Below are 288,358 nucleotides of genomic sequence, written 5' to 3' on the forward strand. Positions count from 1 at the left end.
ACCCTTCAATCCACAGGCCAACGCTCTATCCACTGAGCCATGCCAGCAAGGGCCGTAATATCTTTCTTAATGGATTTCATCAGTTTTACTTACTTTATGGTAAGTCCTTTGTGAAACATTTTGACACTTCAATAAAAGAGAAGGAAGGGAAAGATGAGAAGGAAGCAGGGCAAGAGGGGGACAAAGAAAACGAGAGCGAGTGTGTGTTCTGAGTTTTAGGGTTGCCAGGCCCAGGATGGAATCCAACTGCTTTCTAGCTTTTGCACTTTGGGCATGTTGCATAACTTGTCATTTATTTAACTGCTCTGAGCCTCAAATTCATCTAAAATTGAGAGATATTAGTACCTACCTCAATGGAGAAAATACAGCAAGAGGTCAATTCATGTCAGTTTCTTTTGCCTTTCCTGATATTCCCATCAACACCTAACCCATGTGTGTGTTTTTATTACAAATGAAACTGTGCATACAGATACATCTCACGTATAGAGAAATATGTATATACACATACACATATTTACATGTACACATGTGCACATCTCTCTAACACACACACACACACACACACACTCATTTCTGGGATCAAAGCTTTATTCAGAAAGTGCCCATTCACCAAGTGCCAAAGAATTTCAAGGTGAGCAATTAAAAAACTAATTCTTCCTTCATCACAAATGCTGTTTTGCTTTTGGTTAAAATGTAATCTACAGAGGATATTGGAAGTCAAGTCTAGGAAACAAGCCATGTTAGTAAGGCAGAGTTTAGCTAATCTCTGTGTCAAATGGAAACCTCAGAGAAGCCCCTCCCCTCGCGTTCCCACCTGCCTGTCTGCCGCACCAGCCATCCCTCGGCACACGGCGCTCACCACTGACCTACTGCAGACAGTTAATCAAGAGCAGGGAGAGCAGCTTTCACAGCACAAGGAGTTACTTGTTCTCAACTTTTTAAAGTTCATAATTCAGTCTTACTGTCACTCCTTTCCTCTCGGCGGTGCTTTTATGAAAGGTAGAGCTGAACAGAGAGAAAACCAGAGTCATTAACTGTTTGAAAGTTTAATGTGCTACCAAACCAGAATTAGATGTGATAATGAAATTTCCACTGCTGAAAGCAGGCTTTGCTAACTGATGTATGTAGTGAGAAGGTGGTCACAGAACCAATGAAAAAAAACACGCTCATTTTTTATATTTCTTATTCGTTTTTTGTTTAAACTGGTCAAACACCAAATTAGACTTCAGTTAAGATACTTTAAAGAGAATTTAGTACTAGTAAAGTTCCACTTGTTTCTTTTAGAAAATATATACTCTACATTTATGGTATAGATGTTGATCAAGTAACCTTATACCTAGAGACATTCTAGAACAATGGATCAAGATTTATGGCTTTCCATTTATTCAGCCATCTAATTGGTCAGAAATCCCATCCAAGTCACCATAATCCAGAGGTATGGAATGGTTCACCATAGGCATACCCCCACTCCGTCTGGCATTCAAGGCATGTCTAACTAGGTTTCCAATTCACCTTTTCTAACTACTTCCATTTCTGTCCTCTGTGCTCAATGTAATACAAAATGAATCATTAGTTGTTCCCACATTCTTTTCCATCCCCTTGTCTTTGCACAGACTGTTCTCTCCTAAGTGTTCAGCCCCTGCCTCTACCCCTTCCCTTCCTCTAGGCATCCCTACCCCCACCCTCACCACCCTTCTTCCCAATGCTTCCACTCACGCACCTCTTACAGACCACCATCTGTTGAAATGATACCCATTTAAAGTTTCATTAAACTGCCCTTTTTTTCCAAGAAATTATTTCTTCCTGCCCATGCCAAACTAACCCAACCTCCTCTCCATCCAGAAATCACATTGCTTAAACGGTTGTGCATCACTCTCCATAGTTTTTGGCACACAGGGGAAGCTCCTGTACTGTGTGCTAAGTGATTCAAAGAATTGTAGATTGTATTGCACCTTTATCTACCTCCTAACCTTCTCCTCCTCCTGAGGTTATAAGCTTCTTAATGGCAAAGATGGAGCTGGTGGGAGGAGGCTGCTTATTAATCTCTATAACCTTTAAAGTATCTAATAGGTTCACTGCCCATTGTGAAGGCTGGATAAATATTTCTTGAATTGCATGATTAAACTGGGTCGGCTGGTCTGGGCTTGGTTGGAAGTGCTGTGGGGTCGCCCCCTGATTTATCAGGAGCAGGGCGAGTGATGCAAGAGGTAATTTTCTTTGCTGAATCATAACTGGGTTTATATCACACTAAGCTTTGGAACATACCATTTTTCAAATTAAATATAAAAACTATAACCTTCCTGTTTGTAACATTTTAAGTTCTCCTGGCTCCTTGCAGGCATGGGGGCATTTCTGTAAGGTGTTGACCTAAATTTCTTCTGACCTAATTTCCTTATTGCAAAAGGAATTCGGTGCAGCCAGCCCCCACTGCGGAAAGGTTTTGTTCTATATCACTGCCACATTTCAATGACAAATGGAATGAACTTTGTTAGTCCTTCTGAGATTTCAGAATAGCTCAGGATATTCCCTTCCAAAATCTAAGAGGATTTCAGAGGTTTGTCTTGCTGGCTACAGAGTGTGAAGGGCCTCCCTTTGTCCCATGCATCCCCATAAGCAGTTGGGCTTTCCCTATGGAGGTACCAAGCACTACTCATACACATTTTTACCGCATGACCACTGAAGAGAAGGTCATGATAAAAAGGAGAATCAGGGAAGTGGCAAATGACCCAGTGGGCTCTTGAATAAAAAAAAAAATGTTTCTCAGCACTAATCAAGTATACTTTGGTTCTAGTCCTAAGTATTATGAAGGAAACCCAAGTTAACCTTTACTCCTTTGATAGAAAAAAAATAGATTTCCTCTGAATGATACAAATAAACAGATAAGCCTATTTTTTCCACTATATTGTTAGCATGTGTATATATTTGTGGGTATGTGCTTGAGAAGGAGTAACTAGTGAAAGAATAGGATTTAGCTCAAATAATTCAGTAGCTGTACAAGTCATAAAATGATAGACAGAAATGAATTAATTCTTTGGAGTAGTTAAAGACAACACAGTCTTCTACCAAGAATAGCTTCCTATAAGAAGAATATACTGGATGAGTCCCCAGGGCTTCTTTTGATGCTATTATACCAATGACTGTTGTCTAAATTAGATATTCACATGCAGTTTCAATATGGGATAGACTGATTTTAAGATTCAGAATTCTGATCATCACTTCCGTAACACAGGGAATGTGTTTTAAAATGCTTAAGATTACTAGGATTCTCTCATGTCAGTCACAAATTATAACTCAAAAATGTCACTCCATTATTTCCATTTGGAAGCAAATCTCCTGGAAGACCTTATGGCACCACACCCTGCCAGTTGGTGATGTGGTCAGCAAAGTCCACAGCGGGTCACAGAGAGCAGCTGTCCCAGCAATTTAGCCTCAACCTAAATGGCAACATGAAAGAGAGCAAAGGGAGGAAAAATCTGACAAAGGAAAACTAAAAGATTGTTTCAAAAGAGAAAAGATGTAAGAAAAGCAATAGATAATAAAGAAGCACATGAGGGGAAAATAAAGTTATCGCTAACAAAAGGCCACAAAGAACCTAAGTCTGAAGAAGAAAGGGAATTTTAACCACTCAGAAAAAGGTTTACATCTGTGGAGGAACTCCCCTCAAAGAGTCAAAAATCAGTCTTACCAGTGTGGTTAGAGCATTGGCCCATGCACTGAATCCCCAGTCAAAGGCAGTACCTGGATTGCAAGTTCGATCCCTGGCCTGGTTGGTATGTATGCAGGAGGCAACTAATCACTGTGTCTCTCTCTCCATTCCTCCCTCCCTTCCTCTGTCTCTAAAAATAAAAGGAAAATTATCCTCGGGTTAGAAGTAACAACAACAAAGAAAAAGAGTTAAAAATAACAAACAGAGTGCAAGATGCACCTAAATAATAAGTGATGTAAAAAGAAAGCCAGCCAAATGAAAGCCTCAGTCAGCAAACAGTCACTAAGAACCTACTGGAGACACTGACCTGGGTGCCAGGGAGTCCGTGAAAGCCATAACAGGCAAGCCCATTCCCAATGTGCTGTCTCACCAGGATTTTGTTCCCAATGGCCAGGAACAAAAAGAATCTTATTTAAATTATAAGATTATTGCATTTCTTAAATTATAGCCTGGTGCATAGTACTAAACCAAGAGCAAAGAGATGAGAGAAAGGATACGTACAGATAATGGGACTATCTGGTTGGCTCTTGAGCAGAGAAGGCAATATATTATCAAACTCAAACAGAATAGGTTCTCCCCTCACAGCACGACTCTGAATCCCTAGATAGATCATCTACTAAAGGGAAAAATCTTTTATGAAATAAAATGAAATTATTATTCCAGGAAGTTGGTTTTGGCAGAGTTTCTTGGCATATTTCTGTGAATTATAAAGGATTTTCTAGTATGAAGTAAAATTTGAAAAGTTAAATTTCCCAGTAGGAAATGATCTCAGCAGATGCCTTACAAAGTTGTACAGTATAAGTTCTATGTAAATTAGAAACCTTACCCAGGTCTTCTGAATTTCTTTGATACCTTCTATTTCCCATTAAGGACTTAGCATGACCCCTCCACCTTGATTCGTGTAGGATGCAGTAAAACTTTTAATAACCAAGTAAATTGGTAGCCTGAAAATACATGGCAACCTGTAGGTAAGCTCTGTGGTGAACTCTAAAGTCATATCTTCTATGGACACTAGCTTCCCATGACTGTCTATTACAGGATCCATTCAAGGAACAAAGGACCTAAGGCTGTTGGGATTCATTTACCTAGTATGGCACTGGGCCCCATTACCTGTTGCTCCTGTTGCGACACACACCTATTACTCCAGGATTTTTTTTCTACCAAACACATGGAAAGGCGAACAACTTCTGACATCCAGTTTCACATTACCAAGAACAGAGTGACAATTTGATGCAAAAGATGGATGGAATTTAGCTTTTCATAAAATTGGCTGACCAGCCTCTGCTCAGGGAAAAGCCTGGCTGAATCTCCATTTTAGAAGCCACACTAGATTGAACAATCAGACTATTTGAAAAGACCCATTATTCCACAAGGATTTGTCAAGTGTTGAGCGTCTGGCACACGGGTGTTCTGAATAAAAGGATTTTGCTAGGAGTTTTGAGATCGGGGATCCGTGATTAATTCTGACTGCCTGGATCAATAAAGAGTGTTTTCCTTTGAAACAGAGCACCTATAAAATTATGTAATTTGAGGTATAGGAAAATCATTGGCGAACAAGCAAAAAGTACTTTGCTGCCCACAGAATCCATTTGGTAATAATTTCAGTATGAAAAGTAAGACCATTATTTTGATAGGACAAATGCATTTGAAAGTCACAAAAGATTATATCAGTTTAAAATTATATTTGCATAAAATATGTTTTCAGCACAAACTCACTCAGGTGTAGCACTATTCACACCAGAAATGCAATTCAGTGTGAGCGATTTCCTAAAGGAAAAGTACATGTGAGAATTTAGATTATTTTGTCTAGCACAGCTGCTGCTTGTACTACAAAAGCAGAGATGCAGCTGATGACAAGGTAGAATGGAACTTGGCACCTCCACTGGCATCCAGCCAAGAATACAGAATATTTTAGCCAGTCTGTGGCATGTGATCCATTCCTTAATTGTTGATAACATATAATTAGGACAATCTAAGCCTAGTTTAATGAATGTAATAAGTTAAACTGTAGCGCTCGACTACACTTGGATAGACTTTGTTAGTCTTGGAGCATGGAACTGCAGAGTAACATTTTATAAACAGTACAAAATGGAATCTTCCCTTTACAAACTATCAGCCTAGAATTATGGCCGACATCCTAACCCACAATATAAATTCTGTGCACTGTATAAATGTCAACTGATATTCATGGCCAATGTGCCCAAAATAAATTTTCCCCTTGAAGATTTTTAAAGGTAAGATTTATGGAAAGAAATTGGGCACGTATTTAAAAATGACAGACTACACGTTCTGCTAATCAGTTATCAACCTGATTTATTTTGACAGACTTATTTCTAAGATGATCAGAGCTCAGTCTAGTGTACTACACATTTTTTAAATGCAACCATTTTCTTGAAAATAATGAATTATTAACTTGTTAAAAAATAGATTCATTGCATTCATCTTTTCACACGCCATATTACTTACCTGTAGGTTTTAACAAAAATGTTGTGGTAAAGCACGAAAAGGACATTTATCTCTGCCATAAATATTCAGCTAATTTTTTCATATCTCTCGTAAAAGAGTTATTTTTTCCAAAGAAGGAAAAAGAATCCTACCTAGATATAAAATAATACAAGAAATAAAATTTTTTAAAAATGCATTTTAGCTTATCAGAAAAAAAAAATTAAGGGAAACTGTTTATCCACAGCATGCATGCGTTCTCTGGTTGTTTTTTCTCTCCATCTTTAAATCTGTTCTAATGTCATCAGAATTGATTTTTAGTCTCAGTCATCCCACAGGAACTGTCTTGAGTGAAGCTCTTCTCCGGGAACTGTAATGAAGAACCAACTTGCAAAGCTGTTACTATGGTGCTCACATATCTGAAGAAATTTTTAGTAGAAATAAAATTCCAAACACTAAATTTAGAGGTATTTAGTTTCCTAGTAAGAGGTATAAAAATAGTACTACTAGATACAATTTAAATTCCAAGGGGGGAGATATTTATTTCTGTACGACTCTCAACCTAGTACATTCTAGAAAGCCAGTTTCTTTCCACAGGCCTTGAGACAAATTAAAAAGCATGTTAACCAATTCCCTCGTAAGTCACCAAAAAGACAATACGTTTTAAGAAAAGATCTTCATTTTCACATTAGTGTTGCTTTGAAGATAAAACCTGATGAAGTGAAAGCATAACTATTTGAAAATGTATTCTTCTTCATGTATTTACAATGACACATAACTGTAGTGTTAGGTGCTAAATTGTATTATCTCGCTGAGGGCAGGGAGAGACAAAGAATGGCATCAATGCCTAGGCTTGGTTGCTAGAAAACTCAGGTGTAAGACACATTGTCCATTGAAAGCAATGATTGCTGTAGTGTGCAGTCAATAAGATCCTTTTCCAAAAATACGAAAGAAAAATTTTCAGAAATCATGACAAATTACAGTCTTGAAATTAATTATAAGCATCATATGTAAATATGCTTCTTCCTCTACCCACTATTAAAATATGTATTGAATTCCTCAAACCGAATTGCATTCCAGAGGTGTCACCTAAGTTACCACATGCAGAGGAAGAAATTTTTAAAAATCATCTTTAACATTTTATTTTTATGATTAAGTCACCAAAAACAACAGGGGTCAGGGGGGGAAGCCTATAATAATATCACATGAGTGAGAACATTACATTACATCCATACGTCTAAGTCCTTAAGAAAAAGAGAAACAGGCATCTCTCAAGCAACAAGACTAACACAGCTACAGGTCTACACTTCTCTGTGAGTGATAGATAAACATGTAATTATTGAAGAGGAGGAAATAAAGAACACTTCCATAATTCTTCCACCCATTATGTAGAATTTTTATATGTATATTGGAATGAAAAAAAAAATTAAACATTAAGATTTGACAAGTACAAGAAAGAAAAAGGTTCTAGACTTATGCCTTTCCGTGCACACAGCAGGAAGAAAAAAAAAGTTCCTGTTATAATTGCCTTTAGTTTTGTCTGTTCTTACAAACTGTCCTTACACGCAATTACTCAGAAAAGCAATCCACAGCGCCATCATCTAAATTCAAATGCAAACCTCATATTAACACGAATAAAGGTGTCTATAATTTCAGAGATTATTTTAGAAAATGCGGTCATTATATGTGTCTTTTTATGATGAATTTGGAATTTGGGGGAAATGTTGGCTCATAATTAGAACAGAATACCAAAACTAAGAGATAGAATGCATGCAATAGGGTAATCCCTGCTATTCTTTTACAAATATCTAATTCAATACTTTTAATTATCAGTTTGTACCGCAAAAGAAATATTTCTTTTAATAAAGCAAATGTGCAGCCTTCGTTAAAGATTTCACACAATTTTCTAGGTACACTTTTCATGTTACCATTATTTACTTTTCACCTCTATGTGACAGGGCCTGCTACAAACAGTGAAATCTAATGGGGGGAAATTATTTAAAAACATGAGTTTATTTTGCTATCACATAAAACAGAACTCAAAACTGTAGCATTCATAAAATAAAATGTATAAGCTTTTTTTCCTGACAAAACACTTAGAAAACAATTTCTAAAAATGCCAGTTTAAAAACAGCTCAGGAACATAACACTGACAAGTCACCTTTTCGTTAATTCGTTATTTATTGATAAAAGGAGTGTTTGCCCATGTTTTTGTCATGATTGCTATAATTATTCCTTTTTTATAGGCTGCATTCTAAATATACTAGTAGTTTTTATCCACTTTTAGCGCACAGTAAAATCAGCTCTCCACCTTTCTTACTTGCTAGACACAATGGATTAGAAAGTGATTCTCACATTAATTTTACCAGTAGCTAGACAAAGTAAGCTGAGCATTTAGTTACACAGATTTCTGGAGTCTCTGGCTGTGTCTATGTAACTGTGCCATAGCTGGTATTTTGCAAATATTAAAACAATGTATTTCACAACATTCTCTAAATCTCTCTCTCTCTCTCCTTTTTTTTTTTTTTTTTTTTTCAGTCTGCCACCCTCAAGGCAAAACCAGAAAATATATTGCCCTAGGTCAGAAAAGGATAAGAATTTAGCTTGAGAGCAAGGCTTTGTGGAGAGTAAATGGATTTGCTACATTCTTTTAGTTCCTACTTAACATTTCAAGGTCTAAACCTGGAGGACTCGATCTAGAATTCTCATAATTAAGAGAGGATACGGTCCACCTATGAAACCTCCAGGCCATGTGGCCAGCTGCTTTATTATAGAAGAATTTAAGATGAAGAGGAAGGGGAACAAAGCCCACCCCTTCCTTTTTGGGAGAATGAGAATGGTAGAGTGTGAAAGCAATTTGAGACTGCCTCCCAATTTCCCTTTTTGTTTTCACTCCTCTGAGTGGTGAGGTGAAGGAAGCCCAAGGGAAGAACAATGTCAAAGTCCATATCTGACTACACTTCAACCTCCCCCATACTCTGGGGCTGTCTGCATCAACTACTTGGGAGCTCACCTATTAGCTTTGAGGAATGGCTTTCCTAAACTCCACTTCATTTCAACACAACCTGGACAGAAACCAGGTGTTCCCACAGCATCCCACCACCGTCCCATGGGAATTGACAACTGAATTGGGAGCTAGCAAGGTGCTGCCACATGAGGAATAAAGCAGAGAAAGCCAAAGTGAGGGCAGGTCAATCAAGCCAAGATAAAAGGTGCTTACATCTTGCCCTAACCGGTTTGGCTCAGTGGATAGAGTGTCAGCCTACGGACTGAAAGGTCCCAGGTTCAATTATGGTCAAGGGCACGTACCTTGGTTGCGGGCACATCCCCAGTAGGGGGTGTGCAGGAGGCAGCTGATCGATATTTCTAACTCTCTATCCCTCTCCCTTCCTTTCTGCAAAATATCAATAAAATATATATATATATATTTTTAAAAGGTGCTTACATCAGACAAGGGACATCACCCTGAAAACAAGAGGATCAGGAGGGCTCCACATCCAAAGATGCCAGCTCTTCCCCACCATTCCTAGAATGGGAAAGCCTTGCTCTCCACCACACACCCAGACACCAACTGGAGGGGGTGCTGAGGAGTAGATGGAAGGTTGAGAAGTCTGGGAGACAACCCATGTTTCCCTAAAAGAGCAGCAATACCTAAAGGGATGGTTGTAATTATTGGAATGGGCCAAATTTTAAACCACATAGAACTTTAAATTCATAAGAAAACCAGAGTAGTTATAGACAAAATAATGGAGTTACATTTTCCAGGCATATCCAAGTTGTGAGTGAAGTCAGTATTATATAGCCAACACAAAGAAGAAAGTTTCTGTAGTAAAAATAATTTCTCTCCAAACACTCATTCTTACACACATACAGGATCACAACATGGCATTTGGTGAGGAATGTGGGATGGCCTTTTTGACCGGAATTGTCCACACTGAATGACTGTGTTAATCAAACTGACCAAATAGCCACCTGGATTTCTTTTTGGATTTTTCTGTGTATACATTAGTCAGAATTAACAGTTTAAGAAATAAAACAAAACAAAAAGCTTGTTCTTTCTTAGTTTACTCATCTGTAAAAGGTAATACTAATACCCAGAATGATTATTTGGGGAATTAAATGTTTTATGTGAAGTTAAGGGCTTTCTGTAAATTGGCTGGCACAGTGCCTGGCACCATTATCTCTGTCACCACCCCCCACCCCATATTCATAACTTTTCTGAGATCAGCCGGGTTCAAACCTTCAGCATCACTGACATTTCACTTTCATCACCATCCTTTCAAAACCATCATCCCTGAGTTGGAAAGTCTTCCATATTCTTCACCTGAAATCGTTCTTACACTTGCCTCTCATCTTCTCTCTACATGACCTTCTATATGGATCTCATTTATTCTCTCTGATACTTGTACCTTCTAACCAACTACCAGTCTCCCATGACATTCCCTATTGTTTTCAAACTATTGCTCAGCTCTGAGCTGGTCATTCCTTTCCCAGTGTCCCTCTCTATTTTTTTCCCTTCTCCCTCCCTCCATATCTTTCTTTTGCTTTTTTTGTAAATTCCCTAGAGAATATTAAAACGTTTAAAATGTTGAAATATATAACATAAATCAATTAAAAATAAAGTTGGATAAAGATGACTCAAAAAGGACCAAAGAGATAAATATTAGAAGAACCTGAAGCAGGCCATTTCTCAGCTATGCTCTAAATTTAACTCAGAGCTTTATGCCCATTCACATGGAAAGGGAGGTTTTCTTTTTGGTGGTCATAAACTCCAAATTTTAAAACAATTAACTTTATGTTTCAAAAATTTGAAATTAGCTACAGAATAAGAAGTTTTTCTAAGGAAGTACTGAAAACTTTTAATTTTTTAAAAAGTTGATGTATTAGTAATATATATTGCAACATTATCTATAAATCAAAAAGTACTGAGCATACAAGTTTCTTAACAATACTCATACCAGAAACATTTATTAGAATCTAATTTACTTAAATTCTGAGCTAACTAAATTTCCTTTTCTTCACTCAAATGAGGAAAAAGAAAATAAAGAAGGGGGGAGTCAAACAAATATAAGTTGGTTACTCAAGGATTAAAAAGTGAATTTTCTAGGTATGCCCTGGAAGATACAACTCAATATCTTATATCATGTTATATTAATTTCCTCTGTAGATTTAATTAATATTCATATTTTTATACACACTAGATTTCTTATGCTCATTTCAAACTATCCATGAACTTTTAATTTTTAATAAGTGAAGACTGATATATTACAAAACCTTTCAATGTAGATCTCTCATAATGAAGACTAGTCTGCCTATTTTAAAAAGACAGGAATAATAATAATAATACTTGGCATTTGGAGAATGTAGTCATTATCAGTGTTCTTTTACAAGCATCTCTTTTGAATCTCACAAGACACTGGGTTTCTGAGAGGTGGAACAAATTGTCTGGGACAACCCACCTAGTTAGTAAAAGCAATGCCGGAGCTTGAGCACAGCTTCACAAAACTCTTTTCACAGCCCCAACCAGTTTCAGTGGATTGACTAATTAAGTGAGAGTGATTAATTGCAAGCAGCTGGAGCCTGTGTCGCTGAGAGTGTATTCCTCATTGCAGTCTCATCCGGGCCCATTTTGATATGTTATGGTGTCCTCATTCCCTTTTATCTACTTTAACCAAATGGATGGTAGAGGTGATAAATGAAGGAGGAGGAGGAAAGTGACATGTTGCATGCATATGATGTGTATTTCAAAACTATGCAGATGCGATTTAAGGATATATTCGCTGAGGATTTCTGGAAAAGGAAGTTCCTTAGTGTGTTCCATGGCATTGCAGGATGTGAGCAGGAAAACAGGTAGCGCTGGTGTCATCGCGTGACCACGAGGAAGGTTCTGAAGGGCAGAGTGGGAAGGTAGAAATAGTCAAGTTTTCTTGACAAAATAAAGCCGCCTACACCACACCAGCTTTCAGTTAAGAGGTCCTTACATTCCAGTTAAACCAGCTAGAACGGGGTGTTTTGCTACTTGTAACCAAAAATACACACTGATGCAGGAAAGAAGTAGGAGTGGGGGTGGGGCAGTTTACACTTCCTTGCATATTTCCGACTTGGGTTTAAAGTCATCAAAGTGACATTGATACTTAATGTATTAAAGTTTAAAAGTGCTTGAGGACATTTTGGATCACACAAATGTGACTTAGAAGACGTGGATGCTGAGGTCTACACAGAGCATGAGGGAAACGGCAGATGCCTTTACAAGAGCCGAAGGGGAAACCGAAAGCCCCTCATCCTCCACAGCTCAGTATGTCAGTGGATATCCCATCTGGTTTACAGGTGCCAGGAACAAAAGTTGTGTAAAAATTAGACTAGAAGGGAATGTGTAAGTGGGATGTCCTCTAAATGGATCTCCTCTGCTCAAGGGAAAGGGGACATTTCATACCCACACTGGGCATCCTGTTTCTATTCTCCAGGCTCTGCCCTGTCCCAGGCCCCTCTCCCCACTGAAAGGCCATGGAGAAAATAGACTTTACCAAAGCATGAGCCAGAATGACCCACAGTGCAGTCCTGGAAGACAGCCAGTTCCCCGGCATTGATGTGGTCCCACTTAACTCCTCTGGGGTGGATGCACGTAGAGGCTCAGTGACAGGGAGCTATCTCAGCAGCTGGCGTTCAAGGAAATGAAGTAGAGTCACTGCAAGTAGGGTGGGCAGCAGAAACGCTCCAGAAAGCATGAAGTGTAATTGCAGGCAATGCCGCATTGTTTTGGAATTCGGGAAACCACGGGAGTAAACAAGCCAAGCTGGCATGCAGCAAGCAAAAATAAGGCAAGATTTTTTTTTTTCTCTGACCCAACAGAGAAACCAGATCAAAGATATGACATACAACTCTGGCTCTACAATATTGATTCATTCTGTTACCCTCTGTTTATTGTGTGCCTACTATGTGTCATACACTCTCCAACACAGGAGTATAACAACGAGGAAGGCATGGTTCTTTCTTTTGATGTATACAAACATAGAGCCACCAAACTCAGATATGCAAAACCTGTTTCATTCCCCGCCCCCATAACAATTTATGTTTTATTTGAAGCCCCCACTCACACAGTGACAGAAATTCAGCATCCTCTTACTCCCTCTTTCCTGGGCTGTATCTAAATTCCAAGGGATTAAAAAGTACCAGGGAGTCTGGAGAGCAGGATTGGGAGAGGAATCCAATCCTCACGGCATCATCTCCTCTTCCCTATACTCTTTGGGAAAGCCCTCATCTCTGTGCTAATGTTGGGACATCCTCCTCATTCCAGCACCTCTCTGCTTGTTCACCATTCCAGGCACTGTCTGTGCCCCTTCTTAGGGGATGCCCCCACCCAACATCTAACTCCCTTAGTCTCTTCTCAAGTCTCTTCCCTTCCCAGGACCCATGAAATTTTTACCTACTTTGGGCTGAGGGGAACACAACAGAAGCTGGCCCCTTATTCTTTCAAATTTACTTTCTAAATTGAGACCTTAATTTTGAGTTACAAAAACAAAGTCAATTCCTTTATTGTCACTTGTTTTATTTTTTGGTCTCTTCCCTGACGTAGCCTAGTCTTCTGAATGCAGGGAACTTATTGGGAATACTAGGAGGACAGAAGCATTGGTTAATATCTCAAAAGACTATCTCACTCTAATAGAGCTTTATTCTTCTTTGACAAGATGAGACATTTTTCACTGAAGAGACAATACATAAACCAGGTCTGAAAAATGAATAGGTGTTCATCAAAAGAAGAAGGTAAAAGATATGTACACATATAATACCTTAATAAAAAAAAATGTTAAAAAAAAGAAAGTAAAAGGATATTAAATATGCAAATAAGACTTTACTTACATTGTTATATCATGAAACTAGTGGTCTGGTGCATGAAATTTGTGCAAGGGAGAGGGGGAAGGTGTCCCTCAGCCTGGCCTACACCCTCTCCAATCTGGGACTCCTCAGGGGATGTCTGACTGCCAATTTAGGCCCAAGCTAAACCGGCAGTCAGACATCCCTCTCACAATCCCAGACCACTGGCTCCTAACTGCTCATCTGCGTGCCAGCCTGATCGTCCCCTAATTGCTCCCCTGCCAGCCTGATCGCCCCCAACTGCCCTCCCCTGCCATGACCCGCCTCCTCCACTGGGCCCCGCCTCTGCTGTGCATGCGGCCATCTTGTGGCAGCCATCTTATGATGATGTTGCATGCGAAGGTCACCTAGACTTTTATTAGTATAGATAGTATAGGATTTAAAAACAACATGCAAACCTTCATTAAAAAAGTGAAGGTTCAATATCATAAACAGTATGAAATGTCCACTATAAGCTAAAAAATTGATTAGATGCTACTTTATGTTATGGGGTTGAAAGTCAATTTGAAATGTATACCCCTTCCCTCAATTTAAAAGTTAAAAAAAATTTTAAAAACTTTATTTAAGAGAAATATAACTTGAGTAAGGCCCCAAAACAGAGGTCACATACACAATTTATTTTCCTTTCCTTTGTTATAAGTGCCTAGATGACCAGAGACTTCCTAGAATAATTGTTTAATAGAATATTGCATTGTCTATAAAAAGAGATCCCTAGTGACACTGCTATTTCTGAATTAGAGATTTTTAGACGCATGTTACATGACATGACGCATGTTACATTACATTGTCAAAGAAATATGGAGACAAAATAAGCAAAGGAGATTATTTTTAATCACCCATCAACATAAAATTTCCTATCAGCAATTTGTATCACCAATTTTATCAACACGTGTGTGACCTCCCTTTACTTCAGTGAGAGTCGTGTGGGTGCCCATGCAGTGGAGAAACACTTCCCACAAACACACATCACTCTTCCCAATTTATATTTTCAGGATCCTGAATTGAAGCATGCTCAATGAATCTGACAGGGAGTGCTACCGAAGTCTCAACTCTAAATAAATAGTTTAAAATAAAAAGTTGTATAAATATCGGTCTGTGCCAATGATGCGGTTTGAGAGGGAGTGCTATAAACACAAAGTAAATTAAATGGGATCTACTTTTGTGGGGTAAAAGGCTACTTAGACTGGTTATTATAGAGAAAATTTTGTTGTGTGGTGCGACAGCACGTACCCATGTGGCTAACCTACCACTGGTAGAAGAAACAAATCCCACCCATACCTAGGGGCGGGGTCAGAGCCAGACCACAATTCCTCTGAGGGATGGACTTAATGTGCTGAAATGAAGGCCAGGCTCTGCTGCAGCTCATTAGCTGGTTGCAGACACACTGCGAGAGAAGAAAGTGGAATTTAGTCGATGTTCCAACTTCTACATGTGCTGTGAATAAAACAGACTATTGTTTTTTTGATAAAGAAGTATTGTTTTGAATGTGCAGAGTGGCTAAGTAAAGCCAGCAGAATTTTTTGGCCAAATATAGTCTCTTGCTCACTCCTAAAAATCCTAGCTTTCAAATTAGGAGCTGAAGTCATTGAAAAAAAAGTTTACATTCCTTCAGCCTGCTGCAGCAAAGCCAAACAAATGTTTGGCTTAAAGCTCACTTACATCTCTTTCATGAGCCTTTTCTTTAACATGGAAGTCTGAAAAATAGCATTTCTTTTATCGAGTCATTTAATGCCAAGTGTTTTGTGTGTGTGAGTGTGTGTGTGCTTCTGTGAGGACACGCACACTCAGCAACAGCACTATAGGGTCAGTGTAGTGGTTTTAAAGCATGTGGGTCATATTTGAATTTAAAGAAACCATGGTTTTACAGCTTCTGGCATAATTTAGGTCACAGTCACAAACTGTGATTTTTTTAAGCATCATTAACCACTGAATGGACAAGGAATGTGTTATTTTCAAGGAGTTTCTTTGGTGCCAGTTCAGGCAATAAAAACCTAAGGACAGGGGTCAATCTGGGAGGGTAGCCTAGTATGTAGTTGCCCTCCTGGTGCACTTTTTACCATAAAAATCCAACATGCTTTTTAGCCTGCAGTCTCGCAGCCCAAGCTGGGGAACAGAATGACAGCATGGGCTTGTTGGAGGCAGGCATCTTGATGGCATATTTCCATGGAGTCAGTCGCATTGGGGATTTGGCACTCTGAAGAACCCATTAAGATTACAAAAGTGTGGAACTGAAGCAATGGTCTAGTAGTTTAGTAGTTTTCAGGATCATAGGTAGATTCTCCTTACACTATTCTTCATGGATCAGCCAAAGTTTTATTATAATGATGACCTTCATAGAAAACAAATTTTCAAATTTCTGAAGAGCAGATAATAAAATCGTTTAAATCGAGCCTCTTTATAAATAGTTGGCAACTGACAACCCAAGGCCAGATGTCAGGAAAGGGAAATGGAGGAAGCTATGTGTGCATCACTCTTATCCCTGTCCTCCTAGCTGTCTACTGGCTCTGCGTGTTGGTGGCATTGTTTTGTTTCCAGGAGTAACTTAGTGTTGAAGGTAAAATTCCCAAGTGCAAGTGATTGGTGCGTCAGTGAGGACAGCAGAGAGTAAACAAGGCTTCATGGTCAAACAACAGCATGGTGAGCAGCTGAGGGTCTCCTTAAACCAACTCTAGTTCCCTTCTTAGACGTGAAACACTAAAGAAGGACCTCCATTACTCAGGGCAGTTGTTACATGGAAGGAACAAAATAAAGCATTTAATAAAAAACATTAGTAACATATTGAATTCTATTTTTCAATATAATATCAAAAATCTGGGAGTTTTGGTCGCATCCACACGATCCCCAAGATTGCTTTTCAGGTGCCATGTTTTGTTGTAGCATTGCCTTTAGTAGAATTTTAACTGCACCGATTTACCTGCACAGTTTACATCATCAGTAAAAAAGGAACTATATCAGCATCCAAGGAAAATATACATTTTATCATATATTTTTCCAGATACTCTAGATATCGACTCCTGTGCTTCTAATGAGTATTTTAAGATATTACAATCTACCAAACAATGTCTTTTTAAAAGAATCTTCTAAGTGTGTGTTTTTAATTTGATTTTAGAGAGGAAGTGAAAGAGACAGAGACAGAGACAAAGACAGAGTCAGAGACAGAGAGACAGAGAGAAACATTGATGTGAGAGAGAAAAACTTGATTGGTTGCCTCCCACATGGTAGGGGATTGAAACTTGTTTAGGTGCCTTGACTGGGAATCAAACCCGCCACCTTTTGCTGTACGGAAAGACACTCCAACCAAATGAGCCACACCAGCCAGGACACCCAAAGAATGTTTTTTATTTCTGTCAAAACCTCTTAGAATTAGGTCTGAAGGGGCTATAAGAGAAACAAAAAAGGTCACCTTTCAAACGAATGGGTAGGGATTGCCTTCAGTTCTAAACACAATACCCATCACATTAATGAGATGGCCCCAGAAATGCATTTGCCAAATAAATGTTTACTGGTTATACAAACTAATTAAACACTTTCATTTTAGCCATTTTATTTAATGGCTTATGAAATATTTTCTGCATGCCCTTTCCTCCATAAAAAAAAAAACAGTTTGGGAATAAAATTTTAAAATTTGTATCTTATGTCATCATTGTGAATCTCCACTGTTAAGTATCTGTGTGTCCTGTTTGCCCCTAAAATCAACCTCTTCCTCCTTCAGTTCCAGGTTCTCAGTTAAGACGTTTCTACTGCTGTGCCTGTGCCTAATATTATTTCACCTTCTTCCTTCCAATCTGTTCTGAGATAGAAAAAGAGGTCTAAATATGTTAAGAATTTATGCTAAATAATAACCAATATGATTCTGGATAAAGACTTACTATACAAATTTCCTAGAAGTTTTGCAACTACATTTTCTGCCAAAAAGCTTAAGTTGCCAAAAGATCAGTGGTCAATTAACAAGTTATTGTAATATATAAGTCCTACCTACCTCTACAATGCTTCACAAAGTCAGGGAATACATATACAACTGTAATGCGAGTTGGCCACCAAATGAATTTTTCCTTAATAAGCATTAAAGTTTTGACACAAATTTATATCCTAAGCATCTCCAATCCCACTGCATATTTTAACACTAGCTTAGAGTTTACACATAATTTACCAATAACTTCTACATTATGTACTATTCCATTTTTGTGTTTGGCTTTGTCAGGTAACCAGGAATAGGAACATATTCAAGCTACCTTACGTTAGTATAAGGTGTTACAGGAAAGTAAGGAACGCAAGCATCTTTAAAACTAGCCAAGTGGACACGGAATATTACTCAAGGACAGGAATATTGTTCAGAGTTTGGTGAATCCACACAATCTGGTTATCACATTGTCACCTCAGCAGAGGAGCACATTTCTCTCTTTGCTGTGACTTCCCTGTTATTCTCACCTATTTCTTATTTTAGTAAATTCTTAGTAATAGTTAAAACAACTTAATAAAGTATTTAAAACATATTTCATAAATATATTGTATTTAATAAATATATTGTATTAAATTTAAGTATAAACTATAAAAATACTAAAATATTTTCAATGCTATATGAAGGACTAAATGTTTCATAGTTTAAATAACCTAAAATAAAGATGATACTTAACACTCACACACATACACAGTGATTCACTAGTGAAATAAAAAATATTGAGCCTTTAGGTGTGAAACATTTCTGGTGAACCACAAATAGCTTTACCAATTCTACCTGAGTTTCTTTATACGGTTGGTGTTTAAAGATACAGACTTCAGATATTATCACTTTTATTTAGTCTAAAGGAAAATGAATCATTTAATTATTGAACCTAAACTCTTAGAATGTCAGAGTTTCCAGTCTTTCAAAGTATAGAAATATGTCAGGGACATAAAGTCAGCCAAGAAACATTAATACAACGGTCTCCTGGGGGTGGGGGTGGGGGTGGGGGTGGGGGTGGGGAGGAGAAGACAAAGGAATGTATAGCCATTCGCCATCGTTTTACCAGCTTCCCTGACCAAGTCTACAGTGTTGGTATCTTGAGAAAAGAAGCAACTCAAAAGGACGTGTGGTGGAAATTTCCAAAATACAGTGTCTGTTTGGATAAAAACAGTGAAGACAGGCTTCTATATTTAATGATGGGGCCTGGGTTGCCGTCTTCTGTGATCACTGGCTCTGTGTGGTACACTTTGGTGAGTTTATGATGGTGTAATCCTCCGATGAATGAAGCACTCCCTTCCCTTCAGTGCTGTTTATTCTTAGCTTATGCACACAAAGAGCAAAGAGACTTGTCAACAACACGTCCAGTTTATACAGTGAATACTGCTAAGAGCCAGCTGACTCAAGCGAACCAAGAAGCTCTGTGTCCTGAACGTCCTTCATTCATTCACACACACACAAATATTTGCTCTGCACCTACTATGTGCCAGGCTCAACAACAGAAAAGGTTAATTGGGGAAAAGTGAAGAACAGGGACATGGCAGTGGTAGCGAGGGAGGAAAGAGGGAAAAAAATACTTTGGGTTTGGATTAATGAAAAGGGAGCTTCTTTTCCTGACATCCTGCAAAAATCTGTGTCTAACATGTCAGTCATATTAATGAAGTGTCCATTTCTAATCTGAACCATAGGATTCTAGTGAAAGGGTCCCATGTTGATGGGGCCTTTATTATTTTTACTGACATTCCCATAGTAGTTGATAAATATACCTACACTAGTTTTCTAAAATAATTCAAATCTAAAGAATACACAACTCCACATATTTCAGAGTAGACAATAATGAAGATAAAATGATTTGTTGCCTTTCATGAAAAAACAAAGTTCATACTTATAAACACCACTGATGTGTCTAATATAGAAATAAACAGATTCAAGTGAATACTCTCACAGCACCTAAATTCTAATACTTTTGATATAACTATTTGGGAGAATTAGGGTTGTTGTTGTTTTTTTTAACTAGAGTTTGTAGGAGTTGTAGATCACTTTATATTTTTTTAAATGAAGCCCTGCCCCTAGTGGAAAAAAAATTAGCACTTCTGGCCAATGACAGGCTGTTTTAATGTCATTCTGTGAATTGGGACAACAAAAATATCGCTTGTTCAGAAAATATTTTCAAGTCATGATTTCTAGAAGTCACCCCACTTATCACTATGTGAGAATATTTTTCTTCAGTCCATTAGGAGCAGGTTTTGCCTTTATGCTGCTTTCAAGGATTCCAAAGGTTCACTCACAATGTCAGACTACAGTAAAATTCAGCGTAATGTGAACCACTCAGTGATATTGCCTTTCCTTATTGCCTCTCAGTTACACTGTTCTAAATGCAGTAAAGGAGGAGTTGTTCTGAATGGGACAGAGAGAGAAATGAGTATCATTCCCTGAGTTGAAAAGTCACAGGCTATAATACGCTAAGAGCTAAGAGGAGAATTTCTTACACTGATGATTGGTTATGGAGGTTTGAATATCAGAGTAACCTGGAAAGCCATATAAGATTGCCTGTCACACACCGTGGTGATTTTTATTGCTATGCATTCCACAATGGGCAATAAAGCAGTGCCCCCACCAGCTGCAAATATATCGATGCATTTTTCTGGAAAACAAACCCAGGCAGCATTATCATCATAGGAAAGGAGAGTTTGCCACTTGCTCTGCAGAGCGGCCCCTGAGAAACTGAGGTGCTTCTTTCTACATAGAGATTTGACTCTTAGTAACAGGTCAGAGCCCAAGATATTCTGGAGGCTGTAAACCCAGGAATGCTTTGAGTGTTGCCAGTAGGGCCCCAAATGATCCTGAGCAGCTTGCATACAACCTTGGCACACGACCGACCTGCCTCTCTGCAGTCACCAGCCTCAGGTGAGCTTCTCAATGGGAAGGCAGGAGCACAGGACGAAGCCTTGTTTCCTATACCTTCTAAGGACATTGAAGCAAAGCAGAAACTTGAGGAGAGTAGCACTGAACCTTATAGGTGATGTCAGGAGCATCCCAAACATGAAAGCCATTTAAAACACTCACAGTATAGGATGGCTATTTTGCATATGCTCATCTGTTTATTTGAAGATGAAATGAGGGACTGCCAGACAATCCTGGCCTATAAATACCACTAGCCCCAGTCATTATTTTAAGTGTTTCCTTCACCCTCTAAGAAAAAAAAAAAAGGGGGGGGGTAGTTTATAAAAAAACACTCAAAAGTAACATTTCAAGGGTAATTATACTCATATTTTGAAGTAACTTACCTTAAGAATATGAATGACTCCTGTCCAGCTCACATCTTGGGTACTTTTGTGCAGACCTCCCACTAACGATCCCTTTGCCCAGTACTTAAAATAAACCATCTATTCTTTCTCCAGAAAGAAAACAAAAATCTCAATGGTTGCAGTGAAATTATCCCCTGTGACAGAATGAGTCATCCAGGCCACTGCAGGCAAAAGCTTACTTCTTTGAAAACTTGCTCCCTGTCTTCCTTCTAGGGAATGGGCACGCCTGTGGCTGGAGGCCAGGAGGCTTTGCTTCACTTATGCAGCAGGTACGGTCTGAGGAAGTTTTGTTTAAGGTTAAAGCTTTATATAAAGTATACTTTCCTATGGACTTTCAACATAGAGTTAAGAGGGGCGCACAGAAAGGAGTTTGTGCTACTACATTTTTAATTTCAGTTCAGTTGCAGCGTTTGCCTCAATGGGAATTTCTTGTGCCTTATTTTCATACATAACCATTACTTCTGCAAAATAGCAAAGCTGATTCCGTATACTTACTCCAAGCATACTTACTATAAAAAAAAAAAATAAAATATCTAGGATTTCTTATGTCCTTGACAGTTTTCCTTTAATATTTAAGAAGTCATGCTGACTGTACCAATTTACAGTTATTTAGTAAATGCTCATTTGTTGGGAAATCACTGTGAAGATTTTGATTAGAATCCACCCATCTGACCGGTAACTTTAAACATAATATATTCATTTACTAACCTCAAATGCGGTGAATTTATTTCTTAATCTATATCCTTTTCATTTAAATTAATAAAAATCATAACAGAATACCTACTATTTTATTTCATGTCAATAAAATCAATAACTTTAAAGTCAACTCGTTTTCTCCAGAATTTTTTCAAAAATTTTCCCCAAAACATTTCTTCATCTTCAATATTGAATTTTCATTGTCTTAAGTTATTGAAAGTTATACAGGCATTAGAAAAATTCTGAGTTACTCTAATATGAAAAGAAAAAGATTTATCAATATTCACAAAGTTCATTAAAATTAAGAATCTCCATATTCTGGTTCTAGGGAGTGTATTTTCTGACAGGTTTTAAGAAATATAATAGGAGACATTAGTGAGTGTTTTATGAGCCTCTCTTAAAGATATCAGTGCTTCCCTTTATCTGCAAAAATTTAGAAACACAACAGAGGGAAACGCAAAAAACCTATGTACAATACCATATGCTGTGCCAAATATAATTAAGAAACCTTAGATTCATGCCAAAGAAAAAAATTACTGAATGGTTATCTTGGTGAGATCAGCTCTCTTCAAGCCTGTGCCCACACTGATGACTTCAGCGAGATAAACCACCGCCTCGGCACTACGACGCAAATGAGAACCAGAACCAAACATCCTGAGAAATCTCCTAAGAAAAAAATAAAAAAACATAGGAATTAAGGCTGGAAGGAACGTTAGAGGTCATTAATGATGAAATCACCTATTTTCAGGAAATAAAACAAGAGTTAGCGAAACCATAACAAGTACCCTGAAAATATAGGTCTTTTACAAAAAATTAGAGAGCTCCAGCATGATTCAGTAAATTAATTACATAACTAAAGTTAAAGGATTTTTTTATAATGTATATAAAATAATAGACAAATTAAGAGCTTCCAGCTCACATTTTGAACTCCTTTCTCCACCTTTTGTTGTCCCTTCCAGGTGACACCTCTGTAAACTACTTCCTCAGGCCTACCTTCACCACACTGCCCAACAATTCCAATTAAAGTTTTAACTGTGGCAGTTGAGCATGTTATCCCTGCAAGAGATATTTCCACTGAAGGCTACAAGCTCTCAAGACACCAAGGAATGAACAGAAGAATTTCAAGCAATTGAGAAATAATGAGAAAAATGTTTAGCTCCCAAAGAGCTTCAAATTTGTCCTCAGGGGTTGACAACAAGTCACACACCTGTGATGGTCCTGATGGTGGAAGTGACTGAATTATGGAGATGACATCTGCAACCAAGATAAAATGTACAGTTTTGTTAGTTAGTCAATTATTAATCAATAAACTGCTAAACAATGATAAGTGCCACTCATTTATGACTTCTTCAAATTTTCATGATGCCATTTGCTGGGAATGGAAGAAGAAATTGGTGGGAAGTCTGTCTTCCTTTCTGAACATACACATCTTACTAATTAAGCCATGTGTTGTAATTTTATCTAAGCAAGCAGGAATGCACATAAAAGCGCCTAAATTGTACCATAAGAACTTGATCTAAAACATAAGCGTGGAATAGAATAGTAAATTATCACTAAGTGGAAGGTGGTAACACTAGTAGTTCAAAATTCATAGTCAGCAAAGCTGTGCTACACAAATTAAAGCCCCAGGCATATTCTTCACGTGGGTGGCAGAGCGGTACAGAACCACACACTCCACACTAAAGAGTTCTGTCTGTAGAGGTTTATGACAGCCAATGAGACAAGCAAAGAAACTCACAACTCGGCACTTTTTAAAAGAGAGTCATTCTTTAGGGAGAGGAGATTGTCTCCATTGTTGGCCATGGACTAAAGGACAATACTGCTGTGAAAATTCCACAGTTTCTGTGACAAGCTTTACTACTTCCCTGAACTTCTAAAGTCACCATCTTTACAGGGCCCTTGAGCTTCTGCATATTTCACTGGAGATTTCCAGTGCGTCGGCTACAAAATCCAGAGATGCTTAAAAGTCATCATCTCAAATGTTCATATATTGACCACATTAAGGTTTTGGGAAATTGGATGGTGTTTGTTTAAGAGAACAAAGGCAGAGCAAAATTGTGAGAAGAAGAGAAATGGGTAGACGTATGAGAGGAGGCAAGGAATGCCTAAGAAAATCGGCTCTTAATTCAGAGTTGAGGCTAGATTAGCTAGAACTATACCGAAGTGCCCCATAATTAAGTCTTTTTATCTTCCACTTTTTTAATATTGCTTTTTCTGACATTCCAGAATCCAGTAATCAGCTGGCATGTGTTTCTTTCATTTGCCTGGATCTACGTCTTATAATCCTAAACCTGAGTAATACGCCCCTTCTAATCTTCTAAAAGTATGGAAACAAACAAAAGTTTGTTAAAACTATAAAATAAGAATGAGTAGGCTCTGTCTGAGTAGAAGAAGGAAGTGCTCTTCTATTAATACTGACATTGTGGGCTTCTTTCCTTTGCATTTCTATGCCCTTTCGATTGTTTTAAATTCCTAGCTATGGTCTGAATGTTTCAAATATTGACTAGTTATTATGTGAGGTATTAGTATTTCGGGGTTTATAGTTAATTATCCCTACACACTTTAGCTCTGAACTGCAATGAATTCTTTTAAATACAAATAGTGGGCACGTGGTTCTGCTACTTCTTTATAAGCAGCTAAAATGTATCCAAATTAGTTCATCCAAATGAAGTGTGATGCTCAAAACAATGATGCTGCCTCCACAAAATGAACTGCAAATGAATATAAGCATTATTTAAGGTAAAAGAACCTGGAAGTGCTCTTGAACGTCAATGATATGCATGGAGACTGTTTCTTTTGTAGATATATTTCCCAACGTGTCTAGAGATTCTTATGACAAGTGAATTCTCATTAATGATCAGAGGCTGGGGCACATATGTTGTACAAAGCTACATCTCCTTCAACACATATTTATACAGCACCTATCATAGGCCAGGTACTATGCAAAAGCCAAGGAATATAAAAATGGATATGAGAAAATCCTTACACTCAAAAAGTTTACAATCTTTTAGTTTGGGAGATAAGTATATCTCCGAATACTATACAGAATGATACAGTGTGAATAAATGCCAAAAACAGGGGGAAAGCGAAAGGACCTACTGATTCCCTTGGATGGTCAGGGATGTTTCACCAAGATGTATTTTGAACCCTACCCAGAAAGAGTGACTATATGTTCAGATAAAACTGCAGAAGACATTCCAGTCAGAACATGGTTACTATTTGGTAGTTCACAGGCTGGTGTAGCTATGGAGAAGTAATGTATCCCTGGCCAGGTGGCTCAGCTGGTTGGAGCATCGTCCTGTACACCAAAAGTTTGCAGGTTTGATTTCTGGTCAGGGTACATACCTAGGTTGTGAGTTCGATCCCCAGTTACGTGTGTACAGGAGGCAACCAATCAATGTTTCTTGCTCACATCTCTCTCTCTCTCTCTCTCTCTCTCTCTCTCTCTCTCTCTCTCTATCTCTCTTTCTCTATCTTCCTCCCTCTCCTTCTCTCTCCCTCGTCTCTCTCTAAAACCCAATCCTCAGGTAAATATTTTTTTTAAATATATTTTATTGATTTTTTTACAGAGAGGAAGGAAGAGTGATAGATAGTCAGAAACATCGATGAGAGAGAAACATCGACCAGCTGCCTCCTGCACACCCCCCACTGGGGATGTGCCCGCAACCAAGTTACATGCCCTTGACCGGAATCGAACCTGGGACCTTTCAGTCCGCAGGCTGACGCTCTATCCACTGAGCCAAACCGGTTTTGGCAGGTAAATATTTTTTTGAAAGTAATCTAAAAGAGTCTGAAACACAGATGGTGCGTGAAGTCTCTTTGTGCCACACTGAGGAATCTAGAAGTTATTCTGGAGGTGACAGCATGCCATTGTAGTCCCCTAATCATATTCAGTAATCTTGTCAAGAGATAAAACATACAATTTTAAAATTTAATTATGTATTTAGTTACTTTCTAGCCTTACCCCTGTCTTTGCATACTACCACACCCCAGAAATACAGCCAGAATTGAGTGCCCTGGGCCTTTCACAGAGAAACTGTGCTCTAGAGAAAAAGACTCTCCAGTCCTCAGTAGGCTCTTTATTTTAAACATCCTTTCATTCCCAAATGCTGGCTAATATTTTGCAGCATACACAAATGACATAGAACCCAACCCACCAGGAAAATATTTTTCAACACTAGAAATGTTCAATAGAAGGGGTTTCATCTCATACACCCAGGGGAGAAAAAAAAAAACACAATAAAACTTCCATGTATTTATAGAATGACTGATAACATTACTTTTGTCTCAAAATTCTCAGTATCATGAGAAAGTTCAAATGCAAATGAGAAGCTACCACAGCCTCCTTCATCCACCAGTAAAATCCTTTCACCTTGCAAATTGGAGTTTTATGGGAAGGTAATGGGAAGTGCAAGTGTTTGAGCCACTCACATGATATATTTCTAATATCTTGCAAATATCTGTGAAGAACAACTTATCCTTTCTTCTTCCCAGACAGCTATTGTGCCAAAAGGTGAACTCAAATGTGTATCAAAGAATATGATTATGTGTTTATTTAGAGAAAGGAATCTCTTGTAAAATGTGTGTCTACATAAATAATGATTTAATTTCCCCGTACTCTTTGTTTTTGTCTGCCAATGACATATCTATAAATGAATTGGCAGTAAGAAGAGCTGAGGTCCTGACAGATTTTGCACTTGTGGAATTAAAAACAAAATAACAATTAAGGAAGAAGCTAAGGCCAGAACTTCATAAATGTCATCAATGAGACCTTATCTTATTTCGAGTTTATAAGATGTAATTCAAGTATAGAAAGTCATCAGCAATATCATTCTAATGAAAGTTTACAAAATAAATTTTTTTGAAAATAAAAATTAGCAGGAAAAAAAATAGAGCATGTCCATGTTTCCTGCCTGCACGCTCTTCTCTATTGATGCACATTCTGCTTCTCTGTATTTACTCCAAATCTTTTTTTTTTTTTTTGTAAACCACTCATGCTTTTTTAATCAGTTGCTTAATCAGAGGATCTAAACACTCCATGAAAATTTACTTCTTTCTTCTCCCTTGACTATATGAAAATGAAGATGATGGCTGTGGCAAATATTTCAAAGATCTCTGCTTCCTAAAATGTTTAATTGACACTGGAAATAGGATAAGTCACCACAATTATATTGATGTTCATTTAATTTCCATTAGCATTGTTACCTTGACCCATTGCTTAGATGCCTCCATGGATCTGAAGGCAGTAAGCTGGGGCTTAAAATTTGAATTTTCAATTGCCATATTTTTAGTACAAACTAAAGGTGCTCACAGGAAAATGTGGATCTAGATTAGAAAACACAGAGTTGTTTTATGAAAGTCACTATCCTTTCTACTTCAAATATCTTTTCATTCTTAATTTTTCCTAAAATAATTTTTCACTAATATCTTTAGCTAATTACTTACTTGTGGCCATTGGATTAATTTTATCTTACTAGTGGGTATTCAAATTGTGTCTCTCTGATAGCTACAAGAAGGAAAATGTTTTTAAATGATGTGTGCTAATTTAACTTTACAGTATAAGTGTATACTCATTATAACTTATAGCACAAAGGTTTCAGACTCTGTACATGGTATTGTAATTCCTACAAGAAATTGTTGAGATTCAGGAATCATGAACCATGCCTATGTTCTTGGAAACTATGTGTCTGCTATGGTGGCTGTTGGCTCCTATGAATGGAAAAAAGTGCCACAGAGAATTTCAACCAACATGAAGCAACTGTTCCAAAGAATGTGGCTTAAGATTTTCAAAGACAAGTCAGACAGTTAAAGCATGCAGCTGTACTAGAAGGTGACCAAGAATAAGAATAGATGAATCAAATAACAAATGCAATTACAAGACAGGTTTGAATTGCCAGGACTAATTTCAGTTTTGTATTCTTATCTGAAAAACACTCATATTTTAAAAGAAACAAAATTAAAATAATAATATAAACATAGAGAGCAAATTTCAAAAATGAGCTGTAGTAAATAAAAATGTTAAATAAATGATGTCTGAAATCAAAAGAATTTGAGGTTATCAAAGTTACCTTGACAACAGAAAGTACCTAAATCCTATATGTTCTTTTGAGGATAGCACATATGACAATTTTAAATCACACTAAAATTCGACTACAAAATTCTCCCAGAATAAATTAGCTTCCAAAAATCAAACATTTTCAGAGAGCTTATAAAAAAAAAAGATAAGTGTGAAGTGTAGGCCTTCTGTGGAATCACCAAAATCTCTTAGCTCTTTATTCTTCTTTCTAAAAAGTTTCTCTGCTGAAATATAATTTAGAGAACATGCAGAAAATAAATGTAAGATGGGCCAAAAAAGTATGAGGCCTGAAGCTCCAATGACAATTTAGTGAATATAAATGTTATTAAACTTCAATCCATCTCTTTTTGGTAAACACAAGTCATTATTTCCTAAGGAAATCAGGCTTGACCAATACCATTGTGAATTACTTATATAAATTAAATATGCCACTTCTATAGAAAACTTTAGGTCAGCAGCAGATGTTGGTAAATTCCTACAGAAATGCATGCCCAGAGAATTTTTTTTAAATGGCAGAAATCTGCTAGCTATTCCTGCCTTATCTGCAACAGCTGAGCAATCTTTCAGTGCCACGCGGAGACGGAAAACTTGGCTCAGATATAGCGTGGACAAGCTTGCCTTAATCACATTGCTCTTTTACATGTGCACAAGGACATCAACATTGACAGTACAGAGTAAAGCAGCCATTTGCTGAAAACAACTGTCAACGTTGTCAAGTTTTTGGAACCTCTTATAATGTGATTTGTATGACAAATCTTGTGGCATTTTGTTTGTCAGCAACAGTAGTGAATTTCCATGTATCTGGGAAGGCAGGAGAACTGTTCCGAAGTGGATTGGGTTGTGTTTTTTTTTTTTTTTTTACACAGACTATGTTAAAGGAAAACAGTTATTAATTTTTAAATGACAGGTATCAAATAGATCTAGAATTTTAAAAGTGGAATTTTATTTAAAATATCATGCAAGCGTAATTCCCCCTTACACTCAAACCTTGAAAAACTATAAGTTGCTTGATTTTACTTTGTTGCACTCCAGATTTTGGAAACAGTTTCTGTAAAAATATTAATATTTTCTGAGACAGGAATCTGTAGCAGTAATTATTAGGGTGAGCTCTAAGTGACAATAGTAGGTTCAGTCCTTTCGGCAAGAACTAAGTGCTCATTGCCATAGAGTTCATGAAATCGGATGTAACAAGATATAACGAACCTAGCAGCACACCAGTGTTATTCAACAACGTACCCATTAAGAGACAATTACAGCGATCTTATGGTTCATCAGTTTTCTCAACCATTACCTTAGTCCTTCTCTGAGCTGCGTTTTTCATACTGCTATTCCTTAACGTGCTTCACTCATTTGTCCTAAGCCTCCACTGTGTGGGTGAAGTCCACTTGGACTCCATGTACGATAGACCACATATCCTCCACCCTGTGCACCTGCCAAAATGCCCTTGAGTATGTTAGACCCGCGTGCTCACCCAGGCAAGAAAGCCCCTGGTTCTTCACATCTACACTAGTTGTGGTTCCTTTAGAACAGATATGAGAGTCTAATGAAAGAATATTTTGTATGTTCCCTCCCCTGTGGATCTGGTTAGAGAATTCCAGAAAAGATATTCTCTCCCTCTTTCCCGTCTCCTCAAAATGTTCTGAACATAATACCTAGAACCACCCTTATAAATGCTTGGTTCTCTTTTTATTTGTTGATTGAGTCGAATTGAAGTGATAAATGAACTGAGACAGCACATCTCACACAGAACTAGGCACACTTCGAGTGCTCAGTAGCCCCCTGTGGCTAGTGGCTGCCATGCTGGACAGCAGAATTCTAAGACCTCAGTTCTAGTACTTCTTTGTCTACCTGCTTATGTGACTTCGTGTAAGTCCCTTTCCTGTTGAATCTCATTTTCTCCAACTATTAAAAGGGCTTTAATAATCCCTGTTCTATTTTATCTGCAGGTAGTTTGTGTTAACACATGAAAAAATACATTTAAAAGTAGTTTGAAAACTAGGAAGTTTTCCTCAGTTTTAACTTTTTTTTTTTTAAGTTATATTTCTGCTTTCATTTCCCAGAATTCCTTCACTTTCCTTTTTTTTTTTTTTTTAAGTTACTGACTGCTAGTTAAAATCATATATGGGAAAGCTCAATGTGTTTTATGGTTTAAAGAAACTACTGTCCGCCAAAACCGGTTTGGCTCAGTGGAAGAGCGTCAGCCTGCGGACTGAAAGGTCCCAGGTTCGATTCCGGTCAAGGGCATGTAACTTGGTTGCGGGCACATCCCCAGTAGGAGGTGTGCAGGAGGCAGCTGATCGATGTTTCTCTCTCATCGATGTTTCTGACTATCTATCACTCTTCCTTCCTCTCTGTAAAAAATCAATAAAATATATTAAAAAAAAAATCTGAAATACTCCTTTAAAAAAAAAAAGAAAAGAAAAGAAACTACTGTCCAATGCTAAGTACCAGGCTTGTTTTTTCTTCTCAATAGCTGTTTGTCTTCATAAAACCCTAAATTAGGAATCGTATCAATAACTTGCCTTTTCTATGACAGTCACTATTTCTAAAGGACACTCACATTCAATAGTTTTGGAACACTTCTGTCTTCTAGTTGGGCTTTGATACTTCTAAATAGAGCTTAATAATGTCAAAGATAATGTAGACACACAATGCAATATACTGATGGTGTATTATAGAATTGTACACTTCAAACCTACATAATTTTATTAACCAATGTCACACAATAAATTTAATTTTAAAAAATTTAAAAAGATAATGTAGAGAAAAAGGACAGGACCTCTGTACCTATATTTATTTTAAATATCCAGCTTATTCTCTATTTACAAAAATACTTAAAATTGAAAATTATATATATGATTGAACTTTCAATGGCTATAATTTTAGAACAACTTAAAGGTGTTCACAGGAAAATGTGGGTCTAGATTAGAAAATGAAGAGTTTTATGAAAGCAACTGCCCTTTCTATTTCAAATCTCTTTTCATCCTTAAGTTTTCCTAAAAGAACTTTCTTTGCTAATACGTTTAGCTAGTTGCTTTCTCACAGGTAGGAAATGCCTAGCTAGGAAACCCTGCCTTATATTCTTATTGTTCCATTTCTTTACGTTCTGAAAACCTCCTATGTCATTCCATGATTCTTATGGACTCTGCACCCCTAGGTCGTTTCACATTTATTCCCATCCGCTCCCTCCTTTCTTGCTTCCCTCCTTCCTTCGTTCTCTTTCTGTCTCTCTCTCTCTTCCTCTGCCCTCTCAACCTCCTCACTTACTGTATTTTCAGACTAAAGCTAAACTGCAACCACACCTCTTCCTTTCTCTACCCTTTCCCTAGAGCAGCTTGTATTTAGGAGCTGGCAGGCATAAGTTAGCTATGGAAAAAGAACTTTGAACTTTTTGTTTGTTTGTCTACCAACAACCACTATCCTATATCCTAGAATTACGTATTTTTTTAAAAATTATAAAATTTAACAAATAAAATATATTGTTATAAAACATTAATCTGGCAGAATCTAGAAGTATCACTGGCTGCCCAACTCCTCTACTATCACAGTAAAACAGCAATCTATCTGAACAGTGATCTAAATGTTGTGAGGTTTTTTTAATGCGTTTGAATACGATCTTAATCACCATTTCCAATGATGTGTCTACATACCAGCTGCAGCCCTGCTGATTAGAACATCAATACCAATTGATTTTCTAACACATACTTGCAATGTCTATTGTATCTCATTGTACACTGTACACTATTGGTATTTAGCCAAAGCTAACAGGAGGGGGAAAGATTTTGTGTACAGAACACATGGGCCCCAGAGAGTTTCATAATTCCCAGGAGAACAGAAAAAGCAGGTACTCAATGTCAGACTAAATGGTCTCTTACAGTTAATGTGTTTGGTGGCTACAGGCTCAAATCATTTGCTTGTCCAGAGCCAGGGTTACTCAGCTGTATAATAAGCTCTAAAGTCTCTTCTTCGTAAAGCGCCCAGGATTCATGGCTTTAATTTTGCCACCAATAATATGAAAAAGTGTGCTCCATACAGTACTGAGCAAGCATTCACTCTCAGCTTCCACTATAATGAAATTCTAATTGTTTCTAAAGTTTAGGAAGGATAAAATGCTTCATCTCCATGATGACAAAAGGAAGCCAGGAAAATAAAGTGACACACTTGAATGAACTGTGAGGAAATAAAGTGCACAACATGCGATAATGCCATGACTCCGTGTTATTGCGCATTTCTGGGCTGAAAAGATATGGCTTGATGGGTAATTTGTCATGCTGTGCAATAGAGAACAACAGTAAAGAGACTTCAGACAGAAGAAAATTACACAAATAGTAGGGTGGAAAGGTATAATTGAAGATGGCAAAAGATTGAAAGAAAGACATTTAAAATTACTGTACTGACCTACTAAATGCACTTGGGCGTGGAATCCTGGCCTCACAAGAAGAGGCATTAAATGACTGCGGGCTGTGACACTACTGTGGAGTAATGCCAATCTCCGAGCTCTCAGAGAAGAAAAACACAATGCACAGCCTAACCGAACCGCCTCAACCTGCTTTCTTTCCGAGAGGAGTCTGGGCTTCTGTTGAACTTAGGAAAATTTTTCTAAGTAAGTTTTGCTTTTTAAAATTATGAGTAGATTTCATTTAGTATCTGGGAGGCTTAACTCCTTAATTTTCCAAAGTCAATAAATCTCCATTCTGTAAAACTACAAAACAAGCATTATATATACTGAGTGGCCAGATTATTATGATCTCTGAATGCATAATAATCTGGCCACTCAGTGTCTATCCTATACAATAAAAGGCTAATATGCAAATTATCCCCTTGACCAGGAGTTCAACCAGCAGGCAGGCTGGCCAACCACTCTTGTCCCCTCCCCCTAGCCAGGCTGGCCAGAACCCACCCATGCACAAATTCATGCACCAGGCCTCTAATACATATATATATATATAGTGGCTAGGTTATTATGCGTTCAGAGATCATAATAATCTGGCCACTCAGTGTATATTTCATGAATTCACACAAAAGTCTTTTGCTTCTCACATCCAGTTAAATTTCTTCAAGATCCAGTCCAAGAGAGCAGCATGACATTATTCAAAGCACAACCATAAGTCTGAGAAGCATGAGACGTGAGCACCAGCCCCATCTCTTCTGCAGGCTCACTAATCATGCACAGCTCTGGGTATGTCTCTTAACCTTGCTAAGCCCAAGCCCCCTTCTCTGTAGAAGGAGAAGCATGAACCAGATGCTTTCTAAAGAATTCTTCCAGTCCCACGATTCTACCCCAAACAGCAGAACCTCCAGAAAGCTTCTCAATAAAGGTTATTTCCTTCTCCTTCCCGGGCTCGGAAACAGGAGCTATCTCCACCACCCATCCTTTATAAGGTTCATGTCACTCATCTCCTTTGTTCCCTTAAATTAGAGAAATATGCTTTCTACCTATCATGTGAGATAATTACATGAAAAAATATCATTTGCAGTATTCATTAATTATAAAGATCTTTTTATTTCTCACATACAAGTGCATAAATCACAATCTATCTTTAAAAAGGTGATTCGTATTGACAATACAGTAGGACCCCCTTGGGGATACTCCAAGACCCCCCAGGGGATGTCTGAAACCACAGTAGTATCAACCCCTATATATATATATATATATATATATATATATATATATATATATATATACACACATATATATATATATAATGTTTTTCCTATGCATACATACTTATGATAAAATTTATCAATTACACATATTAAAAGATGAACAACAATAATAATAGAATACAGAAAGTCCTCACTTAATGTTGTTGAGAGGTTTTCAGAAACTGCAACTTTAACCAATTTTACCACAGGTTAATTGATATAAACAAGAGTTAAGTTCCCACAGCACATTTCTGGTTACAAAATCATCACCAAACTTCTAAATAAAGAACCAAAACACTTTTAATATTAAATAAACAAATATGAGCTATTTATTGAATGTGTTCACATACATTTAAGAGAAATGAATAAAAACAAATAAGGTAATGATTTCCCAACCCACTTATTCCAGCTTAGGGTTGCAGGTGTCTGCAGCCTGTGCTGGCAGCTCAGGGAGCAAGTCAGGACCCAACCCTGGACAGGCCTCGTTTCCATCAGCAGATCCACTCTCACACACCCCCAGGTGCTCACAGTGGGACAACTGAGTCACACCAGTTCATATCACACGCACATCTTTGGTATGTGGGAGAAAACCAGAGTATCTGTAGAGAACCCACACAGATAAGGGAGTGGAGAGTATGCAAACTCCACACGGATAGTGGCCCTGGCCGGGAATTTACTTTTCCCCCCTCATCAACATTATAATGAAATGGCTTTGAACAAAATGACGTTATTCTTTGAGCACCTGCTATAGTACAATATAACAATATACTATAATAAAAGTTACATAAATTTGACCTCTCTCTCAAAATATCTTATTGTACTCATCCTTCTTCTAGTGATGATGCATGCTGATACAATGCCTATGTGATGAGATGCCGTGAGGTGCATGACGTAGGCATTGTGACATAGCTTTAGGCGACTATACGGGCTACTTGACACAGCACTGCAACACCTAGTCAGTCTGGTAACCAAGATGGCAGCTAAGTGACGAACAGGAGGGACAAATGCAGTGTGGAGATGCTGGACAAAGGGGTGATTCATCCCACGTGGAATGAAATAGGTGAGTGAGGGATTTCATCACACTACTCAGAATGGTAAGCAATTCAAAACTTATGAGTTACTTGTTTCTGGAATTTTTCATGTAATAATTTCAGGCCATGGTTGATCATGGGTAACTAAAACCACAGAAAGTGAACCTGCAGATAAGGGGGATTGCATACTATAAAAAACTTATTACAGGAAAATGACATTTCCTCACATAAAAGAAAGTGTGGTCTTTGATGATGATACTCAATTCTAAATTTAAAATGAAGTTTTAGTATTTCTGCAGTTCTTATTATTAGTCTCATGTCTACGTTATCCCATAATTTCTTCCAGGAAGCAGAAATCGTAAGGTATAATTTGTGAGATGCTCCATGAACTCCTCAAAAACATCTTGCAGTTGGAAGTGTCCCAAGTATATTATAGGTAGGGTAAAAAATGTGAAAAAAATTATTTATAATTAATGAAACAATTAATTCCATTTGTAAAATAATTTTTATAACTTGGAATAACCTAAATAAACATAAAAATGAGACCTTAATAAAACCATTCTGTCTGGATTACATCATAAGAAATACATTATAGTAAGAGATTTGAAACTTGTAAGGGTTAAATACATTTTTTAAGTATTTACCAACACCAAATAAAACACAGTTGTGACATACTTCAGGAAAACATCAAACTTCACTTAAAGATCTTTAGAGATCCACTAGACAACCATACTGCTCCACAAAAGGTCCTTAACATCACAAATAGGCTTTTGGGCGAAAGTCAGCATGAGATATCATTATATTTTTTCCATTTTTATATTCTTTTTCTTCAAGGTAAACATTTCAGACTTTCAATAGTTGATATGTTTTATATCTGCAAATTATAATACTGGTGATAATGAACAGCAGTCACGATAGACAACTCATGCAAAATCAGCTTTTCATTAATTCATTTCGATATATGAGGCTTAAAACTTCAAGTGGAAATGCATTGTTATTGAATCTAGCAAAATTTCCCAAGTCATTGCACATAACAGAGAACACAGAAGGGTAATTTCTGGTTATTATTAATAGAATAATGTATTAATTATTTCATTGGAAATTTCAAAAATCATAAAACTAGGAAAAAAATAAAAAAGTCACCTATGCTGGAGCTTTATACATATGGGGTGAGCAAAGATTCAGTCTTCTAATAAAAAATATTTAAAAAGACTCATTCATCCAACAAATAAGAGTCTTGATCACTTTTAAAGTCTCATTCTGCTTTGAGATTATATAATGTATAAAAAGACATAACTATACTCAAGAAAATTATATTCAAAATAGTCACATGAGAGTCATAAAAACTCCTCAGAATCCCTAAGATTCTGTTTGATTGTCCACATTTTATGATTATTAATAACAAGTCTAATCAGGGCCATTAAAGTTACCAATGTAGTAATAAACAGGTCCAAATGCTCTCATTTAACAAAATAATAATAAATAATTCATTTATTCATACATTTATGAATACTTATTAACTGTCTGTCATGTTTCCGGCACCATGCTAGGCACCAGGAATACAGAGGGCAATAGACATGGACCCTGCCCTCACAGATCTAGTGGAGAAGGGCAGGAAGTTGAATAAATAACAATGAAGTTTGGTGAGTGTTAAAATGGGAAAAGTATCAGAAATTGTGAAACTACACAAGGCTCTGTTAACCCTGCCAAAGAAGATGAGGTGAAGCTGAGACCTAAAGGATGAATAAGGATAGCTCTTTGGTGCAATGAATCCTCTCACTTCTACGTCTGTGTACATTCCCTACATGCCCTTTTCACCTCCTCATTCCTTCTCATCCTCTTGGATTTAGTTTGGGCAGCATCTCTTTAATATAGTCTTCTCTGAATCCCCCATCTCCACTGGTCTAGAGTGGATGCCCCCACCCAATAATTTCACTGAACCCATACATATCTACAAGCACCAGTCCTGTAATTGCCTGCATAATTTTGGTCTCTTAGGCTAATAAAATCTAAGAAGAGGTTTCTTTGATGCTTTTGGGAAAGATATTCTAACTCTTTTAGAAAGTCTCTGAAATAGCCCGTTTCACTTGATAGTCACCTTGCTACTAGCCACTGGTGAAGCTGATCCATAGAGACGGGGGGAATGGAAGGAAAACTAAGACAAAACTACTGGGTCAAAACGTCCCTGAATTACACCCTATCTCTGAACTCTCAGTAGTGTGAGTCAAGAACTTTCTTTATTACTAAAGCCATTTAGGTTTCATGTAGCCAACAGCCAAAAGCATGGTGACTGATAAAATAGTATGGATGGGAATCATGTTCTTTTTCCTTAGCATCCAACACACTATTTAGCCCAGAGTAGTTGTTCAATAAATGCTTCTGGAATAAATAAACTGGGTAATTCAAAGAAAATACCTGATAGCAACAAAATTATGAAGTTTCCACTGAAATAAAATTGCAAACAAGTTCCGTTTTCAACCAGAATTTTTAAAAGGTGTTTTTTATTTCCCCCACCTCTCCCTAAACTTACTGCTGTAATTAGACACTCTGTTTGATGCTTTACTGCCTCTGTAACTATCTTTTGGTTCATCAGTTTATAATGTTTTTCATTATCCCTAAATGAGTGAGATCATGTGGTATTTTTCTTTCATTGACTGGCTTATTTCACTTAGCATAAATAAGAGATCAACTGAAGGACTTGTATGCATGCATATAAGAGTAACCAACGGATGCAAAACATTGGGGGGTGAGGGCAGGTATGGGAGTGGGGGGGGGGGGCAATGGTAAGATATGTACACATATAAGACCTTAATAAAAATTTGGAAAAAAAAAAAAGGTGTTTTTTAAAAACAGCATTTAAAAGGCCTACCATTTTTAGAGGTTTCCCTATATTGTAAAGAAAGTAAATCTTGTCCTCTGCTCACTCAGAGCCTTCATCTCACTCCTACGCTCCCCTTCATGCCTACAATGCATTTCTTCTTATTCCCTCGTTTCCCAGCATCCTCATATTTTTCTATTTGCCTTAACCTCAAGTCCTGTTCTCCAAGAAGAGCTAGATAACTCATTCACACCAAGTGCTATAGATCTGATTTAAACAAAATGCTATTATTTCTAGGAATATTGACAAAAACACGAAGATTTTCATCTCTACTAGTAATTATGCAACTTCAGGTAACAGAAAGCAGGCAATTGTGGGGCCTAATAGATAAATCTGTGGCCATGAAACAGCAGGAAGAATGTCTTATTTCCTTGCACATAAGGGCGACTCCAGACGTTGTCATCAATGGCCAGCCCTACAGCTCAACAGGAACCCACTCCTGTTCCATTTTCTTAAGAGCAAATAAATCCAGTAACCAGTGAACCATGTTCATCAAGCGATATTCCTGCCTCTAAGTTCTGGCTGCGGACTTTATTCGTGAGATGGGATTAAACACCATCTGGTCTGTATCCCGTTTGGAATTTACTAATGTCACAATTATAAGAAGCATCTATATTAGAAATTCCCCTACCCCCAAATCTTATAAGCAATTATAAATAATGCTTGATTTACTCCAATGATCAGTGAACTCGGGATTCTTTGTTATACGCCCCAAACTCAGATGAAAACTAAATTCTTAAAAACAAGTAGATGTCCCTACATAAATGTTCTAATCTAGAGCAATTACAAACTGCTTTGGCCACCTTTTATTTTGCAAATCAGATATTCCAGAGCCACCTTTATTGCCAAACATAAAAGCATTCTACTGCACACCTCAACACAGCTGCCTGTACATCCTTAATGTCTTTCCAAGCAATTTTATGCAGTCAGCACCCTATACATTAGGGAAGGAATGGATGTGTGCTCTATAGGTTTCTTATAATAGCAATGAACCTCCATAATCAGACCCATTTCTTAATTTTGCTTACTTTTCTATGCAGCTGCATTAATACTACATTGTCAGACAAAGACAAGAATGAACATGCGAATTAAGTTTAAAAACAACAACAATACAGCCATCCAAGGAGCAAGTGCTGAGCTTGTAAAAAAAATCCAGCTCCCATTTTATTAAATAATAGTGTTCATGCAGGGATGTCTGAAGTACTCTGCAAGGCTAATTAGAACAGATCAATGTACACTTACCTCTCTAGAAGGCTGAAAGGTGTGTAGTGACTATGTGTCATTAAAAATTTACTTGACCATGGGCATCAGATGTCCATGAGAGTATAACCCTGGTGAGCACTCTAAGTTTCCATTTTACTCATGTCATCCTCAATGCATCAAAAATGGCATAGACACCAATACTATCACCCAGCCTCAAAGCAGCTGATGTGCTATATATGTTGAAGAGGGTGGTATCAATTAACTATATAGCCATATTTGCAATTATTACCACTTCACAATATCATTAACACAGTTGGCAGCTTTTCTTTCCAAAGTAACATTTATTTAAAGGTTAATCAAAATTCTTAGAACAGCATTTATTATAATGTGATTTTTGATAATTGACTAAATCAGTGGCTCTTAAGAAAACACCCTTGTCTGAGTCCTGCTCAGTATACACCACAGTGCCATTTGGGGAAAAGAAATACATATTAGAACTGTTCATTTCAGACCTCGTCATGAAGGATCATATATTAATGTAATCAGGTGGTACATTTACATGCTCATTAGTAATCCATCATTAGTCCAAATGCTCACTATTAGAAATAAATGTACAAGTTATTCAGAACACCCAGAAATAGTATTTCTTATTTAAACATGCAGAATGAGCCGACTGAAATAAGTGCACACCTTGAATTTGAACTTTCAAGACACATCACTAAAGTCAATCAGTCATGTCAGGACACTCTTCTATAATAATCTCAATTACAAAATTCCTGCCCCTCCCTAACAAGAGGAGTGGGGAGAGTTCCAATATCTGAATCCTTCCAATTCACTGTAACTGCAAAAAATCCTGATGAAGTGTGTGTTTAAATTTTATGCTTTAATACATACCATGCCACTAAAACCACATTAGTTATGCTTTATGCTGTTTAATCATATGTCAAAATCTGTAAAATCTGTTCTAGCATGCTAAGGTAATTTAACTGCAATTAATCAATCAAGGAAATAAATAAAATGTAATAATGCCAAATAATGTAACTTCTTTAAAAACAAACCACTCTCTACACATTTATCCTAAAAATACTTACTCACAATACCATTGAAGGAAAAACAGTGAAAATTACACTTATTGAATCTTTTTCCCATTCATAGCTAGCTTCCAACACTAAACTTACCAATGTCTTAAAGAGATCTTTGGCACAATCTGACTTTACAAATGAAATGTGAGCAACTTGAGGGTCAAAATTATAGGTTTTTATCCATTGTGCCCAACATAATATCTTAAATCATAACAAGTGTTCAGTAGGTGTTTACTGAATGAAAGAATGAGTGATTCCACAAACTAGATTATTCCATTATAATGTTGAGGCCTTACAAAAATAGTCATTCATTCTTTTTCTTCTGGCAAAAAAAAAAACAAAAAACATTTATTATACGTTATTGATATTTAACTAAAAGTGGTAGAGCTCTCTTTATTAATTCTCTCCTTTTTATTTTTCATAAAGTCAGTTAGGAACCAGCAAGGAAGGTTAGCAAATGTGTGTGTTTGTATTTATTTTCCAAATGAAAACAGTGATTTTCTTCAAGGATGTAATTTAACAACTGACGGATATAGTTTTGTACCAAGACTAGGAAGGTCATTGATAAATCCTGGGTCGAGCCAGCAAGAATTCATTAAGCACCAACTGAATACCCTGCCCTATGCTAATAAATACAAATATATCAATAATCTTAATATTGTACTTGTGTTGGATATTTAATACTGTTAAATAAGATTATAAGCATGTGGGGGAGAGCAATGGAGATTAACAAGAAGCAGTGGAGTTTCCAGAGATTTGGAAAGCTACTAGAATTGGTTTTGTCCTGAGCAGCCTAAGTATCCCTGAAACATTCATTTGGCAATAAAGGTTGCATAGACCCCAATATAATCGCTCCAGTTGGTAGACAGGCACTACCACCATCTCCCTTCTTTGCTCTCTGTCTATGGAAGCAAAGTTGAGATGAATGTACTAATGCCCTCCCTGCAGCCAGGCCCATCATTCTCTGGACCAAACCCAACAATAATAGGAAGCGTATTCAGAGTCTTTGAGCTTCTCTTCCTCACTGGGTACGTTTGGGGGCCCAGCTACCACTGCTGAGCTCCCATGTGACTGCTCATGCTCAGCTCAACCCTGTGTAGTCCACTAGATCCGGGAGGCCAGGACTGTGGGCCTCGTCCCAGGGGCCGGTGTGGCTCCCTTTCTCTCTCTGTGAGACGCTGTCGCCATGTCCTTACTCCACACGGTGGTATGTCACAGATATGATTGGATGTGATACTGTGCGCCTGATTTTTAGGTATTCCATATAGTCATTCTTTCCACAGCCTGAGTTCACACCATGTTACCTATAGCTGCTGCATTCTGCTCTTTGAATATTGTTCCTATCTATCTCCGTGCCCCTTAGGTGACAGCCGTGGATGGGGTCAGTTCTGTATTTATGATCCCAAATGTGAGTACTGGCCTGGTATTGCTATCTGCATCGAGCCTCACATGTGTGACAGGGAAAAAGGTCACAGATACGATTCTCCCCATGTTCTGGAGAGTGACATCTCACAGATTAGAAGTTCACATGATGCTACAAAGAAATGTACTGTACTATGTAACCTTTCCCCAGTGTTAACATCTTGCATAACTACAGTATCAAATCCAGGTAATTGACATTGGTACAGTCCATTGAGCTCATTCATATTTCATCAGTTATACATGTACTTATTTGTGTTTCTATGCATATAGCTGTATGTAATTTTATCACATGGGTAGCTTTGAGAAAACACTACCACAATCAAGACACTTGGCTTTACCATGATTATAAGACTCCCTCGTGCCACCCTTTTATGTCCACATCTACTCCCTCTCCCCCCTCTCTCACCGGCAACCACTGACCTGTCCCCCATCTCTGTAATAATGTTATTTTATGAATGTTGTCTAAATGGATATAAGCAACAATGTATCCTGTTAAGACAAACTTTTTCCACTCAGCACAATTTCCTGAGGTTCATCCAAGTTGTTGCCCTTATCAGTAGTTCATTACTCTTCATTGCTGACTAGTATCCCATACTATGGATATGTTACAGTTTGTGTAACCATTCATCCATTGACAGACATTTGGGTTTTTCCAATTTGGAGTTATTACTGATAAAGCTGTTATGAACATTCCTGTCAAGTTTGTGTGAAAATAAATTATAAGATTTTTAAAGGCATAATAGTGTCTTATTCATCAATCTACCGCCAACACTTTAAACAGCACATAGTAGATCTCCAAAAATATTTGTTGAAGAAAAGAATTAATGAACAACTAAATTGCCTCTAAATGGCAGAAAATAAAATAGGACTCATCTTGTAGGGGAAAAATAATTCACTGGGAGGGAAAATGTTAGCAAAAGTTCCTGAAAGTTGCACTGACAATGTTAAAACTATAGCAGTTTCAAAGGGGATGCGCGCGCACACACACACACACACACACACACACACACATACACACACACACACTTCAATTTGAACATTTTCCAGTTTGGGTTAAATACTGAGCTTCATATTAAGATATTGCTTGGATTAACAAGTTATGACTAAACTATTATTTTAGAAAAAGTTGGGGAGCCTTCCTATTCTAGCCAAGATGGACTAAAGGGGGCTGGATATATCCTCATTTTTAAAACAACAACAACAACAATAATAATAATAACAACAACAAAACTCTTTAAAAATACATGAAAGAATGACTTTTAAAACATGGAACATCAGGCAACAAAAAGCAATAATCCCTGAGAAACTAAAAGCTAAGGAGGTAAATCTTCTGACTGCCTTGCTTACTGTTTTGAGGGTGCTTCAGGGAGGGTAACTCAAGAGGCAGGTAGCAAACTGCCTGAGTTGAGGAAACAGAACTGAAAATATGGGAGAATGAGGTGGCTACAGTTCACAGGACAGAGCACCTGGCAGAGTGGTGCTGCATAGAGAAAGATCTGAGATCTCCATTCAAGAATTAAGCAGAGTACTGACCTGGGCAAATCCGTATTCCTAACCCTAAGGAATAAATGGATATAAGTGTTGATCAATACCTGCTAACATCACAAAAAGAAAAAGAACCAGTATTCTTGCCCAGCCGCCTCCAAATAAATTTGGTCAAATTCCTAGTCCCAATTACCAATTAATTGGAAAGACATAGGACAAAGGAGCTTATTAAACAACTCCACAGGAATGCATCAGAAAATATAAACAATAGGAAGCTCTACAGCACAAATTAACCCAGTTTCCTCAACTAATAAGAAAAATAGACAGGGGGGAACCTATGGATTAAAAGAGAAGAGAAATATCAACCAATCACAATGAAGGGATCTTGTTTGTGTTCTGTTTCAAACAGTAAAAAGTAATTATAAAAAATTATGAGACAGTTGGGAAAATTTGAATACTGATTTTGCATATTGGATAATAATAAAGAAGTATTGACTTTTTAGATGCAATTCATTTTTTAGATGTGGTTCATATTTTCAGTTAAAAAATAAGTCCTAATCTATTAAAGATACCTCTGAAATATTAAAGGATGAAATGATGTCTCAATTGGCTTCAAAATAATTTGAGGTGGGATGGGAAGTGGAAATAATGAAACAAATTTGCCCGAGTTGATGGTTATTGAAGGTAGGTGTAGCTTGTATGGAAGTTCATTATATTAAAATATGTAAATAAATTTATAATAAATTGAGGCAGTGGTTAAAGACTCAGAGGTCACAGTACATGTTTCTAAGTGAAAACAATTTCTTAGGCATAGAGATATCAGAAATGATATTTTATGAGGACATTGAAGACTGTGATTTATAGGATTCCCTTAATGGAGACCATGTTTTCCCCACATAACTCACTGGCTTTTCAGGGTAGAAATTTTTTCTGAAAATAGGTTTGGCAGTATGCAAGCAGTTGACTACCTAATTGAAGACACCAAAAGACATGAAAGGAGATCAAAAAACTGGATCTGTAAATGTGGTTACTATTTCTTCCAGTTCTTTTAATAAGGCTAGGTTTATGAAAAATCTAATAGAGCACATGGCTGCTCTCCTTCCAACATCATCCTCACAATACTACTCATCCTATCTAATAAAAGAGTAATATGCAAATTAACCATCACTCTGCTACACCCACAAGCCACGCTCACCAGCCAATCAGGAGCAAATATGCAAATAAACCCAACCAAGATGACTACGGCCACAGAGAGCAGGAGGGAGGCTTGGGTTTCCCCGGCAATGGAGGAAGCCAAGCTTTCCGCCTGCCCTTGCTGGCCTAGGCCTCCACTCAAGGCTACAAAGTTTCAATGATAGAAGATACATAAACCCAAACAGAAATGGTGGCAGCCATGGAGCTGGAAAGAGCAGGAGGCTAGGGTTGCCCCCGGTGATGGAGGAAGCCAAGCTTTCCGCACACCCTGGCCAGCCCAGGCCTCCGCTTAAGGCTACAAAGTTTCAATTATAGAAGATACATAAATCCCCCCCAAAATGGCTGCCACCACGGAGCAAGCAGAAGGCTTGGCTCCGCTCCAGGCTACAAAGTTTCAATTGTAGAAGATAAATAAACCCCAGATACCAAGGTCTCTGCTTGGGTCACCGGTGGGTGTGGCCGGCCTGCAAACCACCACAGGCCCCTCGCCCAGGCCGCCCCAAACCCAAGGGAACCCCCACCCTGATCCGGGACACCCTTCAGGGCAAACCAGCTGGGCCCCACCCTTGCACCAGGCCTCTATCCTATCTAATAAAAGAGTAATATGCAGATTGACCATCACTCCAACACACAAGATGGCTGCCCCCATGTGGTCAAAGATCCTGCTCCCATGTGGACACAAGATGGCCACCACAAGATGGCCAGCAAGGGAGGGCAGTTGGGAGAAACCAGGCCTGCAAGGGAGGGCAGTTGTGGGCGATCAGGCCAGCAGGGGAGGGCAGTTGGGAGGGACCCAGGCCTGCAGGGGAGAGCAGTTGGGGGGGACCAGGCCTGCAGGGGAGAGCAGTTGGGGGGGCCAGGCCTGCAGGGGAGGGCAGTTAGGGGCAAACAGGCTGGCAGGGGAGTGGTTAGGGGGTGATCAGGCTGGCAGGCAGAAGCGGCAAGGGGCAATCAGGAAGGCAGGCAGGCGAGCAGTTGGGAGTCAGCAGTCCTGGATTGTGAGAGGGATGTCCGACTGCCCTCGAGGGGTCCCAGATTGGAGAGGGTGCAGGCTGCGCTGAGGGACACCCCCCTCCCCCATGCACGAATTTCATGCACCAGGCCTCTAGTCCAAATCATGTTTACCATTCCTGCATTTCTTGTTTGTTTATTGTTCTCAACTCCACCTACCATTCATATATTTTAGTCTTTTGTTTTTTTTTTAATTTATCTTTGTTGATGAGAGTATTTCAGATGTCCCCCATTTTTTGGAGATGTTCGAGTTTTTTTTTCAAGTTAAATAATTCATTAGAAAGTATGTTTTATCTAGGATCTGATTGTTTTCAAGTAAGAGGGACACTCTGGATTGCTTGTCCAAGGTTCTATCAAAAGAAGAACTCTCACCCACCCAGTGTGGCTCAGTGGTTGAATGTCAACCTATAAAGCAGGAGGTCACTGTTTGATTTTCCACCACATGCCCAGATTGCACGAGAGATCCTCAGTGGAGGGCATGCAGGAGGCAGCCCATCAGTGATTCTCTCATCATTGATGTTTCTCTCTCTCTCCCTCTCACTTCCTCTCTGAAATCAGTAAAAAATATTTTTTTAGATACTGCAAACCAAGATGGCGGCACAGGTAAACACCTAACCTGCTGCCTCACAAAACAATATCAAAACTACAACTAAAGGACAAAATTTCTGTCACCCAGAACCACAGGAAAGCTGGCTGAGTGGAAGTTCTACAACTAGAAGGAAAGAGAAAAGAGCATTGAGACGTGCACAAGCGCGGAAAAGCTGAGGTACGGAGGCGTGTGAATCGGGCTGGTGGCAGGCGACTCGGTGCGCTGCTTTTTTCAACCCGAAAGGAGACAAGCTCCCAATTACTCCGAACTCCAGTTTCTGGGGAGACGCGGGGGACCCAAACTCCTACGGGGAGAAGCTGGACTGTCTGCCATCAGGTCAGAAAGTGAGGGTGGTTTTCTTGCAGAGCTGTGCGCAGGAATAATTGTTTACTGCGCTGGGGCATGGGATGCGGGGATTTGGAAACACGGAGACACAGAGACAGCTGCCTGGCAGCCATCACTGTTTACCACGCCCTAGCCTAGTGACTCCCTAAGACCCCACCCTACACAATCTACAAACCCACCCAAGCTCCACGCAGCGGCTTTTGCATATAAATGGCCTGCCCTATCGCAGCTTAACCTAACAAACTGCAGCTCTGGTCAGACAACTTCAAAACCTCCAAACCCCAAGCAAAGAAGAGAAAACAGTAGTTCTCGCTGTAGCTCCTGCTGGGTGGTCTCAGACAGTAGCTGACCTGCACCCCATTGGAGATGCAGAAACTAGTGTATCTAGTGGTCAGTGTGAGATGACACCAGATTTCAACTACTCACATCCATAAGTGACACATTCAAGAGGCAGACTCAGTGAGCACCAAAGCCCCACTGAAGCAAGTCCTGCCCCATAAGCGTGTCTCCAGCACAGCAGTTCTTCCATTATAGACACAGCGGGTCCTCGCAACCAATTGGCCTGGAGGTCAATTCCTCCCAGTGTACCAACAGCAATCAAGGCTTAACTACACCAAGACTTTGCACTCAGCCCACAAAGGAGTGTACCAAGAGTGTTCACCTCAGGTGATAGGCTGAACCACTGGTCACCTACCACAGAAAACCACTCCATCAACACAGGGAAGCAGCAAAATGCGGAGACAAAGAAACACATCAAGAATGAAAGAAATGGAGGAAAGCAAACTACTGGACATAGAGTTCAAAACCACATTTATAAGGTTACTCAAGAATCTTCTAAAAACCACCGAGAAACTTGATGAGACCTCCGAGGAGCTTAATGAGACCTTCAAGGACCTTAATGAGAATGCCAAAAAAAAAATGGAAAAGGACCAGTCAGAAATTAAGCATACACTGTCTGAAATAAAGAATATACAGAAATTCAACTGTAGATCAAAGGACCCCAAGAATCAAAGAAAAGATCTGAAATATGAGGAAACACAAACACCAAACCAGAAAAACAAAAAGAAAAAAGAATCCAAAAATATGAAGATAGTGTAAGGAGCCTCTGGGACAACTTTAAGCGTACCAACATTCGAATTATTGGGGTGCCAGAAGAAGAGAGAGAGCAAGATACTGAAAACCTATTAGAAGAAATAATGACAGAACTTTCCCTACCTGGTGAAAGAAATAGACTTACAAGTCCAGGAAGCGCACGGAACCCCAAACAAAAGGAATCCAAAGAGGACCACACCACGACACATCATAATTAAAATGCCAAGGGCAAAAGACAAAGAGAGAATCTTGAAAGCATCAAGAGAAAAACAGTTAGTTATCTACAAGGGAGTACCCATACAACTGTCAGCTGATTTCTCAACAGAAACTATGCAGGCCAGAAGAGAGTGGCAAGAAATATTCAAAGTGATGAACAGCAAGAACCTACAACCAAGATTACCAAGATTACTCTACCCAGCAAAGCTATCATACAGAATTGAAGGTCAGATAAAGAGCTTCACAGACAAGAAAAAGCTAAAGGAGTTCATCACCACCAAACCAGGATTATATGAAATGCTGAAGGGTATTCTTTAAGAAGAGGAAGAAGAAGAAAAAGGTAAAGATAAAAATTATGAACAACAAAATGACAACAAATACATACCTACCAATAAGTGAATCTAAAAATCAAGTGAATAAAAAATCTGATGAACAGAATAGACTGATGAATATAATAGAATCAGGGACATAGAAAGGGAGTGGACTGACAATTCTCGGGGGGAAGGGGGTGTGAGGGGTGCGGGAAGAGATTGGACAAAAAGCTTACACCTATGGATGAAGACAGTGGCGGGGGGTAAGGGCATAGGGTGGGGTGGGGAATCAGGTAGAGGGGAGCTATGGGGGGGAAAAAGAGGAACACCTGTAATAATCTGAACAATAAAGATTTATTTAAAAAAATAAACTAATCTATACTAAAATATATATTTTTTTTTTAAAAAAAAAGAACTCTCCTCTCCTTAACTTATATAAATTCTACCTATCCAAAAGGATATGCTCAAATCCAATAAGTGGAGTACTTAAGAAAGTGAGTATTACATCTTCCTTTAAAAAAAAAAAATCCCTCGTCTCTAATTCATTATCCTACAAATAACCAATAAACTTTCGGTATAGTTTAGGTAATTATTATTTCTATAATATTAATGTACTAGTAAAATAATCATCCTGCATCACTAAATGCCTGGAAAAGGTCATAGGAACAGATTTAAAACCTGATGTGTGTTTTGAGAACAGAATTAGCTTTGGGGAATCAGGACTAGTGAACATTTTTGTATGCTGGTTAACTCTGGGAAATTATTTGCAAGGATATATTGTAGAAGTTGTAAGTGAACTTTCCAAAATATGTATCACCATAGTTAGAACTTTCATTAGAGTGTTTTTCTTTTTAGACACAGTCTTGTTTATAATGGTCATTTAAAAGTTGCTATCCCAGGTTTATAAAACAATGTTATAATGTCTTCTCATCAACCGTATTAAAAACATTCATCTCTGGGAAAATGTTATAAACAAATTCCATTGCAATGATAACTCAAATATTAAAGCAAATATAAAAATGTTGCTGTATAATAAAATACCAACAGATTAGAAATTCTATGCAAGAGGGTATTTTGAATTCTGATAAAAGCAGAATACCAGTACAGTACATACTAGTCAAGTATGGCCTATGTAAATTTAAATAAAATTTAAATAAAATTCAAAATTTAGTTTCTCCATTGCACTACCCACATTTCAAGTGCTCAATAGCCACATGTTGCTACTGGTTATCATATTGGACAATGCAGATAGACAACGTGTTCATCATCACAGAAAATTCTATTGAATAATGATGTTCTTTGTTTAAGAGACCACTACTGATAAATGGATATGCATATATTTATTTCTATCAAGTCATTTTTTCTTTATTATAGGAGGTTAAATTATTGGTATCAAACTTAAGTAATTTTTCTACAATATCTATAATCCAATGTAAATAGTTTTAAATGTGCCACACTCATTGAAGTATAGATTTTCTTTTTTCTCGCCCTACAGGAGAATGAAATTTCAAAAGATTCCATTTCCTCAAGAGTGGGAATTATAACATTAGCCAACCCTCCCCTTCAATTTGCATTTTCTTTCTTTATAAAAACCTGTTCCAACCTTGCTCTGCATCCAAGTTTACCCAGCCATGGCCTAACCTTTATTTTGTGGCAAGGAATTCCTATTTTAGAGGACAGTACTTCAGACCTCAAACTACACACTTGTGAAATTTGTAACCAGCATAAAAAACTCACTTCCTACCCAGGTCCTCCTACCAGATAAGGAGGTTCTTACACCCTTCAAAAGTCCCAGCAAATTCCTTGTTCTTACAACTTCTTATCTCTCAATCCAGAAAGATGCATTTGGTAATATATATAGAAACACAGAAATGCATAAACAATGCAATTTGACCTCCTTCTATGAGAAAGTGAAATGTTCCTATAGTTAGAATTTGAATATGAGGGTCTGTCTGATTCAATAGAGAAACTATGAGTGAGATTCTTTCTACCATTTATGCTTAGCAAAGAACCATGTTGCAGAGGAGAGACAGAAATACAAGAGTAACTAAAGTAAATGAAAATGATGTGAAAAACTCCCAAACCACAGGGCTAAACCAGTTGCATTTATGCAATTCCTGAAAACCTTGATAAAAAGGAAAATGTCCATATTTTTTTTTCATTTCAATAAATCTTTATTGTTCAGATTATTACAATTGTTCCTCTTTCCCCCCCCCCATAGCTCCCCTCCACCCAGTTCCCACCCCACCCTCTGCCCTTACCCCCCTCACTGTCCTCATCCATAGGTATATGAGTTTTGTCCAGTCTCTTCCTGCACCCCCACACCCCTTTCCCCCCAAGAATTGTCAGTACACTCCCTTTCTATGCCCCAGATTCTATTATATTCACCAGTTTATTCTGTTCATCAGAGTTTTTATTCACTTGATTTTTAGATTCACTTGTTGGTAGGTATGTATTTGTTGTTCATAATTTTTATCCTTACCTTTTTCTTCTTCTTCATCTTCTTAAAGAATACCTTTCAGCATTTCATATAATCGTGGTTTGGTGGTGATGAATTCCTTTAGCTTTTTCTTATCTGTGAAGCTCTTTATCTGACCTTCAATTCTGAATGATAGCTTTGCTGGGTAGAGTAATCTTGGTAATCTTGGTTGTAGGTTCTTGCTATCCATCAATTCGAATATTTCTTGCCACTCCCATCTGGCCTGCATAGTTTCTGTTGAGAAATCAGCTGACAGTTGTATGGGTGCTCCCTTGTAGGTAATTAACTGTTTTTCTCTTGCTGCTTTTAATATTCTCTCTTTGTCTTTTGCTCTTGGCATTTTAATTATGATGTGTCTTGGTGTGGTCCTCTTTGGATTCCTTTTGTTTGGGGTTCTGTGCGCTTCCTGGACTTGTAAGTCTATTTCTTTCACCAGGTGGGGGAAGTTTTCTGTCATTATTTCTTCAAATAGGTTTTCAGTATCTTGTTCTCTCTCTTCTTCTGGCACCCCCATAATTCTGATGTTGGTACGCTTGAAGTTGTCCCAGAGGCTCCTTATACTATCTTCATATTTTTGGATTCTTTTTTCTTTTTGCTTTTCCGGTTGGGTGTTTTTTGCTTCTTTGTATTTAAAATCTTTGACTTGATTCTTGCGATCCTCTCGTCTGCTGTTGGATCTCTGTATATTATTTTTTTATTTCAGTCAGTGTATGCTTAATTTCTAGTTGGTCCTTTTTTAAATCCTAGAGGGTCTTGCTAAATTTATTGGCCTTTTCTAGAAAATTCTTGAAAAACTTTATAACCGTGGTTTTAAACTCTATATCCAGTTGTTTGCTTTCCTCCATTTCTTTCATTTGTGACCTGTTTCTTTGTCTCCGCATTTTGGCTGCTTCTCTGAGTTGATAGAGTGACTTTGTGAGCTAGGTGTTCTATAGGGCCCAATGACCCAGCCTCCCCAGTAACCTGAGGTGGACACTCTTGGTGCACCCCTTTGTGGGCTATGTGCACAGCCTTGTTGTAGTTAAGCCTTGATTGCTGTTGGTATCACTGGGAGGAATTGACATCCAGGCCAATTGGCAGTGAGGATCAGCTGTGTCTACAATGGGAGAACTTCTGTGCTGGAGACACCCTTATGAGGCAAGACTTGCTTCAGTGGGGCTTTGGTGCTCACTGAGTCTGTCCCCTGAGTGTGTCCCTTATGGATCTGAGGAGCTGTAATCTGGATGGTCCTACTCTGACCCCTGGGTACACTGGCTCTTGGATCTCCAAGGAGGTGCTAATTTAGCCTCTGCCTGAGGCCACCCAGCACTAACAGAGAGATCTGCAGATTCCTCTTCTTTGTTTGGGTTTTGGAGGTGCCCAGATGAGGCCTAGCTGTGAAGCAATGTAAGCTGCTGCAGGGCCTTGGGCCTTCTTTTGGATGTTCTGGGTCTCACTGACTCAGCTGCAGTTTGTTAGGTAAGTTAAAAATAATAAAGTCTAGGTAAATAAATACTTAAAAGAATATTCCAAATATTTTAGAAATGGATCATTTTTCAGAATAGCATGTTATTTGGAAACTAAATTTCCACAACAGATTCCATAGTTCTTAAAATTAATTAGAACCTTGAAATTAGCTACAAAAATGTACATTAGTTTGGGGACAGAAAAAAAGAAAACAATATGCCAACTTCCCAATGTTTTCTGCTAACAGCATGTTGCATCTTGGAAATTACACTTGCTTTCAGGATTCTTTGCATTATTTAAATTCGTAAGTTCAACTCTTTGTTCACTTGTTCACTCCCTAAGAAAATCTAAACCCAATAAATTGCTATAAATGTTTACCAATAAAATGGTTTCCAGGCAATTTTTTTCTTATTTTTAAAATTTAAGGAGTTTTAATATAATTGGGTAACTACATACTCCTGGCACAAGGCCTCTGAAATGTTGTTTCTCAAACACTTATGGGTCTTGGGAAAGTTTGAAACTCTCAATTCATTAGGACTTGAGTAGCTGTTTTGTACCGAAGAATGAGTATTGATAGAGACATTGGGACCAAGCGCATACTTGCATGAAATATGATGAAAAAGTAAGGGTTTTGTTATGACGCACGTAGCAATCAAGAACCTGTTTCTTTTTAGCTGGCTCCTAAAAAGTACCTCCCGTATAATTATTAAATAAATGCACTCACTTATTCAGTACTCAGCTAGCTTTTAAACTCTGAATAAGAGAAGTACACAGTGAGAGAGGTACTTACATGGTTTCCTTGGATACTGGATGATGCCATTCAGGTCTATGTTTTTATCTGAAAGTGGTGCCCTGCGGAGAAATGAGGTTTGGTGAGTGGCTGTTTATACATAGTAAGTAAATAGGAACTTTGTTTATTTTACAAAGCTTTTTATTTTGACCCAGATTTCTTTTTCTCATCACACCCAACCCTTATAAACAGCAATAATATGATAGAACTGGTGCTTTGTACAACTCTTTTTAACACCACTTAAGAAATCGTAATTATTAAAGAGAAGCTCAGAATTCTTTGGCTCAGAACATTACTCCTTGGGCTGCTTAAATATCTTGACTGCTATTATTGATGTCAAACGTATTAATGAACACTGCCTGCCCCTCTACTTTCCTTCAAACGGAATTGTTCTCAAACTATCAGGAAAGAAATTAATCCTTAAAAAATTCACATAAATGATAAATGCCCTTACCTTAATCAAAGAGTAAGAAAACACTAGCTTTAGCCAGCTACCAAACCCCCACAGACATTAGCTGCCATTTTAAATGTTGTAGTGGGATCCTAGATTCCCAATAGTTTAAATGCTATGAGCATACGATTTTAACATTCAGTCTCTCAGAACTACATGCTTTCTATTTTTGGTAGCATGATTAATCTTCCTATGTGATAAGTTTTAACCTTTTAATATTTCTTTGGATCGAAATGAACAAATGGCAACTAACTTTAATACTTAACACAATTTAATAACCTGAAATGAAGGAAGTGTGGGGTATGTTTCCATTAAAAAGTTTCCAGCCACAATTAATTGAACAAAAACTTGTCTTGTTCCAAGATTATTCTTGGAAATGTAATTCCAAAGTCTGTATGAAATAAGAAAACTTACTTTTTGACCATATGAAAGCAATCTCATTTCTTTTAGGACTGATTTTTGGATACACTTCCGATTTGATATTTTCCATTTGAACTAGCAGCCTAGGGGCCTGGAAGGGGGGAGGGGAGGGAAGCAGTTCTGTGTTCTTCTGCCAGCACTGAGAAAGGTCTGGTTGTCAGTGATACCTTTACAGCTAAATTTACTCCAGAGTGACAGGAGCAGGTGCACCTCGGCCTGCCAGACACTTGTGCACAGGGATCACGCATCTTACGGCTTGACGATCAAGGGGGGAAAGCCTGGGTCTTCATAGAAAAGGAGAGGAGGCAAACGCAGCCCAAACTGGGGGGTTTCTCTTCAAAGCCAGCTGGTCTGGCTTTATTCTACAGGAATTTTTTTACCTGTCAGAGTTTGGACAACAAAGCCCTCAGCAGGTGCTGACGGGTACAACTTCCTGGAGAAGCAGAAAGGCACTGGTGAGTTTCAATTGCCAAAATATATTTTTTTAATATCTAAAAGTTGATTTTGTTATCCTAGAAGAGGCACTGCTGTGGTACCTACATTCAGAAAGCTGATGAGACCATTGGAATCAGAGCCAACTAACTCAACAGTGGGTTTGCCGGGTGCAGAAAGTGGAGCTGTTACCATTTGACAGTTTGTTAGATTTAAATAAGTTTTTTAAAGGGAATACTTTATATTTTTAATGTTGGTCTCTTTCATTACTATCTTCAACATCTGAAAGATGAAGAATTAATTACATATATGTTATAATATTTAAATAAACACAAATACCAGTTCATCTTTTTTCCTAATTCTGTCATCATCTATTATGCATAAAATGTTATATTTTTAAATAAATCTCCAAATGAAAATGTGAATGGTGCATGCTCTTTTTAGACATTTCATGTGCTAGTACTTTTTGTGTGTGCATGTGATAGGAATAAGATTAGGGAGAACAATAAATTAATTTTATTTTTAGTACACTGTTTAAAAACATATATTGCACAGAATATTTATTAACTAAAAGTAGCAACATTTTCTTTTACTTTACAAAGAGTTTCTTTAGAGAAAATTCTTTGAAATAACAACCAAGACAGTTCTAAAGCATGTTTTTGCGTCATTGATTTCCAAAATTAGTACGTTTATATATTTGGTATTTTTATTGTGTGAATTCAAAAGTTTAAGCAAAAATATTTTTATTTTCAGAATAGGATTTTAATTAATGCAAAAGATGGAAAAATGAGACCACATGTTAGACACATTTCTAAAAAGTGATTTTATTTCAAGAACTCATGCTTTTAACTATACTTCAAGCATTTCTCTACAAATTGTTGCATTTTAGCAAATTGAAAACATTTATTTAAGCTAGTAAAGAGCTCAAAGCTAGGGACTATACATAGTAAACATATGAAATCATTTTAATAACCAAATTCCATATTCACAAGCAGCATGGGCTAATGAATGTAAAAGACACAGCATACATTGATCAAGAATGCTATAAATTATTATGCATAAAATCAATTTTCTGGGCTGTGGGGGATAGAATTGGTGCTTAAGAAGAGAAAGGCTCACCAATATTAATTACTAATACTATGAGGCAATTCTTTTATTCTGATAATCCCGTAAATAATTTTCAATCTATGTGCTTAACATATAGTTGTGTACTGGTAAAGTAACAAGATCTGACTTTTTAGAAAATAACCACTATATCTAAAACAATTTTCAATGATGGCACAGATATTCCACAAATTTATAAGTATTATACTCTTTTAGAATGACAATTGTTTAAAATTATGAAATATGTGTAGTTTAAAATATTACCAAAAACGCTCCACCTAACCAAAAAACTTAATATTTTAAAAACATAATCTTATCTACACTTAATGAACCCATATTTTTTAAATTAAAACCCAAATATGATTTTCATTATAAATTATTTTATGTAGAATATGGTTCAGAAAATTAAAGCATATTTTATTTTTAATAAAGAATATATTGTAGTTTCCAAGTGCTATTTTTTGTGTGCTATTTTTCTTCATTGTATTGATTCTGGCACCTGAGTAACCATGGTTGCTAAATATTTTAGATAACTTCATTAGTCCTTTAAAGAATGAGTATGTGCTCCATGCACTTGATGATTTCTTTTCACTTATCTGGTCAGTTAAATACTATATTCCTAAAGAATCAGAGCACTCGCTTTTAGAGATAACTAAATACAACACAACTGAACATACACTCTTAAGTCAACTTCTGAATTATATTTGTTACATTTTATGTGCATAGTACTATTAGCTATAATTATTATACTATTTGTAATCCACCCCAAGTATAAGCAATAAAAAACTTCTTCCAAACTGTTTTTATGACACTTGTGAATTATTAAAATGTTACTGAATCTATAGGAATAATGGTAGGTTTAGCTCCAAAATTTCTAAATAATTAAAATTTATTATTTTAACTACACCTTGAGTTGTGGGCTTAATCTAAAATCCCATATTATTTTTCTTTTAATTATGAGAAAAAGTTTTACTTCCTAGTTTAACACGAAGCTACATGTTTGTCCTTTTCTGATAAACTTTCAACTTTCATGTCATGAAAATACCTATGCCAACTCCTTCAATATAGAGGAATGCTTTATTTTAATAAGTCCTAGTCAGAAATTGTGGCTTAAAGTTTCAATGACTCATATGTGCCCTAAAAGGTTAATTTGAAAACATATGCATTTTAAGCATTTGCAATACATCTTCATATCTTAAGGCCAGCATATTTAAGTGGATAAAAAGTAATTATTCCCATTTTTAAAAAGCATTTTGTTTACCTTACATATTCATAAAGATGATCTAGATTCTCCAGCAACTAACTTCAATAAATTATATTCTGAGTATCAATCTATTTAATTTCAGGACAATGAAGTTTCCAGCTAAAATGATTTGCTTGTAAGTATTTAAAGAAACAAAAATATTTTGGCAGCTTTATATGTATCTCCTCATTGACCAGCCACCTGACTGACAGCTGTCAACTGTCCTCGGGCCAAATGTAACCCAGTAAAGATAAAAATTACATATTACTCATCCCTGTTGATAATACCTGGTGCCAGTAGGTTTTCAAATAGGAATAACTAGACTGTGGATATAAAGAAGTAAAAAGAGGAATCATGTCAACCACCTACCATTCTTCCTTTGTGATTAACTTATTTCCCCTTCCTGTTCTTATTTATCCTACTTCTGTTGATATCCACATCTCACACCTACAAAGACTTAATTTCCTTACATGCAATTCACATGTATGTAACAAGTGTGTGTCCATGAAAATACTGGGCAGCCAAGTAATGATGCCCATACATTTTTTTCAACCAAATCTTCTTTGGAGCTCATGAAATCTTAGCGTTGTGGGAGGGCATCTCTGAAGCTTTCAACTACTCATTTCAAAGAAAATGAAACAGAATGAAGCTCTGTTTGAAATTTGCCCTAGTTACCAACATGAGGATGTAGATGCAGACTTGGGTCTGTCTCCCAACTTCATATGCAGTGATTTTTTTCTATTAGACTTTAAACATATGAACTATCAAACTATAAATAAAAAGATAACATGGAAAATTAAAGTGAGTTACATTCCTTTGGAGAACTGTTTTCAGTCACTAAACTTAATAGCTTCTTGGAGAAATACACAATGTTATCAGAACATCTTAAAATTATTTAAATGTAGTTTTTAAAAAAGAGCATAAACACATTAAAATATGGTAGGTTCTTTTTTAAAAATTCTCTTTACCATTTAAATTGATTTCTAAACTGAAAATATTGATGGTGTAGGTAAAATAGCAGAAATAAAAAAATCAGTGGCAATATATGTTTAGAAGATGAATGTAGGGATCAAAAGTTGAGGTTGAAGTTTTTTTTTAAATATTAGTGCATAATTAAAAATACCATATATACCAAAGCACAAGTTTATGTATAGACTCAAGTGCAGAATATATTAAATAGTGCATATAATTGACTCAACAACTAACTTGTGTGTGTATGTGTGTGTGTGTGTGTGTGTGTGTGTGAAACTACCAACCTCACTGCAAAGGCCTTGTCAGCAAGTGTTTCTTAACAGCTCAGAAATTCTATGACTCAATAATCCTGTATTCATATAAGTATCTTATATTTATTCAAATAATTCTTAGTGATATTAATAAACATTTTATATTGCTATAATAGAATTTGTTGATAATGCTCTACAACATACTGATTCAGTCCAGGTCATGAAAATATATTCACAGTAAATATTTCATTCTTTTCTGACCCTCCAGGAAAGAAACTGTGTAGGAGACATCTACCTTGTTCTGAATTTAAAACAATTTACCTTAACCCTGGGCTTTGCAGCAATATTTGCTTTAAAACTCAGACATGCAAATGCGTTCAAAAGGGGGAAAGGGCATGGTGGCTTAAAACATTGATATAGAATATGGAAGAAAATTTTGGATAGGTTTTCCCTGCAAAAGATTGGTCTAAAATAATCTCCAACAGTTTAGCAACTAAATTATATATCTAAATTTACAAATATATTTGCTTATTCCACTACACTTAGTACAAATCAACATTAGTTATTAATCAGCAAATAAATTAACAATATGCAATAATTGTAAATCAATTGCAAGCAAAATAATGAGTAAATAATATCCATTTCTAAGACAGAAGTGTCATAACAAAATAGGCAAAATCACAAGACTTTCAAAAATTCAATTATCTTCCTACGTCTCCAAGGGGTGTTGGTGAAAGTGGATAAGTTGTCCCTCGTTGGCCTTGGAAAAATCATAAACATTTTCTCTTGAGAGTTGAAGAATGCTGTCCAAAGAGCACCGGAACAGAAGCAGGCAGCTCGGAGGCATAGAATCAGTTGCACTGCTTAATAGCATTGTGATTGGAAACAAGTCATGTCACCTCTGTGAGGCTACTGAATGGACGAGACTCTGCTGGGCTATGTGTAAGTCGTAGGAAGGAAACTTTAGTTATCCAATAAAAGGTATTTCCTCTGCTTCATGTGAAGTCCCAGAAGAATCCTAGACCATATTGGTGGCTTTCAGTCTGCAATGGCATGCCTCACCCTCTCCCTAGTGCTATAAGTAGCCCACCATGTCAGCATTTCAAATCATTAAAACTAACAACAGTATTTAGCCTGTGAAATCAGTGGGCAAAACAAAATCACTCTGTAATACACTACCAACCAGCTGGTCATATTTTTCCCACTTGGGTACCCTGGTAACAAAACATGAGAGGTCTCACCTTCAAAATTATATTACCACACATAGCTCTGTGGGGCTAAATTGACACAAAGGATTTGATGGTCACTTAATGTTTTTAGTTTTATAAAATGAGGGGAAAAATTTTAACGAAAAAAAAATATTTACCACACTCACGGTAAGCCAGTATGATAATGTGTTCATGTAAGAAAAAAACAAATGTTGTAATAAGAAACAGAAGCATCAGAGACCTCCTAAACTGAAGTGCTAAAATGTCTGAATCCAAGAGAGGTTAATGGCACCAGCTGGGTATGGAGAGAGGTTCAAAGGCTGGGAGCATGGATCACTGTGTTGTCTGGGATGGCCATGTTATGAAGACCCTTCATAACTGCTGGGCAGACAGAGGGAATTACTGAGATCACAATGAACATTTATATTGATAGAAAGTCTCTTTAGTGCAAAGCCAATGATCAATGAACAGTGCTACTTCTGGTTGCAAAGAATCTAGGTGCACAAGTAGCTGGCAGTCACTGAAGCATGAACACGTATGTTGGTCACTAACGGTAGAGATACTTGGATCTGAAACCCACTCTACAGGTTTTTCTGAGCTGGTGGGATTCAAGGAATATATTCCATCCAAGAAAAGAGCTACTCCTCAGATAAGTAAAGATAAAGAATTGTTCAGAAATTTGAGAGAATTAGGTCATCATATTGGTTAATCAGTTTTCTAATGACAATGGACAGCATTCAGGGTGTGGCAAATGTAGGTATACGGTTGTGAGTACACAAAACACAGAGTGTATTCTTGTATTATTATTTATTGCATTATTTCCCATACAAACAACGGTAAACCTACTTTTGCCATACACTGTATATGTGGCATGTCTATTTGCTTGACCTATCTAGTAAAAGAGTAATATGCAAATTGACCATACCTCCACTACACCCACAAGCCACGCCCACCAACCAATCAGGATTGAGTATGCAAATTAACCCAACAAAGATGGCTGCAGCCACGGAGAGAGAGCAGGAGGCTTGGGTTTCCCTGGCAATGGAGGAAGCCAAGCTATCCACCTGCCCTGGCCTGCCTTGGCCTCCGCTTAAGGCTACAAAGTTTCAATTATAGAAGATAAATAAATCCCAACAAAAATGGCAGCAGCCACGGAGCTGGAGAGAGCAGGACGCTTGAGTTGCCCCCGGCAATGGAGGAAGCCAAGCTTCCTCCACTCAAAGCTACAAAGTTTTAATTATAGAAGATAAATAAATCCCAACAAAAATGGCTGCAGCCACGGAGCAAGCAGGAGGCTTGGCTCCACTCAAGGCTACAAAGTTTCAATTATAGAAGATAAATAAATCCCAGATCCCAGGGCCTCCACTTGGGTTGCCGGGGGGCGTGGCCAGCCTGCAAACCACCACAGGTCTCTCACCCAGGCCACCCCACGCCCCAAGGGAACCCCCACCCTGATCCGGGACACCCTTCAGGGCAAACCAGCCGGCCCCCACCCATGCACCAGGCCTCTATCCTATCCATTTCTATCTAATAAAAGAATAATATGCAAATTGACTGTCACTCCAACACACAAGATGGCTGCCCCCATGTGGACACAAGATGGCCACCACAAGATAGCCAGCAGGGAAGGGCAGTTGGGAGGGACCAGGCCTGAAAGGGAGGGCAGTTGGGGGTGATCAAGCCTGCAGGGGAGGGCGGTTAGGGGAGACCAGGCCGGCAGAGGAGGGAAATTGGGGGCGACCGGGCCTGCAGGGAAGGGCAGTTGGGGGGGACCCAGGCCTGCAGGGGAGAGCAGTTGGGGGTGACCAGGCCTGCAGGGGAGGGCAGTTAGGGGCAAACAGGCTGGCAGGGGAGCAGTTAGGCATCAATCAGGCTGGCAGGGGAGTGGTTAGGGGGTGATCAGGCTGGCAGGCAGAAGCAGTTAGGGGCAATCAGGAAGGCAGGCAGGCGAGCAGTTGGGAGCCAGCAGTCCTGGATTGTGAGGGGGATGTCCGACTGCCTGTTTAGGCCCGATCCTGGTAGAATCGGGCCTAAACAGGCAGTCAGACATCACTCCAGGTGTCCCAGATTGGAGAGAGTGCAGGCTGGGCTGTGGGACACACACACCCCGTACGCGAATTTTGTGCACCGGGCCTCTAGTTTATTATATGCAGCAATTCAGGCATTGGAAAGAGTCATTCATTTTGAGTTCTCATTCTTTCTATTTTGAAAGGTGGTAACTAATATAAAGTTCTATGAAATTTGTTAAGAATATTTGAGAGAACAGAAACAAATAATGGGGAAAAGTCGAAGTTATTAAATTAGAAGGCCTTAGCTGATCTTATGCTTACTCTTACCCTAAGGCAGGGGTTTGCAAGCAAAATGTATATAAGAAACACCTGAAGAGCTAGTTAAAATGCAGACTCCCAGCCTGTAGCCCCTGGGCGAGGCCCTGCATTCTGAACAGATTTTAGGCACTCTGATAAACTCTTCTCTGCACTACATTGTTCAGTCCTCACAAGAGCCTGTTCTTCAAGAGGGTCGGTTCTCCCCTACAATAACAAGAAAACTAGCACTTAAGTCTTTCATTTATTAAATTATTTTTATGTGGATTGGCAAATAATAAAGTTCACCCAATACTAGTTGTAAGCCAAAAATCATTCTCAAGTTCTACCTGAGTTTGGGGCACTAAATAATGCAGCTTGAGACATGAAAAGTGGCTTGAACTGACTCTTCAAAAATGCCATAAGAAAACAGCTTAGTACTTATGAGAAGTTGGTATGCCATACACATTCAAGTTTTAGAATACTCAATCATCACTGACCTTCAGAGCTTAAGAGGTTATAGACTAGCAATAATGTAAGGGAGACCACAGGCTTGATTCTGCTGTGCAGGAGTTATTTTGTAGCCAAGGACTGCACAAACTAGACTCTTATAGCTATACTAGAGGCCTGGTGCATGAATTCATGTACAAGTGGGGTCCAGCCCACCCACACCAATGGGGCCAATCAGGGCCAGGCCGGCTGGGGGGGGGGGGGGTGGCCCCCGCAGGAAGTTGGCCAGCCCCACCTCCGATGGGGGGGGGATTGGGGGCAGGGCAGTAGGGGGAGGGGCCACAGGTTGTTGCCTGGCTGGCCCCACCCCCTGGTTGAACTCCCAGTCAAGGGGACAATTTGCATATTAGCCTTTTATTATATAGATAAGACTGAGGTGAGAATGTGTGGATAGGTGACCATAAATCCTTCATAAACACTAGATGAACAACATAACACATGTCTTATTCCCTGTGAGATCATCATTATTGTAATTAAAGAGTTATTATAATGATTAATAACAAAAATAGTCACAAAAACTCTTCTATAACTATATTGTCTATAGTATAAATCAATTGTTTAGAAATAAGCTCCTTTGTTAGCAGAATTTTATTTGGAAGTGATTCAGATAAATAGAAAAAAAATATTGATAATGTCATATGGTCTGAAAAAGAAAATGTAACTTCCAAAGCAGTGAAAAACAATTTGAGTAATTATTAATAACCAGTCATGTGTGTATATATGTGACTTTACTGAGTTTATAACTGAAAATAGAAAATTTACAATTGAATATGAAGAGATGGAGCAGAAATGATGAAGGAAGAAAAGACAAAAGAATGAACTGGAAAATATGGGAGTAAATCTGTTAATAAGCTATTTAGCTATTACTAAAAGAGGTCAAAAGAAACAAGAAAATTATAGAATGTGTCTTACCCCCCCCTTTATGTAATATTCAAAATCTTTTACCTAGAAGCATATTTTATTTTCGAATCTCCTCAAAGCAATGATTTTTAATATAAAGTACATTCCATTTGATATAGATACTCTGCATTTTCAGGTTTAATGCTCTACTAACTTGAGAAATGATTCATTTATGTGCCCTGTCTTTGCAAATAGGAACAGGCTTTATCAATGATTTCATAGAGGAGATAAAGGGCAGAATGCATTTGGCCCTCCAACCTTGAACCTCTACCATACTCTTCCAAATTCTTCTCTTCATCCAGGAAGCAACACATATTGTCTTTACAAGGTTTTTACATCTCCTTCAAGAGTTTCTGGAGAAATATCACTAATTATACCTCTAGTGGCAGAAGGAACTGCACACAGGGTGAGACCCAGTGACAACATGGTAGCTATGGTACAAGGAACATGCAGCAACTGTGTGCCTCCTATGCAAAGTGGAAATAGAAAGAGAGTAAAACAAAAGGTACTAAAGTGTACAATATTTTTTAAATAATAAGTAGACACATTTTCAAGGAGCATCATGACATTTTGCTGATAGAGAGCTCGTCTTCCAATCCCAACCTTTTCAAAAACAATAAAATTTCTCCTTCAAGTAAGAACCAGGCTTCTCATGGACTTGAACCCAGGGCTTACCTATTTGTTGACTAATGGAGTGGGGTTGGGTACCTGAGACATGCTGAGAGTCTCCTCCTATGAGCATCTCCTGACCAACACAGTCTGGAATTTGTGGAATTTGCATAGCCTGGATACTCCTTTGAATTATGAACACCTTTCAGAAAACTTGAAGAAAAGTTCATTGAAAGGAGTAACAGGTTGCTCTGTATCATAAAGCAAGCTATTGCAGTGGCTGGCTCCTCTGCTCGAACAGAGCCCAGACCAATTCTGGACATAAAGACGCTGCTGAGGAAGGAAAGGACCTTGTGGGTGAGGAGATAGAGCCACTCAATAAAGAGCTATTATTGATTTCTAAAATTGCTGCTGGGTAAATAGAGCATGCCAGAGAAAAAGCAGACAAATTGAAGGTGAGTTTAGGGAAGCTGGAGACACAAAGACAAGCACCAGCAACCTTACAATTTTGCCTACACCCTACAGATAATATTGATTTAAAAGGAATTAAAAACTCAGATTTAATAGGAAGCCACTAATTCTATATTTCTGCTAAGGTTCCTTGAATTTAAGCATAAGATTATATAATCAATAATCAATTTAGAAGATGTCTGATGAAAGTAAAAAATAAAACTTTCAGCCTTATTCTGGGGAAATAGATATATGATTATTTTTATCAGTCTGATAAAATCAAATATAAATCCAAAAATTTCTCTAAAAAGAATATTATATGGATAAGGATATCACACTGATAAGGATAGTATAAATTGGCAACCCCATTGTGCAAAACTTTTTTGATAATATATATCGGTTTAATCAACATGTTATCATAAATGTTTTTATTATACTTACTAGAGGCCCAATGCAAGAAATTCATGCATGGGTAGGGTCCCTAGGCCTGGCTGGCAATCAGGGCCTATCAGGGCCTTCCGGCTGCCGGTGGAGGCCTTCCTTCCTTCATTCCACGCTACCCGCTGGTGGTCAGTGCCCATCATAGTGAGTGGTCAAACTCCTGGTCAGTCGAACTCCCGAGGGGACAATTTGCATATTAGCCTTTTATTATATAGGATTTCAAATATAAAATGCTTTTTTATGAAATAAAAGCTACTTTGAAGCATGTAAGCTGATAGAAAAAACATCTAAAATATTGTTAGATAACTGAGACATTGAGATGTTTTTCAGAAATATAGTCCTTGAAGTAAAATAGTACAAAAATAGCTAACATTTATTGAATGTTTTCTACATGCCTGGCACTAAGTGGTTATAGAAATACAATTTTTTGTCTTCCTCTCAACTAAAATAATCATCCTGGGTAGGTACTGCCACTTAACCCATCCTATATAATAAAGAGGTAGTATGCAAATTGACTGTCACATCCTCACAAGATGGCTGCCTACGACCAGGCTGGCAAGGCGGCTAATGAGGGATGACCAAATAACTGAACAAGCAGGCTGCTTGAAATAAGCAAATAATTTCCTAGGTGTCTACCTTGAAAAAGATAACATAGGTTTAGATGGGTATTTCTAAAATATTTTCTGATGGGAAAAAAATATCAATTGTATCATGTCCTGCTCTCATCATCCCTATAAGTGAGCAAAGGTGACCTGTAAAGGAAGAAGTATAGCATCGCGCTCAGGGCATCTATTGGAAACAAACCTGGTGTCATGTCCTTTGTCTCCCAGTTATAAGCTATGTGATCCAGGGCAGGTAATATCACCTCTCTAAGCTTTAGTTTTTAAAATCTGTAAAATGGGAAGAATACTATTACCTGTCTGAAAAATTGTTGTTTCAATAAGAAGAAATAAAGTTTATAAATCAGTTAGCACAATACTATGAAATTAATTAAAGCAATTGATACAACACTGACAAATACTGAGTGACCATTAAATGTTAGGCACTTTATTTCTTTCAATCCACATTCTAATATGAAAGTATTCATTTTGCATATATACTACAAGTATCATTGCATTATAAATAGGAATATTATTGATATAGAAATATTTACTAACCACAAATTTAGTTTTTAAAAATCATCTATAGGCTATGAGACTTTTTGGGTTTAGGTTTTTGACTCAGTGAACTGCATACACTGGCAAAAGATAAAGTTTTAATCACTGACTTAAATTTAAGAGTCTTACTATATGTTACTTTTAATTCTCACCATAGACTAAAATAACTTAGAGAATTCATCCCAAATAATAAAAATTAATTCTCTCTATTCCTAATAAATTAGAATATGGATATAATTATGTATCTCCTTATTTTTAAATCTAGCATGTATTGGAAGCTTATAAATCTATGCATGATCTTGCCTCCTTAAAAAATTAAAATTTTATATTCTTTTGCTCAGTTTAAAATTTTAGGTTATAAATAAAATATTTAAAAATAATTTTGTAAATTCCCAGCTAAGTTAAATACCATTATTTGAAAAATAACCTAGAGCTAGAACTCTAAGAAAGGTGTACCTAACAAGGTACATTTTGCAGCATGGTGGCTTTATTATCGCCTCGCTAGACTTCTTTGTCGTAACTTAGTATTCTTAATGAGGAGCGTTAGCATGAATACCAGATAAAGGAATCCTACACATTCCAAGTGGGATTTTATTTAAACCAAAAAAGCAAAATATCTATGTCCTCTGTTTTTCAAAAAGTGGCAAACAGTCCCTAGACATAGCTGTAATGTTCATCATGTGTCCAACAGATAAATACTTCTAGATCCCTCTTACACAGAATGCTCTCGTAGGCACTCTGTGGACTCTCCCTTCCCAGCAGACCACTGTCACCCCGTTGCCATAGATGGCCATCAGACATTTGGAATGACATCAGGAGATAATCTGAGCAGGCTCTGCCCTAAAGAATTCAAGTTAGCAGGAGACTGAAGATATCAATGTCTTCTTGGCTGACAACAACATTCCAAAGGTCAACCAGGGTGAAAAAAGGATGGACTTGGAGTTTCCAGTGCCTTTTAAAAAACCAAGCAGCTAACAAGGAGAGAGAGAGAGAGAGAGAGAGAGAGAGAGAGAGAGAGAGAGAGAGAGAGACTGAAAGAGTCCTAAAGGCACCATGCCTGTGAAAGAGAAATGAGACAATCTCTACCCACTAAATCAGGGACCTTTAGGATTGAAGAGATCTCCACCTCTTAAAGGTGAAACTAACAGTTCTCCTGAACCAATTCCCATACCTCTAACAACCTACTTCTCCAACTTTTTCTGTTCTGACAGGTCCAGTATGGGTGAATATGGGACTTAATGACATAGAACTAGAATTTCTTTGCATGAGAATAGAATGACTAACTTTTACTGCAGTTTAAAACTTTCCCAGACCTGTGCCTACATTGAGTAGCTGGTTTAAGTCTCATAACAATGGTTTGTGGGTAGTACTTTATGTTCCATTTTATAGATGAGGAAACTGAGTCAAAGGAAGGATCAGTAACTTGTGTGTAATCATACAGTTACCACATGATAGAGCCAACTGGTTTTTGGCCACATAGCCTCTTTCCAGGCAAGACCAGCCTTTTCAATAGTCAGTCTAGGAGAGATTGAGGCCTTCTAGCAAGTCTGCAAGCACTTGAAGAACTAAATGGTTTTCTCTTAGGTTGTTAGATTTCAGGGAGAATGGAAAGAACGCTGTCTATCTTGAACCACATGAAATGTTAATAATAGGAATAAAGACAATAATTCAAATATGCTTCAGTTCAGGGGAACTCCAACCTTAAAAAAAATTTTTACTGTTATTATTTTTAAATTATTTATTATTCATGAGTCCACTTATCCAAACACTTTAAGGGTTAACTTCAAAGCTAATTGCCATAAATAGCCAGGATTAATGCCAAAATTTCACCCCCAAATAAGAAATATAGGGGAGCCCTAACTGGTTTGGCTCAGTGGATAGAGCGTTGGCCTGCAGACTGAAGGGTCCCAGGTTCGATTCTGGTCAAGGACATGTACCTTGGTTGTGGGCACATCCCCAATAGGGGGGTGTGCAGGAGGCAGCTGATAGATATTTCTAATTCTCTATCCCTCTCCCTTCCTCTCTGTAAAAAAATCAATAAAATATATTTTAAAAAACATAGTTTATATAAAAAAATATATACATAGAGGGGATAATCATAGCAAAAACCAACCACCCAAACAGAACATTGAAGTTAGAAAGTTAATGTTTTATCTCTAAATCTTTAAGATGTATTCTGTTGCTTTTCATGTCTCAATACTGTAATTCATAATTAAGCTTTGTTCATGTTATTAACATTTCTGGTCAAATTTCACCCTAGCGATAAGGCATAATCAATGTATCTGATACTATCTTCATAGAATTAGAAGATTATGTTTTGCTGACAATTCTCACCTTATGTAACACCTCACATCCCTGACCTTAAGAGTGCTTTCTAGCTCTTTAAAAAAGTACTTCCATTTCCTCAGAATTTCGTAAATATAAATAAGCATACAGTTATCCCAACTGGTCTCTTTAAAAAGGCATTATGTGATTCTATGACACCACCAAATGTGATTCCAAATGGAATTTCTTCCTAGAGGAATGCTAAGAAGTACTTTCTCTTGTAAATGGGTACTCCTATCTAAAATCTTCTACCAAGGGCCGAAACCGGTTTGGCTCGGTGGATAGAGCATCGGCCTGCGGACTCAAGGGTCCCGGGTTCGATTCCGGTCAAGGGCATGTACCTTGGTTGCGGGCACATCCCCAGTGGGAGGTGTGCAGGAGGCAGCTGATCGATGTTTCTCTCTCATCCATGTTTCTAGCTCTCTATCACTCTCCCTTCCTCTCTGTAAAATATCAATAAAAAAAATATTTAAAAAAAAAATAAAAATAAATAAATAAAATCTTCTACCAGGTCACCTTTCTTAGAGTTCATTTGCCTAGCCAACCCCTGGCAATGTGCCCTGGTCTAGCACAAAGTATCCTAGACTCTGTCAGGTGACTTTATTGTATTTCCAAATGTATGGGCCCAACTTCTCTCCCCTGTGAAAACTAGGTGCTTGTGTTAAGTGTTTCCTAGTATCTCTTTCAGCAGGAAGATACTGAAATTCTAACTTTAAAACTTTTCACATTAGTGCCAAGAAATGCAAATGCCAGAAGTGTCCTAAAATGTGACTGTTATCATAAAGCAGGTTCTTTCTGAGAGAGAGAGAGAGAGAGAGAGAGAGAGAGAGAGAGAGAGAGGATGCAATTAAAGGGCTGTAGCAGCACATTCCAATAGAACTTTATGCAAAGATGGAGAAGCCAACATTGCTGTCAGATAAGGTAGGCATTAGCCACCTGTAGCTATTGAGCACTTGATAGGCAGCTAATGTAACTCAGAAACTGAATTGTAAAAATTATTTAATTTTAATTATTTGAATTTTAAAAGCTACGTGTGGCTCTAGGCTACAATTGGTAACAGCTCAGAGCTTTAAGAACATGACGATTATAAACATTTTACTCCTTTGATTTATTCGGCAGAGTATGCCTTTGGAGCATTGATCTTGCCACCATGCTTGGTGCCCTTGGTACCGCTCCACACACAGATCAAAGAACAGCACAGGCTGTGATGGCATTTTTCAAGAGCTCCCGGCACAGTTCTCGCGTGCTAAAAAATAAAGGGGAGTGGAAGGGGAGATGAAGTTGGGGGTGAGAGTGGGTTCTCCCTAGCATCCCATTTCTCATTGAGTTTGTGGCCTTTCCCTAGCCAAGTGCGCACAAATCCACCCAGGCTACTTAACTACTAGAGCCAGCAGTTGGCTGCTAGTTTTTTAAATAATCCTGAAGACCCTGAGAGTTCTGGCTATAAAATCCGGCTCCGGGACCCCGCCCTTTCCTATTGGTCTGTCAGAGGAAAGCCAGGCTAGCTGGTGCAGGACTAGGTTGCAGGGGGGAGGGCCGGCACAGGCACAGCAGGACCTGCGCGCCACCCTCCCTGTCCCAGGCTTGCAAAACGCTCGGAGCACTCCCAGAAGCTGGTGCCGCCAGCGAGGACTGCGTGCCAGCGCTTTGTGCTGGGTGCGTGGGCGAGTTCACTGTCTGCGTAGTTCGGAGCTCATCCCCGGCTCTTTGGAGTCGTCTCTCGCCGACCTAGGGGAAATACCCGCTAGCTCCCCAAACCAGACCAGTAGGGCAACTCCCTTGACACCGACACCGCCCGCTTCCAAAGCTCAAACACCACCACTGCGCCCTCCTCCTTTCCCCCAGAACCTACCACGCGGCCTCTTCACCAAACCACGGCCGCGTTTCTCCAAACTGTGAAACCCGCCCTCTGGACACACCCGCCGCCCAGACAGCAACCCCTGTAAGTGCGCCTAGGCCCAGAGAACCCCCGGAAGGGTCCCAAACTCGCCTGCTCCTCGCCCGGAGCGCATGCACGTGGCGCACTCACCCTTCCAAGCTCTAGACACACTCTGGAGGAGCCCCCACCCCTCAACTCCGTCCGCCCGGAGAAAAGTAGGGAGAAGGGGCAAGCGAAGTGGAGCTGGGCAGAGGAAGGAGTATATAGGTGCTGAGGGCAGTATTGGGGGGAGGACCCGTAATAATTGCGTAGTGCTGTGACTGTTGCGCCTCTGCTGACCACCCAGCCAGCGCGGGTTCCCTTTCCACACAAATCATACGGAGGGATTGTTGTTGCCTGCAATCAATAACTTAGCGAAGTGAGCTGCTGAAACCAGAGGCGGCCCCGGCTGGGCCTTTAAGAGGCCGTCGGGACTGCATCCCGGTCCTCTGCTTTCCAGACAAAGAAGTGGACACAAAACGCAAGAGGAGTTTTTTGACCCCCATCCTTCCCCCTTGCTGCCCCATCCCGGAGAAAGCTCTTTAAAAATTAAAAGGCACACACATAGAGAGGTATCTAGAAGAAAGGGTTAAAAGAGGAAGTATGAAAATCCGTCCTTTTGAATTGAAGGTTTCTGTGATATTTCAAGAAATAGAATCAATGTTCCGATGAACATTTAACCATTTTATAAGTAAAGGTAAAGTCCATTAAATTTAGCCGTGCATATGGATAACTTTTTAATCAGCCACACATTCTCGAGCAAATTACAGATCAAGCCTTATTTGGGCATACTGATCCAGGAAAAGGAAGAAATGTATCATAATTTGTGGTGGCATTTTTAAAAACCTTAACATATCTTTCAGACATTGCTTCATGAAGATTGCATTTCTCTAAGGCGAAAAGGCCCGGGGAGATGTATATAATGATCCCCACTTAATAGACTGTAAAACCAAACAGAGCTGGGAAAAAGAGAATTCACCCATCACCAAGTTGAGTCTAACTCACTGTGGGCCTGCGCCTAAATGATTTAAACTCAGCTAACACCCCTGAAATAAAAGTGGCCAGAATTCTTCATTTCTCCTTGACTCTGAAGCAACTTAAAAAATAAAAATAAATCTTAAGGATGTCAAACCAAATACAGAGACTTCATAAATCTTAATGACTTCACCGTGAAACGTCTTCTGGCAAATACAAACGAGAGGATGGATATTGACCATCATGGTCTGATATGTCTCAAGGTTGGGAGGGCTAGACCCATTCTGAAACCAAGGGAAAAAAAGTTCCTTTGTGTCCTCAAAGTCAAAGATAGCTAGTTTCAAACAGATTAGGTCATAGGGGCATTTGTGCTCATGCAGTTAAACAGCGCCTGGAAGGAAAAGGCATTCTTCATAACAGAATTCATAAAGGATACTGAATCTACATCACTAATCCCAAAGTATTTAAAACTGGCCTCTAGGCAACATATAAACCAAGCCCTTTCAGCAACTTCAGATGCAACTTCAAACTTTATTAGCTTGGAATATTATGGATTTGACTGTCTTCCTTGTAATTCCTCATCAGTTATAAAATTAAAATAAATGTAGGATCTTTAGAGATGAGATAAAAGATATGATTAAACCTTGGCTTGGACTGGCAAATCCTTTGTATGTTGCAGATTCTCAATCACAAGCAGTCCATATGATGTATACTGTGCACTCGAAAAAGCTGTACCAAAACAATTTTTGAAATTTAGATATTTGGCACTGCATATATTTCAGGTTATAAGTATTACCACAATTAATGATAATTTTCATCACTTTATGTTCAATACACATTCATTTGGTTTAATACTAGAATTAATATTAATGTTCTACAGATTAGGCTTTAGAAATAAATTTATCCAAATGTACGTTAATATCACATTCTTAAATTTTTTTAACTATATACCTTGTTGTTCTTACACATTTTAAGGTGCCAAAGAAGAGTTGCAAACTGTGAAGTAACTTCCATGAAGAGATGAAGTAAAGAATGGAAGGCAAATGACTGGATGTGTATGTGGTAAGTGCTTAACATTTGTTATATCATCTCCCACAAAGTTAAGTCATAGAGGTAAAACTGCCCAACGCTTTGTCTTTAGGTATTTATGATATAGATGTATCTAAAAGTGATAAAGAGTTATATAACCATTATATGCTTTATATTATAAGCAATACCATGCCATTTTGCTTAAAGCTCATGTCCCCTTTTAGGGCCTATCTTCGCAAGTCTCTTTTACAATTAATCCATTTCAGAGAAAGTCATGTATGTCATCTCTAACTATAAAATAAATAACATTTTAGTGCTTTCGGAATTTGTATCTTACTACCTTTAATATTTTCTGCACTTCTATATTAAATTACCATGTTTGTGTTGAAAGTATTCTGCACAGTTAAATACTATATAGTATTCTATATAACTGAATAATCTTGAGGGGTAGATTAATCTACAGCCTTTCTCCATTTTAGGGTGGGTTGCTGTGGCAACTGACCAGCTTACTTTAAATTATATTTTTAAGCTCACTACAAGAGCTACACCCAGCATGGGCCACGCTTAAAGTCAGGCAGACCCCGGACACAAGGTGTTAGTAGACTGCTGATTTAATGCAGGAAAGTAGTAAAGAGCAGGGTGGAGTAAAATGGTATGCAACCTGAACAGAAATTAGAAATTAGCTTTTTCTAGAGTTAAAATCCTGAGCATCATGCTCTCTCTAACTTCTGTGGCATTTTAATTAAACATATTGCTAAACAATTCTTTTGTGGGAAAAACAAGTTAATGTATTTAATGTATAATAAAGCCCATGATAATTATTTAATGAAGGAAATATTTGGTGATGGGGGATGGGGAGAGGAAAGCTGGTTTAAATAGTACATCAATTACAGACACCATTTTTTCTTAAAGGAAGTATCACCTTTTACTTAACAGGATAGGCCACAAGTTTCCAATTGGCTTTAAAGGGTATATGAATTTCCTACTTTGCAATCATAGAACTGGAAGAGACTGGAAAATTCATTTAACACATAAGCAAACTGAACCCCAGAAAAGACACACTCATTAATTAGGCACCAATCTTGAACCAGAGAATCCAGGCCTCCTAATACCTAATACCAGCTTCTCCATACACCAGAAAAGATTCTGATCCTAGCCAAGTGCCATTAGATGGCAAGGATAAGGATGATTTTGTTTTTTTTAAAAAAAAAAATCCTGAAGTATTTAAAGAAGAATACAAAACACATTTTGGATTAACCACTTTGTAGATTACCTATGAATAATTTTAAATCCCAGATGACTCTATTGTATATTTCTATACAACCTCTTTTGTTCTGATTCAACTATAAAAGCTCATGGAAGAGAAACTAATACTAATATTAAGTGAGGATCACAGATAATTAAAGTAAATCTGTTGAGGGGAATAGCTTATATTTTAAAAGGCCAGTTGTAATACATTCCAGATCCAAATTAATTTCAAATTATCCACCATGTGAGGTTGTACATACTTTTGAATGCTTGTACTATCATTGAAAATTATGGGTTTGTTAAAATGTTTATTATGAAATGATTCTTAAAAATACTAAGGAGCAAGATATTTTCTCTTTGAAGGAAAACAATATAAAACTGCAGTGTACTATGAATATGTATATGACCCATCATAAATAGTGTGGTTGAAAGTCATGAATTGCCTATGTCTATTTGCTCATGTAAAATAGACTGTTAAGGATTCATTACATTAATTTCAGGCATTATGGCAATAAACTTAGATGTTCCTGCAAATGGTTTGCTTTGTCAGGATGTTTGTGAATCTGGAAAACATGAAATTTCCTTTTTACCACCATATATAGACATATCTTAGTATTCAAAATGTCTGTGCACCTTTACATTTTTGGATTTTTTAGAAGTTGTACCTTAAATGAAAACCTAATACAGATTACCTCTGCCATATTATTAAAATGAATGCATAATAGTAGCAAACTCACTAGATGAAAAACAAACAGGCAAACCAATATATTGTAGATACCAGTCTGCAAGAAATAATACTATCTCAGATGGTTGTTGCTTTGTGACAGTTTGCCATGTCTTCCTATAATAAAAGCAAGAGTTTCATTTTAGCTGTACTTATAGTCACAATGGTGCTGAGCCAGAAGCCTGAGGATGGTTCAGATCTAGTCGTACTTGCCTGCAAAATCAACCTTCCCCTTTCAAGTGAAGCTTTGGGGCACACACCTAAATGTTGAGCCCACTCTTCTGAGAAACGTTACATCAAATACCTCAACAATGAAGCAGGAGGCTTTTGGAATCACACTGTCCTCCCTCATGGCATAGTGCAGAACTTAACAGGAAATGCAACTAGTCATTGGGCTAAACATAGTGCTGAAAGGATTTTTTCAAAGTGAGGAAAAATCTTTAGTTAGCTAGGTATTTCAGTATATTCCTATTGTATACTCTTGAATGTTCCATGTATTTATTTTCCCCATGTATTTTCCCTTCTACCTTTTAAAATGTTTTAATTTGATTGGAACATTTTATATAACTTATAGTGCTACTGGCATGCAATCTTGTCTTTTCGAGGTGTACTAGTTGGTGTATTTTATCTTTGGCTTTACTGGGTGTGGTGTAATTTGGCTAGGGAAGGGGGGTGCCCAATCCCTACTAACCTTTCCTAAATCTTTAATATTAACTTACTTTTTAAACTTTAACGTGGGTAGTATATTCCTTGTCAGTCTCTATTTCTGCTTCCTGTGCAGCTGAAACTCTTCAGGATAAGTGAAGTCATCAGCTATCGGATAGGGAAGCTTAATGCATTTGGGAAGTTAGTTTGGTTTACATGTGAAATGCCCTGGAGAAAATCCAGTAAGGTGTAGAAGAGATAGCGTGGGAGGAGGGAGGGGGAAATATCCGAGGAAGCTGCCGCCTCGGTAAATATTTCCAAACTGATTAGAAAGTTCACGGCCCCGTGATGAGGTCGAGATTTCAAATACTGGTAATTCCTTCATGATTTTCTACATGACTAACACTTGAGAAGCATTTAGGCTAACCCTCTAGCCCTCCCACCGCTCCGGGCCGAAAACCGCGTATTCTGGGCGTGCAGGAAGAGCGCGCTGGAATCGGGTACTGCAGACATCCTGGACCGTGGCATCTACCGTAAGTAACGGAGGCGCGCTCCAACGCTGGAAGAAAGAAGTGGTTAACGCGTCTCCCAACGGGAGAAAAGTCACAAGACCAACTATTAGGGTCGCGCTCCTATTGGTCAGAGGAAAGATCCCGACTTTAGAAGGACTTTCCTGCTGGCTGGCTCGCCGCGTCCCCGGGGAGCGAGCGTGCGGCAGCCGGAGACTCGGTTCTCCGAGGGTCCTCGGCGGCGGCGCGGGCAGAGAGCCGGGAGCCGCCGCTCGCGGTGTTGTCTTCATTTCGTGCAATAAAGAATTGTCATTAGGTTTGCGTATGGCATGTGCCGTTACCCCACCGTAAAACTAAAATTAGCAAAATGTCAGGAATGGAAAGATTGATTCACCAAGATGCAATTATCATTTAAAAGTGCTTGATTGAGGTACTGATGTTCAGTGATTTATTCTGCATACCATATACATAATTAAAGTAGTGTGGTGGAGTAATTTATCAATCTAGTTGAGACTGGAGGGGTGAGGAGCGAACTGCTGTATGTTTGTTTTATTAAAATGCTCTGAGGTCTAGTCCCGCCCCCCTTTTGCAAGAGTGAAACTGATGATTTCTCCAGCTCGCGAGGAGAGAGAGAGTCAACGGTTTGGGATTGTGAGGGAGAGAGAGACTAAGAGGAAACGCAGCGCGAGGCAAAGGCAAAGGCAAAAGCAAGGGCAAAATAAAGGGGAAAAAAGAAGGCAAGAGGCTCTATGGTTCGTGCTGCTTAGAGCCCTGAGCCCGAGTGCATCCGTTTTCCCGGCCACCCCCGCCTCCCCTCCCAATATCCTTCCACCACTCCCCCTGCCCCCCGCCTTTTTTACGCGACGTTTCAAAGGCAGTGAGCAGCTCTCCTTTTCCCATTCGTCTTCTGTCACTTCCTTCCTGGACGCAGTTTTCTGGACGAGTCCGGTTACTTTTAATCCACCGGCCGCTGAGAGCCACTTTCCCCTCCTCCTCCTCCTCCTCCTCTTCCTCCTCTTCCTCCTCCTGCTCCACCACCTCCTCTTCCGAGAGGCCTTGGCGCGCGCGAATGCGCGTCCCCGCGCGCGCCTCCCCCGCGCGCGCCCCCTCCGCGCGCGTTCACACACACACCTCGTCTCCAGCTCTCTGCTTGCTTTGCTCGCAGTCACAGACACTTGAGCACACGCGTACACCCAGACATCTTCGGGCTGCTATTGGATTGACTTTGAAGATTCTGTGTGGGTCGCCGTGGCTGCATGTTTGAATCAGGTGGAGAAGCACTTCAAGGCTGGACGAAGTAAAGATTATTGTTGTGTGTTTTTTCTCTCCCTCTCTTAAGAAAGGAAAATATCCCAAGGACTAATCTGATCTGGTCTTCCTTCATGTGAGTACCTCTGACATTTCTCGAGGAAAATAGAAATAGCCTGGGTATTGTTTCTGAAATCTGCATCAGTATATTCCACAGCACCGGGTCTATCCCTGTGCCTTTTTTTGGAAGCTGAAGTTGAGGGTTGTTGTCCACTCTTTTCGTTAGATTCCATGATTTCCTTGTCTGTTGCTAAAAGTAACTTTTTAGATAGTCTTATCCGTTTGCCATCAGTTATTGAAATCACTCCTACTCGTTCTTGTCACATCATTGTGTTTAAAGTTTCATGAAGTTAGTTCGCGTCATTAGCATGTTTGATATGGTGGAGCATGTGGAGACTGGTAGATTTTAATATTACATAGAATGTTCTGTGACCTTGAAGTACATGCCTTAAGATTTTGCCTTGAGTTCACTGTGGAGAGATGCTCCTCTGAGTCTCCCCAAGATTGGTTTGCTCTGGGTTATGCTTTTGAGCTGCTAATTCTTGGGATTAGTTTGAACCAAAGCATGGCTGTCTGTCAGGGTATACCTTTGTGCATCCCCTTCCCTTGCCAAAGTGCTGGCTTGATAGAGGGTTTCTTAATTGGTGTGGACAAAAAGTAACACCCTGGCTATGGTAATCTATACATTTCATGTTTCGTATTGGTATTTCAGTATATGCATTGCTACTTAGGTCAAGTCAAATAAATAGCTGTTTTAAAACAAACAATGTTAAGTCTCTTAAATTGCCTTCTGTTTGGACTTTGGATGAAAGTTAGCAAACTCACTGATAAAGTTTGGCATAAAGGATATATATATATATATATATACACATACACACACACACACATATATATATCACATTGTTTATGGTGTTAAATATTATGCAAGTATTTAAATTTAATATTAATATTATCTCCTTCCCAGAATATGGCTATTAATTCTCAAAGGAAATGTTATATCTCAAACATTTCTGACTACCCTAGCTCCAGTAGTTAATTTTTTTGCGGGGGTGGGGGACTCTTTTTCTTCACAATTTAGAAATGTGTGTCTTTTGTATAAAATACCTTTATATGTAAATGCTGACAGTATAATAACTGGAATCGGGCTCTCTGCCAGTTCTTTAACCGGTCCTCAGTGAAGAACTGCTTTGACACAAAGTGGGTTTTACTATTGTGAATCTGAAACTAACTCGAACAGTAACTGTCTTGTGAAATGGCTAGTGACTGAATATATTTTCTAAGTGCTATAAAGGGAACTCCAGCCACCTCATTATACCAGTCAAAAAGAGTGACCAGCCTCTTTTTCACTGGCACCTTGCAATGGAATTGTGGTTGCAGAGTAAAGATGTTTATGTAGAGTATAATAAGTTGACTCCCTAGAGAATTGGTAAGACATGGAAATGTGACCACCTGTGAACCCCGTTTAACCTCTAAGTTGAATATTAATTTTGCTCTAAATAGATTAACAATCTCCAATTTAAAACTCAAATATCTTATTTAATTTTTAAAATAATGTCAGTTTTTGGTTAGTCTTTGAAAATGTTCTGTATGTACCAATATGGTAGAAGCCGTATTTTTATTTCTCCATCACTTTTGGTTAAATATAATGCAATTAGAAAACCATATTACATTCTTCCAATATATGCATGAAATTATTAAGTTAAAAGAAGTAGCTCTAGAGCAAGTGCTTCAGAATTTGACAGGTAAAATGAAATGTACGTATCTCATATCTTATCTCAAGGGGGCAAAATCTCTAAAATACCTCCTTCTATTTGTAGGAAAGTACACTTGGCTGTATGTTAGCCTACTAACTCAATTCTAAAAGTTTTTTTGGTCAAAGGTAACTTTAAATTAAATGTTTGATTAAAATATGGTCTCCCAGTCAAGTTAAGGAGACAATAGTTGGCAGTTATCTTTACTTTAAATTTTGCTAAACTTTATGAAAATCTACTGTTTTTTAGTAATATACTTCATGCAACTTTGGAGTATCTATGGCACATTTTGCAGTCTTCTTACTAAAGACAGTATTTTACTTCTTCATTAATTATGCTATTTATATTCTGATTGCTGTGTATGTGTGTGGGATATAGTGAAAGACAATATTAAATATGTAACTTTTATTAAATATTAATTTGTTCCTTCAGTTAAATAAAAAATGAGCACTGTATACTAAAAAGTCAATTTTCCATCTTTCCTAAGCTGTTCAGACTTTAAAAGTATGCAATCACCTATATTAACTTTTCAGAATCCAAACACTTTAACATTACATGCATGAAATATAAATAACAAGAACTTTACTTCATCTTGCCTCTTTTATTCTTTGTCAACATATTCAGTTTTTGACATTTGAGGGAAATGGTTGATTCTAATAGGGAAAAGGACTAATGATTCAAAATTGAAATTGAAAAAGCATCATGTTTTATATTGTTCAGATTTCTATGAATTTCTTCCTTAGTCCTCACTTTATCAAATCAAAAATTGCATAACATTACACCATACCTTCCTGATAAATGATTTATTGTATTTACATTTCTTTTATAAAAAAACCAAGCTAAATAACTACATGGCATATGTTCACATTATATTTCAAAACTTTCTTCTGTTTATTGTATTATATTTTGTGGTTTTATTTCTCAACTCTATGTGCGGTATATTTTGAGTCTATGAAATCTCAGAAAGTGACAAAAATGGGGAAATATCTGTGCAGCAACACTTGTGCTACATAACAACAAAAAATAGTTATTAAACAGAGAACCCTGTCTTCAGGGGCATGATTCAAAACAACATGGAAGAATTTCATATGCAATTAAGGGTCACAGAGTGGACTTTATAGAGATTATTAATAAAGTTCTACTTATTTTACAAAAGCACAGCCTTTGAGAAAACACCACACAAATTAATATGTAGAACTTATTTAAAAATGCACATATTCATTTTACAAATATAGTGATTGCCTGGACACAATGGGAAGATTTAATTACTGATGTTGAGTCTGTATGCTGCATGGGGAAGGCTAGGTGATTAAGACCCTCATCCTCAGCACTATACATTAATCTCACGGGCGCGTGGACTGCCTTGCACTCAGTAAAGCCTGAATGTTCACCGAGATCTGTCATCTCTAGGAAATCAAACCAGATTGCAGAGGCGATTCACAAAACCAGGAGCGACAACAGGGTCTGTGCACCTTACAAAAGGCGGATTACCCAGTTCACGTGTTATTTTGATAGGTCAGAGATAAAAGCTGATTGTTGGGAAATGACAAGACACTCCAATTTCAAATGATTGCTAGCTAAGTATATCACGACCCTGTTGCTTCATCATTATGAAGAACCGTTCAAACAGCGGAAAACTCAGTTTTCAAATGACAGGCTTTCGATAGTGAAATAAGAGAAAATGTCTTTTTTATATGTCTTTATTGCTTAAATTTAAAGTTCCATCACTTCTTTATGAAGAAAATCAAGTTCTGGCTGCTTATGAGAAGCAGTTATTATAAGGCTTAATTGCAGTGGACATTTTCAGAGACATTGTAGAGAGCACAAAACAGAATTTGCCAGAAATAAAACATATACTGATAGTATTGAGTAACTGAGCAGAAAATGCATAGTAGTAAATAGCCATTATGTTATTCTGTTACCAAGTATGTTCTTCATAAAAATGTGTAATTACATAGTTATGAATCCATACATTTGAAATACATCTTAATAGGTATGTATTGGTCAAATTATATGTATTTCATAAATGTTATATAAAGACCATTCTGTACAACAACAAAATATGATGTTTTCAGAGTTTATTTCAGAGAATAAAGTTTGGTTTACATAATAACATTTTGAAAACCCCAACTTCTTACACATCCAACTCTACAGTAATTTCTTGCTTCTTTAAAAATTGAAGTCCTTTTTTACCCAACTGATGCCTCCTAGTGTTTCACACAATAAAACACTAATGAGTCATCCATAAATGTAAACATTGCATTTTCATTGCCTACATCTTCTGTGATACATAAAATTAATATTTATGTGTTTAATTTTCTGTGCATTATAAGAAGATAGGAAATTCTAGTGAATGAGATGTTTCATCTGAGTGGATTTATGGCACACACTTGCAGGTTTTCTTTGACCATAACAATATCTTACCAAGTTTTAATAAGTTTATTACATTCAATTCCAGTTTACATATTCACAGTTTATGTTCACTCTTTTTCCAAGTGAAAAACATAGGCAGAATAGTATAGCTTCCATTTTGTAGGCCTGGAAATTATATAGTTGTCTTCATTCGGAAATGCCTGATGAACAAATTCCAAAGGCACTAACCGTTTAAACGCTAAAATATCTTTAAAGATATAAAATTTTGCCTACTCTGTGTCTTGACCCTTGCATATTTCTTTGTCAAAGTGCAATAAAGAAAAATAGGGTTTAGACAAAACAAAGGTAAAGATAAATGCACAGATTTCCACTTTATTATAAAATAACAACAAAATAATACTTGCCTTGAGAATACATTATTCTACATAATTAAAGGAAGACTTGTTAGAACATAACTTCTCATGACCAGCAGATTGTCTTAATGAGATTGAAGTTAGTGGACACCAACTTGGTGTGAGTTTTCTGTCATTAGGATGATGAGCATAGACTTTTGTTATTTTTGCACTTCTGTGATTTCAGCTTTCTGACTCTACTTATGAAGATGGATACTTTAGTTTCTCAATATTTTTTCTTTAAAATACTTACGAAAGGGAGAAAGCATTCTTCTAATAGGTCTTAAATCTAAAGGATGCACTGAAAAACCTGTAACATTTATGGGCCTCTTCCTGAGTTGTCATACAACACACATGTGCACAAAAACATTCACAAATTTCTTCCATTAAGACAAGTATGCTAAGCTTCCAAACTTAGACACCAAGACTAAATGAATGTAGTTCATTGCTATTACCTATATACATAGGTGTCATTTAGTTATCCTGGTTCAAAACACACCACACCTCAACAGTATTTAACTCCCATGTAAGATTTTCTAATGTGGCTAAGAATACAGTGCTAATATAATTCTGCACATGTTGGACACATTTCAAAGAATGTAAGGGGGTGTATTCCTTTCGTTCAAGGAAGCAAACATGTAGAAAGGGGTGGACCTTTCCCACAAGAGCCACATTTCTTCCCTTGGAGAATTGAAGCAAATATGCAGTATGGAAGTGAATAAGAGCATGAGAAAAAAATAATTCCTAATGGGCTGCTGCAGTTAGTGAGCAAAGGCAACTGTCTGGGTTTTTTTTCTAAAAGCAGTTATTGATAACCCTTCTCACACTGAATGCTGAAAAGGTCTATGCAAGTTTTGTAATTAATTTTGCTCAAAACAAGAATTCAATAGTAACTATTTCACAAACGTATTGAAGCATAAAGAGATAAAGGATCTAGAGGCACCTATTCCCTGTCTTTGAAGAATGAGTAGATAGCATCAATGTTCTTTTATGCTAGTTGTTTTCATGTATGCAAATACAGAAAATTCTATAAAAGGGGTACCATTGTAAAAAAAATAAGATTATAAAAAGGATTACCCCAAATAGTAGTATTTCACATTTCTTTGTATTTTTGTAATGTTAACTGCAAAAAGAAAAGCCACATTGCTATTAAGTATAAATATCATGTGTTACAAAAATCCATGTTTTGGTTTCAGGTAAATATGAGTAACATTCATTTGTTATCAACCACCATAATGCATTTGTTGTACATTGTCATTGTATTGCCTGAGTTAAATATCTGTAATTGTTTTTAAATTATAGTAGCTAGTCCAAACAAAGTTCAAAATACACATGAAGAGAATCTTTTGAGGACATTATAAAGGAAATTGGTAATATTACAAGCAATAGAAACAGTAAGTCTATCATAGGCAGATTTCTGCAGCAATCATTACTCTTTAATAATGCAGACATTATAGAGACTTTATTAATTCTTAATGCTGTAAATTTGAAATGAATGGAGCAATGTTGTTCATCCTGCAAGTGGTTGCTATTCATGTAGAATGACAATGCAAATCGTCTAGTAAAATTTATTGAAATAAAGTACTTTAAACTTGTTTTTATAGACTGGAGAAACCAATCTCTGAAGCAGTCCTGGTGAGAGCCTGCTTTTACCAAATAGCATTCTGAGCGTGGTCTGGTTTCCTTCTTGTATCTTCTTGTCATAGATAAGATGCACATAAGTTCATATGAATTGTTCTCAGATACTATGGATCGCTAGCATATTGGTTTTAAAAAGTGGTGGATATGGTCCTTAGAACGCAAATTGCTTTTTTTTAACAACTACCTACTACCTCTCTTTTTTTTATGTCTCTGATTCTTTCAGCAAGTTGGAATGTTAAGGAAGAGAATGCATCTTTCCCCGAACCCCGAAGATAGGCAGCTTTGGCTTAGATATGCTTATGCATTTGCAAAATTAGGAAATAGATCCACTGATGTAAATAAGTAAGGACAGACAAGGAAATTAGTCTACTACTTAATAGAATAAACATGACTTTTTTAAACCTAATTAATTGTTGACCATGCATGAGGTGTACAACCCAAGCTTATTATGGAAAGCTGGTATTATTGCTTAATGTAACATGAGGGAATTGGGATTTCTTTAAAGTAATTTTGAAGATGTGATTATTTAGCAGAAATATTCACTGGAGCATTTTATTTTTAGAAATCATGGTCACACAAGGAAGGCTTTATAGGACCGACTACCTAATTGCAGTCAAAATCTCTTGAATGAACACACACACACACACACACACACACACACACACAGAACACACATTTTTTAAGAATATAATGCGCCTGTATTTTTCGACTTTTTTCCCACATTCTTTACATCTGAACAGAACATAGGTGTCTAAGCAGATGTTTTAAGTTATAGCCTTCATGTAGGTGAGTCTGTAAATGTCCCATTTAACTTAAATGGCTTTGTGGGAAGGCAGTTTGAGGAGTTTAAAAAGGAAAGAAAAAAAATTCATATAAATTGTTCAGTTACTATAGTTTCAGCTCTTTCTTTTTAAAAACAGTAATTACACTCAGGATAAAGAAAGTAAAATACACTCTTTTAATTCTTCGTAACACCCAGTTTCTAAGGTAGAGCTCTGGTAGTGGAGTTTTATTTCTGAATATTCAGGGCAGGTACTGGCAGCAGAGCTACAAAATGAAAACTTGCTGGCTGCAGACCAGATACATGCACAGTGCCACATCATAAACTTCCCCTCTTCTGTCTCGGAGTGCGTTCAGCCCCAAGTAATGTCCTCTTTTTCCCTGGCATAGACTAAGGAGCAGAGGGCCTTCTTCCTGGGCAGTCACTTTGGTAAAGGAAAAGCATAGTGTTTTCCTTCATTAAATTGAAAATTCAGCCTCTTAAATCACTAAGACGTTAACTGCAAAGTGGATTCACTGTTTCCCTTTTCTTCCCATATAGCAGTTTAGAATGCATAAAACAATAGGTGTAAGATAGAAAATGAGACCTCTCCCTCTCCCTCCTCCCCCCAGCAAGTGCAGGCCCAATCAGATGTCTGTACTTTTTTTTTTTTTTTTTTTTGGTGTTTTGCAGAAAAAAAAATATAATGGTTTCTTTTCAATGAAGCCTGTGCATTATATTCCAGATATGTTAGGTCATTTTGTGATGCAAATTAACGTTGAGTGTTTTTTGTACTTATCTCGAGAAATAGCAATAGTCCACTGCAGTATGTGGCACTACAGTAATTTTTATGGATAAACATTCACACTTTGAATGATTGCTAGGTCAAAATACAGAATGCAAAAAAACAACATGGGCTTTAGTTTTCAGATTTGGTTTATGCTCTTCGTTTGAAAGGTACAATGTAAGTAGTGTGCTTATTCCCATGCAAAGTAAATCAATTTTCAAATATCTGCATTAATATTCTTTGCATTTGAAACTGTAGTCTGAAAGCTCATACTTCTCTTTGTAAAATAAAGTAAAACATTGTTAAAACCAGTCTTTAATTACCAGTTACATTTTCAGTCATTACCAATGTGATTTTTAAAAATCCTATTATAAATAATTTCTAGCTGCCTCGGCTCCTTTCAATCAATAGTAGAATTCTCATTTGTGTGAAGTGTAGTCAGATTATTGCCAGCACCTTTCTCTAACTAGCCTTCTCTAATAAAAATGCATTAAGTGGGAGCCTTAAGTAGAAAGTGTTACTATATAATAAATATCTATTGAGACTTTATTTTTATACTATTATACAAATAGTGTTTAAATGCTAGGTTAGTCATTAACCCACTAAACCAATTGTTCATTGCCTATATAAAATTTACCAAGTCAGACCAACAGTTAAATTAAATTTAATTTTCTCTTTAAAATAGATAAGAAAGATCATTTTAATTATGTTTAAATATCAAGCAACTATTTTTCTGTGGATGCAAATGTTTCCTAATAGTGTCAAGAAAGTAATGTCACGTAGATCTTAAAATGTAAATGTAATCCTAAGAGTATGATCACAATGGCCTATTCTTGCCATAGGTGTTATGAGCAAGGGCCCTACACCTGGCACAGTTTCAGGGCTCATTAGCAAGGGGGAAAATGTTAAACTTTTCTGCATATATTCATATACATAAGAGTCAGTAATCTTGACATTTATTTTTTAAAAAATTAGGCATTCTATTTAAAAATTCAGATTCAACCTTTAAAACTGCTTTTACTTAGGATATGGTACAAGACTTCTTTATCTTCTTGGAATTCTCCTGACCGGTAGGATACTTTGAATCATTACCACTTGATAAATATTGTTAGACACATTGTAAAGTTCCAGTTGTTTAATGTGTACTGGATTTTTAAAATTTTTAAATAGGAAATAGATTTTTTTGCTATTTAAATATTATAAAACTATACCTGATTAAAACATGAATCTCTTGGAGGTTCCTGGAGTAGGTATTTCTCTGGGCAAGAATTTTAAAATATTTTAACTGTTAACCAATAAATTACCAAGTACTGTACTTTTTTAAGGTGCCTGATTTCCATTCACATTTGAGGAATCTCGTTAAGTTTGGGTGGTCTTTAAGGAAAGGTGTTGTGGTCCAGAAAGTAGATCTTTTCACCCTTCTTCTGTAACAGTTAATATGTTAAAAAGGTATAAATTCAGACCTAATTCCATCAGGATTTTTTCCTTAACTAAATTAAGATGAACAAACCTGGCTATTTAAAAAAAAAGTGTATCCATTTGTTCATTTCTTATATTTATCCAAAGACCACTTAACAGTCTGTATAGGTTATAGGTTAAGGAAATAATTTTGACGACATCATTCTTTCCTTTCACAGTTGAGTTTTTCTCCCCTTACATAAACCAAAAAGAAATTCCCACGATAACATTAATAGATTTGCAAAGGGCTGGGTAAAATACTCAGTCCCATTGCTTGTTTCCCAACGGCGCTTTGGTTGAAGTGAATGGGGAATGTCCCTTGTAGGACTGTTTGATCTTTCTTGACTTGAGTTAGAATGAACGCTATGTGACTTTTTCCCCTTCTCTCGTTTTATAAATTTAAAAAATCAAAGAATTCTTGACCTCACCCTTTTTTCTCAATTTTTATTGTTTTTGGATTCTCTTCTGAGTTCCTTTCTTGCTTCAAAATATTTGGTATTGTGAGAAAGCAAATGCACTTTTAATTGTTTTGACTACACGTGTGAGATCATTGAATTGTTTCAGGTGTTGACTTATTCTTACACGTGAGAGATTGATGTGGTTCATCACAGCCCAATGCCATGTCATGAAAGAGCTCCAGACACAGGTCTTGAAACAGCAGACTATAGGATGGTGTCCTTGTAAGGAATCACTGATGACTTTAGAGTCAGTGGATGATACATTTACGGCAAAAATGCATAGCATTATGAAGTCTCAGGAGGGAGTAACAGCTATTGGACTAGTTGAACCAAGTTATGGCTTTCATGATGTTCTGTGAAAACATCATTTTGGGCCAAAAGTCCAAAGTATGTGTGCATGCTTTGTGTGTGTGTGTGTGTGTGTGTGTGTGTGTGTGTGTGTGTGTAGTGGGAATAGAAGGGGGAGAGCAGAGAGTGTGAGACACAAAAAGCATGAGAGGATAAGAATGAATACAAGAGAAAGAAAAAATCAGTTCTTTTGATTTGCAAGCATAAAGAGTTGAAGGACATCATTGTCATACCTAATATCATTTCTTAAATTATACATATATGTGCTATTAGACCAAGTGGCCCATACACAATAGAGAATAATATTTAAGAATGAAGACCAAACTGAGTAACTTCAAAATTCTGCCTCCCATTTACTGATTAGTGGCTTTAGGCAAGTTATTTAACCACCAGATAGCCTCAGTTTCAGCATCTGTAAAATGGGGATAATAATACCACCTACCTCCTAGAGTTGTAAAGATTAAACATGATGATACATATAAAAGCACAATGTACTGGTAAGTGCTCAGTAATTAGTAAATTATTATCATAGACTACATTATATTTTGATTATTTTATCTTCCTGCCAATGATGATCACTTAGTGCTTGAAGGTATAATTATTTTGAAATTTTTAAAATAATACCTTAATTCTGTTAAAAGTGGGTTACTTTCTGGGTAAGTCTCTTATTCTGATGCCATGTTAGGCCAGTGTTAATGATCGCTAAGTACAATATAATTCTTCAAGAATATCAAAACCTATCACAGAATCAGATGTTATTAAATATTATATTATTTTTAGAACCATAAATGGAATGAAAGAAGCAAAATTATTCCATCTATAAGTTTTAAAAGTCATTTATTGAAATGTCTAAATTTCAGGTAGATTATTGCTGAGTTTTAATAACAATTCAGGTTGGAGGAAGCGTTTGATGTACATAGAATTATTAGGTGGTTTTAATAGTGAACACAGCCTCACTAAGAATTCTAAAGGTTTTTATTTGCTTTAGCATGTGTATTAGCCACTTTTGAAGAATACATGAATATTTCTTATTTCATAATTTTGGTTGTATGTAATAAGATCAATAGAATAAATGTATGATGACCAGGTGTCATTTACTCATCTTTCTATTCCTTCACAATCATGCTTGCAAATAATAGGTTTTTTTAATAGACATTTGTTGAATAAATTAATGAATTGTATTTACTAGTAAAAATAAGATACGTTTTTATTTTAATAGTTAAAAAATAAGTAAGTGGCACTCCCATGTCATTTTTTAATTTTCCAGATTTGAGGGATTGTTAGTTTTAATGATAGTTTATCAACTTTGAGATGATGAACAAGTAAACTTATCTTAATTTGGGTATTTTTCATGTAAGAAGAAATCTAACATAGGACAGAAAATGCAGAATTTTACCTGAGGATTACACCTTTTGATAACACAAATAAACACATTTAGGTAAGATGTGAATGAAAATTGACCTATTTCTGGTCTCAGAGTCTGTTTACCACCTTTTTGTCCAGCTTTTATAGTCACTTAATTTCTCAAAGAAATTTGTATTTTGGATGACAGGTAATGTTGATGAGGCCTGCCCAGTTTAGACCACCTGTGGAGTTGCAACCTTTTGAAATTATTCTCATGCTCTTAAATAATGCCCCTCTAGTGTGCACCTTGCATTCAGCTTTCTGCCTTGCATTCAGCCTGGCTAAAGAGTGCTCCGTGCAAGGAATGCTTACAGGGTGGACTTGCCTATGGTAAAACAGCATGGCCGGCTCCCAACACTGCAATCAAGGAAGCCTCTAAAAGCTTTAGTTTAAAAATAATAATAATAATAATAATGTCTGCGTGAAGATGATGGAGCCCTCTAAGGCACATGAGCTTTGATAATTATCCCATCTGCAACCCCCTCCCCCTGCTCAGTAGCCCTTTCCAGGGTTATGATTACTGGAAAATGGCTGTTAATCACCAGATTTTTTTTTATTTTTCTACTGCAGCTGCTTCAGTCAGAGAAGTAATCTATTAAACAACTTGGTCTCCAGTTTAAAATTTGCATTGTATACTGTATAGAGTAAATTTTCATTGTAATCGGAGCATCCAAGAGAACTTCCTGGTGTGATTTATAGAAGCACGTTTGTTTTTATGTATGGACCTCTCCAGTGCTATTGAGCCAACTGTTTAAACAATACTGTTGTTGATCAGCATAAAATAAAATATTGTAGTACTATTGAGTGCATGCAGCATTTACAATAGTCACATTTGCAGAATATTTGAATTGTGGCATCTCTAGCACATGGCAGTATAATACCCACATAATTCATAACTTAACACAGATATTTAAATTTTGACTTGAACTTCAAAGGGTTTTAGAAGGTTAGCATTCTTGTACCAAACTGTGGTAGAGTAATTTGGCCTCTTTTTGACATTAATGCTTATTACATTTGCCATAATTTGAAGAAATAATCCAAAACCTGAGTCAATATTTAGTGCGGAAGGAGGACAAAACAGCTCTATTTTACAAAGAACCCTTTTTAAACACATTCTTATATGTAAAATTGACAGGCTACAAGAGGTGGTTGGATGAAGTTCATCATGTTGGAAAGAATGTTTCAATTAAAGTTGAACACTTTCTCTTCCAGGTCTTTTTTTCCTCATTTTTTTATTTGCTGTGCCAAGGTATCCATGTGCGTTTTTCCACTGTCATCTGGCTCATTCCCAGCAGATGCACACAATCTGTTCTGCTGTCACTAACAGGGTTCGGTTTATGAAAAGAATGTGTCAGAACATGCCACTATAGTCACTTTTACAGGTTTTTTTTAAAGAGTAACTGAGAATATATGCATCGCCCTAGTTTTATTGTACTCAGCTTTTAAGAAATTTCTAAGAAACTTTTATAACATTCATCAACCAAAAGCTTTCTTCTAAACATATTTTTGACCAAATATTTGCTTTCCATTAAAAAAAATTTTTGAAGTTCACAAACATCTTTAATCATTAGCAATATGTATTGTATTTAAATATAAGAGTAGGTTTTCATAGTTCTGTCTGAAATCAACCACATATTTTTATGAAAATATCAAATTTCCAATTACAAAATTTACTTTATAATCAAATAATCTCCTACTAAAATCAAACCTTTCCTATTCAAGTCAAAGCTTTATTTTAAAATATTGTGATATACAAGTTAGGGTATGGTCATAAATATGTTATTTGAATTCATAGATAATGTGGGTTTCTTAAGTCTTTAACACCATTAAATTAAACCAAAAGCAGTTAAACTATCTTATCCTATGGAGAAACTTGATTAACTGTACTCTGAGAAGAAGGTGACATTTTTCTTTTGTAGCATAATAGGTCAATACTTCTGAACTGATTTTATTTATTAAAGTGTCTCTATTCCTATCAAGTATTCTAAATAAAAATTCAATTTTTGTTGTCTTTTTCATAGAAAACAATTTATTTGGTTTTACATAAATTAAAAAAAATGAACACTGGAAACCTACATTCATTCCTGAAATAATGAGCATAATAAGTTAGCAGAATTTTAAGTTTTAAGTATGTGTAGTAAGTACATACTGCATGTGTAGGCACATGCAGAGTGGACACATTAACATTTTGTATACAGATCATGGTCTGTAAGTATCTTCCAGAACTGAAGATTTTAAAATGTTCTTACATGCTAATTTTAGATTTTTAAAATAATCTTTGACATGAAGAGCAACTCAAAGTTCTGGAAAATTAAGCATTTTTATCAGTTATAATTCACATCAGCTAAAAATGGAACTATATTAATGAATAATCACAAATTAGGCATTAATTATATATTTTTATAGGATAACTAGTTACTATGTTTCTTCATTAAGAGAATTTATGAAATACATTTTAAGGCATAATTTCTCTCATAACATGTATTGTCACATAGACAACTCAAGCAATGTACATTAAGAGACCTTTCTGAAACAACTTTGCACATTTTAGCGAGAAAATAATTGACTTGGACTTTATGGGCTCTGTTGTCATATCATGCAGATTAACTGCTAAATTATCTTGTCTAGCGTTGCATCAAATGATTGTTATAACAAGTTTTCTTAATCCCTAAAGAAAGAAGAATTCTTTTTCATTGTATTTTAAATATGAAAATGTATATGTCTTTCATAAGTTGATTTTGTAATCCTTTTGATGATATGAACAGGGCACATATGTTTAAGTTGAGTGATAAAGGACTTTTCTGAAATGACTTTGCTTTTTAACTAGTCTATAGGTACTTGAAATTGTTTAGTTTTTGGTAATCCTGAGTATTTGCTCTTGGGATAAAAAGGGTACTCTACACCAAGAATCACAGGTGGTGAACTGGAAAATGTTTGGTTAAATCCCATAGAATGTCACAGCCTTCTACTCTTCCCCTCAAAGTCTTCAGCGGTGGGGTGGGGAAGATTTGTTGTCATTCATTACAAGACGGTAGATTTAGCCTTGCTAACTTACTGCTGCCGGTATTAAGGGAGCAGTTGGAGAATAAAAAGAATCTTTTGCTACAATTTGAATATACATAACACCATTTTGAGACAAAACTCCATAGGCAGACTTAATTTTACTTATCCTGAATAACTAATCCTCATCATTTTCTATTTATTACCCAAAGTGTTAATATAATCCTAAATTTCATTGGGGAAATAAAAAGCTTACGCCTCAGAGAGATTCACCGAACTTAAAGAATATTTGCAAATTTGGTTTATCCTGTGAAATACTTTTAGATACCAGATCTTCTAAAAAGGTAGGCTCTTTTATTTATAATACTTTATAATGAAATAATTAGATTTTTTTCTAATTTTATTTTTAAAAATTAAGGGAAAATTAGTTTTGAAACTTGAAATTTTCCTGGTTCTTTACAGTATGAATGATGGGGCTAGTTTATCTCAAAAATACTTTTTTGAATTTTGCCAGTTGCCTCAATTTCCAACATGGGTACCACCCTCCTTTGTGGTTGGGAGGTCGTTCTTTCTTTGCATTTGCTTAGTCATAGGTCTTTTTGGAGCAAAGACAGACTATTTTTGTGAAGCTGTCTCCAAAAAATGTATTATTCATAGCCTACGAAGCCCATCAAAGAGTCTTAGTGCGCGGGTAATGATAGGTTGGACAGCACTGACCAGAAGGGCTTTCTTTAGGGGATTTAGACAGGCAGATCCTTTTTCCATCTGCATCAACATATGTTGACCAGTTGGTTTTCAGTTCTTGTTGGCTTGGTGGTTCGAAGTAAGACTGATCTTCTATAAATATAACTGATATTTTCAACTATGACTTGGAAATCCCACTTTTACTTTTATCCAGTGTCGCTACTCAAGATATCTCTAAAAATTCTAATATCTTTTATGATATGTGTAAAAACTTGTTATTAATTTGAAAGTATTATTAATTACAGCTCTTCTGATACAATAACAATCACAGCTAACACTTTTTGAGCTCACTGAATATTGGGACACTGTTCTAAGGTCTTGCGGCATTACACGCATTAACTCATTTATTCCTCAAAACCAAATGAGATAGGCACTATCCACATTTTACAGATGAAGAACTAAGGCAAAAAAAGTTAGCATCTTGCCTCAAGTTATCCACTTCGCTAATGGCAAAGCTAGAACCTCAAACATAATCGGTCTCCAGTGTCTGCTCTCTTACCTACTAAAACAAAAATCTCACATACATTATCTCAGCAATTAGACAAGAAAAAGAAAATGACTAAACTACAGAAACTTAATTTCACATGGCATCTTGAAAAAAAGTATTCAGTAACACCAGAAGGACATGTTTAAAGCTATGTTTGACTATGTTTGTGTGATATGTTTGTATGGTTTTTAAAGAGAAGTAAACTAATTCTTGCTCTATGATACAGTTCTCTATTGTTAACCTGGAGGAAAAAATATTATATATATATATATATATATATATATATATTTGATTTATATTAATCAAAATGTAAATATCTAGTTGTATCTCATCTCTGTGTAGTGACCTCTAGTTTGCTTCTCACTTTTTGAGTTGTTTTAATGTTTAACCTTTACTTGTAGGAGTCATAGTAATTTATTTAGTTTAATTTAAGAATCTGAGCTGTATGACAGAATATATAAATGGATATTAATTGGATTTCAGGAGTTTTCAGTTAATTTAATTAGTTTAGGTGGATTTTCTGGAAAATTTGAATTCAAGCATGCCTTTTAACTTTCTCTTTGTAGTTGAAAAAGAAAATAAACAACAAAACCTTAAAACCAGAGATAGATGTGAAATAAATACTGACAAGCTAGAACAGCTTGCATTATATTTGAAAACTAGGGACTGTTATATCAAGTTTAGTCATCAAATGGATGGCTGTTAGTTTTTAATTGAATATTTCTATGTTTAGTAAAAGGACTTTTAAGAAAAGAAAAGGGGGGAGAAACCAAGATGGCGACATAGGTAAACACGTAAACCGCTGCCTCACTCAACAATGTCAAAACTACAACTAAAAGACAAAACAGACATCATCCAGAACCACCGGAAAGCTGGCTGAGTGGAAATTCTACAACTAGAAGGAAAGAGAAAAGCACACTGAGACTCAGAGGAGCTGCAGGAGGCAGAGGTACTGAGATGCACGCAGAGAGGGCAGGCAACTGAGTATGCGGCTGGCTTTCTCAAGCAGGAGAGAGACAAAAGCTCCCGACTGCACTGAACTCCAGTTCCGGGAGAGATTCTGGGGACCCAGACTCATTGGTAGGGGGGGAAATTGGACTATCTGGCAGCGGGCAGAACTCCAGGGCGGCTTTCTCTCAGAGGTGCTTGCAGCGATTACCACAGGACACTAAGACCCAGGGGCCTCTTAGGGCATGGCTGACGGGAAACCAATGCTGTATGCTTTGCCCTGAGACTTCGCCCCATCCAAGCTGAGCACAGAGGCGTTTGCAAGTCTGGTCTCATAAGGGTGTCTCCAGCACAGAAGTTCTCCCAGCTTAGACAAAGCTGATCCTCACAGCCAATTGGCCTGGAGGTCAATTCCTCCCAGTGATACCAGCAACAATCAAGGCTTAACTACAACAAGACTGTGCACACAACCCACAAAGGGATGCACCAAGAGTGTCCACCTCAGGTAACTGGGGAGGCTGAGCCACTGGGCCCTATAGGACACCTAGCACACAAAGCCACTCTATCAACTCAGGGAAGCAGCCAAAATGTGGAGACAAAGAAACAGATCACAAATGAAAGAAATGGAGGAAAAGAAATGACTGGATTTAGAATTCAAAACCAGGGTTATAAGGTTTTTTAAGAATTTTCTATAAAAGGCTGATAAATTTAGTGAGACCCTCGAGGATATGAAAAAGGACCAACTAGAAATTAAGCATACACTCACTGAGATAAAAAATATTATACAGAGACCAAACAGCAGACTAGAGGACCACAAGAATCAAGTCAAAGATTTGAAATACAAAGAAGCAAAAAACACCCAACCGGAACAGCAAAAAGAAAAAAGAACCCAAAAATATGAAGATAGTATAAGGAGCCTCTGGGACAACTTCAAGCATACCAACATCCAAATTATGGGGGTGCCAGAAGAAGAGAGAGAGCAAAATACTGAAAACCTATTGGAAGAAATAATGACCAAAAACTTCCCCCACCTGGTGAAAGAAATAGACTTACAAGTCCAGGAAGCGCACAGAACCCCAAACAAAAGGAATCCAAAGAGGACCACACCAAGACACATCATAATTAAAATGCCAAGAGCAAAAGACAAAAAGAGAATATTAAAAGCAGCAAGAGAAAAACAGTTAGTTACCTACAAGGGAGCACCCATACGACTGTCAGCTGATTTCTCAACAGAAACTATACAGGCCAGACAGGAGTTGCAAGAAATATTCAAAGTGCTGAATAGCAAGAACCTACAACCAATATTACTCTACCCAGCAAAGCTATCATTCAGAATTGAAGGTCAGATAAAGTGCTTCACAGATAAGAAAAAGCTAAAGGAGTTCATCACCGCCAAACCAGCAATATATGAAATGCTGAAAGGTACTCTTTAAGAAGAGGAAGAAGAAGAAAAAGGTAAAGATAAAAATTATGAACAACAAATACATATCTATCAACAAGTGAATCTAAAAATCAAGTGAATAAAAAATCTGATGAACAGAATAAACTGGTGAATATAATAGAATCAGGGGCATAGAAAGGGAGTGGACTGACAATTCTCAGGGGGAAAGGGCTGTGGGGGGTGTGGGAAGAGACTGGACAAAAATCGTACACCTATGGATGAGGACAGTGAGGGGGGGGTAAAGGCAGAGGGTGGGGTGGGAACCAGATGGAGGGGAGCTATGGGGGAGAAAAGAGGAACAATTGTAATAATCTGACCAATAAAAATTTATTAAATTAAAAAAAAGGAAAAGGATGACTTTTAGAATGTTTACTATGAGAAATAATATGAACTTTCCTGTTCATAGTATATAGTTTTCTTGTTCTTTCATAAAAGAATTACCATGCCCTTGACTAGAAGTAAGGGCAGAGAGGCTGGTCAGAGATCAAACAAGACTCACATATTTATGAATTTCCAAATGTATATGCTTTGGACTTCAAAATTAATAGCTACCATATCTTTAAAGTCATGAATTCCTTGCCAAATTTCCACAGTGAATTTTAGTAACTACATTTGGTTCTGCTTTATTTTGCTGTTGAAGAGAAGCAAATGCTTATTTGGATTACCATGCAAATACCAAAATAACCTGTATTCTCTGTATTTAAAAATGTTTTTATTAGAAATGTGACTTTAAGATTTGGGAATTAGATGTGTAATTTGGAATTAATTGCTTACAGTGATAAATGGCCTCCATGTCACATTGTGGTGCCCATTGCAAGGGGAGTTTAGCTTGCTTTATGCAATATTAAGTGCCACTGGTACTGCTCAGCTGTGTCTAGGAAGTAGAGTGGGAGTGAGAGTGAGGAGGTTCTTTTCTGTCTTTCTAATGAAGCTAGTTATGTCTACTTCCTAATGTGATTTTTACTATGGCTATATGAATTCCCTCTTTGGTACCTTCCAACTGTAAAGCACACTCTTAAGATTCCATAAAACACCAGATTTATATTTAGTATTCATTTGAGTTCTAAATATACAGGAAATAATAATAGCCTGGATTACCCAAACATTGAGGAGGAAGTCATAGCTGTGGACTAATTCTTTAAAGGATAATTACATAGCGTTATTAGTAATATTTCCAGAAGAAGATTCTGATGTAGCTACTGTTGTATTTCGAAAGCCTTTTCAAAAATTTTGATTTTTCCGAGGACTAAAATCAACTAACAGTTTTCACAAACAGAATCCATTCATAAACTGAACTGTAACCAATCTTGGGTATATATTAAGTGACAGGGTCACAGGTATAAAACATTGCATGTCCTTCTTCTAGTTAGTTTAGAGCAGTATTTTCAATCCTGTCTATAGGGGGAGCTTTTAAAAAAATATCCATGTCCAGGTCCCACCTCCAGATCTGAATTCAAGTGGACTGCCGTCCAGGCATTGCTGCTTCTCAACGCTGCCTGGTCATTTTCACGTGAAGCCTGGGTCACAACGCATTCTGAACGTGAAAGAAACAAATACCCTAAACTCTGCCCATAAAAACATTTACTGCTGTTCCCCAAAACTTCCCCTTTGGACATCCACTACAGATATACTCATCAGTCAGTCCATTCACCAAGTGTTTACTAGGAGGTGGCTTGCTAGGTGTTAGGGATACAAGAGTGAAAGATGGAGTTTCTGCCCCTGAGGGGTTCAGTCTGATGAGGGTGATGAACATGGCAGATGTGGTTTTGAATGTAATGTGATAAAAGTTACACTGAGGTATGTCGTAGGTAAATGGAATGTTCAACCTTTTGGGAGATGGCTGGTCAGGTCCATCTTCAGTCGGAGAAAGGATACCTAAGATGAGTCTTAAATGATGAGTTAAATCCTGGCAGTGTTCTGGAAAGGGAAACGTTTTTGTATGAACTCCCATATTCTCAACTTTGCCTCTGCGTTTGGAGAAGCTGCCCAGGCCTTGCCCAGGACGTTAGGTTCTGTTGAAATTGGGGGCGGCTAATGAAGCTATGAGGATGGTAGCAAAAGTAGGAAGTGTCTACTCGTAGTTAATCCCCTTTCCATTCTCTGGTAAGACAGAAAACCTCACCATTACGGACCTCGAGGTGACCTCCAGGACTTGCTCCTCCTCACTCCCACTCCCACTCTACTTCCTAGACACAGCTGAAAGGAAGGCACCTGGTCCACACCCTCCCCTGCAATTCGCTGTTTTGACCAGTTATGACTGAGGAGTAGAGCACCCACAGGGAGATACCACCACAAGGTATTTTATACAGTGGAGACTTTTATCTCTTAGAAAAAGTAATTTAAAAAAACGTCAAGTAGTATTTCTTCTCTTTTTTTTTTCGTTTTAAAAAAGCAAAAGTACATAAACAAATGTACTTTAGGGATATCATACCCTTTGGAAAAAATCTTGTGTACTTTAAGAAAAAGGTATGCTTTTATAAGGGAATAAATCTATAAGACATAACAAACCATGGCCTTATAAAACATATAGAATCAAAGAAATTGGACTTGTTCTTTCTATGTTGCCAAACATGCATACAACACATGCATACACACACACACACACACACACACACAAGCTTCTGTGTGTATATCAGAGGACGGGAAAGGCAAGCCATGACCAGAAAATAAGCAGTAAGTTACAAAGTTACAAAGAAATATATTGCATTATTCCATAGGAAACCTTACTGTAAAATGAGCCACATCTAGTTTTATGGGGGTGGGGAGGTGGGGTTAGATGGTCACTTAGTTACATAATGGAATAAAATTCCAAGTCTGTAAAGCAACTTTTCATTCCAGCTACTAGACCACATCATCTCCACAAACCAAATGATTCTTCATTAAATAAGCCCAGTTTCATCTTGGGAAGAAGGAAGGCAAACTGGACTGCACTGCTTGATTATATATCATTTCCCAGTGACTGGCATAGAGAATTAAATTAGTTATGAAAGACTGAAAACTGTGTTCTAATGGATTGCCTTTTTGGAAGTCATAAAATATGCTGAATTTGATCTCAAATAGGTTATACATTAGCATCCCACATGCAATTAGAAAATTATCACCTTGAGTAAATTAAGTATACAGCATTGAATTCAGTTAGAGTATTATCAGAGATTTGCAAGTCATAAGGTGAGATGTATACTTTTAAGGCAACTGTAAACCCTCCATACAGTCAATATAAAACGAGTGATTTTCAAGTCCTGGAAGCCCCCTGTGCTGGTTTTGCAGGAAAGTGGCATATGTATTAGCACCATTTTATCTCTGAAAAGCAGAGCTTTCTGTGGTTGCAACTTATAAATTTATTGAGCATCAGCGAGGTAATCCAGATGAGCTTTTCTCTCACATCGTGCAATAGCTGAGAAGCTCTTTCATGGCAGTCAGCTCATAAATGGATAGACTGATAACTTCCAAGAACATACTACATCCAAATAAGATAATGCTATAGCATACCTGTATTAGGGTGCATACCTGTACATTTCTGAGAGAGTTTCATACACTGGATTTCAAGATCTGGCTTCGCATTTGAATTCTTGGCGAGCTTTTAGAACATAACAGTGCTGGGCAGTCAGCTCCAGTGATTCTGATCTCATTGGTCTGGGATGGGTTTACATATCATTAATTTTTAAAAGTATTTCAAGTGATTCAAATATGCAGCCAGGGTTAAGAACCCCTGTTCGCATTCACAGTCTTTAGAACTTTGAATCATATTTGAACACTAAGGTGAAGTAAATAAGGGAATTAGCATTACTTCCCTTCTAACTATAAAATTGAGGAGAAAATGAATGGAATTCTTAAGTTATAGCAGGGAAATGAGCTCTTCCATGGAATCTTCTTTTTCCTGGTTTATGAGACCAGCTGTATCATTCCAGTTTCTAAATTATTGGCATTTCTAAAGATGAAGTAACAGGAGAAGTGATGAACTTTATAAATAGACTGCCTGAAATATTTGGCATGAGGGGTCAAGATGTAGGCGAAGCTCAAAAAAGACTTAAGTTTGTGTATTAGCCAGAGGCCAACAGTTGTTAAATTCTCTAAGTGTCCTTAGAAAAGGAAAGAGTAAGAATCCCTTTAAGAACATGATTTTTTTTTTTCTCTCCAATGTGTAGTCAGTAAAACCCAGAGGGGAAAAAATGTACCTTTCGAGCCAAAATTAGGTCATGCCAACCACAGCAAATTGGAAGCTCTACTTAAAATGTAGTCTTGCAGGATGGCTGTGGATCATCTTAATGTCACGCACGTGGTGGGCTGACACTTCCCGGTCATGGCTGTGGGCTCTGCTGGCTGAGTCTGATCGCCCCAGTCGGGCTGCAGTTGCCACACCAACGTGATCTAAGCTTGTGTCTGAAAGGTATGTTCTGGAATATAGCATTTTTTAAGGCAAAAAAAAAATTAGTTTCTTTAAAAAAAAACAAACAACAAAGCAAAACACTGTTCATTTTGTTTTTTGATCCTAGAAGGGGGAAATGTTAAAGGAAACCGGGACTAGACAAATCCACAAGAGTGGCCGGCAGGCATGCCATCCTGCTGATTAGGAGGACATTGCCAAAGAATTAACCTTACCATTAGAAAAAGAAAGAAACCTACAAAGTAATCGTTTCATTCATTTATTCACCTGCTCACACTAGAAGTAGCAGGATTGTTCTTTTTCCAACCCTGAGGGATGTGGAAGAAAAATAGAAGGCAATTCATTCATTTCATTGGCACTTAACAGTTAGAGAGTTGCTACTGTAAAATGCAATATATTTCCATTATGTAAAAGAAACTGCTGCTTTTTTCCTACCTCCAGAACCTACCATTTCATTGGTGTTTCTATTCATTATTTGAATGTGGAACTGGCCATTAAAATGTAACAAATTTCCATTACACAAAGGAAACTTATACTCTTTCCTACTTGCAAAAAGTATTTAATAAAATGATAAGGCCTGAAGGTTTTAAACACTTTATTTTGGAATGCACTAGAAAACTTTATCATATTGTGTAGGAAAGTATTAATGTTTATTATAGTATGCAATGTGTTGGTTCTGTTCTCAAAGAAAAAAAAATCCTAAAGTATACTTTTTGTTGAACACTATGGAATTCAGTCTTAACCAAAAAAAATTATCAAATTTTTGGACTTGTTCCTAGATGAACACATATATTTGCAGCTGGTGACTTTGTAGCCATTAGTGTTACAACTTTGTCATAGTTGCAAAAAGAAGTTTTTATCCTCCAGAGCAACTTTCCAACATGGACAGTTAATTGTATCGTCTAGTTTCCAAGTTATTGGCATCTCTCAGGATGGGGTAGCACTGGATATTTAGTATTCTCTCAGCTATGAACCAAACTGGAATATTCTGTAGGAGTGCAGAAAAAAAGGAAATGCTTTTTTTTCTATTATAGAATACTTCATTCTTTAATTAATTAACATAGGAACATTTTTGTGCTCAACAACATTCTTTTTTATTTTTCTTTCATGCTGCTTCTACACTCTTTGATAACACAGGAAATAAAAGACCTAATCGGTACTGCATGAGCATTACGGAAATACTTCACAGAGAAGACACTTGAGCTGGATGTTAAAGAAAGCGCTTGAATATGTCATGTCTTGTGGCTACATGTCTCGCCTTTTGAGAAGATTCTAGCATACCACTGTGTACCCAATAACACAGTCACATCCCCAACGCAAATGATTTGTGTCCCCAAAGTCTGTTTTAAAATTGGAAAACCCGGGATTTACTTTACATGGAAACAGTTTTTCACATGGGTAGCTACTCACATTGTGCCCACAACAACCCATTGTACAGGCACAATAAAATTTTTAAAAATAGTAGGAAGCCATGCGGGTGTTGTAACACAAATAACTGAATTAGATTGTTCAAAGTTTCCTTAACCAGTAATGCTTGGCCAAAGCATTCTTTGACATGGCAGGTGGAATTTTTGTGGAAATAATGAAAACAGTTTCTAAGTTTCAAAATGTAGTCTGCCACGTACAGACCTCAGGACCGTATGCTGTGTTCCTTCAAAGTGCAGATACTTCACCACCACCTTCCTGTGAGAACTTTCAACATAATGTTTAGATGTATATTGGAGTTTGAAGGTTAGTGCTTAAAGATTGCAAGTATTCTTAGTTTATAATTTCTTTTTAAAGTAGCTATTTTCTGTTTCTTACTGCAAATATATCATAAGCATCTCTCTAAGTATTTATTAGTTATTGTTAGCTAACATGTAGAACATCTGAGGAAGCGTTTTCCCCAAGGGATGACTGAATAAGAACTACAGAAGAGGACAGAGGGGATTGACAAGGATGTGTGCATGATGAGGGTGCCCCAGAAGGATTTGACTAAATAGCATTGGGATTCAAGCAGTTGGGCTCCGAACTTCATACCTTTATTGGCAATACTGTGCTGCCTTCCTTTGCCTCTAATACACTCTTCTGGGCTTCCCTCCTCCAAAATGTCCAAGGCCAACTTTGAGTTTTGTTGCCCATGTGTCCAAAATCTAGTCTCTTCCAGGTGTATAGTTAATAGATATTTGTTAAATAAATGAGCAAATTAATGCTGCCACCTCCTTCTTTCTGAATTATAATCTCTGTGGAGTCTTGTTCATTTTTGGGTTCCCTGATGTGACTGGGAAAGTGCCTGGAACATATTGTAGGTGGATAATATGCATAAATGGACTTGAGTTGAGAAAAAAATTGGGTAGGACTTGAATTAGGATCTCTTCTAAGCCCTGGATGTGAGGTGATTTGCATATGTACAGAAATAGAGATATAAGCATTGAGTTTATTTGAAGTAAACATTCACAAGATGGATTTTATTATCAAGAAATGCCTAAACATATTAAAATGAGTTAATAAGAAGAGTACTTTCTTGAATGGCTTTATGAGTCTAAAAACAATAATTCATGTATTTAGCTTGAAGAGTTGGTAGTGGTGCTTTTATAACTTTGTTGTTTTAAACCGACTCCTTTAAGATTTTTCTGTGTACCGCCTAGACTTGGACCGTAATTGATGCACACATTCAACTACTTTACAAGACATGTGGAGAAAAAGAATGAAAGTTCATGCAACATGAAGTGCATTATTTAACTTACTGTTTTTTTAAACTACTCTACTAGTTATCAACTCAACTAGTTGAGTATTAGAAAAAGAACCTGTAAATAGTTGAGAAAAAAATCCAAAATTATTAAAATGTATCATCTTATTATGATATGTAGTACTTTGCTTAACGCTTTGATATGTTTTCTAAAAAGTGAAGTAACTTGTTTTGAGGATAAAAATATTTTCAGATTATTTAAGAAAATAAAGTTAAATATGGGATATATTTTTATGCTTCTCAAGGTATTCTAATAGCATTTATCAAGACTCATTCAAGTCCCAAAATTAATTATGGCAATTAAAAAATAAAATATAAATACGAGAAAGAATTCCGAAGCTCCTTTATAAATTCGTGTCTGTTCTTCAGGCTTCTTCAGTAAGGAAAGCACTGGGGCTGGCACCCTTGCAGGGCGCTTTCGCCTCTGCTTGCTCATCCCCCTTCCTGCATGTAGAGCCACTTTATAGAGTAACACACATAACTTTCTAGAATGGGTTAGAATGTGTTCTCAGAAGCACAAAAGTAAAACCCTACAGACTCAACTGAAGACAATCATGATTCATTGCAGTTCTTTTTTTCTTATCACAATAGAAATATTGTCAACTTTTGTGCCTTCAGGAACCATGGTTCTCAAGGATTTAATGAAATGATAAATGTACAATAGCATTGTAAAGTGGAAATACTGTACAAATGTAAGTTATTCTCAACTCATTTTAAATTGCAAACTCCTTGAGCTTGGGGACTGTACCATATTCAAGTATCTTTGTTTTCTTCCTCATTTAAATTAATGTTTTACACGTAATAGATGTTCCATAAATGTTTGTTGAATTGAACTGAAGCAAGTGACTGAAGGGTAATAATTGTGCCTAATTCAAATGAGAGAGACCTAGAAAAAACATTTAAATAAGTACTTCCACCACAGGGCCTTTCCTTTTAAAGTTATCATTTCCCATATCTGACTTTCAGAAGACTTTATGTGTACCTATTTTATGTTTATTAATTTCTATCTTGGACTAAAGTTAATATTTAAAGTGTCTTTCTCAATTTGGTAAAAATTAATTTCTTTGGATGGCAGATACTAAGTTTTACTCATCTTTGTATTCAGGATATACTGTCTGTTGAATTTATAATGTCTCAATTAACAAATTACTCTTTGAACCAGATCTGCTATAATACCTGATTGGCTGAGCAATGTTGATCATAACCAAAAATTCTTCCTGTTGAAATGCCCATTTATGAGTCATTAAAAGACAGTGTATCTAATTGGCCCCAGTTGTAATTCAGGTTTTATTCAATTGATTTATGTAAGTTGGGATTTTATTGTTTTGTGAGAAGCATCTGACTAGATTGGTCTCTTATTCATGTAAATATATGAAGAACCAAGTACATTGGAAATGGTTTATATCTTTGGTAAATCTATAAGGTAGACATCTAACAAAAGCTAACTCAAGCCTTTTATCTATTCCACTTCTAGTTAGCATTAGTATATAAGGAAAACAAAATGATAGTCAAATCATAGGGTTTACTCTTCATTAGCAATGTTCATGGTATGTCTGTTGTAATAATATTGTTATCTAAATATTACAATAATTTTATTTAGCATAGATTTTATTTATTCGGGCCATTTCTAATTGCCTATACCATTTAAGTATAGTGATTTATTGCAGTTTTCAATTTGTTGAATGTCTAGGGCATTATGTAACTAATGGAACATTTCTTAGTCAGCTGTGTACAATCCAGTCCAGCAGACCTCATCATCCATTAGGTAGTCACCTCAGCTAGAGCTGCATTTTAACACTACATTCTTAAGAGCAGCATAGGTATCACTTTAGTTACCATTGGAAAATATAATATTTAGGACAAAAATCCATGTTCAAAAATTTTGCTTGTCATATAGTACACTCATTTCAAATGATGGTTAATACAACCAAAAACCAGTGCTTAAATAAATTGGACATTGCCTTGAATGTTCTTTTATAGGAATTTATTTTAGAAAATGATTCTGAATACTTTTTTCATTATGTTTCATGTATTTTCTTCATCTCTACTACTGGTATGTTTAAATATGTTTCTCCTTATATTTATTAATAGAAAAAGCTTTAAATTAACTTTTAAAATTATTTAGAACAGATTTAAAATAGATGGTAAATGGGTGTGATTTTATAAATTTGACTATTTTTAATGAATTTGAACACACATTTTAACATACAGTTCTAAAAATTTTAATCTTGTTATAATATCTAAGAAGATACTAATCACTTTTTGTTTGCCATTATAGTGCTAAGGGATTTAGAAAATTGTGTGTAAATTATTTCCATATACAACCAATTTTTGTCATTTAAATTATCATTTGTCGTTATGGAAACGTTGCAAACAAAAATACAAATACACTTTGATAGTTTATTTAACAGATGATCCCTGACTTAGGATAGTTCAACTTACAATTTTTTGGCTTTACAGTGGTGTGAAAGTGATACACATTCAGTAGAAACTATATTTAGAATTTTGAATTTTGATCTTTTCATGGACTAGTGACAAGCTCAGCTCTTTCATTATGCTGAGCAGGGGTGGCCATCCACAGCTCCCAGTCAAACATGTGATCATGAAGGTAAACAACAGACACTCTATAGTGTTTTCATTGTGTTAGATGTTTTTGCCAAACAGTAGGCTAATGTAAGTATTCTAAGCATGTTCAAGGTAGGCTAAGCTATGATGTTCAGTAGGTTATGTTCTGAGCACATATTAAATGCATTTTGACCTTAACATATTTTCAATTTACGATGGGTTTATTAGAATGTAACTCCATGGTAAGTCGAGATGTAATATGACATCTAAAGCACTTATAGATTGAATTTGCTTGTATTGATTGCATTATAAAGCTTCAAGCAATAATTATCCCAGTACATTTTAGTTCAATTAGAATGCTTTAGTGTTGTTTTTGTGAGATGCTGAAAAGATTTTAAGATTTCAAGTACCTAGGATAAATATTATCGTCTATTCGCATGATTATAAATACATAAATTATTATTTTAATTTAAAAACATAAAGATAGAGAAGAGTACCCTAGTAAATACTGAATTTTTACACCTTAAGATAGCTAGCTCGTCAACCAGAATATGAAATTATTAACATTGGTGGCTTATAGAGTTAGCATGTAGAAGCTAAAAGTTAATAGAAAAATTATCCAAAGCTGAGTAAATCCACTAAATCTATATCCAATACTTTTAAGACAGGTTGATTGATCAAAATGTGTGAATGTTTACTGGAAGACAAAGCAAAACCTTGGCATTATTCTAATAATGAAATACAGCCAAGTTCATTAAAAATATCTATTCTTCACTTAAAATTTAATTATATACTGTAAGTTCTTAGTGATATGTAAGTTACACATACACTCACATATATGTAAGTACATATATATATATGGATGTTTGTATGTATGTCAAAGGGATCAGCAAGATCAGGAGGCCTGAAAGCTTTACTTGCTGCCCCATGATAAACTGATGGGCATTCTGGGCATTATGTGGCCCTGAAGAGCAATGGGCTTCTATGATTTGCTCCAACTATAAATTTCTCCATTCTCTCATCTGTTTTGGCAATTGTCATTCATATGTTGTGTTCTTAAAGCAATCAAAGTAGCCATCATTTTCCATTAAAAGGTTGGATTCATTTTAGCATGAGTCACATTGTGTAGGTTCCAATCCCAGAGCCACCACTTACCTTGGTCAAGAGAAGTCCTCTTTGCCTCATTTTGCCCATATGTAAAATGGACATAATAATGAAACAATAAGGTTGTTATGAGGATTAAATTGGCTAATATATAAAAGTAAAGAGAACATTACATGACACAAAACAAAGATTACCAAACATTATATTTTTTTAACTTTTACAATCAAGGAATTTTTATTTGAAACATTTTTTATTTCAGCTGTTTGGGAGAAGGTTTAGGGAAATAGATTTTATAATTACCTACATTGTCCTGTAAACTGAAGGTAACATTACTATTTGATTTTTTTTATTTTCTAAGTTTTTTAAAAAAATTCTTGTGGAATTTTAATAGTTTTAATTTATATTATTAAATTAAAAATAGAACTAGGGAGGAAGCATTTGAGATCTTGCTCCCTGGCATATGTCATCAGTTTGGCTCAAATAAATTCTTATAAAAATTCAAAAAGTAAAATAGAACTAGGGAATACCAGATTTACCAATTTCTGGAAGTTTCTGTGTTTTGAAATGTTGACTAACAATAGATAATTTCCTGAAAAAAATTTACAGATTCGTCTTCCTGAAACATCAGAGAAAACTGAACCTTAATAGTGGTCAATCATTAATCCCATTGATATGGTTCCCTCTCCTTTCCTCTCTGAAACCAATAAAAATACATTTTTTAAAAAGATTTAGACAGTTGGAACATGTCTATTTGTGAATACCTTTGTTTTCCAAGTTAACTGATTTAGAAACAAGTATATTAAAAATACAGTTGCCCCTTGAAAAACACACATTTGAACTACACAGGTCCACTTATACATGGATTTTTTTCAATAAATAGATGTTAATGTATTTTTTCTCTAATTTTCTTAATAACATTTTCTTTTCTCTAGCTTATTTTATTGTAAGAATACAGTATATAATACATGTAACATATAAAATGTGATAATCAACTGTTTATCTTATTGGTAAAGTCTTCTGGTCAGCAGTAGGCTATTAGGAGATACGTATTTGAGGAGTCAAAAATTATGTGTACATTTTCAGCTGTGCAGGGAGGGGAGTGATAAATGGTGCCCCTGACCCCGACACTGTTCAGGGGTCCACTGTACTTTAAAGTACTTGGCACTAACATATTCTTTTAAGAAGTATTTTACAACATTGAAGAATTTTTGTACCTATCTGAGAAAGCAACATATTCCAACATGGCCCACCTAGAACTCTAAGTAACCAGTCCTTTGACATAGAAAGCCTTTTAACCAGTTCTTTCACAGAGAACAGTGACATTAGGAAACATAAATTTTTTCCCGAAACATGTCAAAGTTTTACTGAAAATCAGAACTTTATTTTTATAATAGTGTACCCCATTTATAAGTAGAGGAGGGGATGAATTCATGACTTTTTTTTATGTGCTTACCCAAGTTGCAAATCACTAGTTAACAGCATAGAATGAGAAGTTACACTGCTTATTTTTTCAAAATACATCTCAGTTTACTACCTTATTATGATTAAAATAATTACAACAAATATTAAATAATATATGTAAGGCACTTAGCATATTGCCTATTATTATCCCTATGTAGAAAGATGTAAATGAGCAAAAATGTGAATTTTTATCTTAAAGAAGTGGTTTCCATACACGTAAGGTTTCCCAGTATTTTATCAAGTAAGAGATAGGACATAACTAGAAATTGTGCCTGTTCAATCAAATTCTGGAAGTAGGTGTATTATTTTCTCCTAAATTGTTTTCAGCCACTATAGCTTTGGACTTTCAAATACAGATTGTTATTAGGTTTTTAAATCACACAGATTCTCTCCATCACCTCCTTCTGCTACTTGCCTTTGGGGAAATTTTTTAAAATAGCAAATTATTCTATATCATCTTTGGGAAAGTTTTGGTAATAAGATTATAAATCTCAGGTAATGTATTATATATGAATTATAGTTACTCACCAATTACTAGTTATAATTAACATAAGTTTGCAGAATGATTCACCCTCTGCCAATTTTTACTCGTGTACTTTATAAATGAAATATATTTGAATCTGATTTTTGTAATTTAAATAGCAGTTGTTTGTATTCAACTTCCAGCTGGAGAAACTCCTTTGTAATGCATTTGTGATCCAAGTCATTACCAAAAACTGTGTAACTATAAATGAGATAAAATAGAAGTAGTGGTTTTATGTGAAAGCTATAGATTGGTGTCTGATCTAGTCTCCTAATTATGCATTTAATAAGCCTATTAAAATTCTACCTAGAGGTCCTGGAATTATTATCTCTCTTTTTTTAATGTCATTGTTTTATAGATGAGTTGCTAAATGAAAAAAAGAGAAAAGTGCTAATAGAGGAAGTTGGCATAGAGAATTGTCACAGTACTCAGCTCTTTTTATCCTTTTCTATATATAGTTTTAAAATATTGTTCAGGTCAGCTGATATGTAAGCAGTGGAGTGTTTTTTCATATCATCTTTCTTTCCCAATCATTTCAATAATGTTTTTGATGAATTAGTATATATAAGGGAAACAAAGAAATCAGCACCAAGTTCTAGTATCAAATTGAGAATTGAAATTGCTAATTTCCCAGATATTTTTAATATATTGCTAATCTCAAGACCAGGACTAAATTGGTATTCTAGGACTAAAGTGGTAAATTTTTAATAGAGATATCTCTTATGGGCAAATCTTATTATAACATAGTAGAAAATCATTTATTCTTTGAGGGTGTGATTTATTCTATTTAAATATAAGCCCTGTAAAGGAGATGTGTTCATCTATTTTTACTCTACGTACATAAATATTTCTGTTACACTCTAGTCAGTAGATGTATATTCAGAAGCCAATATGCCTAGACTCTCACTTTTCTTCTGTAAATGATGAATAATATCGACAAATGGCAGTTAAAAATCTGCGAGAGAGCTTAACTATTGAATACTAAATCATTCTACCACTAACTCTGTGTTCCAGTGACATTTTCTAGATTTAAAAAGAAACGTTGTTTCTACATTTTAAAAAATATATATTTTGTGCTTTTGCAGCAATGTAAGCAAATGTGCACTTGAAAGAAAATTCACAATGCAGCCACAAATAATTCCCTGTAAGATTCAAAGTGCCATTTTCAAAACCAGTTCAATTTTCAGAATAGAATATTTAAAACCTCTTCTCTGCCAGACTTTACATTCCACATGTTTGGTACAATTAAAATAGAAGAGTGGTGGATTGGAACTCTTCCATCTATATTTTGGAAAAACATATTCACTCACCTCAATTTGTCAGTGTGCATTTAGAGGTAGGTCATTATGCAGTAGAAAAGGAAGAAGAAGGCAGCTCTAACTCATGTGACTGACATCTACCGAACATGGCCATTAATACAATTTGGCAGTGACCTTGGCAGCATTACAGGTAATCTCCTTGCAGGGATAAACTATTTGAATGATATTTCTACCATGTTAAGCTCAAAGAGAATTCTCTTTGGAACTTTACCACTTAATTTTCTTTTATCCTAACGAAAATAGTTTTAAATCATCCCTTAATGATTTTCTGTTTCCTTTTGCTCTCTCAAATGACAGTCCACTCCCATGCATTGTTGCTGTCATTTTTCTGTCATTATGGGAGACTGCTATATATTTGGTAGCACATTCATAAAGGGTTGAAGTCAATTTTATTTTTACTGTAGGCATAAATTTGCGGTCAAATTTCATTATACTACTCATAAAAAAGTTCTAAAAAGCAGAAAGCATATAGAGAGATGTAGCTTGAAAACTCGATGCTGAAGAAAAAATTTTATTATGCTTTATAAACCTTCAGTTTCATAATTACTACTTAGGATTTATTTAGGTTACCTAAGATAAAACATGGATTTTTATCACAACTTCTTAGATTTCGCAATAAAAGATTCAGGTGCATCATTGCTTCTTTCCTACTTCAGCTGAGTTGGTCAGATAAGAAGAGAGCTGAAGTACATAGAAAATTCAGGTAAATGAATAGAAAAGATCATGACAAGGAGTGAAGTTGCAGTCTTATAAAAATATTCTGCCATTGTATCTCATATTTAGTAATAATATGTACTGAAATGCTTGTAATAAAGACATTGCACATAATGGAGGTTGGGCTTAGTAAAAAGCCTATAAGAGTTCAAACTTTCTTAGAGTTGCTTTTACATCATCTTTCAATACAGGAAATGAACAATGACTATAAAGGAAGAGCATTTTCCCCCATAATATGGATCCATTTTTTTAAAAAACTATTTCTTCCTGAACTGTTTCAGGGATCTTTTATAATTTGAACCAGCTGTTAATAACAGCATTTATAGGTACCATTGACACTGGAGGATATGACAATTCTGGTTCAATGTTCATTATTGTAATGTACATTCTAGTTTAAACTGTATAAGCAGCCCAAATTAGTTAATTTCTGGAATTAAAGCAAATTCACTGTTCATTGGTCATTAACATTTTTGCAAATCACATGTATGTATGTGTATGTAGAGTATTAGAAAGCTGCTTCCAATTAATGGGTCATTGTAAGTGCCTGAGGTGAATTATTTTCACACATAAAACCCTTAAGAAATATGTGATAAGAAGGACATAGAAATTTATTAGGTAAGGCATGTTCAGTAAATTAGAGCATACTGCATTTCTCATCAGTTCACCTGTAAATGTAACCATTAGCAACATCAATTTTTAATTCATGGTCAAGCTGATTTATATAATAAAAATTGCTTATGTTTATATTACTAGGCTTACTCCAAATGGAAAATTAGAGGTATCTTATCCCTAGCTATAAATTATAGGTAGATGGTTGATGTAGCTTACAACACTGTTTAAAGTCGTAGCCATAGGGAAAAGAGTTGTCCTTGAGATAATTGTAAATAGTAGTACATTAAGAAATAAAATTAAATCAGAGATGAAAGTTACTAAGCATTTTTGGTGTATTATATGTAAGCTATAAATAGCAACATATTTTAAGCCAATTTTCAAAAGATGTAGTGGAAAAGCCAAACAAACAACATGAAACATTCTTTTCTAGTGAGAATAAAACTTTTAGGTTTATTTTTACATAGAAGCTCAGATCATAGATGTATTGAATTTGATATATTTCACTACCAGCTAACTTAGGACTTTGACATAAATTTAAAAACTAGATGATGAGGATGAACACATTTCCTTAGCGTTTTGTCAGGCCTCCTAACACATGCAGCAGTAGAGCAGAGAAATAGGAGTTTGAAATATGGAGTCAAGTTCCCTTATCTCAAAACCTAGTTTTGCTGCTTATCTGCAGTGTAAAGTAGGGCATGTTCTGTATTTTTTTTCTGTGTCTTGATTTTTTTATGAACAGAAATATAATATGAAGTATAGTCATGAGAGCACAAATTTATCCAGGTAGAAGATCCAATTGAAATAATAGAAATAATATTTCTGGGACATGTTCATTTAATGTTACCACTATCAGTAGATTTTTCAATAAAGACTAGAAGGTGGGCTTTCAGTAATAACATTTCTAAAGGAAATGAAGGATAATCCAGGGAACCACAATTATTAACTGTCTTATATACAGACTTAAACATACCCAAGGAAAAATCACATTATACAATTATACAGTGATACAGCATCATTAAAAACTGATCCAATGAAAATACTTAAACCTTTACTGTGGAGTGTGATAGAGAAGAAGATATATCAACCTTTCAAAGCTTCAGATTTTGTGCTGTAAGATGTCCTCATTCATAAATTCAGAAAATATCTTCTAAACCACACTGATTAGAATGGTAGCTGAAGGAATAGTAAAATGAATAATTTATTCATTAAATTTCAAAATGCCAACGAGTCTTGTGTAAAGAGAGTGTGGAATGTCTGACCCTTGAAAGATAGTATCAGAACTCAGCATGACCTTGGTAAACTGGAGAAGTGGTCAGAAATCATGAAGCCAAGGAGGAACAAATGCTTTAAATACAAAGCAGAAGAGTGGCTAGAAACAAATCTGACAAGGGGAAAATGCAAAATTGAAATAAATGAAAAGGTAAACATTTGTAAAATTTATACAATGTGTAGATAATTAAAAAATATATTTCATAGAAGTAGACAAAGGAGGCTTTTTTTTTTTTTTAGCATTCTGTATATATTTTGAGACTCCAGAGCTAATGGCAGATATGACTTAAAGTGAAGAGCCACAAAGATGGGGAAAAAAGAGAAAGAAAAGCAAGTAAAAGACAACAAAAATAGGTATCATTCAATTCACAATCTTCAAGTGTATGAAATGAGGCCACGATCACCAAATGTTGTTCTCTGCACAAGACTAGAACAAGAGGAGTGGACATAAAGTATTCCGTGAGGGATTAGCTATAAGTAAGAATTTCCTGAGAGTGAGAGTTGTGAAATATCAAAATAGGTTACTGAGGAAGGTTATGTTGCTCCTTTTCCGGAAGGCCTTAAAAATAGGAGAGGTGGAATCTTTGTGAAATAATTTGTGTATGGCATTATCTGAAGGAGGGAAAAATGATCTGACCTTGGATGGCCTCTGCCAGTATTAATATCAGGTATTTCTACTCTCACTGTGGCTGAATGGAAATATAGCAATGTATTTTTTAAAAATTTTTGCTCTTTTCTGACATGGCAAAATTTAGATAAATTTTAAAAATGTATTTTATTGTTGAGAGTATTACAGATGTCCCCCATTTTCCCTCTTTGCTCCCCTCTACCCTAGATAAATTTTTTTTTCCTTTTTTTTTTTTTTTTTTTTTTTTTGTTAATCCTCACCTAAGGGTATTTTTCCATTGATTTCTTTAGGGAGAGTGGAAGAGAGAGGGAAAGACAGAGAGAAACATCGATGTGAGAGAAACACATCAACTGGTTGCCTCCTGCACAGCCCTGACCAGGGCCTGGGCCGGGTAGGAGCCTGCAACTGAGATACATGCCCTTGACTGGAATCGAACCCAGGACCCTTTGGTATGCATGCCAACACTCTATCCACTGAGCCAAACCAGCTAGGGCTAGCCTAAATAAATTTTTTAATGGATCTCATAAAGATCCAGCTTAAGGCAAGTGAAATTTCTAAGCTTATCCTAAAATTTTCCATAATAAGTTTAGGGAGACATTTATTAAATATTCATCTTAACCAATTTTCCAAAAAACATTAATAGTGACTACGCTACAGAAATTGTTTTCCAGTTCATAAAATATAAAAGAACATTTTAATATAATTTTGAATTTTAGAATCTCAGGAATGTGGCTAAATAATGACGAGGTGTGTTGACTATGTATTAGTTGATGGTAATGTCCACTTTTCTAGCATCTAAAAATAATGTTAGGTCGAAACCAGTTTGGCTCAGTGGATAGAACGTCGGCCTGCGGACTGAAGGGTCCCAGGTTCGATTCCGGTCAAGGGCACGTAACTTGGTTGTGGGCACATCCCCAGTAGGAGGTGTGCAAGAGGCAGCTGATCGATGTTTCTCTCTCATCGATGTTTCTAACTCTCTATCCCTCTTCCTTCCTCTCTGTAAAAAATCAATAAAATATATTTTTAAAAAAAAATAAAAAAAAAATAAAAAAAAATAAAAATAATGTTAGGCTCTACATTTCTCAGAACTCTTTAATTACCAGATCCACAGACAGGCAAGAGTGACACTGATATAAAAATTGTTCCCGAGGTTTCTTCACTGAAAGGCAGTATTGCCAACAGGTACTTTCTTACTGAATTAGAAACTTTAAAGATTTCCTGTTTGTCAAAGACCCTCTTAAAGTGCATAGACCACAGAAGAGCTTTCACTTTGTACAGTGAGCTTCCCAGCATCTCGAATTGAATTAGGGTTGGATACAATGTGCCATTGTTGATTATGGAATTGTTGGATGGCTCCAGCCCACTGTGTGCTCATCAGCTGGCACAATAACATATACAAATATACAAATGAGTATATATGTACCTACGTCTGTACACAGTGTTCTGCCTGTGGATGTAGGAGAAAAATCTGACATATGCCCAAAATATATCACCTATTACTTCCTCACACTCTGTAGCTTCTGCTAGAGTGAGACTGCACCATACATTGTGAAAGAACTGGTGTGAACGTCTATAATACACCAAACTATGTGATTTTTTTTCAACAATTATAACTATATTGCCAATTATGCCAACTGTTTTTATATAATTAATTAGTACATTTTATTAGGTGTGTGTCATATAAAGCTGATAGCCATAAAATTACTTCTAAAATAATATATTTAAAAAGCTTCAATTGCACAATTATACCCAGAGGTCTCAAACACAAAGAATTCTAAAGAAGTAGGTAAATGTATTAAATTCTAAAGTGGAAACTCCACTGCATATAGAAAAATATTGTAGTAGACCATAATTTGAGGAGATGAAGGAGAAGGAAGAGCAAGAGGAGGAATAGAAAGGGGATGGGGAGTTAATGACCAGGGTAATACCAGGGTGGAGGAGGTCTGGGTTAGAAACCTACCCAGGGCACTTGGAAGGAGAGCCTGAAGACTGCCTCAAGCCTGGAAACAAGATGTCTGTAAATGCTGTGTAATCTCATCTTCATCAGTAATGAAGTTGACTCTCCTGACTCATCCTCAGGAAGACATCTGTCTTGATGGAATTTTTCCCAGGGGTTGTAATGTAGATGTGTTGATTTGCATACATTCACCTGGTTTTCCTTATGCACAACCACATTTCTTTGTAGAAGTCTGGAGGGCAGACTGCTGGTGCTGATCAGACAATAAATTCTGATATTCTGATGACTAATCTCTAACTCATGTTTCATTGCATTCCCCTATTAGCACAGAGAAGTAAACTCCTTTTGCCCTCAAAAATAAGAGAATATTAGATGAATTAAAGAATGCCAACTTTAAAAGTACTTCTTAGATCTCTCTAACTCACTCTGAACATTACATTTTCTGCATAGAATTTTAACTTTAAAGTCCTCTTTTGAATATTACCTTAAAGCATAGAGAAGCAGCAGAATATATGGTTCAAATACAAGTCTGGGACTGGACTTATAAGGGTTAAAATTATAGCTCTAACATGAGCTGTGTGATGCTGGGCATGTAACTTAACCTCTCTGTCCTTTTCTGTAAAATGGAAATGGTAATAGTGCCTTCCTCATAGGCTGATAATGAGGATTAGAGTTAATATATGTAAAGCTTTTAATGCCACAGTATTTTATAATTTGTAGCTATTATACATTAAAATTCTAAATATGATTAGTGGCCCAAAGTTAACCTTGGTCTTAACTGCTTATATTGCTTGAAGCTGGAGTGAAACAACTCTTCAATGCAAAAAAATTATTGTTTTTCTAGGACTGTATCCTGGAGAAGCATGCTGATCTCATTTTGTCTTACACCTTTATTGAATTTATACCACTTAGGAACTAGAAAAGGCCCTTTAGAAATTGAACCAAGCTCCCTTTAAAAGTCTGAGGAAAATGAGACTCAAAGGAGTTGACTGGCACAAAGACATGCAGCCTGTGGGTGGCAGAACCCAACCAAGAGCCTGATTCCAAAGAGCTTCCTTTCCACTGCACTCCACCACTCCTTGGTGCCTTGGGCTTTGGAAACATATTGCACCAAATGCTAAATATTTTATTAATATTTTTACTTCAAAAGAGCAGCAATTTTCTGCACCTGATACCATGTTTGTGTTTCTTTGTAAAGCTAAAAGAATACTTTTTCATTGTTTCATCAATTATTCAGCAATACTATTATGTTTGCTCAGAGACAGGCATTGAGCTGAAGTGTTGGTTTGGGCCACTTCAACAGTGCAGTGTATTCTTCAGAGGGAAGAAGCTTGTAACTTTCTTTAAAGTTAGCATTTCCCAAAGGATATTCCAGATAAATTTGAAAATACTCCAGATTCTGGAAACCAGCATATTGAAGATTATGAAAAGTCCTGTAGCAGAAGATGGTGGCACAGGTAAACACCTAAACTGCTGCCTCACACAACAATTTCAAAACTACAACTAAAAGACAAAACGGACATCATCCAGAACCACAGGAAAGCTGGCTGAGTGAAAATTCTACAACTAGAAGGAAGGAGAAAAGCACACTGAGACTCAGAGGAGCTGCAGGAGGCAGAGGTACTGAGACGCATGCAGAGAGGGCGGGCCATTGAGTACGCGGCTGGCTTTCTCAAGCGAGAAGGAGACAAAAGCTCCTGACTGCACTGAACTCCAGTTCCAGAAGAGACTCTGGGGACCCAGACTCATTCGAGGAGAAACTGGACTGCCTGGCAGCAGGCAGAACTCGAGGGCGGCTTTGTCACAGAGGTGCTTGCAGCGATTACCGTGGGACACTAAGACCCAGGGACCTCTTAGCGCAGGGCTGAGGGGAAACCAATGCTGTCTGCTCCACCCTGAGACTCCGCCCCATCCAAGCTGAGCACAGAGGCGTTTGCAAGTCCGGTCTCATAAGGTTGTCTCCAGCACAGAAGTTCTCCCAGTGTAGACACAGCTGATCCTCACAGCCAATTGGCCTGGGGTCAGTTCCTCCCAGTGATACCAGCAACAATCAAGGCTTTACTACAACAAGACTGTGCACACAGCCCACAAAGGGGTGCACCAAGAGTGTCGACCTCAGGTAACTGGGGAGGCTGAGCCACTGGGCCCTATAGGACACCTAGCACGCAAAGCCACTCTATCAACTCAGAAAAGCAGCCAAAATGCGGAGACAAAGAAACAGGTCACAAATGAAAGAAATGGAGGAAAGCAAACGACTGGATATAGAGTTCAAAACCATGGTTATAAGGTTTTTCAAGAATTTTCTAGAAAAGGCCGATAAATTTAGCGAGACCCTCGAGGATATGAAAAAGGACCAATTAGAAATTAAGCATACACTGACTGAAATAAAAAATATTATACAGAGATATAACAGCAGACGAGAGGATCGCAAGAATCAAGTCAAAGATTTGAAATACAAAGAAGCAAAAAACATTCAACCAGAAAAGCAAAAAGAAAAAAGAATCCAAAAATATGAAGATAGTATAAGGAGCCTCTGGGTCAACTTCAAGCGTACCAATATCCAAATTATGGGGGTGCCAGAAGAAGAGAGAGAGCAAAATACTGAAAACCTATTGGAAGAAATAATGACCAAAAACTTCCCCCACCTGGTGAAAGAAATAGACTTACAAGTCCAGGAAGCGCACAGAACCCCAAACAAAAGGAATCCAAAGAGGACCACACCAAGACACATCATAATTAAAATGCCAAGGGCAAAAGACAAAGAGAGAATATTAAAAGCAGCAAGAGAAAAACAGTTAGTTACCTACAAGGGAGCACCCATACGATTGTCAGCTGATTTCTCAACAGAAACTATGCAGGCCAGGAGGGAGTGGCAAGAAATATTCATAGTGCTGAATAGCAAGAACCTACAACCAAGATTACTCTACCCAGCAAAACTATCATTCAGAATTGAAGGTCAGATAAAGAGCTTCACATATATGAAAAAGCTAAAGGAGTTCATCACCACCAAACCAGTATTATATGAAATGCTGAAGGGTATTTTTTAAGAAGATGAAGAAGAAGAAAAAGGTAAAGATAAAAATTATGAACAACAAATACATATCTATCAACAAGTGAATCTAAAAATCAAGTGAATAAAAATCTGATGAACAGAATAAACTGGTGAATATAATAGAAAGGAAGTGGACTGACAATTCTCGGGGGGAAAGGGGTGTGGGGGGTGCGGGAAGAGACCGGACAAAAATCGAACACCTATGGATGAGGACAGTGGGGGTGGGGGGTAAGGGCAGAGGGTGGGGTGGGAACCGGATGGAGGGGAGCTATGGAGGAGAAAAGAGGAACAATTGTAATAATCTGAACAATAAAGATTTATTAAATTAAAAAAAAAAAGTCCTGTAGCAAAGAAACCCATTTTCCTAATTTTATTCCTTTTTATTTCCTGTCCCCCACCCTTTTTATTATTATTACTAGAGGCCCGGTGCACGAAATTCATGCACAGGGGGCGGGGGGTGTCCCTCAGCCCTTCCTGCACCCTCTCCAATCTGGGACCCCTCAAGGGATGTCCGACAGCCCGTGTAGGCCTGGTCCCGGTAGGATGGACATCCCTCTCACAATCGAGGACTGCTTGCTCCCAACTGCTCGCCTGCCTGCTTTCCTGATTGCCCCTAACCACTTCTGTCTGCCAGCCTGATCACCCCCTAACACTCCCCTGCCAGCCTGATTGATGCCTAACTGCTCCCCTGCCAGCCTGTTTGCCCCTAACTGCCCTCCCCTGAAGGCCTGGGTCAGCCCCAACTGCCCTTCCCTGCAGGCTCGGTCACCCCCAACTTCCCTCCTCTGCAAGCTTGATCGCCCCCAACTGCCCTCCCTTGCAGGCCTGGTCCCTCCCAACTGCCCTCCCCTGCTGGCCTGATCGCCCACAACTGCCTTCCCTTCCAGGCCTGGTCCCTCCCAAATGCCCTACCCTGCTGGCCATCTTGTGGTGGCCATCTTGTGTTCACATGGGGGCAGTAATCTTTGACCACATGGGGGCAGCCATCTTGTGTGTTGGAGTGACGGTCAATTTGCATATTATTCTTTTATTAGATAGGATTAGATAGGATAGAGGCCTGGTGCATGGGTGGGGACCGGCTCGTTTGCCCTGATGGGTGTCCCGGATCAGGGTGGGGGTTCCCTTGGGGCATGGGGTGGCCTGGGCGAGGGGCCTGTGGTGGTTTGTAGGTCGGCCACGCCCTCCGGTGATCCAAACAGAGGCCCTGGTATCTGGTATCTGGTATTTATTTATCTTCTACAATTGAAACTTTGTAGCCTGGAGCGAAGCCACGCCTTCTGCTTGCTCCGTGGAGGCAGCCATTTCTGTTGGGATTTATTTATCTTCTATAATTGAAACTTTGTAGCCTTAAGCGGAGGCCAAGGGTTGCAGGAAGCTTGGCTTCCTCCATTGCCAGGGGCAACCCTAGCCTCCTGCTCTCTCCAGCTCCATGGTTGCCGCCATTTTTGTTGGGACTTATGTATCTTCTATCATTGAAACTTTGTAGCCTTGAGCGGAGGCCTGGGCCAGCAAGGGCAGGCGGAAAGCTTGGCTTCCTCCATTGCCGGGGAAACCCAAGCCTCCCTTCTGCTCTCTGTGGCCGCAGCCATCTTGGTTGGGTTTATTTGCATATTCGCTCCTGATTGGCTAGTGGATGTGGCTTTGTGGGCGTGGCCTGTGTGTGGCAGAGGTTTGGTCAATTTTCATATTACTCTTTTATTAGATAGGATTATTTTCTTTTTGAGGCATAGCTTGTTAGCATCCTTAGGAACTAGTGATCTTCGGCATCCACTTCCATATTTCTCAAGAGAGTCATGAGCTTCCTTCTACAGATGGGAGCTTTCTTTTTGGATAGTAGGTTTCAGAGAATCAGGATAAAAAACTGTCCATTTCAGCATCTTCTGATCCATAGTAGCACGATCTTTTTTCCAGGGGAAGTACTGTAATACTTTCCATGTAGTGGTATCTGCCACGGGTGACTTGGGCTATCCTTGAAAATAGCCTGGAGCAGAATGTGTAGACATGCTGCGATAAGGAGGCTTCCTCCAGGCCTTCAGTCCAGGCACCACCGCAGCTAGCATGCTCGCGTAGCCCTGCCTGGATGGAATGGGGCAAACCTTTTGTTCCTCTGAAAACACCTCTATTCCTAGCTCTTTGAGCGTTTCACTTTCCATATCCCCTCAGTTCTAAACATGTGGCGAAAGAGATAAAGAAAGGTGATGAAATGAAAAAAGAAACAGAGTGTGGAATGCTACAAATAGAAGAATCGTGCATTTCCATGCCTGCTTTGTATGCAGTTATGACTAGGGTTTTGCAGGGGAAAGGAAGTGTCTTCCTTAGGTCATTTTACAAGATAGAGAAGGAGGAAAGTGAGTATGCAGTGTTAAATGTTGGTTAGCATTGAGAACAAAGCCAAACACTGTGTTGGTTTTTATTAGAATAAATATCTGTATCATGATTCATTTTGGAAAGGAGAGAAGATAGTTTTGATTTTTTTTTAAATTTCAAATGTATATTTCTTTTTTAAGGGCATTTGGTCAATTGCAAATGAAAATAGATTTGTTAATTTAGGTTTTGTAAATTATAAAGATTACTTTATTTTAAAACTGATGAATTATGTTCACCAAATATGGAATAAAAAGAAAACAATGGAATAAGAGGTCAAATTTATACCACTCCCCCAAAAAATGACGGGGAAGGGAGAATTGAAAATGTATACCCATTATTTCTTAAAGTAAGTTATATTGCATAGGAAATTTTGACCCTTCCCCTTACTTAAAATACTATAGTTTTTAATTGGACGTTTCTATTTTACATTTAAAATTAACATGTCTATTGTCCTGTACTCTAATTTCCTACATAAATAGTCATAATTCTTAAATTTTGTTGTTGTTTTTCTTCAAAATGCCTTAATTTAAAAAATACTAGATGATTCAATTTGTCTATTCATTCTGAGTTGGAAATTAATCTGTTTGGCTTGAGGCTATATAGCTTACTCTCATTAGATGGGTATGTCCAAAGATATGTGAATATTTCCCATATAGTGAGACACTGGGATTTTCAAATATCGCTGAGATCTTAATCAAAACTGTGCTGATTGCTTGGGAGTTGAGCCCTATGAGAGAGAAAATAAATCAACCTAATCCAATGACTCAGTTGCATTAATAATATTGTAAAATTATTTATTTCTAAGAGATAAAAGGAATGATTTAAAAAATATTCTATATTTTACATTTGTAGAAAATTTGTATTGTATTTGTCAGATTACTCATGGTGCTATCTATATTTAGCATTGTAAAATGAACTTATTTCAACTAGTGGGCATGGCTTTTATGAAATAGTCCACATTTTCAGGGAAGACACACCTTTGGATTGAATTAATATCAATTTAGAAACCATTTGCATTATTATATACTCATATTCTCAGTGCTTTAAAGTATTTATAACATTTATAAAATTATATAATATTGAAGTAAAGGAAACAAGTTATCATAGTAAATTTATGAAATTGAATTGTGTCCAACTGAATTTTTACAGATGAATGTGGCTCTGTTTTTTATTTGCACTTCACAACCCCATCATAGAATATATGTATTATTATTCCCATTCTATAAATGAGGAAACTGAGGTTTAGGAAACCATGAATTAGCCAAGTTTGTACCACCAATGACTTGAGTGCTGGAGTAGTTATCCTGCTAATACTGTCTGGCTCCATCCATGGTTTAGATCTCTCCTCATATGTCATCTTCTCAAATAACCTCCCCTGACATCACTGTCCACCTCTGCCCTTGCCTGTTCAGTTACTGCCTTCTACTGTGGTATTTGCCTTACAGCACTCCTCTAAAATCATCCTATTAGTGTGCTTGTTTACTGCCTCTTTAAAACGTGTTTTGTGCAGACCAGGACCTCTGTGTGGTTCACAGTGTTGTCCCTGGCACCTACTCTCAGGATTGACACTTTTATGTCTCTGTGACTAATGACCAAGCTTTTACATTGTTAGCTGTAATGTTAAGCATCGTGATTTTGGCTCATGGTCTCCAGTGAAGTCAACTTAGACAGGATTTGCTTGCCTACATGGTCCAAGGTGAACCTTACGTTTAAACCCTGTGATGCAAATACACCAAGCACATACAGTTACATGTAGCTCATTGGTTCCAGAGCTGGGGCAGGTAGCCTGCATTGTGTCCTGTTAGAGGATCTGCACCACATACATGCACCTTAATCTCATTTCTGACATTTAACTCTCACCCTCAGCACCAACGCTGACAAAAGTTCTGAAGTATTAAAACCATGTGTTACACAGCCCTGGCGTGTTTTACAGTGACCGGGGCAGTCGTGTGGAATCCTCTTGTCCTGAGTTATGCACAGATAAAGGGAGGATATCGTTTTGAGAGGAATGCTACAACTACAAAGTGCATCCTGAAGGCCATTTAGCTCACAATGAAGGTCTGTGTTTTAAAATAGCACTATAACAAAGTAACTACAGAGTTTTGGCAAGGGCTTCAACTATTTATAGAACTAAGTAAGACACAGTAAATAGTGCCACACTACCCAGTTCTCCTTTGCCATAATCCCAAACTTATGAGAAGCACTGTAATTATATTTTCTACTTAAAAAAAAAATCATAGTAGCCATTATCAGTTTAACCATACGGAAGCTCAGACTGAGATTTCTTTTTTAAATGCATAGTTTTGATTTCCAACAGCTGCACTAGGTCTTTAATCATATATTATCTTTATGAAGCCTTTTTCTAACATATGTTAATTGGCTGTTTTCTGTGACAAATTATGAGCTCTTACTTTGATGAGGTTCAATTGCAATCATGTTGGAGTCGAGTATGTAGAGTTTCCACCCCTTCTGGTTCCTCAAACCACTACAAACATCCGCACGTCACTGCAGTGCTGAGTAATGGCAGGATTTGGGCTGGCTGATTTCACTACAGATTTTTTTTTTCCACAGGATATTTTCAGCTTCTTTGTACTAAATCTGTTGCAGGGTTTGCCCTTTTTAGCAGAAGCATGCTCTAAAATTAACATCAAATCTTATTGGAGATTACAATAATACAGTGAGAAATATTTCATCATACAACACCCCAGAGTCTGTTTTGCTTTACTAAAATTTTAGGCCATTTATTATACATTTTTAAAAGTCAGTTAGTTGTGAGGTTGGTAAGTATTTTCTAAATCATCAGCCTTTTGTAGTAACTATTTTGAATTTTCCTCTTTTGAGAACAATTACTTATTGAGATGATCATGTATATATTTAGCTCTCATAACGAAAATGCAAATACTGTTTTTTTCTAGGTGTCCCAAATATCAGCATGTTAGATATTCCATTGTATTTTTTTCTTTGCAGTTACATCTGTTGGTCAAGTAATAAGAATTACATGTTCCATCCAGGTTAATATCCTATAGATGCATAGCATCCATTCGAGCTCTCTATCCTCATGTCAGTTTTTAATGTAGGATTAAGATGAACAGATATGTTCTGATCTGTCTGCTCTAAGAACTGTGATAGATAGCCTGCATCAGATACCAGCAGATGATCAGTGATATCTATAATTAGAATAGATATAAAAAATGCAGTGCATTTGTTTTGATTCACAGGGAAGTAGTCGAGGTAATTGATTAAGGCCTTCAGAAATGGTGTCATCCAGCAGTCACATTGGGATTTATTTAGCTGTGTTTCTGCCTGGACCTCTAAGGTAAAGGGCTCCATGAACTGTGGTTCTCCAAAGCTAGAGCTGGGGGGGTCCAATCTCCATACAGGTGTGAGAGTTTAAAATAAGATGTGCCAGATGTGAATAGGAGCCACTCCTCCTCGTGAGGCAGTTTTTAATCAGCCATTTCCCTGGAGTAGCACACAATCAATGAGCTCTAAGTCCTGAGACTACCTGCGCTCAGAGGAAGGCCTGGGAACATCATTACAGAACTTGCGATGGAGCATATGTGAAAAAATTAGAGCAGAAATTAAGGGGAAGAAAGGTTAACTTCAGAAGTCTTGCTTTGGTACTTCTCTTTTGGAGGGTCATAAAGAGATAATTTCAAATATTAAAAAAGGGATGTTAAGCTGAAAACTAAATGCCAATACTATATAAAAAATCATCAGAAATAAGTCAGATAAAAGTTATTATTGATTTATGTTAGCCAGAACTGTTTAAACATGTATATTATTTTGGGTCCATTTCAGCACCAGTAAATAAATAGAAAGTTGTGTGTGTGTTTTTTTCATGAATAGCACCACAGCCAGAGAGAAGGGCTTCAGGAGCCCTGTGTGGTACTTCAGTGTGACTGTCAAGTCACTTGGTGCACTGTGTCCCGAGTTAGTGTACACAAGGAAATTTAGTTCCACTTGATAAGACGCATACTTAATTGGCTTTAAGAAAATAAACCAAGGTAAAGAATGATGTGTAAATGAAACGGAGAACGTGGCACTTGACTGTATGGAAGCCCATGAGCCATGTGGCTTAATTGGGGCCAGTTGGGATCACTTAATGATTGCTGTCAGAAGATCAGATTTAATTCTCCTTATAAGAAGACCACAGTGGGATAGAGTTAAACAAATTGCCGTCAGAGGTTTCAGATGAACAAAGCCTTAATTAGGTTGATTAGGATGCTATAAAAGAGATGAAGAGAAATAGAAAAATTGATGAATCACTGGGTTTCATGTTGAGCCATATATAATGGCAATATCTGTATTTTGAGAAGTAGGATTATGGCATTTTGAATATTATATATATATTACCATGGAAGGTTCTTATGTAAACTTTCTAAATTTCTGAAGTTTAACTAGAGACAAAAATAAATGACATTCCATGTAAATAGCAGATGATTTATCAAGCATATTATCCATAAAATATAACAAAATATTGGCAGGAGAATTGTGTTTCTTCTCATTTCAGGTCATCTTTAAATGTTAAATAAATTGGGAAGACAAATAACAGGCAAATTATTTTCAAGTACATAAGTTTTCAATCATTTAACATAATATTTTAATACATTATAAACAAAGCCTTTACTTAGACTGTCCTTTTAACCATATCACAAACGTAATAATGTGATTATTTACTGGTGATAATATTCAGGACTACTCAGGTGTCTTAAAATGTATTCTTATTGTTTTATCTACATATTATGAAAAACTAAAATGTGTTTCTTTTTCCATTTGCTGTACTTTTGCAGGAAAATGCTCTCTCTGCACACACCCACACACACCCACACAAATGTATCAGTAAGGCTGAAAGGGGTGTTCAATACATACAGAGTTTAGAGAGAAAAAATTTATACAGTGTCTGCATTTTAATAATGAAATATGATATATTAAAGGACGATTAAGAAAATAATGAACTTAAGATATTTTTCTGACAAGTTCAAGAGATGCCTGGGAATTCAGATTTTTGTCATAATAAGAAGAGAATGTATAATAGCAACGTCGCCCACTTAAAGCCTAGCTTGCTTTGAAGGCTGGCAATTTCGTGTCACTGATATTGGTGTTGTACAGTGCTCCACTTGCTTTGTTCAATGGCAGCAACAAAAAATCCGGCTGCGTGTGCTCATTGAGCGGCTACAGCTGGGGAGCAGAACACATTCTGGGATGCTAACTAGTAGCTCTTGCTTTGTGATGACAGTGTTGAATTCACCTTTGTGGTAAGCCCTGCCACATCATGAAGTGGCCTTTGAAAGAAAACGTGGTGGCTTCCCTGTTGTGAAAAATTAGGAAATCAAAGACATGATAAAACCCTGCATTAATTACTTAAGATGATGTGGAAAAACTAAAAACTGTGGTGTGGTTGAATAGCACGAGGCTCTTGACATATTTTAAACCATTTGGAGTTTATTTTGGCTTGGAAAATGGAGATGCTATTTAAGCTGCAATGTGAAAAAAAATACCCAAGACAAAATATACCATGGATAACCATGGCAGGGCAGCTATGCCTCCCTCCTGTTTATTAAATTGTTTACAATGCAATGCAGTTGTTTAAAGGTATGTGTCTCCTACATTCTAGAACTGTGTAAATAAAATGATTTATGTCAGTGTTAATGGCAGGTTAGGCCCGCTTATTAAATTAATTGCAGGGGTTTTCAAAATGAGTTCCTTTTTAGCCTTATTATATTTCTGACATACATTTCATCTCATTTTGTCCTTGGGGAAAGATATTAAAGTAGGACTAGAAGCATTAATGTGGAGTTTTCAGCAGCCATGGTCATTGGGAAAATTGATATATTTCCCTAGTTATTTCTACTTTTGCAGCCTGAAGCTCTTCCATGACTGATACTGAAGAGAAACTTCTTAATTTTTGCAACCCTGTAAATTTTTTTCTTCATATAATGATTATTGTTAATGGATAAATGAAGCATTACCTGTTAGCAGGTTTTCATCGTTAGCCCTGCAAAGTGAGGTCTTCATGCTGTATGGAAGGATCACTTGGCAGCCTTACTGTACGAGGGGACTGAATTTATATTTCAGAGTGGAAGCAGTCTTACAATAGTAGGCCACGTTCCCAGTCCTACTCTATCCAGCACTCACCTATAGTACCAGTTTAATGGACATAACCACCCTGCAAATGAAGAAGTACATTCCCACCTTTTTGTAGGATAAGGAAACAGGGGTTCCAAGGGATTAGCAGTCACTCAGTTGTTGTTTTTTTTTTTAAATAGAGTTGCTTTTTTTAAATATACTTTATTGATATTTTACAGAGAGGAAGGAAGAGGGATAGAGAGTTAGAAACATCAATGAGAGAGAAACAACGATCAGCTGCCTCCTGCACACCTCCTACTGGGGATGTGCCTGCAACCAAGGTACATGACTTTGACTGGAATCGAACCTGGGACCTTTCAGTGCGCAGGTCGACGCTCTATCCACTGAGCCAAACCGGTTAGGGCGTCACTCAGCTCTTAAGTTCAAACCCTGAGCTTTCTGATTTCAAAATTCATTCAGCTTCCACTTCTCAGTTTAAATTATTCTTTTTCATTATATGAGATGCTATAAACATGACAAAGGATTAAGTATCAGGTTATCAGTTATCAGTCTGCTTCTGTATAAGCAAAAATATGAAAATGTTCTTAGTAGTAATCATTAAAAATAGCAACTGCAGCCCTGGCTGGTTAGCTCAGTTGGTTGGAGCGTTGTCCTCTACATTAAAGGTTGCAGGTTTGATTCCCAGTCAGGACACATACCTGGGTTCAATCCCTGGTTAGGGCGTGGGGAGGAGGGGGGTGCAATCGATGTTTTTTACATCAATGTTTCTCTCTCTAAAATTGATTTAAAAACATATCCTTGGGTGAGAATTAAAAAAATAGTGACTGCAGAAAATACCTGAGAGATTAAAATCTTAAATTAATTTATTAATCAACTAATAATATAATCCTACTGCATGCCTGGCACTTGGGGTAGTGACTGGGAATACAAAAGTGAGACAAAACGTACCTGGCCCACAGATGTTGAGGAAGAGATACAATTTCAATTGTGACAAGTGCTACAAAGGAGGACTTGGTGCTGTGAGTCCTTTGAAGGGAATTTGATGTGATCGGGAGAGCACAGAGTACTTCCTGAGGAGGTGAGACAGAAAGGCAGAGAAAAGTTATGGAGGTACAGAGGGGAAGGAGGAGCATCCCAACAGGGGGAATTGTATATGCAAAGGCCCTGTGGTAGGAAGTAGTTGGCAGGTGGTAGGAAGGAGCATGGCAGGAAAAAATATCACAATATTTATTATTTGTATATGTGATATTACACTGAAACTTAAAGATGACTCAGAATTCATCATGTTGGCTCAAAAATGGGATAGAGAAAATAGCTATTTGGCACAATGGTATTTATCCAGCGGGAAAGAATGGCTGTTCTTTTATTACCCATTAGAGGATGAGTCTTGGCTGTGTGTCTTTAAAATGAACTCAGCTAGGGTAATACCACATTCTATATAATACATGGTAAGCTTAGACAGATATGGAGTGACTTTCAAGACCAAGGAAATATTACCCAACTCATAAGACATCACACAGTCAAGTAACAATAAGAACAATAATAATTATATCTTTTGACGTTCGGAATACCTCTTAAGGGAAAAAAAGTAAAAGTTCTACTTGTTCCTTTTAACCAAAATATAATTAGATGTCTCATATGTCTTTCAAACATATCATAAAGTAGAAAGTTAAACGTATCTAGTTGCACCAAAATGAGCCACATTTTCCACTTCAAGTAATAATGAATCATTTAATTGTTTAAATCAGTCATACCAGACTTGCAGCAACTGGGACTTATGATCCTTTTTGTCCCTTACTAAGTTTCCAGCCTGTATTTACTTAACAGTACTAGTATAATTTCTTTTGTGATACACTGTGTTTGGTTTTCAGCCTTGAGTTTTTACAAAACATTGTATGAAGATGCTAGTTGGTGTCAGTGAAAATGTGAGTGAATGAAAATGTTTTTTGCCAATACGAGTAAAAGAAAACCAGAATTCTTTTTCTGCAAATTGACATCACATATTTTAATGTTTTACCATTATTCATAGGCTGTTTTTATTTAAGTGCCTGCATTGTGCTTATTATAGCAAAATACACGCTTTGCAAAGATAAGTTTAGCAGGAGAGAATTAATTTCTTCCCACATCTTTTAATGTGGCATGGCAGTTTCACTCTAAGATCAAAACACATAACTGAAGGTTATGTTTAATTTCTAAATCAAAGTGTTGTGGGAAGATGATTGAAATCTGAAGATGACTCAGATCACTTGATATGTGGTTTTCTTCCTACAGAAACCTTATGGTAGACTGCCATTTCCAGGTTAGAAAGAAACTAACAGTGATGCGATTAAAATAAATAGTTTCACTATATATTGAAAGTTTGTTAGTTACTTTGGTTCATAGTCTGAGTTTTTTTAGAAGAACTTCAAGGGCTTCAATATCATAGGAATCTATTCTATCACCCAGTCTATGTCCTCTTTTTAACCATGGGGACAAAGAAGTAATCACTTTATTTTACCAACGTTGATTTTTCAGGGCAATTTTTGTGATTTTTATTTTTTACCCAAAATATGACATATCTACATGTATTCATATGATGGCTCTTTCACTGCATACAATTCTTCATTTGCCTCAAAGAGTAAATTAAAATTATGTGGCCACATTAACTCTGTCGATTTTTCTGAGGCATGATAAATAGTGATCGCAATATATCTTCTCCACCAAAGTGCACTCGTTGGTTTTCTCATTTCTGTTTCTTAAAGCAATCAGGCAAAAATACTAACCTAGAGCTAAAATTGATTTTTGCAGGTATTTTAAAAATAGAAATTAAAAATTTCGTCCCCATGTCTGGATTTCACTCATTGTCCCTTATCTGAACCTCTCCAAGGCTTCTCTGTGTGGGGTGTGCAGCACAGCACACTCAGACAGTTCAGCTCAGAGAAGGAAGTGAAGAGTTTTGGTTCCCATTTTACACTTCTGGAACAGTTTAGGGAAGGAAGCACCTTTACACCTTTTATTGTTCGTGGTTGCTGACATCATATCCTTCCCTGACCAGTCTGTGCGTGTTTCCTGCCATTCTGTCAAGACTCTTCTGTGTTACTGGGAGGGATTTGTAGGAGGCTGGGAGGGAGGGAGGCGGGAGGGACAGAGGGAGTTAGAAAAGAGGGAGGTAGAGAAGAGGGGGAAGGGAGGCGGGTTGTGGGTCTCACTCAGGGAACTTGTTTATAAATGAGAGAGCCAGTGGGAGAAGGATCTTTAGCACCTATCCACACGAAATTCTTCTCTACTCGGGTCTCACACCACTTTACCTTCATGTGCCTGCTTATGCCAAACTCAAAGTGAGCAGAAGCCTTCCATACTGAAGTTCCCCTTTTTAGTAAGCAGCCTGATTTTATTTTTCTCATATTTAGGTTGGCAAACAGAAAAACAATGTGGAAGACTGGAACTCTATAGAGTATAACTGTGGTAGAGAATTTCTTTTTCTTTCTTTTTTTTCTTTTTTTTTTAATTACTGATTGTTTCTATGGAACTCTGTCATTTTCCAAGAATGCTTCTTTCATGTGGAAAGAAGTAGCAGCAAGCCTGCTGGAATTATTTTAAGCTTATGGTTGATTGTACATAATGGAAGTTTTCAGCATAACTTGAAATTCTACTACGTGTAGCTTAGCTATTATATTCTTTTTTTCATATGCATACAAAACAATTTTACAGATTAGTAAAGTTATATAATCTCTTTTTCATCCTCTCTAGGCTTCCTACAAATGAATACTTGAAACCAACCTTACAATATAATTTTTGCATAAAAATTAGGTTAGAGGAATTGTTATGCTAAGAAAACAGCTACTGAGCTGTTGTTGACCTTCTTAACTCTCTGAATTTTTACTGACAGCCTTGAAATGTTGTGACTCACAATCCAATGTTCTAAGCCATGTGTTCCATGACACATTTCTCCAGGAAGACAGTCACATCATCACCACCTAGCATTCTGCATATATACTTAAGAATGTAAAATTTGTGTTGTAGAAATGTTCAAAAAGCAACACTTGAAGAAATATTTATTTTTACAGTAAAAATAATATTTTAATTTTATTGAAATTTATACTTGCTTCTCTATATTGCATATTTCAAATAGAAAAATATATTCAGTGGCATTTTTATCAACTATTATATATATATATATGTATATATATATATATATATTTGACATATACATATAAATGTTTTCTGGCAAAACATTTCCCATCATGTTTTGAGAATTCAAAAAAAAAAATCCTTGCTTTGCTCTTTTTAAAAAGTGTCTCTCATTACAAAGTTGTGAAATAACCGGGTGGTGATAGGGAGGAACTCTTCTAAGTTTGGTTCATAAGGAACTCTCTGTGTCTTTCTGAGGAGGCTTTTTTCTCCAGGGATGTTTCTCTACTTGTCTGGTTATTTGTATTTTGAAATCGGGATCTGTGGAAGTTCTAGTCTTGTCCGTCTTGTCACCACACTAATCTGTTCACCCTGACCTTCCACCTTAAAGTGAATAAGCGCTTAGGCAGGCATAGTCCTGTAAGCCGATAGTGCCACGGGCCTTAGCTAAATGAAAGAAAGGAAATTGTCCCATTTGCATGTGCTGTGGATTCATGGGTTGGCTTTTCTGTAATAGAGGAAGCCTGTCCGTCTCTGTGGGGTCTTGCACATGCATGGGAAATACCATTCTAACGTGCTGCTTGCTTCTGAGGTAAGACTATAGGAAACACAGGAAAGTTGCCCGGTTGAGTGATATTTAAGACCATTTCTAAAAATAGATAAATGGACAATGGCAACAGTGAATATATGATGCAATTGTGCTTTGTGGATTTTTTTGTATTTTAATGTGATTTAATACGTCTTAGAATAGCTAATTTTTTCATGTATGTTTGTCAAATGTATGCTATTTATATAACTCTTTAAAACTTTTGAACTGCTTCCAACATTTAAAATTACCACTGGAGTAATAACTAGTTTTTGACGAGCACTGTGTGGTCATGATGTTACTCAATACATGTATTCTCAGAGGCAGGAGTGAGCTGCAGTTTAATAGAAAGGCATTGGGCAAAAGAGAATAGATGGTCTTAGTATTTAAGCAGCACCTAATCCACCAGAACTAATTATATCATAATAGCTTCTCCAATTAGATCATCAGAAAACTTAAAATTAAAAAAAAAATTACTCAAGGTGATAAAGAATATAGAAATTAAGTTAAAAAAATCAAAAGAGAGCTGATGATCAGAGCAAGTATATAACAGCTTTCCTGTTCCAATAACTTTGAATTGGAGCCAATTAATCTATTAAATAGCCAGGACATTGGATTAACATTACATAATAAATGTGGGAATTTACCAGGTTGGTCATCAAACACCAACTAAAATAAACAGGGAAATACTGAGCAATGTGTAAAGTAATTGCATTCTTCGACATGAGATGGGATAGAAGAATTGAAGCTGTTGCTTGCAAATGAAGAAGCCATTGTGGAATGCTTTCTTGTTAACTTCCACATTTCACGGCAATTTACTTTCATTACATTCAAACATTTTCAGATGTACTTTAAAACAAAGTAAAATATATTCTTTTAATACTCTGGATTTTCTGGGTTTACCTTATATTACTGATGTTCATTTCATTAATATTAATTCGTGACCTAAAGATATCCAGTATATAATAGCAAGTTTCTGTAATTTTGTGTCTTACTCCCCAAAGAGATATGATATGTCTTTTTAAAATATTTAAATTTAGAGAACTGATGGCTTATTATAAAAAGTGTAGTTATAAATGAAATAATACTCTAATTTTTTTCTTTTTATGAATGATTATCTTCTTGAATTCTTGTACTGAAGATGTAGCTTAAGGGCTTTCAAAAGGATGAGATCTCACTGCTGATAGCTGCTGGTTATGTAAAATTAAATATCCCGTATGCTTTTTACAGTGTTCTCATAGCGGTGACTTTTTAAAAATAAGATTAAAGGATTTAGATTTAAATTAGTTGACATTTACATGTATCAAATAGCACTTTCATAATAGTCCATCCTATTTGCATAACGAGGGACATTATCACCTCTGCTGTCAAAACACGAGATTGTTTTCCCTTCAGAAATGAATTAGCTGCCTACTTAGCATACACAGGTACATAAAGGTTCATTAACTCTCTGATTTAGGTAATTTTTCACAACAGAAGGGTGCAAATAGTCACCTAATTTTATTTTTAAAATATTAAGAAACTCTGCAAAAGATACATTTCAACTGTCGGCCTTTAAAGCATAGTTTTCATCATTTAAATGACTTGTTAAATTACTTATGAGATTATTTTCATTATAAAAACAAACGGATCCTACTTTATGTGCTCCTGCATGTGATATATCATGAACTTTTAATAAGCACTTATTTTCATTCATTTGATTGGCTTCCTGCCATGTAGTTGTTTGTTTGTTTTTTAATAATTAGAATATGAGAGTTCTTCTGAAACTGACTTGCTGTTAAAGGGGTACTGAATTTGTGTTGTTCTTCAGCAGGAACGAATGCAGGAATTTGGGAACTGAGCAGTGCAAGTGCTGAAGAAGGAGATTTGTTTGGAGGAAACAGGAAAGAGAAAGAAAAGGAAGGAAAAAATACATAATTTCAGGGACGAGAGAGAGAAGAAAAACGGGGACTATGGGGAGAAAAAAGATTCAGATCACGAGGATTATGGATGAACGTAACAGACAGGTGAGTGGGGAAAACTTTTTTGTGTCATTACTTAACATGGACTATTTATTACATTTCCCCCAGATAGGTTAAGGGTCCTGAGAACATTTTGAACTTAAAAACATCCATTAAGAGAAGTGTCAATGAATTGAATGTGGCCAGTTTAAGTGCTAATGGTCTCTTAGATATGTAGAGTATCCCCCCAAAAGTGTATACACACTTTGAATAGTTATAAAGGCAGTATTTATTAAAATACATTTTTAAAATTGAGCCATCAGCTGTTTACGTGTGTATACATGTTAGGGACACCATATATATATATATATATATATATATATATATATATATACACACACATATATATATACACACACATACATGTATGTATATACATATATGTGTGTGTATGTATATATATATACATATATATGTAAAAAGAAAAAAATCACCTTATCTTTTAGAAATGCAGTTTACATGTTCATGATTATTCACTTTTTACTTCAACCTGAATTCTAAGTGCAAGCTATACTTGTGTAATATAAATAGCTTAATAATCAAGAGTTAATAAGCATGACATTGCTACATTGCATGCATCATCAAACAAAGATATTCTTCTATTCATGGGCACAAGGCCTTTTGTGGTCATCTATTTAAAAGGTTTATATAATAAGCTAAATATCCTGAAAAAAATAGCTTTCATTCTATTCACAGGCTTTGAAATACATCCAAAATATTTAACATGACCTGACAACAACAACAACAAAGAAAACACCCACATAAAATATTAGTAATTTAAAGCATGTAGGCAAGAAGTATTAATTCATACCATTTTCTTTAAACCCTGACTTTTGTACACATAGAGGCAGATGATGCTATAATTTTTTCTAGATATCTGTGTGATACAATTGATCTATTCTAAAGACATTAATTATACACCCAAATGCTCTATTCAGCAAAGAGTTGTATATCATGTGTATTTTCCTTCACACTTGGAGAGAGTGGATTTAGCTAGGCAATGTAAGGAGCAGTGGGAGGGTTGTATGTATGCTGATGTTAAATATCAATAATGATTCCTGAGGGTAACTACAATAAGTCAGATCACAGCCATTGCAAATGAATAATGGGACCTATAATGGGACATTCCTTATCGTTGGAAAAGAAGAATCTTTTTGCTTTTACCCCATTTACACTAAGGAAAGCTTAAGAGGACAGCTTTGGAGATGCCCCACAAGACTGTAACTTTCCCCAAATAAAGACCCTCTATCTCCTGTATCGTCCCTTTCTATCTCTTTGGAACACTAAGTGAGACTAGAACCAATTCATGGTTTAAAATGTTATGTTGCTACCTGTGTAAATTAAAGTGGATAGAGGTTATTATTTATGCTGTCAAAGCCAGTATGCTATTAAGAGGTAAAGAAACTTTTTAGATTTTCATGTTTATAATTCCTTAAATTGTTATATTCAAGGTACATATGACTTGAAATATTTCTGGCTGAAAATTAAGCTAAAGGATGACTAATGCTAAGATTTATAATGTCTTTCTTCAGTGCTTTTCTTACATATTGTTTATTGCTATGGGTCAAGCCAAAAAGCAATAATTTTTTTCTATATAAAGCCACAGTATTTTTACTTGGTTTATAGATTAAAATTAAAACTGAAATATTGAACATTGACTGCTTAAACCCAGCTATTTGGACTAGAATTTATTTGATTGTAGTCAAATTTATATGAATTAGCACTTATACTTCATTAATAATACCAGCTAATTTTTAAGCTCATGAAATCCATCATATCTTTTGCTTGTAAAAAGAGAAGAAAATTTTTGCAGGTGGAATTCATGAGCTTTCATTATGCTTGATAAAGGAACATAAAACTCACACAGGGATACATGAATTTTAACACCATACTTTTGAACTAATAATTGAACATCTCTTCTTAATTTAAATATAGTGTGTCTACAGTTGCTATAACTCTCACCTATGTTGGAAGTCATAATAACTTTAAGAGAAGAAAAAATATTTAAATTCAGCTTAGTTTATTTTTTTATTTATCCTGAAGACAAATTTCTTACTTTATCCTATAGAATTTAGGATTTTTTTTTTAGTCTTTAGGTACTAGTACAGTAGGCCCTTTAATTCAATACTCTTAAATGTAATTAGTAAAATTGAAAACTTCCGTGTTTTAACATATGTGTCAGTGGCTATCTTAGATGGCCATTGGCAATCTTCAACAACCATCTTACTTCCAAATTTTTGTCATGTGCGCCTCTCACCTACTACAAGAGTGGTCATGAGAACCATTTGGGAGAGAGCTTAAAAGAGGTAGGTCACTTCTAATAATCAACCCTAGCAAATCTGCTATAGCATGTCAGATGAACTATGGAGGCTCCCCTAAGCTGGGCTTCCTTTAAGTTATGTGTTCACAAGTTGAAAAGAAAAAGTTAACTGCTTTGCCCTTTTTGAAGCTTCCCCCACTGTAGCCTCCTTGGCGGAGCCTCACACAATGGTTCACAGTCACCTTTTCTTTAAAGTAGTGAAAGCCTGCTCTGCTATTGCAGGTGTTTATTTGGCAATACGGAGAACGGGTTGTTGGTTTTTTGTTGCTTTTTTTACAGAATAAGAAATACTGGCGTAAAGTGTGAAATGAAAAATTGCAGAGCAGATGTGATAAATTGTATATCATTAAGAAATAAAACTGTTGTAAAACAGAGCAGCTTACTGTTTAAATTGAATTTTGCCCATATTTTATCTTTCGTAATGGAAGTAGGGAACAGCTAAAATTCAGAAAGTCCAATTGATATATGTAATAGTTTAGGGGAGGAAAAATATTAACAGCTTTTTAATTTTTTAAAAAATTTCCCAGAATTTCTAAGTTTATGAAAACTACTGAATTTCTAGCTTAACCAATATGGGTTTCTTAAGCAAGTATATAAAAATAAAATAAAATCCTGAATTCTCAATTCGCCTTGCAGAAATTTTCAGATAACTTAATAAAAGCAGCTACAAGTTCTGAGAACTACAAATATATTATTACATTTAATCCTTATCAACCCCATTTACAGCTGAATAATTTATTAATTTATTAAATCAACAAATATTATTAGCTTGCAATATGTCCAGCATTAAGATGCAGTAGAAACAAGAAGAATCTCATCCAGCTTATCAACTGCTGCGGAAGTCATCAAACTTTTTCTGTCAAGGGCCAGATAGCAAATATTTTTGGCCTTGTGATCTATACGCATACAGTGTCTGTCTCAACTACTTGTCTCTGCCCCAGTAATGAAAGCAGCCATGGACAAAATGCAGGTGAATGAATGTGCCTGTGTAGAATAAAACTTTACTGATAAAAAGGGGGTAGTGAGGGCAGGCTGAATTTAGCCTGTGGGTCGTAGGTTGTAGGCCTCTGGACCAGTGGGATGAGTCAGCTATGAAATATGCAAATATATAATAAAGTTTTGTTCATGTGTGTTATGAATGAAACTATGAAAGTGCTATGAATGAATAACAGGAGGTACTTTATTTAGATTGGAGGGTCAGGGGAACACCTCTCTGAGGAAATGCTAAAGATGGGATCATTAAGATAGTGAGAGTCAGGCAGGTGACAACATTCCAGAGGAAACAAACGAGGAAGCTGAAGAAAAGCCCGTGGAACTTGACCTTGGTTCATATAACTTTATAGAAATGAGAGAAAAGATTGAATTTTAGGCAGAGGCCAGATCATGCAAAGCTTTAAACTCAGTTAATACCAGGAGGTGGCCAAAATTTGAGCCCAAATCTTTCAGATTGAAACACAAAACATGATCTTCTCCATTAAATCTTCTTCCATCCTGTGTAATATAATAGCTGAGAACACAGTTGTAGGTCATAGCTTTTCCCAATTACATCCTGCTACACCCAGTATAATGTAATGGCAATGAGCACGGTTTAAGTAACACACAAACCTAGACCTGGTCTCAGTTCTGCCACCTACCAGCTCTATTTCTCTCCATCAAGTGCCTTAACCTCTCTGAGACTCATCAGTTCCCTCATCAGTAGTAGATTGAGGATTTAAAAAAAAATAGTACCCACCTCATTAGGTCATTGAGATAATCAAGTTAGGGGATAAAGGTAAAGCATCTAACATATAATAAGTGCTCAATAAATTTCCTTAGTAAGCTATTCCTATTAAGACGCATGCTCTTTGAACCATGAGCAATTATGTTATAGCTAATGTGATTTCCATCCAAGCAACTCCTGCTCTGTATAGTACACTAAAGAATGGTACCTGAACTTTCATTTCACGGGGGTTTTATTTTAAAAAGAGTATCAGGGAGATAGAAGGAACGTGGAACAGAGTAGTGCAAGAGCACAAAGGGGTCTTTAGAAGCAAAAGGGGTGAGAGAGTCATTTCAGACCAAGAGCCGGATTATGGAAGAAAAATGGACAGGAAGAAAAATGTCTCAAGTTCTTTTCTTTCATCATATCTGGCACACTAATAGTTTTTGCCAGCAAACAAAATTTTATATAATTATCAGTGCAATAACTGGAGCACAAATTAAAGACAATTAGAAACATTCTCCTGTTAATAGAACAGCAGAATTCCCTTATGACTAAAAGGAATTCAGAGTTCATAGCTGTTAAATTTTTTAACTTTTTCTCTTGAGATGTATTGATTTCCTCAAGTGACTCTCTTTTAAAAAGAAACAAAGTTTACTCTTTTCTTCTGTTTCCCACTATTTTAGATTATTCTTAGAATGTTAGCTAAAATTTCAATAGGATTTTTACTGTAACATTCATTCCTTCAAGGTGCTAGATAATCCAGAATACATATCGGTAACTAAAAGGGCTAATTATAGTTTTAAATTTGAGAGTCACACTCCACTAACCTTATATAATATTTGTTGAAATTTATATAGATTCACTCTTTAAATGTGAGGATTTGGGTAATTTAGAAATACAAATAAATTGCTTGTTCAAGAATATAACTCTGATGAATTGTGAACCATGCGTTAAAAGAGCAGAGTAATCTAGTCACACTGTTTTCTTTTGTCATCTCCACAAACAAAACGTCCAGACTTGTCAGTTGCTGGTATGTATATCAAGTAAGTGAATAGTATTTGAGAGGAAATTATACTTTAAATACTATAGAAGAGTTATCCACTCTAGGCAATGAATATCTGGAACCTTGTTTCAGAGAGAGTGAATAAAAAGTTCAGTTGCTGAAAGTGTTGATGTTTCTACCTCTAAATCCAAAATAAACCTGCAAATACCTCATATAAAGATTTTCTGCCTTTCCCCCCTCAGTATTATTTCTTAACAGCTGACTGCCTCCCCTAAACTTGTATTAAAATTTTAATTAAATTCATTTTATAGAAATAAAATTAGCATGTCTCATAGTAATATATCAGGACATCTTAGAATTGAATTATAGGGTATATTGATGCATCCTGTGGATGCCTACTTAAAGATTCCCCATGCATATAAGTTAAACCATTCATTCATTAATCTTCAAATCACCAAAGAGAAAAGGTTTTGTTGGAATTCCTGGTGATGGAAGAGACTTTTGAGAATTTTCAAATCAAAGAAAGCAGTGGTCAAAGTGCTCAGATGTCAAACAGCTATGTTATCAAGCCGTTCATTTGTGTTGTACTTCTAGCAGTTTGGAAACAGTTCACCAATGGTCTGCCCCCCATACAGTCGAACCATAGTGAAATGCACCACACACTTCCTATAGATCCTGTAGGTGTGAGGCATTTTATATTAATGTCAGCTAGATCTACTCCTCTACTGCCAGAAAAACCCAAGGAAGGCCAAGATGCTCACAATTAAAAGGAAACTGTTCCTCTAGAATTGGATCACTAGATTTAAGAAATAAGCTCTGCTTAAACATGAGGGCTTCAAGACGTTGTGTTGTTTGCCTAATTTGTATATCTCATATAATTTCCAGCCAAAACTGTAATTTATAAAAATTCTGGGGTTTGGGCTTATTGTACCTCAGTCATTTTGTGTGCAGGGTTGACGTGTAAGGGCACCTTCCACTTCTGTAAATGCATGCACACACCTTGTCTGCTACAAGTCACCTTTGGCTTTGCAAATACACAAACTCTATGTGACATCGTATTACTGACAAACCAACACTAAAAATATTAACATTATAAATAGACCACATAAACCAAAATGTTTTTTCCAAACTGTAGATTAAAGAACATGCTGATTGTTTCAAGAGCCATGCCCTTTGCAGTCTAGACTTACTTTAAGTTTGTAATTTATTCACTTAAAACGAGCTCCTTCAAAAATTATTATGGTGAAAAATATTTTGAAAATTTATGTCCCAACACAATCTTATTGAAGATGATTTGGAATACCAACTTCCCCCCCTCTGGCCCCCAAATAATGACTTTGGTGTAAAAAATTACATAATTTAATTGAACCAAAGGAAATTCCATAATATAGATCTATATTTGCATTTCTTTGAAATACATTGGACCACTAATAAGAATAAGAGAACCACTCTAAATGTTTGGAAATTTGACTTTTAATTTTAAGTTGGAACAGTTTAGCTTAAGAAATCACTAACATTTAAATAACATTTCAACAAATGTAACTGTTTGGAAACTACAGCGGAGACAGCCTCCTGCCTTCTGTCTTGCAAGGATGGATTTGGAAGGCCCTGAGGGAGAAAATATTGGAGTTAGGAGGTAAACGTGAAGCCATTGTGGAAAGGAAGAAGTTACACTCTTCCTGTTATGACAGGAAACGTAGACAAATGTGCTTCCTGAGCATTTGCTCAGCAGGGAATGCAGCAGTCTTTGACCTTTACCTTAGGTACATTTTGGCTTTGTTAAACTAGTAAACATGTTTTGCCCCCAAAATATGAACCTGGTTTATTTGATTCTTCTCAGATTCAAATTATGTATTTTATGTATATGAGGTATGGAGAAATAGAGGTATTTATTTTATGACGGCATCTACAGGTTGGATTTAGAATGTAAATCATCCCTTTATCAAACCAAGCAGACCTGAACAGCACATATAAAAATTTAAAAAATTTATCATGCTATAGTCTTCTCTTTTTAAAATCCAAAACATTCTTAAGCTTAAAAATGTATCACAATAAAATCTTTTAAATCCTGGCAAGGTTAATAATTGTAGATCATCCTTCCTCCTTTGCTTCATGTAGACAAATATATCAGGAATCAGCTATCACAAAGTTTCAAAGCCAGACTCTATGAGTTTGTTAATAAACACTCAAGTTTATTAATATGCATTTAATTATTTAATTGTAGCCTAACCATTGTGTTGTTTTTGTTTCAAAATAGTGTGTAATGCTTAGGATTTAAAGTTTTATTTTGGGGTTTGGGGTATTGACTTAGGGTGAGGGGTTGGTAGAGTTCTAAATTCCATACTCCAAGCCCCTTATTTTAATCCTTTTATCATGTTCAGAACTTTTGGAACTACTGCTCAAAACCCTTTTGGACATCCCTGCATTGCAGGGGAAACCCGCTCAAGTTGCTTGAGGCTAACGAGGACAATAGTCCTCTTTGCAGCCCGAATACACTGCCATCTCATCCTCGCAGTTATGCTGGAGGGTTACAAGCACATGGTAACAGTCTGCTTAAAAGAGTCCCTCACTGCTCTTTAAAGAGCCTTTCATTTACCGAGGCAGGCCCGTCATTGTATAAAGGAGCACTTGTCTGGAATACAAGTCTGCAGTGGCATTACTTCCTCCACCGAGTGTAATCATCAAGCCTAAAGCTCGCAAGCCTTTCTAATGACAGACTGAATTAAACAAAATAAAAATTGAAGAGGAATACTTTAGAACAGTTGTACCATTACTTACTGTCAGGAACAAGCCAAAGGAAGAAAAAAGAGCATTTAAGAGGGCATTTCCCTTTTTTCAATTAGAGATTGTCTTTGCAGACTCTTGACTCCATCCCTAACCCTTTAAACACATAGGAAGACCTAGTGGCTCTGAATTAGAGAGTGCATTGTGTCTCCGAACTGTCCGTCTTGTCACTCATTAGTCACTCCGTTTCCTTAACTGGGAGGAAACTGATTATCAAGATGGGGTGAGGAGGAGCGGATCTAAAATATTTTCATAGGATGAGGGTTATATTCATCATTATTCTAGTTAGAAAAAAGAAAAGATAAAACCTCTAACCTTTGAAAATAGAATTAGCTGAGTATATTAATAGTCCCAAACAGATTCTTTTTTTCTTATCCCTTCGAATTTGCTTTTTTTAATTGAAAAAAAAACTCTTTTAGGTTTATCTACACTTAGATTTTTTATCATACTATTCTTTTACATTAAAAGGAAAATTTAAGGTAAATAATTGTTTTAAGACATCCTTAAAACTTCTTCACCCTGTATCCAATTGTTCGGAATCATTCTTCAACCCAGAGTCATAAATGCCTAAGTTTGTCCACAGGGTACCATCCTCTGTGCTAGCAAATTAACCCGAAAATGAAATGTTTTTTTAATCGAATTTATTGGAGTGACATTGGTTAATAAAGCCATATAGGTTTCAAGAATACAACTCTATAACACATCATCTGCACACTGCATCATGCACTCACCGCCCAAAGTCAAGGCTCTTTCTGCCATTGTCCCAAACATTCTAAAACAAATAAACTAATATTACTTTTTGAGTTAAAGAAATGAGTAAATCGTTGTCCACTCACTGAGCAGACTCACTGACCAGTTGAATTAAGGCCTGGGGCTAGAAGGCAGGGGTGGGCTAGAAGGAGTGGGCTAGAAGGGAAAAAAAGGGGAACATATGTAATACTTTACACCATAAAGATTTTTTTTTTATTATGAGGACCATAAAAGGAAATAAAAAAATAAATTTTAGCAAGATCAGGTCAAAAGTATCTTGCTTAGTGGAAAGAAGTATTGGGGACCCGCAGATAAAATTATTGTTGCTTCCCTTAGTAATTATTGTGCCTGAAGTAGTTTGGTGTTAGGCCTCAATGGTTCTCATAGATGTGTATAGCCGATGTTTCCAAAGTCCTTTTGCTTTCATTGATTCAGGACCCTTTCCTGTAAGGTGCAGAGACTCCCACAGTTAACATGCAGGAAAGTTCTCCCGAGGTGGCTTTATGAATGGAGCTGGGATTAGGAGGATGAATGGAGGAGGCATGTGTGTGGAGTGGAGTCTCATTATTAAATGTCCTTTTCACTACACAGTAGTCAAACTAGTTTACCTACTCCTGTAGGAAATGGTGCAGGAGTTGTCCTCTGTTTTCAGAACTTGTCATTTATACTGCCTGTACATAAATCAAAGACCCACCTTATTTATTCTGGTTAGTAAACAGAACTGTATTTGCCACCAACCAAAAATGTTTCTCACTTTGTGAAATTTAAATAAACAGCCATAAATATAGAACTAGTGTGTGCCCACTAGTGATGCCTGTGGTTGTCACGGGCTTTAGTGGGAATGGCTGGAGGTCTCAGGGCAGAGTTTCTGCAGAGTTCACACAAAACAAGCTTTGGTTTATTGTCAGAACCTAGAAACCAACTTCTCAATTTTAGTATTATTGATATTATTTTTTACTTTAACCTAGATAACTGCCCTAGCATTAATTAATAATGTCATGCACTACTTTGCTTGTACTCCTCAGAATTGCTGACACTTCTTAATGGACCTGTGCACTGCTCAATGAGCGGTTGCCCGGTCCATGCTGTGCTGAATTTAAGCCCCTGAAGTGCAATTATCTAAAAGAGAGAAGGAACCCTGACTAAGGGAAAGAAAGATAAACTTTGTGTGAAGAAGGTTCTATTTCTAGTTCATCCAGGGACTAGTTCTGTGACCTTTGTAAGGCAATTCATGTCTTTGTCTACAGCATCATCTGAGAAATGGGGATGATAAACTCTGCCAAATAACAACTTTAAAGAGATACTGTCGAATGTAGTGAGAGAACTTATAAAGTCTTTGAACTTATTAGAAAACATTCACCAAATACAGTCAACACTGTTATCTAAATACAACTATAAGAAATATGATATGCTCCAATTTCACTAACAAACCCACACACAAAATTTGATCCAGTCCAATTTTTCTCTTACTTAGTTTTACCAAAGTATGTTTTACTGTAAGTCAATATGACAGCCACACAAAAAAAAGATATGTGACATTTTCCTTTCTCAGGGGCAAACTTCCTATTAACATAGTTTAAGCATGCATAGAAATTTATTTTTAGCCATTCATTTAGCTTGCAAAAAAAAATCATAATTCTCCATCCATCTATCCATTCATTCATTCAACAACTATTTAGCCAAGTTCTGTTCTGGGACTTCGGGTTATGAGATCAGACAGGAGATATTCTGGGCTTTCAAGGAAAGCTCAAGGTCTGCTTGAGAGAGAAACTGACCTAGACATAATAATGGTAACACTGTCCTAGAAGAGCAGGATGTAACAAGAAGTGACTGAGCCTGACATATCAGAGGAAAAGTACTGCATACCTTGGATAGTGTTTCACTGACAACAAGTCACTTACATATATATACACACACACACACACACACACACACACACACTGGTAGCCCTGAGCACGAATCCGTGTGCCAGTAGCTCTCTGTGGGGCCTGGCCGCTCCGCGCCCGCTGCCCAGAGGCTCTCCGTGGCTGGGCATGGAACGCTTGCCTCGTCCACGGTGACGAAGCAAGCATTCCACCAGATCGCTCACGCTGTGCACTCTCAGTGGCCGCCCCCACTCCCCCCCCCACCCCCCACCCCGCACCACTGGGGACTGAGGGACTCTGGCGGGGCTGAGAGGACTGGGTGCCACCATCTTGTGGCTTTGGGCTCCGCCATCTTTATGATGGAATGACAGTTAATTTGCATATTGCCCTTTTATTAGATAGGACATATATATATAATCCCTTAATTTAAGTCTCATAACAACTTTGTAAGATGCCTGCTATTAACTCCATTTTACAAGTGAGGAAACGGGGTTCAGGTAAGTCAAACAATTTACCCAAGGGCACACAGCTTATAAATGTCAGAGCTCAGACTTGATTTTCAATTCCCATATTTTTACCGAACCGCCCAGAATGATGCATATACACTGCTTTAAAAATAGTAAAAATGGTTTAGTAATGTGAATTTCCTATTTTATTAATCTGGATAATTTTTCTATGCATTTTCAGCACTATGTATAATCTAACATTGTCTACTCAAGTTTCTTACAGTCTCTTCTAACTATAAAAAATGACCCCATTTATATCTTAGAATATGGAAATTAGAGATGATTATGATAATATATTCATGAGGTTGAATAACCAAAACATGACACATTTTATGAAATTGCAGAAATATATTTTTGTTTTGAAACATAATCTTCCCCTTGACCCACAAGTCTATGCTTACCTAGGCATAGAATCAGAGCATCTGAAATCTGGAATACGTATTTTACAGGTCTCTAGTCCAGCTTCCTGTTGAGTTCAGAAACACCTTCTGCACATTCCTTTGATATGCAGCTTTACTTTAACATATTCAGGAAAGAACTACTTAATGAGACTTGGTCCACTCATGGACAATTTTCATCACTAGATTTTCTCTTATTTGAACCTCTTTATAATTTTCAACCATATTCTGCTCCATAGAACAAAACAGAATAACTCATCTGCCTCTCCACTTGGCCACAGGTCTTCAGATTTGGAAAATGTTTGGCATTTCACTTTTAACTCTATTTTCTGGGATAAACATTTCAAATAACCTTAAGATTTCTCAGATCCTACATTAACCTGTTTGCCATCCTATAGCCTCTCTAATTTTGTCAGTGTCTTCTTAAAATGTAATTCTCAGGACTAAATAGAGTTCCAATAATTAGTTAGTGCTGACTAACAAAAAAAGTCATTAGAATAATTAATTCCTACATTGGAACACTATAACTTTAGATCCTTTTCCCCAAAAGCAGCTATCACATCAGTTTTCTTCCAACCTGAGCCCGTGTAATCGTTTTCTTTAATGTGAATGAAGACTAAGATTGTCTCTGTTTCATCTTGTTGTTTGTGACCCATCTTGCCAGTCTGTAGAGGGTGCTTTGAATAGAGCCTCTACTTAACCTTTTGGGTTATCATCCAGATTTATGCTATATGCTTGCCATCTACATCTTCATCTTAACCACTGATAAAAATGTTGCCTGAGACAGGAAAGTTACTAAACTCTGTGGCCCTTTATAGAGACATTCCCTTAAACTCAACACTGACCAGTTAATTCATATTTAAATTATCAAAATTACTACCAGCCAGTCTCAAATCTATAATGTTGTGATGAGGATTGAATCAAACACTTTGCCAAATACATGCTCTTTGAAAATCTAAACTCATTAGAAAGTTCAATAAATGTTTGCTTAACAAATGCAGTCATCCTGAACTCTTAGAATCCTCCCCTTTATATCCATATCCTGTGATTGTAAAATTAAACTTTTATTTTCACACTTTTCCCTCTTTCCTGATGAGTCATCTGGGAAAGAAAGAAAGGTTTTTCTCTGAACTTTTTGAAATATGTTTTTCTTGAAATCTAGAGCATATATACATATGTATTTCTCTCTAGACATTCTGTGGTTTCTCTATTATATATATTCCAAGGTGTAATAGTTCCTTTCTCTCAAGATTCCTGCCGCTAACATGTTAAACTTTTTAGTAAAACATATATACCCCAAATCTCTTGTTTTTTAGAGATTGTCTAAAAGGCATTCAGACTTTAACATAGAGTCTATTTCCATTCCATAATCCACTCCTTCAGCAAACATTCATTGAATGTCCACCAGTCAGAGCCTGTGTGAGGCCAGAGTGGGGGTCTTCAGGGAATTCAGAAGCCAGCAGGAGAAACAGACTCATAAACACCCAACTCTGGGATGTTAGAATAAGTCTCAGAAACAAAGGTTTGTAAAAGTTCTAGGGGACAATAATGAGGAGGAGTGAGTTTTATCTCAATGTGACAATGAAAGCTGCATAGAAGTTGGCATTTAAACCAAGCCCTGCAGCATGATGGGAGCCTGCCAGGGCCAGATGGAAGTGGGGAGGAGTACATAATACCACTATCAGTTTTCACTAAGTACAACATAAGAAATGTCTGGAGCGGGTCAGTGGGCGGGGTGGAAGGAGGACATCTGTAATGCTTTCAACAATAAAGATAAATTTTAGAAAAAAGAAATAAGCAGAATTAAGAATGGGTAGTTTTATGGAAACAGAGGGAGGCTAAAAAGAATTTTTGTAAGAAGGGAGTTGTCAAAAGTATGAAATAGCCCTAGCCGCTTTGGCTCAGTGGATCAAGTGTCAACCTGCAGACTAAAGGGTCCCGGGTTTGATTCGGGTCAGGGGCACGTACCTCAGTTGGTTGCAGGCTCAATCCCCCATCCAGGTCCCGGCACATGTCTAGGTCAAGGCATGTGCGGAAGGCAACCAATAAATGTGTTTCTCTCTCTGTATCTCTCCCTTTCTTTGTCTCTCTCTCTCTCTCTCTCTCTCTCTCTCTCTCTCTCTAACCAATAAATGTGTTTCTCTCTCTGTATCTCTCCCTTTCTTTGACACTCTCTCTCTCTCTCTCTCTCTCTCTCTCTCTCTCTCTCTCTCTATATATATATATATATATATATATATATATATATATATATATATAAAGGAAAAATATCCTCGGGTGAGGATTAATAAAAAAAAAATCTTTAGAAGTATGAAATAAACCACATTATTTAAATTTTAAAAAAATAACCTATATGGTAGGTTTTGTTTCATATTCATCTTGATTACGTTAACATCTACTATTATTTTCCTTGCTCGGTCTAGAGAAAAATTTGTTCAGAAAACAAAAACTGAAATCACCCAACACTAGATAAAAGTACAATTTCAGATCACTTACCTGTGACTAAAAATATAACACTATTAGCCAATAATACATTTTGTTTAAAATAAAGAAAATTTTTTTTCAACATTAAGGAATTAAATGACTGTTTCTTTCTCCAGCACTAAGAGACACGAATAAGGGAGATACATGCAAAATAGAAGCCCCACAGTACCTAGTACAAAAGTCTGGCATAGAGAAGACTCAATCAATATTGCTTAGCATAAGGTTTGGCATGTAGAAAATGCTCAGTAAGAATTGCTTGGATTGATTTCTGTTTATGTAAATAGATTTTCCTAATTTCTTTATGACTGAATTATATAGAGTTGTATTGAATGAATGTGCCTTTTCTCAATTTCAAACTCTAGTTGCAGTTCCTGAGTTATACCTAGTTCTAGAGTAATTGTCAATATTATGCTAGGTCTTATGCTAGGATTTAAACTTGAGGTTACTATAAAACTTAATGCTGAAACATCTTAATACATCATCGTTACAGTTGGGGCCATTTCAAGAGGTAAAGAAAAAGCATAAAATGGTCATTACGTATACAGAGTCATTTTCTTCCCCTGCATGTATTAAGTCTCTCCAATTCTGAAAACCAAATTTCAAGTTCTAGTGCTAACATAAATAACATTGGCTGTATCCTCCCCTCAGTGCTCCTGGATTGTCAATATGTACTGGGATGTGTTAGTTACATTTCAACTTGGAAAAGAGCATCTCTTTGCCTACTGACCGTAAAAACAGCTTTCCATCTCACCTAAGACTCAGAATACGGTCCTGAAATAGAAGTGGACTTGTCCCATCACAAACTGTTGTCACGTTATGAAAAATGTAATGATTGCAATACATTGTTATATTTAAGAATAAAAGTTCTGAATTGCAATCTGTCACTGAGTGGCATATTTTCAACGAAGAGTAATAGTCCAGGTCTCTTTAGAAAACTTCATGCTTAAAAATAATTTTATCTCATCTAACTATGAACAATGAGAAAAGCATTATAAAATGCATTTTGAGTATGCTATGAAGAATATGAACATAGTACGGAATTAAATGTGGAGCAGTTAAGATTTTGAAGGTATTTTCTTAAATGTTTCAGTATAGTCATCATCATTTCAATTTGCAGTTTTGATGAAAAGAAACCACATGCACCAACTCTGTTGGCATTATCCAGCAGCCTGCTTGGTTATACAAAAGTTGAGGAGCACCTAAAAGTAAATACAAATAGTGGCTTTAATGATATTTCTGTGCTGAAATGTACTTTGATGGTGAGTGTTGTAACGTGCTAAATTCTGAGGTTTCAGTACAACAGAAACCATACTGTATTGAGACATTCCACCTACAGTTTGTGGTCATGAAAGTCTGATTAAAAGTGGTTTTAGATATATGAAAGTATTTTGGGTCAGTGCCTTCTATATTGAACCTACTCTGTAGCCTATTTCACTGAACAAAATACCAATGTGCAGGTATATTTGCATAACTAAATTGCATCTAAAAGAAATATTAGAAGACATTTTGTACAAATCAATGATTAATGATTATGCTTTTTATTCATTCCAAAATGACTGTCTTTATTTAGCTCATCCTTAATACTGATTATGGCTCATCTGAATGAACCAGAATAAAACATTTTCTAAATTAATATGATAACCAAATATTAAAATAAAATGCTAGCTATATTTTGTTAGAAGCACTTTAGTAAGACAATCAATAAAATAGAAGGTGCAACATTGGCAATTACTACAATGAAAAAATGTCTAAATTGAAATGTAACTAACATATCCCAGTACATATTGACTAACTATGTGGGCTGGTAAATACCCAAATGCTGTATTTTGCAAAGAGTGGCCAATGGGGATTCTATAGTTCACTTTGTCATTCTATAAGGAACAATAAGATTCTCAAATAGCCTTAATCAGTAGACTCTTCAAGCTACCAAGACCGATATATTTTGTAAGTTCTTTTCTCTGTAAGTCAGCTCAGAAAGGAATAGGAACTAAGATTTTTTTGAGCTTCCAATTTAAGCACAATGCTTGATACTGTACATACGTTATTTTATGTAATCCTCACAGAAATCCTGAGTAGGTGTTCTTTTCATTTTACAGATGAAAAATCAAACTCAAAGAAGTTAAGTGAATTTCTTATGACTAGTAAATAGCAGATTCAGCCTACAAATTCAGGGCCCCATGTTCTTCCCTTTCTGCCATGCTGCCTTCAATACAAATATGATAAAACAATATAATAATTTTAAGCATAGATTTATCTTTTTAAAGTGCTAAGAAGTTCATGGGGAAAGCTATCACAGAATTTTATATAGCATACATCAATTGGATATTTATAAAAACTTCACATAATTATTTTTCCTGCTTAGTTTTGTTGTACTAGACATCTACCATGTGCCCATCTGTGTCTGCTGTTCTGGGGATACAGCAGTGAGCAAAATAGAAATGCTACAGGTTCTTATAGAGCACTGCAGTGGAAGAGACAGACATTAAACAAATGATCACACAAAAAATACTTACTATAAAATATAATAAGTGCTACTGAGGAAACATAAAGGATGATGGGTAAACAATAAGTATTAACCAAAGTGTAGAGGAATGAGGAGATGGGGGGTGGGAGGGGGCAGGTTGTCTGTCTGCTAGTCCACAGTTCCTCTCAACACATTTATTTAGGTGTGTGGGATGGCAGGAGGGGCGGGGATTCGGAGCTCAGCTGAGGTTTCTGGTTTGGGTGACTGAGTTTATGTTGAGATGGGGAATCCAGGAAGGAGAGCAGATGCGAGGGTGAAGATAATGAGTTTGCACTCTGGGGGTTTTGAGATTCCTAGGACATTCAGATACACTTAGGACTGGAGGACATCCATTGGGTTTCTAAAGATGAAGAGAAAGCGAAGGAGTGAGAATCTAGATACAGGAATTACACACAAAGAGTTAGTAGATAAAACTAAGCTGACTTCTGCTAGATGAGTTGTATAGCAAGGTAAGGAACAAAAGCAAATACTAGCCGCCTTTGAAAACAATAATTAATTCAATTTAGTCACCATTACCCAGCATATATGTCTCAAAAAATTTAGTTCTGAAGAATGGTAGTAAGTGCTCCTCGAAAATAAATAAATAAGCAAAGAAACAAACATCTTGTAGGTTTGGGAGGCAGGTTAAAGTTTAAAAGGTTTCTCGGCCTTTAATAAACCCATGTGCCTCATTTCCCAAATGTATTGGGCCACTGAACTTTTTCTATTTAGGACTATTTTATGGAAATGATATTCGACAGAAGACCTGCTGGGAAACACCGGGTCGTGTAAGGGCTTATAGTTAAGAATGTTCATGGTTTGGGGTAGGCAGACTGGAGTTTAATCAAGAGAGGACTGAAATTGGGAATCGTGAAATATATGTTTGCATTCGGCAGCATTGGCAGGTAGGAAGTATTGGAAGCTAGAGACGGAGCCGTTGCGGAGGCCTGTCAGGAGGAAGGCAGTGCGGAGAGGAGGTTTTGAAGATTGCAATGAATTGAGGACGGAATGATTCCAGACAGGGAGACCATCTCGGGCAGGAAGCTGATAAGGACCCGAATGATAGAGCCGCCTGGGAAATAGACAAGAAAGTGTGAACCTGAGAAACATTTTGAGGGAAGGAATTATGGGACTTGGAAATAGATTAGATTAAAAGAAGGAAAAGGCAAAGATAACAGTACAGTTTCTGGCCTGGGAGAGGAAGAAAGACACACAGAAGAATGAAACCAAAACCCTAATGGTGTGATGGCTGAAGTCCTTCTCGGTTCCCTGCCGGATTTCTAGAAAACAGAACACAACACGGTCTGAAAGCACAGTCAGTCACATCCCTTCCCGTGCTTTCGATTAAGTGGCATGAGACTACACAATTTTAAGAATTTTTGAACATAGATATAAAATGCTACGTTCATCATGCCATGTCCAGTTTTCAAGTGGCCAAAAAAAAAAAAAAAAAAAAAGAAGAGTCCCAAACTTAATTATAAGGGAAGGATGTCATCCATGCTGAAATTAATTTCTTTTCAAATCTTACATTGTTCAAAGAAACCATGAACTGTATTCTGGTCACCTTCATTAAAATTCCCTACATTAAATCTGGCATTTACAGTTTCACATTCAGCAGCCAGCTAGAAATCACACATTTTCAAATCCGGAGCAAAAATTAGTTTTAGATTTATTTGCTTCCTTTCCAAATGTGTTAGTGCCCCCAGGGCTCTGACAACAGCACGCTTTGTTTTACAAAGAAAAAAAGTACTGTTTAAAAAAAAAAAAGCACGATTTCTTTTTTCTTTACAAAAACTGCCTGCTTTCATTTTCCCAGGTGACATTTACAAAGAGGAAATTCGGGCTGATGAAGAAGGCGTATGAGCTGAGTGTGCTGTGTGACTGTGAGATCGCGCTGATCATCTTCAACAGCACCAACAAGCTGTTCCAGTACGCCAGCACCGACATGGACAAGGTGCTGCTCAAGTACACGGAGTACAACGAGCCGCACGAGAGCCGGACAAACTCAGACATCGTGGAGGTGAGAGCGCGTGCGCGGTTGCAGAGCTCCAAACTTCAGAGGCAGAGACATGACTTGTTTGGCCCCCCTTTTCCTCCCCACCACCCCCCCCCCCGACACACACACACACACACACACACACAAACACAAGTACACAACCTTCCTTTTCCTATGATTTCATATTCCCACTGGTGCACCCAGGGTTATCACCCCAACTAATACTCCACCCTTTCTTCCCCTCTCAAATTTCAAGTTAGAATGACATGCTGAGAGGGACCACGTGAATCTGGTCCTTGCTAGAAATCAGGCAGCGGTATCCAGTTATTGGCCTCATCCTCCGTGAGTCGTCATTGTCCACTGCTAAGTCAGGTCAGCAGGTTGGGAACGGTGGCCAGGGGGCGGCTCACCCATATTTTGGATGACTTTTCATCATTTCTTTTAAGTATAGACTACTTTCCCAGCATAGTAAAGGACAGGAGACAGCTGATGGATGTTGCTCTCTCGCATTGTTTCTTTCTCTCTCATCCCTTCCTCTCTCTAAAATCAATAAAAACATATTTTAATAAATAAATCTCAAAAAAGTTTTATATTTGTTAACGTAAGTAACATTGCCATACAATTTTAAGTGTTCTTGCATGTTTCCTATTTTAATGCTATTGCCTCACAGTACCCTTGATAAGCAGTGAACAGTAAACCAAAAAGGAAGAGATATAGGGACCATCCTCATCTGTTTATTTTTCTTAACTAACTGTCTATTCTTGGTTGCCTAGCTTGTGACTGTTTTCTCAGAACTAAGAGAAAATTAATAAATGGTTCAAAAGTATGTAGTCAGGGTCAGTTTGCCAGAGTTCAAGTCATTCTTGCTAGTGCTTAGACTGGTTCCATATTATGAAAAAATCCAGTACTAACCCTGATCAAATTAATCTGCCTCTCACATAGGTCTTCACTTTATTTGTTATAACTGTCTAAGATTATTTGCTTTTATTGTGAAATTTTGTAAAAGTATTGTACTGATCAATTTGTTAAAGTTTTTGCCTAATAATACAAGCAAATAATTTCAGAGAAACAAAAGTGAGTGATAACTAGGCCTAATGTGGTATATGTTTAAAATACTTTCAGATTTGCATTATTGCAAATCGTTTTTGTTTTTCATTGACTGATAATTTTCATTGTGTGTTTGCTTCAATCTTAAAATTTAAGATCATTTATAAGACTTATGTACTGTGTATTTCAGATAGTATTTTATTCGTGAGTGCATTTAATGTGAAAATATATAAAGAAACATGAATATGAACAGCACTAGTCAGTTGTCAAGTCTCATAGGTGCTTTCGTGTGTGTGTGTGTGTGTGTGTGTGTGTGTGTGTGTGTGTGTGTCTCGATCTGTCTGTCGGTCTATGCCTGCTCATACACATTTAACATAAGCTCCAAACACAAAACAACTCTATACTCAAAACTTCATCTCATTTCCAAAATCATTACAACAAACATTTCAGTGCAACAAAAGAATTTGATTTGAAATTTGTCATTAGACTTGAACTGTTCCAGTCCTTAACATGATGTGAAATGTGGAAGAACTGTATTAAACTAGTCAAAAATGTGTCGACTTTTAAAATTTACGATCTTAAAGGAGTTTAAAATCTAGAAAACTCATCTGCTGAGGGGTTTGCTCAACAATATCCTATGTGACTTTAAGACAACTAAAACTTCACCCACTGTGTAGACTTTCATAATCTTGGGCAGATGAGTGGCTGAGCCAGACTTCTCTGCAGGCCGTGAGGAGAACACTGGGTGGAAAGTCAGAGGGCTTGCATTTGAACCTTTGTCTTGCACAGTCTTACTATGTGACAAGTTAGCTACTTCTCTGGCTGAATATCTGCTCAGATACAATATATAAATATGCCAGATTTCATAAATGTGTTAAATTTTTAATTCACTGGGTAAAAAAAAAACAAAACAGTTATTATAGTAAAAGCATTTCCTTTGAAGAAAGTCCATTTTATTTAACTCTGTGACTGGATATTTACCCCAAATGCTCGTTTGTGAGGCTGTTGAAATTCAATAGGGATTCTGATGGTATTAAGGAACTGCCCCCTTCGTGTCTTCCAGCTGCCTAGCCCCGCTCCTGGTTCTCTTACCTGCCTTCCACCCTCATCTAAAATATAAAGGCATTGAATTGAAAGTCCTTCACAACATAATTCTTTAAAAAGTGATATTTTTCTCATCTAAAATATAAAGGCATGGAATTGAAAGTCCTTCACAACGTAATTCTTTAAAAAGTTATATTTTTAAAAGAGAGTAAAGAAACAGCCCTATTATCTTACAGTGAATATATTAAAGCTCTGAATCTCTCCAAAAGACACTAGGGGGTTCCTAGACTAAATCTGAAGATTCCATGGCTTGATTCTTTGGATGAAATAACAGTTAAGTCTAACACATGTACATCTGTCCTGCTCAGCTACATGAATCACACGTTCTTCACCTACTTGCCTTTTCCACACTGTAGCAATAACAGATGATGGAGAAAGTAGAGTGGGGTGCCATAAACTCAAGACAATGTACATCACCTCCACGTAGAGTCTTTTTCAAAGTGTGGTTCATTGAAACCAGAATCTCACCTGAGATTCTTGGTGGAGAAGAGGGGGTCTCAGTAGGAATCTGCATTTATAACACGTTTTTCAACAATTCTTATACACAGTAAGTTTGAACACCTCTATAGCACTAGAGGTAAGTTGTGTTGAAAGCCAAAGAACCTGTGATACATCAAGGACTTGAGGAATCTGCTTTTAGAATGGAGCTAGCATGAAGTGGAGAGTTAAGGTACTACTCCTGGGTAAAATTTTAAATCCTATTTATTTTAATTTAATAGAATACATTTAACTGAGTAAATTTAATGAGGAACATAATATGTTTCATGAAGGGTCATTAGTTTTATATTTCCCATTTGGACCATTACCTCTCTCCCTTAAACCTCTGAAAACAGTTTACTCACAAGAAAAAGGGATTGGCGGGGAGAGAGAAATAATACGATTTCCGGCATTTAGAATGAAATATAAATTTCTGGGCCATACCAGAGTAGTGTTGCAGGGTCACAGGAAATTGTACATGGGTGGGTGTTGAAAAAGATTCCTTCTTATAGCAAAAAAGCTCTGCGTAATTATCATGTCTCTGCTTGATAATTAGCACTGCCGTTACAATGGCACAAAGACTTACAAAGACTTAACAGACAGACTGAGTTTTTTTTATTATCGTATTATAATGCAGCTTGCATATCTGCTCAGATACAATATATAAATATGCCAGATTTCATAAATGTGTTAAATTTTTAATCCACTGGGTAAAAGAAAACACAAACCAGTTATTGTAGTAAAAGCATTTCCTTGGAAGAAAGTCCATTTTATTTAACTCTGTGACTGGATATTTACCCCAAATGCTCGTTTGTGAGGCTGTTGAAATTCAATAGAGATTTTGATGGTATTAAGGAACTGCCCCCTTCATGTCTTCCAGCTGCCTAGCCCCCCTTCTGGTTCTCTTACCTGCCTTCCCACCCTCCCAGCTGATGTTGGGCTCGATGCCTGGAAGAAGGTGTGATGCTAAGCACTCCAGGATGAGCTGAAGAGTGCAGGTCCCACAGGACATGCTTCCAGGACACTTCACTTAACAACAATTTAGCAAACACCAGCAAAAGGCAGGCATTCTTGTCAAGGATATAAAACATATATAAAAATCAGCTTAGGAATAAGTAGAGGGCAAAGGAGCAATAACCTCATTCAAATAGTACAAGCTACTGAAAGGAAGGCTTAAGCAAAACAATTTATCAAAACTTTTATTCAAACAGGTCAGGTCATCCTTGGAGTCCCAGAAGTCCCAGACAGGGACATATCCAGCACATGTTTTCGACCCACCTCTCAGGGGCTCAGTGATTGTGAGCTGCTTATCTAGTCTGGCCAGGAGTTGAGTGACTAAGTGTGGAAGGGAAGTAAATCATGAGGTCCTTGCTACTCTCAGGAAATCAAAAAGGCAGGTGTAACTCTGGTAGAAGGAACCTTTGATTCACAACTATCTCGGTAGAGAATTACTAGCTTTTTAAAAAAATCCTCACCCGAAGATATATTTTTATTGATTTTAGAGAGGAAGAGAGAGAGAGAGAGAGAGAGAGAGAGAGAGAGAGAGAGAGAGAAAGAGAGAGAGAGAGAAACATTGATGTGGGAGAGAAACATCTATCAACTGCCTCCCATTCTCATCCAGACCAAGATCAAACCCGAAATCTCGGTATGTGCCCTGACTGGGAATCAAACCTGAAACCTTTTGGTATATACAACAATGGTCCAACTAATTGAGCCCCTGGCCAGGGCATGGTGCTCTTTTTTGTTTTTGGGGTGTTTTGTTTTTTTTAATGCAAGAATATTCAAGAAGAGTGTAGAGTTGGAGGAGAGATTAAGAGATGATATTTACATGAAACTTTATTTTCTGTCACCTGAATCCTATTTGAACTTAAAGAATCCTATTTACATGAAAACAGTTGTTCCAGCAAAAATTTTTCTTACTTAGTAAAAATTAAGGCCTGAATTGGAATAGGCAAGGCCTTAAAATAGCTTATAAACTTCATTGTTTCACAATGCTACTGGAGGTTATCAGTAAGCTAACTACATAGTTTGATTTTTGTTGAAAAGCAAATGCAGCAAATTGTGGAATTGGATTTTTTTTAACAAACTCTATATTACAAAATTTGGGAATAGGTGTAAAATATGTAAATGTACTAGTATCTGTTTAACTTGAGTTTTCATATATAAAATTATGCTTATGCATGCTTTGTGGTTGGATATAACACGCTTTTCTTAAAGAAAAGGCACATTGGCTTATTTGATCATTTGTTGAATTTTCATTCTTCCATGCATTCACTCACTGAACAAGGATTGGCTGAATTCCTACCACGTGCTATGTGCCAGGGAATGCCTGGAGATGTAGACATAAACACAAAACACAGCTCTTCAAGGACTCTTTGTCCTTAAGATTGCTCACAAGGCCAGGCAGGGTCTGGCCCCTGTGTTTCTCTTCCCCTCCAGCCTCACCTTTTGCTGTTCTCCTGCAGACAACTCCTCCTCTCACCCCCATCCCATACTTAAGCCACCTAAACATGTTTATATCCCTCTACTTCTCTAAACCCTATTTGTTTTGTCTTCATCTTTCCTTACTAGGCCTTTCTTGGCTTTTCTCTGTCATCTGGTCAGGTCAGGTCCCAGTTTATACTTTTAGATAGCTGTCCTTCAACTACCCTCCAACTTGTGTAGGTCCTTTTCCTACACTGCAGTCATAAGCTGTTCTATTTTCCCCATCAAACACTAATGAAGCTGCTACCCAATTGCCTATTTCATACTAGATTTTAAACTCCTCGAAGTCAGGGACTGTGCACATTTTGCTTACCATCCTATCTCCAGGGCTTAATGTGAGGCCTAGAAAGTGTTAGGCCCTCAGAATATAATTGGAAAATAAACAGAGGGAAACAGATAATAGGATCTACCCAAATGATGATCATATGGCACAAGGTTACTCATTTAAAATATGAAAAATGTTTTATAGTGCCAATGAAACAGTTCATGAAAATTTGATAAATTTTATCACAGCACTATCAAAAAACTAAAATAATCCAGATCTGTACTATCTGATATAGAAGCCACTAACCACATGTGGCTATTCACATTTAAACGAATTAAAAGGAGATAAAATACCTAATTCAGTTTCTCATTTGCACCAGCCACATTTCAAGTGCTCAATAGCCCCATGTGGCTGGTGACTGCTGAGTGGGACCGGATGTAGAATGCATGGATCGTCACAGAAAGTTCTGTGGGACAGCACTGGTCTTGATGGAAATGTGAAAAGGGATGCATTTAAAGTAAGTGTGTTCTCCAGTTAACAGCAAGATTAATTCTTCAATTTAAAATTTGAAGAGTGCATTCCACAGATGAGGAGCTGTGCAGAATCCAGAGCATAAGCGTTCCCTTTGATAGACACCAATTTGGAACTAAACACTCACTGTAAAAGTAAGAGCACCTTTTACCCTTAAACCAATAACCACAGAGTCAATCAGTAAACTTACTGCCTGGTCAGAAAACCCTTACAAGTCATCCAGGCTGACAGGGAGCGCTAACCACGTACACTAGGTAATGCGTGCTGTTTTTTTAAATGAAGCGTGGGAACAGAAAGATGGTAGGTCTTTCATGTTACTATTTTAAATTCACTTGAAGTGATGTGGGCCAGACTTAATTTTATAATTAGTAAATTGATTTTTTTCAAAAAAAAAACCCCAGCTTTTTCTTTATAAAGGAACTTAGAAAAATAATATCTCAAGAAATCCTTAAAATCCTTCTTTGGTTACCATGCAATATAATTAAAATAGTTCTTATTGTGAGTAGCTAAGTAACACTGCCCTACCCTCTAATAAAGAAAGTAGGTAATTGTTTTTCAATAGTTAGTATTGAAAAATGAAAAAAAGGATTAGTATATTCCATAAAGATTTAAACCTTCAGTGTTGAGACTACCCAGAAAAAAGAGGAAAAAGTGATTTTGTAAGAAAAGGTTTTGCATATTTCTTCTAAATTATAATGCTCATTTTTGTTTACATATATTTAAAAGCCTTTTACTAATAACTATAAATCATATTTATATTTCATCCTCTAAGTTTAAAAGAAATGGGTCTAAAAATGTATTTATATTTCTCATAACTACCACAATGTTTTTTTTATATATCAAATTTTTATATATCAGATTGAAAGACCCATTTTTTTAAATAATGATTTTGCTTCATTTGCATATGCTTTGTAAACATGAAAAGCTGCTTCACATCTCATTTATTTTTTAAAAAAATCATTGTGAAACAAATACAGTGCATGTTAGATTTCTTAAGTTATATGTACAAAGCAATAAAACTGAATTTTCTCCATCTCTGTTATTGCACCACTATAATAGTTTATAGGCATTAGTCTCAACACAGAGTCAGCAGAAAATTATTTAATAAAGTAGGAGCCAAAAAGACAATAGGTTTTAAAATACAGCTTTTTTTGTTAGTAATGTAACTTCCTTATAATTATTAATCATCACCCTTTTATCATTGTTATTATTTTACACAAACTTTCTTAACTGGAGCAAACCAAAGTCCTCCTGTTCTTTCCCCCCCCCCCTCAATATCTGAAAGTGAAAGGGGGAGAATAGGTATCCTGGATCATAATCATCCATTTTTAACGATATTTCCAGATTCCGCGGCATGTGGAACTTGATGTTGGACAGCATGTTTGAACCAAAGGTTGCATTCTAGCCACTGACAGCACCTAAGTAACAGTTACATTGTTGGGCTTTAAAAGGCACAAATAGGATATCAAGGAGTAGGACATCCTTATTTCCTCAGGAATTACTGAATATATCTATGTGAAACATTCCAAAGTGAAGTCTTAGGAATATTCCAAAGTCCTGCCTAGACTTGGAATTAAAGATGATGAGTCTTTTAATCAAAGGATGTTTATTATTTCAATTATCTCACTGCGTTTTTAAAACATTATTATTATAAATACATTTCCCTTCTCTGAAGGACATGTTGATGTTTTACTTATCTCTGTTAACTCCAACTGCCAGCTCAATATATGGAACATTGTAGAAATTCAATAAATATTTTCTATAACATACATATACACACATATATGTATGTATACTTATATGTGTACTGATACATATACATATACATACATATGTAAAAAAAACAACTCACTGATGATCATTATTAAAATTTACTGTATTTTCTTTGTTGAAGTCAGATATGTTCTAATATTAATAAAAGTGAGAATATTTCAAGGGAACCAGCAATGAAGAGAGGTTGTTGCTGTGTAAGAAATAAAACAACAATATTCGCAGGAGACTACATAGAAATATTGTTTGTAGTCCCAGTGGAAAGTAAAAACTTTCGAACCAGCATTCATTGGTTGATTCCTGGGGTGGAAAGAAGCAACTTTGGCCAGGATCTGACAAGAGTGGTCCGTGTGTCTCATATGAACGTCTCTGGGCCAGTCTGAACCCCTGGGGTCTCTGGCTGAACGGCTGATTCTGACCAGTGGGTCTGGGGCAGAGCCCATAAGTCTGTTTCTGACCGGCTCCCAGATGATGCTGAAGATGCTAGTCTGTGAACCAAACTTGAGTAGCAAGGATCTACTAATAGACTTCCCTTCCCACACATCTGTTTTCTCCAGCATGGAGTTCCAAAGTACATTCTTGAACGTATCTTTTTTTGTTGCTTTACTGAGGGTTAGAATCATACCATCAAATAGATTTAAAAAAACAACTGGCCTTTGATGAAACGAATTCGTGAAAGCAGGTATGTGAGGTTGGGGGAAGTGCACTGTAAAAAGCCTGCCATTGCTCCAGGAAGTGAGTCACTTGGTCGTGAGCACCACGTCTCCTGGTCCCCTCCCGTGAATGCCCATCAGTTGGTAGTGGCTGCATGGAGCACCTGGTGAAGATTTGGAGACCAGACTCCGAGGGCAAGTGGTAGGTGATTGGTTAGGGGAGTGTGCCAGGGCTGTGGAGAATAGTGGCAGCTATGTTTTCCTCGCTATCCTCAGCCAAAGTATTTCATCGGACATTCTGGGAAAAGACTTCAGACTCTGTCATGAACGGGACTGTAATTAGGCAAATGCTGCATATGTATACGACAGATTGGGTGGGTAGATTATATTATTGGAAATATATCTCATTTTACTGAGAGCTACTTGGCATATTATCCAGTCATGTCTCAACGGCATTTAGTGTAGTCTTGGTTACCCTGAAATTTAGCATTTGATGGAAGTTCTGAATAAGGGAAAAAAAAAATCCCTGTCAATTATTTCTAAAGGTCATAGAGTTAATGACTAGCTGGGAGGTTAATTAGAATCTGAAAGCCTCTTCATATCAATTAAATCTCTTATCTTTATGTTTTAGTAAATAAACTCAGTAACTACTTAGAGTTACTGTTTTAGGATAAGAAACACTATAAACAGTAAACTGTACAATGGGTATTTGGGCTTTTATCTGACATCTAAGAAAACACGGTTACCAAAAAAACTGATATATGGATTAATAATAGTAATTTTATTTCAGAATTTCTGAATTAGATACTTTATTTTTCAAAATAGTATGCAAATTACTCCTTAGTCATAAACAAATGCCATCACTGTGACCTTGAGAATACCATTTCAGAGAGAAAAACTAAGGTCAGCGTTACCCTGAGAATGAGCTACTAATAATCTAAAGTCCGCTCCGGTTTCTGTTCCTTTTTAGTTCCAAGGTTACTGTGCACATTGTAAATAAGTGATATATTGAATGCCTGTGGCCTGAAAATTACAAACCCAGTCTTTATGTCATGCATATTCTCTTTGGATAATATAACCAACTTTCACATGAAAGGATACAGATCTGTTCTGATAAGTAAGGTAGCCATTAGCTACATGATGCAGCCATTAAAAATTGGAATTAACTGAAATTAAATAAAACTAAAAGGTCCATTCCTTGGTCTCACTGGCCACATTTCAAGCGCTCGATTGGTCAGGACAGGTATAGAAATGTTCTTGACCCCAGAAGCCTCGTGTGGGGCAGCATTTGACTTAAGGGGTAAAAGTGGCGAATCTAGTGCTCTTGCTCACTGCGAGACTAGCGCGATGAATACAACCTAAAAGGCACGTAAGAAGATGCTTGCAGCCATGTCATCCTTCGCTCCTCTAGCAGGCACCTATTGCATGCCCACTGCGTGTCAGGCCATGGACACACTGTCAGGAAAGCTGCCACTCCGTCAGGGTTTACTCCCAGGAACAGGCTCGTTGTTAAACGTGATTTTGTGGAGCGAGATGAGAAGATGGAGAGAACACTGAAGGTGGAGTTACCCTGAGGAAAAAGGAAAGACGGAGGCAGGGGCAGGCAAGAAGAGGCATGGGGAAGCAGACACAACTTGATCATTTCTGGACTTTCCCAAGGAGAGGAAGAGAGCATGCACGCACAGATTTTCTGTGACTTACCCTAAGTAGGCATGCGAGGAATGTTATCTTCAGCTAGGTCTCAGAACTGGGTTCTCCTGATGTGTGGGCTTCTGAATTAAGTTCATGTGGGGGGAAAGCCGCAGAATGATTTTAATTCCGCTGGGTTTTAAAGCCGCTAGATTTCAATTTCATTTTTACCTTCAAAATTATTGAGTTTGCTAAAGAATTTTGTTGAAGCATTCATTATCGTGAGAGTCCACCTTGTGGATTTTCTGTTGAGGAAGTAGAACCTTAAAAGCCCCACAAATTGGGAGAGAAATTAAATTCTAGTTCTAGCAGCACCGCACACTAGAACTGGGGCAAGTTATTCAGCCTTCTGGGCCGCAGGCTTCTCCTCTGAGTCAGTGTTGTCCCCCCTGACCCTGCCTTCCTCACAGGGATGCCGTGATTATTACAGGCTATAAAAGAGGCCAGAACCCATTGTAAACTGTACGCTGTATCAGGTGCTTTTACTTCCGACATTAAGGGGAAAGTTCAGGCAATAAAAGCTCCAAAAGAGAGAGGAGCAGCAATTTCTTAATTTGGGAGTAATCATATAAACATTTCGTATTAGTAAGTATTTGTTTAATACATAAACATAGTGTTCTTATATAAATAACTACTACATGTTATATCCATAAGAAGACCTAAAGGCCAGTGGGCTGATTTTCTTTTCCATAAGCATTTATGTATGCGAGGTTATATTTATATTTCATCCCTTAAGTTATGTATGCGAGGTATTATGCTGAGTGCATGGGAAATGCCACAGAGATTACGGCACATCCACTGCCCTCCAGGGCCAACGGGCCAGGGTGGACAAAACACACACAGGATTTGTTCTGTCACTCAGCAGAAATTGATGAACACAAAGACCATGTGCCAAACAGTGTGCTAGTTCCGGTGATGCATCCATGACTGTCCGATCCAACAGCCTGAACCACAGTGGGACAGAGTACAGTGGGACAAGGCGGGTGAAAGGAATTACAGCTCTGAGTACCTGAAAACATCTCATTGTGGATTATATTTGGAAGCATACCTTTGAATGATAAGTAGAGTAAGTTGATCACTAAGCCAATCTGCAAGTCATTTGTTCCACTGAAAGTAAAAGTGATAAAAGTAATGATATATGGACATATAAATGCATATATATATATGTACACATGCATATAAATGTATGTGTAAACCTTTATGTGTAATATATATGCAGCAGCCTTTATTTTGATTTCCCATTGGCATTGAATTTTTAATATATGGTTCTGTAAACGTGATTATAATTTTTAGAGAAATTTATAGAATACGAATGTTAGAAAAAGGCAGTGCCTTTAGGTTTGATAAAAGGTTCTCTCTTGCTGAGAATGGAAACCTTAAGGTTACATCCCACATCCTTGGTTTAACTTTACAGAAGAGGTTTTTGCCACCCCCTCCCCTAAATCCTAAGACATGATACATCTGGCTGAGAGGCTGGAAAATTGTTACATGGCTGTGTAACAGTCTTATAACCTAATCATTGTACAACTTTTCTCCCAGTTTAATCATGGGAGAATGTTCTTTGTTTTTGTAGTCACTGTTTCACATAGTAACAGCTTGTTGCATTTTGGTCTGGTTGCCAGAGGGTAGGTTTATTTTTAAAACCCTGAACTCTGAATTTTTCTTTATTTTTCCAAGATTGAAAGCAGCTGAAATGCCTGGAGTTACAGGTTGAAGGCTGCTTTACAATATGTGACGGGAAGCTTCCTTCCCTCCTCGTGTGTGTGTGCGTGTGCGTGTGTGTGTGTGTGTGTGTGTGTGTGTGTGTGTGTGTGTGTTTAAATTTTTTTCCTAACAAATGTCTTCTAACTGGTAGTTGTCTAAAAATAGAAAACTGCCTAACTAAAAATAGCCTGGCTCTCAGTCGTGCCAAGGAAAATGGAGAGGAATAGGCGTGGAATAGAAGGCTGAGTAATCCAGTTCTATTCATTCAGAGAAACCTTTGAGAATGTGGGAGATGATAAAGTGCCCTCAAAAAACCACAGGCCTGACTCTCTCTTCAGACTTCTAGGTGCCAATAAACATTTTTGCCCCAGGATACATTTTTTTTTCTCATAGGTTGTAAACATTTTCTGAAAGACAGGGCTTTGTTTCACAGAAGCTGACAAACTGCCATAACTAACTTTCCTAAGGTCTTAAAAATTCATAATTGTAAGATATTTTAAACGAGTATCTTAAATGAAAGTTTTGTAAAATAATGTACATCGTGTAATAATTAAGAGGAAACTTATAATAAGAACTGCTTACTGCTTGCAATTAAACTCAAAACTTTAAAGAGTTTTTGCAGAAAGAAAATGATTCCTGTGAGTCACTGCAGCTAGAGAGAGCAGCTGACTTACTTTAGTTTATTTAGCTCCCTTGGATATAAAATTCTCTTGTTAAGAATATATTCTTACCAATATTTAGTCTCTTCCTTACAATTACAATTTTCATGCAACCAGGATTTTCACCTTTAATTTTTTAAATGGAGTCAGAACTACTTTGAAGAATTACATTTCGAGAGTAGGATGGTTTTCGGTTTAAAGAAATCGAATTCTGAGTAAGCCATAAAAAACAAAAACATAGGCTGGTTTTGCAATGGTAGTGCTTGCTTTTTTTTTTCCATTTTGTTTTGCTTAAGTAATCTGAATAACCAGGTCAAACATAGCAACAGGGTGTGGAAATGTCAGCACAGTTCATGGGGTTACACGGGTTTGAGCATTGTTACATCCAGTTCCTGTAATGCTGCTGGTGATAAGACTCTTGAGACAAAGGAGGATAATTGATGGAAAGAGACTTAAATCATTGCTAGAAGAATCAAGGTCCTTGTATCTGTGTACATCGACTCTTCTGGTCTCCTTCCGTCTTGTGAAGCATTTTGTCGTCTTGCATGGGGGCCCCCTACTGCTCTTTGTAATGGATGCAGACCACAAGTGATTCCTTCATGTGGCATACAGGGTGTAATTGTGCCTGTGTGGTGTATTAGTAATTACCAAGCTGAATTCCCATATTGTATCTTTACTGCAGGCATGGAAAAATAGGACATACAGCCCTGCATGGCCGTTTTCAACCTAGATAGTGAGCCACTGAGAGCGACATTCCAGAGACAAAGCCTTTTATATGCACACATTTTGAACAGAATTTTCACTGTTGAGTCATTTATGCAGGATAAATTCAGCCTGGAAAATAATTATCTTTGATATATTCATTTCTAACTCTTCAGCAAAACTTTTGTAACATGGAAAATATTTGCTATTTTTAATTGCTAAAAATATTTTAATATTGCTAGATATACAGTGATATGAGAGCTGAAATAACTGTGATTGAGTTATATGAAGAGAATAGTGCACGAATTACTACTTAAACCGATTATAAACATTAACTGTTATCATTGTTTTAGTGGCATTTTTACCTTAGATGGTGATATTTTTATATATAAATTATTGATCTTGGCTCAAGCATTGTTAAACTTCACAAAGAGCTGACAACAGATTTTTGTTACAGTAAACAGATATAAATTAATAATTAATTTCTTTGCTATAAAATTTACATCCATCCTTTATGTATTATGTAGCTGCTATTGATTTGACTACCTCCTAATCATTAGGGATTTTAAATGTCTACAGTATTATTTATCTGTAATTGGAGCCAAAATAATGCAACTTGGTTGGTTTAAACCAGAGAAAGTGTTTATTTTATGCACCCAAAGTTTATAATGACATTTAAGAAGTATTAAATACAGGGTGGAGCAAAAGTAGGTTTATAGTTGTTCATATGGAATATAACACAAAAATTAATAAATAATAATGTAAGAATAAACTCTGTTTCACGAGCTTTCAACTATAATCCTACTTTTGCCCCACCCTATATGATAGCAAAGAAGTTGATATGGCCATTTCTTTAGAGATATCAAATGACATTAGACTTATTTTGTGAATTAATTAAAGCATTGCTAGATTTTAATTTCATTTTTACCTTCCAATTTAAAAGTGTCCTTCCACTATGTACACTTCAGAAATCCACTTTTATCTGTAGACTAGAGGCCCGGTGTATGAAATTCATGCACAGGGGTGTGTGTCCCTCAGCCCAGCTTGCACCCTCTCCAATCTGGGACCCCTTGAGGGATGTCCGACTGCCCGTTTAGGCCCGATCCTACCGGGATCGGGCCTAAACGGGCAGTCGGACATCCATCTCACAATCCAGGACTGCTGGCTCCCAACTGCTCGCCTAGCTGCCTTCCTGATTGCCCCTAACCGCTCCTGCCTGCCAGCCTGATCACCCCCTAACCACTCCCATGCCAGCCAGATTGATGCCTAACTGCTCCCCTGCCAGCCTGTTTGCCCCTAATTGCCCTCCCCTGCAGGCCTGGTCCCCCCCAACTGCTCTCCCCTGCAGGCCTGGTCCCTCCCAACTGCTCTCCCCTGCAGGCCTGGGTACCCCCAACTGCCCTTCCCTGGAGGCCGGGTCGCCCCCAACTTCCCTCCTCTGCAGGCCTGGTCACCCCTAACTGCCCTCCCCTGCAGGCCTGGTCCCTCCCAACTACCCTCCCCTGCTGGCCTGATTGCCCACAACTGCCCTCCCTTGCAGGCCTGGTCCCTCCCAACTGCTCTCCCCTGCAGGCCTGGGTACCCCCAACTGCCCTTCCCTGGAGGCCGGGTCGCCCCCAACTTCCCTCCTCTGCAGGCCTGGTCACCCCTAACTGCCCTCCCCTGCAGGCCTGGTCCCTCCCAACTACCCTCCCCTGCTGGCCTGATTGCCCACAACTGCCCTCCCTTGCAGGCCTGGTCCCTCCCAACTGCCCTCCCCTGCTGGCCATCTTGTGGCAGCCATCTTGTGTCCACATGGGGGCAGCCATCTTGTGTGTTGGAGTGATGGTCAATTTGCATATTACTCTTTTATTAGATAGGATAGAGGCCTGGTGCACAGGTGGAAGCCAACTGGTTTGCCCTGAAGGGTGTCCCGGATCAGGGTAGGGGTTCCCTTGGGGCATGGGGTGGCCTGGGCGAGAGGCCTGTGGTGGTTTGCAGGCCAGCCATGCCTCCTGGTGACCCAAGTGGAGGCCCTAGTATCTGGGATTTATTTATCTTCTATAATTGAAACTTTGTACCCTTGCGTGGAGACCTGGGCTGGCCAGGGTGTGCGGAAAGTTTGGCTTCTCCATTGCCGGGGCAACCCAAGCCTCCTATTTGCTCCGTGGCCACAGCCATCTTGGTTGGGTTAATTTGCATACTCACTCCTGATTGGCTGGTGGGCGTGGCTTGTGAGTGTAGCGGAGTGATGGTTAATTTGCATATTACTCTTCTATTAGATAGGATATTCTTAGTCAAGCAATAATGATTAGATTCCAAGGATGTACCGAACTTTATCAGATATCCTTCTGGAAGATATGGTCTGTGCCCTCACAAAACTTACAGTGTAGGTAAGGTAGAAAATACACAAGTGGATCAACTGCATGAAACAACAGGCACTGGGAGATATTTGTGGAGACAGCACCAACGTAGTGTTTGGGAGCATCAGTTCTGCAGCTAGAATGCCTGAGTTCTTGCCCTATCTCCACCACTTACTAGTTGTATGTCCCCAGGCAAGTAACTTAGGTTCTCTGAGTCTTCCTGGTTTGTAAATGGGAGTTAATGATCAGACCTCACACAGAGTTATTATGAGAAGTAAATGAGTGAACATCTGTAAAATGTTTGGAACAGAGTCTGTCGCATAGTAAAGTTTATGGTGATGGACGACGACAATGATGATAACACCTTGTAATCAAGTAATAACTGCTAGGAACTAGCCTATTTAAAAGTCAGGAAAGGTAGCCATGAGGGGTAGTCACTTTTAGGCTCAACCAAGTCAAGTTTGAAAGATGGATGTAAATTGAAGAAGAAGAGATGAACAAATCTTTCAAAGGGCCAATTATGCAGAGATCCACAAGAAGAAATCAGTAAGGGCATGAAAAATCTGAGCTTGATGTGCATAGAACGTTCAAATACGAGAGACTCTGTAAGGAAGATGGCAAGGTGAGTGGGGAAGAGGACTCAGGTAAATCAGGTGCTCTCATCGTTTGGTGTGGAATTAGATGCAATGGAGGAGCTGTTGGAAAGATGCTGTCTGGTCTCAAGCACTAAAAGAGCATAGTGACAACCAATTCTTGAGGAAGATTCTACTGGAAAATGTAACTCTCTCTAGACCAGTGGTTCTCAACCTTTCTAATGCCGTGACCCTTTAATACAGTTTTTAAAAAACACAGATAAAAAAAATAAAAATAAAAAACACAGATATTTACATTTCGATTCATTAACAGTAGCAAAATTACAGTTATGAAGTAGCAACGAAAATAATTTTATGGTTGGGGGTCCCCACAACATGAGGAACTGTATTAAAGGGTTGCAGCATTAGAAAGGTTGAGAACCACTGCTCTAGACAGAACAATGTATTGTTAAAAAGGGAAGTGCCAAAAGATTTTAATTTTGATAAGTAACATATGTAGGTGTGTATGCTGAGAAAATGTCTGAAACCTTTCATTATACTTATATATTTAAGCCACTTATAAGCATTTATGACTATAATATAAAACAAGTTGTTTTTGAAATATGCAGATAATTTCAATTTGCATTGAAAGTAGACACATTCATTTCTCTAATGACTATTTGTTGGGTTTTTTTGTTTGTTTTTTAATATATTTTATTGATTTTTTACAGAGGAAGGGAGAGGGAGAGAGAGTTAGAAACATCGATGAGAGAGAAACATCAATCAGCTGCCTTCTGCACACCCCCTACTGGGGATGTGCCCGCAACCAAGGTACATGCCCTTGACCGGAATCGAACATGGGACCCTTGAGTCCACAGGCCGATGCTCTATCCACTGAGCCAAACCAGTTAGGGCTCTAAGGACTATTTGTCATGCATAGTGTTAAAGGAGCAAAAGACAGAGCCCTCAGGAGGTGTACTTAACCTATGTAAGCTTCTCTAAATTGGAGAAGAAATCAAAATCTATAAATTTAAGTTTCTAATGAAGCATGTGCACTTTCAATGACCACATACACAGGTCAGGAATCTGGATACAATACTGCCACATATAAAAACTGCCTGTACACATTCACATCCATAATCTAAAAGCCCCATCTTTAATTGTAAGACAGTGTGATGTAAGAGTTTAGAGCTTAGATGTAGGAGTTTCACAAGTTTTATACAAACCTGGTTTCTACCACCTTCCTAAATTCTGTGCTCTTTGGCAAGTTTCTAAACCACCAAATTTCAGCTTCCTCAGCAGTCAAATAGGAGTAATAAATCTCACTTTGGGTCTTTTTGTAAGAGTTAATTTACATAATGTATGCATACATCCATTAGCATATTTGGGGCACATGATGCTCATAAACGTGTTATTTCTTTCCTGCTACTCCTTCCTGAATGTATAAATTTTGGTGACATTTTAACTTTTTTACTCTTTCATACACAAACATGCACACACACACACCTTAGACATTGAAATCTTCAGTATATGTTGTGATTACATTCAAACAGGATGTCACATTTTGTAAATTGTTACATGTAATACACATATAACTATTTCTTGTGTAATAAAGTTATCAACTTCTTTGGAGATACCATCTTCACTATACATATATTAAAGCTAAGGAAAGCATAGAGAAAGGTGAACCCTGGTAGATAGAGTTAGGATATGATTTATTCCTTGGTGTTCCCTTTGAACCACTGTATCCAGGGAAGAGCAGTTAGACAATTTGTGAAAGAAGGGTTTAGGGAAAGGGAGGCAGGGAGGAGGGGGAGGTTGATTGAGATTTTAAGGCAATGAAAGTAATTAGCAAAACTAAGACAAGAGTGTCTTTATACTGCCAGTTTCTTTCCTGATGCAGATAACAATAATAATAATCTATACTAATAAAAGGGTAATATGCTAATTAGACTGGATAGACTGGACGTCCTTCCAGACATCCTTCTGGACAAAGCCGCAGCAGCTGCAAGGGCGGGCAGTGGCAGCAGCAGCGGGGTGATGGGGGCGGCGCCTTCCCCTGATCGGCCTGGTCGCCTCCCACAGAGGAGAGCAGGCCTAAGCCGTCAGTAGGACATCTCCTGAGGGCTCCCAGACTGTGAGAGGGGGCAGGCCGGGCTGAGGAACCCAGCCCTCCAGTGCACAAATTTTTGTGCACTGGGCCTCTAGTAATAATAATAATAATAATAATAATAATAATAATAATTGATTTCATAAAAATACTAGCCAGCCAACAGTGCTTAGTGTCACGATATTGTTAACAATAAAATACATCTACCTGCCATTGCTTCTAACTTGTATCTTTGCCTCGGCTCCCTCCGCATTTTGATGGCAGTAACGATACGTGCTCTTGGAAGTGAGCCAAGCACGCTCTAACACACTCTAACATATTTCACATTTGGCTTAGTGCCAAGCGAACAGGTGTTTTAAATATTCCAGTCGCATACCCACAATGTATACTGCTACTGGGGAAAGGATGTCATTTCTGAACTACTGATGTCTGCTTAACACTCTGTGCTGAACCACACCTCTTTTGCACTCTGAAGATTTAGCAAGGAGGGGTTGTGATTTGAGAAAAGACAACCATCAGTGTCCTACTTTTACTGAAAGGAAGTGCAACAAATTTAAAGCTCTGAACTCTGCACCTGATGTCTGGCTACTGAGATCAAAGTACTTGCTGATCAACGTTAGAAGGCATAGGGAAACCCTTTCAACAATTGAGTTCCTACAGATATAAGAGATTTTATTTATATTAGAGACAAAAGTAATAAATAATACGATAGCAAGTTTTTTGTTATACTGTATTATTATAATTAGGGGAAGAAGTCTGTTTTCCATTAGAAACCATCATTCAGTTTGCAGACATACTACAATAAAACAACCTAACTTTTCTGGGGTCTAAATTACAAAATTGAAATATTTCCTTCTGGAGGGGAAAAAAAAGATAAAAATAGCTATGCAGAAATACATCTACCCAGAAACAATTCTGAAGATCCTTTCAAAATCCTTAACTTCATGCACTCACCCCTACACAATATAGACACATACACATGCAGTTAATGTTATACTGCCAGTTTCCAGGAGATGAACTTGTATATACGTATACCTGCCATCTCACTGTGCAGAAGTTCCTGTGTCAGATCAAGAACACTTTCATTGATTTCTATCTGCCTCTTTGGCTTCAGCATTAAAGCAATGTAATAAAGCAGGGGAAGGGGTCGGGGAGGTTTCTAACTTCTCCCAGCCACCTGCTTTAACTCCATCCTTCATCTTCCTATAGACCGGATTCCTCTGACCATTAGTCAATAGTGTGCATTACCTCATGGAAACAGACTTTGAATCATGTTTGGCTTCCTCTTTTAATGCTACTGTTTCCCCTCATCTTTTAACCGTGGTCTTTAAAAAGAGTGGGATTCTATTCAGAATGCTGGTGATGGCTCTTTGAGGCATTTGAAAACTATTAGGTGGTTACTATGTGGTTAATATTATTTATTCAACAGAAAACTGACTTTAAACCTGTGTAAAAAGCCAAGTATCATAATTGTAAACTTCTCTGAAATGTTACACAACTTTGTTTAATTTCAGTTTTCAAATAATCCAGTTTCCCATCTGAGAGACTGGTGTTCTGGCCCGGCTGGGGAAACCTCCAGAGAAAATAGGGCAGCTCAGCCCTGCGGAAGCCGAGTCGGTGGCTGTGGGTGGCATTTCTCTGCTGAGTCAGGTCTGTGCCAGGCCTGCCCCAAGCTTTTACTAACAGTGCGGATTTTGGTGCAGAATCCCAAAGTTTGCGGTTCTTGAAGCTCTCCTGCAGTTTCCCTCTTTTCCTTGGAACTTTGGGAAATTTTCACCTAAGGAGATCACATTTGCTATATCTTCCTCCTAACTGTTGAAAAAAATTGGGGACTTTTATAGACTTTTTTACTTTTCCTCCCATCCAGGCTATAAAATAACAAGGTGTTATTGGTATTATTCTGAAAATAAACAACAAAAAAAAGGGACGAGCTTGTGTACCCATGATTTAAAAGAATTTTTAAAGTGCAGACAAGATTTCTCCATGATTCCATAGCTTTGCCCAGAAAGTAGTTTCTCCATAGAAGCATGCATTTCTCTCTTTTCCCCAACTTACCCCCTGCTCCCCAACAAAAAATATAATCTCATAGTTATGAGCCTTGGCATCCCTTATCTACTCAAGCAAATTGAAGGACTGAGCAGTTATCTTCTGAATCTAAAGAATATAGGCACTGAAATACATAAAGCAAAGTTTTTTTCTTAGTAACAGAGACATATTCTTGCTAGTACTATTTTAATAATTACAACAAACCTACGCATCATTTTACCCAGATAGATACAGACTAAACACTATTGCGAAGAATGCCTTTCCTAGTCTTAAAAATGTAGAAGTCGAAAAAATTAAGCAACCTTGCTTTGTCTTAGGTTTTCAACAACCTATGCTTCCCTGAACTAGGTAGCCACAACCTAAATGTTTTTGAGGGGGTCTCCCCTTCTATTCAGTAGATATTATAATAAAATAATAGGAAAAACATTGTAGTTAAGATTGTTCACCAGAAAATGAATTCTATTGCAAATATATCCCTTTGTGGAGGAGAAAAATAAGATTTTTCAAACATTTCACCAATTTTAGCTGTGTGTAAGTGTTCAAAGAAAGCATTGGCATAATATAGAGGATCTTATAACTGGATGAAACTGCAGAGGCAGAACAGTGAAATAGCTCAGCGAGGAGAATCTGGAGTTTGTATATGAGTTCATTAACTTGGTTCTGCCACGCACTACCTTTGTGGACTTCAGCCACTGCCTGCACCACCTGCACCTCTTTTTCTTCATCTGTAGAATGGCAATCATAGTGGCAGGGTGATGGTGAGAACTTAAAATAAAGCTCCATACAGAGCTGCCGGCTCAGTCCCTGGCACATAGTAAATGCTCAATAAGTGGTAGGTGTTATTGCTGAGGCACAGATTCAATTAAGGAGAAAATTAATATTTTGATAGTGTGTGGAGGCTGGTTTAATTTCCTCTTCATGCCACAAAGAGGAAATGTTGTTTTTATAACTACCTAATGAGTAATATGGAAGAAATTATTGTGCAAAATGAAAAAAATCTAAGTTCACCACTGCACTAACATAATCACCGAGAATTCATAAGTTATGGAAATTGAAATACCAAACTTAAAAATCAGGTTGCAATACATTTCCAGTGATAATGCCAGAAATTATTAAAACCTTCATGACCACAAAAACAGGCAGCTACTGCCACAGCAGCCAGGAGCCCAAGGCCACAGACACTCCCCAGGGAAGGCTGTGTGGGGCCAGAGGACGGAGCAGGCTGTAGGCCGGCAGCCACCACTTGGCCTCACCCAGTCAGTGGGTGCTGAGCCACTTGCTGGGATGAGTATCAGGATGAGCAAAGTAGCTGACGGCTTGTGATAGAGCTTTATATTAGAAAGGTGAGAGGCCAAGTTACATACCAAGGGATCACATGATGTGCTCACACGATTCCTTTTTCCCTCTCTCTTTCACACCACCAACCTCTCTCACTCACTTGTTCTCATTTCTCCCCTCCTCTAATCCTCCCAATATCTATCTAACATCTACCTACCTACCATTTGTTAAACCTCTCTCTCGATTTCTCTCATTCTTGTCATTCCTTTTCTTAAACATTTACTCTCCATACTTTTTTTCATTTTTCATTTCTTAATGCTCTCTCTAGCTTTCCTAACATTGTATGAAATCCTACGTGACTGAACGCAAAGCCTGAGAATGTTACTTATTTGTATAATATGTGAAGTTATGGGAAATGGGATTTTGTGAACTACCAGTTGGCCCAAACTTGTGGGACCACAAATTCATAGATGGATGACATTCATAGCACAAGGAAAAGGAATTGAAATTAGTTTTATTTTAATCATTCACTTAATTTGAAAGCAAATTTATAAAAATTTAAACTTGCACAATAAAATAACGTGACAGCTCGGAGGGAAGGCAGGAGAGGGTGGATGGGAAGAGATCAACCAATGAACTTCTATGCATATATGCATAACCTGTGGACACGGACAATGGAGTGGTGAGGGCCTGGGGGTGGGGGGAGGACGGGAGTGGGCTCGAAGAGGTTAATGGGGGGAAAGGAGGACCTATGCAATACTTTCAGTAATAAAGACTTTAAAAAGAAAATAATGTGACAACCTATGTAGGTCTTGATCAGCACTGGATATTAATAATAGTAGACTTTCCAAAACCTTTCTCATAAATTATATTTTACTTATAAATATTTAATCCAGAAGGGAAGACCCCAGTTTGCCATAAAAGAATGTATATCAGGTTATTTTTAGAATCTGCTTTGCAGATGGTTTGTGGCCTATTTATTTCTAATCATTACACAATTCATAATTACCCACATGAATGAGAAAAGACCTGTCATATCAATCCTATAGAATAGCAGGAACTACAGTGTGAGTCCAGGAGACAGCAACTCCCAGTAACAAATGAGCCAGGAAACCAGAGGGCACGTCCCCGCGGAGAGTTAAGCGCAGGGTCCTAACTCTGAAATGCTACTGGCACTTTTGATGTCTGTCCTATAGATATTCTGTTTGGTTATTTTTCGGGTACCAGCTGGAAATAATTATATTGTTAGGAAAGCAAATAGAGGCCCTTTGATTAATGAGCTCAGAATTCACATTACCTTATGAAATTCTAAAGGCCAGGTGCTCTTCTTGGTCCTAGGGATACCCCGCTAGAAAGCACGGCCCCGGCCCTCCAGGGCTCAGTCCTGTGTGGAGACCGAGGTGGCACACAGTGGTCCTGCAGAGTGCAGAGCTGTGACGGGGTGCTGGGCAGGTAGTTTAAGGCGAGACGGTGAAGAATGATGTCATTGTGCCTTGTAAATACTGCAGAAGCTGTAAGTGGAGGGCTGAGATGGAGCTTCTTGCCTGAGGATTTTGAAGCACTGTTATTTTTAAGCACCTTCTATTTACCTGCCTCTCTTTCATTTTTTAAGTACAATTCTAACAGACTTTGTTCCCTTGGACACCTACCCAAGGCAATTGAATGTAAAATCCATCGCGTATTACCAGTCCACACGTTAGGTTTGTGGGTAATGACATAACAGCTGTAGGGGATAAATAGATTAGACTCTCTTCTTCCCCCACAAGTAGTTTTTAATGTGGTGGGAGAGATTAGACGTATAAAACAATGTTAACATTACTTGCAGAAGAAGAAAAAAGGGGCATTGTAAGTGCACTGCTGTGTGTTTTGGAGATTGGGCCTAAGGGACTTTCTTAATGCCTGATGTGAGTGTGGGTAGAGGTTTGTTCTCTGTCCAAAGTCCCAGGAGGATTTTACATCAAAAGAGGCAAGTAATCAGAGGAAGGCCAGACACAAGGCTGCCAGCCTTTGACAGGCCTAGTAAACATTGCCAATGCTGAAAGGAGAGAGGGGACAGCTCAGCATTAAAGGGGGAAGGGTGGATCCGCACTAACTTTTGCTTATTCTTTCCGAGTGTCCTTAGTATATGTTATCAGGCTCTCCTTCACAGTGTTCTCCCTCGGGACGCCCGTCCAGAAGACTGAACCAATGTGTTGCAACCTTCTACTGTTAGACCCTGCACTGGCAGCCAAGGAGAGAAAGCTCTCAGGAGACCTTTGCTGTCTATAGGGATCTCCTTATCTAGAAATGAGATAAAAACAAGAATACAGAGAGCAACATCCTATCTAATAAAAGAGTAATATGCAAATTAACCATCACCCTGCTACACCCACAAGCCATGCCCACCAGCCAATCAGGAGCGAGTATGCAAATTAAACCAACCAAGATGGTTGCAGCCATGGAGAGAGCAGGAGGCTTGGGTTTCCACGGCAATGTAGGAAGCCAAACTTTCCGTGAACCCTGGCCCACCCAGGCCTCCACTCAAGGCTACAAAGTTTCAATTATAGAAGATAAATAAATCCCAACAAAAATGGCAGCAGCCACGGAGCTGGAGAGAGCAGGAGGCTTGAGTTGCCCCCAGCGAAGCCCTGGCCTGCCTTGGCCTCTGCTCAAGGCTACAAAGTTTCAATTATAGAAGGTAAATAAAGCCCAGATGCCAGGGCCTCCGCTTGGGTCGCTGGGGGGTCTGGCCAGCCTGCAAACCACTACAGGCCCCTTGCCCAGGCTGCCCCATGCCCCAAGGGAACCCCCACCCTGATCTGGGACACCCTTCAGGGCAAAACAGCTGGCCCCCACCCGTGCACCAGGCCTCTATCCTATCTAATAAAAGAGTAATATGCAAATTGACCATCACTCCAACACACAAGATGGCTGCCTCCATGTGGTCAAAGATGGCTGTCCCCATGTGGACACAAGATGGCCACCACAAGATGGCCAGCAGGGGAGGGCAGTTGGGGGCGATCAAGCCTGCAGGGTGGACAGTTAGGGGTGACCAGGCTGGCAGAGGAGGGAAGTTGGGGTGACAGGGCCTGCAGGGAAGGGCAGTTGGGGGGGACCCAGGTCTGCAAGGGAGAGCAGTTGGGGGGAACCAGGCCTGCAGGGGAGGGTAGTTAGGGGTGAGCAGGCCTGCAGGGGAGGGCAGTTAAAGGTGACCAGGCCTGCAGGGGAGGGCAGTTAGGGGCAAACAGGCTGGCAGGGAAGTGGTTAGGGGGTTATCAGGCTGGCAGGCAGAAGCAGTTAGGGGCAATCAGGAAGGCAGGCAGGTGAGCAGTTGGGAGCCAGCAGTCCTGGGTTGTGAGAGGGATGTCCGACTGCCCGTTTAGGCCCGATCCTACCGGGATCGGACCTAAACGGGCAGTCGGACATCCCTCAAGGGGTCCCTGATTGGAGAGGGTGCAGGCTGGGCTGAGGGACACCCCCCACCCCCGTGCACGAATTTCATGCACCAGGCCTCTAGTCATGATATAAATGTTAACTGCAAGGTTCTGGGGAAGCACCAAGGAGAGGCACATTAATTCCATTAACTCACACGATGCTTTCATTTTCTAATTTAAGTTCATGTGTTCGGGTGGAAGGTGGCGGGGTCGGGAGTGTAGTTGATAGGGGTGAAAGTAGCATAAACTCTGAGTACAAATCTAGCCACTGCCCCCTGTGTGTTTTCAGTGTCTATTGTCATTCCATTTTAAATAAGAACCCCTGTCCCTGCCGTGGCTCCATTATTGTTTTATTACTAACAACAACATTTAGTGAGTGTCATGCACATGCTGGCACATTCAAGTTGCTGTGGATATGGAGGTGAAAAGAGAAAGTCTCTGCTCTGGTGGAGGTTTGTGCTACTGCAGTGAGACTCTCGCCTCCCCCTGGCAGCCCAATATGTATAACTTACATATTGTTCTCATGCAATCCCAGCAATGCTCTGCAGCCCTGAGACCTCATTTTAACCTGTCAGAGCAAAATTGCTATTGAGCAGCACGTGCTAACATAGTTGTCAATACCAATGTGTCAGATGGCATATCACAGGCTCAGGCAAAGCCCTTAGTAGTAGCATCTAGGCTAGTCTTCAAGGGCAGACTCACAGGGTGGACTGTGTGGGGAGGTGGAGTATAAGAGGCCCTCTCCCATCATTCTTGTCAAATCACGGTGGAATCATTAAGACCCAAACTTTTCTATGGAAAAGTTTCAATAGAGAATGGCTTAGAGCCACTCTTTGGAGACAGGTTGGTTTATTGGGAAAAGAGATTAAATCTATTAGAATAAAAAGCTTGAAAGTCAGGTGTGATGGGGGAAGACATTGAGTATACTATAAATAAAGTATGTGTTCACAACCCATAATTGGTCCTGGGAAATCTCTCCCCATGCCAATTCCCAAATTCAGGAATAGGAAGGAAGTTGATGAAGTATTTTCAGTGATAACCCAGACGGAGATCTGTTATTGGTGCATGTTGGTCCTATGACTATCACGCCCAGGACTCTGAGCAATTCTAAACACAGAGAAGCCAACCATTTGCACCCTGTGTACAATAGTCTGGCACCTCCCCCATTCCCTCCCCTTCTGTAGGGACATCCTATGCCATAGTCATGAAGTGATTATAGAAATTCCTTTAACCTACCAGAACTTGTGCTCTTTAAATTTCGACTAAATGATCTTATTAAGACAAATAAAATAATGCTGTCACCTTAGGAGACCACCCACTCACTTCAATTAGTCTGTCACTGTTAGGAAGGTTGACTCTCAGGTTTGTTTGCTCATTCGCTTATTCAAATGAGCAGTTACTGAGAACTTATATTGAGCCCACATATACTAACCAGGTCCTCTGTTAGGGAGCAGAGGTACCCATCCCTCGTAGAACTCACTATCTAGTGGTAAAGCAGGCATGTGAAAGATAAATTACAGTATAAGATACCACATGATATTTTTAAAAACACCAGAAGTCAAAGATTGTTAAGAATACAGATAAGGGAGTCCCTACGTGTTGAGGAGAGTTCAAAAAAAGCTTCCAGATGGAGCAAGTGATGGTATTAGGTGGTACACATCCTAAGATGACTAAGTGTGTAGCAAAGAGGAGAAGTAAACAAGGATATTCCAGACAGGAATGAATGTCACTTATCAAAACAGTGTTATTAAAGGACCTGCCTGACTTGGGAAGTGGTGAGAAGTTTCCTCTTGCCAAAACCCAGAGTACCGGGGAGAAGAAAGACAATAACTTGGAGAGGCAGGTGGAGGGATGTGAGAACTAGTGGGCGTGGCTGTGGGGAGCACCAGGGTTCATAAGGACAGTGATACAATTAGACGTGCATTTTAAGGAGACCCTACCCAAAGTAGCATGATTGGAAAGTGGTGTCAGAGGACCAGCCAGCTAAGGATGAGAGACCAAATAGAGATGATAATGGTAGTTGAGTTAAGAGATAACTGGAGTGAAGGGTGATTTCTGGCTTTTCAGCTTGAACAACCAGGTTGTGATGTTTTCTAGAAAAGGAATGGATGAAGGGTTGGGTTGGAACCAAAAGAACAAATGGGAAAATAAACGATGCACTAAGAAGAGATCACGAAGATCCCATAGAAATGTGGAAGCATGGTGACTGAGAATGGTGGTCCCGAGCTGACTGATAAGTAAAGCTGTGTAGGCTACTCCCATTTCAAAGGACTAACCGTGACTCAACTTGAATTAAAACGCATTTACAACCAGATAAGAGCCTACCCGGAAACAAAAATAATGATTTGACTTTACTCTGATTATGCAAGATAACGTGTATGTTTTCTTTTGTTCAAATAAGTCATTAATGGCCCTGAGTGTGGCTCCATTGGTTGGAGTGTCATCCTGTGTACCAGGTTCAGGTGACAGGTTCCATTTCCAGTAAGGGCACATACCTAGGTTGTGGGTTCGGTCCCAAATCAGGATACATACAAGAGGTTTCTTTCTCTCTCTCTCTCTCTCTCTCTCTCTCTCTCTCTCTCTCTCTCTCTCTCTCTCTCTCTCTGTGTGTGTGTGTGTGTGTGTGTGTGTGTGTGTGTGTCCCCACTGCTCCCTAAAATCCTCGGGTGAGGATTAAAAAAGAATAAGTCACTAATGGTTTATCAAAGATGCTTCAACGTATTATTTTTAAAGAATTTTCGTCCCAAGATTCTGCTTTTTTGTCCCTGTAACATACTTGCAAGTAAAATGCCATAGTCTGAAAAGGTTGGCAGGTGAAGTTACATTCATGTTTTATACTTTCAAAAATCTTGCTGCCTTGTCTTTGTTAACTTACTCCTCTCCTCTCTTTCCCAACCTTTGTTTAATGTAGAGTTTGGTCTTGTCTTTTCCTTCCTTATTTAAGAAATTGCTAACATTGTCTGTTCTTCACACCCACCTACAGTATGATCCTTTACATCCCAGCCTTTATAAACTGGACTTGCTTTATAGAGATTATTAGGATTAACTGTTTATGTGAGCATGCATTTCAATCATTATATAGTAAAATGTTCCCAGTTTAGTACTATTCTTCAGATCTCTCCTGGATTCAGAATGTCAGGGAAGATTTCTTGGCTAAGAGTGCAGATCCTCTTCATATCAATTCCGTTCTAGGCCAGGCTCATGAAGCATGCCTTATCCAGGTTCCAGAAGCGGTATGGTGGAAAAATCCTTAATAAAACACCAAACCACTGACCTATCCTGAGGAAGCCTGATTCACTTCATTGGCCCTACAATCATCCTGATTTTCCATGAATTCTCCAGGCTACGGTTGGTCCAGAATAAGACCAATGTCAAAGCCCAGGAGAATAGTAGAACCAGAGACCCAGTGTCCAAGGATGGGGAGAGAAGGGAAATGAACTTTGCCCAAGAATTTTAAAACATGCTTATTTCCAGTTTATAGTATCTGACTCACATTCACAAAAGTGTCCCCCATGCTCTTACTTACAAGGTTTCTGATTTTCCTTATACATTCTGCCTGGAATACCACTCCCTTTTTTCTCCTTCTGTGCCACATTCTGTGCCTTCTCTCCTGCTACCCTTTTAATCACTGTGATTATATGCTTATAGCTTTTGTTCCTTAAAGATTTAATGCACGGTTAGTTTCTCTGACCTTCCATATTTAGACCAATACCCCAATTTTTAAGTTTTCAATATCCTGAGTTATAATCCATTTCATACATTTTATAAATTATGCCTATCCTTCATTGATTTCTAACTTTAAAACTGTACATTTCAAAAATAGTCAGTTTATAGCAGTTACTGATAGTAAAATAACTGACTTTTAACATAATGTGAAATAATAACATAAAATGGGGGGATTACAGTTGCAAAAAAATATTGCACTGAGACTACTCTTTCTCCTGCTAGCATCAGAACATTCGTTCCTGTTTTGTTCACCCCATCCCTTCAGACTATCATTACTGCTGCACACGTTTAGTCTACCGCATGCCAGGACCTGTGCTAAATCCTGGGATACCAGATGACTGGTAAACAATCCCTCAACTCCAGGAGCTCACTCATGGGGGGAAACAACACAAAACATGCTTATTGCAAATTTATAGTAAACAAATTATCTTAATCACTTATTGCATCCAGAGGACCCCAGACAACACTTGACACATAGTAGTAGCACTTAGTATTTGTGTATCAAGAGGTCTGAATCCCGCCCTGACCCAGGTGCTTGGTTGAAACATCACGCTGTGCAAAAGGTTGTGGGTTCGATTCCTAGTCAGGGCACATACCCAGGTTGCAGGTTCGATCCTGGTCAGGATGCTAACAGGAGGCAGCCAATGGATGTTTCTCTCTCCTCTCATTCTCTCCCTCTCTCAAATCAATGAAACATATCCTCAGGTGAGGATTAAAAAAAGAGAGAGAGGTCTGGATCCCACACCATCTCCACCCCCAGTCAGACAGACAGCCTTGGTCCAGTGGGGAAACCTCTGCATACACTAACAGTGAAGTGGGCATGTGTGCTCTGTTCACTCAGCAGGCATTTATGCAGCACCCACAGCATGGCAGCCTCTACTCTAAACTGAAACTCCAAAAGTGGATAAAGGGAGGTGATTTGTTCATTGCCTCATGAGCTAGCAGAGGAGACAAACACACGACTAACAATGTGTGTTAAAGCTCTAGTAGAGAAAGTAGATAAGTGAGTGCATGAGTGAGGGGGAAATTCATTCAGCCTTGGCGATAAGGAAGTTCACAGAGAGGAGGTGAGGTGTTAGCTCTGCCCAAGGAGGACTGAGTGCAGACACTGGTGGGCTCAGCCTGAAGCCAGCCTGAGCACGGACATGAGGTGTGGAAACCCAGTTGCCTGTGCACCATTACTCCTCCCCTTCCCGAAGGCATGAGGACAGACACGCCAGAAGGTCCTAGGTGGTCTCATCCAGAATTAAAGTACCAACAGCTTTAGGCACTATCGCCTTCTGATGTTCATAGGAAATCATTTGTGGCTATTAGGAGGCAGTGGGTGGATGTTTCTTCATGTTCCATACCTTAAAACTCTTCAAAGCTTTAATTCGTGTCTTTTATTTTTATTATTTTAAGTTGAAAAATTACTCAGTGGAAAAAAATTTCAAGTCGAATATTAAGATTATCTTTTGAGGAAAGGAATAAAAAAAAAAGCAATGAATATCTCCACTCTTCCCAGCCTTCCCCTGGTGGGAGTTAATATCTAGTTAGAATGAGCATTAATAACCTACAGAAATGCAATGTGAAGGTGTACATTTTGCTTTTTTATAAAATTTTCATGACAAATGAATAATTTTTCATAAAATTTAATTTCAGACTCTGTACTAGGTCTGATTTGCTTGTCTAATGAAAGTCTACCTACTAATTGTACTTAACCTGCACTATTTTAATGCCTTTTCACTTCTATATTAAGAACAAAGAACTAGTGCAGACAAAGCTAACAGTTTTGATGATTAAAACCTATGGAGAAATTTCTTGGCCCCTGACATTCCCCCAGCCTAGGTAATATGTGCTAGAAATCACAAAAATACATAGAATATCATAGGTCAGTTCAGAGCTTTTTAGTTTGAATTTGTAATGCCTGCTTCTTTAAAAAGCAAGTGCACACAACAGCATCTGGAGTCCAGTGGGTGTTTGATCATTGTTTGCTGACTGTGTTGTAAATGAAATAAGTCATTGGGCACAGTGCTTAGGGCAGCCACTCCCCAAACACCGCAGGGCCTGGAGCAGCAGTGCCATGACTATCCCACTCCACTAAGGGAGGGTGTTTACGAAATACTCTCGCGAACTTGATACATAAGCAGTATCCATTTCAGCCAAATCTCCTGCTCTTGTGTGGATTTACTGCTTTGTAAAGAGTATTCAGTGTAAGAGCAGACGCTGATCTTCATAAAGCTGTGAGAGACAAGCACAAAAATCATTTATTATCAGAGAAAAGGAACCTAGTTTTCTAAGTTGATGTCTTTCTTTTTTTCTTGGCTTTTGTGTGAACATGACATTTACGCAGCTAACAGAAATAATTCCTGCATGTGTTCTTGACACATCAACCCTCTGAAGTAAGGATAGTGCTGGCTGTGCAAGAAAGGCTTATTATTTGGGTTTTTAAAAAAGGGATGAGTGTTTTGGGGATTTTCACAAAAGGATTTGAAATCTGTGCTATACAGTGGGCAGGGACAGAAAAAGAAAGGTGATGAAAATATACATTCTTGAGGACTAAGACTGCAGAGATGGAAAGAAATTGAATGGTTGGAAGCTTTTAATCTTATGGTGGTTCTCTGGAAGAAGATGATTTTTACCTAAATAACAATTGTACAAATTTTATGGCTTCATATAACTGAAAAAAGTCCAGTAATATAGTTTTTTTTATTTTTGTTTTTTTGGGGTTTTTTTGTGTGTTTTTTTACTAACAAGAAGTAATTAATGAAAGACCAGTTTTAACCATTCTATACATAAGGCACTTTCTAGTTGATAACATAATGCCTAAAACCAGAAATGAGTGCTCCACATGGCATTCTTTTTCATTTATATTTCTTCCCGTAATGAAATAGAATCTGTTCCCTACATCTATTTCATTAGAATTTTTGAAGCACCTGTCACCTATCATCATCAGTTTATATGGATTTCGCGTTTTCCTGATGAACAAATGTAGTAGTGCAGGGTCCATATGGCCACATGTCTGGGAGGGGAGAATCCACGGGGTTTTTGGATTACCTGCCTGGAATCCTTTTCCCTTTTATTGTTTGGAGTATGTCACCTTCTGTCAATCTCATTACTTCTTTAAGAAGCGACTGTTCTCAGCTCACTGCATGACAATCGCTGCCTTGTGAAAACATCCCAGAAGCCTCTGCAGTCAATTGATCGACCCCAAAAGTGTCAGTCTCCCGTGGAAAGCTGACTTCGGTCGGTGTACAAGTTCACTCAGGATTTACAGAGTTCTCTGAGAAAAGAGTTTCTTTAGATACATAGCAAGAAAGCCAGTGGTTTCCGTAGATCTCTTGGCTTCTCCTGACATACAGAATAAATCTTTCCAAAACATAAGCAGCTGAGAGACACTTATGTAAATCCAGGACTTCTAGCCCCTGTAAAAGAATAATGATTTAAGTGCCTATATTACCTGACCAGTAACACTTGTAAAAGATCAAAGAAGCTTTCAAAGGCCAGCAGCAGAGATTTTTATTTTACTAGAAAAAGGACTGAAGGAATAACGCTGATTTACCCATTTAGTAATCCCTTTAGTTTATATTGACTATTTATTGCTGGGATAAAGAGAGGCCGAGCTAAATCTAACAGTAACTCCTTTGTCATTAAAAGGCTGTAGATTTTTAATATCGTAAAGATAAGATGGCTCTTGTACTTCCACATTCACACTATGGTATTCAAGTTTGTGCCATCACTTCCATGTTCAGAGCTTTATAATTCCACCGTAATCGTTTGTTCTTGGCAGAAGTGTGTTCTACAGGCTCCCAGCTGAGGATAATGTTTCTGAACAAGTTTTTCAGTGTTCTGCTTGTGTGATTATGCGAATTTGGAACTCAGTATTAATTTGCTTTTGGAGTTTGTGTTTGCATATCTCAAAATGCTCTTTTTTAAAATAACACAGTTTAACTTATAACAACTCTGTAATGTAAAGGGTAGAGATATTTCATTACTTAAGTACTGGTGATACTCATTATAAGGAAATGTAGACAGATACAAGAATTATTTTGGGGGAGAAAATGAGCCACTTCCCCACCTTGTCCCATCACTACCTTTTTTTTTTTTGTGGGACTTTGAACCACCTGATTTGTTTGCCTAATTGTTTACATAATTCTTCAAGTTAGCTATTGATCAAATTGCCTTTTTTTACTGGTAAACTGATGTGTTTTATTGACCCATAAGCATTCCCTCTCTGTATAAAGTTGGACATCTAAGAAGTATCAATATTTTAACCCTATTTCATACTTAAAATGTCTCCACAGCCTAATTTTTTAAATTTTCTACCTAATTTATTTCAGTGTTCAGTCTACTGCTGTGTATACATATGAAGGGGAGAGCCCTATTCTGCATCTATCACTTCACAAATGTGGGAAAGCTGGGGTAAGAGGCCTGGGCAATCATGCTTGGCCAGACTGGGTTGAGACCTGCCATAAGGTTTCCCTAAAGTCCTATGGAAGCCTTGTGAGAGACAATGAGTTAATATTTGTGGAGATCTTTCAATAACATGTAATTGATGCTTGAATTTTTATAAGCCAAACATAGTATCTACCCCCAAAAGCTTCATAAGAACATTTAGCACACATGTATGTGCCAGATGGATTGTAATGACAGTCGATAGGCCTCTGCTAACCCTAGCGTTCTGCTGTCAAAACTCCGTACATCAAAACAACGATAATTTTTATGATCAGATTTATTGGATAAAAGATTCAGATGTACATTGAAAAATCTACTGTCTGAATAAGACTTTAAATTAAAGGTTCATATATGAATATTCTTAACATACCTTATAAGAATATAGGTAAAGTTTGAAAAATAGCATTGATCTTACATATTTTTCTGTACATAAGTGAATTTTTATGAGAAATATATGGAGTATGACACAAGAACCTCGGGAATTATTGTTAAAAGCTCAAGGATATCTGGAGATAAAAGCAGAAACACGGGATAATACAGCAAACAGTTATCACTGGAAAAATGCTCTTGTGGTTGAGATAATGGTGGCTAAAGAGTTTAAAATGAAGAGAATTAAGTTAGCTAAGAAAATTATTATTCTAATGTATTGTGAACTCTCTAGGAATACTTATTCTGGCTGAAAATGATGGCTCTAGATTCATGATAGGGGGACAGGTGGCCCCACCAATTATAAATTCCCCAAGACTATAAATGTATATTTTATCATCTTATGTCAAAATATTCATTTTAATATTCAAACATTTTACCACATAATAAGCTGTAACCATATGTTTATTTGTTATATTATACTACTATAATATTAATAAATATTTACAGAGCCACAGTGTATCATAGATGTATTAGAAATGGTAGCTTTCTTAGTATGATTTTCAGTGAAAATCTTCATTGCCCTAGAAACCAATTTTAAATAATGTTACATTTGTTACGCATTGGTAAGAGCCGGGGAGCTTAAATTTTTGAGTCTGACACCCCCTTTTAAAGTCATGTTGTTTTATTTATTTCCCCCAATTGCATGAATTAAAGATGGAGTGTTATTTCAGTTTTGAATTCCTTAGCTTGATGTCGCAGTGTTTGCTTTATTTGTTTGTGAATTCTCTCTTTAATAAAGATGAGCGCTGCTGAACTTGCATTAATGAGAGACACTTAGGTACACAGCTCTTAGTAACAATTTTGGCAGTACCAGGAAAATTCAGAAATGTTGCTTGTCTATTCATAACTAATGTGTCGAGCTGTGTGATTAATCAGAAGTTTTATGATATCTAAAAACATAACATTGTCTCTGCAAATCAGATCATGTACCATCAAGTTGACAACCATCAGTTAGAGAGAGAAGAGAGAGAGAGAGAGAGAGAGAGAGAGAGAGAGAGAGAGAGAGAGAGAGAGAGATATCTCAGGACTCCTGACTCCTATTCTCTGTTACAGTGTTCATTAGTATTTATCCTCGGTGACAGCTGAGACCAGCCCAGGCCTACATTCAGGAGACAGGAGGCCCAAGATAAGGCACTGACTGACTTGCCACTTTCATGTGTCAGGAGACAGGCTTAGAGCGACCCGACCCAGCTCGAACCCGGAGGAGCATGTGCCAGTTTGGGAGTTATTGACTTGGTTACCTATTTTCAGTGCTCCCGGGCTCCCTGATTCAGTTCCCGATATTGAAGCCCTAACCTCAGCTGTATTGACGTTTCTTTCAGCCTCTGTGTAGGCAGAAAACTTCTCAGTATTATCAGTTTCATACAGATTTTCACAACTATGGAACTCAAAGCAGACTGAACAAAGGTGATCCTCCTTATGGTCACAGGGTCCGAACATGCTTAATGCGTGCTCTATCAGACAGTAGCCTGGTTCCCGTACTGCCGTCTGCTGCCAAGCGCACATCCGAAGGGGGGGCAGGAGACCGTGGGTGCCAACCGTCCCGTTACACTGAGGATCTGTTTCCAACATTTCTGCTTTTGTCATGGTCACAGATTCTGAAATCATTGTGTAATGTCCTGACTTCTAATTCTTCTGTGGGAAAATAGAGTGTTGTAATTTTCCACCTTCCTTGTATTCTTCTGTAATTGTCTCTCCTGGGATGTTTGGAGCATGTCTGAATTCTACATCATGAAATTTCAGCCCCCATAACTGTTTTTGTCCACTGACTGCATTTAGTTGCAAAAGGAATCTTTCCCTTTTATTTTTTCAACTAGTAATGAGTGTGTTATTGAAATGACTTTTCTCCCGGTTCTTTCTTTACCCTATGTCATATAGCAGAGTGATAACAACCTAAAAATCTGGACAGTGTGAGCTTCTGTAACCGCCCTAAATGTCTCTGACAGCCTTTGTCTGGGACTGAACTTTCCACATTGTGTGTTTCAGACGTTGAGAAAGAAGGGCCTTAATGGCTGTGACAGCCCAGATCCTGATGCGGACGATTCCGTAGGTCACAGCCCTGAGTCTGAGGACAAGTACAGGAAAATTAACGAAGATATTGATCTAATGATCAGCAGACAAAGATTGTGTGTAAGTACTCAAAACGCCTTTCATTTTTTTTACTCTTGGTATTTCTCTGAACCTGGCAGGCCTTGAACAAGAAGGAAAACAAAGGCTGTGAAAGCCCCGATCCCGACTCCTCTTATGCACTCACCCCACGCACTGAAGAAAAATACAAAAAAATTAATGAAGAATTTGATAATATGATCAAGAGCCATAAAATTCCTGTAAGTACCAAAGGTAGATGGCTGGTCTGCTGATAACTGCTGCAGTAACATACCTTAACCCTTTCAGTGATGGCTTTGTCTAAGACGCATTGGAAAGTCAAACCAATAAAATAGCCATCTCATCTCACGGCAGTTTGTTCAGAAAGTAAACCCTAACTTAATGGCTGCTTAAACTATGGAATCTCAAAACCTTGCCATCGAGTTCATTCAGAGATAGGAAATTCACAGGAGGAAGAGAAAGAAAGATCTATGCAACACACCCTGACTTTACACAATCTCTTAAACACACAGTGCACTCGGAAAACCCCAGGACCTCCTTCTCAACAAGTTTAAGGACTTGCTGTAAAATACAGATACATACATATTTACTGAGACCAGATGCAGGCGGGAAACTGTCGTCCTCTCACGTACATTGGCGATCATCACCCAAATAAAAGCTCATTTCTGAATAAAGCTTCGGCCCCTCTCCCCACACATGACACCCAGCAACAGCACTGAAGGGTTAAAGCCAATGCTCGCTGCAGGGAAACAGACTGCATGAAAACCTAATGGTAAGACTTCAACATGTGTGTGTGCTGGGGTGATGTTAAAGCTTCATCAAAATATCCGCTTTGCCTACACCAACATTTCCCATGCTTTAACAATTGGCTAAGTTTTGTCATAACCAAGTCAAAAATTTTCTAACAGTCCATCACATGCCTTGCCAGATATTTGAGAGAAATAACTCTGCATGTATTATTTTGTTTTCCCACATAAAGAGGGGAAAGGTACGTACCTTTTATTATATTCTGTCATCAGTCAAGTGGTGTTAATGGTGTGACATACAGTGATGCAACTCAAGGCTCACACACGTTCTGAATAACCAGTGTTAGTGTCTGAACCCTCCTTGTATGCAAGCTCCTCAATAGGTAATTAATTCCTTTCTAAAAATAAAAAAGCACATTTTTGTAAGTTAGCCAAACATCCTCAACCTGAGCGTTGAGGGAGACGGCAGTAAAAATATGCCTCCGTGACCACAAGTGCAGATACTTGGGGATAAGAGCTCCGCCTCTGCACCCACCAGATGAATTAATGCTTTACACGTAGTAGGTGCACAGCTACCCTGTGTTGAATTAAATTAAACACTTTAAAACTTATTTAGAAAATGTATGCATCTTAAACTTCCTCTGCCTTCATAAATACATGTCTGCTTCTTTTGTTACGTGAAATAATGTCAGCAGTGGAGCTTTTGTTGAATTGCAATTATTAATACACTGTATTATGAAGGAAAGCTAAGTGCTGTAAATTCTTAAAGGTTTCATAAACCAAGCACTACATACAGAACATCCACCGTGGGCACTTTTATCAAATGAAATAGTTCCTATCAGATGCTGCAAGGCCTACTTGGTATGCCCAGAATTCTTAAATGATAAAATATCCATTGGGGTTTTTGTCTTGCCCAGAAGCAGGAAAGAAACAGCTCCTTTGGGCCAGTTTTTTTTTTATTTCTTGTGGCCAGGGTTTCTCTGGCTCTACAATGCTAGTTTAGCTGCTGGGCACAAAGGTTTGTGAATGTAAGATTTTTAAGGTGAAGCACGTCAGGTGTCTCAGACAGAAGGAATCCCCTGCCCAGCTGGGAAAGGGGCAGCATCTGTAATACTGCTGATCACTCTCCAGGGCGGTGACCCGAAGTGTGTCTGTAGCTTTAACCCCAAGACTTCTGGGAGCATGCCCATATTTGCACATTGGGTCACTTTTCCCCATGCTTTAGGGGGAAAGAGGTGTGACACATACCTAGGTTCCCTCACCGTATTTTATCCTGTCGTGTAAAGAGTTCAAAATCAGGATACATGATTTCTTAAGAGGTGCAGTGGTGTGTGGTGGGGGATGAAAAACCACATTAGAGTTTATGGGCAGGGCTGTGAGAAGGAGCCACACAGCTCCTCGCTGTGCCTCCAAGTCTTCATTTCTTTAGTAAGTGCTTCAGGCTCCAGGATGAAAAGCCCAGTTTTCGCACATCGCTTTCAGTTGCTGGAAGTAAATTTTGTTGAAAGTTTCCACAGCTGCTAAAACATTTACAGCAGGGCAAGGACACTCTGCCCTTTGTGTGGAGAGAATGTCTCCGCCTCTTTAAAAACATTACAAGACTGTTTTTCTATTTCAAAGACCCAGTTCGAAGAGTTTCCCTTGTAAAATAGAAAATTTAATATTGCGATCACCTGTGGGTTCGATGTAATTTATGCCCATATTCCTCAACGACGTGCAATAATTCACGGAGGACTTGGAATCTTGTTGAGCAGCATTTTCTCCTGCAGGGTTTGCCCCGGTTCACGCCAGCCTTCAGGGCAAGAAAAAACAGCTACGTTTGAGGAACCAGGAATTAGGAAATGGGCTGAAGGAAGGAGGGGCGGGTGCTAGATTGGTTGAGTGAACTGGAAGGAAGTGGGAATAGAGAGTTTCTATTTTCTTCAAATAAGGGACAGTGAAGAGAGAGAAATAGTACTGCCACTAGGTCAAGGAAGGGGTTAAAAGGCAAAGCACTTGAGATTATTTACAGGCAGAGGAGGAATACCTGAAGGAAGGAAAAGGCTGAACATACAGGTACAATGGCGGTGAAATGGCCAAGCTCAGGGAAGGGAAGGGGATTGGAACAGGAGAGAGCTGCGGGTGGACCCAGGTGGAGTTCAGTTGGTAGGAGAGTAGAGGAAGCTGAGTGGCTGACCATCTACCGACCTGTATTTTGTATGTTGAGTGTAGCTTCTACAGATATTGAGGTGGGGGAGCAGGTGCTTGAAAGAGGACTGAGAATGAAGGTGTAGGCATTGTGAGGAGTTGGGGACCCAGAGGAAATGAGTAAGTACATGCTGGAGTTGTCAGGCAGCCTTGAGGAAATTTGGATACCGGCAATTGGTAGTCACTAGTCATCAAAGTTTTGTGATTCTTTTTCTCTGCTAGTTTTCAGCAGACTGGTAATGGTTGATCAAAAGTTAAGGGTGTCATCAGTGGCCCAAAAAAAGGGATTCAGTTCAATCACTCACATTGAATAAAAGAGGGCTTATTAACTAAAAATATTTTATTACAAATATTTGATTTGACTTTTTATTGGGCTTTTCCTTGTGGTAAGTTTAGGAAAATAGTGGCTTTTGGATAAGAGTTCAGATACCTTTCCGACCACGATGACTCACTTCAGTAACCATGATCAATTTGTTCAGGGGTAAAAACTAAAAGCCTTTTAGCTGTTACGCCTGTATCTCTTAAAGCCAGGGCCAGTGTCATTGGCGTATGACCTGTGCAGTTACACAGGGCACTGCTCTGAGAGGGCCACGCTTGGTAAAACGCTGTGCCATCACCACCTTGAAATTCTTAATAAATTTTAACAAGGGTCCCCACATTTTCATTTTGCCCTGGCCCTGCAAATTATATAGCCAGTCCTGTCTACCACCTTTTTTTTAAATCACCCCAAATTCCCTCTTCCTTCCTGTCTTGAGTGTTCTAAAATTTGGAGTCTGGCCTGAGATCTCTGCAAGTTTGGAGTCTTTAACTACTTTTTGGCTTTCACTTTTTAAACAATTTTTTTTTTAATTTAGATGCTTTTAACTTCTCAAATTTAGAAAAGTCAAGAAGAAAAAGAATAGCTGCAATATCTCATAAACATGCATACATTATTATAGCCTTTGCTTTCCCTAAAATGTTTAGAGCTGGTTGGTCTCCTGAGGGATGCAATCACTTCAGGTCCAGGGAGGCTAAAAGAGGCCTGGTTACATGTCTATTTATTGCACAACCTGGACTGCAACTGAGATTTCTGATATTGAGGCTGATGTTATTTCTGATTCTCTGAGATATCTCCTCAGTGTGGTCATTTTTAAGCATATAATTTGATTTCAAAATTATTTAGCCAGTTCCTGATACAGATAAGGAAAATGCAAAGGTTGTTAGCATATTTTACAACTTGTGTGTTTTTTGAAGAATTATACCTGACTGCTATTTAGTCAGTCACAGGAGAGTTTTTATAATAATCAACATTAAATTGTTTATGGTCCAGAATGCTAGAAACTGAGTAATTCTTAAGCATGATGGTTGAGTAAGGGAGGAGTAGAGAGAGACATGTAATGAATTGTTTATTAGGGTGCTTCAGAATTTATTAAATAATTATTAATAATCCCCTTTATATTGGATATGCATATAATCATTCAGGGGGAGGGGAGAGAAATAAGCTTTGCTCTCTACTGAGATACAATCAACATTCTGTAAAATATTCAGGGGATAGCCAACCTTTAGGTATTCAGTAATAAACACTGTAATTAGTAATAGTAAATATAAATTTAAAATTTTGAACCCAAATAATAGCTTTAAAATATCAAATCTGAGTAAATATGGACAAGAGGAGTCTTTAAGGTTTCTTTTTTCCTAAGACCTCAGTCACAGATTGGCAGTGAGTGAGCATACACTGTACTCCAACGTGGTACTCACCACATCCCATAGAATCCATTTAGTTCATTATTTTTGTGGTTCCAAATAAGCTACTAACATCCAGCTCTTACTTCACATTATGATTTCTGATTGCAGCATTCTCTTTCTATCAAAAAAAATTCATTTTTGTTGCACAATGATTTAGTAGCAAAAGCAACAACAGGCTCAGCCACTTACTAGTTTGATGACATTGGGCCACTTAACCTCACCGATTTTAAAAGGGGAGAATTCTAAAGAATGTTGAAAGGGTTGTATCATATCATGTCTGTAGATTATACAGTACAGTGCCTACTCAATAAGTAACATACAGTAAATGCTAAGCTTATTCTTTGTAGGAGTACAGTGTCTTCCTAAAAATTCTCCTTTGAAGAGAAATACTCAATTCACGTAATAAAAAGTAGACTGGGCTCTGCATTACTTAGAGCAAAAGAGCTTTAACACCTTCATGAAATGAGACCTTATTTAGCCAACATCAGAATTGATTTCATCATAGAAGGGAAACACGAGAAAGAAAAGTGATCAGGAGATGGCAACCTCTGCCACCCTGGGGCCCAGCAAAGGGAACACCCTGCCCTCCCCACTCCCACTCTGTACTTCTTGCTGGTCTCACCACTGGCCATGCTGAAGCCAGAGGCAAGGTGAGCCTGGTGGGCACAGTCTGAGGGTCAGCGTCTGGCCCAGAGCAGTGAAGAGGGTGGACAGTGAATCTGGAGGGGCAAATGGAGAAGCCGTTGCACAGTTACTTGTCTGTGTTTTCTCAGGCATACTAGAATAATTCTTATTTGGTCTTTTAATAAAGGGAGACAATATTTTACTTACTCTGCAGACATTTATTTTACAGCATTGTCGTTTTAAAAAGTCTCTGGAAATTTTGGGATATACTCACTCTTTGATATCTTATCAAACATTTATATTCCATTATATCATGGTGTCTGCCTAAAATTATTTTTGTACCTTGTTTACAACAGATAACGCCTAATAAAGAATGACTGTGTTAATATAGCACTTGGACATTTTTATTTCCCTCTAAAATGATGAAGAAACAAAGACATGTGAAAGAAAAGAGTTACATAACATTTACTCTGGTCAATATCAGCATGTCCAGATCATGGAAGGAGAGAAACACAGGAAAAATATAGAGTGAGAAATAAAAGGAGGACGAGCATAAATAGAGAATAGTGTTGCAGTCACCACCAGAGTAAACACAGAACTACTGCCGAGTGAGGCGTGTGTTGCAGGCCAGCCAGTCAGCCAGCAAAAGAAAACTGATGTTATAGAATTACAGAGAAAAAATGCTTTTTTAAAAAAAAAGAACAAAAAACTTTGAACCACATGCATATATGCATTTCAAGTTGCCCAATAGCTTATTTGAAAACACCTGAGGGAATGTTTTATTTAAACTCCATCTCCAATATACATATTAGATACACACACACACACACACATCCATTTTATATTAAGAATGCTGTGTGCTCTGACACCATGAGCCCTCTGGCAATATATTCAAACAGTATTTTCATTTGTAATGTTAAAAATGGGGAAGGAAGGAGGGGGAGTCGCAACTATGATTATCTAGTTAGGGCAAGCAGAAAGATAAGTATGACTTTGCTTAAATTGCCAAAATAATATCAGAAAAATCAATAATTGGGACCCGATTACTCTAATTAAATAGCCACACAGCTTCAGTTCTCTAAATATTTGCCAACTATCTCATTTGAGATGCAGGCCTTGCCAGTTTTCAGTGTTAGTATATTAGTGCAACATATACTCTGAAGTACCATTTTAAAATATGGATTATTAAATGATATATGCTCTGTTGAATCTAGTATCTTAAAATGTCTATTATCTTCACAGTTACTTTCAAAAGAGAGACTTTTTAAAAATAATAATTAAAGTCTATGTGCTGTTCACAAGCCTGGAGATGATTTTATATCATTAAGCTTTTGCATAAATATGCTTCAATAAGCAATTAAGCCGAAGGCTCCGGCTTGCATTTCAATCCTCCTTTTTCTCTGTGAAGTCATCACAATCATGTACCTTTGATTTTGCAGTCATTTCTGCCACCAGATTCAGATATCACAAATGAACAATTATTACCTAATAGAATGGAATTCAAAGACAATGGAATCTAATGAAATGGGGCTTTGTTTTAAACAAAAGTGAACCGTTTTCTAATAGTTGCATAGAAGGAGTTCTAAGCACATTAAAGAAATCAATTTATGATGTGAACATCTTGAGAGCTCTTCTTAATGGTCTTCTAGACACCAAGCAGTCTGGAATTTGAAATTTGTCTTGGAAAGTAAAGGCTGTCTGAACTTGAGAGCTTCTGTTTCTCTTCTTTTTGTTTTAACCCCTTTTATTTTCTGCTCGTGTAGGCTGTTCCACCTCCCAACTTTGAGATGCCAGTCTCCATCCCGGTGTCCAGCCATAACAGTTTGGTATACAGCAACCCCGTCAGCTCACTGGGAAACCCCAACCTTTTGCCACTGGCCCACCCTTCTCTGCAGAGGAATAGTATGTCTCCTGGTGTAACACATCGACCTCCGAGTGCAGGTAACACAGGTATGTCCTCACAAGAACACAATGTGAACACGTCATTGGAAGGAGCCACTCTGAGCAAAAAGGCCTTTTTATCTACAAGTTTTCCATGTGTTGTATTCCTTCACTGCTAGGTCTTCAGCATGATAAAGCCTAACCCCACGAGCATATCTTTTGAAATCTTTTATAATCTGCACTTTAGCTATTCAGCCTCTCTATCACCGATCTCCTCATGTGGCTATATTTTGGCCACATGTTTTCTCACACAGAATGTGTCTTCTCATCTAAAATGCCATTTTCTCTCCTCACTAGATAGCACCTCTTCTGTGAAACCTTCCCCTGTGTTCTCTTGTGGCATATCCCATGGTCAATTTTTATTTATTTATACAGTAATTTACTTATACCATAGCATATTTATGGCAAGAAGAAAATGTGGTAGGATTGCATAATTTATAAGAAGTTTGAATTAAAAACAAAACTAAGTCAGAAATGAAGTTAAGAGCATGTCATAAGGACATTACACCTGCCTGCACTTCTAGGAGATCCTTAATGTTGTACAATTCACAGTGTCCCATAGACAAGAACTTACTGCTCAGGAAAACTTCAACTATTCTTATACTCAGATCACGCAGAACACATTATGTACTATAATGAGTATGCATCTATTCTCCCACTGGATTTAAAGAGTTTTGCAGGGAAGAATGTCCTCTTGATTTGCCAGACTCACAGTAGAAATTAAGTAAATGTGTATTGAATATAACTCAACAATTCCTTCATATTTTCAAAAGAAGTACCACATAAATAATTGTATTTATAACCCATGTGCAGCAACCATTATATATTTATATTTTGGGTTTTTTAAAAAGCACTCTATAGGAAAATATTAATACCTTAGGCACAGATAACTGTATTAAAAGCAATTTATTTACAAAAGAATACTTAAGTATCTCTCATAATTAAAATTAAGCATATATTAGTAAGTTTAGTATAAAAACTTTATATAGAAAATACAATCAAAATCAGTCCTATAAAAAACCTTGATCTGAAAGATGTGGATAAAGGACTTTATTATACTATTCTCTCTGCTTAGAAAAATGATTGAAATTTTTCATAAGCATTTTCAATAATCAATACTTTTCTTTCAGATCATACTCAATTTCCTATTTGATGAACTAGTGCTCATTTATTTTTTAAAATCTCATACTTTATTTATAAAATATCATTCAGTTAGAAATAATAAACATTTTCATAAAATGTAACAAATGTTTTCTTCTAATTCCAAAACCAGAACTAACTAATAATTGTAGAGTGTCACTTAGAAGCAATTACAAAATAATCAGCTGTTATTCTGTGTCTGTTTATTTTTTCATTTTGGCTAAATCTTATTCCTTAAAAACTAACAGTAATTATTATATTTAATATCTTATTGAAACACTCCAACTCTTAATATAAACCTTGACAAATTTCTAATTACTTTTTTAAGTTAGCCATGAATAAGCCTAAGTTTCTAAATTTGTGGCCAGTGAAACCTATTTTACTGTGTCAATAAGTAAAATTCAGGTACTAAATAGGTCATTCACTGTAGGTAGATTCATGAAATGACCAAGATCCTGGACAATTCACACTACACAAAATTAATTTTATAAAATATGTTTTTAAAGAATTAAGCATCAAGTGTATGGTTATTTGAATATACAGTAAACCTTACTGTATTTTTTATTCTGTACTCTCTACAAAACATCCTCTTAGGAAAAACTAGACTTGGAAATAATAAAAAAATTCAGAAAACAATTAAAGACTGGATCTTTTAAATGTAATTTTAAATGTAATTTTTCTTAGAAAAAAAGATTCTGCAAAATGTCAGTGATTGAATGTATTTTTGATGTTTGAGCACAGCGTGTCGCAATAAAACAAATGTCAGCCATCTCACTTAGGTAACACTTTACAAATTTAGGACTCTCGAGAGAGGACAAAATACTGGGGTTGCTAAGGGTTAAGTGTGCTGTTGTGCTGCCTTCGGCCTTGCTCCTTTTGATTGCGTCTTTCATCCGTAGGTGGTCTGATGGGTGGAGACCTCACATCCGGTGCAGGCACCAGTGCAGGTGAGTGGAGACTTCCGTACTGCTGTGTATATCATTGCTCAGGATTCCTTTACTGGGAGATGTGCAGGAAGTAAGTCTTGAACCAAGTAAAGTTGAGAGATCTGTGAGAGGCATGGAAAAATGGCCCCAAGAATTTATAAAGCACTTTTCTGAACAAGAGTGACTGGATAGTCATTTAGAAGAAGAATGTTTATTAACTAGAACTGACCTTACTGAAACTTCAACTAGTCAATGTAGAGAACTGAGGGCTCTGATCAAATCAATTTAATTCTAAATACCATGTCTAGACGTGAGTGCCTATACCCATCCTTGCCATTTGAGGTCTCAGTTAATCATTTCACATTCAGTGTGACTCACTGCCCAGAGAGGTACCAAACTCCTCTACATTTCTAAAAGAGAATACAAAAAAGAAAAGGAGGGGTGGGATTATAATCATTTAACAGTAATTTCATAAACTAAAACCATATTTGGTGTTAAAATGAGGTCTTGGAGAATGTAAATATAGTGCAGACCCCAAACAAAGCACCTTAATATTTTTAAGCTTAATATCATCTTTCACCATGGCCTGTTGTAGCATAGTGACATCTCTCCAGAGTTTCATGTTAATTCATATCACTGTGATTATTCAGATATTAATGGCATTATCAATTCAGAGGCAAAACAGCAAACAATATGTTTTAATGCTAACTGCAGTTTACTATTGGCATAACAAGTAACCAGGTTAATTCCTGCAAGCTGGAATATGCTATACATTTAAAACAGTAGGAGGCAGGCATGAATGACACAAGGTTATGTTTGAAATGTCAAAAAATTCAAGTTTATTGAAATATCCATGGACAACCTAATTAAAATATTTTTCCAGGATTCAATATAATAGCCTGCTAATTATAAGAAAGAAGATAAAGAAAATTGGCATATGAAAACATTTTTACAGATATATCCATTTGGGGGTAATGTTTCTCACTTCTGATGTTGGCTCTTCCCTAATTCAGTGAGTAATGAAGAAGTATTAGAAGTATACAGTGAATTAATAAGCAGAATCAATGGCACTCCTTCCTATTTTATCTTTCTTTTAAAAATTAGAGTCAAGTTAATAAGTAGACTTAATGTACTATTTTGATGGATATTGAAATATGTTCATTTTTCCCCTCAAAAATTACTTTGTGGCTTGTTGCCTCAACATTGCAGAACCAGATCCAAGCCAGGCAAATGTTTCTTGGATTTAAGTCTCTGGCAAGCACTATGGTTAGCAAGAATGGTGGGGACTAAGCATTTGGGTTGTCACAAATACCAAGAAAAAATAATATCAGGAAAATGCTTTAGATGTTATGATATTTTATCCAGTATCTTGCTGCATCCATTTGCTTGCTCTTATGGGAACAGGCAATAGTGGCAATGAAAGTTATTAGAAGTAGTAAAAAACACGTGGAGTGGGGGGAATGAGTTACTCAGCTTTGATGGAAGTGGCCTCTTATTACTGCTTAACAGCTAGAATGCATTAGAATCCTATATTGAAGATGAGAAGTGCTTGGTTGTTCAATTATGCTGTCATTGTCAATTGCCTGACAGTCCGCTAAGTTTAATGGCACTCCAGGGACGGAGAAGGTACTCAATCTTGTAAGCATAAAAGTTAGCCACATAGAGGTTATACGTCATTGAACTAAAAAAGTCTTACAAGCTTAGCAAATTCATCCCTCCTATTTCAGGATGCCTCCTATAGGCAGAGAATCTTCAATTTCAAAAATAGTCTAAGAAAACAGAAAGGAGAACGCTCAATTGCTCCACCCTCGTGCTAATAAGTATTATATTTTGATGATCGTATCTTGCAGCCATGAGTATATAATTTTCACAGTTTCTGTATAGCTGTGAAAGAATTGCTTCCCCACTTTCTTAAAAATAGAGGAAGAAGCCCTTTCTAACTCTGGTTGCACGGAACACCTGTTGTAGATGCCAATTAGCCTTGAGCTTAGCTGTCATGTCCTGCTCACAGGCACAGCCATCTTCCCTTCTTTCTCATGCTGGACAGTATCATATGTCAAAGCTGAATATATCTGTGCTGATGTCAGAGAATCACATAACACCAGGGGAAACAAGGCCAGCCAGAATGTCTCTACATTTTCAGAAAAGAAAACTGAAACAAAATGGCCAAAAGATACCTTCCACATGTTGAATACTGTCTTTGAAATACAAAGCCTCAGATAAAGTGAGAAACTCTGAGGCCAAGTGGCAAGGCTGCAATTAAGTTCAATAATTTTCAGTCTTTTTTTTTTTTTTTTTTCAAAATCAAATCATCTGAACTTGTAAAAAGGATAGTCTTGAGAGGGAAGGAAGTAAATTTAACACTTATTGTGTGCCTATGAATACCAAAAGGCCCAAGAGAGCAACGTTCTCTTTTTCAGCTCAGCTCCATCAGAAAGTATAGCATCTTTCCCATCCAGTCCCTGAACCATCTCTCTTCCTCATGCCATCATCCAGCAAGGCACTCAATCTTACAGACTCTGCCCCCAAGGTATTTCCTCGATCTGCACCTTTCACTTCATTGTTATCCCACTCCCCTGGATCAGGTTTATATCAACAGTCAGGCCCCCTAGTTCATCTCCCTGCTTTGCCTCACATCCCACACAATTCTCACCATAACTGATTAGTCTTTCTCAAAGCCTTAAACTAAATGTAGGTCATCATTCATAGGCCTAAGATCCAGCAATGGCTTCCCAGCTCTTTCCGAATTAACCAAGAGCCTCTTATCTCTGGCCCAAGGTGCTTTCCAGTTTTACTCCTTCTTACCTTCTGCCATCAAGAACCCTGCACTGCAAGTGTATGATAGCAAACATTTAAATTGCTCTTCCTGGGTGCTTTACAAAAAGTAACTCATTTGTTCTCATAACAGTCCTTTAAAATAGATATTCTTGTGATGCCCTTCTATAAGACAGCGGGACTGAGGCACAGAGAGGTTAAGTAATTGGCCAAGGTGGAGCCCAGGCAGTCTGTCCTCAGAGTCCAGGCTCCTAGCCAGCTACACTGTGTTTCCACTTTCCAAACTGTGCTGAGGCTGCTTGCCTTCACGTATGCATTCCTAGCACTCCTGCTTCAGGCTCCTGAATTCGTCATCCCTCAGAATTCAGTTCAGCCATTTAGGAAACCCTTTTCTGTCTCTCCCAGAAGGAATTATGCACCTCTCCTCTATTCTCCCGTGGCAGCCTGTACCTACCTACTTATCTCATTGCATTGTAATTGCAAAGTCTGGGCACATTTCTCTCTCCTGGACACTCAACACTCAGGGCAAATTGTCTCTTATTCAGTTTGTAATCCCAACTTGAAACATAAAAGATAGCACATGGCAGATTCTCAGTAAACGTTTGTTAGCTGAATAATGGAAATTTTGATCTTATAGACATAAATTTTTAATAGTGTTGACATAAAAAACAAAAATAATATTTCAAAGAAATTATGTGACTTTAAATAAAAAAGATATGCCCTCTATTTGTAATTCAAAAAAATAATGTATTCTTCTGATACTGTATACACTGAATAATGAATTAATTACTTGATTAAATGGCTGAGCACCATTGGCCAATAAAAATTTACTAACTTCTCTAACATACTTAATAGAAAAACCCATAGAGCTAATATATAGCAGTAAATGAAGTGTGGGTTGGTATCTTAGACCATCGTAAATCACCTCTTAAAATAATGAACCTCTTATCACTTGAAGCAGTTTCAAAGATAAAGACAAGTGGAAATAAAGAAGGAACAGGATGGGGTTGTGCTATAAGAGAAATATACAGCAAGTCATTATAATACATTAGTAATAGTGACATTTCTAGGTTTCAGTTGACAGTTATTCATCCACTACTTAATCCTTTTCTCTCAACAACCAAAATGAAAAGTCACTGCTTTTAAAATTACATTTTGTCATATCTCTGCACATTAAAGCTTTTAACATGCTAATCTTAGTGGTTATTGATGATTATAAGATCAAGCTCAGTTGAGTTTTCATCATCATTAGATTTAATAGAAATAACCATTAGAACAGCAATGTCTTGTGTTGGATTATTCACTGTCCTATTAATACCCTTTGTTTTGACTTTGAAAACATGGTTTCTTTTTATTGAGCAGTAAGTACAAGTATACTCAAGGATTTACTGATTGGTGATTGAGACCGGAGAGAGAGAGAGAAAGAAAACCTTTAGGAATCGCTGAAGTTTTAAGAGAATTTTACAATGTACATAGCTATTTGACAATAAGGCAAAGGAGATTTATGTATATTGGTTAATAATTTTAATTGGCATTTATTGTAAATTAGATATAATTTTATATAAAAAGAAACTAACAGCTGTTATTTTGATTGTCAATTGTTTACTATTTTATGCATTTGTTGTCAAGCATTGTCACTTCCAGAATGCTTAATTTATATCACTGAATACATGGAGACTTGGTGGCAGTGAATGGCTGCGGATAAGTCACTGAGCAGTGAATAAGGGCCCTTGGCTTCCAGACTCTGAAAACACTCTACCTAGCAAGACCTTAGATTTAGAATCTTTGCATTTAGTGCTCACATTGGAGATAAAACACAAATATATATAGTGTCTATTTATAAACAATGTGTTATGATCATATAATAAAACTTTAATTACATGACTTCTTTTGAAATTCATTTAGCATTGAAAAAGAAATGTTTATTGTGTTATAAAATGGAACTAAGTGAGGAGACGAAAAGGTCATACAATGTTTATTATTCTTTTCTAGTACCATTTTTTTCAAGTTTTTGTTTTTGAGAATACTTACCAAAAATTTCTTGGCTGACTCTTATTAGCCAAAAGACCTCTCTGAAATTCTTACTCAGTAATTTAAAAGATCAGTGAAGTGGTTAAAAATTTAGTCTAGAACAGTGGTTCTCAACCTTTTTAATGCTGTGACCCTTTAATACAGTTCCTCACGTTGTGGTGACCCCCAACCATAAAATTATTTTCGTTGCTACTTCATAACTGTAATTTTGCTACTGTTATGAATCGTAATGTAAATATCTGTGTTTTCTGATGGTCTTAGGTGACCCTGCTAGGTCGCGACCCACAGGTTGAGAACCGCTGCTGTAGAGCCTAAGACCATCGGAAAACACATTATTTGAAGTATTATTAAGCAGCATGTGAAAAAAAATCTAAATAGTTGTATTCTTATTTTGAAAGTATTCTATTAGTTTGATTTGTTCTGAAAAAAAAAAAAAATTCTGAGTTCATTTGCAGTTTTACCTTGGGAGTTCACCCAAAACACAAATAAAGATCCAACAGCATTACTTTGTTAGTATCTCTGAAATTAAGTAACAAAGATACTTTTAACACAAACCAAGGTTATCTAGATTTATTAAGGGCGAAAAAAAAACACTTAGTCTTCTGGTTGGATGATCTACAGCATGAGCCACTGCCAAGAAAATGTGTCCACCTTCCATATTCAAGACCTAAAAAATTACAAATAAAGAGTACCTTCACACCATTCTGTAGGGGCTGATGTTGAAGTAAGAGAGGCAGCTTAAAGAAAAGACAAATGAAAATGTTACAGGCTAAGTCAGGGTACCGTAAAGTCTGCTTTCAAACATTTTGTTTTGACTTCATTCTTAAGACGTTTGATTTCTATAGGGAAAAAATTTTTTTCTAATTATAACTTCCTAGAGTGTTTTAACAGATTTTAGAGTCCTTTGTAAAACAAGATTTCTGATCTCACAAATTGTATCATTGTTATCCCCTATCATCCTGTTACATTCAGTAAAGCAATGTGAAAATTGATCTCTTCACTCATATTTTATTGCTTTAACCTAGGGATGTGGCTGAAAATAAATCTTTGATGATTTTTAAAATCAATTCAGGCTGGTAATATTTTCTCCTAAATTATTAGTTTTACTCAAATTTTCTTTTTCTCTTAGCAGTCTTGTTTTTTGTACACTCTTCCCTGTTTTTGACATCACCATAAGGCTTTATTTGGAGATAATATAGAAAGAAAAGCTCTTCTCAGAATCATCAGTGATTTGAAATTGTGCATCAACAGACAGCAGATGCTGAAGGAGAGATGTGGTTAAAAAAACCCCTCTTTTGGAAATCAATTTTTTACCTACCAGGGACTTTTCAGGACTTCAAGGCTGTCGGCCAAGAGTATAATTTGCTGTTTTTAAATAAAACTTTGCCAGTCACTTAAATTTTACAGTTAGACTTACATAGTATGTTTCATTTGAATTTCAATTCAAAGTCATGATACAGTCTCATATTTGAAAGATCAAATCAAATATATTTAGTTTAAAGTAAACTAAAGAAAATTATTGTACCAAAACCTTGGATAAACAATTTCAATTTTTAAACTACAGATGTGTCACTAGGTAGATTTATTAAGGGGCGGGGGGGGTGGGGGGAGGGACACCTAGTCTTCTGGTTGGTTATTATTGCTCCATTTTAATTGTTTTAACCGAACTTAATATTAAGTTGTTTTAACCTCCTTTCACAATTTTGTTTACCTTAGACTCCACTTACAACCTGCACTAACAGTAAAGGACTGATTATGTTGTATTTATAGTGCTGGGAAAGGGGAGTCCTGCTATATTAATAAAGATTATCACAGTAATAATAATAGCAAATCCAAATCTATGTTCAATTTACATATTAAAATACATTAATTTACATGACAATTATGAAAAAGGAACCTTTAGTTTAATATTAAGCAACTCAAAGAAAACTATGAAATCATGGACTAAAATTGTTGCTCAAGCAGTAATTTGGGAAAATATTCCAGAAGCAGATATTGAGAATAATAAGATAATCAAGGAAAATATGTGATATCTGGGTTATTTTAGGGATGACATTATTACCCTTGGAAAGTCTGAGAATTCCCATTTTGCAGGATTGTTGTGAAACTTAAATGAGATAACCAATGCATCGCACCTAGCAGTTGTCTTCCCCAGAGCAAGTGCGTGTTAATATATTAGCTATTGTTAGCATTACAGTTATTTATATTTATGTGTCCTAAGCAAAAAAAAAATAAAGCTTAGTGGAATGCAGTTCCAGTAGCATTTACTTATTGTGCAAGGCGCTAGTAGTTTCACAGAGATGGCTGCTCCGGCCCCTGCCCTCAAGGGTGGGAGTAAAGAGAACATGTTAATAAAGCCGAGGCAGAGTGGGAGCACCTCGCAGTGCCATGCAACACATTTCACTTTGCACATTATGATCTTCTGATGAGTTTGCAGCAGAGTAACTGTTCAAACCACAAGTAATTATTCATTCTCTTCTGTTACGTTCTCTCTAATTTATACTGTCTCAATATTTTTGTTTATAAAAATGGCTGAAAGAATGAGCGATTGTGTCAATAATGGAGACACCCCCTCATTTTTAGCAAAGAGACAGCCCCAAAATCACAAGAAGTGAACAATTAAGTGAGTCATCAATCTATCATTCATCGTTAAGTGGAATTTTCTGAAGATAGTGAGGCTCAATATCATTTTTATGGTGCAATTAAAAACTATCCCTGCAGTAAATCAGTACTCGAAGCAGAACGATATTTTGAGTGCCCTTTTGCACTGGAAACATCCGATTGTCGATTTCTTCCTTGTTTGCAAATGGAGCCTTTATTCAGAGAGAGAGGGAGAAATATAAGGATGCATTCTAAATCTGAAACATCTGGCTTTTGTCAGAATGTGGTGGAAGCAGTCTGTTAGGGATTCAAATCAAAGCTTTCCTACTTACTGACGATTCATATAAGCTCCTGAACCTCAGTTTCCTCATCTGTCAAAAGTCGGGGTGATCATACTTGACCCGCATGACTGTTAGGACACATGAGCAAGTGGATTGCAACAGAAACCTACTTTATGATATGGACTCTTGGTCTTTGGAGAAACAACTCAGTAATAAGTAAAAATTCTTTACTTCTGCCTCACCATCCAGAACTTACTGTATGTGCTGAATATTTGAAGTTCAGTATCTAGTTGGCAGATAGACTTAATTTCACAAACAGTACTAAGCAAAAACACACCAAGGACAAGTGGGGTAGATATGGGATCCATGAAGGTCTGATTCGGCTTCAGGGTGACATGGTCAAGCAGAAGAGATAAGTTTCTGTGTAGAATGTCTGCTGCCCTCTAACTGTTATAGCCAAAAATAGTCTTGGCTTTGGTGTATTCTTGGGGTATTTTTCTGAAAATACACCACAAAGGCTCTGAGGTTTCACAGGAGTCTTCATAGTCTAACATTATGCATTATTATTTCCCTAAGAAACCCCCAGATAGAGTGGAGCAATTTTATGTTTAAGAATCTGTAATCAGCATTCTTTACCAGGATAAGAATCAGAAATCTGCTTTGCAAACCCCCATTCTGCAGGAGGCATATTGAAATTTTCATCATTCCCAGATTTCTGACCTCCAGATGTTTTGTGGTTGCCTTTTCCCTTAGAGCTATCCCATGAAAAAGCTCTTCTTTTCTCTAAAAACAAAAAAAATAAATAAAAATTAAAAAATAAACTATGATTCACAACAGCTGAATAACTTATAGTTCCTAGTGCTTTTTTCCCCCCTGAATCCTCACCCAAAGATATGTTTATTGATTTTTATTTTTGTTAGTGAGAGAAGAAGAGAGAGAGAGAGAGAGAGAGAAACATCGATGTGAGAGAGAACCCTCAAAGGGTTGCTCCTGTTTGAGTCCCAAATGGGGATCGAACTTGAAACCTAGGTATGTGCCCTTTGTACATGTGTATTTGTACAGTGTGATGCTCCAACCAACTGAGCCACCCAGCCAGGGCCTAGCTCTTTTAACAGGGTTTCAAACATTCAGGGCAAAGTGTATGTATGACTGAAGTTTAGAAGTTCATCATATTTTCCACTAAAACTATTGTGTCACTTCCAGTAGAGTAGTGGGTTGTATGAACAAGTCTACTATATAATTTAAAAGAATTTTCTGTGAAAGTATGTATGTGTATTTGAGATACAAAAGAATTTTTTGTGTTTATTTTTTTAATCTTTATTGTTGAAAGTGTTACATATACCCTCCTTTTCCCCCATTAACCTCTTCTAGCCCCGCCCCCACTCCCCGCCCCAGGCCTTCACCACTCTATTGTCTGTCCTGATAATAGAAAGTAATTTACCTTAAAACCTTTAAAAAGTCAAATGTAAAATTAATTGGTGGTAGTGAGCATTATTATGTATGTGGCATCTCCGGTTTAACAAGACAGTATAATGTGTAAATGTTTTCAAAATTGTTCTAATGAAAAAAAAACAAAAAACACCTAGTTTGGTAAAACATTTTGATAAAGTACAAGCAGAAACTCAATACATCAGAGGTTCAACTATATGTTCAGTTTAATCTGACCAGTTTTCCTGTGGCAGTTTGCTTCAAATTCTAAAAATTGAGATACCATTAACAAATTCCTAAACAAATTAAATTTTATACCCCTACATGTAATTAGAAATTGTTTTCCAGATAACAACTAATAGCGGATACTATAAAATACTGGGCATTTCAGTATCATTTTAAGTGGTTTGATGGAGGCTTGTATCTTAAATTGACAATAGGTAGGTAAACATCTTTACCCTATATTACAGGAGAGATTATTGACTATGATATTATAAAATTTACTTTTAAAAACATATTTAATTATCCACTTGAATAGCACATCAAAAGTTCAACAGCTGCTTTGACATTTCATGTAGCTAAACCCAATATTTCCTGTTTGTAAATATTTATTTATTCAGAGGGAGAGCAGAAATATGGTTTAGAACATCACCATCCTGTGCCTCTTTATACAGGGGTGGGCAAAAGTAAGTTTACTGTGCCATTGTGGCATTCTTTTGAGATAATAAATCTATTGCAATGATCATACCCTGCATGTCTTTTTTCATACAAGCAACTCTAAACCTACTTCTGCCCAGCCCGTTTAAGTTCAGCATCTTCTGAACCAGAACAGAGGTTCTGATGGCCAAGTTGACCATGTAAGGCCTCTCTCGAGCTTCCACATCACCTCTGGCTCAGGAGAACCTTTGAGTCTCAATGTCCCTGGTCTCACACTTCACCTGCTCCCCCTGTCTCTTTGTATTCCTGCATTTTAGAATGAGATTTGACACAGACAGGTTTTCAGAATCTCAGAGCGTGACTGATTTTCAAGGAGCCAGGACAGTGTTGTACTTTAGAGTATGGACTCTGGGCACACTGCTGGGTTCAAATCACACTCCACCAGTTGATAGCTGTTTGGCATCGGGCAAGTTACTGGACCTCTCTGTTCCTCATTTTTCTCATTATGTAATCCAAGGAACCTATTAGTATTTCATAGGATTGTTATTGTGACGATTTAAAGGTGTTTTGTATCCACATATACTAGCAAACACTCATACAGCAGTTACTAGGTGCCTGGTGCTATTCTGGGTACTTAATGCGTATGCTTTATGTTGTTACTAGTATTGCTAAATAACACTATATAAAGGGTTTGCTGTTATTAATATTGCATGGTCATGTTGGTGATGGCTGCCTCAGGCGAGTGTGTGGGAGTCTTTAATTCAGATTACTTTTATGCTTCTCTCTCACTAATGAAATCGTCACTTAGCATTGAGAAAAGTAAGGCTCAGTATGGTTGAAGGAGCTCTGATGGAGACCTCATGACTAGAACTTGGATTTATTTACTTTATCTTTTTCTTTTGTTCTTGACTCCCTCTGCCTGGTAAATCTTCCCATCTCTGCTGCCTCAGTCAGACCTCATTCCACCTGTGTTCCATAGCAGGTGCGTCCTAACCGGTTTCCCCAGCGGCACCCTGTCCCCCTTTAATCTATCCTGTCCACTGTCAGGATTGTTATTTTCCTCACATACAGAGGTAAGGATGTCACTCACCATGCACAAACGAAGTTTGGCTGCTCATTTTCTATAGTATGAAATGTAGCATAAAGTCTATGGTAGGAAGTTATCATGATCTGTGGGAGGCTCGTGTTAGCCAAGCCTGGCCAGGAAGCGGGGGGGGGGGGGGGGGGCACTCATGAGGTCCCGACTTTTTCATATTATATGGCTGCTAAGTAGTTTGTCTCGTTGGTATACTTGGTCATCAGTATGTTATCATCTAAAGAAGAAAATTTGCTCAAGTAGCATAAAGAGAAGAGTCTTTTTGTGTTTGAAATCAGCAAGTTACTCTACATTTTCTGTTGCCTTCTCACATTCCTTCAGTAACTTAACTTTTTGTGCCATTCCTGGGTAATTCTTAACTTTTCAGCATATACTGTGTATCATTTGTGAGCACTTGAAACACTTAAAGAACTAATACTCTGCATGGTATCACTGCCTCTGCAGCAGGGTTTTGGAGGGGAGAGAGTCCAAGGTGGACTGAAATTGTCTGAAAAGCATTATGAAAGAGGTGGGACATCAGCTGATGCTTAAAAAATGAATTTGCATCAAACAGGAGGGCAAACACAGGTTGTGAGACTGCTAGAACAAACACTGAGGCATTTTGGAGGCCTTGTGCTTGGCCGTGGCCACTGGAAATTAGGTTAGATAGATAGAGTGGGTCAGACCCAGGGCACCAGCCCAGCAGTGTTACATAGGATCTGAACAAGGAACATGAAGGAAGCAGCACTTTACAAAGACTTCTCTGGGTGGGTTGGGACTGCACATTAGATTTAATACCATCACACATATGCACATGAGCTTACATGGGGTTATTGAAAGACCTAGTCAGATGGCGATGAAAGCCTAAACCAGGAGAGAGGCATTTTTTAAGGAAAATTAACAAGACTTGGTATCTGACGGGTTAGAAGAGGGAGAAGGAATAGTCAAAATGACATTTTGGGAGACTGAAAAAATGATTGTGCCAATGAAAAATATTAGCCAGGATCCATAAGGACTAGTTTCTGTTTTGTGTGGATTCGTTTTATAAGCTTGTATTTGTAACTAAAAGCCCCAGAAAAGAAAAGAAAAAAAAAAAAAGTAAGAAGACTCATAATGTCTACATATCCAAATAAGAGAAAATTTCAGAACTTTGGGCTCAAAGAAAGCTACATGCTCAATTGAGCTCTGTGAGACAAGCAAAATGTCCTCCTCAGGACAGCTTATGCCAGGAATATGTTCTTTGAATTTACAACTTCTTAAAATAGGAGTCAATAAAAAATAAAAAAAAAGGCAGCAAGTGTTTTCAAGTTAACCAGAGAGAAAAATTTTTTTTTCTCCTAACACCACATTTCAAGTTCTGTATATTTATACTAGTTTTAATGTGAGTGTTTAGAAACTTGTAAGCAATAGAGATAGATTCTTTTATCCTTCATGCAAATTATATTGTGAATGCTTAAATTGTTTTATGTTATGTGGAACAATATTTTTAATCAAATGAACTATAAAACAAACTTACTCCAAAGTTGGTCTGTTCTTCATTTTCTTATAATCTATAATCAGGAAATCCAGTCACTCATGCTTTATAATTTTTGTGCTTTTAAGTGGTTCAGGGAATGTGACATCTGCCTACAGTCACATCTAAATTGATAATTGTTCAGGCAGAGGGTCATTTTAAAACATAGCATGAAGGAAGGTTGCATCTGCATATTAGAAGGTTATTGAGAGGTGGTGCTCCCCACCTCCCTGACCCCTAACTTTGAACTAGCCCATTCTCTTTAGTGAATGCATCTCATGGTAGGACAACAGCCTCAGCTCGGCCACAGCCCTCTGAGTGAGGAGGAGGCCGCGGTTTCCAAGCTGGTTTAAATGCAGGCTCCTCTTAGCAGCAAACCACACGCATGTATTCATCATTGATTTTGAAATGATAGGTTTCTGTATCACTGGTTTAGGATCCACAGTCTTGCATTCCTGAATCTATATTATGCCAGAATAACAACTTGGTGGCTGGAAACAGAAATGGTTATTATACGGCTCCAAAATGCTGGCTGGCACAATATGCTAAAAAGAGTAGAAATTCGCCAGGCAAAAGCCGAATTTATTTGTTCTTAAAAATAACTTTATGCTCTAAAAATATGAATTTAAGAAGTGTCATCGCGGTTCAAAATATTTTAAATTCAATATGTGAACACCTTAAAATAAGAGTAATCTTCTGAAATAGCATAATTTCTAAATAACAGGAAATATTCTAAGAGGAAAATAGAATGCTTTTCAAATTTTTTTTAAGATATGAGGCATTTATTGGATTAAAAACTAAAATGTATGTTTAGTTAGGGTTTTTTTTTCCCCTACTGCTGGCCCACATTTTGTTTAAAATGTGAGCAAAAAGATGTAGGCTTTGTTGGAATTTCTCAGCGTTTACTGTAGAAAATGTTTGTTGTTTTTTAAAAAAAAAAAAAAACACACACACAACCTTTTCTCAGAGGCTCCGTGAAGCATTTCCATTTTCAAACACTGGCCCAGTGCTCATCATATCACAGGACAACACATTTCATGAAGTGGTTTTACTTCCTTTTAGCAAAATAACTCCTTCATGCAAACCAGTATCAGTGTCTACCAAGGCGGGGTTTTAGTTTCTTCTGATCTAGTCAAGCTTCACTGCACTGCTTAACTGACTCCCCCCACCCCCCTTCTTTTGAAATTACCCAGCTAATTTTCCATTTGATTGTTTGTTTAAACCAGGTCTCACACAGACTTAATAGATAAGTGGCATATGTATTTGGTATCTCAGTGTGTACTTCAGCTGACAGGAAAGCAGTGTAGATTTTGTCTTGGTTTTCTCATTCTCTTTTTATCCAATAGAATCTGTTAATTAAAATGAAAGTCCTAACATGTTCCCAATAATGATTCAGTAAAACACATTAAATATAAAATTCCTCTGAGCATTCCATTTTATCAAGCATTTCTCTGTGAACAGACTTTTTGTAATTCTCCTGGTGATAAAAGGTAAATGTATTTGTTTCATATAACGAGTTTTGCCACAGAAAGCTGTCCACATTCACTGTAAAAGAACATTTTGGCTTGGGACATATTTAGTAGGCTTTAGAAAATTTAGCTAAATTTCTTGAAGTTTATTATAGAAGAGTAATTTACATTCAAATTCAACCAATATTTTTTAAACAACTACTGTGTAACTCAGAGCAAGTTTAAAGGGTATTTCGTTTATTTTGGGTTTCCTTTTTCTTCAGGGAGGATTTTATGCGTAATCCAATTGACAGATTTAATCTTGTAGTTATTTGTTATATATTCAGCCTGTTTGTTCATGCATAAAATGAGACAGGTAACTGAATGGGTATGAAGAACAATTGTGCTCTACGCAGAGTGCCTCCAATAGAATCTAATTCACAATATGTTCCCATAAATACCTCCTGAAATACACCTGTGCTTTGCCTTCCCATTTCTTGGTCACCTCTAGCTCAGACTATCACCGTAGTTTCCAGACTGGTCCACACTTCCAGGCCTTCCTGATTACAGGATATCCCAATGCCAGTACATCTTTCTGTCCACTGAGAGGTCTGAGTTCCCTCTGCTCCACAACCTTCATAGAGTTGCATTTCCACCATCTAAACCCAAGACCTGTTAGCTTAGAATTCAAGGTCTCCACAGTCCAACCTTCAAGTCCCTCCAGAGACCCCATCATTCCTCTTCTTTCATGGTTTCCCTTCTAACCAGGTGTGACCCTGGCTGCTCTGGAAATTCCCACCTTGGCCCTTGCCCAGGGCCCAATCACAAGCCCAGCGTATTTTACTATCTCTTCTCTTTTTTCAAGACCCACATCAATTCCTGCCTCTTACATGAAACTTTATCGGTTAATCTCTTCCCTCAGTAACACTTAACCTGGATTGCTCTGCGGGCACCTCACCCCAGGCTGTTTATAAGTTTTGCACATGCATGTGCTGAATTAGCACAGAGAAACAGCAGGGCCTTTGAGGACTGGGGCCTGGTCATTGCATCCCCACTGGGTAGACACAGTGTCTATCATTTGTCCTGGGGTCATAGATATTTGTGTTTTACTGGAATGATAATGGTGACAATAACAAGGAGGTTGACTGTCACCTTTAGAAAGCTGCAGAAAACAATGGTCTAGTTTCCAGAAAGGATTGTTGCATCAGGTTGTTGATTCTCTTCTTCTCCCACCAGAGATGGTGGAGGAAGCCAGCAGATGACTTTCTGCCTCTGCTCAGGTGGCACCGACTCCCTCCCCAGCTCTTCCTGTCACAGGCTGGATATTTGAATTATGAGAAATGGATTCCTGAAGATATCCATGTTCTATTAGTAGGGGTTAACCATCAGACCTAAAAAACCCTTCTGGTGTCCGCATTAGATAGCTGTCCCTATGCTTTGGTGAATCAGTGTTTTAGTGGAGACATCGTCCCTTCATGTTAGTTCCTGAGAAGGAGTCCTGGTTTTGGAAGTTTTGTGTGAGCAGGAGAGCCAGCCTTCGGGGTCGTACACTACAGAAGAGACAGAAGAAAACCAGAGGGAGAAATCATTCAAAGAAAAGGGGAACTGAACAGCAAGCTGTGTGAGAGGCGGCTCCTCTGGCATGTCCTAGAAATTCTAGTCTTGTTGTATGCCCTTTCTTCATTTAAGGACACACAGACACACAAAATAAAACCCAAACCATTGGACTGAAAGAGGGAGTCACTCCAGCCATACCTCTGCCGAGCCAGTCAATTAAAGTTCAGGACCAATTCTGGGCTTTTCTTAGACCTTGCATGACTGTCTGACTTTATTCCAGAATTTCTTTTACTAGAAAAAAACACACGTATATGTTGATTTCTGAGCAAGTTTATGTATATTGGCTCTCTTCTCATTAAAAGTTTATACTCTTCCTTCAAATGAATAGTAAATAACTGATTGGGTTACTCTTCATACGGAGGTTAAGTCAGTCATCCTGTAGATTTCCAATGTATGTTACTGTATGTCTTAGGCTGTTACCCTTTTATTCTTAATCTCACCTAATATATTCTCTAGACCCATAGCGGAGTCTGCATTTCTCCCTGAGCAGTTTCCTTGTTTTGTGTTAACAGGGAATGGGTATGGCAACCCCCGAAACTCACCAGGTCTGCTGGTCTCACCTGGGAACTTGAACAAGAATATGCAAGCAAAGTCTCCTCCCCCCATGAATTTAGGGATGAATAACCGTAAACCAGATCTCCGAGTTCTTATTCCACCAGGCAGCAAGAATACGATGCCATCCGTGGTAATGGAAAACTACATTTTAAATAAATATCAATAATGTTTTGTCTATGCGTTGCTATTTTTGCATTTGTCTAACTTTATGAATTACTTAAGTGCTTTCATAAAATGAATACATTAGTGCTATTGCTGGAGTCCTATTTGTATTTAGCTATTATTTCTGGTAACTGGTTCTCATTCCCTTTTCCACATAAAAAAGAACCAACATCCTAGTGAATTCCACTATAGGACTGGTGTTCTGGGGCAAAGAAAACATTGCCTTTTAAAGCCTTCAGTTTATAATTAGAAAAAATAATAATTGCCTATTCTGCTTTTGGGACATATGGTTTGACCAATGGTAGAATCGAACTCACAGAATGAGGTATTTCATAACAGATTTTTATAATATTGAACTATTTTTGTCCTCAAGGTAATGGCAATGAAAAACCTTTTTTATAATTTCTAAATGAACTTTCTCCTGTTAAATGGCAATTCTCCTCTTGGGTATATTGCAGCGATAATGTTCAGTGTATCATGTGCCTATGCACTGCCTCAGTTCATCTTCCCATATCTGTGCTCCATGCAAATAGTTACCCCTCGAAAGCAAATTGTTAAAATCCTCAGCATTCTGAGAACAAGGTTATATTTCACAAAATAAAAATTTAAAAAAAAAGTTGTGGCACTTGTAAGAATAAAGAAGTGAATGAGAAACAGAAATGTAAATAATATCCCGGACTCTGCCGTTTTTCTTTTTCTGGGTCTGCAGGGCTAAGCTAAGATGAAGATAATATGGTGGGACCAAATTCAGCAACAAAGAGACTTACATCAGTGTTTGCTAAATGAGCTTTGCTTAAAAGTGAGAACAAGATTCAGTAGACAATTTTAGATCATTCTGCAAACACATTTTTTTTTTCTTTCTGTGCTCTGTGGCAAGCTTCAGGGTAGAACAGTCCTGCAAGCTGATTAGTTTATTATGGCACAGTGCAGATTAATTTTGAATATCAACCAAAAAAATCACATAATATGCAACGTTCCCTTAGGAAAAGACTGGGTCTAATAAATAAAATCTTCCACAGGGCCATAGCCAAGCAGTGTGGCCCTGCATGGCTGGCTGTCTCCATCGGCAGATTGATTCCAAGTCCCATAAACCTGATGCTTTCCCAGGGATCCTGTGAGAGGTCGGGCAGGTCTCTCCCTGGCAGCCACGTACGGTCCCCCTCCTCTACCAAGTGGGGTTTTAAAGGACAATCCTTTTTATTTTTTATTTTTCAAAATCTGATGATGAAATAATGAATGTGGAGACACTGACCTATGCTGAAAACTGGATAGATTGTCTTCACATTTGAGACAAACAGCTCATTAAGGGAAACAAAGAATGTCTTTGTAAGGAGTTATCTTTAGAGTCTGGGTTTTAGAACTCTCCAAACTGTTGGATCTATCAGAAGATGCTTTTTCCTGTATTGAAAAGATTTTGCCCAATTATAAATATTTACAGACACTAATTTATAAAACTCCTTCTCCATGCTCTCAGTCTGAGGATGTCGACCTGCTTTTGGTAAGTGGTGAGAGGGCTTCCCTTACACAGCACGGGCAAGGAGAAATCCAAGGCGATTCTTAGGTGGAGAGGGAAAATGGGAAAATTGTGTAAGTTATCATGGTGTGTCAACAGCGATTATATTTAGATACTACTCATCTCAAGTATCACTCACAGGGGAAAGGGACGTCAGGTTATTCTTCTGTCTCAGCCTCTGCAAGTGAAGGCCATGTGCGCGCACACACACACACACACACACACACACACAGAAATTAGTTATTTAAAACCACAAAGATACTTCTTATTCTAAGAAATTGAAGTCTCATGATGTTTAAATTTATGTGAATCTTTAATCTCCTTGCTGTAAGGAGTTAAATATACATGTTAGCTGCTTTGCCATCTAGTTTGAGGGAAGTTTAGAAGAATCTGAAAAAAGTGGTCAGAGCACCACCTTCTGGTCAGAATATAGCATGAAACTCTACGGGTCTGCTCTGCTGTCTATAGAACTAAAGATAAAACCACCTTGGTTGATTTTAATTTTTTTAATTTGCATTTGAATAAAAGCTGAAACAATGGAAGTACAGTATACATATTTCACCAGTTTTCAACATAGTCTGTTTTTACCCATAATAAAGCTATGCTACTTGTTACTAGTTCAGTTGCCTAGGAGATACTGATGTAATGGGTTTCTATGGCAACAACTGGTCTCTTGAAGGATTGTAAATGATAGGGTTGGCAGAGTTCATAGAGACACATGTTAAATGATTAATTTCATGATGTTTGTACCAAATTCTATCTTTATGTGCAAAACCAATACTGAAATCTAATATTTTTTACTTTTTAAAAAATTCCACCAGTAATGTCTTTTTATTTACTTTAAAAGAATCAAAGGATAAATAACTCCCAGTCTGCTCAGTCATTGGCTACCCCAGTGGTTTCCGTAGCAACTCCTACTTTACCCGGACAAGGGATGGGAGGCTATCCATCAGCCATTTCAACAACATATGGTACCGGTGAGTAGCTTTGCCACATTCAAATAATATATTAAATACTTTTTATTAAAAAGCAAGATGAAAAAGATACTACCTTTTAGTTCATTATGAGGCTTTATTTATTACCTGTGGTATTCAGAGCACTAAAACCACTACCTCTGACTTACTAAGACAAAGTGAATATTCACATTTTTTTTAATGACTGAAAGTTTCACTAACCCAAACTGATGTCAATATAGAAGAACAATTTCAAGGAAAATGAGCTGTTCTTTGATGTAATAGCTCACTTTCTCATGATTGTTTAAAAAATGTGTCTAAATCATCAAATATGTATATACTGAAATAGCACATTGTAGTTCTAATAAACTAGAATTGCAAGTTGCATTACTTTGAAGCTTTCATGGAATGCTTATTTTTTGGTACATAGTATATCTCTTTTAAATTAAAATTGTCCCTTATGTTTTTCTCCTTCTCCCCCTCACCCCAAAAGTAAAATAATTTATAACAGTCATTAAATAATACTAAGAGGATACTTTTAAAATTGAAAACGTTTATGCTCTTCATCATTTGACAATTTCTAGATTAAATACCTTCCCTTGCTGTTTTGTGTCTGATCTAGAGTACTCTCTGAGTAGCGCAGACCTGTCCTCTCTGTCTGGCTTTAACACCGCCAGCGCTCTTCATCTGGGGTCAGTAACTGGCTGGCAACAGCAACACCTACATAACATGCCGCCGTCCGCCCTCAGTCAGCTGGGGTAAGCAATGTCATTTCTTTTGTAATACCCTTGTAGGAAGCATTTTTAAATGACAAATAGCAATCTCTAAATAATGTGCTCTAATGTCCCATTAGAGGATGTAAAATTCTGCTCTATCAAAATGTGAAAGTAATTATCAGATCAATACCTTTCAAGTAGCTTAAATATTATCTTATTCTTTAAAAGGAGGGGGAGCTTTGGGATAATGATGTAAATTATTTTCCTATTGTTTCAGCCTTTATTTATTTCTATTTCTCTCAATAATATATTTTTATTTAGTTAAGTTTTCACTTAGCTCATGTGGGACATAAAACAACATTTACAGTTATAAGTTCTTGGAGTTTTTTGAGATACTTGAGAATCCTTAGTCAGCATGAACCATACAGTTCATGCTAATGTTGCAGTAGTACTCATAGGATCAACTATTCCATTGAATAATAATGTACTCATATATATGTAAATATATATGTAAATATCCATAGATATACTAATTATCTAAATTTGAGTATAAGAATCATTTTTGTTGTTTTCTGGTCAGAAGATGTATATTTCTGCCCCCTTGTGGTAGTTTTGAGATATGTCTTTACCATAGAAATGACTCCTGTCATTAAACTATGGAATTGTCCAAACCTTTAAAAAGCCTCGACTGCACAATCACACTATGTGTAAAACAAACAGTTTTTATTTTAAAGTTTAAAATCTGAATCAAAAACTAATAACTCTAAAACTGAAATTAATCTTCAAAAGAAAATAGTAGGATGATATAAAATATTTAAAGAAAACAAGCTTTTATATTTTGGAAACATTCTATATGCTTACCTCACCTTTACTTTCCTGCTGAGGATTTGGTTAGAGTAGTTAACTAGTTCTACATTTCTATTTCTAAGGAGATAATGAGCATAAGATACTGAGTAGAATAAAAATCACTGATTGATGCCACAACTTCATCTCTCTTAGCCCTCCCCTGCCCCAGCAGCTTTCACTAGAATTGATGTCACATAGGTTCGTGTTTTGGGAGTGGGGTCTTCACCCATTCATCATTTGCTTATGTGCATTCTACTCACTAGTCACTATTATGGCAAAGCTAAACTTTCATATAAATAATAAAATTCATTCACATGACAGTGTAGCTCTGCTTTCTTGAAAAATTAACTAGCTAAGTAGACACTTATTGTAATAACTTTTTCAGGTAATTATCACTAAGTACATCATACCATCCAGGAAATCTTAAAATACATACACGTGGCATAACAGTGCTGTGACTCAGCTGCGAATCCATGTACATGCTTCTTGGCAAAAATAAAGGTCGCTGTTTACTTCTCATTTTTCACAAAATTCATCCATTAGAGGACTAGATTTCCTTAGAAATTATCAATGTCAAAAGCTATATAATTTTCTCTGAATATGGTAGTATCTGACAATTTGCACTTTACATATAAAACACATATTTATGTATTTTAATTACAATTTTAAAATTCTCTTCTCTTTCATGGGAAGAATCTAATTCTCTGTTGCTCTTAATAGAGGTTTCAGTACATGAGAAGGGGTTAGGGGACTGGATTAGAGAGGAAATGAATTACAACAGCCAATCATGAAGCATTTTGTTTAGTTCTGATTTCTATCAGTACCAATCCTCATGGTGCATAATTTGAGTCTGAATTTGGTCTATGAGTTTTTATTGCACTTAATCACTTCCTTTATCCCTCAGACAGGATACACTTCCAGTCCTTCTAATTTTGGCCCACTTACCTACTTACTCCTCTTTCTTTTCCTGCCTTCTTATACCCCTTGGGTGTCTCTCTTTCAGTCTCAGACACACACACACACACACACACACACACACACACACACACATGCACGCAGAGACACTTTTCAAGAGGAGGTTCCTTCACATGGACTAGCCCATGCTCACACAATTAAGTGTGACACTCTTTTTTGACCTCTCCCCAGGTTGTAATATTTATGTAAAATGAACTATATGAGCTGCCTTCATTTCTCACAGTATAAATTAATTTTTTAAATTGGATTTTTTTTTTTCCTGGCTAAAGTAGTTTCAGATGCCTGTGTGGTGGGGTCACATTCTTTTGGTTAGATACAGCAGAGTAAAATATATTTCAGCCTGACCAAGATGGGCACCACAGTTTTCTCTCAAAATTAAAAAGTACTTTGCTCATGGAAATATCTTTAACTCTTCAAAACTATACTTTCATATTTATATATATATATATATATATATATATGTATATATATATGTGTATATACATTTTATTGATTTTTTATAGAGAGGAAGGGAGAGGGATAGAGAGTTAGAAACATCGATGAGAGAGAAACATCGATCAGCTGCCTCCTGCACACCCCCTACTGGGGATGTGCCCGCAACCAAGGTACATGCTCTTGACCGGAATCGAACTTGGGACCCTTCAGTCTACAGGCCAACACTCTATCCACTGAGCCAAACCGGTCAGGGCAAAAACTATACTTTTAGCATTGTCTAGTGCCTGATTTTATCTAAGCAAGTTAGATAAACGGCATAAATTGATTGGATGTAAGGAGTAGAGATGACTGGCAGGAGGAACTTGCCATCAAAGGCTAGTGAGAGTTGTTTGCATATTAAGGTGTGAGAAAAAGACCCTTGAATTTTTAGGGCTTTTTCTCCCACCACCTGAAACCAGGGCAGCCTGTTTTTTGGAAGCATTTCTATACATCATCTTTGTTGAGGTGGGTGTGCAGGACATACTGAGAGGAGGTAACTTTGAATAAAGACGAATTTTAAAAGGTTCAATAAAATATAGTCTGCTAGCCTAATTTCCAGGAGAAAGCAGTAAGAAATTTGAATAAAACCATCCAATCATCTTTCATTTCTGAACAATTATGGGGAAGGGTAGGTGTCTTCCCAGTTGGAAGGCATTTGTAGAGGATGAAACCTAGCAGCAGGACTTGATATGGGCAACGTGCATCTGGCTTCTGTCTTTCCCACCCACCTCGTTCTCACCCACCTCGTTCTCACCCACGCATATGAAGTAGTTCACAAGGATCTGTCTGTGGCCACAAAAGTTTTGTTCTCAAGGACAAGTAAACCAACATCTGAACCTCACATACATACAGCTAAGTGATCTTTAATGTTCCTTTTCCTTTTCAAGAAAACACTTCCTCGATAACAGTGGCTAGTCAATTAGATTTCATTCTGTTTTGAATCCTCTACCACAGTGCAATGAAGCCGAATCTCAGATATCATTGACATTTTATGACTGTGCATTTAGTGCCCCTGCAACTATTCAAAATGCTTCATACATGCTTTCAATGTAAAGTGAAATGTCACCAAAAAATGAACTTAGGGACTGGCCTGTTTGTTTATGGGAAGGGATAAGTAGTAAATGTTTTGTCTTTTATGAGGAAGAAATACAGCAAAATTTGTACAAGCCAGTTGACATTGGGAGATAATGCCGCTTTCAAAAATTGTATTAAAGAAACAACATTTTTATTATATTACTTTTTGCTTAACTTATCCAGATTAACTGCTTTACTAGTCCAAATCAGCAAATATTTTTTTCAAATTTTCCATGCCCCCAGCCTGTGAAGACACAATTTAAATGTCAAAGGGCAGACAAAAATATTTATGGAGATGCCACATATTTTCAGACTCCTAATTCACATTCATTATTAAACAGCTGTGTGAGTCATTGTAAGAGGCATTTCATTAAATTTTAGTGAAATGATCTTTTTTATCTAGAGCCAGGAAAATTCTTTCTTCCAGAAATCAAACGATGATTTCCTCTGACATCAAAATGAAGAATTAAGTGACATTGAACCAAGATAAAATAGCCCACCATTATGGATCCTTTTGAAATACAGCTCCACCTCTATTTTAATATCTTATTGACTAAAACATTACTTAATTAAAACTCTTAGAAAATTAGCATAGAGACTAAAATAAACGGGTGATTGAAAATTATATATTCTTGATATAAATGCTAAAACTGCTTTGATTCTATAAGATTATAAAAGGCCCTGGCCAGCTTCAGGTTTGATCTCTGGTCAGGACACATACAAGAATCAACCAATGAATGCGTAAATAAGTGGAACAACAACTCTCTCTCTCTCTCTCTCTCTCTCTCTCTCTCTCTCTCTCTCTCGATATATATATATATATATATATATATATATATATATATATATATGTATATATATATATATCCCCTTTCCTCCCCCTCTCCCTCTCTCTAAAATCAATAAATAAAAAGTTTTAATAAAAAGATCATAAAAGCCAGAGAAGGAAGGGCTTATTAGGGAAACAAATAATTCTCCTTTATGTTATTCTCAACATTAACTCATCTATTAATAAGGGAAGGAAAGTAATTCTTTGCCAGTAGGTGGTGCTTTTGTATAAAACATCACTCAAAGATAAACTCATTTCTGACTAATTTTGTATCTCTATACATCTTGAGCTTCGATTGCATCTTGCAAAAAGCCAGCCCCAGTTACTCCACTTTTTCCTCTGATATATATATACCTATTTTCTCACTGCTCATAGTTACTTTGTAACACCATCCAGTTCTCTCCATTGGAAAGTACAATAATCACATATATGGGTTGGCAGCCTTGCTTTCCTTTGTTTCAAATGGGTGTGTTTGTATGGATTATTCTTTGCTGTAAGTCTTCCTCAGTAAAAGAGGTTTCCGTATTCTCTTGACAATGTGGGCAAGTAATACTGACTCTAGCCGTGGATGTCAGGGCAATAAGCATGTGAGAACAGTGCAAGCCTCGTTAACATTGACATCAGCAGTAGTACTGTGGTTTATCCTGATGAAAGTCCTTGTGGTTTGCTAATCTACACTTAGGGCTTCCTGCTTTTCCCTCCAGAGTTTCAAGCCCCTAAATTCTCCCACATTTTGTAATAAGGGCAAGTTATACTCTCCTGGAACAAATAAGGGCTGGGGGGTTATATAAACACAATAAAATTACACTAGATCCTTCTTTACAACAACCTTTGCTTAGGCAAATCCGGATTCACCAATTCATGGCAATTATAAATAAGAGGACTGGTACCCTAAGTACCCTAGCAGGGTGAGACTAACATTAGGGAAGTTGAGGTAATTGTGCAAAATAAACAGCATTTTTATCCCGTGTAGCTGAGAAAAGATGAAGAAAGTAAAATTATATCCGTTTTAGTGACGTAGGAAATCTAAGTGTTTTTAAGCCAACACTTAAAATTTCTGCAGATAATTGTCCACCTCCTTCCTCCGTCCTTTCGCCTTTCCAGGCTTTTCCCTAGATATGGTCATAGGTAGGCTTTTATGGATGCTATTCACCTGAAATTTGAACTCTTTTCCCTTTCCCTGAAGCCTGTGCAACTTAATGTGTAAGTGCTTATTAAATTGAGGGAACCAATCATATCCAAAATAAGCTTTTTACACTAATTTTCAAACACTGGCATTAGTAGATCGAGGACGTATAACTCAAAAGCTAAACAATGTATCTTAAATCTTAGATTCAATTTTGGAGCTAGTCTAGGGAGCAATCCCACCACACAGAGAATGCTTTTTCTAGCGTGTCTGGTACCCCTTTTCAGCCCTGTATGGATAGGTTTAGGGAGCTTGTCAGACCAGAGGTGTCATTCATAAGCCAGGGCCAGCTAAATACTGTCATCATGGGGGCAAATGGAGAAGGCGCTGCCTCCTCCAGTGCTTCTGAGCACCGCCTCCCCCTCTGGGCATGCTCTGGTGTCTATGCGAGAGTCTTAAGCTGATGTTTGATGTAATTGTGAGTTCCTGGGGGCTCCAGGCCTCCTCCATCTGTAACTGGGTTTCCTTTCCTCCTACAGAGCTTGCACTAGCACTCATTTATCTCAGAGTTCAAATCTCTCCCTGCCTTCTACTCAAAGCCTCAACATCAAGTCAGAACCTGTTTCTCCTCCTAGAGACCGTACCACCACCCCTTCGAGATACCCACCACACACGCGCCACGAGGCGGGGAGATCTCCTGTTGACAGCTTGAGCAGCTGTAGCAGTTCCTACGACGGGAGCGACCGAGAGGATCACCGGAACGAATTCCACTCCCCCATTGGACTCACCAGACCTTCGCCGGACGAAAGGGAAAGTCCCTCCGTCAAGCGCATGCGACTCTCTGAAGGATGGGCAACATGATCAGATTATTACTTACTAGTTTGTGTTTTTTTTTCTTGCAGTGTGTGTGTGTGCTATACCTTAATGGGGAAGGGGGGTCGATATGCATTATATGTGCTGTGTGTGGAAAAAAAAAAGTCAGGTACTCTGTTTTGTAAAAGTACTTTTAAATTGCCTCAGTGACACAGTATAAAGATAAACAGAAATGCTGAGATAAGCTTAGCACTTGAGTTGTACAACAGAACACTTGTACAAAATAGATTTTAAGGCTAACTTCTTTTCACTGTTGTGCTCCTTTGCAAAATGTATGTTACAATAGATAGTGTCATGTTGCAGGTTCAACGTTATTTACATGTAAATAGACAAAAAGGAAACATTTGCCAAAAGCGGCAGATCTTTACTGAAAGAGAGAGCAGCTGTTATGCAACATATAGAAAAATGTATAGATGTTGTGGACAGACCCGGCAAAGGGTGGCCATTGGTAAACATTAGGAACATGCCAGGTCACCTACCACCCCGAGAATGCTCACAAACCTGCAGGCTTATCATTGGCGTATGGCACTCCATCAAAAGGATCGATGACATTAAAAGAGGACCATACCTATTTAAAAAAAAAAAAAGTGGAGTTTGAGGGCTAACGTATTTAATTAAGTAAATAAAGGAATTTGGGTCTGCATCTCTTATTAAATAAAAGTATAAAAATATGTACATTACATTTTGCTTATTTTCATATAAAAGGTAAGACAGAGTTTGCAAAGCATTTGTGGCTTTTTGTAGTTTACTTAAGCCAAAATGTGTTTTTCCCCCCTTGATAGCTTCGCTGATATTTTAAACAGTCCTGTAAAAAAACAAAAAGGACTTTTTGTATAGAAAGCACTACCCTAAGCCATGAGGAACTCCATGCTTTGCTAACCAAGATAACTGTTTTCTCTTTGTAGAAGTTTTGTTTTTGAAATGTGTATTTCTAATTATATAAAATATTAAGAATCTTTTAAAAAATCTGTGAAATTAACATGCTTGTGTATAGCTTTCTAATATATATAATATTATGGTAATAGCAGAAGTTTTGTTATCTTAATAGTGGGAGGGGGGATATTTGTGCGGTTGCACATTTGAGTAACTATTTTCTTTCTGTTTTCTTTTACTCTGCATACATTTTATAAGTTCAAGGTCAGCTGTCAAAAGGATAACCTGTGGGATTAGAACATATCACATGACAACACCCTAAATTGTCTTTAATACATTAGCAATCTATTGGGTCGACTGACATCCATTGTATATACTAATTAGTTTATGTTATGCTTTTTATTTTTGAATTTTCATCAAATGCAGGGCCCCTTTCTGATCTCACCATTTCACCATGCATCTTGGAATTCAGTAAGTGCACACCCTAACTTGCCCATATCCTAAATTACCTGGTTGGTTTTCAGCCCAGAATTTGTTATGCTTTTAGAAATATGCCCAGAATAGAGAAGTTGTGCTGGGGCCCGTGTCCTGCAAATATGGCCCTAGAAACAAGTGATAATGAAGTTTGTTCGATGTATAAGTTATAAATTCCCACAGAAGAAAAATGTGAAAGATTGGTGCTAGACAAGAAGGAAACAGATAAAGAGATAGTTGCTTCACCATCCGTTTTTAATTATTTTAACTGACCCTTAACAATCTTGTCAGCAATGTAGGACTGTTGAACAATCCCAGTGTGTCAGGACCCCCAAATGTCACTTCTGCATAAAGCATGTATGTCATCTATTTTTTTTTCTTCAATAAAGAGATTTAATAGCCATTTCAAGAAATCCCATTAAAGAACCTCTCTATGTCCCTTTTTTTAAATTTTTCAAGAAGTAATGACTCTTGTCTAATATTTGTCTATAAGGGCTTCATTTTCAGACCCTTTAAAAAGTGAGTGCCATTAAAAAAAATGTTGATATCTGTTGTTTAAAAGAGATTTCAGTCTAGGAATGATTTTTCTTCTCTTGGAATGTGGAGATCTGTCGATCCATCTCCAATCATACACAGTGACATACACAGCAAAGAAGAAGCAGACAATAAGATCGACACTGCTACGTCGTGTGTAGGACATTTCTTTCCCATTTTTTTCCTTTTACTTGTAAAGTTGCTATGCGTTTCTCATTGAAAAAGGCTGCCGCTGGGTGGCAAAAGCCAAGAGACCTTACTAACTAGGCTATATTTTTCTTAACTTAATCTGAAATCTACAATTAGACCACAATGCACCTTTGGTGGTATCCATGTAGGATGCTAACCTGCCTTGTACTAATGTTTTATATGCTAAAAACAAGCAAAAATAACTATTAATCATTTCATATATCCCACTACTCAAGGTATCCATGGAACATGAAAGAAAAACATTTATGCAAAGGAAAAACAGAAAATCATTGCTGAAAATAGACATACACACACACATTCACACATAGGGGGAAGAAAACTAAGAAGTCATTTTTCTCACCATAGATTTGATCCCATCCTTACAACACATCTTTGTAACTTGATGTGTATAAAATATGCAAACATATCACAACTGTTCTTTATCATTTCAAAACACTTGATCACTATCAGTAAAAAACTTATCAGTGGGTGGGAAAGGGTCATTATGTGAAAATATGAAAAAAATAGCCATATTAATTTTTTACCTGCACTTTGCCTCAGCAACAAAGAAAAAGTGAATTTCTAATGCTGAAAATAAAGTAAGTTAAAGTGCCAGCAGAAGCCTTGGCTATTTATAGCAATTCTGGCGTTAGTTTTATAAGAACATGAAAAGAACAGAATCACTTGAAAATGGATGCCAGTCATCGCTTGTCCCCACTACTGAATTCACATAAAGTGGTGGCAAGCTCGCGAAGGGATAATCTGAGAATTTTTTAAAGATGATTTAATGAGAAGAAGCACAATGTTGATTGTGATGAGTCACTCTCTGTAAACGATCACTGTCTATCTTTACCCTTATACCTTATCTGTAATTTACCTTTTATTGTATTTGCAAAGCTAGTATGGTTTGGATTTTTATCACAGTAAATCCTTTGTATTCAGGAGTTTAGGGCAGAGCCCTGAGGGAGTGATGTTTCACATAGTCATCATAGAGAACATTTTAGGCAACATTCTTCATTGCAAGTCAAAGAACCACAAGTGGCATTTTACACAGCTCCAAGCATCTTATGCCTAATCCTAGTTTAAAAGATTTTTGGGTAACATTAAGCTTACATACTGGTAACACTGATGCAATATATGCAAGCTGCACAACCTGTATATTGTATGCATTGGTGCATGGAAGGCTGTTCATTTCAACCTTTTTTAAAATTGTGTTTTTTAGTAAAATGGCTTATTTTTTTCCCAAAGGTGGAATTTAGCATTTTGTAATGATGAATATGAAAATGCCTGTCATCCTCAGATCACTTTCAGGTTAACTAAGGTGAGGATTTTAAAACAATTCAAATACACTTTTTATGAGAATATCTGCCCTCTCACAATGTTATGTATTTGTTTTTCTTACACACCCATCTTTTAACTTAGAAATAGCTTTTTTTTCTCCTTTTATTCTTTTGTTTGTTTTTCCAGAGAGTAATGCTTGTATTTCTTTCTTTAAAAAAAACCTTTTTTTCAAGAAGCAGCAGCCACTTGAACCCTCAATAAAGGCTGTTGCTTAAGCATGGCATACTTCATCTGTTCCTGTTGGTGCCATCTGCTGTGTGGCGTCACTTATACAGCGTGAATTTCTTGCCACTGCAGATCTTTTGAAGATTGATGGAATACTGGTGTCTGTTAGAATGCTTCAGACTACAGATGTAATTAAAGGCTTTTCTTAAATATGTTTTAACCAAAGATGTGGAGCAATCCAAGCCACATATCTTCTACATTCAATTTGTCCATTTGGGTTATTTTCACAATCCAGTATTGCATTTGCCTTCCCTATTCGTACCTCAAATTGATTCATACCTCAGTTTAATGCAGAGAGGTCAGCTAAGCGAGGGATTCTGTTGTGGTTTGAATTCAGCACCAGTGTTCTCGGAGCAACATGGGCTGGGGCACTGCAGGGTAGGACTTGGATTGCTTCAGATGGTTTGCTGTATCACTTCCCTTCTTTTCCTGGGGACTTGTTTCCATTAAACAGTCATTCGAATAGCTTGTAAATGAGGGCATACAAGCATTTGCAACAAATATTCAAATAGAGGCTCACAGCGGCATAAGCTGGACTTTGTCGCCACTAGATGACAAGATGTTATAACTAAGTTAAACCCCATCTCTGTATCTCAAGGGACTTCATTCAGCTGTCTGTAGTGGAAAAGTGGGGAATTTTCCAAAGTTTCTCCTGCTGGAAATAAGGTATAATTTGTATTTTGCAGACAATTCAGTAAAGTTACTGGCTTTCTTAGTGATGCAGTGTCTGTGGTGCATTTTTTTAATTAATGTTTTGCCTTTTAAATGTATTCTGCTTCATCGTATGTTTTTAAAAGTAGCTTCTCCCACAAGTGCACATGAGCTTTCTTAGTTTTCAGTTGAAAATACTCAAAAAGAGGGATATTTGTGTTTAGGAAGAAGGATGGGTATGAATTGAATCAGCATTCTTGGGCTGATCATATGTATTTAGCCAGTGTGGGAAGTTCAAGGTTCTAATTGAGTTCAACTTCTTTATCAAAGCATTTCTGCCCTAGCCAGTTTGGGTCAGTGGATAGAGACAGCCTTCAGACTGAAGAGTCCTGGGTTCGATTCCAGTCAAGGACACATACCTCAATTGCAAGCTCAATCCCTGGTCCTGGTCAGGATGTGTGCAGAGGCAGCTAATCAATGTGTCTCTATCAACTCTGTCTCTCTCCCTCCCTTCCACTATCTTTAAAAATCAATGAGAGAAATATCCTTGGGTGAGGATTAACAAAACTAAATAAATAAAGGAATCTTATTTAAAACAAAACTGCATTTCCAGGAAAGTCTTTGATAACTTGCTTAAATATGCAGAATTTTCCAGAAGTCATTGTGAAAGAAACTACAATTCAATAAGTTAATTTTTTAATCAAAATGTGTATAAAGCATTTCTAGACTTATTTCTGTTTTCTTCATCAAAATAGTTTCTTTAACCAAAAGTGGTTGAAAACATGGGCTTACTAGTATATCTAAATATTTGAGAAAACTAGTAAATGCGTACATTTTTAGAAACTCCAAGATTTATCCATTACGAAAATTTAATGACAATTGGAATGTCCTTAGAAAGATCAATGTAAAGTCTAATTCAGGAAATGAAAAGGAAAATAAAAAGGCACTGGCCAGCCAACTGAAGAACTTGAACTTTGCATTAGCAGTGATAAAGAAAGGGATGCAGCTGGGGGAAACGTTGCATGTGGCTTCGAAATTGCAGTGTTTTCCTCTTCTTTGTTCTCTTTATTCATTTTTAGCAAACATTTACTAAGCAATTATGATGTGTAGTCATGTGGTGGATTCTAGGGTAAATGAAGAGATAGCCCTGGCTTTTAAGAAATTTATAAACTCATAGGAGATTATAAGACTAACAGCAAATAAAAAACGTTCTCAGAGACTGCTACCAAGTGTAGGAGGAAACCACTTTGGTCATCTTTGCAGCGGAGTAGGGCAGAGGCCCCCGGCGTGCACACTTCATAATCTGCCCAGCAGAGGCAGCCTTGTCTTCAGAGGGTTGGTGGGACAGGAAATCCCAGAGGGATGAGGACATGGATGATTTGTGGGCATGTGACCCCTGCAGTCCCATAACCCCCCACTCCGCCCCCCCCTTCTCAGTTTTGCACTCTGCTATCAACATCTTCGTATTCTTATTTTTATCTTTGATCTTGTGTTTTGTAAGTGACGTCTGATAGGACAGGAAAGCATGAATGTGAGCAGAGCAGATACACAGAAAAAGGTGAAAAGCTTTCATTTTAGTATCTTTAATCTTTTTCCTGCTTTTTAAAAAGAACAGTTTCCTTTATCACTGAGCCCCACAAATTAGGACTCCAGTCCTGAGGGCATTCTACAAGGAGGAAAGAAGAGGTACAAAGGCACAGAGGTGGGAACGCAAGAGACAAATTTGCCAGACTGGAAGAGTTGTTTGGGGTCTGAAGTCTGGTATTTAAGCAATTCAGTGAAAGATTTAGAAGAGATGAAATTGTCAAAACTCAGTAAATGATTGTGTTAATGGTAGGAATGATGATAGATAAGGAATTGTTAAAGTTTTCAGTATTAAGCTTAAATGATTCGGATCTTAGGCATGTCCAAATTAAAAATGGAGAGGTCACTGCTTTGCGAGAAAGGTAATCAGTGTTCGGCAGGCTCAGTTTGACATAGCCAAGTAGAATATGAGATGTTGTAAATATAGACTTGAACTCAGGACACCAGCTAATGTTGAATATAAAGTTGTGGGGGTTACTCACGGGGAGGTAATAGGGAAAGCCTTGCACATGAATGAGCTTGTCAAGGAGGAGGTGATGGGAGAGGTAAGAAACAGGTCTAGAAGGAGGTGTTGAAGAGGGGGGACAATATAGTGGAGAAAGGGCCTGTGAGGGAATCAAGAAAGAGCAGTCAGACAGAAAGCCAAAAAGTGCTGTCAAGGCAAGAAGGGGTTGGGGGCGGGGGAGCCAACAGTGTCCAGTGCCTTGGCCTTAGGTGGTATCTGAGAATAATTTCAATAAAATGTGGGCAAGAGGTTGACAGCAGATATTGTGAAGGTTCGGGCAATAAGTATGAAGTAATATTTAATGATGTTTGTGATTAGAAGGAGAGAGCTTGGTGTGAAGGGTTCGCACGGTCAAGGATGAAGGGCAAGGTGGTGAAAGATCAGGTGTTACCAGAGAATGCTTATGGGCTGGCAGAGACCAAAGGGGGCAGAAGGCAGACATGAGCCACTCTAGCCAAAGGCTAAAGAATTACACTTTGGCCCAACCATCGTGGCTCAGTGGTTGAGCGTCGACCTATGAACCAGGAGATCACGGCTTGATTCCCGGTCAGGGCACGTGCCCGGGCTCGATCCCCAGTGTGGGGCGTGCAGGAGGCAGCCAGTCAAAGATTCTCTCTCAACATTGATGTTTCTATCTCTCTCTCCCTCTCCTTTTCTCTCTGAAATCATATATAATTTTTAAAGAATTACACTTTGTGCCCTCAGGCCCAATTTAAATGTGACTCTTTTATTTCAATGATGTTTGGGAGTCTGAATTTAAAAGAGTTATTGAATTTGATAAAGGAAAACTATTCAGAACAGAGCATCTGAGTTTTCATTTTGTAAACTGAGAAAGTCCTTTTTCCATTTTGCCTGTATATTTCTGTGGCAGCTTTCCTATGGGTTATCCCTACAGACAGACTTCTAAGCAAGATCAGTGATGATAGAGAAAAGCTGAGTTCACTCCCACTGTATGTCTCCCTGGAATTCACACTGTCCCTATTTTCTGGGAGCGAACTATTCCTTTAACCTCTCTTCTCCCAGGCACAGCCTCTTTCCTGGGGGACTTAGGCCTGAGAGTTCTAGTTAGGAAAACATGTAAGGAAGTGTCCATAGTTTCTGGCCCAAGTGGCTTCTGGCTTTAGCAGCAGCCTTGCAAATCATCATCTCCATCACACCCCCAGTCTTGGTCAGCTCGGGCTCTAGGAAGGACCTCCAGCCCTAAAGTACCCATACCTAGCAGCCAACTGCTGCTCTAGGCAAAATCGCGATGATAATTACCTTTGAACCTGGTAACTGGTACAAGGGCCAGGCTGAAAGGGAGGCAACATGAACCATCCGTGGAGCAATTCCACACTGAATGGAAAGGACTTAGGAAAACACTTCACCCAAACACTCCAGTGCCAGTCATGCCAGAAACTCATGTTCCCGGCCCCTCCATAAAGAGCACCAGTGCTGGGAGGTTTGAATGCACGGCAGCCTGCAGAAATGGGAGCTGAAGCTGGGGTGCGTGAGAGTAGGTAGGATGCTAGCATGTTGAGTACCTTCTCTCCAATTGCCTTGACCTATAGTGTCTTATTTCACCTGCTCAGTAACCCTGGATGCAGTTTTTCCAGAGGTCATCTTGTCTCCTGGTTGACAATCAGACCAGCTTTGCCCCTCACAAGCTAAGTAGCATTTGTCAAGTTATTTGTTCCAAGTATCAATTTTCTCACATAGCACTAACTCACAGGGTTGCTCTGAGGACCAATTAAGACCTTTATAGTTGCTAATCATTGAAAAGATCAGAACCTACTCCCCTAGAAGTTACTCAAAATAAACATGACCCTACTCTATAAAATACCAGAAAAATAAATCAGTAAAGTTCTGATTTTTCCTTTGAGGACTACAACATGTTGTTTTTTTAATTTCTTAACATCACATTCTTTCTCAAAGAACAATTTGGTTTGCCCCTGCTTTGCTGATGCCCAAAACACATATTTTACTTATGGGTAAAGAAGTGCCTTGCACTACCTATCCCACAGCATCCCTCTAGTGCTGCTAAATATATCGACACAGACTTTTCTAGAAGTAATAGTTGTAAGAAGAAATTTACCTCCTTCAAGCATTTATTTTATGACTATTCCATTAAACACACTTGTTTCTCTTTACAAATAAGAGCCCTGATGGGAAATGCAATCTTGTTTGTATGCAAGTTTATATGTGTAGGGTTTATGTTTAAAATATTGAGAAGGTGCCCATTGATAAAGGACTGTTAAAATAAATTATGGTACACCAACACAGTGGAATATTATAAAACAGTTTAGGAAACAAAACAAAAATCCTTCTGTGTACTGATATGGACATTTTCCTGGGTATATTGTTAGATTAAAAGAGAGCAACAATGAAGTGTATACGCTGTCTTTCAGGTAAAAGGGCAAGATGCAAAAACAATGTGTCCTTATATTTGCAAAAGAAGACTGGAAGGATATGCAAAGAAATAGTCTCTACCAAAGGGATGAGGGGCTTGGGGTAAGAGGTGATAAGAATGGAGACCAGACTTAACAACATATACTTTTTCATATTGTTTTGATTTTTGAACTGTATGAATATGCTACTTATTCAAAAAGAGAAAGGTCTTAGTTTAGAAAAAAAAGCCTTTCAAACAAATGTAAATGCCACACACAGTGGATTTCTAGAAACCTCTCTTTTGACTGATGAGGCCTTTGGAAAATGCCAGTGTGTAGAGCAAACCTCAGGATGGTGGGTGTGCATTTAGGATGCTCCAGGGGCAGGAGCCTTCAGCTGTCATCTCCAGCTCAAAGGCAGGAAGGAAACCTCCAGGTTATGGGTTTGCTTCTCTATTGACTCCGCTAATAGGCAAACAAAGCCTTACTAAAGCAAGCCGCTTCCCCCAGTTCAATCACAAATATTCTTTTCTAAGAATAGCCACATTTTCCTTGCCATTTTCCCAGCCACTTACCTACTTTTTCCCCCAGAATTCAGAATTTATTTCATAACACTTAATTTATTCTGCCTAATCAGGAGCCTATTTGTCTTAGTGAGCCCTGTAATTTTAAGACAATAAAATACAGGGTCTTGGATAGGTTTCTGTTGAATTTACAGCTGCCCTGCTCATTGTCACTGTAAGCTGCTCCCACATGTGCCCAACCCAGCTCTAATATTAAAACACAGAAAACATGTCTTCCTTACCAACTTCTGTGTTCATACGGTCAGCTGAAGTAGCATGGGCAGTATGTCATGTTTTGATAGTTTCTCATTTGTGAGCTAAATTTCCAAGTAAAATGTAGAAGGCTCAAAATATAATTTTTTTATGATTTCCCACCTTCCTGCCCTCCACATTTCCTATCCTCATTTATATCTACGTGCACAAAGTTCTACCATTTAAACATGTTAAAGTATTGGCCAAATTAAAAAAAAAAAAAAGAGTATTTTCTCTACTTCAGAGTTCTACTGATAATAAAGGGTAATGCTTTTCACCATCTCTTCCCCTAAATTCTCAGTTAGTGATATTTTTCCTTTGAGTTCAATTAAGAAAGAACTCGCGGGGGGGCGGGGCGGGGTCGGGAGGGGAAATGGTTTCCTTCTACATAGCTCTTCCTCTCCAGAATCCTATATTGCCAGTATTTAAAGATACTGACAATAATATGAGAATATATACAACAGCCCTTGAAAGCTCACCTTGAGAAGAACAGCTTTGTTTCTGCCCTTAACAATGCATTTTGTAAATTTTAAGAAAAAATAATGTGAAATATAAAATCAAAAGAATTGACACAGGATGCATTGAACTTCGGCATTTAAAAATATATATATGACTAGTTATTAGATAAACCAGAATATAACCAATGCTGGTGCTAAATGTGACAATAATCATCAAAGCATTGCTCATTAAAATGTATGTGAGGATTACATTGAGTGGAAGAAGCTGAGCACAAGAACGAGCATACTGTCTAACTCCATTTAGGCAGCATAGAATTCCATACTGTGTACTTTCATACTGGTCTTGCAACCCAAGGACAGACAGAACTCATCTCTGGTAATAGAAATCAAAACAGTGGTTGACTGTGGGGAGTGGGGATGGACTGAAAAAAGCAGAAAGGAAATCTCTGGGGGTGATAGAAACGCTCTATATCTTCAATGGGATACGTTCTCAAAATTAATCTAACTGTACATTTAAAATTTGTGCACCTCACTCTGTAAAATTTACCTCAATTAAAAAAATGTTTATGTAAAGAGAAAGTTTAAATTCAGAATATTATATATGAAACTAGAGGCCCAGTGCACGAAATTGGTGCACGGGGGGGGGGGTCCCCCTCAGCCCAGCCTGCACCTTCTCCAATCTGGGACCCCTTGAGGGATGTCTGACCATCCGTTTAGGCCTGATTCCACCCTAAACGGGTGGTCGGACATTCCTCTCACAATCCAGGACTGCTGGTCCCAACCGCTTGCCTGCCTCTGCCAGATTGCCCCTAACTACTTCTGCCTGCCAGCCTGACCACCCCCTAACCACTCCCCTGCCAGCCTGATTGACGCCTAACTGCTCCCTGGCTGGCCTGATTGCCCCTAACTGCCCTACCCTGCCGGCCTGGTCACCCTTAACTGCCCTCCCCTGCCAGTCTGGTTGCCTCTAACTGTCCTCCCCTGCAGGCCTGCCTCCCCCAACTGCCCTCCCCTGCAGGCCTGGTCATCCCCAACTGCCCTCCCCTGCTGGCCTGGTCCCTCCAACTGCCCTCCTCTGCAGGCCTGGTCCCCCCCCAACTGCCCTCCCCTGCAGACCTGGTCATCCCCAACTGCCCTCCCCTGCAGGCCTGGTCCCCCCCCAACTGCCCTCCCCTGCAGACCTGGTCATCCCCAACTGCCCTCCCCTGCTGGCCTGGTCCCTCCAACTGCCCTCCTCTGCAGGCCTGGTCCCCCCCCAACTGCCCTCCCCTGCTGGCCTGGTCCCTCCAACTGCCCTCCTCTGTAGGCCTGGTCCCCCCCCCAACTGCCCTCCCCTGCAGACCTGGTCATCCCCAACTGCCCTCCCCTGCAGGCCTGGGTCCCCCCCCAACTTTCCTCCCCTGCAGGCCTGGTCCCCCCCCAACTGCCCTCTCCTGCAGCCCTGGGTCCCCCCCAACTGTCCTCCCCTGCAGGTCTGGTTCCCCCAACTGCCCTCTTCTTCAGGCCTGGTCCCCCCCAACTGCCCTCCCTGCTGGCCTGATCGCCCACAACTGCCCTCCCCTGCAGGCCTGGTCCCCCCAACTGCCCTCCTCTGCTGGCCTGGTCACCCCTAACTGGCCACAACTGCCCTCCCCTGCAGGCCATCTTGTGGCAGCCATCTTGTGTCCACATGGGGGCAGCCATCTTTGACCAAATGGGGGTGGCCATCTTGTGTCTTGGAATGACGGTCAATATGCATATTACTCTTTTATTAGATAGGGTTATATAATATATAAGTATTTTATATATTATATATATAATATATAATAATCCTATCTAATAAAGAGGGAATATGCAAATTGACCATCACACTGTCACAAAGATGGCGGCACCCATAGCCACAAGATGGCGGCACCCAGTCTCCTCAGCCCTGCTGGAGTCCCCCAGTCCTTTCAGCCCCGCCGGGTGGGTGGTAGGCACGCGGTGCAGCCAGACCCGCCCTCAGCCACCCAGGGCTGGCCCGAGGCTCAGGCAAGCCTCGGATGGTGGCTGCCCAGCCACCCAGGGCCGCCCAAGGCTCAGGTAACCAGGGCCGGCCAAGGCTTGCACTGCTGGCAGTGGCAGCAACAGAGGTATGATGGGGGCATTGCCTTTCCCTGATCACCGGGTCGCCTCCCGCCCCTGAGGGCTCCTGGACTGTGAGAGGAGGCAGGCCGGGCTAAGGGACCCCCGCTCCAGTGCATGAATTTTCATGCACCAAGCCTCTAGTTTTATATAAGATAGAGTGGTAGGAGCTATTACTCCAGGTGCTTCCTGTTGAGGTGCAGTAGGACCTGCTTCACTGCAGATAATCCTTAGACTTCCATTGATTCTCAATTCAAATCAAGATAAGTGGCTCAAAATTATTCATTTTTTTAAATCCCTGGAACACATTCCCCCACAATATATGTTGACAACTATTCACAATACTCATAGATAAAGGAAGGTAAACTCCAGTTCAATCCTGACCAAATAATCACAAATGCTAGAGTGATCAAGGTAAATTAACATGATTATATTCAGACTGATGATGTAATGTAATAATGTGTATGAAATAATAAATCGACTACTTCAAGGATGAAGGTATTATGTATTTCAGAATATTAAATGACATGACTATTTTGCTATCAAGGGTTTTATGCCATATTTTTACCAGGCTTGCTCAATATAATGTTAAATCTCCAAAGAGCAAAAAGAATAAGAAAGCTAGAATGTTGATCTTCTGTTCCTACACTGTCCCAAAAGAGGCTTCACTTGTTTTGCCCCCAGGGAAACTAATTTCGCAATGTATACAGGACCAAAAACTATAGTCATATGCAACCAGTAAAATTGTACCACTTGCCTTTAAAAATTATCATTTATCTACCCACCCCTTGAGGGTTAAGTAAAGGACAAAACAAATCAAAATAAAAGTCCAAGTGCATTTTGAGGTGCACTTAGTGAAATCAAGAGCAAGGCCTATCTGCTTAAGTACTCTGAAGCTACCAATGAGGGAACATTGCATTCTTCTTTTAGTTATTAAGAAAAAAGATCCCAAAACATTAAAGCACAAAATATTTTTATAAAGTATTAGGTACTATTTGTTTTTATGCATTTAACCAAAAATATTTATTAACTCTGGTTAACATTCAGCATTTACACACACAACTATATATATATATATATATATATATATATATATATATATATATATATGTGTGTGTGTCATGAACATGAATCAGATTAATACAATAAAGCATCAGAAAAAAGGCCTAGATTTGTCCACATGGATGTATGCCTCAGAATATAAGCTCAATGAGAGCAACACATTTCCACCTCACTTATAAGATTATGGCTTCTGCTCTATTTTTCTTGGATAACATCAAAGAGTGATTTTGATAATACCTCCCAGTGTTTCTTCAGGTGAGCAAGCAAGGGTCCCACAGAAATGCAAACATCTATATATATATATATAAACAGGGAATATGCTAATTAGCCAGACGTCATGACCGCTCAGGAGGAAGCTGCACGCGCAGATGGGCAGGAGGGGACTGTGTGCCGCCCCCAGCCCCAGCGGCCACGGAAAGGCTGAGGCTGGGGGCGGGCCAGAGTGGAGACACAACACACTGAGAGGCTGGGGCTGGGGGCAGGCCAGAGCAGAGACACAACACACAGGAGTGCCTGCCCCCACCCCAGCCAACACAACGCGGCTGCCGGCACTACACGGGTCAGGCGCAAGTCCCGGCCCCCCCATGGCGTGCCTCCTTGCATGGCGGGAGGTGGGGTGCCTCCTCGCGCGATTTCAATTGTGCGCTGGGCTTCTAGTTTTATTATAAACTACTAGAGGTCCAGTGCACAAAATTCGTGCAGGGGATGGTGTCCCTCAGCCCAGCCTGCACCCTCTCCAATCTGGGAGCCCTTGGGGGATGTCTGACTGCCCATAGGGATCGGGCCTAAACCGGCAGTCAGACATCCCTCTCACAATCTGGAACTGCTGGCTCCTAACCGCTCACCTGCCTGCCTGCCTGATTGCCCCTAACTGCTTCTGCCTGCCAGCCTGATCGCCGCCTAACTGCTCCTCTGCCGGCCTAATTGACACCTAACTGCTCCCCTGCTGGCCTGATCATTCCCAAATGCCCTCCCCTGCTGGCCTGTTCACCCCCAACTGCCCTCCCCTGCCAGCCATCTTGTGGTGGCCATCTTGTGGTGGCCATCTTGTGATGATGTGAGGGTGTCGTGCAAGTGCGTGAGGACCACCTAGGTTTTTATTAGTATAGATCATACAGATTAAAATAGTCTCTAGTCTCAGTCCTATGCAATAACTATGCAATAAGTAATATCTTAAGTCAGTGATTTTCAACCGTGTGCTGCAAGAATATTTAAAACATGCAATACCTGCCCGGCTGGTGTGGCTCAGTGGTTGAGTGTCAGCCTATGAACCAGGAGGTCATGGTTCGATTCTGGTCAGGGCACATGCCTGGGTTGCAGGCTCGATCGCCAATGTGGAGCGTGCAGGACACAGCCAGCCGATCAATGATTCTCATCATTGATGTTTCTATCTCTCTCTCCCTCTCCCTTCCTCTCTGAAATCAATAAAAATATCTTTCTTTTTAAAAAGAGAGATTAAGCAAAAAAGTAAAGTTTTTCAAATGTGGATTGTGGTGATAAAGACTTCTTTTATTTTGTTTGCATTTTTCTGTGCATTTGAAGTATTTTATACCCAAAAATAAAATATAATTTTAAAAATCTGTTAATATTTTCTGGCTTTAACAAGCTCCTAGAAACATAAGGGTTAAGCTAAAGCAAAGACGAATGCACCAACATAATATTTTCATTTATGCTCAAAATTAATGATTTATAATACCATACTGCATAGAAATAAAATCAAGTTGAATGTTTAAGGAGAGATACTGTCACATTTTTCTATTTTATTTGTAGTCCTACAATTTTATAAATATATCATGTTAGCATCATTTCTTATATTCATTATTTGAGAGGTTAATAATGTCCTAATTCTAGTTAATTTTTGCAGAATTTCCAAATAAATGTAATTATACACAAGAATTTAAGGGTTACACAGTTTTGTGAAGGATAGTCCCTCCACTCATAATAATGAATAATTCTATAGGAGCATATTTCTCCTTACCAACACTTAACATATAATCCAGATCATTTAGATATCAGGGGTTGTATTCTACTTACTCCATTCTTTGGTATGTTGCATCTTATTTTACCCAGGCACCCGGGGGAACTAGTTTGAGAGAATTCTAGCTAATGTAATAATGTAAGTCTGTTATAACAGCAAGAACTCATGTCTACAAACAGAAGGCCAGAGTTCTTTAAGTTGGCTAAAAAAGTTTAGTCAAAGCAAGTTAGAATTGTCAATAATCTTACATTGAAAGACCAGGTACTGTCTAGATAACATAATTTTGTACACTGTTACTATACATAAATATGAAGGTTAAATAAGAAAAGGAGGGAGGCCTTGGCCAATGTGCTCAGTGGTTGGAGCATCAGCCCGTGAACCAAAGGGCCGAGGGTTCCATTCCTGGTCAAGGGCATGTACCTGGGTTGCAGTACCTGGGTTGCAGTACCAGTCAGTACTGAACCATTCATAACATTTGATACTGTAGACATGTACAATACCAAATAGCCATACCTGGCCCATCAGGGCATGTGCTGGAGGCAACAAATCAATGTGTCTCACACAATGTTTCTCTCTCTCTCTCTCTCTCTCTCTCTCTCTCTCTCTCTCTCTCTCTCTCTCTCTCTCTCCTTCTCTCCCTTTCTCCCACTCTCTAGAAATCAATAGAAAAAATATCCTCAGGTAAAGATTAACACAAAAAAAAGAAAAGAAGAAGAAGCAATTACATGCTGTTGTGTGTTTATTTACATTTTTTCCTTCAGATCAGCATCCTTTCTAATGGTGAACTTTAAGGATTTTTTAATACTGGGCAGATTAATTACTTATTCTTCCATTACAAAATGCATATATTCAGGAAATAAGACCAATGTAAGGGAAAGTTTGATATAACTTTCACAAAGTTCTTAGATAACTGAGTATGTAACTTCAGACTTTGCCCATTTTCTTCTCTTGAGGAATATGCTGACTGAGCAGGAGAGGGTGGTCTTTTCCGTCACAGTAGAGATGCTTGTGCTGCTCTTTGTCTTTCCCCTCACGAAGCAAATAGTTATTAAACCCTGAGTGCAGAACACCAGTATTGTAGGTGCTTTAAGAAATAAAATAATTTTTCTAAAATACAGCCCCTATTGTCAAGACATTGTGAAACTAAGATGTCATGAAGAGTTAGAAATATCATCTGTTGCTATGGCAATGAGCCAAGCCAACCAGTCCCTACTGGACTGGAATCCAACCAAACATCTTGGCTGGGTTAGTCCCATCCTCTGCCAACTGAACCAAGTGATTTGTATGGTGTCAGTAGTAGTAACACATGGGTTATATCATAAGCAATATCAGCAAAGCAGATATCTAGGTAAAGATAAAGTTAAGCAAGAAAGGAAACATGATAACTACAAAAATCAAGGCTCTGTAGTGTGCAAAATACCGCAAGTTATTTTCTTTTACTTCAATTAAATGAGTAACATTTTTCTAAAAACAGGCATCAGATTAAGAAAAATTTAGCTGCTATATATTAATGACTGTATGTTATTAGTTTAGATTTTGTACTTATATACCTCTTCTAACTGGCTGTGTTTACTTTTTTCAATTCAGCATTCCAGAATTGAATTTTAAGTTGTGATGGTGAAGATTTAGGGATCTGTGAGACACCGCATTTCTGGAATGACATGCTTTTTCATTGTGTTCATCTTACATTTAAAAATTTAACTTTCCAGGTGAAGACAGAGAAGTTACTTTAACCCAGCTTACAGTGCAAACCCCTCTGGGCACACCTCGCTTGGTTCCTCTCATTCAGGTCCCGTGAGCAGCAGGGGCTCCTTTTCTTCTCCACGGATGTCAGAAGGAGGAGGGGCAGGCTGGGTTTTGCGACACTCTTCCATGTTGCTGTAATATTGAGTCCCTGGGCTTTGTGTTTCTGGAGCTCCATGACAAGGTGGAACATTATCCCACGCTTTCCTCTGCCTGTATTTCTAAGCCTGTGTGTGCACGCACGCATGTATCACTAATCTTGCAGCTGCTTCTCTTCCTTGTTTAAGAAAACTGTATTTTAGGTAAAGACACCACCAGGACCATGTAGTGACATGCAGTTACATTTTCTGACCAACTGGCAGGACTCAACAATGAGCCAGGATATAGGCTTAATGCCTTAAAAATGTGGCAGGCAAGATCCTGGTATAATCAACTTTGAGATAAAACTCAAAACTGAAACAGTATTTTTTTTTTTATGTAGAAAACCAATTGGTGATGTCCATACATAATGTGTAATCACATCATTAGTTCCAGAAAGGAGTAATAAAAAGCATAGTTCTATTAAGGCCACAATATATCTTCAGGTAAAAATCACTAAACCTTCCACTAAACCTCCCTCTCCTTCGAGTCTCTAATAGGTAACGGATGCTTCATGGGAGAGCTTGGTCGGAACACCTGTTCTAAACACTTGTGAAGGGCCAGCCACAAGCACTTGGCAGCCATGATGTCATGACGTTGGGGCCACTCGGCACTTTCTCTTGGAGATTCCTATCTAGGTCTGCTCTCTACAGGACACACCTGTGCTGCAGGCCACTCTACATCTGTGTCTGTCTTACCAAATCTCTACCCTCTATTGTTCCAAGAAACAAATTCATGCCACAATAATCATATTACTATAATAACAATGAAAGCTGGCACTACCACACACTTCTTCTATGCCAGACACTAAGTGCTTTACATGTATTAAGTCATTGAATCCCTACAACAATCGTATGAGGTAGGCACAATCATTAAATCTTGTTTATAGGTGAGGAAAATTGAGGCACAGAGTGGTTAAGTAACTTGCCACAAAGTCACCCAGTTGGTAAATCAGAAAGCCAGAACTTGAATGAGATGGTCTGACTCTATAACCCTTAACCCATAAAGGCTGAGAATTAATATGCTGGCCCTTCCTAGGGTGCCTCCTCCTCCCCCACCAGTGTAAGTAGGTTCATTCTAAAGGTAAGAATTATAGGTATTATATTTGATAGGGTGATGCTTTACAAGCCAGTGGAATGATAAGCAAATCTCCAACATTCCCTCATGAGCTAGACAGGGACTCCTGCTACCAGGAACTGCCTAGTTTCAAGAACTCTTTCTGAAGTTCATTTTAAAATTGAATCTAGATGATATAAAATAAATGTTACAAAGAATGTTAGTTCTTTTTCAAGGAGTGAAGCCCCGGAACCCATATAAGCATAATAAAAGAGAAACAGGGAAATATGTAAGATGTTCTACAGGATGTGAAGGCGAAATCCATATGGCAAATGTACTTATTCAAGGCAACCATTCAGGCAACGCCTGTGTCAGTTTCCATCTTTGTGACAAGGCTTGGACAAATAGTAAAAGTAGTTAAAGTGTCAAATATGGTGCACAATGAAAATCAAAAAGGGGAAAATGTGAGAGTCAATGTTTGGACAATTGATCTAAAAAAATATGGGTACAATATGGCAGAAGGTGAAAGAAGGTGGCCTCCCCTACAAATGCAATATGCTCAATGAAAGAATGTTTTATTCGGGCATGTCAACAGTCAGCCTAATCTGAAAACCCAACCATCAAGTGCCAGATGAGGAGTGCAAAAATGCCAAGAAACATAGAAAGAGGTAAAGGGAGCCAATAAAAGAACTCACATCTTGTGGCAGTTTTATAAAAAGGATTTACATAGAAATCAAGGACTAATAATGAGAGCATACAAATTACTGTGGAAGATGATGATTAGTGATAATAATTGTTCGAGAAAACATGTGTGTCACCTGCCTCTAAATGGTAATTTACATTAGACTGATGAATAATTCAAGTCTGTAAGCTTAGGACAGAGCCTGCCGCTGTGACTAACTAGTTTCCTAGTCAGGCCAAGGCGAGAGGGCTGTAATTGAATAACACCTCTCAGAATGACCTGTCCCTCGAAGCAATTCCTTTACTGCCATTGATGTCTGGTCACCCTGACTGAGACCCAAAGCTCTCTAGCTATTTTCTCTCTCTCTCTCTCTCTCTCTCTCTCTCTCTCTCTCTCTCTCTCTCTCCAACTCCCTCCTACTCTAATTTATCTTGCTTGCCTTCAAAGTCTGAATAAAATAAATAGCTTATAATCCCCAAGTTTCCAAAAATGTAAAAGGCTTAGTATATAAAATGTGTAAGACTTTGAAAGGAAGCATACAAAGGAATAATCTGCTTGGCAGATTAGAGGGAGAAACTGTTTGAATATTGACCACAGTGCTCAGGAAGTTGTTTCCTTCTGTTTGTCTGCAAACTCCTACTCTGGTAAATAAATTGCATCAGGAGCGCTGTTATATATACTATTTTAAGGTCAATAGAGGCATTAATGGAACAGAGATGATACTATCCCCAATCTTTCCAAATGAGAGGTGTCATGATATTGCCCTAAAAGGCAAAGAGCTTTAATCAAAGGGGACTAGGCCTGCTCTAGACTGAATGTTTGTGTCCACCCACAATTCATATGTTGAAACCTAATCCTCAATGTGATAAAATTTGGAGGTGGGGCCTTCAGGAGGTGAATAGTCATGAGGATAGAACTCTCATGAATGAGATGATTGCCCTTGCAAATGAAATTCAGAGAGATCCCTGGTGCCTTCTGTCTTGTGAAGATATGGAAAAAAAGATCACAGTCTATGAACTAGGAAGTGAGTCCTCACCAGACACTAACTCTGCCTTGACCTTGGACTTCCCAGACTCTTGCACTTTCAGAAATAAATTTCTGTTGTTTATAAGCCACTCAGTCTACGGTATTTTGTTGTAGTAGCCCAAAGAGAATAAGACAAGGCTCAAAATTATGATTTTTTGTTTATTTGTTTATTAATCCTCATCTGAGGATATTTTTCCATTGATTTTATTAAGACTGGAAGGGAAGGGGAGAGACAGAGAGAGAGAGAAACAACGACCAGAGACAATTGACCAGGGCTGGAGATCAAGCCTGCAACCCAGATCCGTGCCATTGGTTGGAATCAAACCTGGGACTCTTCAGTCCACAGGCCAACACTCTATCCACTAAGCCAAACTGGCTAGGGCAAAATTATGATTTTAAAATATATTTGAGTGATGTTTCCATACCTCTTATTATCCTTAATGAAGGTTTTATATGACATATGTAACTAAACAAACATAAATTGACTTAGTAAGAATCAGCTATTAATTTTCCATAATATATCTTTACTACAGGCAAGCTATAGCAATATTTAGATAGTATTTCCTTGGTCTGTTTTGTGGTGGAGATTCTTTGTTTTAGCAGAATAAACTTTTTTACATTTCCTGAATCTTCTGGATTTCCTGGAGAGAGAGAGCAAGAATAAATAAGGAGAAGGCGGAAGAAGAAGAGGATCAGGAAAAGGATGGTTAAAAGAAAGGGAGAAAAAGAAAGAGAAAAAAGAAGAAGGAAGCACCTCCCTCCAAATGTAAAAGCACTGAGGACACTTGCTCTTGGTTTTAGAAATATCTTACTTGTTAGATCTACAGAAAAATCCCTTTGTTGTTCACTGTTAAGTTCTCAAAGTTTATGAATTAGTGAAGTAATGGTATTCCAGTAACCCGACACTGGCTTTAAAAATAACTCTACTTTCTCCTTTTTGGTTTGGCAAGTTCATAACTAAAGAGGTTTTCCTTGACTTTCTGATTGGATACAATGTAAATATCTTTAGGAGACAGCCCATGTGAATCTTTTACACTTTAATATAAAACTTTATCATATAGTTTTCTACGAATGAAGAACACAGGAGTCAGATACACAGAGTGCCCTAAAAGGGAGGTGAGGGTGATGGAACACGTGGAGAAAGGGCTAGATGCACGGCAGTTAGTTTTGCCTGATTTTGTAGTTTTGCCTGCAAGGATGTCGACTGTCACTGTACTGCTCTAACCTGTCAGGGAAGGAACAGTATCAATTATCTCTGAATGCATTGCATCAACCATAGAGTAGCCATTCTATGCATGTTTGCTGAATTAATGAGTGCAAGCACTCAACAGTTAATATACAGGGTATCCCCAGAAATGTATACACACTTTAACAGCTGATAGTTCAATTTGAAAATGAAATGTACTCTAATAAACACTGCCTTTGTCATTATTAAAAGTGTATGTATACATTTTTTAGACACCCTATATTCTTGATGTTTTATATAACCTATAAGCAATATGATCACTCACCTCTTGGAAATTGACTTCTAGAGAATGGTGTATACAGCAAATATTGTCTCCAACTAGCTACTCCTCTGCATTAACTTTTAAACCATATTCTGCTTTCTCCCACACCATTTTAGTTTCTTGTAAGAAAATGTATTGTGTTATTTAAAAGCAAATAAGAACAGGCACTTTTATTGTGGATATTATAATGGAGGATGGCTAATGAGAGAGACATCCAAAAGATGACCCACATTACAAATATATTTAATCATTTTTTCAATATTTATTGAGCGCCTGTCATATGACAAGTAAGAGAGGCAAAGTCTCTGACCTCTTGGAGTTTATATTCTAGTGAAGAAAAATAGAGCAAAAGAAAAAAGTATAAACAAATAAACAAATTACTTTTTGCATGTTATAGATTTTATTTTTAAAAATATGAATGTGACAGAAAAAGACCAATGAAGTAGTAGGTATGGCCTGGGAGTGCTTCTTGAGAATGCAATGGGAAGGATGTGGTCACATTAATTTCTGGGGAAAGTGTTCCAGTTAGAGGGAACAGCAATTGTAAAAGCTCTGAGGAACGTGTTCTGAGAACAGAAAAGTGAATATGGTTTTAACATAGAGGAGAACAGTCTTTCTAACAACAAGCCCAATAGTTTAAATTGCCATTGAATGCTCTTTTGGAATTAACGTGTAAGAGTTAGAAACTGGTCTTTCAAACTGTCTAGATACTAATTCTGTCTTTGCCATTTTGTTTTGTTTTACTCAGCGATCTTATGTTCCTGAGTTGTATGTTCCAGTTCTTTCCCTAACGGGCTTTCTCCATAATTACACTGATGAGTTGAACATGAAGACAGACCAACCTTAGAAAAGTGAACCTACGTGTCCAGCACCTGAAGTTAGACATTGAAAGCAAGAGTATTCCATGCAAACACATTCATTAGACTCTACATCTGAACTGGGAAGCTTGAAGGGACTGTGGCCTAGGACTTGAACATTTATAATCATTAATACATTATTAAGGAGTCATTTTATCCCATGACCTAATCATTGGCTTGGAAGGCAAAGAGAAGGAAAACTAGAAGAAAAGCTAAGTTTAGTTGATGTGGGAGCAAAGCAAGAAAGGATCAATAAATGATAAGTCACAAAGACAAAGTTATTTTATGCTCAAAATTTCAGCCTTCCTAAGTAGTGGTTGTTTAGCAGTTTTACACTGAAAGTATAAATGTGTTCTTGCTGCAATAGAATATATGAGACTACAAAACAAATGAACATTTTTTCCGTAAGGCTACAATAAATTGCTTTTTCCTTGTATGTGTGTGTGTGCTATGATTGTGTCCACTGCTGATTGTGTCTCACAAAACTTTGTGGTTTCCTTAATTAAAGTAGTTGCAGTGGATATCACAGTGGTAGCTTTAAGATGATATTTTTAATATTATGATATCTATTTAATTGAATGTTAACCCAATAGTAAATCTATTGTAATTGCAAGGCAACATCTTAAAAAATAGCTACCATAGAAGACATTTTTGGGGGATGTCACATATTGTCCCTGGATATCTGCAACAGTCTAAAATGATATTTAAATTGACATATAAGAAGATATTTCTTTTTGTTTTCAAAAATACCATTGGAAAAAATAATAAATTATTAAGGTTAATTTTCTTGTGTGTCTCAGAAATAGGTTTCAAGGACAAAAAAAAAAAAACATGAAAGAGGAGGGGAAAAAAGCAGGAGAAAAAAAATGAGGAACTAGAGAAGGAGGAAAAAAAAGAAGAGAAGGCGAAGAAAAATAATCCAAATATTTGCAGAAAGTGACTTTATTCAAATAAGTACATAATCTCTCCAGATGAATACTTTGCATGCATATTTTGACACATTTATTTAAAAAGTTTTAAATTTGCTTTATTATCACATACCATAATGTATATATAGAGGATGAATCTATAATTTTATCTCATTTGTCTTAAATGACATTTATAATATACAAAGCTACATTAAATACAAAAAAATATTTGAATACAAAGATCCTCCATATCATAAGGAATAAAATTAAAAGTAATTTTTTGAAGTATGAAATTTTATTAAAGTATTACTTAATTTTTCCTGTGTGTTGGCATTATTACCAACAACCTTTGAGGGACTAATTCCTTTAAAAAAGTTTTCTTATTCCTGGTACTTGATTTCCCTTTTCTATCATTTCATTATATCTTCCACAATTCTAACCTCAAAATTTGAAAATCAACCAAGGAGAGTGACAAAAAGTTTGATTTTCTTGCAGAGGTCTGAGGGAGTGACCAAGAAGAGATTAAGGAGGGTGCCAGAATTAACATCACACAGGATTTGATTCTGCCCCTGTGAAGAGCATTGAATGGGGGGTGGGGGGGGGGGGGACGCAAGCCTTTAGCAAGCTTTCTGTACTGGGAGTCAGCCCCATCCTGGCTACTCATAGCTTCTACTCCTGCTGCTTATCCACCGCGACCCCTTTTAGTGGCCAACTTGGAGGGTATTGTAAAGCTGAAGGAACATGGCCTCACCTGGAACACCTGCTGACCTCCACTAAAAGCTAAATACTTTCCAGATAGTTTTTTTTAATCACGTATAAAAAGTTTTCCCATCAACAGAAATGTATGGGCAGGTAAATTCTGTCTTATGCATCGTTTCGTATTTCTTTTAAATTAACACTCGGAAAAAAATATTTAGATGGTTTTTTTTGTGGGGGGGGGCGAGAAGACGAGATATATGGGGTGAGAGGATCACTATTAAAGGAATAAGATCCTTAAAGTTCATCTGAAGACGGGGAAACTGAGGCCAGGAGGAGTTTACCATTCGCTCGCAGTGGGGGCAGGCCTTCCGGGCTTCGCCTTAGCTGGAGATCCGCCCACTCTTCTCTGGACCCTCGGGCCCTGTTCGCGAGCACTGAGTCCTCAGGCCCGGCCCCAGCCGCGAAGCCTCAGCCTCAAGCTCAGCCTCCCCGGCTCCCAGGAGGGGGCTGAACCGCACGGTGCAGTGCCGCCCGCCTGTTCTCCTGCGAGAGCAAGCCCGGGGCGCTGAGCCAGCCTGGGGAGGAGGGAACGGGACAAAGCTGGAGGGTCAGCGGGGGAGGCAGCGGCAGGAGGGGGTGACATGCTCTCAGGAAGTTCAGGGGCGGCTCGGGGGTTCCGATGATGCCATTCCCCAAGTCTGAGCGAGGCACTAGGTATCCTCTCATTTAAAAGTTTCAGGACTGGAACCTCGGTTCCCGCGGTTGGATTCCCAAGATTTCCCCCCAAAATCGACTTCTGCAGCTCAGATTACCATCGTCGCCGTCATTTAAAATGGAATGAGACGTTGAGGGTAAATTCACTTTCAGACCTTGGGTCCCCGCCTCAGTCTCCCGGCCGGTCCTCCTCCCTACCCTTCAGCCGGACACCAAATGTTTGCAATTTGAGAAAAAGATGAAAGAGAGAGAGAGAGAGAGAGAGGGAGGGAGGGAGAGAGACTTTTCAGGGTCTTTTGAAAATATATATAGAATAGCTTAAAGAGTCCAAATGTATTTTCTAAATTGCTCTATACATAAAATCTATAACTCAAGCCAAGAAAGAAATGGAATTGCCCGGGTGGGGAAAGATCCCGCACCGTCTTGCGCACGGCTCCCGCCAGCCTGCGGGGTCGAGCCCACCCCCAACCCCCTGCCACGCCGGCTCCTGGACAGGCCCTGGGAGGCCGGAGCCTGTGGCATCGTCTTCAGGACCCACGTCACTTATGATCCGAGGCTCTAGATTCTTTAGTGTTAGTATTAGTATTAGTATTAGTATTAGTATTAGTATTAGTATTAGTATTAGTATTAGTATTTTGCGAATTTTCCAAAGAAACTGGGTGAGATTGTCCCTCCGATTCCCAGCAGCAGCGGGAGGACTCCGGGGAGCTGGGGAGGAGGGGGTGGCCCTGCCTTTAAGCCTTCCATCCCCCAGCAGCTGGGGTGGGGCGGGGTGAGAAGGGGGATAGATGGTGGCCACTTGCTGGCCACGTTCTCAGAGATGCTAGGGGGCAAGTGTTCGAGTCCAGTCTTTTCTCAATCTCCTTGTGAAAAGATCCTGAACTTGAACCATGTGAGAAGAGACGACCCCTTTAATAGTGATGCCGGGCTGCTGGGTGTTGTAAACCGGGAAATAAGCCCTGGCATCTGTTCCCTTGCGGAGGCGGTCAGGGCCTGGGTCAGGGCCTGGGTTAGGGGCCTGGGCTGCCAGACCTCGCGAGCGCCCAAAGCTCGCCGTTCTGACTCTCGAGAGCGCAGGGGACTGTTCCACCCACTAAGAGCCTGGCTGAGGACGGTGCTGTGAGCGCCCTCCGGGAAGGCGGAACTGGCCCGCTCCGGCCTGCGGCAGGTCCCCGGGCCTGGGGGGCTCAGGTATGGCCTTGGTAAGTCCCAGCTTCAGGGCGGAGAGCGTTCACTTGGCCTCTGGCGGCAGGGCGGCAGGGCTGCTACCTGGCCAAAGGGAAGTCCCGAGTATACAAGGGCCCAAGCCAGGCCGGACTCCGGTTTGGAGACGGCTCGAAACTAGGCACCGCTCCTCACCTGGCCCAGGTGTGCGATCGCTAGCCAACAGGCGGCAGCTCCGCTCTGTGCGCCCCAAGTGGTGCCAAGAGTGATTCTCGCCACTTCCTGGGGGCACGGAGGTTAAGCCAGGTTGCAGGAACGTGAGTTGATCGTGCCTTAAGGTGCTACAGGTTTTGTTTTTTTTTTTCTTATTTGATTCCAAAGTTGATGCTTTTATCTACCCCGGGTTATAGGAATCTCCTGGGCTGGGGGGGACGGGGTGGGGGGAGCGGGGGAACCACCTACCACCCTGTTGCTGTGCGGGTCACGTCTGGGAGTTTTAAAGTTGAAAATTTTGTTTCCCGGTTTACTTTCCTGAAGAGGTCACTGCTTAAGCCATCACAATTCGCGTTTATCTATTAAAATTTTTATTTTATTATTGTATTTTTGTTGCAACATTTATTTTATATTTGGGACTCATTTTTTCTTTTAGGCAGCTCGCAATTCTTCCTCTGTAGTCTGCAATGAAATACAACTCTTTAAAACCTTCGGCCCCCCCCCATGCGTTCATTTTCATCGCGCATTCCTGACCCTGCTGGGGTACAGGCCCGGACCCCCATCCCCACCCCCGCACTGCAAATCCGACAGCCTCGCCGAGGGTAGCCACTGCTGTACCCAGTGGATGACTTCCAACTCTGGACGTTCCCATTCACAGGACCAGTTCTCAGGGGGTCCTCAACGTCTCTGGCCAAGAAAGGAGGGGATCAGAGCTCCTCTCTCGGCAAACCGGGCTGCAGCCCTTCGGGGCGAGGCCTTGCTCCTGGCGCAGCCTCCCAGCCTCTGCGTTTTAGGACATTTCCGAAGGCGCAGAGGGAAGAGGGGAAATCCCGGAGAAATAACACTGCCCTGCTCCCAGCCCAGTTCCCAGTTCTGCTCTTCCTACCCCCGCGGCCCAAACTTTGTTTTGTCCACCAAGGGTGGCTGTCCCTCTGACCCCACAATAGCTCCCCGACGCTGGGTCCCCAGACGCGCTCCCTTGTAGTATAAACCTGCGCACCCCGACTACTGCACTCGAGGCGCGGACCCTCAGCCCCGGGAAGTGTGAAACCACCCCCAAGCGGGTTGTGCTCATAAACTGGGCAGAGGGAATGCCTCAAGTCCCCCCCACCCCCCGCCCCATATCCTCCTTCCAGCCCTTAAGGACAGATTGGAGAGCCCGCTGAACAGTTTGGCACAGAGGGAGAAGGGCCCGCAGCAGGCTGGAAGCTACCCCGGGGGACGGGATCACACCCACGTTCCAGCTCCGAGCGGCTCGTAATTCTGGCTTTGGCCCTCAGGGGAGAGTGCCTTTGAGGAAAGGAGATCAAGAAGTCCTCAAATGCCCTGAGGACGCGATCCGGGAGGAAGGGTCCTGGCTGGCACGGTGGTCAGCGAGGTTAGCTCAACCACAGCCAGAGCCTGAACTCACAGGCAGCGGGTCGTGGGATTTTATTGGGGCCTCGCCAGCTTCTGCGCTCTGCTTCTGGGCGCGGGAGGGGGAAAGATAAAATGCAGAATTGTGTTTATTCAAAAAAGGGCCATTCGGTCTTAATTACCCTTGCTTTGCTTTGCTTTTGCCGGGAAGATCTTTTCCCAAACAACCCCTACACAAGTTAGCGAACTAATTAAATAAGCGGAGGAGGAGGGGAAACCAGGTTATTTCATCCTCCTGGTCTTTTTCTTTATGTTTATTGTGTGAAAAAGGCTCTTCTGTGTTATTGTTATTAGTATTTTTGTGGTGTTGCCTGCATAATTGCCTGAGGGGTGAACTCAGAGGCATCGGGGCTGTTCCGCACATCATTTCTTCTCTGGCTTTCCTCTCGTTGAGCCAACCAAGCGTCTTCTTTATTTATTTTAATTCTTTAAAGCAAAAATAGATCATGGACTACTGATGAACTTTGTTCACAGAAGCACATTCTGACTCCTTTCCCTGGTTGGCGGAAGACACACACCCGCCCCCCTGAACTTTGAAAGTCCTGCTTTCCTCTAGGTTCAGGAACCAAAGTTCTTGAAGCTCCCTTCTCAAACCATTTCCAAAGGATCTCCCTCCCTCGCCGGGAAAAAAAAGAACGATGAAGAACGATTTGTGTGTTTGTGCTTTTAACCCCCCTGGGTTTAGATTTCATATATATCTGAAGGGCAAAGGCCCTGCTCGACATCGCTTGCTGAGGGCTTTACCCCCTTCATTTGGGGACTCGGGTCCCTTCACGTCGCTGGATTCAGAGGAGACGCCAGGCTTCCCCGCGCAAGCAGTTTTCTCGGCTGTGGAGCTACGCGTGCAAACCAGCCCGAGCTGCATATCCTCTCGTGTCCACTAGAGGTCACTGGCCCCTCGCGGCTCGCGGCGGGACCGGCCGCCTCCGGCTCCTCCAGCTCAAATTAGCCGCGCGTTAATTAACACCCGAGTCCATCAAAACGCGTTCCTCCGTGCGGTACTCCGGCAGGGCTTAAATAGGCAAACCAAACCCAGCCCAAGCAAACCTCCCCAAACCCAACACTTCCAGCATGTCCAAAATGGGAGACGCCTGAGTTAACCCGGGGCAAGGTATCGTGCCATCACGCTTTAACTTTTGTTTGCGGGGCTTGCTAAATGGCTGTGAAGATAAGGTTCTGCGAGCGCTGGTTGGCGGGCCGGCTCTGCGCTCCAGCTCTCGGGGGGCTGGGCGGCGCGCCTTCTGGGCCCTTCGCAGACTGGTCCTGGGGGCGGATTACTCCAACTTGGTAGCCACCGGGAGAAGGGCTCAGGTCCACACAGTCCTAGGTACACACGAAAGTAAAAGAATATTTATTTATTTAGGCTTTGAAGTACCAAAAAAAAGAAAAGAAAAAAAAAGCCCAGATGTCATTGAAATTGGTGAAGGAAAGAACTAGAAACCACGGTTTCTCATGCCTATTGATGGGGTCTGGAGAAGGGAGGGGGCTGAGAAGGAGGCCAGGAGATGGACTCTGGTGAATTTAACCCGCGAGTAACGGAGTACCTGCAATGTAAGGGGAAGGGGCCTGCCTTTTGCTGAGTGCGCATGATTTTCTTCTGGTTTTATTTTGCTTTTAAAAGATCCACACGGAACTTGAGATATCGCTTTAAAAAAAAACAACAACCAAAACTCAAAACCATTTTCCACAATGGCATGTCTAGGGGCCTTAATTAAATCCCTAAGAAAATCCCTAAGAACTGCAAGAAACGAAGTCGGGGTTTATTCCAATAGCACGGGCCAACTTCATGATATTTGTGACCCGCCATGACGAGTTCCTTTGACACGGTGTCCTGGTAGGTGGACCAGTATACTGAGGAGCTCGTAATTCTTTTGGCTAGAAATCTTGGACACGGCGATGCGGGTTCTAACAGAGGGATTCACGCGGTGCGGTCCGAGGTCTTTCGCTTTATCCGGGAAGCAGGAGGTGCGGGTGAGAAGATCCCAGCAGTGTGGGCACTGGCCTTTTTCACAGTCATTGGTGCAGACTTTCAAAGAGCTGGACATTGGGGTGTTTGGGAGAGTGGGATTCTGCGCGTTAACCACCGTTTGCCCAAACTGCTCTATTGATGGGGTCTGAGGATACCTGAGTTAAGGCAAAAGATACCTGATGCGCCCTCATTGTGGGACAGAGCTTCTCTTGTGTTGGTTTAATGACGGCAAATTAATGAAGCTACTGTCCGCCTTCAAGAAAAGGGGCATCCTATCAGGCCACGCCCTGGGTACCTCCAAGGTCACCTTCGATAGTACCCAGGTGGCGGGCGCTGGACGGAAGTGAGGGTTCCGGGAGGCCCCGCTGCAGGTACCTACCCTGCCGGTAGGGAGGCTGAGGGGACCCCCCAGGGAGCTCACCCCTTCCTGAAGCAGGGAGGGGTGTCCGATGTTTCCTGAGCAGACTCTGGGACCTGCAAACCAGGGCTTTGATTTTTCCCATCCCCAAGGTACTGGGAAGCCACCTGAAGCTTCCTCTCCAAGACCCAATCCCCACTGTTCCCCCGAGGCGCCGCCCTCCAGCCCCAAATTCGTTTCTCTTCCCCTTGGCCGCCAGCCCCGGAGCCAGCGCCAGCCCGCACAGGTGTCAGCTTGAGCGGGCATTAGGTAATGGACTTGGCAGCCCCGGCTCTTGCCAAACAGAAGCAAGGAGGGTGAGTTCTCTCTCTCTCTCTTTTCTTTTCTTTTCTTTTCCTTTCTTGTTGACTACACCTGGTGTCAGGTGTACTTGATCCGCAGCAGCAGGTGTTTTCTTTGGCCAGAAAAGGCCGAGTGGAAAGGCGGCCCAGGTCCCAGTGGTCCCAGAGAGGGGCCTTCAGCAGGCCTGGCCCTGGGGTGAGCCCCCAGCGTCCCGTCCCGGAGCCGCTCACCTGAGGTCGCCAGCAGCAGCTCACGTGGCCTGAAGTCCAGGCGCGAGTGGAGTGAGGGGTTGCCCTCCCCTCCCCCCACACATACACACTCTATTTTCTGACCAAAGTCCCTCTGGTAGACACCGTGGGGTTCCACCCATTACTGTGTGTCTTTTATTAGCCTACCGATTCTCCTGTGAGTGTGGATGAGTGTGCGCTAGGGCGCAAAATTCGGCGATTCTAGGTACAACACCTTCATAAGCAACAGGGAGCCGGCCTTCACCTCTATGGCTTTACCTGAGAGCCTCATCGGAGGCGCCGACCTCTTAAAAATCAACCAAAGAGAAAGCTAGTCAGGGACCCTTTCTAAGGTGCAAAACCACGGGACTCTTGCCCAATTAGAATGAAAACCATTTTATCAATTTTGGCAAGCTGTCGAAGGGGGTTACACATACTGTCAGCCTCCATTTTATTAGGCAAAAACGAAAAAGAGAAAAAAAAGGAATGGTGCCATTTCCCTCTCCAAATCTTCAGTTTATCTGTGAGCACCTTCATGGCGTTGGATGCTAAGGACTGGTTGGAACTCTTAAGAGACCAGAGGAAAGGTTTGAGCCTTACTGAGCCAAATGCTTAATTCTGGGGAGTGGGCTGAATTTTAAATGATAAAATAGGGAATAATGTTTAAGTGACCAACTCGAAGGCTAAATCTGAATCTCCGTCCCCAAAAGACTAATTAATCTCATTAAAGGGGATACAAAGGTTAAAAGCAATGTCTTAAAGAGTTATGATAGTAACTGGGAAGACAGTGGTCAGGAGCTGGGTGTTCAAGTGGTTATTGACAGGAGGTTTGGGCATGTATCCAACTCCTTATTTCAGACTGATGAATTCAGCTGAAAACTCACACTTGTAAAAGACTTGAGTTGCAACTCCACAAATAAAAACATGTCTTTCTCTGGAAAAGCTCCATGACAGAGGTCAGGCTGCCAGGTAAAGTTGGAAGACCCTTTACCCTGATAATTACATGACCCCAAAGTGCTCCTGGAGTTCTGTGTTAATTGTAGCACAACCCTAGTAATGACTATCTATAAATGAGATTTTTAAAAAATCTTGTAAATGATAAACAGGGAGAAGAGTAATATCTGCAGGGAACTTTTTTAAACAAAATTTGAACTAGCTCCATTAAGTATGTCATGGCCAAAACTGTTTAGTAGTTAATTCTTGCTCTCCTTGGTGCAGAAGCCACTAATTGTTACCACTGGAGCTCTCAACAAAGAGAACCAGGATGCAGCACCTCTTACCCAGACCCCATGAGTTTCTTCCTGAGTCCCATTCTCTGGGTTTCATCTGCCAGCTGAAGTCCTGCAGTGATCTGGGGAGGTACCAGCCCTCCAGCCCTGACATGCAGCCGTCTGTTCCTGGGTGGAACTTGGAGATACAATTACATTTTTATGCCAAAAGGACAAAATGGTTTTGCCCAGAATCAGGTTGTGCTTTCAAGTTACCAGCCCTGCCTAGTCCCGTGGTGCTTAAAAGACTAATAACCTTAAAGCAAACTCCTCAGTGTGGTCACCACTGAATCAGATTAGGTTTGAGAGGTTTTCTTGAGTCCCCATAAAGGGTCCCAAAGCTGGGAAAGGGGCAGGCCAGGCGGTTGTCGTTAGGGCATCAGTGTCTAGTTGTGTCTAGTTAAAGCCTTTGGGGGCATTTTGCTACTAAGGAAGATAATATCTCTAAGATTTAGATGATTTAAAAGAAATGTAATTTATAAAGTTGGCTGTTTAAAGTATAAAGAAGAAAAGTTTTACAAACTGCCAAGCCCTACTTAAATACAACTGAAAGTTCCTTTAGTCCTCTTCTGCCTTTCTTTTACCTTAATTGTTCTGTGCCTTAAAACTCTTCCTTGCAGAACTGCCTCCCCTCCTCCAGGGAACCCAACTCTAAGGCCTCATGAAAAGCAAACACTGGCTAACAATTTCAAAGACAGAGGCAATTCTCTAAAATGGTATTCAATAAGCAAAGAAATTAATTATTAAGCAATTGTTAAATAATGAAAAAATGAGTTCTGTCTCCACCATGCCATTGTATGATAGCCTGAACATTGCTCTTATGCAAATACCCATTTCTAAGCGTCTGGCTGACCCACAGAAGGTGTGGATGATTCTCTCATCCTCGGAAATGGAGCCTCGAACCCCACCATGCTGTAGAACTGCGTATGGATGTGAGCAGCGTGTGCGCTCCTGGCACAGCCACCGCAGTGCAGGCTGGGCTGGGGTTCTGTGTGCTTCCTATGTCCTCTCCTCTCACCGCTCTCCAGAAGAAATTTTAAAACTCCACTAAAGATTAGAAAAATGTTGTCCTCATTTAATAGATTGCCCACCAGCTCGTTTTTTGCTGAAGGGAAGTATTTTTTTTTCTTTTTTTGCCTACAATGAACAATTTTTAAAGACAACTTCTTTTGTTACACTTTTCTTCAAAACTATGGTGGGTACAAACTGGCAACATTTTATTATTCTTATTCTGGAACAAGTTTTGTCAGGTCATCGGGTTCTAAATCATGCCCAATGTTCTAACTTTAATGTTCAGATATTTTTTATATGCCACAGAATAGTTTTAAAACTCTATGGCAATAATAATTCCTTAACTAAATACACAGACACATTCTTCACTAAACCATCTAGTGGTTTCACTGGAGTGGGAGAAGGATGGTCATCGTGACATTATCAGTATTATTTAAATTAAACTACTATGGGAGATATAATTGTTAATAAAAGCCTTCTTCCCCTCACCCCTCCAGGTCCCCCCCCCAGCATTTTATGACCTGCCATCACCTTAAATGTAAGCAGAATTATGTTGATCCTGGTAGCCTATTGTATAACTATAGGGTCAAATCTACAGGTTAGCATGGAAATGCAGAAGAAAATTACCATATTTAAGGGAAAGTTGTTTGAAAATATACATATTTATTAGTTTAGGGTGCTGGTGTTCAAACTTTTTCCCTTTTTAAGTGTGTGTGTATGTGTGTACACAGATAATTCTATAAACGCGTGTGCACACTTTCAGCAGTACATTAAAAGCTGCCATGTAAGCATTCCATGGGTCTGGCTTAATTCAGCAGAGAACAAATGGGCCGTCTATGTGGAAAAGTATGCTCCTATTTTTAAAGTCCCATCACTGTAATGAATCGGTTTTGTGCCAGCCTGAGACTTCACCTGTATCCTTCGTAGATGCTCTTGTCCAAGAAAACCATCTTAACCGTGTTTGGTTCCTGAACATTGCTTTAATGCCCCCCCTTCCTTCTCTGTAAGGACTCTTCGTTTTTAAGCCTATTTCTGTATTTAATAATAATAAACAATCCTTGATGTATAGAAACTCAGGTGAGATGATCTCGTGAGCTCCCGCCTTGATCCTCTCTAAGAACTGTCTCTGAAATATTGGGTATGCTCGCACTTGGTGGTCAGTTTCAAGCTGCAGGAGACCGAAGCGACTTTTTCGGGATTTCACCTTTTTTTCTAGCCTGAAGCATGCGCCACACACACACACACACACACACACACACACACACACACACACTTCTATATTAAGGAGGGAAAGAAGGAAGGAGGAAGGAAGGAAGGAAGGAAGGAAGGAAGGAAGGAAGGAAGGAAGGAAGGAAGGAAGGAAGGGAGAGAGAGAAAGAGAGAAAAGAGAGAGAGAGAGAGAGAGAGAGAGAGAGAGAGAGAGAGAGAGGCTGAGGGGGTGCCCCATATGAGAACACAGCGGGCTGGGCGATGCGGAAGACGCCCTGGAGCAGCGCCCGCACCAGGTCTCTGGCCAAGGTGGGCGCCAGCGTCAGGGTAAGGATGCGCGGGAAACGTGCGGGCTTCCAGCCCCGTCTGAGACGCGGGCGAGGATGGCCTGGCGCTCCAGAAGGAAATCAAAGTTCCGCGGAGCTTGGAGCCCCTAGACAGCCACCCCTGTGCGGGCGGAGAAGAGCAGAGCTCCGGCGTGGGGCTCCGGGTCGGCCGGATAGAAGCTCCTGAAGGGGTCCCGCGGCGCTTTTGTACGGCCCCGCCTTGGCCAGCCGCAATCTGACGCAAGGCTCCCCCGAGAGGTTGGGGGCGTCTCACTGCAGCTGGGTAGGGAGCAATTTATTCCTAGTCGACCCATCCCAGCTCATTTTTGGTTACTCCACCCTACCCCTCCCAGCCCTCGACCTCCTCCTCCTCCTCCTCCTCCTCCTCCTCCTCCTCCTCCTCCTCCTCCTCCTCCCCCTCCCCTCCCCCTCCTCCTCCCCCTCCCCTCCCCCTCCCCCTCTCCCTCTCCCTAGCCTTCAGTACCTCAGATTCTCCACCTCCCCTTCATCCTCCATCCCCCTTCTACTTCTCTCTCCTCCTCTCTTTCCTCCCTCCACCTCCCTTCCCTCTTCCTCTCCCCTCCCTCTCTCCTCTGAATAAGCAAGCTTTTGCTTCTAAAAGTCACAAGTAATCCGAGAGAGAGAGAGAGAGAGAGAGAGAGAGAGAGAGAGAGAGAGAGAGACGAGCCTGCCGAGAGGAGCAGCAGACAGGAGGGAAATCTGGCACAACGGCTGGGAGACAAAACTTGACGGTGCTGGGCCACCATTTGCCAGGGCCTCGCTGGAGGTAAGTACTCTGGGGACAGTGGAGTTCATTCCTGGCAGGGTCCAGCCCCGCCCAGACCGCAGGCCCCAGAGGTGAGCACCATTACCTGGGGCTACTAAAATAATGAGGGGGCGGGCGGCAGGCTCAGGACCGAGAGCCGGACCGAGGGGATGTTTGCGCCTAGGAGATTGGACCCCGCGCGCTTGCCCTGGGGTCCTCCGTGCGTCCTGCGAAGCGACTGTGGGGTTTCCAGCAACCCCATCTCCCTCCCTAGCTCCTCACTCCCACAGCTGTCCTATTTTATACACCCTCGTGCAAATGAGACCCTGCTCTACCATGAAGTGACAATTTGCGCCCCGCTCAAACCTTGGAAATGGAAAGTTGGGCAAGGGTGGGGGGGGGGGGGGCTCCGTAACTCTGCGGTTCCCTAGAACCTAAACTGGGAATACGCAGGAAATTGACAGTTTTCCTTTAAAGAAATTTACCTTTAACGAAAATGTGTATGTATTCAAAAAGATTATTGGATTACTATGTCTGATCAGCTGCTGATGACCTACCAATAAGCGTTTTAAACACACACGCGCGGCACACACACACACACACACACACGCACACGCACACCAGGGGCTATATGCAGTGAGGAAGGCCGTCATAAGGAACCAAGAAATAAGAGTCGCGAGGGCTTTTAAATGTGTAAAGGCTTTGTATGTGTCCTCCATGTGTACAGAGAACAGAGGGAGGGGATGGAGGGCGCGCGCAGTGGGCTCGGCCTTTTCTCTGTGCCTGTGTGTTTCGTGTGTTGTCAGCTGGCTCAGGTTTCTAAGCGCTGAACGCTGCCAGGGGCGGGGGCCGGCATCCACCATCCACCTCGGCACCCTAGTGGTGAAACAGGACTCATTTGTTTGGTGCAGAGTGGTGACGACCTAGAAGAGACTGAAGTGTGGTTAGGTCGGCCCCCTGCCATCCATTACACCTGCGGCAGATGGCTCAAGTGGTAGAATGGTTTTGTTTGTGGGAATCAAGAAGGGAGCAGGAGGGGGCTAGAGCCTCGCCCCACTATTAGGAAGTACCATAAAGAACCAAAGGCATGAAAGAAGCCATATTCCTACTATCAAAAGCAATAATGTTGCCAGTGTCCATGAGCGAACCTGGGACATGTTAGTGACCTTGGTGCTGACCCCAATTGATGACATAGCAGAATTTTAGGATACTATTTTTTCACATGAATTTTTGATGAAGCTCCTACTCCTACACACCACACACACACACACACACACACACACACACACACCTGTCTCCAACAGGATGCACACAGGTGTCCTTGGAGCTCTGCTCTCTGAAACCAAGCCTCTTTGAGCCCCTGTGCATTTCACTACAATTGAAAAGGGGGCCACTCCAGATGTAGGAACCCTTCCCCTTTTCCCAAGCGATGTATGCAACCAGTCTGCCAGCTACCATACACACAAGTATACCCTGCCCAGATAAACATCTAGATGGGATTTATTGGGGTTTCCAATGTATCCATTTCATTTTCACATGGAGTGATGTGCCTTTCTGATCAATATTCCCATCCTTGCAACCCTTCTTTCATGCTCCTCGACCAGGAGGAAAGGAGGACACACACACACAAACACTCACCCTCCCAGGCATGCCCACAGGGAGGGCAGGTGTAACAAAGGAACAGTCTAAGGACAGTTTAGCCTGTCTTCATTCCTTAATTTTCTTGCTAAACAAGAGGAATTAAAAGAGAACTATATCTAGGAAGACCTAAAAAGATCTTGGAGAAGCCTTGTCTCCACCTTTACTTCACAAATACATCACAACAACTATGGATTTTCCTTCTGGAATAAGAATCAATTTTACTGGCCCAACTTTTTGTTCTAAATCAAAAAACATTCCTGTAATTAAGGTTTAATATGCTTACGCTTTGGAGTGATTGGAAATACAGAGAAATTCCATCAATTTGACACTTCAATTCTATTTTTCTATTTATTTAATGCCAAATCAATAATTTTAGAGTCAATAAAATAAAAGAATATCAAGCAACAATGAGAACCCATTCTAGCTAAAATTTTCAAGGTACAATTAAGCTACATCCTACAAACCCCATGCTTTCCAAGAAAGGGAAAAAATTCAACCCCTGCATTTTTCAAGGTGCTTTCAATACCCAAAGATACCACTGAAGTGGGTTTGGTTGATGGTTGCTTGCTGTGTGCCCAGTGCAATTATTTTTCTGTGAAAACTTCCATTTTGCATGGAGAAAGTTGACTTTGATTTGCATTAGGGTGCAGGATTCATTGAGAGATATGCCATTAGCATATACCACTGTTTATTCATTATTATAATACAGGTTTACTCATACATCATACAAACTGCTAAGGGCCTGCTCTGGGATGTGAATTCATATATTACCAGAACACATTTGTAAAGACATGCAGGAAAAAAGGGAAAAAAAATACTTGCAAAACTGAGTTGAGAAACAGGCTTCATGAGCCCTTTAAGGATTTTTTTAACTAAAAAAAAAGAGAAAGACTTGATCTAAAACTCGATGTTAGGGGATTCCACTTCCATTTAAACAAAACAAAATTAGCAAAACTTTTGCGACTGTAGAGAATGCTGACAAAAATTTAGCCCTTACCAGACCCCCTCACCCTTTTTCCTCAATACACTTTAGATTCTTGTTCCAACCAATGTCTAAAGCTAAGAAAAATTATTTCCAAGATGAACTGGAACTTTCAATGAAACGTTTGGTTTTTTTAATTCTAGGTTTATAATGAGTAATATTTTAAATGGGGGGAAATCTCAAGAATTCAAATTAGTTCAAATGCTCCAGTTTTTCTAGGAAAAGAAATGTATTTTAATATTCAAGCAAGTTAGCACCCAATCACATTCCATCACGTTTCTAAGGCCCAGGTGCGCCCCAGAACCTAGCACGGGAAATGGAGGCATCCGGGAGACCAGGGGAGGCTGAGACCCCTGCTTTCCCCGCCCATGCTGGGACCACCTACATCTCCTTTTTATATGAAATGGTTATTTGCAAGAAAATATTGATGAGAAAGTAAATGTGTAATACACGGATGGGTTACTTTCCATCCTCGTCCTTGCGAGATTTTCTTCGGGATCTCCATCCCTTGGCACCTTCTTCCATCTTTCCCAACCGAAACATTTACAATTACGTTTAGCGGGATCTAGATGTACCCTTAGGTTTCAAACATATCACCACCACCTAAAATGTGCCTCTACTTCCGGTGTAATTAAGGTCCTAATTCTTACAGAAAAGCTACCAACTCTCAGTCCCTGGCGGCGGGGAGAGCGCGCTCCAGGTGCCGGATCCCGGCGAGCTGGAGGGCTCGGCCGGTCCGCGCGCCTGGCGCCAGCCGCTGCGCGTGAGTCTGTGTCCTTGGCTCGCATATTTCCCCTCGTAAGGGAGAGTAATAAACTCTCCTCGGTTCCCAATTTGTAAAGATATCATCATTAGTCGGAACTGAAACAGGGGTGGTGGAGAAGAGGCCTGGGTCATGAACCCGAAGAGGTCAGGGCTCCCAAGCCTTCCTGGGTTTCTCGTCGAACCAGGAGGCGGCGGCCAGGCGCGTCTGCGGGTCCCTCTGGTTCCCCAGAAGAAAGATCCTCGGGCTGGAGGGCGTGTGTGCCCTCGCGAGCCTTCAGTTCCATCCCAGTCCCCCTAGGAGGGTCTCTAGAAGCAGAGGCTGTGCCCTTCCCGGGCCAGCCGAGGCCTAGAGGGGCGAGCCGAGCCTTGGGCGCAGGTTCCTGCGGCCTCCCAAATCCACGCAGCGGGGCACCCCCAGCCCAAGGCCGCCCCGACGGCCCCGACGCGGTGCCCGCACGGCCAGTAGGTGTCGCTGTTCCCCTGCTGGCCGGAGCCAGGAGCCCCGCGCTGGCCCCCGGCGCCTCTCCGTCTTCCTCGCCCCGCGGGTTCACGGACCCGCCAGAGCTCCCTAGAGGGTCGCTGCGCCCGGCGCTGTCCCTTGCTCACCTGGCCAGGACCGCAGCAACACTGGCCGGCCTCGGGGAGAGAAAGAAGAGAGGCGTCTGTTGGGGCGAAACACGGAGCCCCGACGGAAGCAGTTGGAAGCCACCAACTCTCTCTCCTTTCTCTTCTCTTCAGGCGCTGTGGTCAGCGACCCGGCCCTGGGAGCACCCTAGTCAAATCCCAAGGCGGGGGTTTCACCCGGACTCCACACCGTCTTTAAATTATAAATAAGAGGTTGAAATCGCAGCTTCGTGGGAGCTAGCCACATAAAGAGTGGATTAATTTCAATTTCTTGCCGACAGACGAGAGAGAGAGAGAGAGAGAGAGAGAGAGAGAGAGAGAGAGAGAGAGAGAGAGAAGGAGAGAGAAGGAGAGAAGGGAGTGAGGGAAAACAAGAAAGGAAGGAAGGAAGAGAGAGGGAGGGAGGAGGGAGAGAGAGGGGGAAAGGAAGGAAGGAAGGAAGGAAGGAAGGAAGGAAGGAAGGAAGGAAGGAAGGAAGAAAGGAAGAAAGAAAGAAAGAAAGAAAGAAAGAAAGAAAGAAAGAAAGAAAGCCAGCCAGGGCCTGGCCACAAGCCTGAGCTACGTACCATCTTGTACACTATTCTGCAGGCGGCAATGCCGCTAACAGAGACTGTCCCCTCCCCCAGCCCAGGAAGGAGTCAGTATCTGGATGTGGTTGTCTTCCCCCAAAACATTGCTTGCCAAGTATTACTCCCCTTCGGGAACCTAGCAGTTAGCCGGTCTCTGGAATTTGCACTGAGAATTCTTCGCCCTTCCCTGGCATCCTGCGGCTCCCTGCCCTCGGCCTCGCTGTGCGGCGTAAGAGATTATTAATCAGAAGCGCTCTTTTTGTGTGTGTCTTAAAAGGAGGAGGTTTGGCTTATGAATGCCGAGAGGGACATTTACAATGGGCACATCCCATAGGTAGCTGGAGATTGTATTATGATTTTGATTGTTTTGTGCAAGGAAATCACTGCTGCGATTTGAAGATAGGGAGGGGGGAACCACATTGAAAACGTTAAATTCAGAACCTCGAGTTACTGAGTTAGTATGCAACATGCAACTGGCTATGCATTCAAACTAACGTTTAGATTTATATTTTCAATTAAAATGTGGGGACATTTTGCTGTAAATTCTTAATAAGACCCACGCTTTTATCTGTGATTTTTTTGTAAATACAACCAATTCGTGAAGAAAATGTAACAATCAATTATCAAAGAGGAAGAAAGAAAAATTCTTAAAGTCCCAAACACTTCGGATTACTTCTTCCTGACTCTGGGCCTGGCTCTCTCGATGTCGGAGGGCAAAGCTGGGCGGGTGTCTGGATCTCCAAGGCAAGCCTTACATTTTTAACGTGAGGTGGCCAACATCATCTTTAAATGTCATGCCTTTTGCTATGCTTCGTGAAATGGGCTCCTTTCCGTTAAATCCTATGTCTGCTATACAATTGTCAGTAATTATTTCTGATTGAGACAGCAAATTAATCATTCGTTGACGTGGGTGGGGGGAGAAAACACGTGCTTAATTGGAGGTTGTGAAGTTCAGTGAAGTGGTATTTTTAGCTTGGAAAGTCCAAATTCATATATTTGGGTATCTCTCCCCCTCCCATCGTTTCCCCATTTTACTCTCTCTTTTACACAATCCTCTGGGCTCCTTTCTCCCTCTTTCTTCCCATTCCTCAGCCTCTGTCTTCCTTTCCTCTCCTCTTCTCTGTCCACTCCCACCCCCCCTCTCTTCTTTCCTCTCCGGTCTCTCCTCTTCTCTCTCTCTCTCTCTTTCTCTCTCTCTCTCTCTCTCTCCCCCCCCCCCCGTCTTTCTGTGTGTATGTATCTCTCTACCCCCACCCATTTATTGTCTGATCCTATCAATCAAGTTAATATAAAAGTAGCAAGTGGGAGACCCACCACCCTCTCTCCGGAGCGCCCGGGGCACTTTGGTGAGGTGTCAGCCGCGCTGCCAGGTTACCGGCGGGAGTGATGGCCCTCGGTGCAGGGCGCGTTGCTTGCGGAGGAGTTGGGGTCTGCGCGAGGTTTGCGGTGCTTTATTCAAATGCCGCCTGCTACTGCTGTGATTCGCAGGGACTCGGCCTCCTAGTGGTAATGCGGGGGCGGTGGTGGGGTGGGGGTGGGAGGGGAGGTGCCGAGGGGGCGGGAGGGGAGGATGGGGGGTGAGGGCGGGGTGGGAGGGGGCTCCGGCACCGCGCGCTCCGCTGCCGGGCTGGGACAGAGCACCCGGACCCGCGGTGGCAGCGGCAGCGGCGCTACCCACCCTCCAGCACAGCACCTTCTGAACCAGCGAGCCACAGAGCCACCGGCCCCCAGGGTAAGCCACGCGCGCACCGGCAATGACGGTGATGGTTCAGACGCTTCAGGTTACTACCATACGCCAATAAGGGAGATTAGAAACAGAAAAAGAGATTACAGAGATCAGATATGTGGTGTACCTCTCTGTGTCCCTTGTCACAGAGCGTACGCGCATACACACACGCACACACGCGTCTGCACACACATGCATGCACAGACATCCGTACATGCACACATTGCTTGCTACTACCATCTAAATATATGCGCCGCCACTCTGTGCCCTGCAAGTGGCCGGTGTGTTTGTCCCGATCCCTGCATAAAGGCAGGCAGATATGTGCCAGAATCCAGGCAGGAACACGCACGATTGAATTGTGGCCAAAGTCGAAGAGACATTTAACCTGCCGAATTGTTTCACTCAGGCAGGTGACCCCCAGAAACTGGCAATTCTGCAACCAGTTGTGGAATCTGCAACTATTCATAAGACGTGCTGAAAATGTTCTTTTAGAAAAGATAATCTTGCTATAAATGGCAAGGTAGGGGCAAACCTAAAGGATGAGGGTGTCTCCGTTTTTTAATGTTTTACGTGCAGCCATCTGACCACTTCTTATTGGGTGACATAGCATATGAGCACTTTGGTGTAAGCTTGGAAAAACTATAGCCAGAGGTAAGGCTGCAAATGCCATGAGAATTAAGGGTGTTAAAAATGGATGCTGGATAGTCCAGCATGAAAGATGGTATTCAGCTGTAGCTTTAAAATGGGGAAATACATGTGAATATTTATACATGAAAGCCATTGGGGAGGGCTGACTCTTGTCCTGAGTGTCTGTGCAGGTAAGTCATTCATAAGAAAACCAATTACCTGTTCATGTACTTGGATTTGTTTAATTGAATAAGCTGCATGAGTGCGTATTTGCTGTTCTTTGTGGATTCAGTCTTTTTTAAAAATAATAGGTTGGGGGGAATTTTAAAAGTGGATTTGCACATATATCTTTTTCAAAAGCCATTGTGCTGAACTGATATATCACCAGGAAGGAAATCCTACTCTATAAACAAGATTACCATTGCTTGAAATCTAACTGAAGGCCTGTATATTTTAGGGCAGATCAATTGGCTTAAGATAGCCATCTGTTTTGTTTATTTGTTTTCATTTCACAGTCAGGAATTAAGGACACTTTTCAGTCAAGGTAATGTGCCTTGTTCCCAGACATACTGAGATAAAATGAAACTCAGTCAATTTTGAATGCAGCAGATAAGGTACAACATACAACATGGTTGAAAATGTCTTCCTTGCAAAAGGCTGTCCATTGCCATGTCTACACATTTTAAAGTAGATTTTTTTTTGTTTGTTTTGCAATAAGAAATGCTAGAAAGCAATAGGGCAGTAGTGAATCCAGCACTTTTCAGTTAATCAACACAAAAATTCTTTAGAAATCTTTGGAGCCACTTCCCATTATACATACATTATCTCAAATGCACTGGCCCAAACTGTGTTATGGTTAATATGAAGTTAATTAGACAATCAAACTTTGAGTCCTGAGCAATGGACATTACATTGCAATCCATCAAGGAGGTATGTCAGGAAAGAAAAAGAAAGTGTCTTTTCTTTTGTGACCAAACCAGGAGGTTGTACAGCTGGCATTACATACATGACAGATGTGCATATTTGGAGCCTTAAATAAACAGAAGCAGGGAGGCAACTGTGCATATTTATCTAGCAAGAGACAGCAGCATACATTCGACAAAAAATAGATGGAAAGGAACAAGAGAAATAGATAGACATAATAAGATAGCAAAACAGGAGGGGGTAGAATCAATAAAACGATACAATCTGAACTTTTCCCCCCGAATTAAAAAATGCAAATATATCTTTACATATGCATCAGTATTAAAAATAATACACGCTGGAACCAACAGGAGCGGGAGCTGGAGGAGGAGGTGGAGGAATAGAGGTGGAGGAGGAGGAAAGGAGGAGGAGGAGGAGGAGGAGGAGGAGGAGGAGGAGGAGGAGGAGGAGGAAAGAATGGAGGCGCCGCGGAGCCCTGATTATGCATGGGCTGGAGCTGCCTCCTCTAACCTGTTCTTCTCCGAGCCGGGCAGCCGGCGGTCCTCAGCCGCCCACAGAACAGGAACCGAAACAACCGTTCCCGAAGGCTACAGCATTTATTTTTCTCTTTTGGGGGTTTTGGCGGTTGTTTCATGGGCTCGCCAACTGGCCCCTTTAATTAAAAGCTTCAATAAAAGGCGATCGCGCCAGGAATGCACCGGCTCCTCTTCGCGCAGGATTTGCATATTTTTTTAATGCCCTAATTTCCTTGATGTATGTAAATGTAGCCGGACGTAGAGGGAGACGGGGAGCTGACGTCAATGGACGTGACCTCGCAGCTAAACCTTGAACGTGAAGCCGGGATGGGGGAAAACACGGAGCGGCAGCCCATGGAACCCGCTAGTGCGGGCGTTGGCAGCGGCGCCAGCCGAGCCCAGGCCCGAGGGGACCAAGGGGGTCCGTGCCAACCCCGGGGGAGGACCAGCCTCCGCCTTCTTCCTCCACTGCCCAGCTGCCAGCCTCGCCAGCCTGCCGGCCGCACACGCAGGCTCTTGTCCTGCACCTCCAGCCCCACCAAATACGTGTCATTTTGCTTCCCTCAGAAAAACAACATACCCCAAAACAACAAACCCAAGACAACAGATAAACCAGATCGAATCCCAAAATGTTTTAGATCATGCCTGGGTAGCTTATCAGAAAGAAGACTGACAATGGAACATGATTTTTTTTTTGTTTATTTTTTTTTTTTTGCTTTTTTTCCACAAGAAGAGGAGGGGGAAACCTCAGACAACAGCAAATCATTCCTAAAACACGATAAGCTACACGTGTTTCCAGTAGGGAGAGGTAAATCGCCCAGGCGACTGGCGGGGGGCTTCTCGTTTGGGTACCTGTTCACCTGTTCACCCATTAAGCGCGTTGGCTTCATTTACAGCCATGCCATTGACGAGCGTTTCAATGTGGTGGGAATGTGTGTGTGTGTGTGTGGGGGGGGGGGCGCTGTGAGCCCGAGGAGAGATCTGTGTCTCTCCACCACCATCTCTGGGACTTATCTGCAGGACACGTAGGCCGGACAGAGCTCCGGGGCTGGCGTTCGAGTTCCTCCCGTTGGAAAGGGGTGGTGGTGGCGGTGGTCGGAGGAGGAGGCTCTCTTTGGCCAGCTAGGCCCTTCCGATCACATTGTCTGGGGAGGGGGTCTTGAGGTGCGAACCATTTCGTGGTCGCAGCCCCGGGCGCTGCCGGCCGCATTTAGCCTGGTGTGTTTTCCGCTTGGCGCTCGGCGAGGAGGTAGAGGCTCCGGTTACGCGGCTGGGAGGCCCTCAGACGCCCCCACCCTCCCCTCCAGCCCCGCTCGCCTGTGTCCGCGCACTGGGCAGGGGCTGCTGGCAAGCCCCTGTGCACGTCGGCTCCCGCCTCTGCCCACCACCCTCTCCCGGGCAGCTAGGAAATGCTCCTCGGCCTCCTCTGGGCCGGGGCCTGGCAGAGCCGGGCGCGGAGGGCAAGGCCACGGCTGGCAAGGAAGGGGCGCCGGAGGCCGCGGTCTTGGTTTCTCTCAGTCCTGCCCTTGGCCGCCAAGGCTGCCGTTTCTTGGTTCCACCTCGCAGCCATAGCTTTGTTTTCCTGCCACGCTCGTGGCCACTGAGCCCCACGCCTGCGAGGGGAGTGTGTGCGTGTGCGCGGGGTGGGAGGCGGTGCGCGCGGCGGGCGGGGGCCCTCCCGCCAAGGACACGCCTGGCTCTGTGTCCTCCGGCTGCACTTGGCGGGAAAGCTGGGGGCCGCCAGTGGGGCTGCGAGCCCGAGACTCCTGTTACTGCAGCCCAGCTTCCCCCCCCCCCCCCACATAGGCATCATTTACATACGGGCCACTTGTCTGAATTTTTACAGCCCCCCTTCCGCCTGCGGTCGCACGCGCGCAGGCTCGGAACTAGGGCCCGCGCGCGCAGACCCCCGTGCCCTGGCTGCGGCTTGCCCGGGCGCCCAAACAGGCCCAGGGGTACGAGCCGCCCTAGGCAGACGGATTCTTGCACCCTCCTTCTCTCGATAACACCCCTAACAGTCTTCCCGATCGTGTTCCAGGAAGCCCACCTCCCCCGCAAGATCCCCACCCTTCTCTCACTGCACACTCCCACTCACACCCTCCCACATCCCTCTGCCTCTGTCCCTGCAAAACACACACACACACACACACACACACACACACACACACACACACGCTTTTTCTAACCTCTCAAATAGATAATCCCCCATGGCGCGTCTCCGGTACCTTTTGAATAGCTCTGGAGTTTAAAGAGTAAAAATCCTTATAATGTATTGCTTGCCATTAGCAAAACACGTTTAATGACCACAACAAAAAGAAGGGGAGGAGTGAGTAAAGGGGACTTGAACCAAAAGACCTTTCTTAAAAAAAAAAAAAAAAAGTCTGCAAGTCAAAAGGTCATTCTCCAAGTTTGAAAATAAAATATCAAAAGGAAGGTAGAAAAGATCCACAAGTTTCACAAAATGGTGCATTGGAAAAACAAGACAGGGCTATTCTGACAGAGAGAGAGAGAGAGAGAGAGAGAGAGAGAGAGAGAGAGAGAGAGAGAGAGTCTAAAGGAATCAAGGGAGGAAAAAAGAAAAAGAGGGAGAAGAAAATAAAAGGTAGAAAAGGCGAAAGAAGTTTCCAAAGAAATGTGTGCTTTGCATTCTACAATAGGGAAATGTAGCCATTGCCCTCCTTCAGACGAGACATTTCTAATTTGTTCCGTCTGTCAGGAGGGGACTATGAGAGGTTTGGGTGCAAATTCATTATCTCTGGCAACGCAGAACGTAGTGTGGGGACTGAAAAAGACCGTGGCAATGGATGAACAATAGGGCTTCAGTTCATCAGTAACAAAAGCAGTGGGGAAATTGGTTGAGTTTCAGAGCACGTCCTCCTCGGCAGAGGGGGCTGGACTAGACCTTGGACGGCCCCCCCAAAAACTTGCCGAGCCTCGCACACACCACTTCACTCTCCACTCCGAGGCTCAGGGAGCAAGTGCCTGGCGTTGGGGGGAGGGGGGAGTTGGCTTTTTTTTCTTCCTTCGTCTTTTGCGCCCTTCTCTCTCCCCCCCAGAAGGGAAGGTCCGTTTAAACTATTTTAGACCCAATCAAGCAAGAATCACCATGTGGAATTGAGCGGCAGTTTTAAACGTGCTAAGGAGAGGGGTGACCTGAATTTTTTTTTTCTTTTCTTTCTTTTTTTTTTTTCTTTTCTTTTGAGATGCGGAAAAGAGCCTATTTGTGTACTGCGGCCGCTCTGTGACTGGATCTTGTCTTCTGGCCCGCGCTTCGATTCCTGCCCAGCGGGATTGGGGGGCAGCACTGCCTAGCGCAGGGAGAGCAAGTGAGTATCCCGGCGGCCCGCAGGCGGCAACTCAGCCAGCGGCGCGGGCCCATCACTGCCCGCCGCAGCCCAGCGCCCGGTCTCCTCTCCGCGAGCCGGTGCCCGCAGAATCCTGCTCGGGGTCGCTCCCTGGTTCGCTTCAGCTAATGATTGTGTGTCTCAGATACTAAACCTGTTGATCTCCTGAGTTGTCTAAGTCAGGACTGTTAATTATCCAGCAGCCTGACCCCCCTCCTGCAGAGACAAACCAGGAACATTTCGTGCTGGAAAAGGGAATTTTGTATGTAATTTTGTGTTGGTGAAGGTAGGACTTTTCCCTCTTAAACCTAGAGCCAAATACGATTATATTTTGCGTTCCTGGATTCAGCAGAATTCGCATTTTGAATAATTATTTTAACCCCCTCAAAGTTGCAATTACCTGGCAATGAGGAGAGGGTTTGATTGGATTTTGGTGGAAACTTATACACAGTAGCTAACTAGACCTGGTGGATTTCTACTTCCTTCTTCTCTTTGCATTTTGGATTCTGGGAGGCAAGGGGCCGCTTTACAGGGTTATCCCAAGTTAAGATTCATCAATATGTAATCATCACTGTTAGTTATTGGAGCTTGGAATGCCAGCGGAACCCGGTTTTTGCTGTTTGCTTGGAACCCAGACTCCGCTGAGGGAGACAAGACCGTCCTTCCGTGGCCTGGAATTATCTGGAGGAACCCCGGGACAGTGGGAACCCAGGCAATGTATTTGCTTTGGAGACTGCGGCGTTTTCTCTTGCAAAGGTATCCGCAGTGCTTGAATGGAGGACTGTCTTGAGGGGTCAGGGCAGCAGTGAGATTGATCAGAAGTTAGACTGGAGGCCTGTCAAGTCACGGCCACTGCTGGGGGCTCTTTGGGACCAGTGGCTGGCTTGGGTCCACAACAGTGGGGTCGGCTCTAGTTTCTTCCCTCTTCTAATGCCCACCTCTGCCCGCCACCCTCCTCCACCTTGGTACCAGTAATTAGGGCGCTGTCTTGGGAAACAAGCTCCCATAGCCAGGATTGTTGAACCAGTGCAGTACTTTCATTTTGCAAAACCAGTAGCCCCACCCCGCCACTCCAAAATAACAATAAGCATTTAAAAATCATAAAAGAAAAGCAAGCTATTTTCAGGAGTGTAAGACTTCTTGAATATATTGACTCATGGGGGATGGGGGAAGGGAATAGAAAATCCACCACTTTACAGCAATCAGGTTTTACATTATTCATTGATTTACTGGAGGAAATAGCCAATCAGGAGCCATAGATATGAATGCACATCTCACCGAGCTGTTGCCTTACAGTAAACTATTTGCATCTTTCTAATGGATTAGATACTTATCCAGGGATTCCCATTGTTTGAAAGGTTTGGAAATTTAGTTCCTTAAACATTTAGAAAATACGACTTTGTTCCAGTCTTAATATTCTTGCATGGAAGAACTCTCCCTCCTCTTTTGTATGGCAGGTAACAGTGTTCAAATCCCTAGTATTTTTTGAGAGTCCCTCTTCCCTCCAAGCTAAAAGTAAAATAAAAGAAGAAAGAAAAAAATTAATTTCCAAACACCTCCAGATTCTGCATATTTTGCATTCCCATTATCATGCATGTCTCCATTTAAATGCAAATTAGCATATTTAACTCTGTAGGTGCTGAAGCCCAGGATACATTGTATTGGGGTTTTCTGGAATCTCTTGTCATTTTAAGGAATCATTGTAATTGCAGTACTTTGAATGAAGCCAAATTTAGACATGCTTATGTATATATTAAAACTATGATGATTTGTTTTCTTTACTGTTTTTCAGATGACTCTACAAAGAAGTATAAAATGAATAGACATCCCACCAACCAAAGGTAATTTTAAATTTTACATTTGACAAAATTAAAGTGATGTATAAAATATTATTTACTGGGTGGCAAGCCTGCAGTGTATTGCATATCTCCCAGTTCATGCAATAGATACAATTCCAGAAAAATCCAAGTTTCCATATATGCAATTGTCCCCCCCTGGGTAGCCTTTGTATATTACATATCAAAGATAATGTAAATATAACCTGTAACTACCTATAAAAAAGGAATTTGGGACACAGAAGAAATAATAGGATACATTTATTAGAAAGCAAGCCAGTCAAGTACCTTGCCTGAACTATACAAATCACTGTAAATTAAATGGCTTTTATGTAGAAAATGGTAGTTTTGACTGTATTATTGGACTGTATTTTATATGCATGAGAATCATGCAAACTCAATATTAAAAAGGATTTTGGTGATAGGCCAATTCTTTATATATTCTACAGTAGTCTGAATAGGATTCATAGAGGTGTTCTAAATATTAGTGGCAAACCTGATGAATTTTCATTTATGGAACAGTGTAATTCTGATCCAAATATGTGGAAAATCATAAATTTTTGCTTTTAACTTAAGCAGAGCTTGTTTATTCCCAAGAAAACCAGGATGTTTCCATTCATGTTTCAGCCATCTGGAGACCTGTAAAAAGATTAGAAAACAAGCATGACAATCACGTCCTAATCTACTGGCCATTAATGGGAATTTATTAGAGAATGAGCATGCAAGCCATTTGAATTCAGTATATTCTTCAATATGCAGATTTCAAAATGGGTATTCTGTAGCTCAGCTAAATAGCTTTTTAAAAAGCAAAAATATCTGGAATAAGAACATGTAAGTGTTAATAGCTGCTCCTAACAATGTATGGTAGACATTGCTAGGAATCTTTAGAGCACAATTGTTTCAACTTGTCTCATATACATTTCAACATGTCCTTGAAATGTGTATGATAAACTATGATATGAACCTTGGCAATTATCAAAATAATAAGGTGCTCAGTGTTAAATCTTGCTGTATACTTTCTATTTCTTCATACTTTGAAAGATGATGGTTGCGGTAAAATATTTAATTGGCTGTTTGGTTAATGAACAGACTGGCCATAATCATTATGTTGACTATTGTCACTTTTCGGGCTCTCATAATGAATCTATGTTACATGTATTAGGCATGTAGGCCAGTCCTGGAGTGAGTTGATATTACTATGTGGTATTGCCTTAAAAGATGCTATTTTAAGATAGTATCTTTTGTAGCTTCTAATTGTAGAAGCATCTCAAATGTTCAGTGTCTTGGTTTTCATGATAGTTAATTGGGTTCTAAAATGCATTTAATTGTTAAATGTGGAAATATAGCAACATTAATTTGCAAATTCACACAAATGTGGGGGTGATACACACAGACATACATGCATTCATGCATCAGATCTCTTTATTTTCACCAACATTCTTCCCAGACATATATAAAGCAAAAAGATATTCTAAAAATAACTGGCATTTTTCTGGGGTTTTTACTTATGGAATTGAATTCATCTAATCATATGCTTGTTTTATGTAGTACATGCCAGTTCACTAATGATTCTGTTTCTAGGTCTTGGAAAGCAAGGCCAAAATAATTTCAATATTCCAAGGCAGCAAAGCTCATTAGGATTTTACATACTGTCAGAAGTGACATGAACACATACCTCAGTGATATGTTCAATTCTTATCCAGTAGTTTATGTTGTGACCTCTTAGTTCAAGAAGAAACATTAACTCTATAGGAGTATATTTCTCTGAATTAGTTTGTAGTTTGCTATATATATATATCACAATACAGCCATTTCTTATTGTACTTCCTGGACCAAAATTAGATAAGAAAAATAGATAAGTGATTTTTACAGTGCAGTATTTTTTTAATAATCAGGGCAAGAATGCTCACCAAAAAGTAAATTAATAAAAAATTAGGGAAAAATTGGCATTTGTGTTACTAAATCATATCTTTAATGGGTAGAATGTTGTTGTTTGTACTCTTGATTGGGGGCTTTTCTTAGCAATTCTGATTTTCTTTACTTGTCAGTCATTTCTATAGAATTTACATATGTATGCTCTGTATGTAATTTGGTAAGCATATTCCACTCATGTCTTAAATGAATAAATTACTGAATCAATGAAAAAGTGTATTTTAATTCTGAAAGTATTTTAGTGATAGAGGAAAATAGTTAACCTATAGAAATGAGAGTATTGTGATAGAGTAGAGATGTGTGAAATGAATATGGAGATTTATGACTTTCGATTGTAGCGTATATGTTAAAGAATAGTAATACCACCAAACATAACTCATCATTTTGGGAAACAGTCCATAAAGCTTACCCATTGTGAATATATATCTTATATGGACTGCACCTTAGATATTCTGTTGAGGGGCATCTGACTGTTAGAACTGTACATATTATAGATGCATTAGACATAGATTACTCATTATGAAGGAGAGAAAAGAAGAGAGCTCTCTTAAGTGATCATATTTACACTTTGAAAAGTCCTAAGAAAAGGTATGAGGCAAATTAATTAATAAAATATTCCCCTCTAGATAGAAAAAGGGTGGGGGTGGGGGTGGGGAAGAGGAAGGGTTCTGCTCTTAACATGCAGGTATTTTATGTCTTCACTGAAGTAACATTTCTTTTTTCAGAATTTCATAAGGGAGCCTAGTATATTTTGACCTTCTGTATGAAAGTTGATGTTTGAAACTATAGACAAAGGCTCAACATTTATTGCAGTAGAGTTGTGTACAACATTAGAAACTATTGCTGCAGTATTTACCTGTTCTTCATTCTAAGGCACACACCCTGTAGAGTTATTTTATAAAAATTGGGATGAAGTCAGCTTGCTTAGAGCATTCATTTTGAACTTACAGAACAAACGCTACCCTATCGCCATGGTACATAAATACAAAACATGCCTGAGCTGTGAAAGCCATTAAAAACACACCACCAGAGCAAACTGTCAATGCAATCACACATCGACTCACTGCCTAATACAGAGCTGATTCCCAGCCCCAGAAAGCAAGGCCCTGCTTTAAGCAATAGCAAAGTGCCTTCCATCTGTCTGCCCATGCAATCTGCCATAAGAGAAATTCAGGCAAAGACGTTCCCCAGATCTGAAATGCTTTTATCTGTCCTTAGAGAGAGATTTCTTCCAGTCTTTGGATATTAGAGCGATCTACACTAGCACGGAGGAGGTAAAAGGCCGCGGGTTGCTTTTCCAGGAGCAGTCGGTAGTGCTAACGGAAGAGATGTTGATTGAGAAAATAGGGCTTGTTGCAATGCTGCCGCTGCTGCTGCTGCCTCTGCTGCTGCTCGGGCAGCAGGCCTGGGGCAGTTGGCTGATCACTGATGCATATCAATAACCATGTACTTGAGATTTCTCATGACATCATCATTACCTTGGTCTCCAGCGGTCTCGAACCTTTGACCTTGCCGGGCTGGTCCACATTTTGGCAGTGAAAGCCCTTCCAATGATGGCCCTTTTCTCCTTCTTTCAGACCGGGGGCAGCAGCACGCCAGCAAGACGGCATCTTCTCTTTCCCAGCCTAGAAGCCCTGTGAAATCGAGGATCTTCCCCCTAAAACACACACACACAAGATATTGCAATCAAGCTGCCACCGCTTGGTAAAAAGCTCATGGTGCTTACCCCAAAAGGATCAGGAGCAGATCTTTGAATCAGCTGTCACTTCTATAGAATGGGATGTGTTTTTTTTTTTTTCCTTCCTCCTTAACCTGCGCTGGAAATTGCTGTTGGCTTCACACGTCTCTATAGAGGGAGGCTAAGGAGTCTTGCGTGAGAATGAAGCAATTTACAATGCAAATAGAGGCCTCCGAAGGGACGGATGCTGCTGCTCACTCGTAACCGCTTGCTGCACCTTAATAGCTGGTTTTATTTTCTGATATTAATAGATGAATTGTTGGCTAACGCTGCCGGAGATTACTTGCTGAAAGGGGGAAAAAAAAGTTCGGAATAAACTTTCAAAGCAACAGATCTCGTTTGGATGTTTTAGCCGCACACACAAACAGAAACCAGGTCATATTTACATACGAGGAGGAATCTTGAGCGGCGAGTGCCCTGGAGGACGACTACTCTTCGGTGCTGCCAGAAAGATCGGGATCTGGATTCTGGCCAGAGGAAGACAGGCGTGTGAGGGAAGCGAGTTGTTATCTTTGGTTATCTAGCTGTATGAGTGTATTGGTCTTCATAAAGCTAGATAACCGAAAGTAAAAACTCCTTCAAGATCGCCGGGGAGCGTGTGAGAATGAAAGACTACAGCCAAGAGACAGTAAAAACCAGAAAGGTCAGGAATATTTATTGAATCTAACTTTGTTTTCGTTTTTGTTTTCCTTATGAGTAAAGGTGGGATTAGAGGAAATTAAGTGGCACACACATGCCACAATATGAAGGTGCCAGGTACTTTGAGAGGGGTTGTTAAAAAGGAGAATTGTATAGTGCTAATGAGGTAAGAGGCATGTACAGTTTGTCCTACTTAAAGGCGAAAGTTTAAATATGAGTTATTTTTCCTTTCTTAGAAAGCTGCTATAGAGGTGACTGGTACCCAGTTAAAAAATGATTTCATATTATGTAGACTTGGGCAGTTCTCTTCTGAGGCCCCTCCTCTGAAAAATTTTAAGATTATACTTGGAAACTACTTGTATTTGGGGTATATATCAGATAATATGAAATTGGACTTTCAGCAAAGTTTATACTGGAAGGTTATTGATTTATGTCTACTGAGGACTTAGAGCTAGTAGGGAAAATGCAAAAAAAAAAAAAAAAGCAAAGGCTGATTTTTATTCTTCTATTCAAAATACAAGGACAGATGCTTCTCTGTTCCAAGAGGGTTTCCTTGAGGAAGCTACTGAAGCAGAAAGACATGATGGAGACGAGATCGCCTCCCCTCTTGTCAAAGTGTTAAAAAAATGTTCTGTCTTACTCTGCGCCTAGCATTGGAAATGAAAGTGACATTTACGCCACAACCCACGTGTGCGCCTCCTCTCTTTTTGTTTAAGGATGATCAGGTCTATCCAGGAAACAGCTCTGGCATCCCAAACTGAAATAATTAGGACGTATATAGACCTGACAAAAATGGAAAGGGGGTGGGGAATCTGAGGGTCTGTCTTGCCTAATTGATTCGGCTAAACGGAATGCAGGAGATGTGAACGGCAGGACGCTCCGATTCCCACGCTCGGGGGCAAGTGGTAAAGCGGGCCTGGCAGCCTATGACAGACAGCCCTGTTGGGGGGAGGGGTATAAAAAAACATCAAGTGCACACCATACTCATCTCCATCGCTTAAAAAAGTAGAGGCATTTCCCACCCACAGCCATCTGCAGCCTCCCAAATGGCAGCACCAACTGGTCTGTTGCTGCTGCATACTGTCTTGTTTCTGTTAATTTTATAACCACTGTTTAAACTGGCCATAATTAAGTTTGCCTTCCTTCTTTGGTTGAGATTTCCAATATTTAAGGGAAGCTTGTAGAAAGCAGTCCCAGGAAAGCTCCATTGCTGCCTGCCCTTCATGTCAAATTCTCAGTCCATACTTTTGGTCTGTGACCACCTTGGGGCTTTTGCTTTGGGTGAGTTATATTTGAAAATATATCTCTCTATATAACAGACATTATCATCACTTCATCAGATTGTTTACTTCTTACATAATATATCTAGAAACTTGGCTGAATTATGCTAGTAGACACATTGGAAGTAAAACTATAAAATCACCAACCTGTAGAAAGTTAATCACTGACAATATGATAAAAGTTTGTTCTGATATAGTCTCAGCTAGATACATCCTAAACAGCCATTTTTGTTTAATCTGAAAATGACTATGCTTAGAAACTTTGGTTCTCTGAAGGTCCCTATCATAATATTTTCAAAATTTTTTCCACATGTCACCAAGCAAACATTTGTATAGGCATTTAAACATAAATACAAACATTGCAATAAGAAAATGCCCAAACTGGCCTGTTATCTTCCACATGGCCTAGATTACTGACAATCCTAAATCCCAACTATGCAATATTTCTTCAAAAGCATTCCACTTGCCTTTGTAGCTTCAACTCCTTTTAAGACTTCAAACTGGAGAAGCCTGTAAAAACCACTGATAGTTTCAGTTAGAAACTCAGGGAGACTTTACTAAGGTAAATTCTCGATTTGGCTTTGGAACACGTGCCAAAGTTTTATTACTGTGGTGACTGTTGAGAAGACCCTTGTTTATTTACATTTGAAGCACTGTTTGTGCAAACAACCTTTCATTGTTAAGTGCCTGTATTCCTTTCATTTACTTCATGTCCAGGGGTGCTATTTACCTAGACCCATTGTCTACTACAATTAACATTTACATTACAAAGTGTGTGGTTTTCTTTCTCAAGGAGGTTCAATTAAGGCAATAAGATGTTTGCTGGGGAAACCTATTGTTTACTGAAAGCACTCAATGGAGTCAAATTACTGAAGCTTTTGCCTACATCTTGGTCTTTCATGTAAATATGTTAAATATAACATTTAAGTAAAATAAACAATATTATGATTATGTGTTTGCCATTGTCATATCAAACTTGCTTTGTATCATACTAATGTTACATGACTTATCGATCAATAAAAATGCATTTCAATGTTATTATTTTCATTTTATTTTTTGCTGTTTCACTGCTCTTGCTGCAACATGTCCCAAGTTTTCTTTTTTCTATTACACATCAAACTTTTGACATTTTGTTTTATTTGTGTGTGTTTAGGAGAGGTACTGTATCTGAGCATAGGTCTGAAGGGTGTCTGAGGTAGTCTCTACAATGACCTTATAATAAGGTGATATTTCTTTGAAATCTGAAATATTCCAAAGGCATGCACATTTAAGTCAAAAGAAGTGTAAATATCAGTTAAGTAGTTCTTTGAAAGCTAGTTTTAACATTGGCAGAAACTGGATCAAGTTTATTTAGCATACCACTGCATTGTAAAACAGTTGGAGTGAAGTTGCAGGTTGCGTGAGTATGCATGTTAACTAGTGGGAACCGAGCGCAGTCTTTGTGAAAGGGGAGCAGCAGATTGCTTGTGCAAGGCCAATGTTAAAAAGGCAGCTGAATTTAACACCATCTGGAAGAAAAGATCCCTTCACGACTTTCTCACACCGTCAGACAAAACTAGTGTCTCTTGTTCGGAGCCCTTGTCTATGCAACCATACAATACTGAGTCATTATACTTTTGCTGAGAGAAAATTTGAGAACACAATATGGGTAACCAGTGAATGACCAAGTTTCATTGTGCCCGCTTAAGTCGATGGAAATCTACGTCTAGAGCTATGAATGGTAGTATTGTTTTCCTCACCAGGGCTGTACTAAATGTCAGCACAGTGTAAAGAAAAACTTGAAGTCTGCAAATAACTTACCAGATCTCAATTATAATATTTTCCCACACTAGAACTAATATCATTGCGAGGGGCTACATTGCAGAAATACAAAAAGAACCGAAAAGAAATAGAGAGTTCATTTAGAAGTTATTTTATCCAGACAAACATTTTAATTTTTTGCTGGGAACTTCAATTCAGGCTGCAGGCTGGGTTGAGAAGTGGAATTAATTACTGGCAAGTTCAAGTTACAAAAATGCTTCTTGTGCAATTAAAATAGAATAAAACAAACAACTGGTGCCATCTTAAATCCTCCTTTCTTAAACCTAAAGGGACTCTACTTGGGTTGTGTTGCTTTGGTACTGCTTAGAATGTTTTATATAAATCTAGCTTAAATTTTGCTTTAAAGTTCGCCGGTATGATTGACATTGCAAAAGAACATCATACATGTACATTTCCAAAAATATTCTGGCGCCTCCATAGGTGGATTCTGCTGCCCTCAGGAATACACCTCGCTTTATAGTACACCCACTCCCCATTTTCTAACTTTTCCCATGATGTGTGTGAATCAGTTATTATGCTTAGGTTTAACAATAACAGAATCTATTTGACTCTAAACAGTCAGGAAAAGGAAACAAAACAGTTCAAAAAGTGTAAAAGGAGTTGGTTGTGTATGTTTTATTAGGATGTCTATTTTAAATATAATTGACTTTGCAATTTTGTTATTGTGTCACCAAGTGTCGCATAGTTCTTAACATGTAAGTGCAAAACAATGAGTAATTGCTGTTTTGCTGAATAATATATCTGAGTTCCAACGTCAAAGGTATTATTTTGTGTATTTCTAAATAGGAATGTTAACTGCAGGTTTTGACATCTAGAATCTTTTCATAAGATACTTAGAAATAGGCTGATAAAATGACACCTGTAAAAGTAAATATAAAGATATAACCAACTTATTTCCCTTGTCCTACTTTATACAAGAAAAATAACAATGAAAATTCACTCAGTAATAGAGTTATAAAGGATCTAACATAAAAACATAGTCATACAGAAAAATCCAAATAAACAACAATGGCAGTTGTATAGGGGTAAAAAAGATATATAGGAAAACTTCTGCAATATCCTTACATGATGTGAATGGATATATTAACCAGTATCAGCCCCCTAGTGAAGTTAAAATTAATGTGCATAGTAATGAGATAAGTTTATTATTTACATTCAAAGTAATTTTTCCCCAAAGTGGCTTTTCTTTAATACTTCTTAAACACTAAATTTCCACTACTAGTACTCTGTGCTTATTTTTAAAATTAAAACAATTTTCTTATTTGGAAAAATAGGAAATTTTAATTTGATTTTATGTAGTTGATTATGAAAATTAAGAAACCACTTAAATAGTAAGTAATATATAAGATGAGTACATTTCAGGTGCACAGATGGTCTTCCTCTGCATAGACTACATATAGACAGTTTAAGATTTTGACTTTTTTTAAAATAGAGAGGTGAAGCCAAAAGTTTTATTTTCCAATGTGGCTAGAGAATAGATGGAAGAGATATAGGCAGTATAACTATCTAATTTTTGTCCATGGATCTGTATCTCTGGAAGGCTGTTGTGGCTTGAGAATATTGATACCCTTTTCCCACTCTGTCTTTCTATGACCTAGCATTTCTTTAATTAGAGTAAGTAAAACACACCATAATATGTTGCTTTTGGATGGGTGCTGGGGGGAGGTGGTGAAATGGGTAACATGAGATAAGATGTCTTTTAAAAAGTTACTAGGTAAAAAGACAGCTATAATACTGGCCCATTGTTTTAATACTCATACTTCTAGCAGTTAAACATGGCCTACAGCGATGGGACATGTAAGGTAGTTCTTCAGTGTCTCCACATTTTAATGGATGGCTTTGTTATCTTGTTTTTGTGTTTATTGGTATCTTAACACAAGTTAACCTAGTACAGAAATCCGCAGAAATCTTCATTCCCTTTTGGGAATTGTTTGGCCTAATTGTGGAATTAATTCTAAAGGTCGTGAATGGAAATGAGAAGTATATAGTTATGGTTGCTGCTAAGGAATATCTGCCTGCCTTTAATCAGGGCCATGAGAGTTAGTGCACTTCTTAGAAAGGTGATGACCTCTTTGAGGTGGGAGCTTGTGGCTTTCTGCTTTGCAGCCAACTGTCAGACCACAGGGGGTAGGACTTTAAAAAGTGAAGATAATCGACTTTATTTGGGGAAATATGGAGTTCTGAGCCATATTTGATCAAAGGGAGGCACATCAGTGTATTTGGTGGTTTGAGCTGAGCTCTGGCACAAGGTATTCTCGAGATCTAAAAATAGCCAGGCTTAGCAGCCGCATTGCAAGGTGCCTGACGTGGGCGGTGCACAGAGGAGAGAGCCGACTCTGTGACTGGCTGCAGAAGTGGCAGGGCTAGGCAGTGGCAGCGGCGCAGGCGGCCGGTCAGCGGCGGGGCAGCACAACGCCTCCCGCTGACCGCCCACAGCCTGAGTCCTCAAGCAGCTGTGGCAGCTCGCGGCCCTTTCCTGAAAGCGGGCGTCTGATTGGTGTTTCCCGGGAGACCGGCGGCCGGAGCTGCCGGAGCTGCCCGAGCTGCCCGGGCTGCTGCGCCGGCGCGCGCGCTCCCGAGGCTGGCGCGCGCTCCGGCTGGCGCGCGCGGCAGGGCGGACGGGGGCGTGCTTGCGGCACCAGCAGCGAGCTGGGAGGCCTCTCAAGTTCGCTCGAGCTCGAATTCCGGCGCCCGCCCTCCAGCGCTTGCAGACCGCTGGGCGCGGGCGCCGCGGGACCCCACAGAGTGCCCCCCCACGCCCCGCCTGGCACGCTGAATTGCGTCGGCGAAGGCTGTTATGTGATTTTTGATTTGCCCGCCTTTCGTCTGCGCACCAGCCACCTCGGTCCTGCCTCTGCGCCAGCACCGGACCGCGGTTGCTTAGGAATCAATGAGTTGGGATGGTGGATGGGGGTGGCGTCGGAGTTTAGTCACGCCTGGACGTCTGTTGGAGGCAGGCATCTCGCGGCCGCCACCCCCTTCCCAGGGCCCCTTCTTCAGGCTAGCAGGGAACTTGTGATTCAGGAAGGGGCTTTCTTTTGCTGGCATTCAGTTTCTCTAGTTCTGCCCAGGCATCTTCGAGTATGACCAATGTCACTGATAAAGATAATGTGTGCCCCCCCCCATCTTTTTTTAACCCAGTGAAAAGCTGCTAACCGAAAGGATTCCCGTCCGTCCCCCTGCACCCCTTACCTCCTTCGCGAGGAAGCTCCAGGGGGAGGAAGTTTTGTGAATCCCGAGCCTGGGTCGGTGAGCGCACTCAGCTCTGGGCCCTTCGCAGAATCAACTAACACCTCTACCCCACTGCCCATTAGGGACTCATTCTATCAGATTTGCTAGAAATATTAATCTCCTTGTTGGGTGGATACAGTAGAACTTGTCCAGAGATTACTTTAAAAAGAGATCTGGGTCTTAAGCACGTACTAAAGCCAGTTAATAACATCATGCATGGACATTTAAACTTGTTGTAAGTTGCAGAAAGGATTAGTGAGAAGTCACGCTGTGCGCAGCTAATGATACCATCTTAACTCAACCGGTCTAAATCCACCTCGGCCCGGCGCAGGTCTGGCTCTGAGGCCCTCGGGTGAGGTTGGGAAAGTGGAGGGTCTTGGAGGAGCTCAAGGACTTCGGAAACTGGAGGATCCCCCCTTAGAGTGATGGTCATTCGTCCCTGGAGGCTGCGGCGCTCCTGAGACTGAGTGGTTACCAGCCCCGGATGAGGGCCCAGTACACGGACCCGCCACAACCCACGGGCCTTTACTGACACTGAAGGGTACTTACCTACATGTTAAAACAGGTTTGATTTCATTAACCCTAAAGGGTGGTGCAAGGTCTGTTGTAAACTCAGATATAGTAGTGGGATTCCAAAAGTTTTGGCTTTCTGCTACTGATCAATTTGCATTACAAAGGCTGTTTACTTTTCATTCTTTTTCAAAATGTAGTCTAGCTCAGTATTTCACCGGTGAATACCTAGGTATATTCTTAACTACTTACTGTCATAGGTTTGCTCAACTGGTTTCAAACTACTGTTTTAAGAGAGTTTGCAACTACTTTGTGACAGGGCCAATAAGAAATAATCTTGGGCTGGCGTGGCCAGTGGTTGAGTGTCGACCTATGAACCAGGAGCTCGACCTATGAACAAGGAGGCCCAAGTTCGATTCAGGGCATATATGGGTTTGCAGGCTCCATCCCCAGTGTGGGGCGTGCAGGAGGCAGGTGATCAGCGATTCTCATCATTGATGTTTCTATCTCTCTCTCCATCTCCCTTCCTCTCTGAAATCAATATATATATATATATATATATATATATATATATATATATATATATATATATTCTTGAGAAAATGCTTTGAAAATACTGTTATTAAAATAGTCATTTTAACAATATTCATTTGGTTCTGTTACTAAGTAGTTGTCTGAGAGATTTCTTGAGTTTCTTTTAATAGGCAATGGCCCTGGAAAAACAAGCTGTCATAAAAAGTTTAACTGCACCTGGCTAGTGAAGTTGTTTTTTTAAGTTTTAAATTAAAAACTGGCAAGGTTAAAATGTTTATGTCTTTTATCATTAATTGCTAGTGGGAGATTGGAAATGACCATAGATACTGATCATTAATAATTGGTGAAAACCTGTAAGTGAGCCACTTCAGAAAAGGGATTGTGTGTACAAAAAATAAACAAACACTTTCTCTAAATCAGTCCACCAAAAATGATTTACAGATTACTATCCAGATGTCTCTGTCTTTTAGGGAAAAAAAATTAGGTACATATGTAACCATACACATACATATATAGATATGAGTGAAATTTACTGGAATGGAAGAATGTCTAACAACTATTAAATTAAGAAATATTTTTGCTGAATAAATATCTAAGATACAATTCGTTTATGTATTTATCAACCCTGTTCTCATGAAAAAAATATTTCCTATAATTTAAATGGAGGTAATGCCTTCATGAAGACAATAAAAGATTTAATATCATTGAAATTCAGAATCCATGGACTTACTTCCAGCCAGGGCTGGAGCTCTTGTATAGTAATAATAAAAGTGTACTTAGTCCTTATCTTTAATTCAGTGAGAATTATGAATGTACCTGAAACTGTTGCATGAATTTAACTGTCTTTGAGAGGAACTCAAATAATGAATTTTAGTCCTTATTTTCAGAAAGCACATAGTTTATACATAGTAGCTGTTCAATATATATTATTTTAATGTATTGAATTATCCTTAAAATATATGACCTGTATACAAAATTAAGTTAGCATTGGCTGACAAGAATCTGAAATTGAGGATATTCTACAGTCTGTGGAATAGCTTGAAAACTATTTAGGAGTTTTAAATATGAAGCTATTACTATGACTAATTCATGGTGAGTTTTAAAAGAATGAAAAAAAATTTGGTAGATCTTTATCTTTTGAGTTTGTAGCATATGCCTCTTGAGTGATTCCAGTAGTGAAAATAGCTAGACAGCAGGAAAATAGGAATAGGAATTAATTGACGGATTTATACTTGCCTGTTTTATAAAGGAACTCAACATTTTGTAGATACTTAGATTAATAAGAAATAGAAAGTTTAGCAGTCCCCAGATAAAGTTAGAAATTGCTGAATAACAGATTTTCACACTGAAGACTCATGGGATTCCAGTGATTCAAACAGCATAGTAAAATACTACATATATTTCTGCCAAATTTGTCTCAGATGGACTAGCTGCTAAGGAAGAATCCATAGCATGACTGAGCTAACAGAAAGTGTGTTACCTTTTCAATAGGTAATCCCTCTATTTGCATGCTGTGCTCACGGGCAGGAAAGAAGACTTGAATTTTTATTCTTTTTCTGGACTTTTGCTTTAAGATCTATATTTTTCAACTCAAAATACATGAAGTGAACAATATTTTAAAAACTGATAATTATCATTAAGACAAAATTATCTTTTTAGTCATTGGAAATAATAAGTTGGCTTTATTTAAGTTAAACTTAGCTAGTTCCATTATAGTAGAGATTGTATCATTCAATTTTGATTTTTCAAATTGCATTTTATACTAGAAAGAGCCCTTCTGTATAAAAATGCAGTTTGAAAAGGAAAAATATTTATGCTTTTATCATTTTAAGTGATCAAATATTACAATGCTAGATATTCAAATATCATGTGCATCAATACATTATTAACTCAATCTAATGTTCAGAGTCATTACCACATTCATGGGTATCTTTCTGATATCTCTCTAGTCCACTGGATTTTGAAGTGTGATTATGTAAATTTTCTACTAATAAATAAATGACTATTATTGTACTTGAAATACCACTCAAATTTTTAAGACCATGGCATCTAAATAATATATTATACATTTTTTAATTATTTATTAAGACTAATTTAAAATAACTGTAGGGTAAAGCATACATTTATTTTTAAATAGACATCCCTTACCCAATTTTTTTTTGTGTGTGTGTGTGCCAGGTTAAAATATTTCAGATGATGAAAATATAGAGAGATGAGTTAAAGGTTGATGAACAGAGTGAGTAAGCAGTACGTTTATCCTTCAAAGAAACATCTCTGGTTTGCCCAATAATAAATATTATCACCCTGATGTAATCTTTATGGTAACTGATCTTAATGCCAGTTCATAAGGGTATTTTGGTGATAGGGGAAACCATGTTTAAAGTTTAAACATTTGTGTAGAAAATTCCTCACCATTTCTTGACAAGGAAAACTTAGCAGCTAAAATATTGCACCCATGGTTATTTTGAAAAGCCCTTCTATAAACATAGTAAGAAAGTTGTAATCTCGAGTTATCAAATTAGATAAGGGTTATACAATCAAGTGATACTAAATTTAAAGAATGGCTTTTTTTTCACTTAATTATAGCTATAGGAAATCACAATAATCGAAATGAGCCCTTTCATTGTTTAATATTGCAAGGCTGTATTCAGAACTCTTCTTGCACTGTGTCTTTAAAGGAGGCGCGCATGTGTATTTTACTTGCATAAATTCTAATTGCAGAATTCACTCTAATCACCATGTAGAAATCATCTGAAGCCTCATAAGTTCATGAGCTACACACTTTTCTTTTCTATTCTGCAGACCACACCTTATCTGGTGCTAATGAAATACAGGAGATTGATTGCAGAAAATCTTCAAGGGAATATTTGCTATACCACATATAGTAAGCTCCATTTGGTGCATTAGCATTTAGCCATTTTATGCAAATTTAGAGAAAATGACTCATGTATATGATTTAATATGCATCAGCGATAACTCATACCACCCTTATAAGAAAAAAGAAATTAAAAATTCATTAGAAAACTAGACTAGTGTCACTACATGGTTAAAACATTATTAAAGCATATTTCAATGTTTTGCTTACACTGGTGTTCTCATCATGGTGCCACCATTTCATGACAAAGGCCGTAGAGGAGAAAACATTCAACTTAAAATGTCTGCTGGCACACATCGCTGGATTTGTGTGTCACTAAACAATGAGCGAGCATAGCCTTGAATACCAACTATTTAATTAGCACTTTTGGAAGCCATGCATAGAAAATAGCTCATTTACATGCATCTGCTTAGCGATTAGTCCCATAAAAAGCTACCATTTTTTTGTTGTTGTTGTTTAATATAGCGAGCATTTTACCATTCGGCCATGAAAAAAATCAAAACATATGTTATTATTTTAAAATTCTGAAATTCAGAGATTTAATTAATGCAGGCAAAAGTCTTCATATTTCTCTTCAAGATATATTTAAATTATTTAATTTAACCTTAAGTGTACCATAAAAGGCTGGATACAAGTAATAATTAAGAACTTCAAAGGGCAACAGAAACCCTCTAACAGTCCTTGGTTTAATTAAAGGCTATTATTAGAAAGCTCTCAAATATACAGTTACATTTAATGACAAGTGATGACTAGTAAAAGCAGTGTTTGAAAGTTATGAGTATCTTATTCTAAATACAATTGATAGCAAGTATTGCTATAATTCCATTTTGAAAATAAATGACATGTAGTTCTTAAAAAATCAAATGGATAACATTAAAAACCTGTTAGTTTAAGATGCTTTACTTTTCATTAATTCTCTAGTCTACACACACCTGTCATAATCACAAATTAATTGTATGTTTCTTAAAAAGCATTTCTGCCTATTTAAATGTCTTTAAGAGGGTATATTTTTCTAATGCAGTGGCCTATTTATTAATCCATGTATACAAATGTGTAAGGATGCATTAACCATAAAAGTGGGCTCCACTGGCACATTTTGAAATATAACGTTCTTTTTTGGACTATGAACTGATATTTAACCTGACAATAATGAATTATTTTTAGATGTTTATAGTATCTACCATATTTGTGTGAGTAGACAATTGGCTGAAAACCAGGTGATTCTAAATACACTTTAGAATGTGTATAAACCATACAGAAAATAGAAATAGGTCACTTACGTAAAATTTGCTACTTATTATAAATAATTATATTCATTGGACTATTTTGCTTTATATGTACTTATTTATATAGGAGATTTAGTTGGAATTTGCATAGTTAAAATTCAGGGCAGATGAGTGAGTAGTGTGTATATATAGTCTTAAGTGAAATTGATGAACAAATATTTCAAAATTTTATTTAGAAATTTCACTGATTCTGATTGTTAATTATCTTGAGTAATTGGTTTAGAAACCATCTATAATAAAAAGTGCTTACTTATTAACTATATAAAATTTACTTTTATGAGTAATCTATTATTTTGAAATATGATATACTGTCTCCTTTGTTCACTGTAGGCCAGGGAACACCATGGGGTGTTTGGCCTTAGAAAGATTGTGTGGATTAAACATGTGGATATGAATCTATATCTGTGTAGCTTATCAATTCATCTATCTATATAGGTAAATAATGTGATATATATATGTAGATACACACACACACACACACACACACATACACACACACACACACATATATATATATATAGCCCCCTCTGTTAGAAAAGTGTGCTTCTCATATCTTTTATATGACATATTCTTTAATTTGAACAATTTTAACTACAATTTCTTATTTTATCCTCCTTGTAACCAATATTATTTTTTATTTGCTTATGCTATTTCCCCTGCACAGACTCTCAGAATTAAGGTTTGTATAGTAGGGAACTTACCTGTCTGAATATCCTGCATCTAGAACAGTGTTGGATACATAGTAGATACTCAATAATTATTTGTTGATAAAAGAATACATAAATTTAAATATGAGATTAATATTTCTGAGATAGATTTTGCCCTGTGCACCAAGGGATTGATTCACATAGATAGATTTGTTTCCCCAACATGAGATTCCTATTGAAGGTGCCCAGCTATGTTGAGAAGATTACTTTTCATAGATAAAGACCATTGTTTGCTTTGGGGGTGAGTGATGACTGCATGCAAATTCTATGCTATATTTCAAAGTCCATTTGTAGAAAAATTGTGTATATATTTGAGATCCTATCCTTGATATGAAGAATAGTCAGTGGTTCATGAAACAGGGCTAAGTTAACTAGATGCTTGGGAACTGAATCACAAAACATAGAGTTATTAACAATATATTCCAAACAAAATATTTTGTAAGTAATTTTAATATTTTATTGTACTCTGATTAAAATATCTAATTCATAAAAGCATGCTCTTGTAAATGGCCTGAAATGCTTATAATTTTATTTTATTGATTTTTTATTTTTTTGAGAGAAACATCGACTTGTTGTCCCACTTACTATGCATTCATTGGTTGATTCTTGTATATGCGCTGATCAGGGATCAAAATACAACTTTGGTGTATTGGGAGGATGCTCTACCCAACTGGCTACCTGGCCAGGGCCTTGCAATTTTAACTAGTGATAGAAAAATAAATGTCAGTCAGAGTCTTCCTAGGGCCTAACCTTTTTGATTAAATCAAGATCATTTTTATTTATTTATTTATTTATTTATTTATTTATTTATTTATTTTTAAATAAGTCTTTATTGTTCAGATTATTACAGTTGTTCCTCTTTTTTTCCCCCATAGCTCCCCTCCACCCGGTTCCCACCCCACCGCTTTGCCCTTTCCCCTCCCCCCACTGTCCTCTTCCATAGGTGTATGATTTTTGTCCAGTCTCTTCCCGCACCCCCCACATCCCCTTCCCCCTGAGAATTGTCAGTCCACTCCCTTTCTATGCCCCTGATTCCATTATATTCACCAGATTATTCTGTTCATCAGATTTTTTATTCACTTGATTTTTAGATTCACTTGTTGATAGATACGTATTTGTTGTCACTTTGTTGTTCATAATTTTTATCTTTACCTTTTTCTTCTTCTTCCTCTTCTTAAAGAATACCCTTCAGCATTTCATATAATCCTGGTTTGGTGGTGATGAATTCCTTTAGCTTTTTCTTGTCTGTGAAGCTCTTTATCTGACAGTCAATTCTAAATGATAGCTTTGCTGGGTAGAGTAATCTTGGTTGTAGGTTCTTGCTGTTCATCACTTTGAATATTTCTTGCCACTCCCTTCTGGCCTGAATAGTTTCTGTTGAGAAATCAGCTGACAGTCGCATGGGTACTCCCTTGTAGGTAACTAACTGTTTTTCTCTTGCTGCTTTTTAATATTCTCTCTTTGTCTTTTGCCCTTGGCATTTTAATTATGATGTGTCTTAGTGTGGTCCTCTTTGGATTCCTTTTGTTTGGGGTTCTGTGTGCTTCCTGGACTTGTAAGTCTATTTCTTTCACCAGGTGGGGGAAGTTTTCTGTCATTATTTCTTCAAATAGGTTTTCAATACCTTGCTCTCTCTCTTCTTCTGGCACCCCCATAATTCGGATGTTGTTATGCTTGAAGTTGTCCCAGAGGCTTCTTACACTATCTTCATATTTTTGGATTCTTTTTTCTTTTTTCTTTTCCAGTTGGGTGTTTTTTGCTTCTTCGTATTTCAAATATTTGACTTGATTCTTGTGATCCTCTAGTCTGCTATTGGATCTCAGTATATTATTCTTTATTTCAGTCAGTGTATGTTTAATTTCTAGTTGGTCCTTTTTCATATCCTTGAGGGTCTCACTAAATTTCTCGGAGGTTTCTAGAAGATTCTTGAGTAATCTTATAACTGTGGTTTTGAACTCTATAATCCAGTCGTTTGCTTTCCTCTATTTCTGTCATTTGTGACCTGTTTCTTTGTCTCTGCATTTTGGTTGCTTCCCTGTGTTGATAGAGTGGCTTTGTGTACTAGGTGTCCTATAGGGCCCAGTGGTTCAGCCTCCCCAATTACCTGAGATGGACACTCTTGGTGCACCCCTTTGTGGGTTGTGTGCACAGTCTTGTTGTAGTTAAGCCTTGATTGTTGTTGGTGTCACTGGGAGAAATTGACCTCCAGGCCAATTGTCTGTGAGGATCAGCTGTGTCTATGATGGAAGAACTTCTGTGCTGGAGACATCTTATGGGGCAGGACTTGCTTCAGTGGAGCTTTGGTGCTCACTGAGTCTGCCCCCTGAGTGTGTCCCTTATGGATCTGAGGAATTGTAATCTGGATCATCCCACTCTGATCACTGGGTACACTGGTTCTTGTATCTCCAAGGAGGTGCTAATTTAGCTCTGCCTGAGGCCACCCAGCAGGAGCTACGGAGAGATCTGCAGATTCCTCTTCTTTGTTTGGGGTTTGGAGGTGCCAGATGAGGCCCAGATGTGAAGCAATGCAAGCTGCTGTGGAGCCTGGGGCCTTCTTTTGGAAGTTCTGGGGCTTTCTGATCCAGCTGCAGTTTGTTAGGTAATTTTAGATTGCAAAGGGCCAGGCCATTCATATGCAAAAGTCTCTGCTCACAGCTGGGGTGGGGTTGTAAATTGGGTGGAGCAGGGTCTCAGGGAACCAACAGGGTGGAGCAAACAGCAATGGCTGACCTTCAGCCCTGCCTTAAGAGGCCCCCGGGTCTCAGTGTCCCGCGGTAATCACTGCAAGCACCTCTGAGAAAAAGCCGCCCTCAAGTTCCGCCTGATGCCAGACAGTCCAGTTTCCCCCCGTATGAGTCTGGGTCCCCAGAGTCTCAACCAGAACTGGAGTTCAGAGCAGTCGGGAGCTTGTGTCTCCCTTCTGATTGAAAAAGACAACCTCGTCCTCAGTTGCCAGCCTTCTCTGCGCGCACGCCTCTGTACCTCCGCACTTTACTTCTGCACCTCCTCTGAGTCTCAGTGTGCTTTTCTCTTCCCTTCTAGTTGTAGAATTTCCACTCAGCCAGCCTTCCTGTAGTTCTAGATGATGTCCGTTTTGTCTTTTAGTTGTAGTTTTGAAGTGGTTGTGCGAGGCAGCAAGTTCAGGTGTTTACCTATGCCGCCATCTTGGTTTCTCCAAATAAGGATCATTTTTAAAAGCTTCATTAGTTTTCTTAGTCAAGGGAATTATGAATAAAGATATAGTTTGTGTTACTAGAAATTAACCTCTGCAATTCAAGAATTACATAGAGAATTTAAGACACTGTTTATATTTTTGAGCAGAAATTGAAATATGTGATTTGGTATAACGGTGAAATATTATCTTTTTACATTTTCACACAACACGGGTTCAAAATAACAAATGTAAGATGGGAAACTCAAATCAATGAAATACTTATTGGGTTCTTATTATGTTTCCAACAATAAGGTTCTAAACTCTTTAGAAATAACCAATAGCAACTTATTGAGTTCATAAGCAACAAGCAAATATATTCCGAAGATCAGATAGTTAGAAAAGAGAGTCATCAAAAAGTGCAGCCCTTTCTTATTTATGATGTACCATTGAGAAAGAATGTTCTTGATTTGGGACTTGGACTAAGCATTTGATAGCCTCATTAACTGTTTCAGATTATGAAGGTACTATTTTAGCCTAGGAATACATTTTTGGAAGCTGCAGTCGATTCTATCTTGGTGCAAAAAGGCACGAAAGGATAACCTGGGAGATGTAGTAGGTTTCTCAAGTCATCTGCCTGAACGTCATGACTAACTTTGGAATCTGGTAAAATCTAAATCTACACTGAAATTGTCAACTGGCCTTATCATAAAGCAAAACAGAGAATTCAGATTATATATTTTATCTGGGTCATTTTCATGCTTTCACCTTTTAATTAGAAAAGAAGTCTCTACTCTATAAATGGCCATACTATTTAGGTCTACATTA

General features: G+C 38.7%; 1 protein-coding gene and 2 long non-coding RNA genes across 18 annotated transcripts; 2 read left to right on the top strand and 1 right to left on the bottom strand.

Annotated features, from left to right (window-relative positions):
• The first annotated feature begins 53,324 nt into the window (after positions 1-53,324).
• Positions 53,325-223,871, top strand: MEF2C (myocyte enhancer factor 2C). 15 transcript variants are annotated; one of them, XM_080677632.1, is made up of 14 exons: positions 53,390-53,586; positions 56,014-56,046; positions 70,905-70,991; positions 130,664-130,859; positions 148,985-149,188; positions 184,586-184,645; positions 184,789-184,926; positions 191,751-191,937; positions 193,968-194,015; positions 209,933-210,105; positions 211,612-211,635; positions 212,498-212,627; positions 213,226-213,361; positions 219,183-223,871. In XM_080677632.1, exons 4-14 carry the CDS (start codon positions 130,806-130,808, stop codon positions 219,502-219,504), a joined length of 1,476 nt encoding a protein of 491 aa, XP_080533758.1. In that variant the 5' UTR covers positions 53,390-53,586; positions 56,014-56,046; positions 70,905-70,991; positions 130,664-130,805; the 3' UTR covers positions 219,505-223,871. The 15 variants fall into 15 exon arrangements, with proteins under 15 accessions (XP_080533768.1, XP_080533761.1, XP_080533771.1 ...); XM_080677643.1 differs by lacking the exons at positions 184,789-184,926; positions 211,612-211,635 and having other exon boundaries at positions 184,586-184,729; XM_080677646.1 differs by lacking the exons at positions 184,586-184,645; positions 211,612-211,635 and having other exon boundaries at positions 53,412-53,586.
• A 30,116-nt stretch (positions 223,872-253,987) lies between these two features.
• On the top strand, positions 253,988-274,453 carry LOC308252896. The gene is made up of 4 exons (XR_013961073.1): positions 253,988-254,295; positions 265,851-265,973; positions 267,784-267,832; positions 271,336-274,453. It is a non-coding gene; the product is annotated as an uncharacterized lncRNA (long non-coding RNA).
• On the bottom strand, positions 267,195-271,609 carry LOC308252894. Of its 2 annotated transcripts, none has more exons than XR_013961071.1 (3): positions 271,237-271,371; positions 268,323-268,465; positions 267,195-267,500 (listed from the first exon to the last, which is right to left on the bottom strand). It is a non-coding gene; the product is annotated as an uncharacterized lncRNA (long non-coding RNA). The 2 variants fall into 2 exon arrangements; XR_013961072.1 differs by lacking the exon at positions 267,195-267,500 and adding an exon at positions 271,485-271,609 and having other exon boundaries at positions 268,072-268,465; positions 271,237-271,415.
• Positions 274,454-288,358: the final 13,905 nt, after the last annotated feature.

Source organism: Plecotus auritus, assembly GCF_963455305.1.
Source record: "Plecotus auritus genome assembly, chromosome: 7".
In the NCBI taxonomy this organism is placed as follows: domain Eukaryota; kingdom Metazoa; phylum Chordata; class Mammalia; order Chiroptera; family Vespertilionidae; genus Plecotus; species Plecotus auritus.

What these genes read in the sequence shown, in the direction of transcription:
- MEF2C (XM_080677632.1), top strand. Translation starts at nt 130,806, where the DNA reads ATGGGGAGAAAAAAGATTCAGATCACGAGGATTATGGATGAACGTAAC. An exon ending in ATCCTGATGCGGACGATTCC is followed by an intron (nt 184,646 to 184,788) that starts GTAGGTCACAGC and finishes TGAACCTGGCAG; the next exon opens with GCCTTGAACAAGAAGGAAAA. An exon ending in TCAAGAGCCATAAAATTCCT is followed by an intron (nt 184,927 to 191,750) that starts GTAAGTACCAAA and finishes CTGCTCGTGTAG; the next exon opens with GCTGTTCCACCTCCCAACTT.